The 288,358-nt window shown below is 37.4% G+C and overlaps 6 protein-coding genes and 3 long non-coding RNA genes across 16 annotated transcripts; 6 read left to right on the forward strand and 3 right to left on the reverse strand.

Moving 5' to 3' along the window:
- Positions 1–9,666: 9,666 nt before the first annotated feature.
- Positions 9,667–114,967, reverse strand: smpd3 (sphingomyelin phosphodiesterase 3). 5 transcript variants are annotated; one of them, XM_073942228.1, is made up of 9 exons: positions 114,785–114,967; positions 65,697–65,755; positions 49,440–51,138; positions 30,655–30,730; positions 22,515–22,676; positions 21,085–21,174; positions 18,324–18,387; positions 15,327–15,489; positions 9,667–13,585 (listed from the first exon to the last, which is right to left on the reverse strand). In XM_073942228.1, the coding sequence occupies exons 3-9, from the start codon at positions 50,835–50,837 to the stop codon at positions 13,484–13,486; spliced, it is 2,055 nt and encodes a 684-aa protein (XP_073798329.1). In that variant the 5' UTR covers positions 50,838–51,138; positions 65,697–65,755; positions 114,785–114,967; the 3' UTR covers positions 9,667–13,483. The 5 variants fall into 5 exon arrangements, with proteins under 5 accessions (XP_073798329.1, XP_073798328.1, XP_073798326.1 ...); XM_073942227.1 differs by lacking the exon at positions 114,785–114,967 and adding an exon at positions 99,842–99,994; XM_073942225.1 differs by lacking the exons at positions 65,697–65,755; positions 114,785–114,967 and adding an exon at positions 99,846–99,994.
- si:dkeyp-50b9.1 lies at positions 102,819–129,080 on the forward strand. 2 transcript variants are annotated; one of them, XM_701355.10, is made up of 13 exons: positions 102,819–102,892; positions 104,150–104,286; positions 111,351–111,486; positions 111,590–111,776; positions 114,805–114,969; positions 119,827–119,914; positions 120,405–120,529; positions 122,920–122,981; positions 123,059–123,125; positions 123,300–123,384; positions 125,696–125,771; positions 126,234–126,302; positions 128,757–129,080. In XM_701355.10, the coding sequence occupies exons 2-13, from the start codon at positions 104,167–104,169 to the stop codon at positions 128,852–128,854; spliced, it is 1,278 nt and encodes a 425-aa protein (XP_706447.5). In that variant the 5' UTR covers positions 102,819–102,892; positions 104,150–104,166; the 3' UTR covers positions 128,855–129,080. The 2 variants fall into 2 exon arrangements, with proteins under 2 accessions (XP_706447.5, XP_068073606.1); XM_068217505.2 differs by lacking the exon at positions 126,234–126,302.
- Positions 129,081–129,099: 19 nt separating this feature from the next.
- On the reverse strand, positions 129,100–134,270 carry olfm4l2 (olfactomedin 4-like 2). The gene is made up of 5 exons (XM_068217504.2): positions 134,225–134,270; positions 133,938–134,096; positions 133,647–133,859; positions 133,201–133,333; positions 129,100–129,968 (listed from the first exon to the last, which is right to left on the reverse strand). Exons 1-5 carry the CDS (start codon positions 134,255–134,257, stop codon positions 129,157–129,159), a joined length of 1,350 nt encoding a protein of 449 aa, XP_068073605.1. The 5' UTR covers positions 134,258–134,270; the 3' UTR covers positions 129,100–129,156.
- A 2,738-nt stretch (positions 134,271–137,008) lies between these two features.
- On the forward strand, positions 137,009–140,292 carry olmf4l1 (olfactomedin 4-like 1). The gene is made up of 5 exons (XM_001335347.8): positions 137,009–137,113; positions 137,233–137,355; positions 137,487–137,705; positions 139,065–139,218; positions 139,305–140,292. Exons 1-5 carry the CDS (start codon positions 137,057–137,059, stop codon positions 140,138–140,140), a joined length of 1,389 nt encoding a protein of 462 aa, XP_001335383.3. The 5' UTR covers positions 137,009–137,056; the 3' UTR covers positions 140,141–140,292.
- Positions 140,293–144,082: 3,790 nt separating this feature from the next.
- On the reverse strand, positions 144,083–148,719 carry si:ch211-194m7.4. Its single transcript, XM_002666800.6, has 5 exons — positions 147,752–148,719; positions 147,484–147,642; positions 147,139–147,351; positions 146,896–147,028; positions 144,083–145,107 (listed from the first exon to the last, which is right to left on the reverse strand). The coding sequence occupies exons 1-5, from the start codon at positions 147,782–147,784 to the stop codon at positions 144,296–144,298; spliced, it is 1,350 nt and encodes a 449-aa protein (XP_002666846.3). The 5' UTR covers positions 147,785–148,719; the 3' UTR covers positions 144,083–144,295.
- On the forward strand, positions 147,783–155,701 carry LOC101883900 (olfactomedin-4-like). Its single transcript, XM_073943213.1, has 8 exons — positions 147,783–147,812; positions 151,690–151,812; positions 151,971–152,189; positions 152,498–152,567; positions 152,732–152,884; positions 153,959–154,158; positions 154,467–154,620; positions 154,701–155,701. Exons 1-8 carry the CDS (start codon positions 147,783–147,785, stop codon positions 155,537–155,539), a joined length of 1,788 nt encoding a protein of 595 aa, XP_073799314.1. The 3' UTR covers positions 155,540–155,701.
- A 1,115-nt stretch (positions 155,702–156,816) lies between these two features.
- LOC141380923 (uncharacterized) lies at positions 156,817–173,429 on the forward strand. Its single transcript, XR_012400299.1, has 3 exons — positions 156,817–157,653; positions 169,197–172,865; positions 173,264–173,429. It is a non-coding gene; the product is annotated as an uncharacterized lncRNA (long non-coding RNA).
- A 40,310-nt stretch (positions 173,430–213,739) lies between these two features.
- LOC141380922 (uncharacterized) lies at positions 213,740–220,596 on the forward strand. Of its 2 annotated transcripts, XR_012400298.1 has the most exons (5): positions 213,740–213,784; positions 215,355–215,435; positions 216,000–216,084; positions 217,049–220,220; positions 220,490–220,596. It is a non-coding gene; the product is annotated as an uncharacterized lncRNA (long non-coding RNA). The 2 variants fall into 2 exon arrangements; XR_012400297.1 differs by lacking the exon at positions 220,490–220,596 and having other exon boundaries at positions 217,049–220,347.
- Positions 220,597–253,610: 33,014 nt separating this feature from the next.
- Positions 253,611–260,467, forward strand: LOC141380924 (uncharacterized). Of its 2 annotated transcripts, XR_012400301.1 has the most exons (5): positions 253,611–253,655; positions 255,226–255,306; positions 255,871–255,955; positions 256,920–260,091; positions 260,361–260,467. It is a non-coding gene; the product is annotated as an uncharacterized lncRNA (long non-coding RNA). The 2 variants fall into 2 exon arrangements; XR_012400300.1 differs by lacking the exon at positions 260,361–260,467 and having other exon boundaries at positions 256,920–260,218.
- Positions 260,468–288,358: the final 27,891 nt, after the last annotated feature.

The following is a 288,358-nucleotide window of genomic DNA, read 5'->3' on the forward strand; positions in this document are numbered from 1 at the left end:
GTAACATAAATGTATTTTTACTGTAAAAATGTAATGTATATGATGTTGTACTGGATCTGATAGTACATTACCATACAAACAAACTAACAAACAAACAAATAAATAAGCAAATAAATAAAAACTAATGATGTAAATGTATTTTTTATGTAAAAATATAATGTAAATGTATTTGTAGTGTAAAAATGCAAACAAAGTAAATGTGTTTATAATGTAAAAATGTAATGTAAGTGTAGTTATACTGCAAATGATGATGTACTGGATCTGACAGTATCATTACCATACAAACAAAAAGACAAATAAACAAAATTCTTTTAAATAAAAATTTCTTTTAAATAATAATTCTTTTAAACAAATAAATAAATAGAAACTAATGATGTAAATGTATTTTTTATGTAAAAATGTAATGCAAATGTTTTTGTAATGGAAAAATGTATTTATTTATAAAGTAAAAATATAAATGTAAAATGTAAATTTACAGTTGAAGTCAGAATTATTAGCCCCCTGAATTATTAACTGTGCCTGTTTATTTTTTCCGCATTTTCTGTTTAACAGAGAGTAGATTTTTTTTCAACACATTTCTAAACATATGAGTTTTAATAACTCATTTCTAATAACTGATTTATTTGATCTTTGCCATGATGACAGTAAATAATATTTGACTAAATGTTTTTCAAGATACTTTTAACTAGGTTAATTAGGTAAACTAGACAGGATAGGGTAATTAGGCAAGTTATTGTAAAACAATGGTTTGTTCAGCAGACTATCGAAAAAAAAATAAAGCTTGAAGGGGCTAATAATTTTGACCTTAAAATAATGTTTAAAAAAATTAAAAACTGCTTTTATTCTGGCAAAAATAAAACAAACAAGACTTTCTCCAGAAGAAAAACATTATCAGACATACTGTGAAAATTTCCTGGCTCTGTTAAACACCATTTGGAAAATATTTAAACAAGAAAAAAAATCTAAAGGGGGTTAATAATTCTGACTTCAACTGTATGTGTTTATTAATTATTAATTATTTATCTTTGTTTTATTAGTCCTATCTTTTATTTTTTTATGATTTGTCTCATTATATATTATTAAATTATATACTATACAGCCAAAATAATAAATTATTTAAATGTATTTGTAAATGTAAAAATACTAAGTAAATGTATTTGTAATGTAAAGGGTTTATGTAAATGCATTTGCAATGTTAAAAAATAATATTAATGTATTTATGCTGTAAAAATAAAATATAATACATATATAAAAAAAGGTTTTTAAATTTGTATTATATGTGAAGCAGTATAATATAACATAAACATTAACTTCAAGCATTAAACATTATATAAGCATTATAATAAAATGAAGAAACATAAACAGGTGAAATAGTGTTAATATGTGTTAATATATTACAAATATTTATCTTTGTTTTATCAGTTCTTTAATTTTTTACTTTTTTGCCTTATTATTAATAAATAATCATAATAAATGATTGAAGGGTGAAGTATACTTTACATTTCGTTATTTTTTTTATTTTATTGCTGTTGTTTTTATCAATAATTGGCATGAACCATAAACATTTAATAAAATTGCAGTATTCAAAAAAAAAAAAAAAGTACATTTACATCATATAAAAAGATGGTCCTATTCATCGGCATCGACCGATAATCACATTTATGACTCAGTACACGCCAATCTGGCTGATCTCATGAACCAATTGCAGGGGTTTGTTTATGAGTTTAAAAGCAGAGGAAAACGAACATGCGTTCCCATATATTATGCATAGCCTACAGCAGCCACAACATGTAAGGAGGTAAATGATGTGTGGAGGCGTGAGCGATCGATGTGCTTGCGTCACAACAGCTAAAATATATAGAGATGCGGTGCGACCTCTGTTTATACAGTCTATTGGCACGACTCGTGTGAGTAATGGTCACTTTGTTGCAAGTGCAACTATTGTATTTGAAAATATTTGAATGGTCTTGCATGTATTTAGGCCTTTTTACATAAAACAACTGAACGTTCTGTGTTTTTGAAAATGCAAGTTCACTAAAAGCTGGCTGGAATAATAGATAAATAAAACTTTAAAAAAAATTGTATACATTGTTAAAGGGGTGGTCCAGAGTGTATCTTTTTTTGTGTGTGTATCTTAAAGGCTAAGTTGCGTTTATAGTGCAAAGCAATATGTGCTCATGCTTCATTTGTAGAAAATCATGTTTTTTTGTTCATTTCCCACTTTAATTTTATACAGCTATTCAGCTAGCATAGCTAGTTCCTCTGAAAGGCCCACCCTCAAGAGGCTATATTTATATTCATAGTTTAGGCCTATTTCCTTTCAGTAAAAAAAAATATTTATAGGTATGTATTTTAACTTCTTATGCTTAAAATATGCACTCCAAATGTTTTCTTGATTGAGACATGTTGAACTTTTTTTTAGAATGACCAATTTTTATGTGTATTATATTATTTCCTGTAATGCTGATCTGGCCATGACATGTCCACTCTAAATGGTTAAAAGAGACATGTTTAAGGTATTATATGGAGCATCCTTAATTTATTCTTTTAGGTAAGGAGAGATTAAGTATCATACTAAGAGGGAAACTATTCTTAATGCATTATAAAGCTTAAAGCATCATAATCAATACTTGGTATCAGCCGATCACCATGACAAAAAATCAGTACTCGGAATTGGCTGCAAAAATCCTGATTGGAGCACCCCTAATTATTATTAACTATTTGAGTATTATTATTATTATTATTATTATTATTATTATTATTATTATTGTTGTCAACCTTTTATTGAAAATATATTTGTTATTCAAAAAACATTAGCTAGCATCTCATTGTGTATGAATAAAAATGTTCTATCCAGCTGAAAATAATGAATAGTCTCTTTTGTTTAAAGGAATCTCTGGTTTTATAGATTAAATAGTAAAATAACAAAATTTCTTTTTAGCTTTGGCAGAATTAATTATTATGATGGTTGGGTTTGATCGTAAAACTGACAAATAAGGCATAATGTTACATTAAGATTCCAAACATGTTCATAATACTATGTTGCAATATATAAATAAAAATGAAATATATGTTTGGGACATCATATTAAATCAATTCATCATGTAACCCTTTTATATGTATTTTACATGAGAAATTACAGATGTGGTCAAAAAGAGAAATGACTGCTAGTATTTAATATATACAAAATCAATCACCTCCACAAATAGAAAAGTAATGCAATGGTGCCCATAAAATCACATATTTTGATATGTAAGATGATACAAAAGTTGTTGTAGGTTATTGTAGGCCGTATCATATCTGTTTTTATGAGTCATATTCATCTTCAGCCCTGGTAACTTTAGGCTACTTGATTTCATATCTGAAGGAATTAAGACAGCCTAAAATATTAGTTTTGGTTCCTTTAACCTTTGGCATATTTGGTATTATGTGGGTACTATTTAATGTGGTGAGGGCTGCGTACAGAACAGAAAAAGGAAAATATTGCAACAGCAAAACAGGAAAACGTAACGTAGCTGACGTCAAACAACATCATGGAGAGAGGAAACGACAGCTTCTCACACGTGAAACAAACGTGTTAAAATCATAACCATGCTGTAAAAGTGTAAAATATGCAATACTTCCATTTCATTTGCTTGCAGTAATGCTTGTATAAAGCAAATATATTAGAAACCTACCTGAAATTAATCCCATTTCTTCCCCGTGAAACAATATGCGTTCCTGTCACGGATAAAGCCAGTGACTTTATGTCAGTCCTCTCAGAGAAACTCATTCAGAAAAAGAATACTTCAGAGGTGCGTTTTTCAAAGACACAACTAACCCAATATAGTTTTAGTTAAGAAATTAATTAACTAGGCTAATTTAACTTAATGTTGGAGTATGTTTTCCTTTCGAAATTAATTCATCCCATGTGGCGTTTAAAATTCTTTTAAACATAATTAGGTGCTGCTTGTCAATAAGACAACACTTCTATGTTTGTTCTAGCTGTGAAAAAAAATGATCGATAAAAGTGTCATGATAAACTGTTGTGAGTTTAACAGCAGACGCTGCTTGATGAGTTAGACCTTGATACAACTTTGCTTCATCTCATCTTGCGGGTGGGCCCACGCGGTTTGCGTTATGCACTAGTCACTACTAACTAAATGAATAATGAGCACACAGTTATGTTTTGTTGTATAAGTTGCATATAAAAGTTACGTTTCAAATTTGCACAAATTATGTTTAAAATTCGCACAAAAAAAACCCAGGGGTAAGGGTAAGAGGAAGGGCTAAGGGCTAGAATTGGGAATGTGCCTTAGACTCAAATTCAAAGAGCTTTATTGGCATGACTGTAAAACAAATCACAATGTTGCCAAAGCAATTAACACAGAACACAGAACATTCAAATAGACAAATAAATATAAGTAATAATAAACAAACGCACACATATATATAGTTATATTATACATATATGTTGTCACAATAAACAAGCTAATTAAAAAAGACTCTTCTGCTTGATTTATTATAATTTAATGGCATAGTTTATGCTCTGCTCTCCAACATGGCTGATGCATGACACGTCTTAAAAACACTCCCTTCCCAAATAATTTACTGAGCGTGTTGTGTTAGTAAGGAAAGTTTTCTCTGCATGAACAGAATGTTTAGGTTAGAGCATTCCCTGAACATTTAGGTTCTCTTATAGGTTCTCTTTAAGTTGTTACAAAATACCTCCCACCAGCATTTTGATTAGATTATGGTTTTGTCTACAAACAACATCCCTATATGGTTCCCAAAAAACAAATAAATCTTTAACAAATGTGATTTTGCTAAAACCTCTTTAGCTTTAAATATACTACTCAGGATATAATATGCTTCATTTAAGGGATATTCTAACAGAAACTAACATTATCTGTCCCTGAAATAAAAACAAATATACAGTGAATAAAAAGCATGTCATCCAAACTTTTCTAAAATGGACTGATGGTTGATGTCTGTGAGTTGTTCTGTAAAGGACTGTCATTCATTTATTTCTCAGATTTTTGTTCTTTCTTAAAAAGACTTTGCAAACTCTGTCATCGTCCTTGTCCTCAGTCCAATTAACACTACAGCTTTAATAATTTTGTTGTGCTGAAAACTGTTATTTAGAAACAAATACTTTAGAAATAACAAGTTTAAGTTGTTATCATTCACATCAATTGTGAAAAACATGAAATTATGAATACATTCTAAAAATATATACTCAAAAAATATAATACAAATAAATGTACAGTTATCCTCATGTTTCTGTCAGTCCTGTCACATTTGCAATAAATTATCATAAAATGTGTGCAATACACCTTTAAGGCTATGACTTGGAAGTGACATAATTTGACAGAGAAGTTGACCGTGATCAAGGATGCGTTTTATCATTGAATTTCTATGATTTTATGCTTGTGTTTGTGTGATTTTTTTTTTTTTTTTTTTTTTTTTTTGAGGACGACAAGCTTAAATCAGGCCCTGTCATATTTTTTATAAGTGAAATTGTGCGTTTCTGGTAGAGTGTCCCTTAAACAGTTTTCTCAATTTTAATTACACAAGAAATAAATTTACAGATGCAGTAGTTATTAATATTGAAAACAAAAAACACCACACCACAAGTAATAGATACTTCCATAAGTTCAATAAAAGTTCATATGTCATATTAGGGGGAATATCAGCTTCTTACCACAGGTCAAGGTCTGTTTTAACCACAAGTTTGTGGTTGCAGATTTGTTTGTGAATCCCACATTACATTTGCATTTTATGCTGTGCTTATGCTGTATGTTCATGAAAAAGAACCAGCACATATCAATTAGCTTGTAATTTGGACTACATGGACTATAAGTACATTTTAGATGGGCAAACCCAGTAAGTAGTATGTTTGCACTTAAATATTTTTTTTCAAATGACTGAATTAAGCCTGCAAATATTTGAATAATTACAAATCAGAAATATTATGACTAAATACGCTACAAACTTTACATTTCCGAGCCGTTTGTGAGACGCAGTGTTTTTTTCCCCCTTGCTTTTCTTTTTTTTTAGTTACTGCATTTAGATCATACATTAGGTTAAGTTTAGGCCTTAAAAAATGTCCCGCTTGGTATCACATCCTCTTTCGGTCTACCATTCTGACCAACACAAGTGACATCATTCAGATTACAGAGACCTTGCTCTAACCAAACAACAAGCATTTTTCACAGGATCTACAAACTTGCTGCAACTATGTTCAACTATGAAAGCCTGTGCTTGATACAAAATTAATTGATAAACATAACCATCTAAATGACATAGTTAGACATATTACTGACATGTATTACGTTCATTTGTTTGTATGACTGCATGATTCTGGCTAAAGTGAGAATCATGATTTTTTTTTTTTTGCTTTATAAAGATCACGACTTTCTCACAATTCGGTAGATGTAAAATAAAGGTTAATATGAGTAGGCTTTTATTGTTATTTTTCACACATATGGTAAAAAAATTATTATTTTAGGTCAATGTGTCTACTGTTGGTTAAAATGCTCAGTTTTGTATAGACATGGAACGGTGGACTTGAATAGGCTTTGAATTTGTCCTGGTTGCTAATTCACAGTAAAGTGACGGCATTAGAATACAACTATCCGTAATTCTGAATTATTGTTTAAGACATATGCTTGAAATCTGTCGTTGACAATATTATTTGACTATTTATTTGTCACTGGTAAAATTTCATGGGCGCGCACATTCTGTTGTAAACAAACAGTGCGTCAGCTCATGTGTGATTTGGAGGCTGCGAATATGTCATTACATAAAGACAGGAATGACATTTTTTTAGTGAATTTTACCTCATAGATAGAATATGCTGACTCTTTCAACGCATTTGGAGATGTCCACATTGAAGACTTGTGAAACCACCTTGTATATGAATCATATATTTTAGGGGTGCTCAAACTTTATCCTATAAAGGGCCAAAAACCAAACTTGATTGAGGGCTGTGGGCGGAAAACATAACAAGCAGTATTATATTAAATTTGCCAAGGGGAATTTCCTAATTTATTTGGTAATATAAAAAGTGTAGCTTTAAATCCTATTAACTAACACAGTACCAATTTCAACATTTTATAATAAACTTAATAAAGTAAAAGCATAAGCAAATCATTTTTAACAGAATAATGGAGTTTAATGCTGAATACTGTAGTCCAGCTGCTCTTGCCTTTAGCTTGATTTGCTCACAGATGACTTGTGCATTGTCCTCTATCTGTCAAGTGACAGAGTTTACATTACAACAGTCTGAATCCTTTACAACATTTAACTGACTCATTTAATTTCAGTTGGCTTTTTTGTAGCTTAGTAATAAAACAAAGAAACAAAAGGTTTCGTTCAATTCGAAATGACGATTTATGTCAAAGGCATTCGCCCCAACTACCTATCCATCATTCTTTCTCTCTTTTCTGATAGGATGGTGGGCCAAATCAAAGGTTACCATGGGCCAACTTTGGCCCGCGGGCCCTTCTTTAGGCATCTCTGGTAGATGTTGGATTAGGATCATGTGAGGGGTTGAATCGAGATCACAATCTTTTTTCCATTAATCGTGTAGCCCTATTTATTTGACTGGCATATATTTAAATTCAAATGTATTTCAGAAATGTTTTTTTTTATTACTGTAAATATATGTTAAAGCACTCAAACAGCCATCCTAAATTAAATGATCTTGTTGTTTATTGTTGACCTAACAATCTGCTTTTGGAGAAATAGATAACAATAGATACTTCCTAAATCACTTTTTTATTTACTTTACTTAAAACTGCTTCCTGTAAAATATTTTGGAGATACACCGAATGTGTGCAGAGTTTTGTACAGTACACTATTCTAAAGGACATCCAGAAAAAAAAAAATCATTTTCCTTGCAATTTACTGTAGTGTTTAGCATTGAAGTTCAAACTTACTCAAAACAAGTGTTTGTAGTTTTGAAATCCTTTTGCAGTCACTTAAAGCTGCTGTATGCAAGTTTTGTTACTCTTCTAAAGTATAAAAATACCATAGTGAGTTTGCAGATATATAAGAAACATGCTAAGTCTTGTTTATCTGAAAAACAATGCTGTAGTCAGATATTCTGCTTTGAAAATATCTGTTACATGCCCGAACGGTTGTCTTTGTTTTGGTTCTTTCAACCCACCCACTGCCACTTTAGCAAATAATATTTCATCAATCAGGGGTTGTCTTGCAGGAAAACTGGCTATTTCATTCATTCAGTCAGGAAGACTTTCAAAGGTATGCGCCCGTGACCAAAATGGGATCTTCGGTGGACAGTAGCAGACTCCAAAATGAGACGCAGATTCAGAGTTCCTGCAAGAGGTTATTAATTAGCAGATAATATAAATATTCTGAACATTGGGTGAGCAAATTACATTGTAACCCCGTGTCCAAACAACACGCTACGTGACAACATTTGCAGTGATAAGCAATTTGGCTGTTTGCACTAGACGAAACATGACAGAAATTTAAATATAGCTATTTAGAAGCACAGAACGTGCACTCACTCACAAAATGGTTTATTATCTAATTAAAACATATTAAACTGATATGTATTGGTTTGCATTACTTCACAGTTCTAAAGTTAAATTTCAAACTTTTATTTTATTTTCAAGATCTAAGGTGAAACTATCTGCTGCAGCTTTCAGTAGTATGGCAACAAATGTTGTGTAAAATGACATTCAAACCCACATTGTTAGCATTTAACAATGAATAAAGCTCATGAGGTGTCCCTGAGGTGATCATGTCATCAATTTTTTTGTTGTCCAGCTGCAAAAAAAGAAAAAAGAAACCGATTCTAAAAAATAAATTCCAGGTATTGGTTAGGAAAAAAGTGCTTTTAATATGAAAATATTCCTTCTGTCATGTGCTGTTGGTTTTATTTAGAACACGACTTAAATCAGACTTTCATCAGTATTTGACTATTTTTTTGTCACTAGTAAAATTTCATCGGCGTGCACATTCTGTTTTTTACCTCATAGATACAATATGCTGACTCTTTCAATGGCATTTGGAGGTGTCCACATTGAAGACTTGTAAAACCACCTTGTTTATGAATCGTATATATCAGGGGTGCTCAAACTTTATCATATAAAGTGCCAAAAAAACAAACTTGATTGAGGGCTGTGGGCCAAAAACATACCAAACAGTATTACATAAAATTTGCCAAGGGGAATTTCCTTAAATATTTGGTAATAATATAATAATGTAGTTTTAAATTCTTTTAACTAACACAGTACCATTTTCAACATTTTATTATAAACTTATTACAGTAAAAACATAAGCAAATCATTTTATAACAGAACAATGAAGTTTAGGCTCGATAGGCAGGTACACTCTGATCAATCTGGCAACCTGCGCTTGCATGCGTTTTGAAGCAGGAGTGCAATACCTAGTTCAGCCACTGGGTGTCAAACTTACATGCTGCACCTTTAAGCTATTAGAATGAAAATTCCTAAATATGTGATGCAATTTGTTCTAAAATGTAATAAGATTTCACTTTATTACATTATTATTTTTTATCAAATATTTAATACAGTTTTGAGAACATAAAAAGGTCAAATCATTACTGACCCCAATAAGATTTATGCTAATTTCACTGGAAACATTGTGAACAATACTATTTTTTACCAAATAATCAAAACACACGCACACTTTGAATCAAAGAGGGATTTTTTTAATAAAAAGCAGAACCAAAATGCATTTATAAAGAGCTGACACTGAGAAAGCTTTTCCCTTTCCATTTTCCTCTTGAAAACCTGACCAGCCGAAAGCTTATAGCAAGCCAAATTCCTCGAAATTAAAAAAAGAAAAGAGAAACAACAACAAAAAACGCATACAGTCTCAAAAAAAACAATATAGAGAACAGTAAGATCTTAATGGACAGCGATGAGAGTGAGAAATGGTGAAGCTTCACTATTTCACTGCATGCATCTGTACTACAGCTCTCCTGCTTGACCCTGAAACACTGACCTTGGAAAACAATGGCAGTTTAGTTACAATAGAAAGAGTTCAGATTGAGAACAAGGGTTTTCACTACCATGAGAAACTCTGAACTGCACCCTGTGCTCCCTTATAAGCATAAGTACTGTGAATCTGGATAGGGTTCATTATTATGGCACACTGACCTGATTAAAGAACGATACGCTAGATTAACATTAGTGGCGGGGTGGGTGAATCGGCACTGGATTGATGCTGTGTTCTATTCAAACTTTTAATGGGATGTTCCTATTTCTGCCTTCCAACCACAACCACAAACACTACTTCAAAAAACTATACTCCGAAACTCAGAACTTGTCATTTTACCTACACATTGTCTAATGAGCAACTGCTATAAACTGAAATCAATCTAATACTTACAGTGGGCTATGTGTTTTTAATTTGACCAAAATAATCAAATAAAAACATTAGGGTTAGGGTCATTCATCTTAGATTAAACATGGCTGTATTATATGTTTTTGATCCACAAAAAACTATTTCACTTAAATAAGTAATTCATTTAGAAAGCGAGTTCAACGACTATAGAAGACACAAGACGTGTCACTCATCTAGTTTTGAATGGGGAAAAATGTAACGGTCAATATGGCGAATGAAGCCCTGTCTACTAGTAAAGGAGCCAATCAGCTATAGCTATAGACTGAGGATTCCGAGTGGTGTTTCAAAGATGGTTGTCGAGTGAAATGACTTGTCTTAAAGAGACTTTGACATGTTTCCAAAAAGATTTGAATCATAATAATTATTCATATTGAAAATACACTTCCATTGTCATACTGCATTTTATTTATTAGATTCAAAGAATTATTTATTTATGAATCTGACTATTATAGTTTTACTACAGTATGTTTATGATTCACCAAAAAGATCATTTATTCTACAATCTGACTTAAATAGCTATATTTCCATTCAAAGATGCGTAATAAATTTAAGCGCAAAACTGTAATATCGCAAAAAAGATTTGCAAATAAAGCAGCGTTTCCATCCAAGTAGTCAAAGAAAACAAAATCATCACTTCCTGATTAACTGGCGCCAAATATCAAATATGAAAATATAATTTGCTGCAGTAGGAGAAGCTGCGTGAATCTTTTTTTTTATTTAATACATTACTTGCGCCTCTGTCGACATGCAATGTATGCATGGTGGCGTTTGAAGGCATGAGATGCAGAGCACAGACGCTCTTGACTATTCTGGAGGTATTTCATAATATAATAACATTAATATTGAAATGATTAGACGTATTACAATGACCAAAACAACATTTCAGATGTTTTACAATGTGCTCAGCCTGCTGGATTATCCATTCACGCACATTTTGATCACCAAATGACCTAAAAAAAAACAACTTTTTTTTTAATGTGCATACTGAAATTTGTTCGGTAAAAGTGTTTCTATCGTAGCTTATACACATCTTTTTTTATTGAGTAAAATAATCTTGTTTTTCCTTTTTATATAACATTGTTTTGCTTACCCCATTGGCAGATTATTTTGCTTGTTTTAAGGAAAAAATCACTTCATTTTGGCATATTATTTCTTAAAACAAAACAATATGTTTTGCTTGTCTAAATAATTCTTCATTTAAGATTTTTTAGATATTTGGACTAGAAACAGTGCAGTGTTTTTGCAGTGCAGAGGCCGTTGTCAACTGACTGTTTGACTGACTGAATCACTGGCTTACCATCCTCCATCCCTTAACCCAACCAATAGTGTTTTCAGAAACACAGATTAACCTTCTATAAACTTCTATAAACCCAACCAACAGTTTTAAAAATCAATCCAGAAAAAGAATTTGATAAAATTTTCAGATTTTACCACATTCTCACCATTATTTACTTATCATATTTTTTGGCTTCTGTTTTGCCCGCATTCTATAACCATTCTTTATCAGACTCGAACACCATCATTGTGGTCAACTCCTCACTGCATCTTAAGTCCGCCAATGTACATGGTAGCTACTGGACAAACTGTTAACAGCAAGAAAGCCGTCCATATGGAGGTAAGTAGTCAGCAGATATTGTTCTGTAGCGTTCATTTTAAAGATGTACTTCTGGCTACATAATTACGATCTCTACTAATGTTTTCAGAATAAGCCTATGTTGGTTTTGTATGTTTTTGATTTTGATTAACTTTGGTAAAACACTTTCAGTCAGAGTAGTTTAACATGCATTACTTTCACGTTGTCATTCCATGCGAAATACGTTATTGCCACTGAATCTCAAACGGCTCCAGTATTTTAGTATCCACATTCAGAACTGAATAGAACACAGCATCTGTTACAGCAAAGCTAAACACGTCTACAGGCATACTGATTGGCCAATTAATTTTTCAGTCAAAACAGGGCGGAGCTCTACACTAGGCTGCTGTAAACCTCTACTACAGCAAAAAAGCAGATAAAATGCATCATGGGGAATAATGTAGTCATTTGTAAAAAGCACATAAATGTCAAATCTACGAACCATAATAATCATAAGAATAATGATAACAATAATAATAACAACTTATAACAGAAACTTTCAGAGAGTATAAAAGCAGTTGTGTTAACACATGAACAGCGAGCTTAGGTGGGTCTAACTTGGGGTAGTTCTTGGGGAACTGTGTGTAAACATTTGCAGGGGACGACAATCTTGGCTCAAATATGTAAACAGTGAACACTGCGGCGCCTTTCAATGACACCTTTATTCCTGTGATGGAGCCACAGCAATACTGCAAGAAGAAAAAGACGGTGTTCAGGGATTGGGGATTTTAGTGAAAAATAGCATCTGGGCGTTCACGTCAAACATGCAGGCCATGACAAACATGGCGGTGCACTGCGAAGCATGCATCTACCAATGGTTTGGGGGTCACATCCGGTAGTTGGTCACTGTATCTGAAACATTGTTTAACGTAGTGTTAGATGAGGCCATACAATGCCATCATTGTATATCAGTATATAAACTCCCTAAAAAGATGGCGCGAGGCCATAGAAACCTTAAAAAGACGTTAGAAAAGAAAGACACTTGCTGAGGTCTTTTGAAGAACGCTGAGGGATAGATCTAACTTGAAACACATGTTCGACGTACAAAGGCGACCAGAACAGTCAATCTTGAAACAGCCTTCCTTCAAAAATCTGGGTCATGGCACCAGAAAATGGCCTCCGCCCCTTTAGGGCCCCAGAGAAGCTTCAGAAGTGCAAAGGTGAGTTAAATCTTTTGTTTATCAGTTTTGATGTAAACAAGCAGAGTCCAGGGGTGGACAGAGAACAACATGCACCTGTTTTCAGTCGATGTCGGTATTCTCAGCTTCCCTCACCCCCCTCTCTAGTTTATGTCATCCGTTGTTGTTGTTTTTTACGATTTACCAACCTTCTCAATCACCCTTGCCTCATCTGTCAGGAAGCTGGACGAAATGCCTCCTCCTGCTGCTTTTCCTTTCATTCACTTCTCTCTTTGCCTCTCTCTCCTCTCTCTCCGTGGCATTGATTTTTCTCAATTACGGCCGGGTTCTAAGTCTCCTCTTCTCCAGTTGACACAACCAATCTTGCAGCCACTGAGAGATGGTCAGTCAATCCAGCCAGTTGAGTGATGAAGCTGAACTCCTCTATATCCTGTGAAGGGGCGATAGATCAAGTCCTTAAGAACTATTAAAATAAATTAATTATATAGCAATTTATACCTCATGTCAGATGCTATTGATCTTTTTGGAGGCTATACTTATACTGCTCCATAGGAGGGCACTATGGTGTTAGATCCAAGTGCACACTCAACATCATAAGAGGTTTGATATTACGTTAGATTTCTGTCACCAGCATCTAAGTACAATGATTATTTGACATCCAACAACGATGTGAAACGACGTTGATAATTTGATGATTTTAGGTTGTGCTGGAAAGCGACCAAAATCCAACATCGAGCCAATATCTTGAACCAACATCATATTAACGTCAAATACTAACATTTATTGGTCAGGTTTTTCGTAACAAAATTCCAACGTCTGACAGACATCATATTGGTAACATCCACCCAATGTCAAACTGTAACATGATTAGATATTTTGTTGTTTTTAGACCAAAATGCAACATCTGTTTGACATTGGACATTGACATTAGGCTGACACTGGATTCTGACGTGAACCCGATTTTTATTTACAAATGCAATGTCCCACGACGTTAGGATACGATGTCTATCTGTGCCTGCTGGAGTAAATATAACTAAAAACATCAGTTTATTGCTTGGTGTTAATATTACAGTGTTTTAAAAAAATAAAAGTTTAATTTGATTATTTTATAATTCATAATTGATTTTCATTTGATTATCTTATTTATTTAATAATATATATTTTTTTGTTTTGTTTTTAAAAAAATTTCTAATTAGCTTTAACATTCAGCATACCTATTTCAGTTAACTGTTTAGTCAACATTTTTTTAAACATTTTGTAATATTCTTTTTAATAAATTTGTATTTTTCATATTTTAGATTTATTTTAAATAATTCTTTTTAAATATTTGTATATAGTTCTATATATATATATTTTATTTGAATAAACAGTTTATGTACAGTTAACAATAACAACAAGAAATACACAATTTGCACTTGATGGTATTCTAAAATTGCATTTGAAATATAGCCATTTTGAATCATACATTAGTAAGCTATACAGTTTGTCACCTTAGAATAATAAGATTCTATATGACATTTTTGTCAAAATTGAGTTATTGACATTTTTATTAAATTACATCTTATTTACATTATGGAATGTTTTTATATACGTTGTTTACATTTTTAGAATTTTTATTTAAAAAACAAATGTTACTCACATACTGTTTGCTATGGAATCCAAAAACTTTAAAGCTTATCTCAAAATCATTCAGAATGCAGATAGAACCTTGTAATTCCAAGGTGACGAGTTTACATACAGTACAACCTATTTACAGTATGACACATCTTACACAGTGCACAGCGGCATCAGGTTACCATTTCAAAAACTTATTTTGCATTTTGGATCAAATTTTGATTCATTGCCCTTGTGTTTACTCCTCATATTATTAGGATATTTTTATTATTCATAATGGATACCCAAGTGTTCTACAAAATGTTTAATCCACAATATGTGTCCAGTTGACTCTTGCATTAAGTAAAACACACACAATATATTCAATACACTACAAATAGAAACATGTCCAAACACAGTCATGAATGTGCAAAACAGAAGTCATCTGGTGTATTTACTTCCCACAGGTAGTCCCATGTTTCTGTGTGCGCTGTGATGTTTACTCACAGTATGTGTTTAGTCATGTTTTGCATAATGTTCTTCATAAAAGGGAAGTCGATTTATTAATCAGAACTCACCACTTTCCAGTCCTGGTGAAGGCCTTCCTCTTTATAAAGGATGTAATCGATTCTCCTGCCGTTTCCCTTCAGGGGTATTTTGCGCCCCTTCTGACTGGGACAATGGTTCTTGCTTGTGGGGAACACCAAATACTCTTTTCTGCCCTCTTCATTCTCCATCACCCTGTCAGAGTAATGCAATGTGACTGCCATGAATCCACAGTTGACTGATGATCACATGATTGTATAGGATAAAACATATGTTTATAATATATCTATATAGCATTTCAAGAGTTCACACTTAGCTGATGATAGATTATAAAGCTTGTTTGGCATGCTGTCCCAGGAGAGAGCCCTGAGCTCATCAGATCCTCGAGCCCGGGGCTCCCTCCCATTTGCAAGGCTAGAGGGGAGTTTGAGCTCAGGTAGATCTCGATAATTCCCCTGTTCTAGAAGCTAATGAACAGATAGTAAATGCTCTTAAGAGATAACTATTTACTAGTATGTCTATGGTGCTGATTTGGATGACACAATTAACATCAGTTGCATGTTTTTGGATGTTGGGAGGAAACCTGGGGGGAGGGGTGGGGATGGGGGGTGGGGGGGGGGTTGTGGATGGGGGAACCCACCTGAGCATGGGGAAAATGTGTAAACTCTGCACAGAAACATCGGCTGGCTCGGTAAGGGCTAGAAAGTTCTTGCTGTGAGGCAACAGTGCTAACCACCGGGCCACCGTGCCATCCGTCTAGTAAAGATGGAGGAGCAGGGGTGGAAGCGGGGATTCTTCAAAACGAATAGGTTATATGTAACTTATAATGGCTTAGGAATCATCTGATTGGTGAATCATAAATTGAATAATGTGGGGCCGGCTGCAAGCAATCATAAGCACGTGATCCTCTCAAAATTAGTTTATAAATAAACTTCACATATGTAAAATAGTTTTCATATAAGAAATCTCTTGCCTTCACCAGCAACACCTGTCTAAATCTCCAGAATTTGTTTGTATCTGATTATGTATGTTTGTATATTTTGACCACTACCAGGTTTAGTTGAAAATGTAGCTTTCATAGTTTAAGCTTTCATGTGGCCAAATGCTTTCAAAACAAACACAGGTTCTCCATCCAACTGAACTGAATATGAAAAATTAAAGACTGTAAAGTGGTTTTAAAGCATGCTTGCCAGAAATGCTGCCATCTGAACTTGTACCTCTAAATAAATAACAAAAAATAAATATATATGGCAATACTTTAGCTTAAGTAACAATTCACACTATTAACCACTTTCTTAGGAGGAAACAATATCAACAAAAGACCTCAAAATGAACCATAAACAGCTGCTTTCTGTATTGTTTTACATTGCCTATTGCTAATCATGTCAATTTTGTGACCTGGTAACATAAAATTAGATCAAAATATCAGAAAAAGTCCAACCGATTCAGGAAATGTCAAAAAAGTACAAAAGTGACCAATTATAACTTGAGAAATTTGGTTCATCAGAGATTCTTTGAAATCCTCCACATCCCCCATCACCACCTGTCTAAAATCTGCAATGAGTTTGCTGTTTATGCAGCATAGTATCTTACATGCAGTGTACTTGAATATTTATGGGTAGAAGCAAGTGTCTAATTGCACTAAAGTAGCAAAACAGATTCTCTAAAGCAGTGGTCGTCCACCATTGTGGCATGGATCGGTACCAGTCCGGTTTTTGAACTGGTCCCGAACCGCGCAAAAAATCATTAATTTACATTTTTTAAAACTATTTGAGTCTGAATGATCTTTTATTTAGAAAAATGACTGTTTTCTCTTGGTTCATTTTGGTCACTAAAGCAACAAAACGAGTAAGAAACAGAAGTCTTTGTAAAGTTTCTTGGTAAGGGGAAATGCCTAGTGAACGACCCGCGAACAGCCAAGGAATAGATCCACTACCCATTGGTCAACAAATCAGGTAATTTCAGCATGTCTGTGCAAGAAGATCAACTGCAGAAGATCACAAATGACGACGGCCTTTTAGGGGCCGTTCTCATAGTGCGCCTTTTTTAGTGTTCATCAAGTTTTTTCAATGAAGGCGTGAGGCTTGTGCCCGTAAGTGTCGTGACACACTCGTGCAACAAAGCAGTGCTTTGAAATTTTCTCCGTAAATAAACCTTGTATCAGAGTGACAGCAATGTTTTGTCAGCTTGTCATCCTCTGAAAACAGTTAATGGTTGCCTAACAACCTACAAACCTTTCTGTTCGCCAGAATGTTGCGATCAACGTCAATCACATTTAAAGAAGAAAGCTGTCGCATCTTTAGTGCACTCAATTTTTCTAATTGAACAAAGTGTGCACAAATAAGCTTTCCACATGTTTAGACGGTATATAAACTGCCCCTTAAACAACAATATGGACATACAGCAGATCTTGTTTTTGCTTCTTGGCATCTTAGCTGCTTGAAAACAACAAGGCTTGTTTGTGATCGGGTTGAGCAAGGTTCATTGCTTCGCACCATCATTGTATTATTATGGTGTTGTTTATCAGCTGTGCATTAAAAAATGGCTTCTTGTATTGATGTTTTCCTGGCTTATTGCACATGTAAATGACGATTCTCTGTAAACCAGTTAGAAGTGAATGTATCTTCACCCTTTTAGCACAGTACTGTCCTAAGTACCCATGTTCACAAAAAAATGGTATAATACAGTTTGGTTTTTTGGTAATTGGGTATATGCCGAAGCATGCTAATAGAATTTTTAATTTTCCAGTAACCTGGGTTAAGCGCAGTCCTGTGAACTGTATGCCAATGCAAAAATCTGCCCGTTTAAGGTCAGTTTTCTTCAAAAGTCAGCTCGGCATATACCCTATTCTGACAGTGGACGTAGAAATAAATGCAAGTTCCTTACTGTACTGCACCAAACCATACCACTCAGTAGAAATGAGCCATTAGTATACAACTAAATATACAACAAGTATACCGCTCTGCTTTTGTCTGTCAGCTATTTTGAGAGATATCATGCTTAAAACATATCCATTGTGGTTAGCTTACTTTTGTAGGCTCTCTGGTGAACTGACTTCCTCATCATAGATCCCACTTGTGTCCAAATATGTACCTGTGTAATAAACACATGCAAACACGCACAACATACAGGTTACAGTTGAACAGGAGATTTGGACATATTTATATCCTGATCCTTAAATCGTTCAAGTGGCAGATATTTGACATTTAAAGTCTCTCTAGACCCACAAGCCCCACTGGACCAGAGCGGGGTAACACCGGCATTAAAATGAGCTCAAGGGAAATCTGTGTGAGTCACGACTGTGTGCTTCTAACCTCCCCTCTCCACTAAAGCGTTTCTATCTTCTCTTTTTTGCTCTTAACACATCGCTGATTCTAGCATAGACAGACTGATAGTTCCAGTACTTTCCATTACGGTGCAAAGGGTTTCTAGCAACTTCTTTAATTGTTCTGAGAGTTAACCGAGGATAGGATTCACAATGCCTGCAAAAATGACACATCCTTAGAATTTTTAACAAAGTTATACAAATTTCATATACACACTTAGTATATATATATATATATATATATATATATATATATATATATATATATATATATATATATATATATATATAAATTATTTCCCTAATAAAAACATGATAATGTTTATATTGTATAACATATTATGTATACTGCAATATTTATAATAAAATACTTATAATATCTTATAGTAAAAAAAGTTAAATTGTTTACCTTCAAGATGTTATTAATATAAATTACTTTTAAAACAAATGATATATGTATGTGTATGTATATGTGTCTATCCTACAACTGTATCCCGAAGATCCTTTGAAAGCAGGGTATAATGTAAGGTATAGATTTTCACAGGGTATGATGATTTTCCATAGGCACTACTAGTATCAGCTTAAAGTGGAATTTAAAGGCTTAACTTAACTAGGCAAGTCACTGTATAACAGTGGTTTGTTCTGTAGACAATAAAAATATTGCTTAGAGGGCTAATAATTATTGACCTTAAAAAAGCTAACAAAAAATTAAAAACTGCTTTTATTCTAGCCTAAATAAAACTATTATGAATTTCTCCAGAAGAAAAAATATTATAGGAAACACTGTGACAAATTTCCTTACTATGCTAAACGTCATTTGAGAAAATATTTTAAAAAATTAAATAGTTAGGAGGGCTAATAATCTTGACTTCAACTGTATATATAAATAAATAATGTTAATAAATTGCATTTTAAATATAACTTAATAGTTTAATACTGTAACCAAAAGAGAAAAAAAAAAAAGTTGAGAACTTGGAAATAAAATGATCATCTTTTCAAACCGTCTTAAATATTGTCAGAGCTCAGACCTTCATCAGGCCTTGAGGCTCAGAGAAGAGCAAAAAGTAGCTGTGCTATAAAAGAGAAGTAGAGTTTACTAAAGCCAGATGAGTCATTAAAGGCCTGCTCTCCATCAGATCTATTTCAGAACCAGGACTGGACATCAGCGTCTCTGCCCTGGTCAACCGCCAGCTCATCCACTGCACCATCTGCATGTGTCAGTAATACCTCAGAAACTCACTCAATTTAGACACCTGGGGGATTTTTTATGTGCTAAAAAATATTTTTGAAGATGGAAAAAGGTTAAAAGACCAAAATTTGAAACTTTTTAAAATAATATGTAACAAAAATATGAATATTAAATTAAAATAAAATATGCTGATACACTATTTAATGAAAAATACATATATAATTATAAGATACTTTATTCTTATGAAATATTTTAGTTTTAAAATATACTGTTATATTATTATAATTAAAGACATTATAATATATAAATATTAAACTCACTGAAAAAAAGTTATACAATTGAATTTTGCCATGTCTATATATATATATACATACAGTTGAAGACAGAATTATTAGCCTCCCTGAATTATTATCATACCTATTTATTTTTTCCCCCAATTTCTGTTTAATGGAGGGAAGATTGTTTCAACACATTTTTAAGCATAATAGTTTGTTCTTTACACTATCGTAAAAAAAAATTACCTTAAAGAGGCTGATAATTTTGTCCCAAAAATATTTTATTAAAAATTCAAAATTGCTTTTATTCTGGTCGAAATAAAACAAATAAGACTTTTTCCAGAAGAAAAAATATTATCAGACATACCGTGAAAATTTCCTTGCTCTTTTAAATACCATTTGGGAAATATTTAAAAAAGAATAAAAAAATCAAAAGGGGGCTAATAATTCTGACTTCAAACTTCAACTGTATATATATATATATATATATATATATATATATATATATATATATATATATATATATATATATATATATATATATATATATATATATATATATATATATATATATATGAACACATTATTATACTAAAAATATTATTTTAATTAAAAAATTAACAGTATAATAGAAATAAAAACAATAATAACATTTATAATAATAAAAATAATAATAAAAAACTAAATTGTTTTATACATATATGTTTATAAAATATCATAACTATATTAAATGTTAATCATAACATAGTGTAACATTCAAAACAATTTATTTTGTGTCATCTAAAAATCTAAATGTATTTAGGATAAATATGATAAACATTTCTGTGTTGTACATATGTTTCATCATTACATTGATCTCTAGAAAGTTCCATTTGCATTAGCTCTTGAAAAACCCCATGTTGGTGAACCACAACAAGTGCAGAAGTGGCAAATCTTCAGCCATTTGCCCGCACCTTTGAGACTGAGACTTTGTGTGTTTGTAAACTGTTTTGATAACTGACCTAGAGCCCAGGGTTTGTCCTCTCCTGGTCCCAGACGACACGGGTCTTTATAATGAGTGAAGAGCGAATGCTGCTGCTCCAACTTATCCTCTAAAGGGACAGAAAACACATGACAGATAGGGTTACAATGCCTCCTTCTGGTCATAAACAGCCATCTAATTATTAAAGATCTAAAATAGTTAGCAAGTGAGCTGAACATCAGCATTTTATTACTATGAATAGTATAAATAAAGCTGATTGCATTATTGCACTAAGAAAAACTCTTTTGGTCAAGCTTGTTTTTCTTTTAAAGCATCGCATCAGTGGAATTTGAAATCTGTTAAAGAATGTGTATGTTAAGTCATTTACTGTAAGTATAATTTGAAGAAATTGCTTCTTAATAATAACAATAATAATTGTAAACACTATTTTTTTTTTAATTGTTTGAGTTTGAATTTGTATGTTTATTGGTTTGGCCTTTAACATTTAGCTAAGGGACCACCAATGAAAACTAGTCAATAGGCTAATTTGGGTACATTTACATTCTCAGGGAATGCTAACTAATGTACATTTTCCCTTGTTGTGAAATATATATAAACACTGTAAAACCCAAAAGGTTAAGGTAACTCAAACCATTTCAGGAAACTTATTGCTACAAACCATTTGATTAAAAAATGTATCTATATAAGTACTGTGAACTTACTCCATTTAAGTTGAAGTAATGAGTTACTTTCACTGAGTTCAAAACTCTTTAAATGAGTAAAATTAACTTTCAGTAATTTTAAGTTAACTACACTCATTCCATTTGATAAAGTTGTCTGCTGGGTTTTACAAAAAGAAGAATATGTATTATTATAATGAATATTTTAGATCTCACAGTTCTTAAAAAGATAGTTCCCTTAAAAATAAAATAAATTTTGAAAAAACTTTTAAGAATTATAATTGAAATGATTTTTAGTCAAACTTTTTATTGAACGCAAACAAAACACTTCTAAATCATCTAATAATAAAAATAAAACTTAACTAAACACTAGATTATTGTTTATATTTTTCTCATACTGAATAGGTCTTGCTTTTTATTTAAATAAGTAAATACAACTGTGAAGAAATATTATTTACTATATAAAAACTTTACCAAAATATAAATGCTATATATAATTGTTATAAGATGCATAGTACTGGCTCTGAAGCTTTCTGAACAAAATTTGGATCACCTATTATTTGTAAAAGATTTATAGCAGTTGATGACGTGCACTCTGAACATTCTAATCACACCGGTATAATAGTATGCTTTAGGGAACAGCCAAGGCTGATCACACAAGTGTGATAGCATGCGTGAAAGGTTTAAGAGTGTTTTTGAATGAACCTTATCAGAATTCAACTAAAGTTATACAACACTGGTTTATAATTAAAAGCCCCAGTTGATCTGTAAATCATCAGCACTGTTATACCTGAGGAACAGTTGTCGAAGTTGAGGTCTCCGAGGATCACATCGAAGGCCACCTGATCCTCCAGCACCTTCTCCTCATCTGCGGGACACGAGGTGACCCTTCGAAACTCTGCGCCCCACTCCAACAACATGTCCAACTGCTCGCAGCGCACCGCCGCATCGCCTAAAATACATACCAAAACCAAATAATCAAAAGTCACGACTGAATCTGACGGATGCCTTCATTCAGTAAGGAGCATGTGGAGTGTTGTGCAAAACAGCATTTGATTTGGATGTAGTGTAATGAAAAAGCGTCACACTGAGGCGCCTTGACTTTATCACATTTTCACGACTCATGGTTGTGGCAGATGTAGAGATTTAATGAGGCCAGCGAGAGAGTGAATGAGCAGTGGAGCAGACTGAAAGAGCAGACGATCTGCAACATTTCTACTCCAGAGAAAGTGGAGGAGAGGAAAACTGAGGGGAAAGAAAAACAGCAGATTAATTGCTCAAACAGTTTGAAGTGTGTGTGATGCTGCTAAAAATGTTCTTTGAAATTGTCTAAAAGGGGTTGTGTGTGTGTGTGTGTGTGTGTGTGTGTGTGTGTGTGTGTGTGTGTGTGTGTGTGTGTGTGTGTGTGTGTGTGTGTGTGTGTGTGTGTGTGTGTGTGTGTGTGTGTGTGTGTGTGTGTGTGTGTGTGTTCGATTTATGTCATTTTTCAGGAACTGGTTTTCTTTTCAAAAAATTGGTGCGTAAGCCAAAAAAACTGCCAGTTCCCAAGCGAGTCTTTGTGGAGTTCAAGGACATGAATGGAAACCCTGCCCACACTTTTACACTCAGGGTGAGCTATAACAGGAGTCTGAGATTTTTGCTTTAAATGTTGCTTTGATTCCTTATTTCTTGTTTCAGCCAACTCCTCAATTCCAGCCCCACACTGTAAAAAATATTGGGTTCCAGACAATTCCTTCATGTTGTCCCGAAACAAAACGATTTAGTTAACTTAATCATTTTTACAAAATTAAGTGGGACGGCACTGTGGCTCAGTGATTAGCACTGTTCCCTCTCAGCAAGAAGGTCGCTGGTTCGTGTCCTGACGGGACCAGTTGGCGTTTCTGTGTGGAGTTTGCATGTCCATGTTCACTTGGATTTCCTCCAGGTGCTCCGGATTCCCCCACAGTCCAAAGACATGTGCTATAGATAAATTTGATTAACTATATTGGCCTTAACATATGAGTGTATGTGTGAATGCATGGGTGTTTCCCACTGGGTTACGGTTGGAAGGGCATCCACTGTGTAAAACAAGTGCCGCATAAGTTGTCGGTTCATTCCACATTGGTGACCCCTGATAAATCAGGGACTAAGCCAAAGGAAAATGAATGAACAAATGAATAATTTAAGTGAACATAAAACAATGAAATGAAAAAAAAAAAACTTAAGAACTGTGTTGTCTTAACCCATTATGAAGAAGTAGTTTGAACAAGCAGCTAAAGTTAACTGATGTTAATTGAAGATGAACCTAATCTAACCCTTACCCTAGTCACATTACCTCAGTATAATGACGGGGACACTATACATCAGTGGTCACCAAACTTGTTCCTGGAGGGCCAGTGCCTTCAACCTTTTTATCAACACCCTGTTTCTAACAGTCATCACCTGCTTCACATCCTCCTCCAAAGCCCCTGTCCTTCATTCGAAAATAGAAGTGGGCAATATTAAAACATTAATAGAACTGAGGTCAAGCCTTCCAGAATGGGGGAGAAATGTAACACGTCTGTTTGTTTTGTTGGTTCCCTTTGTTCAGTTTTCTCATCATCATATTAGTTAATTAATTAAGTGATTCCCCCATAGTATTTGAGTATTTGAGACTTTCTCCATCTTACTGTTCATTTGTATCTGTCACACAACCAGCAATCGCTCTCCAGAGCTCGCTGGTATTCACACGAACACCAGAACTACACTTCCCCATTTCCCAGGACTACATATTCATACATGCACTTCTCCCAGACACGCACACCTGCTCATTCATCTAACTTGATTACACTCACCAGCTGAACCCTGTCAGAAACTGAATACACATTATTCATAAGCCACTCTTGCACCCATCTGGTTTACCGAGTCTTGTTTACTTTTTGTGACATTACAACGCATTTCCCTGTCTTGTTTTCTCCGTGTTAGAACCTAGCCCTGTATTCCCTGTTCTCCTGTTTAGCCGCCTGCCTTGTGACCTATTGCCTGATTTACGACTACGATTTTGGATTTGTCTGCATATACCCGATTGTACCTGATTTGACCACTGCTTGCTTGACGCTGAATAAACCTGCATATTGGATCTTACCTCAGTTGTATCTGTCACTTCCACCCCGTCGTTACAGTATCTATGATTATATGTAATGTTTATTTTTTTCTCTGTTTGGATTAGTTGTCACCATTATTAAAGACTACATTATTGTGTTTTACCACAATATGTTCATCACACAGACAATTACAAAATCAATAAAAACTAAAACTAATAACTAAAAACTAAAATAACTAAACTTATTGTAGAAAAATTATAGATTTAAAGGTATTATATTTTTATAGATATATTATAAACAGGGCTTGACATTAACACCCACCAACCCACCAAATGCGGGTAGATTTCAGCTTGGTGGGTTGGAGAGCCGCTCTCGCTAGCCACTTTGGCTGGCTGAAAATCATTTTTAGACTGTAGTTCATCGAGAAGCAGCACGAGTGACAAAATAGACGCAAGCTTTCTTCACTTACTGATGAGGACTTTAGTATTGCGCGCATGGCTGATGTGAGGCGCGTGAGTGTTTATAAAGTTTGCGTGATCCCGTTTCCTTGCGTGAAGCAACTGTGCCTAAATATACTTGATGAAAAAGTAATGTTCATGCACTCACAGTCCAGCTGCATTCAAGAGCTCCAGTTTTTTTTTTTTTTTTTTAAACGTTTTTTTGTTTTTGTTTGTAAGCAGCAGCGGTCCGCTTTCGCTTTAAAGAGCCTCTATTATGGGTTTTTGAATATGAGCTTCTATGTAGTGTGTAACACAGCTCTAAGTGAAGTGAAATATCCAGCTAAGACTTAAATCTGAAAGTGTTTAGTGTTTAAAAATATTGATTCATTTATAAAAGTCTACTTATAGTGCTTCAAATGAATAATTTTAATAAGCCATTTCGGCATGACGATACGAAACTTAAGCCCCGCTAAATTGCTACGTGTGCAAACCTGGGAAAATTTAAACTTGCGACTCTGCCTACAAACAGTAGCAAAGAAAAAGAGAAAGACAAACACTGTAGCAAAATCCGGTTGAATCAATTCATGAAGACGCTGTGCTCAGCTGGATATTATTGGAAATGTGAGCAAAAGTTATTGTTATTTTCTCAACCCAAAGATGAAACTGTGACGAGTCAGTGGTGAGGTTTAATTTAGCAAAAATACCACAGCATTATAGCCCTCATTTTTCTGACGAGTGCTTCAGTAATCTACACGCTTACAACGTCTGTCTCGTGCTAAATGCTGTTGACCATTCGCAACAGACTATCATCGGTTCAATCAGCGCAGATTAGCTTCGCGCTAAGGTAGGATTTGGGTACAAATGAATCACTGAACGATTCATTTGGGAGTCGCTGGGATAATTAGGTAAAAATAGATGCATATTATAAAACAATAAAAGTGTTTTTTGACCTTGCATGCATATCAGACTGTTGTTGGAGACCCTTAAAACCAAAATATGACCCTTTTTAATGTATTATAGGGGCTCTTTAACCATTCTTTGAACAGATTATTAAAGGACTTAATGTTAACCATGTACACGTGATCATCATCTTTTATTATTGCACACAGCATGTTTTTCACCTGCTTTCTTTTGCGCTGTTTTTTATGATAATTTTATGGTTAAATTATCAACCATTACAATAACATTGCTTTAATAGAAGATTAACTTCCCATTTATCTACAGTTAACTGGTGATCTGGGACCTTTAGCCTGGACAGATCACTGTGCATAGTTTTAGATGAAAATAGTTATTTTTTAAATGCAATTTTTTTAAGGAAAGGTTTTATGGAATAAAAAGTGCATGTACATAGCTATATTTAGCTTGTTTTAAAAATTTTTAACTAGTTAAAATTTGTAGTTAAGAAATAATTAGGGCAACACAGTGGCGCAGTAGGTAGTGCTTTTGCCTCACAGCAAGAAGGTCACTGGTTCGAGCCTCGGCTGGGTCAGTTGGCGCTTTTGTGTGGAGTTTGCATGTTCTCCCTGCGTTCACGTGGGTTTCCTCCAGATGCTCCTGTTTCCCCCACAATCCAAATACATGTGGTACATGTGAACTGGGTAGGATAAATTGTCCGTAGTGAATGAGTGTGTATGGTTGTTTCCCAGGGATGGGCTGCGGCTGGACGGGCATCCGCTGCCTAAAAACGTGCTGGATAAGTTGGCGGTTCATTCCGCTGTGGCGACCCCAGATTAAGACTAAGCCAAAAAGAAAATGAATGAATGAAATAATTAGTTATTTGTTTATTTATTTATCTATTTTTTTGATGTGGCCAGTGAAAAAATTGGTAAATCCCTAATGTTAAGCCCTGAAAAGTCTAAAATAAAAATGAATTGCAATGTAACACAAATGAAACCACAACCCATTTGAGCAGGTCATACATAGCACACAAAAAAGTTGAATGAGAAAGCGTGTGGACATACAACACATTCTCGCGGCAAATCATAACTTTTTGATTTTGTGGCTAATTCGTATGAATTCGTACGATCTAACTCGTACAATTTAGTACGATTTGCTCATCACCCAATGACGGTTGGGTTTAGGGTTGGGGTTTGGGTGCCACGTCTCCTTTTTAAAATTGTACATTTTAATACAACTGAACTAGCCACTAAACTGACAAAACGTAAAATACTTACGTTTCCTCGTGAAATCAGGCTGGGACATAACACAAACTCTAAATCAAGTAATCTTAGCATGCCAAAGTCAATTTTCTGCATATAAAATATATTTCCCAACAACAAATTTGTGGCTAGTAAAAATGGCGAGTGGCTAATGTATAAAACTACTAGTGTAGGAAATAATGTTGGAAAACTACTAGTGGCTGGTGATCAAAAAAAGTTAATGTCAAGCCCTAATTATAAATAATATGAATATATTATGTTTTAAATGATAAAACCAGTGGTGCAGTGGGTTACAAAATCGCCTCACAGCAAGAAGGTTACTGGTTCGAGCCCAGGCTGGGTTAGCATGTTCTCCCCTTATTTGTGTTGGTTTCCTCTGGGTGCTCTGGTTTTCCCCACGAGTCCAAAAACGTGGTATAGGTCAATTGGGTCAGCTAAATTGTTGGTAGTGTATGTGTGTGAATGAGATGGATGTTTCCCAGTGATGGGTTCCAGCTGTTGTCGTAAGTTGTCGGTTCATTCCGCTGTGGCAACCCCAGATTTATAAAGGGATCAAGCCGAAAAGAAAATGAATGAATGAATGATAAAACCAATAATGTTACAATCGTATCATACATTTTAAAATAACAATAAATCATATTTTGATACATGATAGTACAAACATAAGATTAACTCCACCTGACACAAGCAACTAGTGAGCAATACATTTTCCTGAAATCTCAAAACTGAACACGAAACCACAAGGCAGGTAACCTGACATACTGTACACGTGTGTGTGTGTGTGTGTGTGTGTGTGTGTGTGTGTGTGTGTGTGTGTGTGTGTCAGGAGAATAACTCCAATCTGCCTCTGCACTGTCAAAACCTATACTCTACCACACTGTACTGTACACACACACACAAACAGAGTGTGACAGGGGAAAACAAGTGTTTGAGAAAGCCCAGACCCTGTCCAGCATCATCTCCAGCATAATCAGGTTTCTCCCTCATGCTTCATTTCTGCTCCTGAAATAGTGGCGCTCTATAATTAGCCCTGGCGGCAGACACACGCATGCGTAGGTGGAGCCCAGAATAGCACGAGTGTCTTTGTAAAAAATGAGCGCGGGCTTTAAATAGGGCTGACGCCAGGGCCCGCCGAGCACCTGTCGTCATGGAAACGGGAGCCGGTGGGCGAGCGGGAAGTGCTGTGATTAATCGGAGCGGAGAACAGGGGTCAACAACACGCAGCGATGACACAGGATACTGAGATGAAAAAGCAGAGTAGAGGAGATTGTACAGCCTCACATACGAGAGACATGGAAATCTACTGGATGTTCGGGAGACGAGCAGCGAGGTCCGGACAAACCTGTCAGGATCGCTCAGGATCAGAGCGACGGTCTGAGCAAAGCAGCAGCACTGGGGGTCATGAATGGATGTGTGGGGCTTAAACATGAACAGGCGACATGGTGCAAACATTATGGTCCTGAGGAGAAAATATGGCTGCATAATAAAATTTATGTTATGTAAAAGATGTTTCATTAATAATGTATACAAGAAAGTGAAACAATGTGAAATAACATCCATAAAGTAATTAATAAAAATTTAAATGGAAAAATACCAATAACATCTACAACTTTATTTATATTTATACATATACATAACAACTACATATATATTTAGACAACAGTTCTGTCTGGTTCTCAAATCTGATTGGCAGATAGCCGTGCAATATTCTGCAATAACAGCACTCGTACAGCCTCTTCACCCTTATATACTTTATATTTGTTAATTTTGGCAAACAATATTAATATAATACACTCTCAGAAATAAAGGTAAGAGATTGGTCACTGGGTAGTACCTTTTCAAAAGGTACAAATTTGTTCCTAAAAGGTCTATATTAATACCTCAAGGGTACGAATTACTACCTAAAAAATACAAAAGTTTTCTTCTTAAAATTTTTAGGTTCTAATATGTTTCCTTGAGGTATCAATATGGACTTTTTAGGTACAAATTTGTACCTTTCGAAAAGATACCACCCCAGTAACAGATCACGTACCTTTATTTCTGAGAGTGTATAATACAATAATTATTAATATCACAATAAAAATACAATTATAATTATTGAACTAAATATACAGATTTAAAACTAAATTTTTACTTAGTTCCACTTATCACATTAGGCTGAAACTATGCTTTGTTTTAGTATTACATTCAGGACTTATGATGTATATTGTGAATATAATTTTGTTAATAAAAATAAATAATTTTTAACATGGCAGTACAGTCATACATAGATTCCAATCATAAGCAAATACATAGGAACTCAATTATCGCTACAAATGTAAAGTTGGAAAGATTTTTTTTCACAGCTTAAGAAATAGAAAAAAATGTCGGTCAAGAATCGTTTTGAAATCAGATCATGACATCCATAACTGGAATCGCAACAGATTCTAAAGTCCGTAAATATTCCCACCCCAAGTTTATGCAGTTGAAGAATATTAAGCCATCCTGAATTATTAGTCCCCCTAACACACAGGTGTCAAACTCAGTTCCAAAAGGGCCGCAGCTCTGCACAGTTTAGTTCCAACCCTAATTAAACACACCTGATCAAACTAATTGAGTCCTTCAGGCTTGTTTGAATCCTACAGGTAAGTGTGTTGGAGCAGGGTTGGAACTAAACTGTGCAGGGCTTCGGCCCTCCAGGATTTGAGCTTGACACCCCTGCCTTAACACATTTCTAAACATAATAGTTTTATTAACTAGTTTCTAATAATTCTTGTGTCTTTGCCATGATGACAGTAAATAATATTTTACTAGATATTTTTTTAATACTAGTATACTAGTATTCAGTTTAAAATACAATTTAAAGGCTTAACTAGATTAATTAGGTTAACTCAGCAGGTTAGGGTAATTAGACAAGCCGTTGTATAAGGATGGTTTGTTCTGTCAATCAAAAAATATATAGGTTAAAGGGGCTAATAATTTTAACCTTAAAATGGTTTTTAAAAAGTTAAAAACTGCTTTTATTCTAGAAAATATAATAAAACTAATAAGGCTTTCTCCAGAAAAAAAAATATTATAGGAAATACTGTGAAAACATTCTTGCTCTATTAAACATCATTTGGGAAATATTTGAAAAAGAAAAAGAAATTCACAGAAGGGCGAATAATTTTGACCATAGCTATCTAACAAGGTTTTGGGGAAAACCACCCCTAACTGGTTGCTAGGTGATTCTCATTCAAGGAGTCACAATAATATGACTCAGCCTTTGTTTTGTATGTCTGAACACTTGCCTTCAATAGCATGCAGATGAGTACAGGTGATGTATCCAACAACACGCTGGTCCTGAGCGGAGCTTCCCACCTGCACCTGCACAAAACAACAAAAGACAGACGTCAAAGTCAGAGAAACACAGACTCGACATACTCTCAGCTGAGCATCTGCTGTTATAAAGCACACACTCATAGTGTTATCAAACGTATTCTATTGATATTTCGATATGTGTTTATACTGACTTTTTTAAAATAATACAAAATCAACAGTATTTTCAGCAGCATCGATACACACAATTTCTTGCGCTCTAAAAGGCAAAATATATGATAACATCAACATACCAGTCTTTAAAACACAATGCCTACATTTATAACACAATGTAAAGTGAAAATAACCTATAACAAAAGACAAAGGGCTCTATTTTAACTATCTAGGCGCAAATTCTAAAGTGCGTGGCCCAAACGTATTAAGGGCATGTCCGAATCCACTTTTGTTATTTTAAAGACGGAAAAATACACTCTACGAGTCAGTTGCATGGCGCCATGGCGCATTTAATATTTACATGGCAGACTTTGTAAGAGTAAAAACTGAGCTCTTTACTAGCAAGAAAAAATCTAAAAAGACCATCTGCAGCGCGAGGATAAAGAGTGAGCCTCCTCCATTCAGCCTCTTTACTTTCTTTTTACTTTTACTTTTTACTTTACTCCTTTTCTTTCTTGGATGAGGAAATGTTGTTGAGCGCACACCACTGAAGACTTCTATAAGCCTACATATTTAATTTTTTTTAAATCTAATTGCTTCAAAACTATTTCTAAATTCAGTTCTAATTTCCAGCAAATGAATAAATTAACAATAATAAAAAACTGCCCATATGGTGAAAATCAAAAAGTTGTTTTTATTAAAATAAATACGCACATAATAAATACTACTACTAAAAATAATAATATTATACAAAAGCAAATTGTCATGAATAAACAGAAAAAGCCTCCTAAGAGGAGGTATGCAGGTATGATTTTTGTATTTATGTAGTAAAAAGAATTCTTGTAGCATTTTAATCCTTTATTTTTTCATATTTAAAGATATTTGTATATTGCTGTACATTCCGTGTATTAAGCTTTTGTACCTGCATAGATGCATAACTAATGCGCTCTTGTATTTAAACAACTTAAAAATTTGTGTTGCGCTGGTCTGAAAATAGCAAAAAATTGTGCAAACATGTCTTATGTCGGGTGTATAAAGGGCCCAAAAACATTTTAGAACCACCTAAAGAAAATAAAACATTGTTTTCATTTATTTGTTTGTGTTATTGATTGTAGATTGCTTACTGGTTTAAGAGCTAAGGTTCATTTGACTTTCATAAAAACACTGTGACAACATATGTACAGTTCTGACTAGTGGTTTCTGATCTAAAACTAAATCTGCAACTAAGAATAGTGGAAACTTATTTGAATGCTAAATAGCACAATTCATTAGAATGTTTTAATTCAAAGTAACAAAAACAACAAATATTAAATAATCAAATCATTCATTCATTCATTCATTCATTCATTCTTCGTTGACTGATTAATGTACTAATTCTTTATCATTATAAATAAGCCAATCTGACTTGAATTTATCAAAAGAAGATGTGCATAAAAACAGTCATTTTAAATATTTATAAATGTTTATTATAATATAATATAATAATAAATAAAGCAATATTTCCCTGTGATACTGAAAATGGAGCTGTGCCATTAAAGTTTATTAAAGTTAAAAACTTGTGACAATAATACTTTCTCATCTTTCTAGAATTCAGTCTTATCTAAACACTGCGCACATCATCACTTTATATTCATGTTTCTGCATAATATTAGCTCAGTAGTGATCTGACACGGCCTGAATGCTTCAAAAAGACAAATTGATTAGTATGTGAGAGCAGGTTTAACAACACTAAAATGCTGCACAGTCAGCACATGCTATTTCAGATCAGACTTTTTTATACTCAGACACACACACACGCACGCAAATATAAAATTACATTTTATATGTGTTCATACAAAAAATTTTTTAAAATGTTGAGCGTTGTTAATAATTAAATATTTTTTAATTTAATTATTGGTGCCAATTTTAGGTGAGTAATAGCAGCAGAATTATATACAAATGTGACAAATTAAGCCAAAAAAAAAAAAAAAAAACTGCATTAGAAAAATAAAAAAAATTGTGGAGCCAATAAAAAAGATAAATAACACACACAGCTGTTTCCACATACTGTAAATTAGAACCCGATATCTCTACTGTACTGATACTGTACTAATACTGTACTGTACTGTAAACTTTTTCCAAAACATTATTATTGTTATTATTGTTGTTGTTGTTGTTGTTGTTGTTATTGTTGTTGTTGTTATTATTATTATTATTATTATTTATATTATTATTATTATTATTATTATTAAAATATATTCATCATTTTTTCTTTGAGTTAGTCCCTTTATTATCAGGGGTCATTACAGTTATATGAACCACCTATTTTTATTATTATTATTATTATTGTTGTTGTTGTTGTTGTTGTTGTTATTATTATTATTATTATTATTGTATTAAAATTCATTCATTTTTCTTTGAGTTAGTTCCTTATTATCAGGGGTCACTCCAGTCTATTATTATTAATATTATTATTATTATTAATATTATTATTGTATACATTCATTAATTTTTCTTCAGTTTACTCTCTAAATTATCGGAGGTCTTCACAGTGGAATGAACTGTCAATTATTATTATTATTATTATTATTATTATTATTATTATTATAGTTTTTACACTATATAAAGTCAACCAATGAATTTAATTTGAATTAAAAAAATAGTTTTGAATTCTCAAAACAGCAATAAATAAATAAATAATACAGAATTGGAAGATATAAATTTTTATTGCAGTTTGGAGTTTCAATTTCAACATGTACAGTTTTAATCAAGTATCTTGGCATAACTCTAGACATAAATGAAACATTTGATACTCATGCTAAAAATATGTGTAAGAAGGTCAATCCAAGTCTAATTTTTTTTGTTTTATTAGAAAATTTGTAACATATCAAACTGCAAAATTAAACATGCACACAATGATATTCTCACACTTGTCATATTGCATTACATCATGGTAACAAACCTCTGTAACCACACTGAAGCCTATTGACACGATATATAAACAAGCAGTAAAAGTATGGACTTAAAACCTATGCGATGGCATAATTGTGAGGTTTTATGTAAACATAACCTTTTAGTTTTGATAGTTTAATAAAGTTGTATTTATAAAATTGTTTTTTAAATGTTTAAATAATCATGTAGGCATCAAACCTCTCGCAGAGTTACACAAGCAACTGCTAATCGTGACTGTCTTATTCCAAAGAGTAAGACCTCTATTGATCAATGTGTTTTCTCTCTATATGTATTTATTTTATGTTCAATTTATGTCAAGTGTTCCTTGGACAGAATTAGCAAGTCTGCTAAACCACTTAAACAAACGCATTTGGTTGTCCAGTGTAATTGTGATGTCTATGTCAAAACAAATAAATAATATCGCAAAAAATGAAACCTAAAATAGGTAATAAAACCTAATAACGATTAGAAATAATAAAACTAATGTAATGAACAAGAGAGATAATGTTAGAGTCAACAGTTTGTGCGTGTTTGTGTGTGTCTGGCTCTATGCAGACTTTGTGTGCTACTTTCAGTGTTAGCATCTCACTGTCCTCTTTTCCTCAGTCACTGTAAATCATTCAGTGACTTTCATCGTCTTTTTGTCAGGGAGGACTCGTATCGAAAATGCTGAGGGCTTCAGCACCGCTCCAAACTCTGTAAGCCTCCACAAAAGTGGCAGTTCTCCATCTCAGTGGTGGGCAATAATGAATGTCAATGTATTTTTCTGAGGTGATTTGTGGATTTAATTACACTAATGAGAGTTGGACCATGTGGCCTGTACTGGATCAAACAGGGCTGATACGCTTTCCTTTCTCTCTCAGCTTCATTGCTTTGCTCTGTTGCATGGTTGTATGCTCTCTCTTTCTCTTTCTGTGTTCTTACGTATGAATATTTTAACCGTTTATCCATGCTTGGCTAGGTGTGTGTATATGTGTGTGTGGGCTTTCACTGACAGCCTTTGGTGGAGGCTGGAAAGTCAGATGGGTGGGGATGATTTGTATGTCTACGGGGAGAGCAAAGGTAATAGGTAATAAAATGAGAAAGGTATACAATAACATATAATTACATAACAATAAAGAAATACTTAAAAAATACTGAGCCAATGTTAAAAATGTATCTATCCGTTTGTTAAGTGGTGATGTGTTTGTGACGTATGTAATACTGTTTCCGGGTCCAAGCCGCCATTCACTTGAGTGGAGAAATCATTCATTTATGATCACTTTTTATTCCTATCATACATTCATTCAGTCATTCATTCATTTTCTTGTCGGCTTAGTCCTTTTATTAATCCGGGGTCGCCACAGTGGAATGAACCACCAACTTATCCAGCAAGTTTTTACGCAGCGGATGCCCTTCCAGCAGCAACCCATCTCTGAGAAACATCCACACACACACTCATACACTATGGACAATTTAGCCTACCCAATTCACCTGTACCGTATGTCTTTGGACTGTGGGGGAAACCGGAGCACCCGGAGGAAATCCACGCAAAGGCAGGGAGAACATGCAAACTCCACACAGAAACACCTGCGCCACTGCCTCGCCCTTCCTATCAAATATTAAAGTTAATTTTACATAAAGTCATAGTGTACACAACAATCTCTGGGCTTGCTGCATAACAAATACCAACATTTTAACAATTTATAAAAATGACTCACTTTCTGGCCATCGAATATTAGGCATGGACATATATATTGCAATCGTGACTTTCGAAAGTATTAAATCGCTTTGTAAACGTTTATTATTACCATTTCATCTATCTCCCCATTCAGTTGAATAGAGCGCTTGGACCCGGAAGCTGCTTCGGGTGACGTCACACTTAACAAGCGGATAGGAACAGCAAAAGGAATTTGTAAAAATTAAATAGAATAAAATAAAATGAATTAAAATAAAATAAAATACAATCAATTTAAATAAAATGTACTAAAATAAATTAAAATAAAATAATATTAATTCACATAAAATAAATAAAATGTATTAAAATAAAATAAAATGTATTAAATAAAAAAAATTAATTAAAACAAAATAAAATCAAATGTAATAAAATCAAATAAATTTAATTAAAATTATATAAAATTAGTTCAAATTAAATAAAATTTAATTAAATAAATGTTAGAATTAAATGTAAAAATTAAAAGAAAAAAATATGTTTAAATAAAATAAATGATTAAAATTTAATTTAAACTAAAAAGTAATACTGAGCCAATAGTTAATTTTTAATAGCCCAAAAAACTTTTGTCTATGTATTGATGTCAAAAGTTTGTAATTCAATATCACAGAATGAAATAACAAACAATAAATACATACATACACAAAATATGTATAGACAACATATGGATATTAAAGGTAATAGTAATACACTACCTGACAAAAGTCTTGTTGCCTATCCAAGTTTTAATAACAGCAAATAATGGCTCAAATAATGATCATTTAGTATCAGATGTGGCTTATATGAAGGCTTCTAGATTACGCTTATTTTACCTAAATGAGTATGATTATGCCTTTTAATTGGGACAGTAAGGTCTGACTTTGCTTAGACAAAACTAGTCATGGTGCAGTGGAAAAATATTTAATATTAGCTCACGAGCCCATGAGCTTGGACGACTGCATCCATACGACAGGATTTTGTCAGGTAGTGTACATGTAAATAAAAAATCGATAAGCTATTTAAAAAATCAATGTATTTTAACAATAAACTTTTTGAATAAATTAATTTTGAACTAATTGGAAAAAACTATGCTAATATTTGCATTTATACATGACTGAAAAATACATATAACGTTATCTTTATTATATCAGTGGTGGATTTAGGCATGGACAATACGGGTTATCGCCCAGGGGGATGTTCTAGCTTCCGGTATGAATTCCGGTTGTTAAAATTCACGCTGATAAAATATGTGCCACTAATAAACTAAACCGAAACTGGAGTAACAGCCTTTTATGCAGAGATACAGTTGAAGTCAAAATTATTAAACCCCCTGAATTATTAGCCCCCTGTTTATTTTTTTCCCCAATTTCTGTTTAACGAAAAGGATATTTTTTCAACACATTTCTAAACATAATAGTTTGTTCAGTAGACTATCAGAAAAAAATGCTTAAAGGGGCTAATAATTTGACCTTAAAATGTCTTAAAAAATTTAAACTGTTTTTATTATTAAGACTTTCTCCAGAAGAGAAAATATCATCAGATATACTGTTAACCATCACTTCGGAAAAAAAAAAAAAAAGAAGAAGAAGGGGGGCTAATAATTCTGACTTCAACTGTATACAGCTTAAAGTGACATTTAAAGACTTAACTAAGTTAATTAGGTTAACTAAGCAGGTTAGGGTAATTAGGCAAGTTATTGTATAACTATGGTTTGTTCTGTAGACTATTGAAAAAAATTGCTTAAAGGGACAAATAAAAATGAAGAAAAAAATATTATCAGAAATACTGTGAACATTTCATTGTTCTGTTATGCATCATTTGGGATATATTTAAAAAGAAAAAAAAATTAAGGGGGTTTAGCAATTCTGATTTCAAGTGTATGAAATATGATGATGATGATCTTATTTTGACTAAGCATGGCTATGAAGCAGAAATGAGTCAGGGACGTGACATGATAATATTAATTCTTGGCCATGAGTCGGGTCTAAAACAAAACATTTTTGCTGCATTCTATAGAATTGTAATAATTAATATTCATGCAATAGATTTCTTAAATGATCTAACAATATCACTCCAGTTGTGTCTTTACGTAGTTTTTCAGTTACATTTAGGTCAATTGGGTAAGCTAAATTGACCGTTGTGTATGTTTGTGAATGGGAGTGTTTCCCAGTGATGGGTTGCAGCTGGAAGGGCATCTGCTGCATAAAACATATGCATATTCATTCCACTGTGGCAGCCCCAGATTGATAAATGAACTAAGCTGAAAAGAAAATTAATAAATGAATAATAATTATTATTATAATTAGATTTATATTCAATAAATATAAATAAATAGTTATATTTATTGAAAACAACTATATTTTTTATTAGGGGGCTTCATGTCTATATATATGGTTGTATATGGGGTGGTTCGCTCAGGGTGCCATTTAAACTAGAACAGCCACTGATTATATCATGATAAGATTAAATCATCTGAAAACTAACAGACAACAGATCCATAAATTAATCATTTCTAACACTCTAAGAAACAAGCTGGTGTTTTTTGACCTTGGATAGATGTAAACAAATCACGGTAGACTCTAAAATACCTTTAATAATAAATTTAAAATGAGGGAATGTATTTAACAGCTGTCATATTGATGTCAAATTTCACATTGGTACACTGTAAGAAATAAAGGTACAGGAGCTGTCACTGGGGCAGTATTTTTTCAAAGGGTATATTTGTCCCTGAAGGGTCCATAATGGTACCACAAAGTTACTTTTTAGGTATATTTGGGAACTAGTATGGACCTTTTAGGTACCACTGTGGACTATTTGGGTACAAATATGTATCTTTTAAAATGGTACTGCCCCAGTGACAGCTCCTGTACCTTTATATTACAGAAATGCTGCAAATGTTGCTGTGTTATGAATATGTGGTACTGATTATACTTGCAGCATGTTTAATCTGAGCTAAAGTGCACACAAAGTTTGTGTTGCTACTCTGTGTGTGTGTGCATACATGCAAAGTTTTAATGATCAGTGTGCTAATTGGAATGTGTCTGCTGCTTGTGGGATCTCATATAAGGTTAAAAATTATTCACCCAAAAGAAAAACAGTCCAACACACACACACACACATGCCCACTCACATGCACTCACACATGTACACACACGGCAGGCAGCCTAATAAACTTCCTCCTGTTCTTCTAATACACTCCTACTGGCGGCTTGAATGCTGAGCTGATAACACACATACACACAAACACACACACACAACGACCAAAGTCGGCTTGTGCTTCACACCAACAAAGCTTTGCAAATTGAGCTGACCACAGCAGGAGCAGCAGGTCACACTCTTTAGCACTGAAAAACTGCTCTGATTGCTCCACAATCTCCACGTATTAAGGCAACAATTTTGCAGCCCTTCAGCATTTCAATTTCCCCTTGAAGGCTATGTATGTCAGCGGTCGCATTTCCTTGCACTGAAAACAGTAATTTAGTTTTACACCCTAAACCATTCTAAGGCTTCATTCATAAAACGCAAACACAAGTGAATTGTTTTCTTATTAAATTCAATGTAATTATTCATGCAAAACAGGTTTGTCTGATGAGTGACCTTTACAAATAGAACTTTGGAACACTTCTATTTATAGACGGATTAATTTTGCAGCATGGTTTCCATAAACTGGGTAGTTCCGCATTTTCAGTTTTGACGCATGAAGTATTTGCTTCAAAAGAAATTTCAAAGTCTTGAAATGTGTCTAAATGAATAATAATAATAAATCAGTTAACTAAACCAAGTCTGCATTTTTTGGCCAAAATTAGAGTAATAAATAGTCAAATATTTTATAGTAATCACAGCGCAAACCATTAAAATAAATGGGCTTTAAGAACTGAAAAAATACCATTTTTGGCTGACAATTTTTGGTGGCCATAAATGTAGTTGTTCATTTATATGGGAGTTAAGTATTTTTTGAAAACAATAACACTATAGTCTCTACAAAAAAATGTGTAAACTACAAAATATTTAGATTTCTTTTTCAAATTACGCATATACTTAATAGGATGTTCAACCCAACAACTTCTCACGCTCTTCACTTATTTAAAAATGCAGTAAGTGATCTGCCTAAATGCTAACCATTAAGCATAATATCTTTGAAACACAGTCCCTCTCTTGCAGTCCAAATCCATGCCTCCTGAATTCACGTGAACGTGCACACGTCAAAGACCCACAACTAGATCATGTCATTCACCATTTAGAAAACTTCATATTACTTTATAATACTACAATTCCGAACGAAAAGCAGTTTTCAGTTGTGTAGTTAGCAAGCAAAACTTGTCATTATGTGCAATATTTCATGCTTGCAAGGTCTCACTCTCTAACAGGCTTTGTCCTAAAGCAACTACTGCACTCTCAGAAAAAAATGGTACAATGTTGTACCAAAGCAGGTACAAACCCTAGCCACTAGAGCAGTACCTTTTTATTGAACAGAATTGTACCTTAAGACAAAAGCCTTTTGTATCTTTAAGGACACGATTTGTAATGTGGGAAACTAAAATGTACCTTGCAGATGCAATATTGTACAAAGGTACAAATCTGATCCATAAAGGTACCACTACAGTGACAAGACACTTTGTACTTTAACAGTGTCAAATGTATTCCTTCAAGGACTATTTAGAGGCATTTTGCAATATCCAAAATCATGGGTCAATTTATTTAGTAAATATAATACATCAAATACATTTTAAACAACATTTTTTAAAGGTTTTTTTTGTGTGAATGCAACTTTCCCATTTACAATAAAGTATAAAAAATACTTTCAAATCAAACAAAGATCTATTTTTGCTAATCATTTCTGAACAATTTTCACAAAGTGTGGTTTATTCATAAACTAATTTCGAGAGGATCACGTGCTTATAATCAACACGGCTGGCTCCTTGTTAGCTTCATAATCAGCCCTATTAGATGATCACGGAAGCAGTATAAATAACCTGAGTTTTTCACTCCAGTTATCTTCGTCTTGAAGCTCCCCCCCTTTCCACCCCTACATCCTCCCACTTTTTCTGATCGGGCGACACGGTGGCCCAGTGGCTAGCACTGTTGCCTCACAGCAAGAACACCGCCAGTCCAACCCATCGGGCCGGTTGGTGTTTCTGTGTGGAGTTTGCATGTTCTCCCCGTGTTCGCGTGGGTTTTCCCCGGGTTCCCCGGTTTCCTCGCACCGTCTAAAAACATAAACCATAGCCAATCGACTAAAACAAATTATCACCCAATACAACCTGTTTACACTTCTCACGGTGACAAGCAGAGGAGTTCTCGAGACCTACCTAACCTCGAATTCCCCTCTCGCCCTTCTAACGGGAGGGAGCCCCGGGCTCGAGGATATTACGAGCTCAGGGCTCTCTCCCGGGACAGCATGCCAAATACGCTTTATTGATTATCAGCTAAGTATGAACTCTTGAAAATGTTAGAGAAACACATTCTCCCATCTACAATGTAAAACATTTTTCTCCTATTTTCACACAATAGCTTTGTAATTGAATTTACTTAATTTTAAAATAGAAATAGAATTATACAAAAGTATTGTAAAGAGAAGGTGATGCGGTGGTAGCACGATCGCCTCACAGCAAGAAAATCACTCGTTCAAGCTTTGGCTGGGCCAGTTGGCATATCTGTGTTGAGTTTGCATGTTCTTCCTGTGTTTGCGAGGGTTTTCTCCGGATGTTGGTCTTAAAGAAACAGTGGCAGGGAAATGAACGTAACTATCATGTTGCCATATGGTTACGGCGTGCAGTAGAGGGTTAATTATGCAGGTTAACATCTTGTATGAGCTTCTGTTACTTCTACTGTTCATTTTGTTGTTCATTCATATTTTATGTTTCAATTAATCTCACAGTGCACATTAGAGATATTCTATTACAGTAGCACAGGAAACACATGGCATATAGAATAATCATTTATGTGATAATGTTGTTAACACTTCTTTAATATAAATCACTAAATAAAAATCAATGGAGTGTTCTATGTGGGGTGTCACGGTGGCGCAGTGGGTAGCACGATTGCCTCACAGCAAGAAGGTCGCTGGTTCGAGCCCTGGCTGGGTCAGCTGGCATTTCTGTGTGGAGTTTGCAATTTCTCCCCGTGTTGGCATGGATTTCCTCTGAGTGCTCCGGTTTCAGGTGAATTGGGTTAGCTAAATTGGCCGTAGTGCATGTGTGTGAATGACGGAGTGTGAATGGGTGTTTCCCAGAGTTGGGTTGCAGCTTGAAGGGCATCCGCTGCAAAAAAAACATATATATGCACGTATGCTGATAAGTTGGCTGTTCATTTTGCTGTGGCGACCACTGATTAATAAAGGCAAAAAGAAAATGAATGAATGAATGTTCTGAGTGGTTGCTGAAAAGTTTCTTATGGGTTGTTAGGTAGTTCTGAGAGTGTTCTGAGCAGTTCCTAGTGTGTTTGTTTAAACATGCAGTGTTTTTTTGGCATAATCCAAAACATTCTAAACAAAGTGAACATCAGGATTTTTACAGGAAAAAAGCAAACACTTTAAAATCAGTTTAGGCTCTGTTTTAGAGTTTTAATCCATGTGACGCATGTGTGCTACAAAAAAATTTCTCATTGATGTCTTTAAAGGGCCATGAACCCCCCTTGTTTCATCAGGATGTTTTCTCTAGTTAGAAAAAAGTCAGAAAAGTTCAGCTTTGTCTAGCTTTGTTTAGGTGGGAGTGGCGAGTGGGGAAAGAGGGAAGGGTTTGCATGAAAATGGGAGTCTCAGTAAATGCAGGTGCTGATTTTCACAGCGGCAACACTGACGCAGGGGACTACACAGACAGTGACTATGTTTAAATGTACATCAGTCATTGAATTATTTGCCTTAATTTGAATAAAACAATAATATGATCAAGGGGTTTACATGAGTTGCTTTTTGAATGTTCCTTTCAGGATCCCATTTTACATGTTATGGCACATAATACAATTAACGTCATTGTGTCACCACGCTATCCACTCTTCCTCCAGAGTTTTATGTAATTTTGGGTGTTTTATTTTTAATTTGTCGACTTTAACTGCAAGTTGGCACTTTCAACTTCAATTAAGGGACATTTCATGCATGGTGGAGAGATATTGAATGTGAGGAACTGCAGGAAGAGTGTAGTTTTAATGGAATTTAATAGAATTTAATAGAATTTTAATACAGCGGAAAAAAAAACCTCTGAATTTCTCAGTAGATGCAAAGACTCTTTAAGTGCCATGTGTGTATAGACTATCCTGTCACAAAATGTGGCAAAAATCCTACACGACGATACAAGTTTGATTAAGGTGTTTACATGTTTACATTCGGAGAGCAGCATTTACAGCAGATCTGTCAGTCCATAATACTGTAGTGATATCAACGTACTGCAAACTGAGAAACTAAATAATTTTGACAAAGGTATGTCTTTAAAAACTGAAATAGTACTGCTGATGATACTAATTAACTTTGCCATCTGAATAAACATATACAAAGAACACTGATCGCTCTCCAAATCCGTAGTGACAGGACAATCAACACAAACTGGAGCTGAGTCTTTTTCAAAAGGAGAAGAGTGGCAAATCCGGATTTCATTATTTTCAGATGCGAAAAGCTCTTGGGTAAAAAAAACATTTTTTGCGGCACATTTACAAACACTAACGACACATGTCTCTGAACAAGTCTCTCTGAACACTGTAAAAAAAACAGAACAAATTACCTAGAAATAACGCAAAAAATACATTTTTGTGAAATATATGTGTCCTATTAGTGACTGTCAATATCTTAAAAATGTGTTTTGGTGTTTCATGACCCCTCAAGAATATGTAATATAGCATTTTTAGTCTTTCTTGACAATATTTTGACAACACTGTTATCTGTATGCAAATGTTTTCCAAAATGCTCAAGCTGTAATTTAAAAAAAAAAAAACAATTTGAAAAGCACTGTAGCATAGCTTGTCAATTTTAGGCCCTGATTTCTCACATTCACAACATTTAAACATTCCTCTATACTACTGAATGCATTAAACACACATCAAAGATCTGCTAGCGATCATGTGAACCCTAAAGGAGCATCTCTCCATTGACGTTGAGCGTTGAGAGCTCTTGAAAAATAATAACAATACGAGGGCTGAACATACATGCTGAAAGGCCTTAATTAAAGGGCCGCTCAGTCCTACGGGAAGCATTTTTAATTAATATCTCCACTCCACACACATCCCTCCCTCTTTTCATTGCCTGTTCATTTTGCACGCCTTTCCCCCCTCCCAAAACTCATTTGTCTGTCGTTGTTTATCAAAAACTGACCTTTTATTACCCAAAACGCCCTGAGCATGAAAGGCAGTGTCGAAGAGTAATGACCTAACATTGCCAACATTACTAATTTAATTGCATTTTTGTTTTCATGTAATTTTGAGTTTAGTTTTTCACTTTTTCCAACATTTTTTTTGCTGCATTTTGTGTAAATGTACCCAGGCAAGCAACTCTCCTATTACATAAAAAATTATCATCTTTTGATTATTTAAACACTGACTCTTTAAAGTATTCAAATACTTTTCTATAGTTTTTTCTTCCCAATTTTGACAAAAATCTGAATAAAAGAGATCCAGGTTATGATTTTGTTCATTGGAAATTAATATATACCAATTATATAGGTATATAATGGATCAAACAGTGTATTTATGCATTTACTGACCCGTTCACTAACTGTAATGCTGCAATCAGAGAGAATGCAACTCTAATTTTTGCATGATTGCAGAAAATGCACGAATGCAAATTTGAACTTTTGCATTGCATTCATGGTAAACAGATGTAGATGTACTGTATGTGCCTCTCAGTGTTGGCCTTCTGAAATGAAACTACATTATTAAAGTACAAAGTTGAAATTTGAGGCACGCAAGCAGTAGTATGCAACCATTTTGTGTTTTTCTAAGTAACTTTTTGCATATGAGAATAAATTTCATTAGACAAACAGATAAAAAAAGGTTTTATTATTTGTTGTCTGAGGGCAGAAATTAAGTTTATTAAGCCTACTTTCCTGACACTTCATCTCTCTATTGTGCTCCATACAAAAAATGCTAATCTACTGGAGCCATGTTTAATCACAATAAGCAGCCGATTCAAATTTTATCAATTAATTGACTGGGCGTTATCAGTGGTTATCAGCTGACAGATATGGGCCAGGAGGGGCCTTCTGCGTCACATTAATTGTATTTTAATATCGTGCAGCTTGAATATAAAGTAATTTGTACCTCAAAGCTTTTACCACAGCCATTTCACCCTGCAGCCCAAGACCGGTTACTTACTGAAGCCAAGCAGGGCTGAGCCTGGTCAGTACCTGGATGGGAGACCACTAGGGAACGCTAGGTTGCTGTTGGAAGTGGTGTTAGTGAGGTCAGCAGGGGGTGCTCAACCTGTGGTCTGTGTGAGTCCTAATGCCCCAGTAAAAGTGAAGGGGACACTACACTGTCAGTGGGCACCGTCTTTCAGATGAGATGTTAAACCGAGGTCCTGACTCTCTGTGGTCATTAAAAAATCCCATGGCACTTTTTATGAAAGAGCAGGGGTGTAACCCCGGTGTCCTGGCCAAAGTCCCTCTATTGGCCCTTACAATCATGGCCTCCCAATCATCCCCTTCCACCGAATTGGCTCTATCACTGTCTCTCCACTCCACCAATAGCTGGTGTGTGGTGAGCGCACTGGCGCCGTTGTAATATGGCTGCCGTCACATCATCCAAGTGGATGCTGCCCACTGGTGGAGGTGTGGAGAGACAACACCCCCCCCCCCCCCCCCTCAGGATTGTGAAGCGCTTTGGGTGTATGGCCATACACAATAAATGTGTTATATAAATACACAGTACCAATACACATAAAATTACATACATTACTATGGCACGTTCCCCAGTAAACGGGGTCTAGCAGTGCCCCTGCCTAGCAACATCTGCCATTGTAATGTAGCAAACACACTGGAATTCAGAACCAAAAACCAGCATGTGAACACAGTGCAGTGGGGGAGGGGAGAGGGGTCAATCGAACAAGGCGATCGAACTAAATGTGAAAGCACACTAAGACAGGGACCTGTCACTTGTCACGCACCTACTGGCAGTTTTAGTGTCATAATTATTTATCCATGACAGGCCTAAAACAGCCAGGGTGTTAGCGCAGAAACACAGTCAGCAGAAAAGTCAAGTGTAAGATCCTCACTGAATATTACGCATCTCCACATCTAATAAGCGATGTTGTTGAAAAAGGGAGGCTAATCTGTTTTGATTAAATAATACAATGGCAAATTATTAAGAAAAAATTATGACATAAAAAATAAAGTAGCTTCCGCAATTTAGAAAAGGTGTCTTCAGGGTAGCACAAAAGAGGCAGTGGCTGACCTTTTACATCCCGTTCCATCTGAGTGTGTTAATTAAACTAAAAATGCATTTTCCTTAAAAGCACTGAAGTGTGAGCTTTCAAACTAATTATTTGAGGTTTTGCTTCAGTTGACAGGCTCTCGTGGGATTTCCGTATCAGCTCTTTTCCGCAATTATCTCTGCCATAACTGTGCAAAGTTTTCCTTAAAATTTAAACAGGCTCTAATCCTGATCAAACACTGTAAATGTGGGTGCCTTTGCCCACTTTGAAATCTGATTGGTCTTTAAACTCATTAAGTATTTAAATCTGTCTTCTGTTGCATGGGTAAAATTTTTGGCAAAAGCAAAAATACTTTTTTGTTCATTTTTATGACAATCATTAGAAAAATAAGTAAACATCATGCTTTACATTTCGTAAATTTCATATATTATATACACTCACCAGCCACTTTATAAGGTACACCTTACTAGTACCGGGTAGGTCCTTCTTTAGCCTTCAGAACCGCCTGAGTACTTCATGGCATAAATTCAACAAGGTACAGGAATAATTCCTTAAAGATTTTGGTCCATATTGACATAATAGCTTCATGCAGTTGCAGCAGATTTGTCGGCTGCACATCCATGATGTGAAACTCCCATTCCATTACATCCCAAAGGTGCTCTATTGGATTAAGTTCCGGTGACTGTGCAGGCCATTTGAGTACAGTGAACTCATTGTCATGTTCAGGAAACCAGTCTGAAATGATTCGCGCTTTATGACATGGCGTGTTATCCTGCTGGAAGTATCCATCAGAAGATGGAGACATTGTGGTCATAAAGGGATGGACATGGTCAGCAATAATACTCAGGTAGGCTGTGGCATTGACATAATGCTCAATTGGTACTAATGGGGCCAAAGTGTGCCAAGAATATATCCCCAAACCAATACACCCCACCACCAGCAGCCTGAACTGTTGATACAAAACAGGATGGATCCATGCTTTCATGTTGCTGATGCCAAATTCTGACCCTACCATCCGAATGTCGCAGCAGAAAGCGAGATTCATCAGACCAACATTTTTCCAATCCTCTATTGTCCAATTTTGGTGAGCTTGTGCAAATTGTAGCCTCGGTTTCCTGTTCTTAGTTGATAGGAGTGGCACCCGGTGTGGTCTTCTGCTGCTGTAGCTCATCCGCCTCAAGGTTGGACATGTGGTTATTTGAGTTACTGTTGCCTTTCTATCAACTCGAACCATTCTGGCCATTCTCTTCTGACCTCTGGCATCAACAAGGTATATGCACCCTTAGAACTGCCGCTTACTGTATATTTTTTCTTTTTTGGACCATTCTCTGTAAACCCTAAAGATGGTTGTGTGTAAAAATCCCAGTAGATCAGCAGTTTCTGAAACACTCAGACCAGTCCATCTGGCACCAACTTCCATGCCTCGTTTAAAGTCCCTTAAATCACCTTTCTTCCCCATTCTGATGCTCAGTTTAAACTGCAGCAGACCATCTTGACCATGTCTACATGCCTAAATGAATTAAGTTGCTGCCATGTGATTACAAATCTGCGTTAACGAGCAGTTGGACAGGTGTACCTAATAAAGTGGTCAGTGAGAGTATATAAAAACTTTATTATTAATTAGTAATGCACATTGCTTAGCACTTCATATGCACATCTTTGAGTGGGATTTTCTCAGCATTTAATTTTTTTGAACCCCAGATTCCAGATTTCCAAATAGGTAATTTGATGTTATTTACAAATATATATATATTTAAATTTACACTTATAATTGGTTTTGTAGCCTAAGGTAACAAATATTTCAAATTGGCCGTGGATCAAGTTCTGTGGATGGACAAATCATTTGTTGTTAGTTATAACCTCATGAAATTTGTAATAATTAACCTAATATTTTTTTGAAACACCCAGCACTGCATGATTGACATATCCTGTGGTTTAATAGGATAAAACTAAGGCTGTGTCCTTGGAGGAGTTTTAAAGTGCTTCAATAACTTTTGGGAGCACTTGGTTAAACTTACACCCCCATGAAAGATTGAAAGTCAAATCGAATAAGAATATCTTCAGTAAGTACAAGTACAGGGCAAAGGCATCGACCTTCAGTTTTTTTTTTTTTCTGCATACAGTGCTCAATATTTAACAGCCTGCTCTCTCTCTCTCTCTTGCGAACACACACATTCAGAGTTAGTATTTAGCAGCTCTGTCTGACACACAATGATGGCTGGCCTCTTGCCCTTTTGGAGGGGAAAAAGAGATTAGGTCTGGAATTTGGCCAGAATTGGATACAGCGCTGAGAGAGTAATGATATCTCAACCCTAAAAGCCTGTGCTCATAATCACTCTAAATGAGGACTACGCAAACAAAAACACAAGCTAATATCATGCACAACTACAGACACTAGTTCACACATGCTAATCATCCAACATAACATGCTAACATTAGCAAATATCACCAAGTATCAGTTTAAGTCATTATAAACAAAATGTTCAACCAATAGTACAATGATCAACGTAAACACATACCCATATGCTAGCATGAAAACATGCATTGTTATGTGTGATTATATGTGTATCAGTTAATTCATGTCTGAATTATTAGGAATCATTTTTGTTAAAATTGTCTAAACATATCCATGTTGCTGGCCAAGGCCCAATGTTTAAATCTGGGGTCACCAATCTTGTTCCTGGAGGGCCGGTGTCCCTGCAGGGTTTAGCTCCAACTTGCCTCTACACACCTGCCTGGGTGTTCCAAGTATACCTAGTAAGACCTTAATTAGCTCATTCAGGTGTGTTTGATTAGGGTTGTAGCTAAAATCTGCAGGACTCCTGCCCTCCAGGAACAAGTTTGGTGACCCCTGGTTTAAATAAAACCTACGCCTCCTATTTAGTTTACCAAAGTCCCAAAATACATGAGGTTCTATGGAAACACTAGCATAGACGTTCCTCATAGTAATTAAGCACCACTTTAGTTCGAAATCCATTATATGTTAGTGCACGCATTCACTACATCTTATATAAACTTTATGTATAACACTAGCAACAACTGCTGGAAGACTAATGGCTCTCTCTTTACAATATCCACTCAAATAAGCACAGTGAAAATATTTCAGAGTGAAACTACTTTTTAAATTGTAATATCTACTCAGCATAAGTGCACAGCCCCATTAAGAACATATATAATGCAACAGGAACCGTGCATGTAACCATGCTTCAACAAAGAGAGAAAGACCATTTCTAAAGGCATGGCAGATGAGTGTTTCAAACAGACCCTCTGGGCTACAAAGGGCTAGTTATAAAATATTCAGCATGTTTGTGTACACTCAAACCACCAGTCCAACTTTAACTCCCAACTTGTGCCATGAAACGCTCAGAAACTGGAACAAGTGCTAATGATGTGCAGCAAATATACAGCTTAAGCAAACATTAATACGCAGAATGCATCAGATAATTATGAAGAATAACTGTTGGGATGCAGTTAATCAAGCTAAATGCTGCAATTTACTCCAAAGGTGTAGCATAAACCAATGCATAGATATATAAACAATAGGAATCCAATCAAGAGTAATGGCTTATATGCTGGCATACATACAAGTATAAACAAACCCATTAGTAAGAAGAATATTGAGCTCTTACCTTGGCAAAAAGTACTCCTTTAGCAGCCAGAGCATCTTCGCTGCGCCCATTGGGGAAGCATTCATAATGAGCATCCAATATAGGGTAGCGACTGGCCAACAGGAGACCGCTGTTTAAGAACTTGAATCTGGAGCAACAGCCTTTCCAGCCGTAGCGTCCTACATCGCTCAGTACAAAGGGAAAATAGCGGTGCAACTGCCTCCTGAGCCTATCGGCGGCCCGCCTGTCAAAGACTTCCTGAAGACAGAGGAAGTCAAGGTTGGCTGGGAAGAAGGCAGATATCTCGTGGTCAAAGCCATCGTCTCCATGACGACGTTTGCGTCCTATTGGTCTTTTGAAGACTGAGGTGCGGTGTTGTGAAAGGGTGTTGTTGGGAGATATCCCTCCATCGGCTGCATGGAAGCGAACCAGGGATTCTCGCGAGGCTGTGCGGCTGTCTAGACTACCTGTGTCCCCGTCCCCGGTTTGATGGTTTCCTTTTTCAGCCTCAGCCGGCTCAGAATCAGGAGAGGTGATGCTGATTTGCACTCCAGATGGATGGAGTGGACAATCTTCTGAGTTCTGCATTATGTTGCTATGTACTGGACACTCTGAATCTGAAGACTGGTGCATGGCACAATCAGGAGCATGCTCTTCTTCATTAGGATGGAGAGGGCACTCTGAGGAATTCTGGACTCCAGTGCTGTGGATGGGGCAATCTGAACTTGTACCTCCTGAGGTGTGAATGGGACACTCGGTTAAGGCCTCAGTCTCATTTTCAGTGGTGACTACAGGATCGGGACGATGGTCCAAAGAAGAGGTCCGGCGGAAGCCCTGGGTAGACAAGCTGCAGAAGGATACAGCACTGATTGAAGTATTTGTGGGCGAGTCGATGTATATCTTGATTTGGGGTCTGCTGGCACCGTTCCGAATTCGCTTGCCCACTTCCCTAGCCCGGCGTTGAGTGTCCGCTAGGTTGTTAAAGCGTGCAAGTGAGTCTGGCAGCAAGCAAACGTTGGCACTGCCAAAGCAAAAGCTGCGTCCTTGTGGACGCCACTCAGCAAGTGCTGCCCCAGTTCCAGCCGCAGAGCCCTGCTCCACACCATGCTTGTCTGGTTTCTGGTGAGAGTAGATATAAGGTTTCCTGATGCTCTGCAGTGGTGCCCACAAGAGAAAACCAATGAAGGCAAAGGGTAAGGATGCTAGTAGCAGCACCAGGTAAAGTGGTGTAGAGATCAGAACCCCAAGTGCCAGGAAAGAGCAGGGATCCTGAGAGCGTCTGCGTTTCTCTAGTGATGTTGCTACACAAGAGGCCAATAAGCGATCCAATAGCCAGTAGCAAGGGAAAACAAAGGCCCAAGACAGACCACTCAGAAAGCTGAGGAAGGCACTGGGGTAGGGAGAGGTGTGCAAGACCATTTCTGGCTCACCTTGTAGACCAACTCCCAGCAAAAAAAAAAAAAAAAAAAAACTGTACAAAAAACAACTACAAAGTTAACCCGCCCCCCTGTGGATGGAAGAGGTACACTACATGGTTCTTGGGTCCTCCGCTATAATTGACGTTGGGTATACGTGGCTCCACACCCAACCAATTCCCTCCTTTAATGAGGGTTTGCAAGGCTAGAGTCTCCTGAAGAATCTAATCATGATGACAGCAAAAATCCTCCAGGGATCCAGAATATTCCAGGGACAGAAAGGGAAGGCCTTGTCAGCGCAGAGCCTGCAGACAATCAAAGGGAGGGGGAACAGAATACACAGGCAATCAGATGAAAGTGGAGGATAATGTGCAATCAACAAATTGGATGGCAGTTAAAATTCTAACATTTTAGAAATCATGATGAAGTATAAATAATAATAGCTTTTTCACAGAAAGCAAAGTGTCAGGTCACCAAATGCAGCCTGCTGTGTGGGAATGTAGCTGATAAAAGTGCTCAATTTGCATCTATATTTAAAATTTTCCAATATGTAATTTAAAGCAGTTCATAGTTTGTAAATAAAAGCTCATATAAGACGTCCCTGACCTTATAAAAGCTTCTTAGTTATATTTGTATAAACACATTGTGATTTTTTTATATTCATATTTTAACGAACAAGTGTACCAGATGTGGCTTATTATCCCCAATGACCTTCTGATATTAACAAAGGGAAAATTTGTATAATTACCATTTAAAAAGCTATGACTACACAGGTGTCACTATAAAATATGCTAACTAAGTCTCTTTGTAGAGGGCTGGTGAAATAGGCCGACACAGGCACACGCAAAAAAGGAATAGATTCTGAGTAAGATTAGACTGCAAGACAATTACAGTGATTACTTGTAAGAAAAGAAACAGAAAGATATTCTCTGGCTTTGTTTCAAGGTAGAACCAATTAAATTTGCCTTGTTCTGAAACAAAGACCTCAATAAGGGGATGGTTCTTTACTTTAAACCCTTTATTCACTGCGATTTAGGATTGTTAACTGTTATTAACATAAATATAACTGAAAACAGCATGTAATGGTGATGGCATAAACAAATATTATGCACAAAAGCCTTTGTTTTAAAAGCAACCATTGACTTTTATGTTGAGTTGATGATTGTCGTTTTGCAGCAGATGTTCCTATAGTTGAAACCCTGACCTAAATCATCAAAAGATTCAATACAGATCAAAGAGGGAAGGTCAATCGACGACAGTGCAACCAGGAAATGTATTGTTACAAATGTGGTCATCTTACCCAGTTGGCAGTTGAAGCTAAAGTCAACAAAAAGATTAATAAAAACAGAAAGACCCTAATTGTTGTAAGAACTTAATTTTTGCAAGATAACTGCATAATCTAGATTGCATACAATCAGTTACAACCTACTGTTTACACGTTGTATCTTAAAGAGATAGTGGACACAAAAGTAAACATTTTGTCTTCACCAGTGTTGGGCAATAACGCAATAACTAGTAAGCCGTTTCTATAACGCACTACTTTTGACAGTAACTAATATTGTAAAGCATTACTTTTTAAATAAAGTACTTCCATTATTGTTACAATATGATGCATTTGTCCGTTACTTGGTTAGTTAAATAATTTTGACTGCAGTCTAGCCAACATCTTCCTGTTTACAGCTCTGACGCATTGTGGGATTGGTGGATGCCAACCAACCACTGTTAAGAAGACATGTTGTGTATGAGGTGCCAGACTGGACAAAAGACAAGCAAAAGCAGACATTGAATGTGCCCGAGGTACACCAAGTGTCCGTGCGAGAGAAACCAGGGGCACGCAAAAAAGGCAAAGACCCAATCCCAATTCTACCCCTTAGCCCTTCCCCTTACCCCTACCCCTCGTTTTGCACGTTCATGTCAAGGGGTAGTGGTGTCCCAATTCTCTTTAGCTTGAAGGAGTAAGGCTAAGGGGAAGGGGTGAATACCCCTTCGAACTAAGATTTTTTTAGGCCCACACTCGAAACCAAGGGGTACAAAAATTTCCCAGAATACACCTGCCACAACGACAAATAGTTACAACCGGAAGTAAGGAGAGCCACAAATTAGTATTTTTTTGTCATTATTATGAATTTTTACAACAAACAAACACATGTTTTAATATATTAATAACCGTGTTTGTTTAAAAATAGGTAAAATAAAAACCGCTAAAAATTTTGCAATCTATAATCCATAATCATAACTCCTGTATAGCATTTCCACAACATTCTGACACTCGTTGAACCTTGAATACCCTGTCAGAAAAGTCTAGTTGCTGGGAATGGGCTTTTTACGGTGTCTGCTATAATGTTAATGGTGTGTTTACATAAATAAATATGGCCACTGTGTTAAATGCACAGTTTTACGATCTTATTGTCACAATATATCATTATGATAACATAATATATGCCTTCAGTGATTTTCTGTAAAAAATAAAATAAAATAACACAACTGTAATAACTATATCAGTCGCGCTCGTCTGATCCCATTTGAAGCATGAGATCAAGATGACATATGATGACGTGTGCAGGTGATGTAGGGCTGTCCCAATTCTTAGGGTTAATTTTGAAGCCCTTCCCCTTCACAGTCTGTTTTAAGGGCCAAGGGGAAGGGGTAGAGGTACAAAAATAGAATTGGGATTGGGCCCAAGTGTGCTCTGGAGAGAGACCGAAAGACTATTAACGTTACTAATACTACTATGTTTGCTGTTTCAAATAAATAAGCACACATTTGTTATTTGTTTAACAAAATTTATTAGTTTAGTACACAGTGACACATTTCTGTTATATTTTAGAACAGGTATACATTTTTTTTTTATAGCTGTTATACAACAGCAGATTTTGCACAATATACACAGCTTACTTTCCATAAGTTGCTGACATACCACATTTAATTTGTGGTTACTTTGAACATTGCTCATAGATTTCATTGTTGAGCAGCTGCTATGTTTTTGTCTTGTTTGAAATGCATAAAATCTATGGTAGTCAATAATAAGTTTTTTTGTTTTTTTTTGGTGCTGAGTTTCATCAAATTGATTCTGAATGATAATTTAGATGACTTTCATTTATTTATTTTATAAGGGTTTTGTATTTGCTGTATTTTGTTGCTAGTTTTCATACTCAAGCTGTGAAAGAACATGTTTAAGAGTTAAATACAACAACTTTTATGATGCTGAAGCAACTTTAATTTTGACTTTTTTGTCTCTGAATATATTATTTAGTTGATTTATCACCTTGCATTTTTTGTGCTGCTGGTGTGACCTAAATAAATTAGTGTTTAAAAATGACTTTTTGTTTAAGTCTGTCTAGTGTTTTAGTTGTGAAACTGCAAATTAATTAAAACTGTGAAGCTGATCAACACTATATTTTCCATGACGTTGGAAGAGCATTAATGGAGCATTAAAAAAGTTCTTTAGAAAAAAAAGAAATATTAAAAATTATTTTTAACAGTAATGAATTACTTTTTCCATAAAGTAATTAAGTTACTTTTTGAATGAAATAACTAGTAACTGTAACTAGTTACTATTTTTTAGTAACTAGCACAACACTGGTCATCACATACTCACCCTCGTGTTATTCCAAACACAAAACACTTTGAAACAAAAATGAAAATGCTTCTTTATTGAAAGCTGAGAGATTTTTGGCCTTTATCCACTGGAGTCACATTATATGCTGCTTTTATTGCATTTTAAAGCTTAAAATGTCTGACCCTGTTCGAAAAAGCAATTGTTTCTCACGGGGAAAGGCTGTAAAATAAAAATCTCCATAGCTTCTTGATTAAACACGGCTGTCAGACGAATACAATTTCACAGTGAGTGTTTAGGTTCATAATCCCACAAACCCGGTCATGATCATTCATATGCTCAGTCAGATGCTAGTATTTATACAGGATCCTCAATTACTGCATGGACTGTGAGATCCACTTTCCTGCAGAGTTTAGCTCTAACGCTGATCAAACTCATGCTAGATTCACACGGGGCATCGACATCAGTGTGATTGTCTTGACAACACCCAATTGGACCACAATATAACTAAAAAAAGGTGGGTTTTGGCAGTTAGTTGATAATAAACCAAGTACACACACACTTCATCTCTAGCATTTCGGTAATGCAAGTGTCCATTTTTAATACATGAGATGCCAATTTTCTGATGCAAATTACCATATAGTGCATCTGTACAATGCATTTCAGCAGCCAAAATCGACTACAAAATGTCTGCTTGATTGATCTCGATTAGAAACTCAGAGATATGGATTCAGACAGCAATTAAATCACCACATGACATCGATGTTTATAAAAAAAGGTAATTCATCTGGGGATTTTCACATGACATAGATTAAAATGTACATTCTGGATTCAGATAGCTACTGAATAAAGCCACCAACTACTCCCTGTAAATGGTGAAAATCCCTTAGATCCTCCTGAGAAACAATTACCATCCAAAAAGACCTAAAGTTTCATTAGAGAGGCAGAAATCTCTCAGGTTTCATTAAAACATCTTCATTTGTGTTGCAAAGATGAACAAAGGTCTAATGGGGTTGAAAAGACATGAAGAGTGACCCTTTTAAAATGATATTTCACACAGAAAATTGCTGCAACTTACTCACCCTCAGGTCACCCAAGATGTATGTAAAAAGGATTTTTGCTGAAAATGCGGACCTTGGTGATTCATAAGAAAATAGTCAAGTTTGAGAGTCAAAAAATATGCATTTACAGGCAGGCATCATACAATTGATTAGCAATGGCTACCTCATAATACATTAAGGTCTTGTGAAGTGAAATAATTGTTCTGCGCAAGAAACAAACAGAATTCTTACGTTTAATATGAAAAGTCTAAAAACAAAAGCCTCGTAATAACAGAAATCAAACAGAGAGAACATTTAAGTGGACAACAATACTTTTAATTTTTAACGATTTTAACGATTTTAATACCATTAAGATAATACTTTCATTAAGAGTGGACCATGTAAACATAAATTTTTTCGATAACTTTAATCTAAGGTCATCATCGAACTGAACAAAAAATGAATTAGGACATGGAGGATTTCTATTTCAGTCGCATTATTGAAGTTCAGTACAGACATGTAAACACCGCAATCAAACTATTACCGTTTTGTAGTACTTTTCACCTCATTTTGCGATAGGACACACACGCAGCAGTTGTCAGGCATTTGACAACAAATAAATGAGAATGGCTTCAAGTAAGAGAGCAGATTTTTGGCGCGAGCAGGAAAGCGATGACCATGCTCTTTTCCAACACTTCTGAGTTTGTCATAGGACATGAATGAAAAGTGAATGAAATAGTACAGGTGGCCTGTTGCTAGAAAAATTTACATCCATCATCATCTGTTTGCATGCAAAGTGTGAGATATGAACTGCAGTTGTACTTGTGCAAAATTAAACATTTAATTTCCAAAATCACATATGGTGCAATGACGAACTCAAACTGTTGTTGCGTGAAGAAACTAGCGTTAAATGTTGGCGTAATGATGTTAATCGAGCTATGACTAATTTGTCATAGTTCTCTTATAAGATTAAACTTTAAGATTTTTAAATCTGCCGAAATACATGAAGGTAGGAAAATTTTCTAGTATTCTAGTGTGTATCTTACAGGAACAAAGCACATTGTTCAGTTATATTGAAAAATATCTATTATTGCTATTATTATTCATTTGTTTAAAAGCACAAATAAATTGTCTCTTTCTGTGTCTCAGCATGCCATTAGATTTGAATTTTAGCAGTTGATGACGTGCGTTCTGAACGTTCTAATCACACCGGTGTGATCGTGCACTTTGAGGGACCATTCAAAGCTGATCACACCGGTGTGATCATATGCGTGAAATGTCAGTCATTGAATTCAACACTTTCAAGAAGCATGGGAACCCTGGTATCATCAGAAGACACAAGTATTAATTTTGTGTTCCCTGTATATGTTTTTATGTAGACTCTCAAAGTGCTGGTAGGCATTAAGTTGCATTTTATGAATCACGCAGGACAACAGCATCAGCTAAAACAAAAGCAATTCTACTGAAGAAAAGAAAAAAACATGTAACATTACATTTTGGATGTCCTAGGGGTGAGTAATTTAACACCGAATGTTCTAAGAGACCCATTCCTTTAAAATCCAATCCTTATTCAATTTATCTACAATACCATCCCACATTTTTCTAATAAACATCCATTATAAATCAGAAATATGGCACATTACAAAACAACAACATGCACATAGATTAGCAAGGTGACCTTTCACACATTTACCCATGACTTTTTTTCACACTAAGTCCTGCTAAAGCACAAATTAAACCCAATGCCTGTCATGTATTTTACCCCATAAAGAGCACATCAGTTTACCAATATAAGCATAACACAAGCATCGCATCCAATAATCCCCTCTGCATCCACACTCACCTCATCCGCACACACACACCCAATCTGTATGACAATAATTTTCAGGGTTTTATCCATCACTGCTGCTTAATCTGTGCTCAGCCGCCTGCATAGTGGCTTCAGCGAGAGGAAATAAAATCATTTTTTTCTTTCTTTGAGAGTTGAGAGTTGTCGTTTGTGCCATCCGACATTTAGAGTGAAAGACAAGGCCGTCGGCGCTCAAGAACAGGAAAAGGAAGAGCATAGCAGGTCGACGTGTGGTAGTTTGCAGCTGTGCATGCTGTATACATGCGCATTACCACACAAACACACATGTGTGACTGGGGGTTAGGCGAGCGTGTCTTTAGGTTAAGCTTGCATATTGCTGAGCAGCTTTCAGGTCGCACAATAACACACACACACAAACACACACACAATCACATAAAGCTTGCAAAATGATCCTGCTGTTATTTCATCGTCATAAAGACATGATGACAATGCTGAAAAAAATAGCAACATAATAGAATCCGTAATAGTTTGAATGGTTATAATGAAAATTACATTGGGTTTAATGGAAACTGTAATGGCCCTGTTGGTCAACAATGGTAATTCTTTGCCTTCTATTGGTGGCATGTAAAAATCAATAAATCCAAATGGAGTTTGTCCTTAAAACACACTAGAGACGGTTAAAATATTCTGATTAAAATTTGATGGTTTGTGTGTGTGTTTCTATTGTTATTATGGTGCAGTAATCACACATATTTTCCTGCAAAACTGTAAACTTTATCATAACTGAATCAGTCTCAGGTTTGATGATCTGGGCGAGCCCAGAAAAAACTTTTATTGCTCAAAAATAGCTGTTTAACACCTTAGGAGACATTAGATCCACTTTAATGCTTTATTTAACGGTGGAGTAAATGATATTAGCAGCTTTGGGACTGTTAGACACGCCCATTAATTTTAAATCTCCACCTACCTCGACTAAAATCATTCCTGATTCCGAATATGGGCACAAACAGAAAAAAATGAACTGTGTGGCACACCCCTAAAAACTCAGGTAGGCGGTAATAATGGCCAAAAATTGATACAATGCAGGATGGATTCTCTGTAAACCCTAGAGAGTGTTGTGCGTGAAAATCACAATAGATCAGCAGTTTCTGAAATACTCAGACCATCAACCATGCCACGTTCAAAATCACTTAAATCACCTTTCTTCCCCATTCTGATGCTTGGTTTTAACTGCAGCAGATCGTCTTGAACATGTCTACATGCCTAAATGCATTGATTTGCTGCCATGTGACCAGCTGATTAAAAATTGCGTTAGCAAGCAGTTGGACAGGTGTACCTAATAAAGTGGCCGGTGAGTGTATTTTTTATTTATTTTTTTTAATCATACTTTAAAATGTATAATTATATTAATTGGTTTTCATTTAAATTTTAGTAAACTAGATTTTTGTTTTTATTGATTTATTTGCTTTTTTTTTATTCATTTGTATTCATTACTGCTTTTTATTGAAATTAATCTCAGTGGAATAAACCGCCAACTAATCCAGCATATGTTTTACGCAGCAGATGCAAACATGCAAACTCCACACAAAAACGCCCACTGACCCAGCCAAGACTCAAACCAGCAACCTTCTTGCTGTGAGATGACAGTGCTAACCCCTGAGCCACCATGTTGCCACAGGGCAACATGTCTAAATCTAATTTCTAATCAAGTCAACAACAATGTAAAGTTTAAGCTTTTTTCTTATATTACTTTAAGCTATGTTTTAATGACCGACATCAACACTGGTTCATAAAGGGTTTTTACTTTCACATTCAATATTTGTTTCACCTTTTCGCCTCTTTCTAAAGTGTTGAAACAGTCGTCAATGTTTTCAGGAGACTTTATCTGATGTCTTCAACAACCAGCCTCTGCTCCGTCTGTTTCCTTTAAGAGAATGTGCTTAAATGCTAAACGTGTGCCTTCAATAACTTCCCTCCCAGAGTCAATATTGCTCCAGTACAAACCAGAAGCCTGATAATCAAGGCAATAAAGCAAACGAAAGCGAACACCAACAGGAAGTCTGTTTGTTCAGAAAAGCCTCAGCTATAGATCTGTTTAAACTCCAATGCTTCACCGCCTAATCGATACTGATCACAACTTTCCCCAAGAGAAAACAAAGAGACACTGAGAAATGTCACGTCGATGACTGGGACTGTTTACCAGCCAGTATTAAAGTATAATCAAAGAATCAGTTTTGTGGACACTGAGCTTATGTTTTAGGTATTTAAATATTTGATTTGGTTTATTTTATGCAGGTGAAGCTCACAAATGCAGAGGTCAAAAAATGTATTACACTAAATACAAATTCTGAAATTAAAATGTGTCAGGGTTCTGCCACTTTGGTCTTGTAAATTCTTGTTTTGGTGGCAGAGCTCTGACACTACTCCACGTCTGGTCCTGTTTCTGTCTCTGTGTGCGCGCGCGCGCCGTCGTGGGTGTACGCAGAGTGTGCGCGCTGCCACTTGATGTGGCCGCGCACGCTCTGCGTCCCTCAGACGCGCGCGCTCTTGTACTAGTGTTTGTGTTTGTTCTGTCAGCAGCGCGCTGCTTTATTCTCGGCGCCTCCGTCTAGTTGGTTTCAGTTTTGGTTGGCGCTGAGATGAAGCATGCGCGTTGCTTATGTGTGAGCGCACGGTAAGGTATTTATCTATCGTGTGCTCGTGTCTTGCGTCTCTTGTCAAAGCACGTGGCTTGGTGTTTACATTGTGGTCACGTGCTTTTGTCGTGTGCTTCAGTGTTGCGTTATGTGAGCGCATGGCTTGTATTGTCTCTCTGTGTCATGCGCTCTCCCGTCTATTGTCTAGTCCCACCCTCCTTGTTAACCCATATTTAGTTAATTGTGTTCACCTGTGTTTCAATTTACTTTTTTGCTTTATAATCCCCCTCATGTTTTCAGTCCTTTGTCAGTTCGTCGTCGATATTACCTTGTCTTGTTGTCTCCAGTCCTGTTTTGTCCTGCCAGCCCTGTCAAGTTTGTTTTTGCCTTTTTAATTCATGTTTTCCCCTTCGGGGTAGTTTTGTTTTGCCTTTTATTTTTATTTGTAGTTTATAATAAATATTCCTTCATTTTTCTGCAATTGGGTCTGCACTCCTTTTTTTCCCTCTCCGACCGTGACAGTACGAACTGACCAAAATGAGGACCCAGCAGAAGGATGACTCCTTCCTCAGACACATGCCACAGCTTCTCCGTCTGCATGCGCTGCGGCAACATGGCTCTGAGCTAAAGGAGTTTGCGGAGAGGTTCCGTATGGCAGCAGAGGGGCTTGGGTTCAATGACTGGGCTCTTTTGAATCTCCTGAACTTCGCTCTTGATAAACCCCTCTATCCTCTGCAGATACAGAGATTGGTGGGCTACTCGTACAAACAGTTTGTGGACCATATGGTTAATCAAGTTGCCCATGAATGTCGTCAGGAGAGAATCTGCTCTGTTCTTCCACCAACAGACCAACCTGAACCCAGCTCACTGCTGCCTCCCACAGAGAAGAGGAAACTGAGGAGGAGGAACAGGTCTTCCTCTATTGTTACCCCTCTATTGGTGACGGAACCTGCTGCAGCCCACCCAGCTACAACACTGGCTGCAGCATCACCCAGTGAAGCACCCGCAACAGACACTGCATCAGTCCAGCAGGCAGTGGAGTATGCTGCAGTGTCTGAAGAGGGGGCCAGCTTCCCGCCACCCAGACCAAGGAAGCGTCGGAGGAGAAAGGGCTCCTCCACCACAACGGCTCCAGCCCCTGAGCGCCCTCCAGTGTCGGCTCCAGCCCCTGAGCGCCCTCCAGTGTCGGCTCCAGCCCCTGAGCGCCCTCCAGTGTCGGCTCCAGCCCCTGAGCGCCCTCCAGTGTCGGCTCCAGCCCCTGAGCGCCCTCCAGTGTCGGCTCCAGCCCCTGAGCGCCCTCCAGTGTCGGCTCCAGCCCCTGAGCGCCCTCCAGTGTCGGCTCCAGCCCCTGAGCGCCCTCCAGTGTCGGCTCCAGCCCCTGAGCGCCCTCCAGTGTCGGCTCCAGCCCCTGAGCGCCCTCCAGTGTCGGCTCCAGCCCCTGAGCGCCCTCCAGTGTCGGCTCCAGCCCCTGAGCGCCCTCCAGTGTCGGCTCCAGCCCCTGAGCGCCCTCCAGTGTCGGCTCCAGCCCCTGAGCGCCCTCCAGTGTCGGCTCCAGCCCCTGAGCGCCCTCCAGTGTCGGCTCCAGCCCCTGAGCGCCCTCCAGTGTCGGCTCCAGCCCCTGAGCGCCCTCCAGTGTCGGCTCCAGCCCCTGAGCGCCCTCCAGTGTCGGCTCCTGCCCCTGAGCGCCCTCCAGTGTCGGCTCCTGCCCCTGAGCGTCCCTCAGTGCCGGTCCCAGTCCGGCTCCTTGCCCTGCCGGCGCCACCCAGACGTCTTGCCCAGCCGGCCCCAGCCCGGCTCCTTGCCCTGCCGGCGCCACCCAGACGTCTTGCCCAGCCGGCCCCAGCCCGGCTCCTTGCCCTGCCGGCGCCACCCAGACGTCTTGCCCAGCCGGCCCCAGCCCGGCTCCTTGCCCTGCCGGCGCCACCCAGACGTCTTGCCCAGCCGGCCCCAGCCCGGCTCCTTGCCCTGCCGGCGCCACCCAGACGTCTTGCCCAGCCGGCCCCAGCCCGGCTCCTTGCCCTGCCGGCGCCACCCAGACGTCTTGCCCAGCCGGCCCCAGCCCGGCTCCTTGCCCTGCCGGCGCCACCCAGACGTCTTGCCCAGCCGGCCCCAGCCCGGCTCCTTGTCTTGCCCAGCCGGCCCCAGCCCGGCTCCTTGCCCTGCCGGCGCCACCCAGACGTCTTGCCCAGCCGGCCCCAGCCCGGCTCCTTGCCCTGCCGGCGCCACCCAGACGTCTCGCCCTGCCGGCGCCACCCAGACGTCTCGCCCTGCCGGCGCCACCCAGACGTCTCGCCCTGCCGGCGCCACCCAGACGTCTCGCCCTGCCGGCGCCACCCAGACGTCTCGCCCTGCCGGCACCAGCCCGGCTCCTTGCCCTGCCGGCGCCACCCAGACGTCTCGCCCAGCCGGCCCCAGCCCGGCTCCTTGCCCTGCCGGCGCCACCCAGACGTCTCGCCCTTCCGGCGCCACCCAGACGTCTTGCCCAGCCGGCCCCAGCCCGGTCCCTTGCCCTGCCGGCACCACCCAGACGTCTTGCCCTGCCGGCCCCAGCCCGGCTCCTTGCCCTGCCGGCACCACCCAGACGTCTTGCCCAGCCGGCACCAGCCCGGCTCCTTGCCCTGCCGGCACCAGCCCGGCTCCTTGCCCTGCCGGCACCAGCCCGGCTCCTTGCCCTGCCGGCACCAGCCCGGCTCCTTGCCCTGCCGGCACCAGCCCGGCTCCTTGCCCTGCCGGCGCCACCCAGACGTCTCGCCCTGCCGGCGCCACCCAGACGTCTCGCCCTGCCGGCGCCACCCAGACGTCTCGCCCTGCCGGCGCCACCCAGACGTCTCGCCCAGCCGGCGCCACCCAGACGTCTCGCCCAGCCGGCGCCACCCAGACGTCTCGCCCAGCCGGCGCCACCCAGACGTCTCGCCCAGCCGGCGCCACCCAGACGTCTCGCCCAGCCGGCGCCACCCAGACGTCTCGCCCAGCCGGCGCCACCCAGACGTCTCGCCCAGCCGGCGCCACCCAGACGTCTCGCCCAGCCGGCGCCACCCAGACGTCTCGCCCAGCCGGCGCCACCCAGACGTCTCGCCCAGCCGGCGCCACCCAGACGTCTCGCCCAGCCGGCGCCACCCAGACGTCTCGCCCAGCCGGCCCCAGCTCGGCTCCCTGCCCTGCCGGCGCCACCCAGACGTCTCGCCCTGCCGGTCCCAGCCCGGCGCCTCGCCCTGCCGGCTCCCCTCTGGTCTCCAGCCCTGCCGGCTCCCCTCTGGTCTCCAGCCCTGCCGGCTCCCCTCTGGTCTCCAGCCCAGCCGGCTCCCCACCAACCTCCTGCCTTGTCTCCCCTGATAGACTCTCCCTGGGTCGTCCCTCCTGCTCCTCCCTGGTGTTCCCTCCCTGCACCCTGGACGGACCCTCCGGCTCCACCCTGGCTCCCTGCCGGGGCCCCCGACCCACTGAATCCACCCTTGACTGTCCCTCCTGATCCTCCCTGGTCTTGCCCTCCCATCCCTCCCTTGTTTGTCTTGTTGAGTCCGGCTTGGCTTCCCTCCCTCCCCCCCTTCATGTCGTCTTGCCTGTTCACCCCCCTGTCTTGTGTCTGTTGATGTTGCCTGTTTTGTTGTCTTGTATTGTTTTTTGTCTGTCTTGTACCTTGTTGGATGTTCCCTTTAGGGACGCCAGGTGGCGTCCCTTTTGGGGGGGGCTAGTGTCAGGGTTCTGCCACTTTGGTCTTGTAAATTCTTGTTTTGGTGGCAGAGCTCTGACACTACTCCACGTCTGGTCCTGTTTCTGTCTCTGTGTGTGCGCGCGCGCTGTCGTGGGTGTACGCAGAGTGTGCGCGCTGCCACTTGATGTGGCCGCGCACGCTCTGCGTCCCTCAGACGCGCGCGCTCTTGTACTAGTGTTTGTGTTTGTTCTGTCAGCAGCGCGCTGCTTTATTCTCGGCGCCTCCGTCTAGTTGGTTTCAGTTTTGGTTGGCGCTGAGATGAAGCATGCGCGTTGCTTATGTGTGAGCGCACGGTAAGGTATTTATCTATCGTGTGCTCGTGTCTTGCGTCTCTTGTCAAAGCACGTGGCTTGGTGTTTACATTGTGGTCACGTGCTTTTGTCGTGTGCTTCAGTGTTGCGTTATGTGAGCGCATGGCTTGTATTGTCTCTCTGTGTCATGCGCTCTCCCGTCTATTGTCTAGTCCCACCCTCCTTGTTAACCCATATTTAGTTAATTGTGTTCACCTGTGTTTCAATTTACTTTTTTGCTTTATAATCCCCCTCATGTTTTCAGTCCTTTGTCAGTTCGTCGTCGATATTACCTTGTCTTGTTGTCTCCAGTCCTGTTTTGTCCTGCCAGCCCTGTCAAGTTTGTTTTTGCCTTTTTAATTCATGTTTTCCCCTTCGGGGTAGTTTTGTTTTGCCTTTTATTTTTATTTGTAGTTTATAATAAATATTCCTTCATTTTTCTGCAATTGGGTCTGCACTCCTTTTTTTCCCTCTCCGACCGTGACAAAATGAGATTAATTCAGAGATATGCATTCATTTTTCTTCGGCGGAATGAACCGCCAATTTATCCAGCGTATGTTTTACACAGTGAATGCCCTTCCAGCTGCAACCCAGTACTGGGAAACATCCTTTTTATAATTTTCAAGTCACCTATAGTGCATGTAGGAAACCCACACGAACAGGGAGAAAACATGCAAACACTGAACCAGTGACCTTGTTGTAAGGTGACAGTGCTAACCACTGAGCCACCGCATCGCCTAAAAAATGTTTTTTGTACATATAAAATAATTAATTTAAATTAATGAATTGAAATAATTTAAACAAGACAATGTTAGATCAGCATCTCCACGCCAGATGAGTAAGAACCAGCCCCAGACGCCAGAAAATGTCCATTTCTCCAGGTTTCTGGACAACCAGTCAGTAGAGTTTCCAATACCCAAACCTGTTAACCAGTATTCAACTGAATTAACAGTCTCCTATCAATATAGGAGTTGACTGAGAAAACTCAAGAGGATCAGAAAAATGAGATGAAGTGTTAAAGAAAGTGAGTTTATTGAATAATCTTCGTGTGACCAGGATAAATCCAACAAGTGTTGATATGCCACATGGAAATTTACTGCTTCACATTGTCCAGAGACAATACAAACCTTGAAATGGAGACATTATCTTATCTCTTAAAAACAAGTGTTGCTTGAATCTAGAGTCATAAGATTATAACAATATGAAAAAATGGAAATAAGGATATAGCATTAATTATAGAACAATAATAATAATAAAATATAAAAACAAAATCAATGGACAAATAATAATTAATAATAATCAAATCATTAATTAATGATCAAAAAAGGATATAATGATAATCATAAAAATGACTAATGATTATATATTTAAATAAAAAAATAAATGAATATAAACAAATGAAAATAAAACACAACACAACACAAATGAAGGGTTGCTTTCTTGAAACCACACACACATAAGTTTGCTACAAGGATTCTCAGATCCGTAGTTAGATTCTTCAACAATTAAACTAAATGAAATAAACTTAAACCAATAACATAACAACATAATGCGAATTTGTCTGAAAAGTATGGAAGGCCTTTTTACTATTAATAAATACACAAACAAACAAACAAATAAATAAATAAATTTAAAAAAATTAATTCCAAACTTTTCAGATTTTTTCCCTCACAAATATTTTCCCATTTTGAATTTACAAATTGTACTTTGTATAAACTATAAACTTGCAATTGCGCTCATAATTTTTAATTTTAATTTTTAAGAAAAAAAAAGTATATTGTTAACTCACAGTTGTGTCTTTATATCTATATCAAATCACAATTCTGAGATGTAAAGTCCACTTTTCTGGGTTTCTCAGTAGCGGAAGTCGTAAATGTCCTAAATTACAGTAAATGTGAGAGTAATATATATATATATATATATATATATATATATATATATATATATATATATATATATATATATATATATATATATATATATAAATATATATATATATATATATATATATATATATATATATATATATATATATATATATATATATATATATATTACAATCCTATTAGTTAAAGTAATAAAAGAAAAAGTCCACAATGGTGTTATCAAGACTTTCAGAAAAGGAGAAAAATTGTCTGTGACTGATAACGACAGCCAGAAGAGAGAACAAAGTCAAATTTACTGTACTGCCCCATAGACACTTGCTGCGTTCCAATTCGCATACTATCCATCCTAAATTGTATTCGAAAATAGAATTAGTATGTCCCAAACAAGAGTATGCTAAAAAGAGTATCCCCAAGTTTCCTGGATGGTTTTCTATTTCCGCAAAAAAATTTGAAGTGTAGAACCGTCTATCCGCTTGTTAAGTGTGACGTTATGCAAAGTGGCTTCTGGGTCCAAGCGCTCTATTCAACTGAATGGGGAGATTCATTAAATGGTAATAATAAACGTTTACAAAGCGATTTATCACTTTCGAAAGTCACGATCGCAATATATATGTCCATGCCCAATATTCGATGGCCAGAAAGTGAGTCATTTTTATAAATTGTTAAAATGTTGGTATTTGTTATGCAGCAAGCCCAGAGATTGTTGTGTACACTATGACTTTATGTAAAATTAACTTTAATGTGTGATATGAATAAAAAGTGATAATAAACGAATGATTTCTCCACTCAAGTGAATGGCGGCTTGGACCCGGAAACAGTATTACGTACGTCACAAACACGTCACCACTTAACAAGCGGATACTCTAATTGCTGATATTGCCCACATTTCATTGCAGGTTGGACATGAATTTGATTACAACTACAAACTCGGGTAAAAAGTGTCAAACAAACTACGAACATGGCGAACATGCGAGACAAACCCGTCAAGTGTAAAGTTGTTTGAATGACTATTAATCAATATCTAGCCAACTTGAACATATTTAAACTGCATTTTCGGTGTTTTATGTCATCTGCAACAACAATGTGAACTTAAATAAAGATATGTTTGGACATTAACTACTGAATGCAAATTATTATTAAAGACCTGAAGAGATTTCTCTGCATGAAAGACTCGCAAGTTACAGATTAAGAGACAGCTGAATCTCCAATAAGGTAGGTAATTAAATATGACAGAAATGTGGATGATGTGTCGAGAAGATTGACAGGTGACATAACTAAGCAACAAAACCATCTGTTAATGAGGAAGTAGTAGGTCTGAAAGCTGGCATACTTTTCTGTTACACACTCAAAACTATTTACCAAAAAAAGTACATACCTTTATGGTCTGTTTCACCTTCATCAGGCTTACATTTTCACTCCCAAAAGAGTACCAATAATAATTAAACATGGTAGTTTGTTTATCTTTTAGGCTGCTGAAAGTATAATTTGCTTCTTTGTTTTTTCGGCTTCTCTGTTTTTTCGCGCTTCACTCTCACGTTTGTCCGTTTCTGAAAGGATCGGGTGTCAAAATCACGTGCATGTTATTAACATCAGCTCAAAAAGTTTGTTATTTAAAATATAGATCCGCTGCAAGCGCAAACAAGAAAACCGCTTTAGACGGCCTTGTAAACAACTACAGGGCACATGGTAGATTCTGCTCTTCTTCTTGGCTTTGTGGCTGTTCAAGAAGAAGACAGAATTTGTTTAAGCTTGGGTCAAACATGGATTGTTATTATATGTATATATTATTAAGGTTTAATGTCTCGGCTGTGTATTTAAAAAAGGTGCTTCCTTTATTTTTATTCTCCTAGCTTGTGCACGAGCGAGTGATGTATCTCTGTACACCAATAGCGTTCATCTGTGTGTCTCGCTCCACCTTTTGGTACCTTTTTGTTGTGCGAAGTAGCCCTTCGAAAGGGTCACAAAAAGTGGTACTGTATGATTCGCTTTTTGGTATTGTTGACAGTGGAAAGGGCCATAAAAGCTACCGAACTGTACCGTACCATCCCGTACCCCTCAGTGGAAATGGACCAATAGGGCACAGTATAAGTATGTGAGGGTCGACACAGTGGTGCAGTAGGTAGAGCTGTCGACTCACAGCAAGAAGGTTGCTGGTTCGAGCCTCGGCTAAGTTGGCGTTTGTGTGAAGTTTGCATGTTCGTCCCGTGTTCTCGTAGGTTGTTTTCTCTGCTCCGGTTTCCCCACAAATCCAAAGACAAGATACAGGTGAATTGGGTAAGCTAAGTTGTCCGTGGTGTATGTGCGTGGATGAGTGTGTATGGATGTTTCCCAGTGATGGGTTGGGCATCCGCTGTGTAAAACTTGTGCTGGATAAGTTGGCGGTTCATTCTGCTGTGGTGACCCCAGATTAATAAATGGACTAAGCCAAAAAGAAAATGAGTGAATGAATGAATAAATAAATGAATGAATGAATGAATAAATAAGTATGTGAATTGGGATGCAGAACTGCATTTCAAACGTCTCGCACAAGTGGTAATTCCATTTTTGTAATTTGATGCAAAGATAATAGAATACATAAATTAATAGCTATAAACACACATACGTTTAAAAAATGGAAATATTAAAAACTTTCAAGGATTAAGGTGCTAATAACCATTAAAGGTGTCATTACAGTGTCGTGAAAAGGGTCCATTGTGAAATACACAAAAAAAGGAAAAGGAAATGCAATATAAAAAATCCCAATTACCTTTTACTTTACATGGCAGAAAAATCTTCCAGAGAAAACTGCTGAATGAATGTGTATGTATGAACGGCCTCTCTATGAACTCTGACACTGATTCACTCGCTTGTGTTTGTGTGCGTGTGATGAAGAGACTGATACTGTAAGTGTGCGTGAGGTGCTGGTTTTCTTTATCGTAACTTCAGAGATGGAAGTGAACTCATCAGCAGAGCTGTGCCACTTTTCTATTGCTTCATTATTAATGGAGTTGAGTACAGGAGAAAGATAAAGGCAGGAAGAAACTGCTGGAAACATGATCCATACACATATTTGACTTCGCTCTTTCACAGAATCAAAAAGGATACCTTAATACAAAATATTGTGACAAACGCGCAGCCCCTGAGGTGCTCATATTACTTTTATGTCAGGTTTATCTATCCCATCTTTTAATTTCCTGTGGAACTTCAGCTGGTGTGTGTGTGTGTGTGTGTGTGTGTGCGTGCAGCAGAGCAGGCGAGTGACACTGCACTGAACACACTCAAGGGAGTTTGTTGCTATAGCGACGCTGCACTCACTCATGAACAGAACTGCTGTTGTCTATCAGTCTGGTCAATGCCCCTTTACACACATACACACGCGCACGCACGCACGCACGCACGCACGCACGCACGCACGCACACACACACACACACACAGTATTAAATCAATCCTAATTAATCTATCTAATCCTACAGTCTAAATAGAGTAAATTTAATACCTTCATACAATAAAAGAAAGGTAATGTAAATTAAATTTTAAAAAAATTATTATATAAAATTAAAAAAAATACAAATAATAAAATAAAATAAAAATAAATAAATAATAATATAAAATACCAAACATGAATTATGGAATATCAATAATGATGGCACACAAACAAGTCTACTATAATTGATGCAATTTTACCATGGTATTCATAAAATACTATTTAGAAAACATTGTACGTTCACCATAGTGCCTGCAAAATAAAATTTAATTTAATTAAAAAATTAATAAAATGAAATGAAATAAAATAATAATAATAATAATAATAACATTAAATAACATTAAAAATACAAAAATAAAATAATTAAATAATCAACAAAATAAAATAAAAAAATAAAAATATTATTAAAAAAATAAAATAAAATAAAATACCAAACATAACTTATTGAATAAAGGGGCGAGGCAGTGGTGCAGTAAGTAGTGCTGTCGCCTCACAGCAAGAAGTTGCTGTAGTTGGCGTTTCTGTGTGGAGTTCTGTGCATGTTCTCCCACTGCCTTCGCGTGGGTTTCCTCCGGGTGCTCCGGTTTCCCCCACAGTCCAAAGACATGTGGACAGGTGAATTGGGTAGGCTAAATTGTCCGTTGTGAATATGTGTGTGGATGTTTCCCAGAAATGGGTTGTGGCTGGAAGGGCATGCGCTGCGTAAAAACTTGCTGGATAAGTTGGTGGTTCATTCTGCTGTGGCGACCCCGGATTAATAAAGGGACTAAGCCGACAAGAAAATGAATGAATGAACTTATTGAATAACAATAATAATGGCACAGAAACAAGTCTACTATAACGGACGCAATTTTACCATGGTGTTCATACAATTTTTTAAAAAACTATTACTATTAAAAAACATGGTACTTCCACCATAGTACCTGCAAAATAAAACAAAATAAAATAAAAAATGTAATAAAATAATATAATAAGATAAAATCTAATAAAATAAATAAAAACAAAATAAAATAGTCACTATAGTGCATGTCCAATAAGCAAGACACTATCACCGTGGTACAAACATAAATCCATACATTAATACCCACACACCCATCAATACACACGCACACACATAAATAAACAAGTAAATAAATAAACAAAATCTAAATCATATATTAGATGTGGTGTAATATTTGAGCATTACTCCTGCAATAAACCTTAAACCCTCTGAATATTGCAGTAACACCAATACGCCCTCACTGGAGCTGCTAAACTGTGCTCGGAGTGTGTAGTTTTCTGGCCTACACTTACTATAATTGAAAACCACGCAGGAGCGTCGAGGGACAGCAATCAGCAGACAAGTGTCTTAAAGCCCATGATAACAACACTTGCTGTGTAAGGTGTTAATGAACGCGCCCGCTCAATATATTACACCACTGAAATGAGACCAGGAGATCCGGCCTCTCTCTCGAGGATTTGCTGAATGACTATCAAATATGAGGTAATTGCAGAGGCAAAATGTCTGTGATATAATTTAATCCGTCAACAGATCAAAACTGCATCGCTCTGCAGCCTTGATGAGGTTCGTTTTCAGATGATAATCAATGTGATGCTTTGGCGGACGGATTATGACTTTCAGAGCATCAATAATGTGTCATTGATCAATGCAGGTGTAATCCTGACCAATCTGGCAACCAACAATTAGGTTATTATTATATATATATATATATATATATATATTTTTTTTTTTTTTTTTTTTTTTACAGGTTTTAAAAAGATGTTCTTAAGCACTGTAATAATGAATGTTTTTACAGACATAAATTATACATAAATAATACTATTTGACTGTAATTATTCAAATATACAAACACACAATGTATATTTTTATTATTTATTTATTAATTATTATCAAGGATTTTTTCATCCATGATAAATAGCGGAGAATAAGGCATCTTAACTTATTGTAATATTCCAGAATTATGAAATGTGACGATAAACAATCTAACTTTAATGTTAATACATGTATGATTTTTAAATAATTTTTAAGATTACTTACATATATTACACAATCACAATTATATTACAGACGTTTACTGTAACTTTTATTGTAACTATAATATTTTAGATTTTTTATACGATTAATATAATATTTTTCTTATTTTTTATGAATCGTTACGAACCTATTTTAATAAACCCATATAATATAAAACTATATAAAATACATATTTATATTATTTTATAAAGGACCAAAATATTTAAAAATTTTAAACTATTAAAACACAGGGTATGTTCTTATTTTTATATCACTTATTTAAATAAAATAAAATAAATGAAAACAAAATAAAATTTCATTAATTTAAATAAAAATAAAATAAAATAATATTCTAACAAATTTGAATAAAAGTTGGAGTTAGTTAATATCTCTTCAGTTCCTTTTTTTAGCTAAAATCATTTAGCAGTAAGAAGCTACGATACAGTATATTGAGCTAAAGCTTAACTAAAAAATTAAATCGCAAATCAAATCAAAATATCTGTTAAAAATAAATCGCAATAAGATATTTTCCCTAAATCACACAGCCCTGTCTTTATTTATATTTAGATATAAAATACATATCTATATGGTATAAATTATATATAAATTTAAATATCTTTGCAAAAAAAAAGTTTTGTATGGTTTTGTTTTTGTGTATGTATGTGAATCAAATATACATAATAATTATATCTAATACACACACACACACACACACACACACACACACATTCAATAGCCCCCATTCACACATACAGACCTTTCCGAAAAATTACCGGCAATTGTGTTGAGTGAACAGGCCCTTTTTGAAAATACCAGTAAATTCGTTCCAGCTATTTTCCAGAAAGAAAAGTTGTAACATTACCAGTAAATTGCCACAACGCTGTGCTTTGTGAACACAGATTGCCGAAAAGAGCGCGTTCACGTTTAAGCCTGATTTATACTTCTGCGTCAAGTGACCGGCGTAACCCATAGCGCATGCAACGCGCGTAGCTGTGCATTTATACTTCTGCACTCTCTCTGTTGGTCTGCATTAACACTTCCGAAACGCTAGTTGGCAGTGAGGTGTTAATGTTCCTCTGTGTCAAGTTTCTTCGCATGTGTTTTGTTCTTTCTGAACGCTTCCGGGATGTACAAGTGGCACAAACTCACTCGTTTTAAGGCAGGAACCAGCGGACGTGCAAAAACTTTAACTTTGAGGTAAACACAAAACAAAACTTTGCTTCCGGAGCTCCTTCGCGGCACTCCACACTTGTAAACAATCGCTCCATTGGGTTCGCGCCGCTAGCACGGCTCTCATTTCCGCCCAGACTCGTCAGCGCTACCAAGCCAACCAATCACAGAGCTTGCACTACGCATCGTTGCGCCGTGTGATTACATTTTTTGAGAGGCGCACTTCAGCGACGCCGACGGCCACGGCGTAGGGCTATGCATCAGCGCCGTAGCATATGCGTGCGCTTGACGCAGAAGTATAAATCAGCTTTTAGAACACGCTGACATGAGACGTCTACTCCAGCCAATCAGAACACTCAGAAACATTTACATCCTAATAAGCGCTGATTATGAAAATAAACCTTTGAATATTTTAGCCAGACACATTTAGCTGCTAGATGTTAGTCAGACGTTTCTATGTTCCTTCTTAATGCCAAATGTTTAATAAACTATTGATAAAACCGATTGATAAACCGTTGTTTGTTTAGCTCTGCTTCAGTTGCCTGACGCATGTGCACATGAAGCACCTGGTGAGCACCAGCACACACAAATATTATGAACTTCTCACCATGCGAAAGCGTTTCTCTGTATGTTTTATTCAAAGTTGTTTACAGTACTTATCCATCTACAGAGTTTGTAATGTAGTCAAATGTTTACAAATACAAGGGCAGCCGTTCAGAGCTCATTTCTGGTTAATGATGTCAGAATTTACTGGTATCCTGGAATACATCTGTGAATAGTATTTTCTGGAAAAATTCCGTAACGTCTGTGCCTGTGTAAACATTGCTTTTTTTATTTACTTGTAAAGTCATTCCGGTAATTTTCCAGATATTTATTCCGGTGTGAAAGGAGCTATTATGTCAAAGCAAACTTTTATTTTGGATGCAATTATTAACCCAGCACTAATAGCATCACAATAAAAACATCATATAAAACAACATATAAATAATAATGTCCTTATATAAATTTTTTATTATTATATTGTAATAAAAATAGTTCAAATATTAAATTAAATATTAAATAACTATATAAAAAGCACTGGCCGAGTTGATTAATGAGCTTTACCTCATCATGGCAGATCTTTAAAGCATCTAAATGTAAAGAAGTCTTCGACTGAGCTGAATTACAGCCATTAGAGGAGCGATCATGACGATTATCTGTCCTCCAGTGAGGGTTTCTGACACCTGCACACACAAGGTGACTGGTGCTTTACTGTGTGTGCGTGTGTGTGGGCGAACGAGAGATTGAGTGGCATCAGGGGCAAGACAGACAGTAAGGGTTTGACTGAAGAAGTGCGTGGGTTTGCTGAGGAAAAGGTGCCATTAGATACGGCTGCATGTGCTCAATTCCTCGCACTGTTCATTTCTTTATATGTACTGCACACGGGAGTCCAGGACCACACGCAAAACTGATTAACATTTACACCTCAATATAAACTGTATTTGAGAACATTGAAGGAGATAAAAGAGAGAAAGAAAGAGAAAGAGAGAGAGAGAGAGAACTTGTGAACTGATGAGGACATTTTTAAGATTATGAACTATTTATAGGTCTTGATTGAAAATGTAAGCAGATTTGATTGAGTTTGACTATGGTAAGTCGTTTGTACAAAAGGTCAAAGCCAGAGCGCAGATCCTCTTAGATGTTCTTAAATTGTGGTGGAAAACAGGTTTTTATACAAATTATATGAATATATAATACACTTATAATGTTAATCTACACTGTAAGACAATCTTTATATTCGTTTCTGTATTTTGTCATTGACAAGTGTTTTCTGTTTATTTATGATTGTTAATTGCATTATGGGATGTTGATCTCTATGGGATGTTGAAAATTCAACTATAGGAGGGTGGGTTGGCCGATTGGCCGGTTGCCCAGTCAATCATTCAGCCAGTCTGACGGACGGTCGTTCGACAGCGGCCTCTTGTGGGTTTACGCGAGAATGTCGCGGGCGTGGACGGCGCTCGTGAGAGACGTTCGAGATGCGAAAAAGCTTGCACAGCGGCCTCTCGCGGATTCATGAAAACAGAACGTCCATGGGACTATGTTTTTAGAATGAGCCTGGGTTGCAATTTTAGCATACCTAATTCACCCGTACCGTATATGTCTTTGAACTGTGGGGGAAACCGAAGCACCTGGAGGAAACCCACGCAAACGCAGGGAGAACATGCAAACTCCACACAGAAACGCCAACAGACCCAGCCGAGGCTCGAACCAGCGACCTTCCTGCTGTAAGGTGACAGCACTAGCTACTGTGCCACTGTGTCGCCTGGGCTTAATATTGGCTAGATATATGACTTCAAAGTTGTTGTTTTTTTAAATAAAATATAACATTATGAAATACATTAACAAAAATAATAATTATATTAATGGGATATATTTCAGTAAAATAAATGTTAATATGATGAAATTTCTTTTAGAATTATTATTTTATTGAATAAAAAAATGTGGTTTCAATATAATTACAAAAAGTGTATTATTAACTAAAATACGTAAAAATATCTAAATAAAAATTATATAAATTATACATTTATACATGATGCATTTTTGCCCAGCACTAATACTTTCATTCATAAATCAAATTCTTAAATTACATTTTCAGTAAAAGTGATCATTAAAAACTACCAAATAAAAAACAAACAAATGAACATCAACATATTTTTTTTTTCATTGTACTGTTGCATTTGTCTTTCAATGAATTAAAGCTGCTATGCACAGATCCTCTGGTTTGTGTAATGACAGCAGAGGATTATGACGATGATTCAGTATTACCCATCATGCTCTCGGGCAACGGCCCATATGGGCCCCCCGTCTCTACAGGGCGTTTGCTCTAAATATACACTCAAATCTAGATCACGCTGGATCAATACTCCACTACACACACTTTCCACGACTACACGATTCATACTGTGTCTACCAAAGGAGCCATTCAATTCCTCCATGACATTTACTCAGTGGTCATTTACATCTGACGGTGACTTTCCCCATGTGAATACATGACCTGAAGTGACCCAAACCCAAACAAATTGCTTTTCAGATTGCTGTGGCTCAACACAAAGACAACTTGCAAATCAATAAACCCAGACTGATCTGCCTGCGGACGCACACATGTCAGCAAATGAAAACAAAGCATGCATGTGCAAACAAACACACACACACACACAAATACAAATGTATCACAATTTCAAATCTATACTCACTCGAGGTACAAATGTACTGTATAGCTATGATATGGATCGATTTGCTCTATATTGCTTAGGTTGACCACTAATATTTCTTTTTAGTATATTTCCAGTGGATTTAAAGGTACAGACACTTGAACCGAAAGAAGGGGATATCATGGCCCTTTAATCCAGCAGAATGTACTATTGTTTAAACAATATCCAATTTCTTGCACAGACATGATCTCAGTCTACCTTCAGGGGTATCCTCTTTATGTTTTTTGACTCTCAAAGTGCTGGCAGCTGTTGAATTGCATTTTATGAAAGACCAAGAAGCCCAGTTTCACCCCGAATCTTCTTTAATATAAAGTCGCCAGCATCTTGGAAAGCCCGAGAGTGAGTAAATTAACAGATCATTTTCATTTTCTGTCCTTTTAATGTGGTCATAGGCATTTTGAAGACAGATTGAAAATTGTGTACAGTCAGCACAGTATCATCCAAACATGAACAGGAAGGAAAACAAGCCACAATCAAACCTGTCATCCAAATGATCCCCAGCTCTGATGCAAATGAGTCATTTGCTTACTTTGTTCTTCCAATATTTTTTCCACAAAATGAGAAGCTAACATACACATGGTACTCTGACTGAAAGCCAACAGCCAATTATTTCTATGAGTAATAACTAGTTTGATAACATTATTATACAGTATATTAATACTGCTTCGGCTGTAGTGGAAAAAAACTGTTAAATATCCAATCTAGAATTGTATATATACAGCCAAAGTAAGCTGGCATAAAAAGCACACCCTATTATTATTTGCTTCCAAATTAATTACAATTAAAAGAAGCCAAGAATAAAGTATATTGGCTGATACTATAATTTCTTTGTATCTACATAAATTATCACAGGAATAAGTGTCGTGATGTAATAAAGGAATTCGATATGTACATATTTATATTTGTGTACTGTGAATAATATATATTAGAATATATATCTACCTTGATTCTGATGTCACAGTATTTTTACTTATAGTATAGTCATAATACAGGCCTAGAATAAATTAAAATAAAATAAAATAAAATAAAATAAAATAAAATAAAATAAAATAAAATTAAATTAAATTAAATTAAATTAAATTAAATTAAATTAAATTAAATTAAATTTAAAAATTAAAAAGTACATATATTATGGAATATCAATGATGATAGCACACAAATAATTCTGCACATACAGTACATAACTGATGTAATTATATCATGGTATTCATAAAATAACATTGACATGGTACATGTAAAAAAAACAACATGGTAGTCTTGCCATGGTACCTTAAAAAGTAAAATAAAATAAAATGAATATAATAAAACCAAATAAATATAAAATCTCATTGACATGGTGCATGTCAAAAGAACACAGTACCTGCTAAATAAAATAAGATAAAATAAAATAACAAATATTAAAATAAAATACAAATATGAAAATGAAATTAATCTAAATAAAATAAAAAACTAAATAAAAATAAATTAAGTTAAATTAAAAATAATTAAAATGATAAAATAATACAATTTAATAACTAAATAAAAATTTGAATAAAATAAAAAATAATAAAAAAAATAAATAAAAACTAAAATAAAAACTACGTAAAAATAAATAAAATAAATTAAAAATGAAATATTTTTTAAATAATAAAACAAAATAAATAATAAAATAATATTAAATTATATTATATTAAATTTAACTAAATAAAATTTTAAAAATTAAATAAAAAACAACATAAAAAATAAACAAAATAAATTTTAACAAAACAAAACAAAAATGCTACAGTGCATCTAATAAAAAAGCTGATCAAAATATAAAAAAATATAAAACAAATTCTACATTAAATAACTATCCATCATGAAGAATGTTGGTATATTTTGTAACAGAAACCAGACTGTAAATCGGGCAGAGACATTAATCTGAAAATAGCATGACTATAATCTTCCAAGGCTGAAATACTGGTCTAGAACTCCTCTGTGGTTTCTCAGTGTCTCAGTGAGTCCATCATGCGGTTTGATGTGTCTTGCTGAGAGCACCTGATCTTTCATGTCTTATTATTACATCACGAATACAGCAGATGAACAGAGCGAGACAGAAGCAGCCCAGCACATGACGGGAGGGGTGGAATGAGGAGCCAAACTAAACATACATGAACACAGCTGCCAGGGAAACCGCCTTAAAGGTCTCCTAAAGTACCTTCAAATGCGCAGCTTTGTTCAATGTGTGTCATCATTTAAACAGAAACGTGAAGAGATGGCCGGAAACATTTAGTAGCCCCCCCCCCCCCCTTTTTTTTTTAAATAGATAATAGTGCTTCATTATATAACAGCTTGGTCAGACAGAGATGTTTAAGGAAAGTGTATCTGACTTATGACATTCTTATAATGGTAATGTTGAATCTGGATAACCTTTTCTACACTTTAAAATACAGCATTTGGTGCAAGTCAAATCTGACGCTATGTTTTGTAGTCTCTGCGACTTATGCTTATGATGCACTCTTTGCTGTCATGTCTCTGGACCAGAGCAGACAGTTCACATGACACTAACATTAACTATTTTTATTCAACAACAATGGAAAGCATATTTTTACTAATGGCCCATGTCCACTGAGTGGTATGGTACAGTACGGTACAGTTCGGTATGCTGTTATTGTTTCCTCTGTCAAAGGATACCTAAAAGCAAACCGTACAGTAACACTTTTTGGGTACCCTCTCCAAAGGGTACCAAAAGGCAGAGCTAGACGCGCAACTGGATGCTATTGGTTAACAGAGATACGTCACTCACAGAAGCAGGAGAATGAAAACAAAGGAACTGCCATTTTTAAATACACAGCTAAGACATGACGTGGTAAAAATATATACATATAATAACAAGCCATGGTCGACCCGAGCTCAAACAAACCTTGTTGTCGTCTTGATTAATAGCCACAGAGCCAAGAAGAACAAAATCTGCTGTGTCATGTTGTTGTTTTACGAGCCTATCTAAAAGTGTGAGCAGTTTCACTTTCTCCAGAGAGCTTGCCGCACGTCTACATTTGAAATAACGAACTTCTTAAGCTCATATTAATAACGTGTGCGTAATTATTGAAGTGCTTCTGACATACGATCCTTGCAGAAAGGGACCAATGTGAGCAGTGGCGCCCACACAAAAGAATGGAGGGTTATACCAGTGATTCACTCCGAGCTCTTCAACTTAGTCTTTGGAGGTCACATTTGGTATCTGAGCTAAACCAGTTATCGAAGTGCAGAGGACTATTTAAATGGTGGCCATTCGTAACTTTTTTCTCATGGTAATTCATAACGTTTAAACTAGTGGCTAATTCTTGTGAATTCGTACGATCTTGTTTGTGCAATTTAGTAAGATTTGCCGGTTGGGTTTAGGGATAGGGTTGGGTGCAAGTACGACTGAACTTGTACGAATTTATACAAATTAGCCACTAAACTGACAAAAAAGTAAAGTAGTTAAGTTTCCTCGTCAGATCAGGCTGAAAAAACTTATATGAGTGTGCTCCATGCAGGTGAGTGGGCTTGACAAACCACCTGTAGGATACACTCTTTCCCAACATAGGCTCATTCTGAAAACATAACCCTACATACATTTCTGGAGATCGCAAATTATGTAGCCAGAAGTACATATGGCTTCATTTTGTCTTTAAAACAAACGCTACGAGGTGGTATGACGTTGTATCTTTTCGCGATTACCAGCTGACCGCTTAACTACATATGGACGGCTTTCCCGCTGTTACCAGTTTGTCCAGTTAGCTTGCCATGTACGTCAATAGACTTGAGATGCAGAGAGGAGATGACTACAACGACGAAATTCAAATCTGGTAAAGAACGGTTTCAGAAAGCAGATAAGACAAAAAGAGAATCCAAAAAAAAAAAAAAACTGGGTGAGAATGTGGTAAAATGTGGTAAAAATGTCAAGCGAGGGTTTTTGTTTTTCTGATTTGCTTCTTTAAATTTGTTGGTTGGGTTTAAGGAAGTGGGTGGGCTGGTCAATCTGTGCTTTTTAAAATGTTATTGGTTGGGTTTAGGGAAGGAGGAGGGTGGGTCAGTCAATTGGTCAGTTAGTCATTCAGTCAATAAAACAGTCTGTCAACAGCGGCCTCTGGTGGATTTATGAAAGAACAGCTGGCGCGAATGGCACTCGTCAGAGTAATTTGAGATCTGAAAAAGCATACACATCAGCATTTGGTGGATTCGCAAAAATAAAAACTGCAAAACAACTGCACTCCTGGGACGCATTTGGCGCCCTCCAGAAATGTATATAGAAGTACGTTTTCAGAATGAGCCTGGGTTGCTCTTTCCTCTATAAGCACCATGCACTTGAAAACACTACTATGTTTTTTACATTTGTTTTATAGCTAACATTTTTTTATTAGTTATATTTACAATAGCTATATATTCATATCTAAAATTGTAATTATTTTATATTTGGTTTAAATTTTGTTAGCTATAACTGATATATCTATATCTAAAATTTTCTGTGTTTTTACTTATACTCAATAATTTACAATCTTGCACATACAAAAGAATATTTGTTGCCTTGCGTCTTCGTCTTCTGAGGCACAAGAAATTTATTATATAGGAAAAATCTTATTATTCCACATTCTACCCCAGCAAATTGCATTTTTCATTTTTATATTTGATGCCAGTTCATTAGGAAGTGATTATTTTGCTTGCTGACTGTGTGCGCAATGCAATTTTCTCTGGTTTTAGATGGTTTCTCTGGTTTTCTTTGCTTAGATGAGAGTATCGTAGATGCACACATGTATCAGCATCACTGCCTTTTGCTGTTCCTTCTCGCATTATGACCAGTAAACATGGAGTGTAGGATCAACGCTGTTTTCTTATTTCTTATCTTATTATTTGTTTGTGTTTTTTTATATATGCTAGTGTTTACACAAATCCTCAGTATGAAACCCCATTACGTGTGAATAAGTGACTGATTTCAATCAAGTGTTAAAGGATGTGGGACATTTCATTGGTCAGAAGATCTGATAAGAATCTAAACTGTACCATGGTATCATAAAGAACTCTTAGTTTCTTAATAATTCTTAATTTTGACTTATTTTTCTTCTTCTAAATGCAAACTGTGTTAGCATATTAGCTTATACATGTAGACAACCTTAAGGCTAACATATTTATACTAACACCCCAAAAAATCATTCATTCATTTTCCTTTGGCTTAGTCTCTTATTTATTTGGGGTCGCCCCAACGAAAATGAACCACCAACTATTCATGCATATGTTTTTTTGCCACGGATGCCCTTCCAGCTACAACCCAGTACTGGGAAACACCCATATGCTCTCACATTTTCACACGTACTCAGGGGGAGGGGGCACCCAAAGCACCCAGAGAAACAATACGCGAACACGGGGAGACCATGCAAATTCCACGCAGAAATGCCAACTGCCCCAGCCTGAACTTGAACCAGCGACCTCCTTACTGTGCGGCAACAGTGCCCCTACCCCAAAAAACAGATTTGATTTGATTTCAGGAGAACTTTAAAAGCCAAGCAGCAGAGGAAGCAGAGGTGAACAGCGGGTCACATGAGCAGGAAAAGAGCGAGACGGCATCGCGGCAGGGCAGAGATGGTGCACATGTTCTTTTCGGCTCTCCTGCTGATCTGAACAAGTTGTGTGACAGCATTTCAGCACCTAAGACAACCCTCTCCTGCTGCCTGGCACCGCAGTACTATCCGTATGCCTGAGATGTGTGAAGCTGCATGTGCGTTTAAAATAGCAGGAGACTATCAGGCTTAATTACACACAGACACACACACACACCACACATCCGCACACAGAGGGACAAAGACAGTTTGTCTTCAGATATGTATAAAAGTGCCTGAATCATTACATTACGTTAAAATGTCAAAGTAAATGTTATTTGCTGGAAAGGAAAAAATAACCAGACATCCTAATTTTATTAAACTTTTGTTTGCAACCTGTTCTGCTTGTCGAAGCTGATGTATTTTCAAACTAAATTAACAAAGGTAGGGTACAGATAAGTTTGCATTTTAAATTTCATCTCAAACTTGCATAAATATTAATCTAAATGCAATGACGGCCCTTATTATTATTATTATTATTATTGTTGTTGTTGTTTTATTATTATTATTATTATTATTATTATTAATATTAATATTATTATAGTTATTTCATTATTATTATTATAGTCATTATTATTAATATAATTATTATTATTTATATTATTATTAATACAATTATTATGGTTATTTATATTATTATTATTATTATTATTATTATTATTATTATTTTCTGTAATATTATTATGATGTAAAATTATAATTATAATAATAAAACCAATTATTATTATTATTAGGGGGCGACGCAGCAAGAAGATCGCTGGGTCACAGGTTCGATCCTCGGCTCAGTTGGCGTTTCTGTGTGGTGTTTGCATGTTCTCCCTGCATTCGCGTGGGTTTCCTCCAGGTACTCCGGTTTCCCCCACAGTACAAAGACATGCGGTACAGGTGAATTGAATAGGCTAAATTGTCCGTAGGGTATGAGTGTGTGTATGTATGGATATTTCCCAGAGATGGGTTGCAGCTGGAAGGGCATCCGCTGCGTAAAAACTTGCTGGATAAGTTGGCGGTTCATTCCGCTGTGGCAACCCCAGATTAATAAAGGGACTAAGCCGACAAGAAAATGAATGAATGAATTATTATTATTAGTATTATTATTATTATAATTAGTGATGTGTTGATCAAGATTTTTACAGCCGATACTGATTCCTTGTCATGGTGATCGGCCAATACTGAGTAACGATTCAGATTCTTCAAGCTTCATACAATTTTGCCATTGCATAAGCACAATTACCCTTTAAGCATAATATTTCACCTTACCTAAGATAATAAATTAAGGATGTTGCATTCATGTAATAGTCAGAAGCAGCTTTTCAAAAAGAAAACAGATAAAACAGATAAAAATGGTAAGAAAAATTTGTAATAATACAATTCAGAAACATTGCTTAAGTGTTGTAGCACTGATGATGCATTCACTACCCTCATTCACTACAGACAATTAAGCCAACCCAATTCACCTGTAGCACTGTACCGCATGTCTTTGGACTGTGGGGGAAACCAGAGCACCCTGCATGTTATTCACGTGAACACAGGGAGAACATGCAAACTCCACACAGAAAAGCCAACTGACCCAGCTGAGGCTCGAACCAACGACCTTCTTGCTGTGAGGCAACAGCACTACCTACTGCACCACTGCATCGCCAGTAGTATTATAGTTATTAGTAGTAGTAATAGTAGTATCAGTAGAAGTAGCATTATTATTATAGTTATTATTATCCTTATTATTATCACTTTTAATATTATTATTTTATAATAAAGATAAGCTATAGGAAATTACAAAAAAAAATAAAAATCCATTAACATTACATTTTACATATCACATGGCTTTGTATAGAATGCAAACTGAAAAAAAATGTTACAACATTTCAAAAATGAAATGAAAATCATAGTTTTAAACAAAACAGAGATCAAGTATATTTTATTTGACAAGAAAATGTTATTTCAGTGGGCGACACGGTGGCGCAGTGGGTAGCATGTTTGCCTCACAGCAAGAAGATCGCTGATTCAAACCTCAGCTTGGTCAGTTGGCATTTCTGTGTGGAGTTTGAACGTTCTCCCCATGTTCGTGTGGGTTTCCTCCGGGTGCTTCAGTTTTGCCCATGAGTTGGATAAGCTGGCAGTTCATTCCGCTGTGGCGAACTAAGCCGAAAAGAGAATAAATGAATGAATGCTATTTCAGTCATTTATCTTCAAAGTAAATTTCTTTACCTTTTTTTTTATAATTTGCTAACAACTTTTGAGGGAAACAACAATTAAATTACAAATAAGAAGCCCAAAAATACACAGAACCTACAAAATACACATTTTTTAGACACTAGGGATGTTGTCCATCCCCCCCAAAAACCTGGATTCCCAAAAAGCTATTCAATAAATACCCATTTCCAATCCGACCTGCACACTTCTCCAGAAAAGCCTCTCATCTGTTTGGAGGTCAGCTCATATCCTGCAGGTAATGACAGACCTCGTCCCCATGTCGAGCAGCCCCTCTCAAAAAGAGCAGGGCGCATTAGGGCGGATCTGAGCCCAAGCATCCTCTATAATCTACCAGCCACAGCCTTGAGCAAAAAACACCCACAGCCAGCGCCTCTAAGCCATGCTGAGTCTCCAGCCACAGCCTAAAATAGAGTCTGAGCCAACAGCTCCATCCATACAAGAGCCTCCCACAATTATCATGATTATCATTATTGCACAGCCCAAGCGATCCTATATCAAAAGAACACATCACTTAACCAAATTCCTGTCAATCTATTAATGGATGGATGGCCAAGTAGAGCCAATGTTCCAACATAGGCTCTTTCTGAAAATGAAGCCCATATACTTTTTGTCTTTAAAATGAACGCTACAGAGTGGTATGACGCCCTTTCTTTTCACGCTTATGATCAGTGCTTTTAAAAACACTATTGGTTGGGTTTAGGGAAGGATCAGTCAGTCATTAAGTCAGTCAGTTAAACAGTCGACAGCGGCCTCTGGTAGATTTATGTGAGAACAGAAAGCTTGAATGGCACTCGCGAGAGAAATTTAAGATCTCAAAAAGCGTACACAGCGGCCTCTGGTAGATTTACATGAGAACAGCAGCCTTAAATTGCACTCGCGAGAGAAATTTAAGATCTTAAAAAGCGTACATAGTGGCCTCTGGTAAATTTGTGAAAAAACTGCAAAAAAAAAAAAAAAACGTAGCTCCTTGGACGTATTTGTCGATCTCCAGAAATGTAGAAGTACGTTTTTAGAATGAGACTGGGTTGCAATGTTCTGATATAAATGACCTATAAGGACCACACACCTAAAAAAAAAAACAATTTTGACATAATTTATGCAGCCCTGATGATGGGACATATGGGTAACTTTCTTTGAAAAAAATAAACACAATAAAATGAGGTCATAAAAGCATGCACTTAAAAAAATAGTAAAGTCAAACGTTATTTATAGAGTACTTTAAAAATACAAAGTGAGCCAAAGTGCTGTACAGAAAATATACAAAAAAATAAGCATAATAGTACATAAAATACAAGATAAAGAATAGCTCAGCTAAAACAAAGAGTTTTAAGAGCTGATTTAAATGAAAACACAGAAAAGGCCTGTCTAATGGGCACCAACAAAAAATAAATAAAAAATAGCGCTAAAAAAATTCTAGACCTACCACAGCGAAAGCATGATTCCCTCTAATCTTATGCTTTGTTTTTGGCAGAATCAGGAGAAGCTGAATAGCTGACCTGAGAGAACGAGTGGGCTTATAGGGGTGTGTCAGCTCAAAAATAAAGAGTGGGGCTCCAAAAAATTGTGTGCCTTTGTAATCTTTATTTAAAGAGCCCATATTATACATGAAATAAGGTCATATCTTGGTTGTAAGGGTCTCCAACAACAGTCTAATATGCATGCAAGGTCAAAAAACACTTTCATGGTCTTATAATCTGCATTTATTTTTATCTAATTATCCCAGCGACTCCTGTATGAATCGTCCAGTGATTCATTTGTTCCCAAACCCCTCCTTAGCGCGGAGCTAATCTGCGCTGATTGGACCGATGACAGTCTGTCGCGATTGGTCGACTGCCTTCAGTCAGAGAGGGAAATGGCCAATAGCTAATCAGCAATTTAAAAAGTAATCACAGTTCATACACGCTCGATAGTGTAGGCGTGGACTTTAGCTGCCACACTATGGCGAGTGGATAGTGCCACGGATAACCGAACGAAGGAGACAGTCGTGTACTCGCCATACCACACACACACAAAAACACACACACACCTCCGGATGACAACGCTCCCGCTTCAGCCCGCACCCGCCAGGTTTTAGCCTGAGAACCCGCTCCGTTTTCTGCCCGCCGCGCCCGGTCCCGCTAGAGCGGAGAACACAACCAAATATCACCCAGTATACAGTCCAGACAGCCAAGCTGTCTGTACACACACAGCACAAAGTACACAGAGCTCGTTCGTTCGTTCGCTCTCTCTCTCGCTCTCTCTCTCTCTCTCTCTCTCTCTCTCTCCCCGCGCCAGATTTCTGCGGCGCGGGAATACATTTCCGAATAAATCGCGGGAGCAGAACTCTAGCACGGAGCTCCATAAACAAACAGCACGCGTCGCGTTTTTAACGTGACTTTGCACGCGATAAGATAATATATCCAGTTAACCTGATACAGTACACGCGGTTACAAGTAACAAATCACAACTAAATACATTTGCAAGCTAGAGTAAACGAGGCAACAACTTTAACCGCACGTACTTACACTTGAGAAATGTAGGAAGAAACCCATCCTGACGTCCATCAGTTACTCTTTACTGATCCTTCCTTTAACAAACTCAGATGAAGTATTCTTTGTAGCATGTAGCTTCCAGAAGTTTCCAACTGCTTGGTTATAATGCTGATGTTTCATCTTTGGGTAGAGACTCAATATATCCATCTGCAGTGTGACTTCAATCGACCGGCATGTTTGTGTGCGTGTGTTTGTGGGTGTGCGTGTGTTTGTGGGTGTGTGTGTGTGTGTGTGTGTGTGTCTGGGTTACTGCGTCAGAGGGCGGGGCCTCAGGTTTGAAATCTCCCGGGTTTGCGCGTGCACGTGAAAAACTTTGTTTCGTTCGTACGTCATGGCGAAACACCTAATGAGTCGGTATCAAGGCGACTCGTTTGAAGCACTATGATTCGACTCTTTTATAGATGAATCAACAGTTTTAAACACTGTATTCTTACAGATTTAAGCCTTAGCTGGATACTTCACTTCACTTAGAGCTGTGTTACACACTACATGGAGGGGAATTTTCAAAAACCCATAATATGGGCTCTTTAAAATCGGAAAATGCACTTCCTGTTTTCTTTTTTTCAGTTACAATGTCAGATTACGTATATCTTAGCAAAAGGGCTAATCGCGCTGCTTTACAAACAGAACAAACAGATATGGTGAGAAGGAAGTGTCTGTTAGGTTGTAATAGCTCTCCCCAAACACTTTTCCTGATCTTTCGGAATGAAATGCCTACTTTACTATATCAAACCCAGACTCATTCTGAAAACGTAGTCCCGCGGACTTACTGGAAACCTCGAAATACGACCCGGGAGGTACCTATTTTTGCAGCTTTTGTTTTCGCGAATCCATAAGAGGCCACTGTGTATGCTTTTTTATATTTCAAATGTCTCTCACGAGCGCTGTTCGCGCCCACACTGTTCTCGCGTAAACCCACCAGAGGCCGTTGTCGACCGACTGAATGATTGACTGGGCAACTGGCCAATCGACTGACCCATCGACTGACCCACCCTCCATCTTTTATAAACCCAATCAATTTTACAGATTGACCCGCCCACCCACCCACTTACTTCCCTAAACCTAACCAACGATTGACAAAAGCCGTCCAGAGAAAGAAAAGCCCTCGTCTGATTTTTACCATGTTTTCAGATTTTACCACATTCTCACCCTGTTGTTCACTCGTTCATTTTATTTATTGCATTCAGTTTTTGTCTTACCTGATTTCTTGAACCGCTCTTCCCTGGACTCAAACCCATTCATTGTTGTTGTGGTTAACTCCTCTCTGCACCTCGACACGACGAGCTAACTGGACAAAATGATTGCAGCGGGAAAGCCCTCCAATTGGTGGTAAGCGGTCAGCCAGTAAGCCACAAAAGGAACGATGTCATACCGCCCCGTAGCGTTTGATTAAAAATAAAATACAGCCATACTTACTTCTGGCTACATAATTTGCAGTAATTTGTGGTACATAATATCTGGGGGACTATGTTTTCAGAATGAGCCCGGGTTGACTACATCCATTCAGCTTGCGATAGAAAAAACAAGCCACGTCCACTGTTGTGCCATTTAATATTCAGCTTCTCAAGGAACTGTTTCACAATATGAAAACAATAATAGTAGCAGCTTCCGGTTCATGGGGACTTGAACAGGCATGCTACAGTGCATTAGAGTAATCTAACCTTGTGGTCACAAAAGCATGGATATGTACAGCATTGCTTCATTTTAGCTAGTTGCCTTAATTGAAAGAAGCTAGATTTAACTACTAGCTTTAATCTGATTGTCATATTTAAACTTATCTGAGTCAAATCTCACATCTTAATTAGTTATTGTAGGCTTAATATGCTGAGCTAACGAACCCAAATTGAGTCCTAGCAGTACCTTCAAAAACCAATACATCTGTTTTTGTTTTTATTAAAACATAAAAAATTAAAAGCAATGCAAGCTTTAAATTTACTAAGACAACCAAGGAGCTAGTTGACAGAGTAATTTTTTCTAAGGGCACACAGATCTGACTATCATCTGCATAACAATGGAATGACAAACCATACTTCCTGATTATTGCGCCAATGAGGAGCAGATAAAGAGAGAAAGGGAGAGGACCTAAAATGATGTGATGAAGAAAATACTACAGTGAAAATAAATAAGTGCATTTTACATTAATTTAGTACAGGTAAAACACTGTAAATCTTTTTATTCATGCTTAGTTAGGATTTTAGAAATTAAAGCTAAAACTTAAATTGCTAGTGCATGTTTAATGTTTACAATGACTATTTGGAAAAATATCAAAGAAATAAAATCAAGTCAAATCAACTAAACTTCCTGATATTGGTGTTCCCATCAGGCACTGGGGCTTTTTTTTTCACGTTTTCCAGTTATTGTTGCTTTTATCATGATTATCATTATTGCACAGCTCAAGTGATCCTATATCAAAATAACATATCACTTCACCAAATGCTTGTCAATCCATTAATGGATGGATGGCCAGGTAATGTTAAAACCAGAGCCGATGTTCTATAAATGACCTACAAGGGCACCCACACACACACACAATCGTATCATGGCCGCTCTGGCAGATTAACTGAACAAAAACCAAATCCTTCTCTCTGGTTGCATTCATATTTCCCTGTGTACCGGCGGAGGACATCTAATCTCTCCATGTTAATGCAGTCTGTTCACAGAGCACTGCCAACATCAGCCAGCACACCGCACAAACACACACATGCAGACACACAGGAGACAAGTGGGCCTCGCAAAGGCTAAGGTAAATATTGTTTTTCAGAGGGATTTAAAGGGATAGTTCACCTAAAAAAAAGTCTTACGACGTTTGGTTGTACAGACTTAGTTTCAATTAGGTGACACTTACTTTTGCAAAAAAAAAAAAAAAAAACAATGCATGCAATTGCAAAGGACATTGATCATTTAAAAAAGTTGTAAAATGACTTTGCTATTTTTGTTGGCCAATCTGAAATAGACAATCAATCATTTGACCGTCACGAAGAGTACATGTGATCATACAGAATGCAAATGCTCTCAAAAATGACATTTGCTGTTGGTTTAACTGTTGATTCTCTACTTATTTCGCTTTTCACTTCAGTTTGTAAAAATTAATAAGTTAACTTTATTCCAACCCTGGATCATTCTAAATATGTACCGCTATATACATTTCTGGAGAGTGTCAAATACATCCCAGGAGTGCAGGTTTTTTTTTTTTTTTTTTTTGCACTTTTTGTTTTCGCAAATCCACCAGAGGACCCTGTGTATGTCATTTCAGATCTTAATTTTCTCTCTTCTATCTTCTCTTTTTTGAATTCTGTCTTTCTGAAACTGTTCCTCACCAGACTCAAACCCTTGTCGTTGTGGTCATCTCCTCTCTGTGTCTTTAGTCCACCAATGTGCACGGCGAGCTAACTGGACAAACTGGTAAGAGCGGGAAAGACGTCCATATGGAGGTAAGCAGTCAGCTGGTAAGCGTGAAAATGTAATCCAGCTATACATACTTCTGGCTACATAATTTGCGATCTCCAGAAATGTAAATAGGGCTACGTTTTCAATGAGCCTGTTGCTTTATTCCATCACTTTGTCCCAACACAAATTGATTGTGTGGAGCCAAGCATTTTTTACAGTGTGTATACTAGGCATGGGACGATAACCATTTTCAAGGTATACTGCGGTTTGGAAAAAACAAGGATTTAAAACTGCCAAAAATTAAAGGACAACAGTATCTTTAGCAGAAAAAGGTATCCAAAAATGGATAGGAGATGACCAGCTAAAACCAGCTTTTTGCTGGTTTTAGCTGGATTTAGCTGGTCATTTTCCAGCCTAACCAACTAAGACCAGGCTGGAAATGGCTGGAAACCAGCCTGGAAATGGCCAAACCCCTCTAAAACCAGCCAACCAGCCTAGGCTGGTTTAAGCAGGATTTTTCAGCAGGGATATCTTGTAATGTGCCAAACCTTCGGCATCCACATTCTTTATTATCAACCAGTCATTTCCAAAAAGACTAAACAGAGCTGCAAGTAAAAAAAAATATGTATTTGCGTTCTGTGTCTTTAATTAAGTGTTTACATAAATGACATGGTGAATGTGTAAATAACTATTAGAAGGGTATATATCATTTCATATATTAAATAATACTTCTTTCGCCTTGGGGAGAATTGGAAATTTAAAATATGTCTTTCTAAAATGTTTAACAGTATTTTTATCCAATGAATGAAATACTTTATTTCCTTGACAGGGGAAGGAAGATTGGATAGCAATTTATTTTATATGTTTATTTGTGCAAAGTTTATTATCTATTTCCATCTCACTAATATATAATAAGGGAAAGATTGGAGTAATTTTTGAATAAGATTGGAAACTTTTCATTAACAAATATATACCTGAGGGTATTGCATTAATACTTTTGTATACTAAAAAGGGAAAATGTGAGCTCAGTGTGCTCAGAGTGCTGCACTCAGTGGTGTCAAAATAAAAGTCTCATCTTAAACTCATCAGCTAAATAGGAAAACTTATCAGCCGGAGCCGATATTTGAACAATAACAAACATCGGCTATGGCGATAAAACAGTTGACCACTACTTGCATTCTTTCTAAATGAATCAGCCTTTTTCAATGACTCTATTGAATAAAGTGAATCACTTATTCATAAAGGTACTTGCCACCGCTTAGTCAAAATACTTGCACAAAAACATATTGTATTATTTCTTGTCAATATCATAGCATATGCATAAATTAGTGACAGAATTTGCCACTATGGGCATTGTCTCAAAAAATATTTACCAATTTATGAGAATCTTCAGTTGACTCTTCAGTGATTCATCAGACTAGCTACTTGATTACTATCTCTAAATTTGGCACATTCATCATTAAGCACTATTGTCTGACTTCATAATGAACAGAGCACATTCACAATATTTATAATTTGTTTGCACCCAACATAAAGCTTTAAAGAATCAGTAATTGCACAAAAAGTGACCTGCACACTCTCCTTTTAAGGCCAAGAAAATCATACAGGTTTAAAACAACAATGGGCTGAGCAAATGATGATCAAAAAATAAAAAATAAACAAACATCTGCATGAATGAACTATCCCTTTACAATCATGGGTCAATCTAGGACATTAGGCATGTATTTTCGAATATTTTTGCCCTTTAAATTTCCATGTGCAAACACAGCTTTAACACACTCACAGCAGGAGGAAAAATACAAGCAAACCTCTTATAGAGTAAATTCACTGTTCTCATCGTGTCATTCAGCACTCAAAAGCATCCTTGAAATTCAGTACAGTGTTTGAATGAGCCTGAACAAGCTGTGCCCAAAACTCACACTTTCACACACACACACGCTTGTGCTTTACCTGCCCTATTTCTGGCCCAGCGCTCCCCTAGTGTACCGTCTGTTGACCTGTAGCAAAACTAAAGATGTCCTAAAAATAGACAGCCACGTCACTATCACAATCCACCCTGCTGCTACAAGGGATTGCTGTTGATGGATTCCGTTTTCCCATTTACAGACAAGATTGAAGGAAATAACATGATGAAATGTGCTGTATTCTGCACTTAAAACCCTGCTGTCCTACACCATATTGTTATTCTTGGGTAAAAAATAGTGGTGGTGTGGGCGGGCATGCATTTGAAGGTGAATTTATGGGTATATGTAAATCTGAGAAAATGTTACTCAAACTGCTTTAAAGATTAAAAACATTTAATAACTCCCCAAAATAAATAATAATGTCAAAAAAATGAATGTGCGTATAAAAAACTATACAATTTCATATCAATGAGATGTTAATGTTGGCAGTTTATTTTTTATTTTTTGGTATGTAGGTCACAGACGAAAAGGTTTTTCAAGCATCAAAACAATAAAAGTATAAAGAAAAGTATTCCCCATGCATTAAAAATTTGCCTTTTTTTTCATGCATTAATAATATCTTGTTTTTATACAGTATATTTTTAGTTTTTATACGTACAAAACATTGCCAGGCATTTTCCTAATTTGAAAACACAATACACTAATTAATTAATATTTTTCTTTGATTTTACTCTTATATCAGCAAGGCATTTTTAGATTTAATATATATTATTAAAAACTGACAATTTCTTATTTTTTTACAAAAGCATAGGTCATATTAAATGTTTTAATCCAGTTTTTATTTTTGTAAAAATATGTCTGCTGCACTGAATGATAATAATAAATTGAATATATTATAAATGTAATAATATAAATGTATAAACAAATACAAAATAATAATAATAATTATTATTATAATAATTATAATTACTATTATTATTATTATTATATATATATACATTTAAATGAATAAAATTAAATATAAATTCTAAAATAAAGTTTTTTAATTATAAAGTTGTAAGATTAATTAATAAATGTAACATACATATATATATATTATAAATGCTATATTATAATTTTATAAATAGAAATAGAAATTAAAAATAAAAATATAAATTTACATTAATAAAATACAAAGTATAAAATAGTGTAAATATGAATATAAAATAATAAAAAATAAATATAAATAAAAAAACTTAATTATAAGGTTAAAAGATTAATTAAAAATGTAATAAATTTAAATATACTATAAATATAATAATATACATTTATAAATATAAATATACACAAAAATGATAATATAACTTTAAATTCTTAAAATGTTATATATAAAATAATGTAAATATAAATAAAAAATACTAAAATATATCATTTTTTAAATTATATTTTTAAATTTTAAGGTTATAAGATAATAAATATTAATATATTTAAATATAGTATAAACGTAATAATATAAATGTATAAAAATAAATGAAAATAATAATAATATGAATTTAAATTAATAAAATAAAATATGAATTATAACATAATGTAAATATAAACTAAAATAATAATAAAAAATAAATATAAAATATCAATTTTTAAATAATGTTTTATTTATTATAAGCTCATAAGATTAATTAATAAATTTAATATGTTTAAATGTGTTATAAATGTAATAACATAATTTTATAAATATAAATATAAAAATTAAAAAGAGTAATACAAATTTAAATTAATAAATTATCATATAAATATAATGTAAATATAAATAAAAAAATACAGTTTTTTCATTATAAACTATAAGATTAATTAGTAAATTTAATACATTTAAGTTTATTATAAATGTAATAATATAAATTTATAAATATAAATTAAACAAATGGAAAAGATTAATATAAATTAAAATTATTTAAATCTAATATAAATTATGAAATAATAAAATATAAAATAATGTTTTTAAATTGTAAGGTTATAAGATCAATTAACAAATTGATTATATTTAAATTTATTATAAATGTAATAATATTCAAAGTTATAAATATAAATATAAAATGTAAAAAATTATAATATATCTTTAAATTAATAAAATAAAATATATAAATTATAAAATAATGTAAATATAAATTTTTAAATAATAAAATATGAATTTTAGAATAATACTTTTTTATTTATAATGTTATTCTTAAAATTGAGTTGACATTCTACATCAATTAGGTTTTTTATATCAATGTAAAATCATTAGATTTATCACCATATTCATAATCAAAAGCTTTTAGGAATAATTCACTAAATATATCAGTTTTATTTATAATAAAAAGGTTTAAGGATTGGAAATATAATAAATGTTAAGTAAGATCATTTATTCTTTTATATATCTTAATAATTGCATGTCAGAATAAGCATATTATGTTACGCTGAATAAAATCACATTTGTTTTTTTCATGCCGATAATTGGCCATTTTAATGTGACATTTGGGGTAAAACCGGCATAAGCCGACATCAAAACAGTAACAAACCAGCCTCATTCAATTGATGCAAAGTGCCAAACAAATCTCTAGAATACTACCAAGATTCTCTGGTGTGATCCATGCAAGCTTTGGCAAATTCAGTGACTAGTTGTTCTCGAACACAAGCCATCTGACACAAGATCTGGGCAAATCCAGCCCGTGTCGCTGAATCACTGAGTCCAGCAATGCCAGAAATGACTGTCACACTTTACATTCACGATCGAGCTAAAACACAAAATAAAAGAGTAACAGAAAAACAGATGGCCATCAAACGCACTATATATGGACGAATCTTTAATTGAAGAAAGACATCTGTCACTAAGATGCTTTTATAGGAAGAAAACAATCATTTTACATAGAAAAGTGAGGGTGAGAGTGAAGGAAAATCCCATTTTGAATCCATGATGCAGTATCCCAGCATTCTCAACATACTTAAAAAATTTGAATGGGTCAATATATATAACCGGGGTGACACGATGGCTCAGAGGTTAGTCCAACTGTCGCTTCACAGCAAGAAGGTCGTTGGTTTGAGTCCCAACCAGGTCAGTTGCCATTTCTGTGTTATTACATCATTTGCAATGTTTCTGGAATGCAGCTATTTGCTAACTGTTGTCAACAGTCTGTCTAGTTTTAAAATACATTTGCTTCAGATTACATTTTTGTAATGTTGATCATATAATAAATGTATAAAATATGGTAAAAATGTAAAATATGTAGTAAAACTAGTACTCCAGAAAAAGAGTCCTTTACCTCAACACTGCTAGTGCATGTCTTGTTATTTTAACTTGCATTCTAGCTTAACAAATCTACATAGACTCATTGAAAATACATGCTTTGCGCTATTTTTTGTGAAACTGCAAAAAGCATACGTTTGACTGCAGTTTTCAGGTAAAATGAACACTAGAGGGTAGTATGGCGCCAACAAACTTTGTTCTTTTTTCACATTAATGATATTTACAGGGACATTTTACTGTAAAATAAAGGGTGCATATAGCAAAACGCATTTCAGATTTGCAAAAATGTAGACACGCCCTCTAGTGGATTTGTCATCTAAAACCACCGGGCCGCCAACCGGTACCAGTCTATGGATCAAAAGGTAGCGGGCCACACAAGAAATCATTACTTATTTCCGTTTTATTTATTATCTTAGTCTGAACAATCTTTTATTTTGAAAAGTTTTTTATTTTGAAAAATGGCCATATTCTCTCAGTTACATCTTGGTCACCTGAGCGCACAAATTTAACCCAAAAGCAGCAAAAATAGTAAGAAATAGATGTCTTTGAAAAGTTTCTTTGCTAAATGCCCAGTGAATGACTAGCGAACTGCCAAGGAATAGATCCGCAACCCTTTAGACAACAAATCGGGTGAATCCAGCATTTCTGTGCACAAGCAAGGGAGTAGATATGGCATGGACAGAGGGGACGTGTCCCCACCAATATCCACCAATTACTGAAATGTCCCTACCAAGAAATTTAATCGAGTTCAAAATAAAATAATTCTTCATCAACCCTTAGTAACCTACATGTGCACAAAGTCAAGTTCTCTACAGGTTCACCGTGACACTATTAATCAAGTTTCGATTTAGGCCTCCATGATAATGAAAAACAATAATCTGGATAAAACAAGTTAAATTGTGCCACACACATATCTAAATTATCATTCATGCCTCCTGAAAGCCAGAATTTGTGCTGTTCAATGCATGCGCTAGGACTGTATGTCCCCACCAATGTCAAAAGCAAATCTACTCCCTTGGCAAGAAGATCAACTGCTGGAGATTGCAAATGATGGGGGCCTTTTAGGGGCAGATCGCATATTGCATCTTTTCTAGAGTTTGCATACAGTAAGTTCATTGTTTCCAATGGAGGTGCGCACACCAGCAGCGTGATGCACTCGCGTCTTTCAGACGTACGCAGTTGAATGAATCTCGTGAGCACACAATGAGTGATGTGACAAGAATTGAGCTTATATATAAATCAGCTTATCATGCTCTGAGAAAACGTTTGATGGTCGTCTAGCAGCCTACAACCAACAAAACCCCCCAAATTGTCAAGCGTTGACCGGTCAGCGGTGATAAAATGGTTGAGGACCACTAATCTGAAACGTGCAATGAAACGCGCTAAGAGCAACATATCTTGTGTTTCGCAAATGTAGGCAAATGTTTTAATCCACAAATCTACCAAAATCCACTGAAGTATTTACAGTTTATTTTTCTTAAATAGCCAAAAGCGCATCGAACTGAAGTGCCACCCACATAGAGTATGGTTTACATGAGGACAAAAACAAAACACAAGGATGAAAAAGAAGAAGCTCTAGGATTGATTTAAATAGTATCCAGACGGAAAACAAAATGTTAAGAGAACTAACCAATGAAATTGAACTTTAAAAACGGCATTATGTCATTCTCTGAGAGCATCTATTTATTTTGCGGCTTCCACAGTAGCACATCCTGCTCAGGCCGATTAAATGTATCATGCTTTTCAGCTCTTAAGAAGCATATTAGGATGACACAAGCTCCTCTCAGCTGTTCCTCTAATGGTTTGGCCATAATTACAGAAGGTATGGCGATCTGCCCGAGAGCCCCACGTGTACACTTCCTGATGGCCGTTTTGGCACACTGACCGGAGTATTTGACATCCGCCGGTGTTGTTTGATGTCTCACATTCAGATAATGTGCCCTAATGAAGAAACTTCAGCAAATGCAGTGAGAAAATGACCCGCTGTGTCGGATTAGTACTGCGTCATCACTAATTTCAATACAGTGGCCACATTTCCCTCGCCCACTGTCGTGACTTGGCCTAATGCCTATCTTGAAAGGCTCTCTACAGACAGAAGGAAAATGGACATTTATGAATCTTCAAACAACATGGGAGGTTTAATGGCTTAGGTAAAGTTATCTAGCACTAATGATGTTTAAAATCAAGCATGTGGAGTACAGTTTAGGGACTGTTCAGCCAAATAATTATGATTTCTGACTAAAAACGTCTTGTATTAATTGCTTTTTCATGCCAGTGTGTGAACAGCTTGAAATTCAACTTTAAACGTAGAATCTGTTTTTTATGAACTATTTGCCTGAAAAATCAAAAGTATGTGAGAGCATGTCTTTTATTTTCTAGTAGTTTTGAAAACATGTACTTTTACTTTCCCTTGAGTACATTTTTAGTGCTGTATAGGTACTTTTACTCCACTACTTTCCTTTAGCCTATAGTCACTACTTTATTTTATGTTGTCTGTGGTAGACCAGATCGCACAAAGAGGGTAAATCGCATCACAATGAATTACCTCAAGACATAGGCGATTTAAATTTGCAGCAAACTGTTTGGAAGCATTAAAGGTGTCCAAGAAAATGTCCAAAATCTTCACACGCAATAACTCAGAGAAGGCGTTGCATTTTGTTGTCCTACCTAAAATCAGCCAAATATCAACATTGATGTTACAGCTTGACATTGTGTGGATGTTACCACTTTGACGTCTATCAGATGTTGGGTTTCGGTTGCCATCATGAATAAATATCAGTATTTGACGTCAAAATGTTGGTTTAAGATGTTGGCTTAATGTTGGATTTTGGTCACTTTCAAACACAACCTAAAATCAACCAAATATCAATATCATTTGATGTCATTTTTGAACATCAAAATATCATTGTCTTTAGCTTCTGGCTAAATATTGAATTGTGGTCGCCTGACATCACAAAGTAAATCTAAGCCAATATTAATGTCTTATGACATTGTGTGCCTGCTAAGCAATAACTAAAAGCACTACAGAATGTTACGTTTACACACATCCACAAATTACATGTAAATGCATCAGCTTTTTACAGCATAATACTTACTACTCTTGAGTATTTTTAAAAGGGTTACTTTTTACTTATGCTTTGAGTAATATTTACAACAGATACTTTTACTCTACTTGCGCTACATTTTTAGGCAAGTAATGGTACTTTTACTTAAGTATGATTTTTCAGTACTCTTTCCACCACTGTCTGCACTATACTGTCAATGTGTAATGCACACAGTAAAGGATTCAAACTATACTCTCACATAGCCAATCTGTAAAATTTCAAACTACCATAAAAGTGTCATTTCAAAATATCCAAATTAGGGCTGCCCGATATTGGAAAAATCTATTTTATTTTTTATTTTTCTGCGATAAATATTGAGTTATGAATACAGTTTTACAAGATGTTTGAATAGCTCTATTTGACATTTCTATGGGGAGTCTATTGGTATTCAAGTACAGAAATAAAAAATATCACAATGCAAAAAAACAATGCTTTTCTTACTTTGGTTTGTCTCAATTCTAGTCTAAATATCCGACTACTTATTTTAAGACTTATTTTAAGTAAAAATATTGTTTTGTTTTCAACTTCAGAAAAAAAAGTCAGAATTAAGGGGGTTTCTTTAAAACAAAGCACAATTATCTGAAAATGGGGTGAATAAAATAATCTTATTTTCACTGTGAAATGTAGATATTTGGACTAGAAACAAGACAAAAACTTCCAAGTAAGAAAAAACTTATTTTTTTCAGATAAATTGTGTAAATACATCTTTGTTGTACCTTCAAACATCATTTTTTTTTCATCCAAATATCTTACACGTAGTCACAGGCCTTAAAAACACAAGCTAATGATAACCATTCACTCTACAGAATATGGTTAAGCAGTGACTTTACAAGCTCCAGGTCAACTATAATTCTGACTATTGTGAATGTACCTATTGTGAATGTGCACATTGCAAAATCGATGCTGAAACGATATATCGTGCAGCTCTAATCACTATGGCCAAAAGCTTTCTTAAAAAGTCACATTTTTGTTTTGTTTATAATTGTTGCTTCAATATAAATGGTTATAAATTAAAACTGGAAACAACTTGTTAGTTTAAAGCCTTAGGCAAAGATATCTACCAACAATTATGTTTAAAAAATGAAAAAAATTAAGATTCTTACTGTTTATTATTCTTACTGCTTACCTTGTGTTTTTCCAAAGATGCAGAACTAAAAAATAGGCTTTCAATATAAACCACAAGCCAAATAAGCCACTTTTGTAATGCTGATTTGTTATTATGTAACATTTTATTAAATATGAATGTTTTAAAGTGCTTAACTCTTTAAAATGATGTGCTTTTTGAATGAAGGATAAAATAAAAGAGGTCTGGAATCATATGTAGGTGATTAAATAATGCAAAAAAAAAAAATCCAAAAATAGCATGAAATGTTTATTTTAAGGAACATCTTTGACTTTGATGGCAACCTTATTATACATTTTTGGATCATTACTGTTTGTGGAAGTTGGAAAGGGAAGAATTTACATGATTATACCAACTTTTACAGCTATTTTCAGAGTATGCTGTTAAATGCTACAACAATCACCACCTTGCCACCAAAAACAACATAGATTTAGCCTTAACATTCCCTTGTTTATATAAAGGAGTAAACACAAATATTTAAATACAAGCAAATGCTGTAGCTGCCACACCTTTACCCATTCTTACAATTAAAGATTAAAATCAACCCATCACACCATAATTCTCAATTCACATATGAAAACAAGACCTCAACCTACAAATATTACATTTCACGATAGTCTAGTTGAAAACGCACCTTTCATTTTTTACCAAGCAAGCGGTAAACACTGTCATAAACCTCTAAAAATAGATGCAATAAATCATACCGGTCTCTAAATGCATGCCTTGCCTCAAACTGGCGTCTGTTGGAGGCAACTGCATTGGTGAGCAGGGAAGCAGGATAAGTGCTCAACCAAACGAGTCCATAAAACAGCCTCGTGCACATGCAAACATTATTCAAATCTCACCCCTCCAGTAGTGCCACGAAATTAAGCCTTTAAAGCCAGAGGCAGGGAATTGCAGTGGAAGAAGTAATCAATGAACAGTTAAATAGAGCAAAACCCTTTTCCAGGCGCACAAAGAAGCGTGGTAGGTGATGCTGCTTACAGACTCACAGACAAACCCGTTTCAGTTCTTTCCCCAACTTTTCCTTTCAAACGACTCGAATTGGACGTTTCAATACTCACGATTTAACAGGTGAGCGTTTCCTTTGGCGTTATTTCCTTGCTAGTTTAAAGATATATCTGCTTTCCGTCGCCGCGTTCCGCCTCTCCGCCCCGCGTTGCAACTGCTGACGACGACGCCGAGTTTCTTCTTTCCAGCACCAGCGCGCTTTGAACAGCTCCGCTGACGTCACTGCCCGCGAAGCCCAACGACGCCACGCCTTTAAAATAACAGCCGGAGACCCCACCCGACACACACACACACACACACACACGCTAGTGGTTGGCAATTTTGATTCGAATATGAGAATATAAGATTTGTTTCAGTGACTGTATCTGATAGACCATTTCAATGTGATAATTTCATTGGTCCATGAACATTTCCTGCTTGTTATCAAACTATTTCATAACTGTAACAAGAGGCAATTCAATCATAACTTCAAAACAGCTATTATGACATTATTTATCAATATGTGGCTCTTTTTGGATTCTCAGAAGCTGTATAAATAAAAAAATTTACAACATGAAACATATTGGGACTATAGTTTTTGTTTACATCCCTCAAAATGGTCATATGTAGGTCTATTGGAAATTATCCACACTTAAAAAAATTCATTGGTTTTACTTCTTTTTTAGGGTAAGTGTTTGCAAACAATGTCTATTTGGGCTGAATATAAACAAACATATTAAATTTAGTGATGCTCAACTTAATTTGCTTGTTTAAATTTAGCCCATACAAATTGTTTGCAACCATTTACCTCCAAAATTGTTGTCATTGCATTGTGCTAGCTAGTAGAACTGTTGTACAAATATCAATTTCTTTGATATTTACAAGTATGATTTAAATAGTTGTGGTAACCTATAAACACTCCAAAAAAATGTTGTTTGCTGTTTGATCAAACTACTTTTTAAAAATTAGCTGAAACAATACAATTTTTGAGTTTTTTTTTTTAATGTTTATCATGTTTATTAAATGATAAACATAAACATTCACAGCAAAAGAAAATCAAATTTGTTTATTATGTATGTGGGTCACAGCTATATGCAGTCTACCACTCTATATGCTGGGACTGATTTGTGGCTGTAAAAGAAATTACAATTTTAATGCCTGTATAGACAAACACCATTCACACCATGATGTTTCTTTTTTTCTTTTATTTTTTTATAAATGTGTTGCAAATATTCCACCTGCCACTATTTAAACTTTAAAGTTGTGAGGACTCTGATTGGCCAATCAAGTTTATTTATTAATTCATCATTTGAAAAATATTGTGGTGGCATTGAAAACATGGCTAGTGTTCATTAAATTTCATTTGGACTGCACCTTCATACTACAGTTACAGTATGTCATAAAGCAAATGAAGTACTTTCTACAGTATGCACATTAATACAGTGAATGATATCATAAGATGAGGACTGCCAAAGAATTAGAATTACTGACAAAACAAATCCTCATATACGTGACTGTTAAATGCTTCATTCTGGTTAGCTGATTCTGATCTGCTTTTCAGGCAAATCTAAAGAAAGGCACAGCAATAAGGAAATTAAGGACCGGGTTTGACTGCATTACAGTTCCATATCACTGAATCATCATACATGCTGAAAGATTAATTTTTTTTCACACCATACAAGTTAATAAAATCTAAATACTATTTTAAAAAGTTCTGAATTATATAAATAGAATATCCACCATCAGATAGGAGAATTACATATTAAGGTTCTCTTCAAGTTGTTACAAAAAAAGAGAAATCTCCAAAGTTCTGGAAAGGTTGTTTTGATTATCCAAAAAAAAAAATAATAATAATAATAATAATAATAAATCAAAAATAAATAAAAATGGCAGATAACAATCCCAGATGATTCTTATTTGGTTCCTAAAAAAATAACATAAAGGGAACCAAATGAGGACCAAAATGTTGATGATATGGAATAATCTGTATGTTTATGTTTTTTTTATTTGTTGTTTCTTTGTAATTATGCAAGGTTAACTGCTAATTTATACCAGTATATGTTGCTACTGGAGTTTGAGTTGATTCCCCATTTACGTTGCATGTTTTATTCATTATTGCTCACTAACATGCTCCTAAACTTACTGTATAATACATTTGCTAAGTTCATTCGGAAGTAGACTGGATGTTTGCATGTCGCCTAGCTATAATGCTTTTACGCTTCACCAGATTGCACTCAAGAGTTTCAAGCCACTTCTAGTGTGAACTGAGACATATAGGCATACTTATTAATATTTCATTTCAGATTCTTTTCTCACTTATTTAGTCAAGAACACTGTTCTTTCATCATTACCTGAACCAAATTTAATAATTTATTTCAATGAAGATATCATGTTTGACCATTTCTTTAAAAGAGTTACAGCGACTTTTAATTTTAGTTTTTTCACACATAAAAAGCAACTATTTAGGGGTATTTTAAATTACGCCATTCATTCTTATTCATTTTCTTTTCGGCTTTGTCCTTTTATTATCAGGGGTCACCACAGTGGAATGAACCGCCAACTTATCCATGTTTTATGCAGCGGATGCCCAGCTACAACCCAGCACTGGGAAACTTATCAAGTTACCTATAATAAATATTAATTAATATACTCGTTCACAAGCTTGCCTAATAACACGCTTACCCTTCACAATGGATAGAATCAGTTGAAATGATTCGTTCACTTACAAGATTCATTCACCAACGAAACATATCTTCGTTGCTGTTTGTGAACATTTTCACGGAACTTTCTTTTTATAAATAGTGAATGGTAACAGAGACTCATTACGCCCAAAAGCCCACTAGGATTTATGCCATGTGTATTAATATATTTTTCATAGTGGATAAAGTTTAGTTTACCACCACGAGGGAAAGAAACCGCCGCGCTCTAACATCATCCGTGATCATCGCTTGTTCATTATTGGGGACTCCAAGTCCCAGGAGACACCGCGATTGATTTCCAGCTCAGCCGTTACCATAGTTACATTCACTGTCCAAGTGCCTAACAGCACAGTGAAGTGAGCGCAGCCAAGTTTGCGAAGGAAGGTGCGAAACTGACAACGTTTCTGAAGCGAGTATAAGAGGTATTTAGCTTATTAATATATTTAAAGAAAGGCATTTGGATATTTGTTGAAGATAGTTTGTGTTTACCTCTAACAAACGGGGTTAGTTGTCTCATTCAGTTAATATTAAAACAGGTTGTTTTGTTTTTGAACGTCAACATAGCCTATGTGCGTTACACGAAATCTAAGTGTAGAGAAAGGAAAAATATGGTGCAATATTGCAGTAAGTTGTCACAATTAATGGTCACATAATGTCATTTTAATATGTTTTTTTAAAACTGCAATAAAACAGCATTTATGAAAAGGACTTTCCTGAGAGGGATTCAACTGAATATTTGGTGTTAACGTTATTTTACATACGTAACTATAATAGCTTATTTTCATTAATAGTATAACGGTATATTTATTTCAGTGTTATTACCATGATTAGTATTGATGTTATTTTATTTTATCAGCTTTGTATTTGTTTATCTGGCATCTTTTATATCTTGTAGGATAAGTTAGGGCTTAAAGCAAAATAAATAAAGAAAAACATTTAAAAAAATACATAACAGGACTTGGCAGTTAGAGGTCATTTTGTTTATTTATTTATTTATTTATTTATTTATTTATTTATTTATTTATTTATTTATTTATTTATTTATTATTATTAAAATGAAGAACAATAGTCCGTAGCTGAATACATTAATAAATTATCATTGACAATGAACATAAATAAAGAGGTAAAACACAAAACATACTGTAATGAATACCAAAGTTCCAGCGAAATATCTTTATACATGAATCATCTATGATGTCTTAGAGCCATAATTATGTTTGTATTTTAGTACACATAAGCGGCAGTTTCTCAGTTCAGATGAAAAGCATAGCCTATATGACAGGGTCTAAAATTGACAGTCGAGTTTAAGTATCTCTTCCAAAATTATGTGTAAAATAAGCAAGATTATGAAAACCAAGCATAGCAAAAATAGACAGTATTGGCACCTTTCCACAGCATAATATGAAATTGTTTTTCACAATGACAAAGTTGTAAATAGAACTGTTATTTAACCTCTAAATAACCAATTATTTAGAGAGTAGTTGTTTGTTTAAGCTCTAGAAAATCAGTGCTGTGACAGCTTAAAAAACTAAAACAAGAGTTCTTTAGGACTTTAAATAAAATTATTACTGTTTTTAAAGAACAATCTTATTATAGAATGTACAAAACTTTCTTATAGCAGTGTCAAGTACCATAATGTTTCATTTCCTTTATGTTTTATAACACTGCACTTTTCTTAGTTGATCTACATTGAAAGATGGAGGGATGCGTGGTTCGTCTTCACGGAGTTATGTTCAATGGTTTAAATACTCAACTCATCATAATCAACTTCAACCAACTCTTCAAAACTAGAGATGCTCCTGCAATTCTGCCTACGGTAGACAGACACTTTTCTTATTTTATTTTCAACAAACGGAATTATTTGACACACTATAGTAAATATTTTCCACAGATTTCCACAGAACAAGGAATTTTTCACAGTATTTCTTGTAATATTTTTTCTTCTGTAGAAAGTCTTATTTGTTTTATTTTAAAAGCAGTTTTAAATTTTTTAGACTATTTTAAGGACAATATTATTATTCCACTTATGCAATATTTATTTTAAATTGTCTTCAGAAAAAAACATTGTTATACAATGAAAAAATATATACTGTACAGGAGGGCTAATAATTCTGACTTCAAGTGTATGCGACATGGCATCTAAGTCTGGAGAAAGAAAAAATATAGTAATTTTATTTCCCCACAAATTTGTGACATACCTCTAAACCCTCCCATTTTTTTTTCTGTATTTCTCCCTCATTTGTGATTTTTCTATGAAAACTAAAAGTATCATCAAAGAGCCGATCTCAATATAATTGCCAGAGCTGTTCAAGAGAATTATGATTTCGCTTTATATTGGCTTGAAAGCATGTTTAAATTATTATTAAAATGCATTTAGTTCATTTCGATTAAAGCTGTGTCGGCCATCGCCCTTCACAACCACTGAATCATTCAATTCATGTAATGGTGCTGACTGACAGACGCGCCCCGCTGTGATAAAGAATGTTCTTCCAAAATTAGCGTGTGTGTGCAATTTAAAAAAAAGCGCAAAAATGGACACTTTGGGATTTTTAAACAGAAAAAAAACACTTAATAATATGCAAACATGTCCGTCTTGGCATGTTTTATTTTAAACCCAAACTATTTGTCTTAAATGAGCATTAAATGTTAAGGAAGTAATTGAATGCTTTCATTAGATCTGTAGATTCTTAAAGCGACACCTCTGTTATCAAACAAAACAGTGGATTAAAATAAGAGATTCGCTGCTTTTCACTAAATAACAACAGTAGCCTAACTTTAATCGATATTTAAATACAGTGAATAAACTTTTAATAGGCTAAACCTTTTATTTTATTTTCAGTATTCTCTAATGTTTGCTATGTATTCTATCATTTGATAGAATATACAATTTAACTGCTCTGAACAAAGATTAAGGAGTTTGTTGTCATTTTGGGTTGATGTAAGTTGTTTTTGTATGTTTGGGGGGGAGGTAGGTATGATTTGTGACAAAAATGTGGTAGTAATTTGTCACAATGGTAATGTAATGATTTTGAACCTTTGTTTTCAGCAAAAGTAATTCTATTTTTTTAAAACTGCAATATGAAACAGCATTTATGAAAAACAAGGTAATTGTGACAACAAGTGATATATATTTATATATATATATATATATATATATATATATATATATATATATATATATATATATATATATATATATATATATATATATATTCTTAATGGTACAAGCGTAATAATAATAGCTTATTTTCTTTAACTGTATAACAGTATGGTATACAAACACTTTTTTATTTTATGTTAAATGTCTTACCAAATAACTAGATTAACAGCACTTATATGTAAATCCAATATAATGTTTGTTTTCCACACAGGTTATCATTTATAATTAAGTGGGATAATTATAACTGTAATTATAGGTTCACATTATAATTATAACTGGGTGGGATACCCAACTGTAGGGGGTCTGTAAACATAATATGCACTGAGATGGAAATACAGGTCACAAGCATCCCTCCACAATACAAATATAAAAAGGCATTTGCTGTGTTTTCTTTTGCTTTATATCTTCATGTTGGTGCTATTATAACAGGCTGTCGGCGTGGTATCAAGAAGTATTGAAGGTTGATAAATCAATGTAGAGAAATTTAAGGCTCTTAAAAGTATTAAAAAGTCCTAAATAATTTTTTGTAATGTATTAAATTTGATATCATTTTGCAATACATATGCAATGTATGGTTGTATGCTGAAGTTTGCCTGGATTAAATCTGCGGATATCAGGATGCTGTGTAGTTAATGAAATGAATGAATTCCTACTAAATTTGACATCATGCTGCTTTGTTTACTGCAGCAACCAAGGCAACAGCATTATTTCTGCAGTTCTAAATAAGCCAACCTCCTGAACTAGCTATATTTAATAGATTTTATTCAGTAAATGAATAATGTTTTAGTTTTTGATTAGTTTCTTTACATTAATATTTAGTAAATACTCTGTAAGTTAAAATCTCGCCAGTGTTTCCAGTTGAAACTTAAAATGGTTTTAAGGTCTTAAAATGTATGGAAAAACTTTTTTTAAATGGTCTTAAAAAGTATTGAATCACACTCTCTGATTCCTGTACATACTCTATATAAATCTGGAAAGGTTTTACCTTTGGTTCATCTCCAAATAGTTGTAGTTTTTACAGTATGTCTAATAATATTTTGTCTTCCGGAGAAAGTCTTGTTTGTTTTATTTCGGCTAGAATAAAAGCTGTTTTTATTTTGTAAAGGCAGTTCATTCTGCTGTGGCAACCCCAGAATAATAAAGTGACTAAGTCGAAAAGAAAATGAATGAATGAATGAATTCTGTAAAAAAAAAAATCATTTAAGGTCAAAATTATTAGCCCTTTTAAGCTATATACTTTTTTTATTGTCTACACAACAAACAATCGTTATACAATAACTTGCCTAATTACCCTAACCTGCCTAGTTAACCTAATTGACCTAGTTAAGCCTTTAAATTTCACTTTAAGCTGTACAGAAGTGTCTTAAAAATATCTAGTCAAATATTATTTTGTGTTCTCATGGCAAAGATCAAATAAATCAGTTATTAGAAATTTTATAATTAGGTTTTAGATTCCAAACTTCAAGTTCTTGTAATTAGAGTAAACTACTTTTAACATTTTATTAGCACAAAGATTTTTTCTCAATTAAGTAATTCTCTGTATTTTTATTAATTTCATTTTTTTTTCTTATAATTACCCTTCTACTACATGTTTGTGATTATTTTTGGTGTAGCGGTGGCGCAATGGGTTGCACGATTGCCTCACAGCAAGAAGTTCGCTGGTTTGAGCCTCTGCCTGGTCAATTGGCATTTTCTGTGTGGAGTTTGCATGTTCTCCCAGTGTTCGCGCGGGTTTCCTCCGGGTGCTCCGGTTTTCTCCACAAGTCCAAAGACATGTGATATAGGTGAATTGGATATGCTAAAATTGGCCGTAGTGTATGTGTGGGAATGAGTGTGTATGAATGTTTCCCAGTGATGGGTTGCAGCTGGAAGGGCATCCGCTGCTTAAAACATATGCTGGATAAGTTGGCAGTTCATTCAGCCGTGGTGACCCCAGAATAATAAAGGGAATAAGCCGAAAAGAAAAAGAATGAATAAATGTTTTTGAAAGAGGTTATATGACTTTGATATTACCATATGCACTTAGTGTTTTTATGAGTGAATATTGGATGCACTGTAGCAGTGATATTTGATCTATTAATAATATTTTTTTGAGTTGCTCTTTTCTAGATTGACTTAATTTTTAAGCATATATTTAAAATCATATCATGTCATTTTGTCATATCATATCATGTCATTGTTTTTTGGTGTTACTATCAGCAAACACAAACAGAAATATTTTTTAGTGTTAGTATTCTGACTGTACTGCTGCTCATTCATTGTAATTTAAAATGAATATTTATTTCTTTGTATCTGTCAAAATAGTATAAGATTATCTCTAATAAATATTTCAAAAACAGAGTTAACACAACAGGGCGAAGCAGTAGTGCAGTAGGTAGTGCTGTTGCCTCACAGCAAAAAGGTCGCTGGGTTGCTAGTTCGAGCCTCTGCTTAGTTGGTGTTTCTTTATGGAGTTTGCATGTTCTCCCTGCATTCGCATGGGCTTCCTCTGGGTGCTCTGGTTTCCCCCACTGTCCAAAGACATGTGGTACAGGTGAATTGGGTAGGCTAAATTGTCCATAGTGTATGAGTGTGTGTGTGTAAATGTGTGTGTGGATGTTTCCCAGAGATAGGTTGTGGCTGGAAGAGCATCCGCTGCATAAAAACTTGCAGCATAAGTTTGTGGTTCATTCTGCTGTGGTGACCCTGGATTAATAAAGTGACTAAGCTGACAAGAAAATTAATGAGTTAACACAAAAGTAATGCAACTGTAAATCAAAAGTAGTCTGATTACATAGCCATAAATGTGTAAGATATATGTATATGTATATAAGATATGTATATATATATATATATATACAATCAGTAATATATTACAATTCTAGGTCTCTTCACTAGCATATCACCACAGTTACTTAATGGTATTTATACAGATGTACAGTACTTTGAGTGTAAATCCTCACTCTCACCTCTTTTGCCATTGGATTCTTTTTTCACTTAGATTGTTGCAATACATCTTTGGATTACAATTTTTACATTTATAATTGGCCAAAAAAAGATATCTTAGTAGGCCTCATAATTAAGGCGTGCATTTTGCTAGAGTCTTTGCATCAGGATTGCCTTAAAATGCCCCTCCATAGGCAGCTTGTTTGGTTTTGGAATGGCATGAATGTGCAAAATTGCCTCATACACGCCCATACACTTACTCGCACCCACACTCTAATTCATTTCCATCCCACTTAGCCTCTCTTATTGTCTTGCTTGCCCTCCCCTCATTGATGTTTATTGATTATTGAGCTCTGCATTCCACTTCCTTTCCGCATGTTAACTCCATTCTTGTTTTTGAAATATTATCCTGCCTTTTATTGCTCTTAGTCCACAAAATATGAAATAATTGAGCCAGCGCGACCAGGAATATAGGTCACATTTCAGCCTCCACTAGTGTTGTCCAGGAACTCCCAGTCTTAATTGAATGGATTTTTTTTCCAGCCAGAGCTTTGCAAACACTGGTGTGGGGGGTTGGCGTCACGCTGCAGACAAAAATCCTCCTGCTGCTCTTTTCTATAACCTAAGGCAGATGCTCTGACTTTTTTGGTGCTGCAATACACACATGTATACAATGGAGATCAAAATTAGAGAATAATTTGTAAGCGCTTGATCATTTCAGGGCTAATGTGATCTACATCATTTAAAATGTAAAGGAATTTTGGTTGTGACTAATGCTGTACTGTAAGAACAGTTTTTGAAATATCCAATTTTGTGGAAAATATAGGGAAAAAACCAAAAGGGTTTTACCACTTCTGGCCCTAAGAACAGTCAGGCATGGTTCCTTCCTGGTTCCTGCTGTATTCCTGCTATTTCCATGTAAGTCTGGTACAGCACAGCAATATTACAAACTATTCTCTGCCCAGAATTCTACTCACAGTTAAAAAACTGTGCTGAACCTTTTAGTAGAGTGTTATATTCTCCTCTTTGTTGTTTGGTTACCGATTCTCCACAAGTGAAAGAGCACTGACTGTACCAGAATGGCCTGAAATAAATTCTTTAAGCAAAAAGAACCATTTGGCCTGATAGTGGAAAAGCACCTTTTAGAGAACATCAATTAATGTAGCATGAAGGGTGATGACAACACATAGTAAGTGTTCTTTTTTCAAATGTGTGACCCTGGAACACAAAACCAGTCTTACTGTTTGTTGCATGGGTGTGTTTTTCACAATAGTCAAAAGTACATTGTATGGGTCAAAATTATTTATTCATTCATTAATTGTCCTTCGGCTTAGTCCCTTTATTGATCAGGGGTCACCACGGCAGAATGAACCGCCAACTTGTCCAGCACATGTTTTACACAGCGGATGCCCTTCCAGCTGCAAAACATCCATACACACTTATACAACACGGTCAATTTAGTTTATTTAATTCACCTATACACTGTAAAAAATAAAAAGTTGAGTTGCCCTAAAATTTTAAAGCAAGTTTGTTAAGCTTCAGTGGTTGACGTTGAGCCAAATTATTTTTTTAAGTTGAATGAAAAAGCTGGTTTAGGTCAAGTATACTCTACTGAATAATTTGCCACAACTTCAACAACCGAAGCTTAATAAACTCAAAATTTCTTTGCAGCCAGTTGCTTTAAAATGATAAGTCAACTCAACTATTTTTTTACAGTGTATAGGTGAATTTAATATGAGCACTGTGTCACCCGTCAAAATTATATTTTTTAATTTTATGTCAAAAATCATTAGAGTATTGAATAAAGATTATCAAAACACTTAGTCAATTTTCAATTGTAAATGTATCATAACTCATATTTTGATTAGTAATATACAATGATAAGAATTTAATTTGTACAACTTTAAAGGTAATTTTCTCAGTATTTAGATTTTTTGAACCCTCAATCCCAGATTTTCACAAAGTTGTTTCTCAGCCAAACCATACCTCATCTAAGAAAAAATAACACTTATGATTGGTTTTGTGGTTCAGGGTCTATATATGTTTACATAAAGGATAATCATTCTGTATTTTATTAAACTAAATCGTAATTAACAATGAACATGTGATTTTGATCCAAACTGAATATAAGGTGGATTAATTGTTCATTTTAATTAATTTTAGATATCTTACTTATTTTCCTAATTGAATTCAATGTAAATTTAAATTCATATCATTTAACCACGCATATTATAACCAGGACATTTTAAACTTAATTGAATATAAAAAGATGGCAAAATATATGAATAATTAAAAACTTACTAATATACCATAAAATATTAGCAAGACGCCATTTTTGGATGGATTTTAAAACACATATAATTATCTCCAAATATTATAATCATAGAAGTATTATTCTATAAATATTATTCTGTAAATATGTCCAAAAAAAAATTTTATTAGCAATGTACATAACTAAGACTTTAATTTGTCTAGAAACTAAAAAGAAATTTTCTTCTCAAATAGTTATGTCTCAAACAAATATTGTCCTCTGCTCCAAAACAAACCATACCTCATCTAAGAGAAAATGACACTTAAATTGGTTTTGTGGTGCAGGGTCAAATGTATAATTTAGATCATGTAGTTCTTCATAACATGGGTAACTCATAAAATGTGCTTAGAAACTGATCTTTTACTGCCATTAGCTTATCTTCAAATAGAACTAAACTTGACATTTAAGAATGTAGGTTCTTTAATATTGATCTCATGTCGTTTGTTCAATTACGTGTGCTCAGCGATCTCTCTGGTTCTTTCAGATAAAGAACGAGGATGTTGCTCGTGCTGTGGTGGCTCTATTGGACATGTCCTTGCCTGATGTCGGCCCTAAAGATATTCACGCAACAGTGCATTACCCTGGGGTACATACTATCATTATGACACGAGACCATGATGGTATGTAATTCACCTTGTTTAAGCAAAAGAGCATAAAATATGCTAGAGACAGAAAATCCAACGTGATTCCATCAGGCTGTTTTATTCTGGCTTCTCTTTACAGATGCTTTAGTGGAATATACTGGAAGACCATTCCGAAAAAAGGAGGCAACACTGAGCCCAGTGCCCCGTGAAACATCTAACAGTGTTGATCCCACACATAAGCTGCTTTCTGAGCTATACAGCGACTCTGAGGAAAGTTCAGAGGAGGAAAGTTCAGAGGAGATGTTAGCAGAAGAAGCAAGTAGCAGGTCAGTTTTCCAAAGACCAACTCTATAGTCTAAAGTTTATTTCAAGTGTACTTTACGTAGTTCAGCACACAGCAAGTATACTACATTGCTTGTGCACGCTAGAAAGATTTATCTCTTTTAAAATTATGAAACAAAATGACATATCTTTTAATTGTCACCCACAGGATTTTTGTTGTCTTCAGTAGCATGTTTATTATTGTTTTGTCTAATAATAAAACAATAGAACATACAAAAACAACCACTGAGGTTGTAAAAAGTCATATAGTGAGCAGACAGTATGTGCAAACTATTCTGGTGTTGATATTTGCGGCACAGCCACTGCACACATACCTTGTTGTGAATGCATAAAAACTGAAGAATGCCTTGGGCTTATAAAGTGTAGCCACATCTGCACAAAACATGAATTTTCATTGACAAAATCCAGTCATATAAATAGGAATCCATTTTATTTTGTTCTACCTTGTATTTAAATATTTTAAATATATTCAAATTGTGTATTTTTGTGTATATTTAATATAAATACATTTTATTTTAGTAACTTGTTTTCTTTATGGATTGAAATATGTAGCTTATTTTATTAAAACCCAACAGTCATCTTTATCAAATGAAATAAATGTAGTTAACTCAAAAGTTAACTAAGTTAATTCTACTCATTTGAAAAGAGTTTTAAAGTCAGTGTTGAGGTTAATGAGTTAATTAAATAACTCATTACTTTAACTTAAATTAATGAAGTTCACAGTACTCATTAGGATTAGGTTTTTTAACTCAAATGGTTTGTAGCAATCAGTTTCCTCAAACGGTTTGAGTTACCTTAACTTATTGGGTTTTACAGTACTCAATTGATTTGAGTTCTCTTCATTTATTGGGTTTTGCTGTGCTCAACTGCTTCGTTTACTCAAATGTATTAAGTTCACAGTACTCATTAGGATCAGTTTTGGAGCTTAATTGGTTTGTTGCAATCGGTTTCCTGAAATGATTTAAGTTACCTTAACTTTGAGTATTACAATGTATTCAATTTAGGGCTGAATAATATATTGTTTTAGCAATGTTATCGCAATGTGCACATTCACAATAGTCACATCAATAGATCTGCATTGTGGAGTCATAATTATACTTGACCAGGAGAAACAGAACGTATTTGATTTGTAGAGTTAAACCACAAAAGAGTTAAAATCGATCATTTTTTAAGCGTTTAAAGGCTTGTTATTGTTAGCATTTCAAGAGAATTTAAAACAGGACAAACTCATTCATGGAGGGCTGATGTCCTGCATATTTTAGTTCCAAACCCAATTAAACACACCTGAACCAGCTAACCAAGCTCTTTCTAGGTATTCTAGAAACTTCCAGGGAGTTGTGTTGAAGGAAGCTGGAGCTAAACTATGCAGGACATCGGCCCTCCAGGACCAAGTTTGGACACCCCTTTTTTTAAAACATTTGGGCACAGAAAATTGCAAAAAAAAATTACACACACAAAAAACACTTTTGTTTCTTAGAATTTTTGTCTTCTAGTCAAAATATTTTAAAAAAATTAAACTGAAAACAAGATTATTTGCTGATTATTTTGCTTGTTTTAAAGAAAAATTCACTAAATTTTGTCTTTTGAAAGTGAAAGCAATAGTTTTACTTGATTTAAATAGTTATTAAATATATTTATATGTACATATTTGGTCGAGAAATGAAGCAAAAACTAAATTTAGAAAAGCCTTTTTTGCAGATTGATTATTCAATTTGTGTACTTGAAAACTGTTAAGCCTGATTTATACTTTTGCCTGGCACCATGTCACGGGCCTCCGCTTACCGAGCATGCACTTCACAAAACAGATGAGGCTTCTATACTTGACGTGTTCGCTATTAAGATCTTCGTTAAAATGACAGGAACTGAAACTGACAATTAAATCAGACGGATAAACAGAGAAGAAGAAAGTTCCTGGAACTACACCATATCATTAATATTATTGAAGATTTTTAAACTAATTGTTTTTATTATTTTTATAAAATATTTTAATGATTATAAAGATAATGTTTTATGTATGATTATGTAATTATGTTTACATGTAATTATGCTTTATTTTAATAAACCAACTTAGAATAATAAAAACTATCAATAAACAAGAGATTTTTAACCTAACTAAATATAAGGTGAAATTAATATGTTTCTTATGTAGGTATTTTTATTACTGTTTTTATTCATTTTCTTGTCAGCTTAGTCCCTTTATTAATCCAGGGTCGCCACAGCGCAATGAACCGCCAACTTATCCAGAAAGTTTTTACGCAGCGGATGCCCTTCTAGCCGCAACCCATCTCTGGGAAACATCCACACATACATTCATAAACACACTCATGCACTATGGACAATTTAGCCAACCCAATTCACCTGTACCACATGTCTTTGGACTGTGGGGGAAACCGGAGCACCCGGAGGAAACCCACGCAATGGCAGGGAGAACATGCAAACTCCACACAGAAATGCCAACTAAGCCGAGGTTCGAACCAGCGACCTTCTTGCTGTGAGGCGACAGCACTACCTACTGCGCCACTACCTCGCCATTACTATTTTTAATAAACTTGAATGAATTAATATATATTTTAATACATTTAATTTAATACTTATTTTATAATCATGACAATTTAAACAATCAAATATAAAAGACTTATAAAATTTAATATATATTAATAATTACTTATATTAATTAATTAAAATAAAAATTTTAATTCTAACAAATCTTAAAATTTTCATATTTCCATACGTAATTCTTTAATCAATTTTAAAATAAACATAGTTATCTCCAAATATTATAATCATAGAAGTATTATTCCATGCCAGTACAACCATTTCAGGGACAGACGTATCCTATTATGGTTAATTAGTGTGACAATGTTTGTGCATGGTTTGACAGATCATTCTTTTAAAAACTGTACTAAATTGCTGCCCCGATTCAGTCAAGTCTTTAGGCAACTGTTCCAATAATTAAAAAACAAAAATGCAAAAGTGTATGCAAAGTATGTACGAACCTGTCCTTTTTTTTAGATGGTCTTGGGGGAAATTTAAAGAAGGCCTGCAGGAGCTCGTGGACGGAGCGAGGAATAGAAAGAAAAGAAGAGAAATACGTGGAGAGGATGGAAAGATTCCAACATCCGCCGTTGGAGTGGAATCTCTGATCGTTGCTGCTGCTTGCTACGAACTCAAGACACTGTAAGTACAAGTACAAGCACTGATTCAATCAGACAGCTGTGAAAAAGCCATATAATACTATTCTGTGAAAGAAAACACTAATGCTTTCAAATAAGATACTTTACTTCTGTAGCTTATAACTTCATAGGGCATAAGTCGTTGTCAGTCCCATTTTATAATCTGTTTTTGCAATACAGAGGAAGTTTCAAAGACAATGGATAATACACAATTAGTATTTTTAGCTAACTTTCTTGGATGTTGTTTTCCACGGGAACGTTGACATTTAGATGATAAGCAATATTTTCATATTGACATTATGGGTTTAGCAGTTTAATATGTAGTTTTTAATTAATTTGATGTTGGTAGTTTAAACAATTCCTAATATTTTTAGTTCTTTATTTTTACATATAATTAAAGACTTCTATATTCATAACAATTTAATGTAATTTTAATATAATATAGAGCTTAATATTTATACATTTTATTCATTTATAATATTACTTTAGCATTTTATGTAATTACATAATTATAAATATATATAATTATGTATATATATATATATATATATATATATATATATATATATATATATATATATATATACATTAATTATTTGTTTTCAATATATAAAAGTTATGATTTAGTACAATTTATCAATATAAAATATTGATTATCAAAACAACAATTTATATATTTTTGATTATAAAATAGAATTTAATTGGAATTTAAATGGTTTAATTTATTAATCATTTTTAAATATAACAAAGTTACTTATTTTCACAATAAACAAGACATTTTAACTCTAGTATTATATATTTATTATCTATTTAAATATATTTTATTTAAAATAAAAATCCTTGGTTGTGATGAAATGCATCAGTTTCCAAATGTATTGTGACAGCCTTCTTACTTTCCCCCTTGCCTTTTCCATTAAAAGGAATCTAACAGAATATTTTCCATGCAAACTCGTCTTTTACCTACAATCCACAAGTCAAACAAGAACAAGCGCCCAACTGTCCTTCCCCTGTAGCCTCAGTCAGCATTTCAGCCCTTTACGAGTGGATTCCTTCCAGGTTTCCAAAAAGACTTTATTTATATCATCAAACTGAAACAAGCCTTGTCATTATGAGATCCCACTGAATGGCGTCGCTCCACCCTGAGTCTATTTCCAGGCCAAAGGGGCTGAGGAGCGGTGAAACCTGCCCTGCCCTGCTGGCTGTGGGCTGTTATTACCCCTCAATGAGAGACTATGGCCTCCTCTGCTTCTCCTTTCCCTCTTCTGCACTCTGTATTTGTGCCAATGGCTTCCACATGGCCTGTGGTTTGGTTTAACCTCGAATGTCTGCCACACACATACAGACTCGTACTATAGAGTCATTCTGGATGTATTTTAGAAATGCAAAAGGGATGCACAATGTTATTAAAAAGGAACACAGCTGTTTGAAATGTAAACATCAGCACGATATGGAAAATTATAATGATAATACTGGATGCGTGCTGAAAGATTAGATCTTTAAAATGAGTGTGACATCAAACATGAGGATAAAGAAATACTAGATTTAATGATTTTGCTCATATAGTGTGTACTGTGCTAATGTGCTACTGTGCAATGTGGCAAAAACGTTGTAGATGATAAGAAGAAATTGCAAAGATAGTATTTTGACACATAAATCAACAAGCTGATCCACTATCACTGCCATCCAAATCTTTTTTTTTTTTGCTGCACAATTACGACATTTCCTATGCTTCCCTTTTCTGTCAGCTCACTTTGGATATTGTTTAGTTTACATGATAATCTTCAGATCGAATTCAACATGTTAGATATTTATAGTTTGCAAAGACAATTCGTCATTCCTCAAGCAGATTTATTCACTCTAAGGGGTTGTTCGTTCAAAAAATTAAATTTTGTAATTATTACTAAACTTTATGGTATTCCAAACCCCTCAGGCCTTTGTTTATCTTTGGACAGGAAATAAGATATTTTAGATGAAATCTGAGAGCTCTTTCACCCTCCATAGACAGCCATGATCCCAACTTATTTACTTCAAAATCCAGAAAAATACCAAAAATACTCAGAAAAGACTATACACGACTTGACAAAAGTCTTGTTGTCAAGATTCCGGTTGTAAGAGCAACAAATCTTCGAGTTGATCATTTGTAAAAGTGGCAGAAGGTAGATTTTTTTGATCAAACATCTGTTGGACTGCGTCCCAATTATCAAAAAATACTGCAGAAGACATATTGGAACCTGCATGGACCCATGATTCTAACATAAATTAGTCAAGTTTGGTGAAGGAAAATGGTGGTTTGGGGTTACATTCAGTATAGGGGCGTGTGAGAGATCTGCAGAATGGATGGCAACATCAACAGCCTGAGGTACAAAGACATTTGTGCTGCCCATTACATTACAAACCACAGGAGAGGGCAAACTCTTCAGCAGGATAGCGCTCCTTCTCATACTTAAGCCTCTTCAGGATTGGCCAGCCCAGTCACCAGACATGAACATTATTGAGACGGTCAGAGGTGAGATGGAGGAGGAGGAATTTTAGATGATTCCAAAGAACTTTTGAGTCCTGCAAGAACGCTTTTTTTGCCATTCCAGATGACTTTATTAATAAGTTATTTGAGTCATTGCAGACATGTATGGATGTAGTCGTCCAAGCTCATGGGAGTCATACACAATATTAATTATTTTACAACTGCACCATGACTTTATAATCTATGCTGTACATCATTTCTGTTAAGTGACAAGACATTTGTTTAAACAAAAGTCAGACCTTACTGTCCTAATTAAATAATTAAAAATCAAGGCATGATCATACTTATTTGGATAAAATAAGCCACTTCATAAGCCTTTCAAATAAGCCACTTCCGATACCAAATGATCAACTAGAAGTCAAGTTTGTTGTTGGATAGAATAGGCGACAAGACTTTGTCAGACATTAAATGCCTTCAGTGGTTCAATGAGAATATTTTTAAGCAAGAAGAATACTTTTGTGAGCACAAAAAACGAAAATAACCACTTTTATTCAACATTTTCTTTTTCTCAGTGTCAGTATAGAGTGGGCATTAATGAGCACTATACACTGATTTATACCCTGGGTGCCTGTGCGAGAATTCCTCTGTTTGAAATAAAGCACAGGCGCATCAGAGGAAGAGCATAAACAGCACAGAGACCTTGTGAATGTGCCCCCTATACTGACATTGAGGAAATCAGCTTAGAATCAGACCTATTATCTTGTGGTGAATATCAAGCTTAAGAAGATGTGTACAGTATGAGCCAGCAATAACTTGATTGCCTGCACAGTGCTAGCTGCAAGATTAGCAGTCTGCTCATTTCTGAAGTGAATATTTGACTGTATTGCGATTTAAAATACAGTTTTGAAATTGGCAACTTGAAACTGCAAAAGTGGAGGCGGCCATATTTGCAACACCTCCAGCCTGTTCATCCAAGTCCAAGTCCAATCTAAATAAATGGGGGAACACTAAAATCTCAAAAACGGCTCACGGAACTTAAAATTAGATATTGAAAATCAGCAAAAACCGTTATTCCACATGCACAAAGATGGGCACGTATTTCATGACACCAGTCTCTCCCTTACAAATTGTAATCAGAGGACGCAGAGTGGAATAACAAAAGACAAAACCCAGAGCAAAGACTGCAGGACAATATTTGAAGGACATGATATGCAATGGTTTCTGCCAGCAGCCACCAGTCATACACTGCTTCATTCAGTATCTGCTCTGTTTATCCCTTTTCTTTACAGTATCATTCCCAAGCAGTCTCCGAAATTAGCCTGAATGCTAAGAAATTTGATTTGATCCGGAGCTAATAAAGCAGTTTTGGTCACACTCTACAATATGGTTGTATTAGTTAATGTTAGCTAATGTATTTACTAACATGAACTAATAATGAACAATACTTGTACATCATTGATTCATCGTAGTTCAAAATGTACTAATACATTACTAATATACAATTTCATGCTTGTTAACATTAGTTAACTATGAATTAACTAACAATGAACAACTCTATTTTCATAACCTAATGTTAACAAACATGAATAAATACTGTAATAAATATTGTTATTTATATATAAGTACTGTTTATTATTTGTTTATTTGTTCATTTTAGTAAGTGCATTAACTAATACAATCTTATTGTAAAGTGTTACCACAGTTTTAATAATAGTAATAATTTAATTTACATGATTAAAGTTTAAAGTAAAAAAAAAAATTAAGTTAGATCTCATTCATTTTCTTTTCAGCTTAGCCACAGTGGAATGAACCACCAACTTATCCAGCACATTTTTACGCAGCGGATGCCCTTCCAGCCACAACCCATCTCTGGGAAACATCCATACACACTCATTGACACTCATACACTTCGGACAATTTAGCTTACCCAATTCACCTGTACCACATGTCTTTAGACTGCGGTGGAAACCGGAGCAGAGGAAACCCATGTGAACAAAGGGAGAACATGCAAACTCCACACAGAAAGACCAACTGACCCATCAGAGGCTCAAACCAGCTGTGAGGCGACAGCACTACCAACTGTGCCACTGCGTTGCCCCTAAATTAGATCTGTTTAGGTAGTAAGCATACAGTATATTGGTGTCAGAAAAGCACAAGTCTGATTTGATTTATTGGAAGAAAGTCTCTGCTTATGGGTAAATAAAATAGTAAACACTTGTAAAAAAAAAAAAAAAAAAAAAAAAAAAAAAGAATTCAGCCAAAATTATTGAAAAAAAATCACCTTGAATCCAATATTGTGCATCTCTCATGTAATGTAAATTAACCAAGCAATATGGTGATCTAATGAAGACAATGTTATATAATGATATGAGTATTGTGTTTTTGTTTATGATATTGTAGGTTTACAGGAAACAAAGTGCTTCAGCTGTCTCTTTTGGCTGTTAGGAAAAACTACCGGCACCAGGGGATTGGCAGCTACATCGTACAGGTAAACGAAAACAAAAGTTACTCCTGTAATAGAATGGCACATCATTGCTTCATTGGCTGTACAAATGACTTAAAGGGACAGTTCACCCAAAAATGAAAATGTATTCACAATTCACTCACCCTCGTTATAAACCCTTATGCGTATATATTTTTTTCTGTTGAACACAAAAAACAATATTTCCAAAATGTTGGAAACCAGTAACCTCTGACATCCATAGACAAAGTAGTCAGTGGTTTTCAGTTTCCAACATTTATTCAAAAGTTTTTTGTGTTCATTGGAATCTCAAGCAGGTTTGAAACAAGTAGAGGACGAGTAAATGACAATTTTCATTTTTGGGTGAACTATCCCTTTAAGGTGCATATTCATGAACACAACCTGGCAGTTAGAATTTTTTCATGTACACTGCCCTCTACTGTTTGCACATAATACTGCTATCACTGCTAAATAACTCAGTGCTTCAGTTTGACTGTTGTTTCTTCTACTTTTTCAGCTTCTGAAGTCTCAGTCTGTAGTAGGACAGTATGACACACTTGTCGCCCACGCTGACACCGATACAACAGCATTCTTCAATAGCAACGGGTTCTCTGACGACCTCATGCTCAACGACATGTTCAAGTACTGACAATGCCATCTCATATTACATGTTGTGCTGTTACACATATGTTTAAATGTAAAATATAAAATCACACCTAAATGATGGTCTTGACACACAAATCACATTCCCTTAGACATATCTCTTGGCTTTAGAGTTTATACACATATACACTCATCGGCCACTTTATTAGGTACAGTACACCTTATGCCGAGTTCAGACTGCGTGATTTTAGCCCAGATTTTGACTCGCCGACAAGTTTTGTGAAATCACCGACAAATGCCTGAAATCACAGACAAATCGGTGCTCATGCACGTGAGTGACAATCACACAGTATGAACCATCAAAAACGCGATCTGAGAGAATCGCAGATGAGTCGCGATGCCTGTGAGATAATTGGCGTGCTAAATAGCTGGAGCTGTCGGCGATTCAAATCATGCTGTGTGAAATGAGTTTTGACTGAAAATAACATCAGCGATTGCCTACAGCCAATGAGAGAGCAGCTTTCACTTGCGTGTGTACCTGAAGCCCAGCGGAAGGTGATGCAAACCTCCCGTTTCAACACATCCCAAAGGTGCTCTATTGGATTGATATCTGGTGGTCGTGGAGGCCATTGAGTACAGTGAACTCATTGTCATGTTCAGGAAACCAGTCTGAGATGATTCACGCTTTATGACATGGTGCATTATCCTGCTGGAAGTAGCCATCTAAAGATGGGTACACTGTGGTCATAGAGGGATGGACATGGTCAACAGCAATTCTAAGGTAGGCAGTGGCGTTGACAAGATGCTCAATTGGTACTAATGGGCCCTAAAGTGTGCCAAGAAAATATCCCGCACACCATCACCACCAGACTAAACCGATGATACAAGGCAGGATGGATCCATGTTTTCATGGTGTTGATGCCAAATTCTGACCCTACCATCCAAATGTCGCAGAAATCGAGACTCATCATACCAAACCAAGCAAAATTTTTTCAATTTTCCAATTTTGGTGAGCCTGTGTGAATTGTAGCCTCAGTTTCCTGTTCTTAGCTGACAGGAGAGGCACCCAGTGTGGTCTTCTGCTTCTGTAGCCCATCCGCTTTAAGGTTGGATGTGTTGTGTGTTCAGAGATGCTCTTCTTATTTAAATTATTTTGGGAGTACCAAGACTAAAACCTTAAAATATGAAATAAAAAATATATATTTTTAACTTTTATTTAATGTTTAAAATGCAAATACAATTAGATTAACTTTCTTTGGTAAATAAAGCAATTTTGTCATATAATATATCTAGTAAAATATTATTGTACAAACTACATTTTACATAAATCAGATGAACATTTTCATATTAGTCATAAATATTCCTGAAATTAATTTAAAAAACTGAATAAATATAGATTTACACACATTTACTCAAGTAAATAAACAGATTTAAAGATGGGCTAGAAATCTGCTGAATTCTTGGCGCGCAGATCCCGGGTGGGCCTAGTAATGAGTTATTATTTGAGTTACTGTTGCCTTTCAATCAGCTCGAACCAGTCTGGCCATTTTCTTCTGATCTCTGGCATCAACAAGGCATTTGCGCCCACAGAACTGAAGCTCACTGGATAGTTTTTCTTTTTCTGACTATTCTCTGTAAACCCTAGAAATTGTTGTGCGTGAAAATCCCAGTAGATCAGCGAATTCTGTAATACTTAGCCTTTCTGTCACCAACAACCAAGCCAGGTTCAAAATCACCTTTCTTCCCCATTCTGATGCTCGGTTTAAACTGCAACAGATTGTCTTGACCATGTCTACATGCTTAAATTTATCGAGTTGCTGCCATGTGATTACAAATTTGCGCTTATGAGCAGTTGGACAGGTGTACCTAATAAAGTGGCTGGTGAGTGTAAATACATTTTCATAAATAATATAAAGGAAAATATTTTATCATGCATTAAAAACATGAGATTTTACAAAACTATCCAAATGTATTCCAATTATAATTATTTTAAAAAGCAACATAATTTTTGCTTCATTACCAAAAACGTTTATTTTTACACTACTTTATAATGATTGCATTTATACAGTAGTGTAAAAATAAACGTTTTTGGTAGTGAAGCAAAATTGATGATGTAATTTATGTAAAAGTTGATGCAAGACATAAAATAAAACATTTCAATGGAAATATACAAATCATAAATAAGTTTTATGTCCTAATATGAACTAAATCTATATAGAATTTTTTAAAAACAAATAATAAACATGACAAATAGTAAAACTTTAATGAAAACTACTACTTCAATGTATTAAAACACACTATAATAGGATAATAATAATCTATAATTAATCTATAATGAATCTAAAAATAACACTGATGACAAAATAATAATTTACTGTATAATATGCTTTTTAACAAACTATTACCATTTGTTTGGGCAAAATATACAGAGAGCTGAAAGATGAATGGACCAACAGTATTATAATGAGTTACCTGCCACCCTTTACCACAGGTGAGGCCTATATACACACACGCGCTCATTAATACACACTACAACCTCCTGTTTTCACTCTGCACCTTTCCCTTTAGACCTCACAATGAGAGATCCTGATTTCTCCCTGAGTTTACAAGAGGTGGAGATAGAGTTGAAAACTGCGTGAGTTCCATTTCTCTAAATGGTCGCTATGAGGTTGTAGGGTGTTCAGGGCTATTGCTCTGTTCATCCCAACTCTAAACCGGACCAGTGCTGTTATTGAGCACAACTAGTAACAATCTAAATTGTATAAGATGTGATTCTGATTGTAGGATTAATGCTGTTTCTGTTTATTAGGAGGTCACAGGCTCTCTGTGCGTATCAGCAACAGATGGTGTGTGTGACCAGGCTTCTCAAAGAGGTCAAGATCCTACGCCAACAGGTGATTGTGCAGTGTCATGTGTAAGAAACAACTGATGATAGGTTGCTGTATTATTCGAAAATTATTGTACACCTGAGGTGGCAATGTACATCTTGAGTGCGCATTGTGTTTTCTTCATAAATCATGAATGAACAGACCAGAGTAAGTTATTTCACTTATACTACGTTTACCACACCTACAGTCATTCTTCAGATGTCCTCCAACAGCTTCTATAGCTGTGTCTCATTTCAGAGGCTGCATCCTCCAAAGGATGTAGACTTCTAAGATAAGTCTTTCAATTCCACACAGGCCAAACCGAGCATTTTAAAATAAGCCAATTAGGGTTGGTTTGATAGACGATGTCATCATTTATCGCAGTTGATCGATAGACAATACAATGCTGAGCCGGCATCGCAATCCTCCACCCCGTGCCCGTTGCAGCAGCAACCCACTCGCGAAAAATACACACTTTAGCCCCTGTTTACACTGATGCATCTTAGGTTTAAAAACCTAGCATTTCTGAAAATGCACATCACATGACCACACACACTCTGTCATGCTTTGCTGCACATGTGCATGTCTGCACGTCGACCAGTTTATTAAGGTTGTACCGCTAGATCGCATCTCACTATGGTTGTTAAACTGGATATTTAATTAATCTTGTTTCTATCTAACGACTCTTCTGTCTTTTGAATCTATCAGGTAACGTGTTACAGCATCAGTATGCTGCTTTAATCTTTCGCTTTCACGCTTGTACGTAGTAATTTTTGAGAAAACCTAAGATACTGTTGGTTGGTTCCTGTGGGTTGTGCACCTTTTTTACCAACCAAGTTTGTAGACGCCATTGTAACAACAGATGCACTGCCTACACTCTCGGAGTCCCGCAGATAAAGTGATTGACAGGTAGTAATTTGTGTGTGACTTAATTTATTTATGATTTGGTTATGGGCAAAACAAAGACCTTGTGGGTCAGGTAGTTGAAACGGTAGTCTAAAAATAATAATTTTTTTTGAATTAATTAATTATTCATAAACAATTAATTCACCGCCACCTACAATGATGTCATCTTCCATCGTAATGTTTCACATTAGACATCGTAGATGCCAAATTGGTTCAACATTGCCCATCCCTAGAGCCATTCTAGCTTATAAAAGATGGATTTCATCAACTTGCAACTGTAACAGTTGCTGTTAATAAGCGGTAATAGAATTTGTAATGTCTTTTTCCAAAATGATTTTACAACTTATTATAAGCAATCTGAAGCCATTCATTTTCCTTTGATCCATACATGTACACATAGAAATCACTTTCGAGAAAGACAATTCATATGTTTTTTGTTTTGTGTTTTAAATGTGTTTAGATATCTAAGTAAAATATCACCTAATTCATACATTTAAAACTGTAATCCGGAGTTTTCTTTTAAAAAACGTCTTGCTGTTATCAGCGCGCAATGAGTCTTGAGATGTTCGAGGTTGTGAAGCATCCAACAGTTGTCCCCTTCATAACCTGGGAAACCAAGTATGCATTTGGAGGCTGCATTTTAAATGAGATTTGTGACGGTGTGTAGACACAAAGCCCTTTGATTGCATCTTTCGGAGGATGCTACCTCTGAAAAGAGACACAGCTTATGTGTAGTACTTGTTTCTTATATATGTTATCCAAAGCCTTTGTTTTGTTTTGAATTTTGACTGTTGTACGCTGTAAAAAAAATTGGCTGAAATCATTCAGTGTTGTGATATGAAAAACCTGGCTGGAACTACTTTAACCAAAGAGCATAGAATCACCTAGAGGCGAATCTCTAGTGCAATTTGGGAAACAGCCACTAGATGGCGGGGCAGCCATTTTCTAATAGAACAACAGCATATTATAAGTTTGTAAAAAAAACTATTAAAAGTGATGATGATTGTGATAGTAAGTGTTGTATTGTTGTATTTCAGGTTGTATCTCAGCTTTAATGCGCTTTTAAAATAAATAAATAAAAAACAAAGCAGTTGCTTGCCATCGCAACAGCAATAAGATCCAATGGACAGCTGATCGCTTTCTTTCCAAAATGGTGGAATCCAGGGCTGCTGCTGGGCGCTGCTGTTGCAATGGAACGTTCTATTGCGTGTCGCCACTTAGCTCTAACTGTGCATTTATTTGAAAATAATTGCACTCTTCAGAATGTTCATCAGCCAATAATAATCAAGCATTCAATAACCTTGTAATAAAAGAGATTTTATAATCATCTTACTAATTATTAGCTGTTGTTTGGTGTTGTATATTAGAGATAGTCACTGTTTCTATGTTTAGTTGCATGTTTGTGTACTATTGCACTTCTATGGCTTTTCAGCTTTCAACAGTACGTGAAGAAGCAGATTGTCTTCATCTCAGGCTGGAACATGAAAAACGAAAACGGCATGACGTAGGTATGTTTCTGCAAGTGCAAATCTATTACATATTTATATTTGTCTGCAAGTTTTAGACGAAAAAAAACTAAGCATTTGTTATTTAATATTATTAATTACTGGATATGATCTTTCCCATTATCCTGTTTCTTTTTTCCTAATTATATTTTAGTGTATTTATTCTATTTAATACTATTATTATTAGGTTTTTTTTTTCATCTGAACAACATTTTCTTAGAAGTTAATAATAATGCTTAATTTGTATCGCATTTTATTCTAATTTTATTATTATTTATCTTTTTTATTCTGAGGCAGGTAATAGTTAACAGTGATAAATACTGCATTTTTTTGTTTGTTTATAGAATTTTTTATAAGTATTTTAGATAGACTGCACATTAAAAAACAGATAGGTGTGTACTGGCAAAAAAAAAAAAAAAAAAAAAAAACGAAACCACTAATAAGCAAATGGTTATTTAACTGCAGAAAACAGGTTTATGATGTACAGGCTGAAGAATGCACAGAAGCTGTTGGACAGTACTGCCACAGACTTAGGTGAGTATTTTTATTAGATATAGCAATGGCTATTTACATTTCTTTTCAGTGCTGAAAAAAAACACATATCAACTTTGACAGTCATGATATCCTTTGGAAGCACCTGACCACTAACAGCCTCAGACTGACTTCTGCTTGTACCTCCAATTATAAGAGCCAGTTGATTTCTAGCCTGTGACTCATAGAACTGCATCATAATGAGTCATAAAGCTGTACTGCCTCAACCATGAGGAATGAAGAAAAACCTATAAAATCGATCCAGTCTATAAAAACAGAGCAAAAGCGGAACAATAATGAGTGCACTAAATTCACTATATAAAGAGGTCCACATGGCCGTTCACTCCAGTAAAACTAAAAAGACATTTATTGAAGTAAGAGGTACAACATAAAGGGAAAGTACACACAGTTTAATGCAGTGTATTATCTTGACTGTAGGTTGTTTGCAAAAAGTAACCAATGGCTTGCGCCAATGTCACAAGTGCTTGATCGTTGACTGTTTTACTTTGTTTGATCTTGAGTCATTAAATATAATACTTTTTAAATGCTTGTATGAATAAACTCAGAGATGGGAAGTAACAAAGTACAAATACTTTACTGTAAGTAGATTTTTTTGGTATCAGTACTTCACTCATTTATCATTTTTCTGACAACTTTTTACTTTTACTCCTCACCTTTAACACAAGTATCTGTAATTTTTACTCCTTACATTTTTAAATTGGTCTTGTTCCTTTTGTTTTAATGTGCTTCACAGTGCGATGTATATTATTTCTCGTCATTGTGCAATTTGAATGCTTTTTTAATACAGTTAATCTATTCTTTGTCATTGCACACCTGCGTGTTGCAGTGCAGTTTTTTCAACCTCATGCTGTAGGCTTGTTGATTTAAGTTTACCATAAGAACGGCTTACGTGGATGAGGAGTCCACGATGTAAACACGTCTGATGTCATGTTTATGCCGGGTAATAAGATGCGTTTTGGCTGATCAGATCACAGGTAAAACAAGAGACGAATTCCTGTTGAAATCTGGCATTTAAAAAGGGTTAAAGTCTTTTGTTCACTTTCTATATATTCCTAAACTGTACTTCTCTGATCTTTCAGTCTAATATCCTAGAAAAAAAAAACTATCAATCATGTGTTTTTTAGTCAATGTTTGTACAGTTATTACTACAGCAGTTAAATTCCTATGAACACGTTATGCAATGTTTCCTACTGTTTTATAGTCTTAACATGTACTAAAGCTTATTATATACTGTTGACTTCATTTCTATTTGCTAGATAGATTGTTAGATAAATATTTTAGAACATCAAAAGTATTTATAATGGGGAATTTAGGAATTAAAATATAATGCAAAGTATCAGAAATTAATTATTTTTAAAAATGATGCAAAAATGTATTAACACTTAACAGCATTAATAACTTTATCTTCATTCATTCATTTTCTTGTCGGCTTAGTCCCTTTATTAATCCAGGGTCACTACAGTGGAATGAACCGCCAACTTATACAGCATATGTTTTACGCAGTGGATGCCCTTCCAGCTCCAACCCATCCCTTGGAAACATCCATACACACTCATTCACACACTACAGACAATTTAGCCTTCCCAATTCACCTGTACTGCATGTTTTTGTACTGTGGGGGAAACCGGAGGACCCAGAGGAAACCCACACAAACACGCAAACTCCACACAGAAACACCAACTGACCCAGCCAAGGCTCGAACCATCACCCTTCTTGCTGTGAGGCGAACGTGCTACCCACTGTGCCACCGTGCAGCCATAACTTTATCTGTTAAATAAATATGCACAATACTCTGAAAACAAACAAAACAAAAAAACAAACAGTGAAATCATATGAGCTGCAAGAGTGTGCCGTTTGAAGAAAATAAAGCAGCTTTAGCATAATGCAAAAATTGTTTGCTAGTCAAATATATTTAGTTTTTTATTTTATAAAAAGAAAAAAAAATGTTTTGGACAAAATTAAGTGTTAAACTTAAGACCTTTATTAGTTATCAGTATATAGGCAGAAGAATTTCGCTTTAGAATATATAAATGAGTACGGCAGCTGTTGTTCTCAAGTTGTTTTGTTTCTAGGTGATGATACACACAGGGCAACTTTTTGAGCAGTGTTGTTGAACAATATTGTAGAGTGATGCTGCTTGGCTAGTTTGCGCATAAAATTGGCAACAAAAGTTTGACAAATATTTTTGAATGATGTTTATATACTCTGTGAAACTAAAACAGGTAGTAGTAATAATTACTTTTTAAGTAAGTACTTATTTTAAGGCGTACTTTTTTACTTTTATTTGAGTATAAAAGTGTAGTCAGTACTTCAACTTTTACCCGAGTCATTTTAAACATATAGTGTATCTGTACTCCTACTTGAGTAAAGGATGTGTACTTTAGCCATTTCTGCATAAAGTGTGATCAATAGACAGGACTTCTTTGTATTTTACAGATGACCAGGAACATTTAAATGCAGAAACACAAGAGCAAGAAACAGGACAGTCCAAACAACCTTTCATCCAAACACCAGAGGGCGCTGAAGGTTGTTGAGGAAACAGCTTCTTTGTTTATTTTAATCTGAATTTTAAGTCTTGACTGATGTATTGTGTTCATTGTAAGTTTTGTACCTTTTATTGCAGGCTTTAGGAAGACTGTTAATTGGCTAATATATATTCATATGTTTTTACTTTTGTTAGTATGTTTATTTTTAATTCTGTCTCAGTTTTTGAATGTCACGTGAGTGATTTCCTGTAGTAAACGTCTCTGGACCAGCTTTAAAAAATACAAAGGACCAGTTTTGAATTTGAAACACACCACACATATTTTATTGGGAAGCTGCGCTTGAAACACTCTCAGAAGAAGGTGTCGTATGCTAACAGATAGGCATCATTGTACAAGTACAATCTGTCATCGGCAGGATTGTAGTTCAGATTGGCTATTCCAGCAGAAACCTTTTCGAAAGGCAAAGAAAGAGAGTTTATCTCTTGACCAGTGGTTGTATCGAAAGCATAAAACACTTCCTCTTGATAAGTATTAACATAACGTGTTGCATAAAGGACTCCACACACCATAAACGTGCTGCTGACTGACCTCTTAAAGAGATGCGTCTTAAATGTGTGTGTGATATTGAGCTCCACCGGGTCCAAGCGACTCAAAACGATGTTACCATGATTTTCAACAGTGGTGTAAATCACCCACACGGCATCTCTGTCAGCCTCCAGGTCGATGTCTGTCCAATCACGACAGCTGTAGTAGCAGAACGGGAACTTGTTATCAATTCCAGCACCATCTAGTTTCATACGCTTGGTTGCTTTTGTTGTAATATTGAAGCTGCAGATTTCAGCGGTGCTGTAGCATTGGTAAAATACAGTATTGTCATACAGTATAGTGCCAGAACCCTGAACAGCATTCTTGTCACTGTAAGACGGTGCAATCGGTTCATCCTTGTAGTTCTTGTTAGCCATGAAGTCTTCATATGAGTTGTACATTCTGATAGTGTGGCCATGCTTGTGTCCACTCACTAGACAGTGTTCCCAATAACGCTCCTTATCTCTTAGTAGAGCATCGCGGCCCCAGGCACCAGAAATATAGGACTTGCTGATGGAATTGAGCTTGGTGACAACTGGAGAACTTATTCTGGTCATGATGCGTTGATGACAAGAACCTGCAAGCAATTTAAGCAACACATTTTAACGTAAATAATGCCAGTGTTAAACACTATCAACATGAAGGCTAAAGAAAGCCAATAATTTGCTTTCCTGAATTATAAAGGTTGGAATGAAATAGTCTTAATTCACTCTAACTGGCTCGTCAACATTTGTAATTTTCACACTCAAATGCTGTATATTTTGTCAGAAACAGATTTGTGAACCTTTCTTTACCATGGCCTTAAAAAGTAAGTTTCTTTACCATGACCATAATAGTAAGGTTTAGAATGACGTCAACTAGGGATTTCGAAATCAGTTTTTTTGCCCTCGAGTCATTTGATTTTGAGCATCCGATACTTCTATAATACATTTTTAAAAGAATAAAGATGAGCAAAGAAAAACATCCAGGATGTTCCTCAAAAAATCGAATATAAAAACAAATAGCACCTCAACTTAAAATACCCGGCAGGCATGTGAACAAAAATAAAACATCAAAGTGCCACAGTGTGCTTTTAGTAATGTGCTTTTAGGAACTTCACTCCTAATGCCTGTTTCACACCGCAAGCACAAGCAGAGGTAGCAGCATGTGCACATTGCATATGGAGAGCAGAAGCTGTGCGCAGGCGTTTGACTTTCACACTTACTGCATTTGCAGCGCGCAGCTCATCGGCAGCTTCTACACAGATCAATCTATCTCTGTCTATTTTATCTAGTTACATATCTATCTATAAATACACTTTTTTCACTTTTTATCTGTACCAAGGCCTGCGGCAACTTTCTCTTATGCTGTTCCCTTAACCGGCAAGTCTTTATTTTACAAATTATATAGATCCTAAAGAGCTGTATGCTTCTCAAGCTCTGAGGAGAGTCATTTATGTCTTTTCAGGTGCACTCGGTCAGAAGGCAATCGTCTCTGATGTTATGTCATTTTGTTTTTGATTGTCAGCATGATGTAGGCCTAAAGTTATTTATACAATATCTTTATATTGATATTTATACATAATCAAACTAGTCAGCAACTTACTAAGAAAAACTAATACTAAAATTGTTTTAAATTTAGTTTCAAGAGTTCCCACTTAGATATGCCTGGCACTTATAGCAGGTTTGGCATGCTGTCCTGGGAGAGAACCCAGAGCTCCCGCCCGGTCTAGAAGCATATCAGGAGAACCGAGATCAGGTAGGTCTCGATCGCTCCCCCTTTAGAAGGGGAGAAAAAAGGAGGAGATGGGGTGGAAGGGGGGATTCTTCCAAAACGAAGATAGAGCAATAAGGAGAAAGGGATCCATTTATATTAAGCTAGGATCATTCTGATTAGATTATTACTGATTACGGATGAGTGGCCAGCGATGCACAATCATATCACGTGCTTTTTCGTGAAGCATATCACGAAATTAGTTTATGAAACTTCACTTTGTAGTTTGGCCGTTTTTAATCGTTTAAGTCCATTTGATTGACTATATAAAAATCAGTGGATATTATCGATGCATTTATTGGATAAAATAGATACTTTTTACTGTCATTCAATGTGTTTTTGGTCATTACCAATGCACTGTCATTTTAATTAAGCGTGAGCAGCACGGCAAGAATAGACCTAGTGACGAAACTGTTTCAGTGACACTCATGCCTTGCGCTGATGCGCTGCTTCTGTGTGCAGTATGAAAGCTCTTATCTGCCAAAGAATACATGTGCTGCTCATGCTTGTGGTGTGAAACAGGCTTAACTCTTGCTTTCATCAGAGTAATAAGTTTCAGAGAACAAAATGTATGTTTTTCTTAATGAAGACTAACATCTTTACCTTGTCAGGTTTGAGCCTGTTTCTGTTCTCATCGAGGACATTTGCATTGGCACTAAAAAATCTCATCAACTTTATAATACCTCCAGACCGCAGACTTACTCGCGCTTTCCGATTCAAGCTGCTTCTGTGTTCTGGTTTGCCGGTGTTGTGCAGAGAAATGAAGCCCTGCCGCAAAATGCACCTTGTCATTCTGTAAAACCAATTTTTTCAACTGAAATGAGTGTAGTTAACTCAAAATTGACTGAAAGTTAATTCTACTCATTTGAAAAGTTTTGAACACAATGTTAAAGATAATGAGTTCATTAAATACCTCATTACCTAAATACCTAATTACAAATTTTAATGGATTAAGTTTACAGTACTCATATAGACTAGTTTCTTTAACTCAATCGGTTTCCTCAAACGGTTGAGTCGCCTTAACTTAATTGGGTTTTACTGTGTAGACTTTAAACAAAATTCAACTCTTTTATTATTATTATTATTATTATTATTGTTATTATTATTATTATTATTATTATTTTAAATTTCAGTTAATAGATGCACATTTTAGAGGGGCTGCACCTCCTAGTACAACACCGGCATTTAACCAATAGCGCCTCTACAACAAGGTGATGTTTCGCTGCACACGTTGCTGTTTCTGTGTGAAGTAAAGAAAGAGGTCTACTCTTTGCCTATGTATGTATATATATATCAGAAGTCAAAATTATTAGCCCCCCTTTGAAGTTTTTTTTTTTTTCTTTTTTAAATATTTTCTAAATGATGTTTAACAGAGCAAGGAAATTTTCACAGTATGTCTGATAATATTTTTTCTCCTGGAGAAAGTCTTACTTGTTTTATTCCAGCAAGAATGAAAGCAGTTTTAAAAGTTTTAAACACCATTTTAAGGACAAATGTCACTTTAAGCTGTATAGAAGCGTCTTGAAAAATATCTAGTCAAATATTATTTATTGTCATCATGACAAAGATAAAATAAAGCAGTTATTAGAAATAATAGAGTTATTAAAACTATTATGTTAAGAAACGTGTTGAAAAAATATTTTCTCTGTTAAACAGAAATTGGAAGAAAAGATAAACAGGGGGTCAATAATTCAGGGGGCCTAATAATTCTGACCTCAACTGTATATATTCGAGACTTGATCAGGTGGTAACGTCAGATTCTGGTCGAGTCTGAAAGCCCATGATCAAGCCCAGTTTCTGATCACAAGATCGAATCTGGACATTCCTAACGACAACCAATGTGCAGTGTGAAAAGTGCTACTCAAAACCCTGCATGAATGTTTCACACTTGTCATTTACTTAAAAGTTGAGTTACAAAACTAGTGTGAAAATCAGTGTATCAATACATTTAATCATGATTAAATGTTAACCATTGTGAAATACAGTGATTTTGTTTACCTACAGTTTAGAATGACCTAACATTGACTACTTCAAGAAAGAGTCAGTAATGCACTTACTTCTAAAATCAGTTGGTATGGTCTTGGAAGTCTGTGCACGATTGTTGAGGTCACGCAACCTTTTCTTCATGGTCTCCAGGTTGAAGAAATCATCTTTGTACATCTTCTGGACATCATGTTTTGTCTTATTTAACTAAAAACAACAGATGCTCTTATTAAACTGTTGTCGTCTTTACTATTAATTATATGAAAGTGACAGTTCACCCAAAAATGCATTTAATCACAATGGTTGCAAACACTTTGTTGAGGATCCTTCTTTAATCATTTGGAAAAGGATAGTAACCGCTAACTATTGACATCCATAGTAGGTAAATAATACTATGAATGAAGTCAATGGCTAACATTTTATATATATATATATATATATATATATATATATATATATATATATATATATATATTTTAGATAGTTATGTCAAAGACTTTAATTTGTTTGTGATATTTACCTCACTAAGCAGGTCTTGCGTCTCTTTGTTGGGGTTCTGCATGTGTGTTTCAATGACGGATTGATGGATTTCTTCAAGCTCCTGGTTTAGCTGGCGAAGGTGAAGAGCGCTGTACAGTCCACTTTTATAAAGGTAATCAAACGCTTTCAGACGTGCTGTGATGTTCTTAAGAGTGGCTTCCATCATCGGCAGTTCTACATTTGTGGTCCGTATCTGGAAGATAGTTAACTAATGTCACCTTCTCAATCGTACTGAATGCAACTGCCATAAGTCACTAAACAGATTTCTCACCTTTTCCTCAAACTCATCTAAGATCTCCTCACAGACCTGCACTTGTCTTGTGACCTCCATGAACTGAACAGCAGGAAAAGTCCACATTGAGCTGTTTACTTTACACAAACATGAATCAGTCTTCTGTTGACCTGGAACTCTCTCAGCCTTGACAGTCACCTTATGTAGAAAACAAAACATCTGATTATTGATTCATAAATGGTTTGTCTGATAGTGATCGATTTTTTAGAAATTCTATCAAACTTTTAGACACTTGTGAGCTGATTTAAGACAACGAGAAAACTTACGATGACTGTGAGGAGCAGCAGGTAGACGAACATGATGACCAAATGCGTTGAAAGACTAGTGATCAGCTTTAAATCTCCACATAAACACTGAGATGTCGCAATTTTAGTTATGCAAATATGACTTTTCCAGGGGCTATTGAAAAGGATGTGAAAATTGCACTTATTGCTCATTTCAGAAATGCAGGAAGAAATTTAGTTGAGAAACATGGGAAAAAGTCAACCACAAGTTCCCCCAAAACTTTATAACCCCAGATCATCATGAGGTTCGTGCTGACATCTGCACTTTGATTACATAAACAAGCCATAGAACATGAATCTTAGAAAAAAAACTACGATTTTGAAGTCATAGCAAGTAAAAAAAAAAAAAAAAAGCAGTTTATAAGCATATTTCAAGAGTTGCATATACATAATATTTACTGTAAAACTTAAATGAGATGTTTCAAAAAGACAATGTTGGTGTAACGGATTACAAGTAATGCAAGCTAAATAATGTTATTTTTATAAGTACATTATAAAGTAAAAAATATATATATATTTAATTACGTAATAATATTAGAGTTAATTTTTAGTTTAATTAATTCGCTTTTAAAAAATTAAATAGCTAAATTAAAATTAACCTAGTTACGCTGAATCACAAAGTCAATGAGAGAATGCGCTCCCCACAAGGTACAGACAAATGAAGATTGCAGGCCAGAGCCCTACATTTCTGTGATGAAAGTATTCTTGTTTTTTTGAACGCATCAAAGAAAAGGAAAAGGTGATTGTCTCAATGGACAGTGATTTTACTTAAATAATAAGACAAAAAGTACAAAAGTAGCAAACACATTGCTTTAAACTTTCGTTATTGTGCATATACGGCATGTATACAGTAGCTCTGCTTTATAAATGGCAGAGCTCCTCTATTAAAAAAAAAAATCCTTGCAAGATATGCAAAAGATCAAGCCTTAGCCAGGTAAGAAAAAGTTTTCAATTCAGTTCAATTCAGCTTTATTTGTATAGCGCTTTTACAATGTAGATTGTGTCAAAGCAGCTTCACATAAATGGTCATAGTAACTGGATCAGGGTAGTTCAGTTTTTAGTGTTTAAGTTTAGTTTAGTTTAGTTTGGCTCAGTTCCGTGTGGTTTAAAGTCATTACTGAGAGTCCAAACACTGAAAAGCAAATTCATCGATGCGTAGCTTTACCGATCCTGAACCAAGCAAGCCAGAGGCGACATCAGAGAGGGAAAAAAAACACAGATAGGAGAGTGAAGAAAAAAAAACATTGAGAGAAAAAAGTAAGGAAAAAAGTAACTCAAAAGTAACGTAACACATTACTTACCATAAAAAGTTACACGACTGGTTACTTTTTTGGAAGTAACTCATTATAGTTGTGATTACTTTATCCAACACTGGAAAAAAAATACTGATCAAAATTAGAGAACACTTTCAGATACTTCAGTTAATTGCTGTTAATGTGGCACTTGATGGTTATTTGTTTAAAGGGTTAGTTACCTATACCATGTTATTACTTATTCACCATCATTTCGTTCCAAATCTCGGAGTTCTTAGTTCATCTTTGGAACTTAAATTAATATATTTCAGATAAAATTTGAGACCACCTTCATCATCCATAACAACGTAATTAACAACAAATCAGATTATGATTATTCACCTAAGTGTCAGTATAGGGGGCTCATACTTTTTTTGGTTTAATTAATTCACTTTTAAAAAAATTAATTGCTGAATTAAAATTGACCTAGTTACGCTGAATCACGTACTCAATGATTGAATGCGATCCCCACAGGGAACAGACAGAAATGAAGATGGCAGGAGCCCTACATTTCTGTGATATTTTGAACGCATCAAAGAAAAGGAAAAGACGATTGTCTCAATGGACAGTGATTTTACTTAAATAATAAGATAGTACAAGGTCAAAAGTAGCAAACACTTCGCTTTAAACTTTTGTTATTCTGCATATACGGCATGTATAGCTCTGCGTTAAGAGTTGCAGAGCGCCTCTATTCAGAAAAAAACCTTGCAAGTTCTGCAAGAGATCAAGCCTTAGCCTGGTAAGAAAAGGTAGCCAAAAAAGTAACTTAAAAGTAATGTAACGCATTACTTAACATAAAAAGTAACTAAGTAACGCATCTAGTTACTTTTTTGGGAGTAACTCATTATTTTGATGCATTACTTTCCACAACACAACAATCAAATTAGAGAACTCTTTTACATTCCATAGTTAATTGAGGTTAATCTGGCACTTGATGGTTATTTTCTTAAAGGGTTAGTTTAAACAAAAATTAAAGCAATGTTACTTACTCACATCATTTTGTTCCAAAACCCTGGAGTCCTTAGTTCATCTTTGGACCACAAATCTTCCATAACCCCCCACACCACCCTCATCTTCCATAGACAGCAACTGTCCAGACACATTCAAAGTAAAAAAAAAAAAAAAAAGATGTCTTCAGTGGTTTAATTGTAATGATAAGAAGTTGTGGGAATATAAAATGCACATAAATCAAAACTGACTTTATACAGTTTCTTCTCCTCAGTGTCAGTATGGGGGTTGGGGGGGGTCATCAAATTCATGTCAGCAAAACAAGTATTCCACATTAAATTGATATTTACATATCTGTCTACATGACAATCTTAGCTGAGCAAAGCATTTTTGCAATCTCATTTAGAGAATTATGAGGTCAGGCGATCACCTTCCCCATTTCGTAATTCTACTCATGTCAGCAATAACTTTTGTTGACCAATCCTGGGGCTTTTCCTTTAAAGCTCTGCTTCTGTCACTCAAACCTGATCCTTATTCTTAAGACTACAGGATCCAGATCATTTTCATCTCAAACATGAGTCAGTCAAACGTCTTCATTTTGCTGGTCTGCATACCTCTCATTTTATCACAGGTAATATTTATTCATCCTTCTATAAACATAATTTTAAAAAAATTCTGACACTTGCATAATATTTTGGCGTTTTTTTCCATGTTCGCTGGATTTAATTAACTGTTTTTTCATCTACACAGTCAGTGAGAGGGAAAGACTGTGTGTGTGATCTACAATATTCAGATCCTGATTTCCCTGAGAATAAACTCGACAACGTTGAGCTCACTGCTTCACAATGCACTGGAAACATCACTTCAGAAAAGGTACAAAAAAATTTATAGTATTGTTCTCTTTATAAATCTAAATCAGGCTTGTATGATAAAATTGGACTTTTCTTAGTTTTATTTTACAATCTGTAATTGAAAGAAATTGTTTTCTTTTCAAATATGTTTAGATGACGGAGATTGACAGGCTTGTGTTGGGTCTACAACACCGCATCTGGCAGCTTGTGGACAACGTTTCCATGCTGGAAAAAGAAGACAACGGAAATCTGTACGCAGCTGTATCTCTGCGCATTATTGAATTAGAGTTAGCCGAGATTCAAGACCTTCTGGACAAACTTAACAAAACAACCAACAACTATAAGCAGCTCGGTGTAGAGACTGCAGCAGAGGTGAATTCATGCACAGCATAGCATTTTTTAGAGCACAATATCATGTTTCATATCATTCGATATTGATAATTATTGGATGTTTTTTAACAACACATATAGGATTGTTAGGATTTTTATATTTTAACCACTTTATTTTAATTTACCAACATTACTAAGGCAAATAGTTTTAATAGTCAAAAACAAAAGTAATTAAACTATTTGATATTAAAATAAAGACAAGTGTTTAAGAGACTCAAACTTATACAACTTATAAAATATTACAACTTGCGTGCAATGGTGAAGGTAGATCTACATCTGTAAGGTGTGAATAATAATGATACAGTAAACCTCAAACTCTGTAAACAAAACAAATTATAATAATGAAATCTGAGCTTTCAATTGAAGGAACTAATTATCATTATTCAAATACATGCTGAACATTACAAATAGTTAAGTTGAATGACTACATTACCCCTATACTAAAAACTCTTTCAGATGGGGAGCTAGTGGCTGGGATGCACAAGAAAAGAAACCAAAAAGCCACTCTAAAGACATCCTTACATCCTTTTTATTTACAATCTACTCACTGCTGCTATACGGCACTCATTTTCAAATGTGCTGTCAATCTGACCTGAAGTGGCAAGCACAAGCTTTCCTTCACCATTTTCTATGGCATCTCTTGTTACTAGGTGACCATTTTTTCAGATGATGACAAACAAACAAACCATTGCTGCAGCTTCGATGCAAGTTTATGGATAAAGCATAAGTGGTGCGCTCGGGGCTTTTGGAAAAGTTCAGATGCTTCGGAAAAGTTCACGTTTTACACTAGGTGAGCCTGAAAACGGCACGCATGTAACGTGCGCGTCATTATGTGTGTGTCGTGCATGTCACGTGCCTCCTTTGGAAATGACAAACTTACCCTAAGCTTATTGGCATTCCTTCCAACGCGCGTGCTCAGCAACTATATTTAAAACAAAACAATAGCACTTCATACTGAAACTACACACCAAACTTTTTTTATTATCGATATTGACAATAATGTTCGGTCAATAAATACCAATACCGATTTTATCACCCAGACCTAGCAATTTTTAATTTGTGCAACAATTATGCTTATATACAATAAAAAACAAAATTTTAATTATTTATTTTATTATAAAATGGTAAGAAAACATTAAATTATTTTATGTTAATATAAAATAAGTGTTTTTAATATTTAACAGAAGTTTTCAATTGATTAAATTTATTTTGTATTGTTTTATGCAGTACTTTTCTATAGGTTCAAATGTTTATATTTGTCATCATACCACCAAAAAATCTATATCTTTTTTTGAAATATGCATATTTAACTAATTCCTCTTTAATCCGTTCTTCACACAGCTTCAGGTTATGGAGGAAACTATGGAGGAACTGGAAAAGTTTGACCACACACAGGTAATGGTGAAACAGCGTGAGAACCAGCGTATTAGGAGAGACCTAGAACGGTGCAAAAATGTGCTCAACAGTACATCACCACCCCCTACACTTTCCCCAGGTATGCATTTGTATACTTGTTTATCATTATTAGACTTCCACAGCTAAACTGCTACACTATCCATCTTACTTTTTTTTTCTTTGTAGGTCACTGTGGTCTGGGTCACTTGGTGAATGTATCTGGACCTAAAACCTACTCGCTCACAGTGTATGGAACGTCCTACACTTTTGGTGCTTGGGGTCGAGATGCAAATCCCGCTCCAGGAGACGAGAACAAATACTGGCTGGTGGTGCTGTCAAGTAGTAATGTATTTGGGAACTTTATTCGCCAGTATAGTAGTCTTAGCACTTTTATATTAGGTATAGTACCAACAGATACATATATATCAAGCTCAAATCCTACAACAAATACGATTCAGGGTCCAAACATGATCATGTACGGCAATGCTCTCTACTATAACTGCTACAACATATACTCTGTCTGTCAGTTCAACCTGACCACTAAAACTGTCAGTACTGTGGCTTTACCCAATGATGCAGGTTTTAATAACAAGTTTCCATTCGGACATCTCGGCACAACATACAGCTACACAGACATGGATTTTGTCACAGATGAATCAGGCGTCTATGTTATATACGCAACCACTAGCAACTTTGGAAATGTGGTGATCAGTAAAGTTGAGACTAGTAACCCGCCTGTTTTGGGCCAAACTTGGTCCACTTCTCTTCACAAAAAGACCGTCACAAACACTTTCATGGTGTGCGGTGTGCTTTATGCGACTCGATACCTGGATCAAGTAACAGAGGAGATCTTTTACGCTTATGACACCAAAACCAACAAAGAGCGCTATGATTTAAGAATTAAAATTAAGAAGATGCAGGCTAATATTAAGTTTATGAATTATGACCCCAGGGATCATTTGCTGTATGTCTTCAATGATGCCTACATTGTGACTTATGAAACCAAGTTTGAGAGAGTTTAAGATTAACAATATCCTGCCTTTTATTCTCTTTTAAATGTAATGATTTGACGTATTTGGTATCTATGGTTGATATGTAATGCAAATGGAAAAACTTTTTGATATGTATCACACAACTTGGTCCTTTAAATAAAGAGAAAGTGAAAATACTGATACATCTGCGTGCTTACATTATGCTGCTTTTAAATATTCATGAATGCGATGTAGTAACTCAATGCATGCTTATGCTGCCCTCTGCTGGGTGTGTAATTTCACTTGTTTTACTTGTGAAGGCGATTAAGGGTTATGTCCAAACATTTATAAAAGACATTGTATTGAAAAGGACTTACCATGTGTCATGAACCATGAGACCACTCATCAGAGTTGTAGTACATCCTAGTGGACTCCCAGAGAAAGGTTGAACACCGCCACCATCTGGGGCTCATTCAGGCCAAGCAGAAGATTCCTCACTTCTATATCAAATCTGAAAAATGTTCATTCCACCAGTGCTCCACCCAGTTTCTTAGATATATTATTAGTGCTGGGTGGCACTGTGGCTCAATTGTTAGCACTGTAGCCTCACAGCAGGAAGGTTTTGGTTCGAGTCCCACCTGGGCCAGTTGGCATTTCGGTGTGGAGTCGTATATTCTCCCCAAGTTCACATTGGTTTCCTCCAGGTGCTCCGGTTTCCCCCACAGTCCAAAGACTCAATGTGTGTGTGTGTGTGTGTGTGTGTGTGTGTGTGTGTGTGTGTGTGAATGCAAGAGTGGTGTCTACAGAGTGTATGGGTGTTTCTCAGTACTGGGTTGCGATTGGAAAGGCATCCGCTACACAAAACATATGCTGGAATAGTTGGCAGTTTATTCGGCTGTGGTGACCCCTGATAAATCAGGGACTATGACCAAGGGAAATGAATGAATGATCATCAACCATAAAGGTATCATGAAGGGTTGATGGCTCATGGATAAGGATAAGCCCAACACAGTCAAGTCTTGTAACCACCTTCAATGAAATACCTCAGATGTTTCCTCAGATTTGCAAACTTTTACTACTCTGCTGAAACAGAACTACAGCACAACATCGGGAAATAAATTGGCTCTAGAAGAGTGGCGCCACTGATTGGGGAATGCAAATCAACCTCGAAGACCAAAAAAATAGTATAAAGCAGATGTTGAGCAGATCTCTTGGATTTCCCGAAGAAACCTCAGACAATATAAAATCTTTCCCTTTCAACTCAACTTTGCCAGTCTCATATGAACCCTGGATGAGTATATTGCAGATGCTACAAACAATGAGCCAGCTCAGCAGGATTGTCTACCTATACACGTTTATGGTCCGACCACACAGTGCATTCCACATATAGAAACAGACACAGTGTTGACAATGGCTACCAACTGTGAGCAGAAATCAACCCCCTTTCCCTCCTCCAGGAATGGTTTTAGTGGCCTAGATTAAATAAAAAAGGAATGACAGGAATCCAACAAGTCCACAACACCTTGCCAACACGTGGCAAGCAAACTCATGTTCCCAGTTGTCATTAATAGGTTTAGACTTCATAACTGATGTACCTTTGATGGTTCCTCATGCGCCCTTTTCGTATATCCTGCTTCTGATTTCCCTCAAGGGTCCACATTGATGGATACAAAGAGAACAGCTTTCAACAATGTCTTGTGGCACTTCTGCCCCCCTGAGGACAGGTTCAGATTGGGGTCCCCAACTCTTCTTGAAAAAATGAAAAGCATTCTTGCTCCAACAGGTATGTGTGGTGATCAGCCTCTCTTCAGATTACACCCTCAAATCAAAGGCAAGACAAATAGAGAAAAAAAAACTAGCTAAAAGCTGCTACCCATGCACTTTCTGCCATCACTACAAGAACTCCTGGCACCAGTTTCTTTGAGTACTCTCAAAACTCTCTCTGTCCACCAGATATTAATTGACCAGCTTTTCAACACATACCTAGCTTTCTTTCAATATTGTTCCCCTGGATTGAGGAGCCATCTGAAGTTTCCAAAGTCACTCACTGTTTTTTAAAAACATTAAGGTCTGTTCATGGCAGGTACTGTGCTATTGAATAGGCACATAAATTTCATTAAGTTCAAGTCCGTTGCCAAAGTTTCCCATAATCAAAGCAACAGCCACACCACCCTGCAGCCTAAGACTGGTTACTCACTGAAGCCAAGCAGGGCTGAGCCTGGTCAGTACCTTGACGGGAGACCATTTGGGGAAACTAGGATGATGTTGCAAGTGGTGTTAGTGAGGCTAGTAGGGGTGCTCAATTTGTGGTTTGGGTGAGTCCTAATGCCCCAGTAAAAATGTAAAGGGGACACTACACTGTCAGTGGGCGCCGTCTTTTGGATGAGATGTTAAACCGAGGTCTTGACTCTCTGTGGTTATTAGAAAAATATCCCATGGCACTTCTCGTAAAGAGTAGCGGTGTAACCCCGGTGTCCTGGCCAAAGTCCCTCCATCGGCCCTTACAATCATAGTCTCCTAATCATCCCCATCCACCAAATTTTCTCTATCACTGTCTCTCCACTCCACCAATGGCTGGTGTGTGGGGAGCGCACTGGCGCTGCTGTCGCATCATCCAAGTTGATGCTGCACACTGGTGGTAGTGTGGAGAGACCCCCCCCCCCCATTATTGTGAAGCACACTGGGTGTATAGCCATACACAATAAATGCGCTATATAAAAAATAAAAATAAAAACACATACACAAAGTCATCGAGATCCTCCACTTGTCTTAACAGTCTTCCTAGTCATTTTGAGTAACCTGTAAAATAAAACAGCACTTCAATATTCAAGTCATCATTGTAAAATATTCTAAGTTGAATTTTTACTCACCTTCTCTGTTTGTGCTTCTTGATGATCTTCCAATAAACCTAGCACACTTTTTGTAGCATCCATGGTCTCATTGTAGTTTTCTGTTCCATATCTTGACACTATAATATGACGGTGATGACTAATCGGTATGACCACAAAAGCAGGGTTGCTTTAAATTTGTATAAACAATTGATGTCACAAAAATTGCACAAATAGTTGTGGGATTATGAGGCAAATTATTTACAGATTTATTATAACAAAGATTTTCTGTTTGATGTGTGAATTACTCCTTTGCACTACTAAGTGTCTACAGATATATTATTTATGAATTATAGCAACAGTTACACTGTAAAGTGTCTAAAAATTCAAAGAGCAAAAGAGATGTATTTTGCAATGTTACAGTGATCTTCATGTTAACACCTTAGTGTTTCAGCATTTCTCCTATAGGTACATTAAGCCATTAGTGACAGGAACCGATATTGTAACTTCAATATATAATGAATGACCTATATTTTATAAAAATGCTACATAACATAAGGTGATTGAATTTGAAAAATAAAACGTCAAGATGTAGTCAACTGAGCTTAAGCATCAGTTACAGAGAGAAAATGATTGAAAGTTAATAGCAAACACTTTTGCATCCTATTATATAAAACAACATTGCTGTTTACTGGAAGTGTGTTTCCATTTCATAATGTATCCAGTAGGTTTTCTTTGTAATGTATCGTGGGCTGATACTGCCCTCTGTTGGGTAGTGCTGTAATTTAACCTCAAGGTTAACTTTAAAAGATGTAAAGACTGTAAAAATGGTTGCTTACATTTGAACAACATTATTAGTAACGAGGCATCCGCTGCATAAAACATACACCAAAGTAATTGGCAGTTCAATATTCTGTGGCAATCCGTTATAAATCAAGGGCTAAGCTGAGGGTTGATTATTATTACCCAATATTCAATACCATTGATGTTGTGCTTAATTTTATTTCTTGTAATATTCTAATGTAGCTAATTAATACATTTATTTGCAACAATGCCATGACTGGTGATATTGGATTTTGTCTTTTTGCCAGTATCTGGTACAGTGGCTAGAAAAAAAAAAAAAAAGCTAAAAAAATAAATTTAATAAAAGACATTCACATAAGTGTTGCATTTGCACATTTATTTTAATGAAACATTACAAAAATAGACAAAAGTTAGTCTGACTCAACACTTCAGAGTCGCATAACAACAAAATATAAGGGTTTTGATTAACTACTATTTATTTTGAGATATTTTACATGTGCTGCAGTTTAGGCTAAAAAACTATAAACTTCACAGCCCTACATACTTATTTTTTTTAGCTGCGTATTAAAGTCCCTCAGTTGAAGGTGTTATATGCTAGCAGATAGCCATCATTATACATGTAAAGCCTCCTGTCAACAGGATTGTAGTTCAGATTGGCTATTCCAGCAGCAACCTTCTCGAAAGGCAAAGAAAGAGAGTTTATCTCTTGACCAGTGGTTGTATCGAAAGCATAAAACACTTCCTCTTGATAAGTATTAACATAACGTGTTGCATAAAGGACTCCACACACCATAAACGTGCTGCTCACTGACCTCTTAAAGAGATGCGTCTTAAATGTGTGTGTGATATTGAGCTCCACCGGGTCTAAGCGACTCAAAATGATGTTCCCATGATTCTCCTCAGTGGCATAAATCACCCACACTGCATCTCTGTCAGCCTCCAGGTCGATGTCTGTCCAATCACGACAGCTGTAGTAGCAGAACGGGAATTTGTTGTCAATTCCGGCACCATCCAATTTCATACGCTTGGTTGATTGACTTGTAATATCGAAGCTACAGATTTCAGCTTTGTCGTAGCATTGATAATATACGGTATTGTTGTAGAGTATAGTGCCAGAACCTCGAACTGCATTTTTACTGCTGTAAGATGGTGCAATCTGTTCATCCTTGTAGTTCCTGTTAGCCATGAAGTCTTCATATGAGTTGTACATTCTGATAGTGTGGCCATCCTTGTGTCCACTCACTAGACAGTGTTCCCAATAACGCTCCTTATCCGTTAGTAGAGCATCGCGGCCCCAGGCACCAGAAATATACGACTTGCTGATGGAATTGAGCTTGGTGACAACTGGAGAACTTATTCTGGTCATGATGCGCTGATGACAAGAACCTGCAAAAATGTACTTTCAATAATTGTGGAGTTTTATAATTCTGAAAATAGCATTTGAGTAGCAAGTAGGTTCTCTAGGGGTGCTTCCACACAAGTGAATCAATTCATTTGTTCCAAAACAGGGATTAACATTGCTACAATGTTGCTCTTTTTCTTGGTGCGGTTCGCTTTCTCACGGCAGTTTTAAATGGACCAAAAGAGCTAAACAAGTCACATGGTAGTAAACTGTTCTCACATTGGTCAGAGTTTCAGGGTTTATTTTGCAGAGTCCCGCTTAGCTGTCATGCGTCCTTATTTTAATTTATGATGATGAGCAATAAAGACATCATAAGCGAAAAGCCGTGCTTTCATTTTGAATGGTGACACCCACAGACATGTCACCAAATATAAATCAGTCGTATACATACCCGTTGGCTTATGCGTTATAGGTTTTTACATGAAACGCATATTTACAGGTAGGAATGACCTCCCGCCCTACTCATAACTCTCTCTTCATATAGCCATAAATGCCTATTACATATCCATGATACATTGTGATATAGCCGGCTCGGATGGTATCGCTTTCTCAGTACAATCGATTCGCACCAGAGTTTGTTTCAATCAAGCCAAGACAACCTTATACAAGCGATCTTGGACCGATTGATTTGGCGTGAATCCGAGCACGATTGCTGGATTCACATGTGCCAAATGAACCGCGCTAACTGGACAAACGAGACAGCTTTCGAAACAAAAGTCTAGGTGTGAAAGCACCCCAAAAGTATATGTAGCTTCAGACAGTCACAAGAGGCATGTTTCAACAGACTTCAACAGACATTTAACTGACTATAAGAAACATTGCAAGTACATATCAACTTACACTAACCCTAATCCTAACCCCAATCCTAACAGTCTACTTATAATCTAATGGGAATTGGTTGGCATCTAGATGCAATGTAACTTAAATTCAACAAACAGACCATTAAAATAAAGTGTGAGCAAAATTAACTTACAGTAGCTCACTTAAAATAGGCAGTATATGATGCTTATTATTATGGCTTAAGAAAGCCAACCTACTGTTATGCTACTTAAACGTATTAATATTACTTTTTCTCAGCCAAAAATGTACTTCTCCTCCCAGGTTTTTAATGTTATGACCGCCAAACTTCAGCCAGACCTTTAGACTAGTCTGACTCGAGTCGCTATATTGTTTCCAGATGATTTTGGCATTTGGCTTTCCAGAAACTGACACAGAAAACTTTGATGCATCATAACTTTGAAAGAGAAAATCTTAGAAACATGTGACATTTTAAAATGGGGTATAAGTTGTGCTCCTGGGGTGCAAGAGTGCCCCACAATTGCCCATTGACTTTCAATGGTGAAGAAACTTCTGAGCAATTCCATGCAAATGTCAAACTTGCAATAAAAAATTTAAGTTTTCACTAAAATACTTCTATGTTTTTTGTATATGCTTGTATTTTACAGTACTGACAAAAATTTCTCTGTCAATGTTTTTCAAAAATTATATTTAATTTACCAAAGTCACACAAGTGACATTTTACATATGTCACATCCATAACGGAGAGATGTCACATCCACAACAAAGCTTTTTCTTTCTCATAAATGCCAAAATGTCAAACAAAATAAAATCAATAGTTTTTGTTCAATAGTGTGCCAAGTCTTATTCTTTATCATTGTTTCTTTTGGGGTCGTGCAGTTTAATTCACAGTATTTTTACAAAGTTTGTCTAATCCTGTATACACATGAAGTGGCCAGGCGTATACAGCCCCAAGTAGCCAATAATGTACTTACTTCTGAAATCAGTTGGCATAGTCTTGGAAGTCTGTGCACGATTGTTGAGGTCACGCAACCTATTCTTCATACTCTCCAGGTTGAAGAAATCATCTTTGTACATTTTCTGGGCATCTTTCTTTGTTTTATTTAACTGAGGACAACATACAGTTGGTGTCATGATTAAACTGTTCACTTTCATAATTTCTGACAGCACCTTTAATTTTGGGGTTGCTTTAAAAGACTGAATAAAAAAAAGGTTACCTCTCTGAGCAGAGTACGCGTCTCTTTTTTGGGGTTCTGCATGTGTGTTTCACTGACAGATCGATGGATTTCTTCAAGCTCCTGGTTCAGCTGGCGAAGGTAAAGAGCGCTGTACAGTCCACTTTTATAAAGGTAATCAAATGGTTTCAGGCGTGATGTGATGTTCTGAAGAGTGGCTTCCATCATCGGCAGTTCTGCATTTGTGTTTATCACCTGGAAGTCATGACAGAACATTAACATATTTTACCTTCTTAAAAATCGTCCGAACTTTATTACACACATCTGAACATTATTGTCCGTTAACAGAAGTTGCAAGTGCCATAAGAAGCATAACAGATTTCTCACCTTCTCCTCAAACTCATCTAAGATCTCCTCACAGACCTGCACTTGTCTTGTGACCTCCATGAACTGAACAGCAGGGAAAGTCCAGATTGAGCTGTTTATTTTACACAAACACGAATCAGTCTTCTGTAGACCTGGAACTCTTTGAGCCTCGACAGTCACCTTATGTAGAAAACAATATGATTATTGTATAATACATGCAATACTTAAGTTCTTTCATATTCTCTTATCAGTGTTTTTCAGAGAGGATGTCAGAATGGAAGAAACTTACAATGACTGTGAGGAGCAGCAGGTTGAAGAACATGATGACCGAATGTGCAGAAGGACAAGAGGTCTGTTTTAAATCACCACACAAACCAGGAGATTTCGCAATTTTAGATATTTAAATGTACAATTTTAGTGGTCTAGCCAAGAGGATGTGAAAACTGCACATATAAATAATTTCAGAAATTCGGGAAGGAATTTACGTGAGATCTGAAGGAAATTTCAACCAAAAGTTCTGCCTAAAAGTTTTACATCCCCAGTCTATTGTAAACGTTATGCAGGCGTCTGCACTTCTATCACAGTGACTAACATGATTTTTTTAGATATTCAAATTTGTAGTTTTATGGGTCTTTGGAAGAGGATGTGAAAATTGCACATATGTCTAAAATCACTAATTCGGGAAGAAAATTTGTTGAGAAATGCAAGGAAATTAAACCACAGGTTGTTCCAAAATGTTTTACCATCTTAAAATTTTTGCAGACAACTGCACTTTTACAAACTGCATCAATAACTGTAGCCCTAAATATAATATTGTAATTAATAACAAGCTTAATAAGAGTCAAAAAGTTATTCTTTTGGCAGGATAATACATGTAACTAAAAAATGCTTTTTAATTGGTGCCAGAAACCACAGGACACCTTTATCAGTGGATGTTGTACTGTATAGTCCATAGATTTACATACTGTATACACACACGCATCAACAGTGTTGGGAAAGATATACTGTAAAAAAAAACAAAAAAACAAAAAAGTAAAAAAAGGTCAAATGACTGGCAGCTATGGCTGCCAAACAAAAACTATAAAATTACGGTAAAATGTCTTTGTTGAAATAAAGTGCAAAAAAAATAAATCTACAGATATTTGCATTAAAATTTTTACAGAAAAATACTGTTATTTTACAGACTTTTCCCAGATTGTTACGATCAAATCCGTTCAATAAAGTTACACACTAAGTGCGCTCACATGCACCTGTTCCGGATTCTGCTGATTGCACACACACAGTTTATACAATTTATTACTTTAATTTTACGTAATTTTAAATGTACTTCATAAAAAACAGGAAAAAACAGTGTGTTAATAATACGGCAATTTTATTGTATAAAACAGACAAATTGCTGTAATTTGTCATTACTTATATAATACATAAAATAACAATCAAGCTGTTAATTTACAGATATTGTTTGTAATTTTTACGGATTTTTGAATATAATTTAAAATAACTGAAAAATACTGTATAAATAATACTGTAATTTCCCTGTATAAAAAACAAAAATGTCAGTAATTTGTCTTTAATGATAAAGTACCTAAAATGAAAGTCAAACTGTGAATTTAGAGAGATTGTTTTTCATTTTACTAAGTTCTACTTATCATTTTAAATGACAATAAATTACTGTCAAAATTTTAGGGATATTTTCTGTAAAATTAAGGTTTTTTTTTACAGTGTACTTTTGAAAGTAATGCATTACAATATGCATTACTTCCCCAAAAAAGTAACCAATTGTGTTACTTATTTACTTGTTTATGGAAAGTAATGTGTTATATTACTTTTGAGTTACTTTTGCGTTACTTTTCCTTGCCTGCCTGACGTTTGATCTCCTTCAGAACTTGCAGGTTTTTTTTTTTTTTTTTTTACAGAGAAGCTCTGCATTTAACAACCACCTATATAAGCTACACCTTCATTTTCATTTAGAAAATGTAGGATAATATCTGAGCTTTCTACCGCCAAAGCTATACATGCTGTATATACAGATTAAGGAAAGCATGTCAAATAATGTGTTAGCTACCCTTAAATGTTTTGTGTTATTAGTTAATAGTAAATTCACTGTCCATTGAGATAAAGCCTAAGAGTACTAAGTTGAAATTATTTATATTAAGGCAAAAACAGATTTTAAACCTTTAAAATGTTTGATAACAAAATGTTATAAAGCAGTAAGATGATAAAAAACATCCCCAAATCAAAATACATCTTTAAGCTTTATACAGTGAATACATTTCTTTGTGTGGCCTTAAGAAAAGTGTAAATCATTTCCCAAAAGAGAAACAATCTTATTATATTATTTAGTCGCTTTTACAGTAGACAGTGGCTGCACCTCCTCATGGCTGCACCTCCTCAACAATAAATGCAATAACAATATTTTTGTTCAGTCAAAGTAATTGTTTTACCTGAAAAATGTGAAATGATTAATCATTTGTTGTTTAGCTGAATGTGGGGTGCAGGTGTAGTTCTTTCCATCCAGTTTAGTTTTTTTATGTTGTGTTTCTTACAGTTGTCAAAAGTTTTAATTACAGATAATCTACACTTAACAACAATCCACTTCTTTTCTTCGATGAGTTCAAACTAACAAAAATTGCAAAAAGGCAAGTCTCCGGCCTTGTTATTAAATTGAGCGAAGTTGTCATGAAACATTTTGCTTCTTTAATACTAACATACCGGATACCCTCTCTGACTCGAAATAAACCAATATCCTGAGTTATTTAGTTACTAGAACAGTACACTGGCTCATCTACTGTCAAAATCAAGACCTGATGTCGATGCATTTGACTGACAACAGGATTGTATCTACAGCGGAATGCAATCCATGTTAGCTTAGAAATAAGATATTGTTTAATTAAGGTAACAGATAGATAGATAGATAGATAGATAGATAGATAGATAGATAGATAGATAGATAGATAGATAGATAGATAGATAGATAGATAGATAGATAGATAGATAGATAGATAGATAGATAGATAGAAAGAAAGAAAGAAAGAAAGAAAGAAAGAAAGAAAGAAAGAAAGAAAGAAAGAAAGAGGTAAAGAAGAACCCAAAGATCACTGTTAGGTGAGCTCTAGAGATGCATTCTGGAGATGGAAGAACATTGTAGAATGTCAACCATCACTGCAGCCCTCCACCAGTCTGGGCTTTATGGCAGGACGACTGGTTGCAATCAAGGGAAAGATGAGTGCTCAGGACCTCAGACTGGGCTGAAGGTTTACCTTCCAACAAGACAATGACCCTAAGCACACAGCTAAAATAACAGAGGGGCTTCATAACAACTTCATGACTGTTCTTGAATGGCCCAGCCAGAGCCCTGACTTAAGCCCAATTGAGCATTTCTGGACCTAAAAAAGGCTGTCCACCAACGTTTAAAACCCATCCTGACAAAATGAAAGTCTCTGCAAGGAGGAATGGCAGAGGATCCCCCAATCTAGGTTTGAAAAACTTGTTTCAAACTTCTTTACCAAAAAGGCTCATGGTTGTATTATCAAAAGGGTGCTTCTACTAAATACCGAGCAAAGGCTCTGAATGCTTAGAACCATATCATATTTCAATTTTGTACGTCAACAATTCTGTGTTTCCTGTCAATACAGGTTAACTATGTTTGCACTGTTTAAAATAATTTTAACTGTTAAAAGCTAATAGTAACTAGTTAAAGTTATTAGTAACTAATAAAGTTATGGTAACTAATAACCCTAATTTTTCCGAATTTGATTGTAATGCAATGAGGTGTATATTGTATTGTTCATTGTTTTTTCAAGTTAGAAAACACATTCAAATTAGCTAATGTAAATTAACCTTACTGTAAAGTATAATTTTAAACAAAAATTACATTAAAATTATCAGCCGAACCAGGAAGATTATCTTCCTCAATTTTTCAAGATTTTTTAATGTCAGCAGAAACAGTAATAGACCACTCCTGGAGTTTGGGCTTTAAATGTCTGCCTCTGTCATGCGACGCTGTTCATAATTCTCAAGACACCAGGATGCTGACCTCAAACATGAGTCACTCAAAAAGATTCTTTTTGACGGTCATATTTCTTCTGATTTTCATACAGGTAACATTTAATTGCTCTTTAATTAAGATTATGTACATGTATGTTTCAAATCAATGTTCATCAAAAAGAGGAGTAACTTTGCTTGTTTTACTGAAGTCCTGACTCCTGCTTTTTTTTATCTTTACAGTCAGCGAGAGGGAAGGACTGTGTGTGTGAGCTGGAAAACTCAGATCCTGACTTCCCTGAATATAAACTCGACAACGTTGAGCTCACTGCTTCACAATGCACTGAAAACATCACTTCAGAAAAGGTAAAAACAAAGTCATTGCTGTGATATTTAAGCATTTTAAACATAAAAATGAAAAATAAAAATGGTTTTTGCATAATTCTGAATAAATCAGATTTTTTTAACTATTTCTATTTTTTTTTTTTTTTAGCATTTTTTATTAAAATTCACCTTATGTTTAGATAACGGAGATCGACAGGCTTGTGTTGGGTCTGCAACGCCGCATCTGGCAGCTTGTGGACAGCGTGTCCATACTGGAAAAAGAAGACAACGGAAATCTGTACGCAGCTGTATCTTTGCGCATTATTGAATTAGAGATAGCCGAGATTCAAGACCTTCTGGATGAACTCAACCAAACAACTAGCACATACCAGCAACTCAGTATACAGGCTGCCGAAGAGGTGAACTTATATGACACAACACTTTTTTCATCTGTATAATTATATAATTACTTTCTGTTTATTTCAGTCATGGATCTAACTGTCCTAAGTATTTTTAAATGACAGAGAGAATCAATAAATTACATTTTAATAAATTATACTTAACAAAATGAAATATTTATCTGAATAAAATGGGACAGATCAATAAAAAATCATTACTTGCAATTCAGAAAATATTTTAAATTTGATTCTTATTTCTTTGATTTTATTTTGTGAATTTTGTGCACTTATACTGTATCTAATTCTAATTGAACCCCTCATTTCAACAGCTTCGAAACATGCAAGAAACGATGGAAGAGCTGGAGATGTCGGACCACACACAGGCGATGGTGAAACAACGTGAGAATGAGTTAATTAAGAAGGAACTGGTTTGGTGCCAAAATGTGCTTAATAGTACAATGCCACCCCCTACACTTTCCCCAGGTATGTATACTGTACTTGTTAATCATTAATTGACTTCCCTATCTAAAGAGTAACTAACATTGCTGAATCTTTCTTTGTAGGTCACTGTGGTCTGGGTCATTTGGTTGGTGTATCGGGACCCAAAACGTACTCGCTCACAGTGTATGGAACGTCCTACACTTTTGGTGCTTGGGGTCGAGATGCAAATCCTGCTCCAGGAGATGAAAACAAATACTGGCTGGTGGTTCTGTCAAGTAGTAATGTATATGGAAATTTTATCAGGCAATACAATAGTTTGAGTACTATTATTTTAGGTATAGACCCAACAGATACATATATATCAAGCTCAAATCCTACAACAAACACAATTCAGGGTCCAAACATGGTCATGTATGGCAATGCTCTCTACTATAACTGCTACAACACATACTCTGTCTGTCAGTTCAACCTGACTACTCAATCTGTCAGTACTGTGGCTTTACCCAATGATGCAGGTTATAATAGCAAGTTTCCATTCGCACATCTCGGCACAACATACAGCTACACAGACATGGATTTTGTCACAGATGAATCAGGCGTCTATGTTATATACGCAACCACTAGCAACTTTGGAAATGTGGTGATCAGTAAAGTTGAGACTAGTAACCCGCCTGTTTTGGGCCAAACTTGGTCCACTTCTCTTCACAAAAGGACCGTCACAAACACTTTCATGGTGTGTGGTGTGCTTTATGCGACTCGATACCTGGATCAGGAAACAGAGGAAATCTTTTACTCCTATGACACTAAAACCAATAAAGAGCGCTATGATTTGAGAATTCACATCAAGAAGATGCAGACAAATATTCAGTCTATAAATTATAACCCCAGAGATCATTTGCTGTATGTTTTCAATGATGCCTACATTGTGACTTATGTAACCAAGTTTGGGGAACTTTACTGAACTGTATGTAAAACTATTAAACATGATATATTAAGTGCTAAAATGTTTGTTGCAAAGTGAATATCATAATGTATGACACATTTCGAAATAAATGATGGTAAAAATATCTGTGCTAATATTCATGATTTCTTTTGTATGCAGAGTTTATTGTCACTCTATTTCAAAAAACAAAGAAAAATCTTACCTGAGAAAATAGTTTAGAAATGGAATAGTTTTCTCAAGCCATCCTTAAAATTAGCTTTTAAAACCTTTTTCATTTAGGGCTGTTCTACATTTCCAAATTTAAAAACATAAGCTGGAATAATATGTGTTTAGACAATAAAAGTAACAGAACTAACAATTACAAAAGCATGAAAAGTCCTAATCTTATTTTAAACCTGCACACAAGTGTTACAAAAGATTTCATTAAGCATCTGGCAGCTTGTGGACAGCGTGTCCATACTGGAAAAAGAAGACAACGGAAATCTGTACGCAGCTGTATCTTTGCGCATTATTGAATTAGAGATAGCCGAGATTCAAGACCTTCTGGATGAACTCAACCAAACAACTAGCACATACCAGCAACTCAGTATACAGGCTGCCGAAGAGGTGAACTTATATGACACAACACTTTTTTCATCTGTATAATTATATAATTACTTTCTGTTTATTTCAGTCATGGATCTAACTGTCCTAAGTATTTTTAAATGACAGAGAGAATCAATAAATTACATTTTAATAAATTATACTTAACAAAATGAAATATTTATCTGAATAAAATGGGACAGATCAATAAAAAATCATTACTTGCAATTCAGAAAATATTTTAAATTTGATTCTTATTTCTTTGATTTTATTTTGTGAATTTTGTGCACTTATACTGTATCTAATTCTAATTGAACCCCTCATTTCAACAGCTTCGAAACATGCAAGAAACGATGGAAGAGCTGGAGATGTCGGACCACACACAGGCGATGGTGAAACAACGTGAGAATGAGTTAATTAAGAAGGAACTGGTTTGGTGCCAAAATGTGCTTAATAGTACAATGCCACCCCCTACACTTTCCCCAGGTATGTATACTGTACTTGTTAATCATTAATTGACTTCCCTATCTAAAGAGTAACTAACATTGCTGAATCTTTCTTTGTAGGTCACTGTGGTCTGGGTCATTTGGTTGGTGTATCGGGACCCAAAACGTACTCGCTCACAGTGTATGGAACGTCCTACACTTTTGGTGCTTGGGGTCGAGATGCAAATCCTGCTCCAGGAGATGAAAACAAATACTGGCTGGTGGTTCTGTCAAGTAGTAATGTATATGGAAATTTTATCAGGCAATACAATAGTTTGAGTACTATTATTTTAGGTATAGACCCAACAGATACATATATATCAAGCTCAAATCCTACAACAAACACAATTCAGGGTCCAAACATGGTCATGTATGGCAATGCTCTCTACTATAACTGCTACAACACATACTCTGTCTGTCAGTTCAACCTGACTACTCAATCTGTCAGTACTGTGGCTTTACCCAATGATGCAGGTTATAATAGCAAGTTTCCATTCGCACATCTCGGCACAACATACAGCTACACAGACATGGATTTTGTCACAGATGAATCAGGCGTCTATGTTATATACGCAACCACTAGCAACTTTGGAAATGTGGTGATCAGTAAAGTTGAGACTAGTAACCCGCCTGTTTTGGGCCAAACTTGGTCCACTTCTCTTCACAAAAGGACCGTCACAAACACTTTCATGGTGTGTGGTGTGCTTTATGCGACTCGATACCTGGATCAGGAAACAGAGGAAATCTTTTACTCCTATGACACTAAAACCAATAAAGAGCGCTATGATTTGAGAATTCACATCAAGAAGATGCAGACAAATATTCAGTCTATAAATTATAACCCCAGAGATCATTTGCTGTATGTTTTCAATGATGCCTACATTGTGACTTATGTAACCAAGTTTGGGGAACTTTACTGAACTGTATGTAAAACTATTAAACATGATATATTAAGTGCTAAAATGTTTGTTGCAAAGTGAATATCATAATGTATGACACATTTCGAAATAAATGATGGTAAAAATATCTGTGCTAATATTCATGATTTCTTTTGTATGCAGAGTTTATTGTCACTGTATTTCAAAAAACAAAGAAAAATCTTACCTGAGAAAATAGTTTAGAAATGGAATAGTTTTCTCAAGCCATCCTTAAAATTAGCTTTTAAAACCTTTTTCATTTAGGGCTGTTCTACATTTCCAAATTTAAAAACATAAGCTGGAATAATATGTGTTTAGACAATAAAAGTAACAGAACTAACAATTACAAAAGCATGAAAAGTCCTAATCTTATTTTAAACCTGCACACAAGTGTTACAAAAGATTTCATTAAGCAACTTTGTGGTGGGGTTGTGTGACAAAACATCACCAATACATCATTACATAAAGCTTATCAGATTGTAAAAAAATACTGATTAACACTGCTCATGCACCAACCAAATGTGTCCAAGAAGATAAAACATTTCAGTTGTATTTTTTCCACATTCATTTCACATTGCTCACAGCTGAATATAACTTTTAAAGTATACAAATAAAGCACAAAAGAGATGTCTTCATCATTTCACAATATTTTTCAATGCCCATTTGCAGTATATTTTATTGTCTACTATAAAAGGACTAATTTAGTTGTTTTGTACTAAATTTATCATGTATCAACTTTGTCTAAGTGATAAATAGCAAAGTGATCTTGAGATATAAATCTTCAATTAAAGCTGCAAGCAGCGATGATAGGGACCTCGCACCCGGGCTCACCGCCACCCGGTGGCCTCAGGATGACAGAGAACAGCGAACAGTAATAATTTAAGCCGATATGTTTAAAAAAATCTAAGAAAATCACCGATTTATGCCAAACCTCCTCCTCTCAGCAGGTGGTGCTATGACTGTGACTCAAGATTGGCATGTAGATGTCACCAGGAGAGGAATCTTATCAACCATGTGAAGTTTCAGGCAGATCGAACATTGTTTAGCTGAGTTACAAGCCAAACTACTTTTTGTCAGCAGGTGGCGCTACGACAGACTCAATGTTGTTATGTAGATGTGTTCAGGAGAGGACTTTTATCAACCATGTGAACTTTCAGGCAGATCGGACTTTGTGTGGTTGAGTTATAATGCAAACTACCATCTGCCAGCAGGTGGCGCTATAACTGTGACTTAAGATTGGCATGTAGATGCCTTCAGTAATGGAATTTAATCAACCATGTGAAGTTTCAGGCAGATCGGATGTTGTTTGGCTGAGTTATAAGCCTATCTACCTTCTGCCAGCAGGTGGCGTTATGACTGACTAATAACTGTTTTGGGGATGTGTTCAGAAGAGGACTTTTATGAGCCATGTGAAGTTTCAGGCTGATCTGACTTTGTGTGGTTGAGATATAAGGACTTCCTGTTCCACGGCGAAGTGTTGAGGTTTGTCATGCCGCCACGGCCACGCCCCTCTGCAAAAACTCTAGATCTTGACAATATATCATCACTTAAGCTTTCAGATACCAACCCACCAAACTTGGTGCTGATACACAAAAAAATTGTGGGAGGAGTTAATTACTCTGTAAATCATGACATTTCCTGTGGCCAGCAGGTGGCGCTATAACTGTATCTGGATATTGGCATGTAAACGTGTTCTGGTCTGGACTCTTATTAAACATGTGAATTTTGAGGCAGATCGGATAATGCATGCCTAAGTTATAATGACTTCCGGTTTTGTGGCGAATCGTCAAAGTTTGCGGGGCCGCCACGGACACGCCCATCGACAAAAACTATAAAGCTCCGCAATTTAACATCGCCAAGGCCTTTAGATGACAAAACCCAATTTTGGTGTCGATAGCATAAAATCCCTAGGAGGAGTTTGTTAAGATACAACGCCTGGAAATGGCAAAAATGCCACTTATATGCAGCAGGAAGTTAAAAATATCCGACTTCCTGTTAGGTTTGAGATATGGCTCCAAGAGACTTTTTCGTATGTTTTGGCATGTTTAAGGTGTGTGCCAATTTTCGTGCATGTGCGTGATTCGTAGCTCGGGGGCTCGTCCATTTAATTTTTCTAGGTGGCGCTGTCGAGTCATTTTGCCACGCCCACTTCAATATTGTTATGTGGATGTGTTCAAGAGATGACGTTTATCAACCATGTGAAGTTTCAGGCAGATCGGACATTGTGTGGTTGAGTTATAAGGACTTCCTGTTCCATGGCGAAGCATTGAGGTTTGTCATACCGCCACGGACACGCCCCTCTCCGAAAACTCTAAATCTTCACAATATATCACCGCTAGAGCTTTCAGATAACACTACCCAATTTTGGTGCTGATACGAAAAAATTTGTGGGAGGAGTTTATTATTCCGTAAATCATTTGATTTCCTGTGGCCAGCAGGTGGCGCTATAACTATATCTGGATATTGGCATGTAAACGTGTTCAGGTCAGGACGCTTATCAAGCGTGTGAATTTTGAGGCAGATCTGATAATGCATGCCTGAGTTATAACGACTTCCTGTTTTGTGGCGAATCATCAAAGTTTGCGAGGGCGCTACGGACACGCCCATCGACGAAAACTCTAAAGCTTCGCAATTTAACATCGCCAAGGCCTTTAGATGACAAAACCCAATTTTGGTGTTGATTGGATAAAATCCCTAGGAGGAGTTCGTTAAAATACAACGCCTGGAAATGGCAAAAACGCCACTTTTTCGCCGCAGGAAGTTAAAAATATCCGACTTCCTGTTGGGTTTGAGATATGGCTCCAAGAGACTTTTTCGTATGGTTTGGCATGTTTGAGGTGTGTGCCAATTTTCGTGCATGTGCGTGATTCGTGTATCAGGGGCTCGTCCGTTTAATTTTTCTAGGTGGCGCTGTCGAGTCATTTTGCCACGCCCACTTCCGAGACCCATATCAACCTGCTATTTACACCGCGTTTGGTGTGTGTGCAAATTTTCATGAGTTTTCGGGCATGTTTAGACCCTCAAAAGTGCCCCGATAGGGGGCGGAATAATAATAATAATAATAATTAAAGCTGCAAGCAGCGATGATAGGGACCTCGCACCCGGGCTCACCGTCGCCCGGTGACCTTACGATGACAGAGAACAGCGAACAATAATAATTTAAGCCATTATATAAAAAAAGATCTAAGAAAATCACAGATTTATGCCAAACTTCCTCCTGTCAGCAGGTGGCGCTATAACTGTGACTTAAGATTGGCATGTAGATGTCTTCCGGAGAGGAATCTTATCAACCATGTGAAGTTTCAGGCACATAGGACATTGTGTGGCTGAGTTATAAGCCAAACTACCTTCTGCCAGCAGGTGGCGTTATGACTGACTCAATATTGTTATATGGATGTGTTCAGGAGCGGACTTTTATCAACCATGTGAAGTTTTAGGCAGATCAGAGATTGTGTGGAGATTGTGTTTTAAGACAAACTACATTCTGTCAGCAGGTGGCGCTATGAAAGACTCAATATTATTATGTAGATGTGTTTAGGAGAGGACTTTCATCAACCATGTGACATTTTAGGCAGATCTGACATTGTGTGGCCGAGTTACAAGCCAAAATTTCTTCTGCCAGCAGGTGGCGCTATGACTCTGACTCAATATTATTATGTAGATGTGCTCAAGAGAGGACTTTCATCAACCATGTGAAGTTTCAGACAGATCGGACATTGTGTGGCCGAGTTACAAGCCAAACTACCTTCTGCCAGCAGGTGGCGCTATGACTGACTCAATATTGTTATGTAGATGTGTTCAAAAGAGGACTTTTATCAATCATGTGAAGTTTCAGGCAGATCAGACATTGTGTGGTTGAGTTATAAGTACTTCCTGTTCCATGGCGAAGCGTTGAGGTTTGTCATGCCACCACACACACGCCCCTCTGCAAAAACTCTAGATCTTTACAATATATCATCGCTAGAGCTTTCAGATAACAACCAACCAAATTTAGTGCTGATACGAAAAAAATTTGTGGGAGGAGTTTATTACTCTGTAAATCGTGTAATTTCCTGTGGCCAGCAGGTGGCGCTATATCTGTATATAGATATCGGCATTTAAACGTGTTCAGGTCAGGACTCTTATCAAACGTGTGAATTTTGAGGCAGATCGGATAATGCATGCCTGAGTTATAACGACTTCCTGTTTTGTGGCGAATCTTCAAAATTTGCGAGGCCGCCACGGACACGCCCATCGACGAAAACTCTAAAGCTTCGCAATTTAACATCGCCAAGGCCTGTAGATGACAAAACCCAATTTTGGTGTCGATCGGATAAAATCCCTAGGAGGAGTTCGTTAAAATACAACGCCTGGAAATGGCAAAAATGCCACTTTTTCGCCGCAGGAAGTTAAAAATATCCGACTTCCTGTTGGGTTTGAGATATGGCTCCAAGAGACTTTTTCGTATGGTTTGGCATGTTTGAGGTGTGTGCCAATTTTCGTGCATGTGCGTGATTCATAGATCAGGGGCTCGTCCGATTAATTTTTGCAGGTGGCGCTGTTGAGTCAATTTGCCACGCCCACTTCAATATTGTCATGTGGATGTGTTCAGGAGAGGACTTTTATCAACCATGTGAAGTTTCAGGCAGATCGGACATTGTGTGGTTGAGTTATAAGGACTTCCTGTTCCATGGCGAAGCGTTGAGGTTTGTCATGGCGCCACGGACACGCCCCTCTGCAAAAACTCTAGATCTTCACAATATATCACCGATAGAGCTTTCAGATGACACCACTCAAATTTGGTGCTGATAAGAAAAAATTTGTGGGAGGAGTTTGTTACACTGTAAAACATGTCATTTCCTGTGGCCAGCAGGTGGCGCTATAACTTTATCTGGATATTGGCATATAAACGTGTTCAGGTCAGGACTCTCATCAAGCGTGTGAATTTTGAGGCAGATCTGATAATGCATGCCTGAGTTATAAAGACTTCCTGTTTTGTGGCGAATTGTCAAAGTTTGCGAGGCCGCCACGGACACGCCCATCGACGAAAACTCTAAAGCTTCGCAATTTAACATTGCCAAGGCCTTTAGATGACAAAACCCAATTTTGGTGTCGATCGGATAAAATCCCTGGGAGGAGTTCGTTAAAATACAACGCTTGGAAATGGCAAAAACGCCACTTTTTCACCGCAGGAAGTCAAAAATATCCGACTTCCTGTTGGGTTTGAGATATGGCTCCAAGAGACTTTTTCGTGTGTTTTGGCGTGTTTGAGGTGTGTGCCAATTTTCGTGCATGTGTGTTATTCGTGGATCGGGGGCTCGTCCGTTAAATTTTTCTAGGTGGCGCTGTCGAGTCATTTTGCCACGCCCACTTCCGAGACCTATATCAACCTGCTATTTACACCGGGTTTGGTGTGTGTGCAATTTTTCATGAGTTTTCGGGCATGTTTAGACCCTCAAAAGTGCCCCGATAGGGGGCGGAATAATAATAATAATAATAATAATAAAAAACGGAGCAATTCCAATAGGGCCTACGCACCGTTTCGGTGCTCGGTCCCTAATTAAAGCTGCAAGCAGCGATGATAGGGACCTCGCACCCGGGCTCACCGTCGCCTGTTGACCTTACGATGACAGAGAACAGCGAACAATATTAATTTAAGCCAATATATAAAAAAAATCTAAGAAAATCACAGATTTATGCCAAACTTCCTCCTGTCAGCAGGTGGCGCTATAACTGTGACTTAAGATTGGCATGTAGATGTCTTCCGGAGAGGAATCTTATCAACCATGTGAAGTTTCAGGCACATGGGACATTGTGTGGCTGAGTTATAAGCCAAACTACCTTCTGCCAGCAGGTGGCGTTATGACTGACTCAATATTGTTATGTGGATGTGTTCAGGAGAGGACTTTCATCAACCATGTGACATTTTAGGCAGATCTGACATTGTGTGGCCGAGTTACAAGCCAAAATTCCTTCTGCCAGCAGGTGGCGCTATGACTCTGACTCAATATTACTATGTAGATGTGCTCAAGAGAGGACTTTCATCAACCATGTGAAGTTTCAGGCACATGGGACATTGTGTGGCTGAGTTATAAGTCAAACTACCTTCTGCCAGCAGGTGGCGCTATGACTGACTCAATATTGTTATGTGGATGTGTTCAGGAGAGGACTTTTATCAACCATGTGAAGTTTCAGGCAGATCAGACATTGTGTGGTTGAGTTATAAGAAATTCCTGTTCCATGGCGAAGCGTTGAGGTTTGTCATGCCACCACAGACACGCCCCTCTGCAAAAACTCTAGATCTTTACAATATATCATCGCTAGAGCTTTCAGATGACACCACTCAATTTTGGTGTTGATACGATAAAATTTGTGGGAGGAGTTTATAACTCCGTAAATCATGTCGTTTCCTGTGGCCAGCAGGTGGCGCTGTAACTGTATCTGGATATTGGCATGTAAACGTGTTCAGGTCAGGACTGTCATCAAACCTGTGAATTTTGAGGCAGGTCGGATAATGCATGCCTGAGTTATAACGACTTCCTGTTTTGTGGCGAATTGTCAAAGTTTGCGAGGCCGCCAAGGACACGCCCATCCACGAAAACTCAAAAGCTTCACAATTTAACATTGCCAAAACCTTTAGATGACAAAAACCCAATTTTGGTGTTGATCGGATAAATTCTCTAGGAGGAGTTCGTTAAGATACAACGCCTGGAAATGGCAAAAATGCCACTTTTTTGGCGCAGGAAGTTAAAAATATCCTACTTCCTGTTGGGTTTGAGATATGGCTCCAAGAGACTTTTTCGTATGTTTTGGCTTGTTTGAGGTGTGTGCCAGTTTTCGTGCATGTGCATGATTCGTAGATCGGGGGCTCGTCCGTTAAATTTTTATAGGTGGCGCTGTTGAGTCATTTTGCCACGCCCACTTCAATTATTTTATGGGAATGTGTTCAGGAGAGGACTTTTATCAACCATGTGAAGTTTCAGGCAGATCAGACTTTGTGTGGTTGAGTTATAAGGACTTTCTGTTCCATGGCGAAGCGTTGAGGTTTGTCATGCCGCCACGGACACGCCCCTCTGCGAAAACTCTAAATCTTCACAATATATCATCGCTAGAGCTTTCAGATAACACAACCCAAATTTGGTGCTGATACGATAGAATTTGTGGGAGTTAGTTTGGTACAGTGTAAAACATGTCATTTCCTGTGGCCAGCAGGTGGCGCTATTTCTGTATCTGGATATTGGCATGTAAACGTGTTCAGGTCAGGACTCTTATCAAACCTGTGAATTTTGAGGCAGATCGGATAATGCATGCCTGAGTTATAATGACTTCCTGTTTTGTGGCGAATCATCAAAGTTTGCGAGGCCGCCACGGACACGCCCATCGATGAAAACTCTAAAGCTTCGCAATTTAACATCGCCAAGGCCTTTAGATGACAAAACCCAATTTTGGTGTCGATCGGATAAAATCCCTAGGAGGAGTTCGTTAAAATACAACGCCTGGAAATGGCAAAAATGCCACTTTTTCGCCGCAGGATGTTAAATATATCCGACTTCCTGTTGGGTTTGAGATATGGCTCCAAGAGACTTTTTCGTATGTTTTGCCATGTTTAAGGTGTGTGCCAATTTTCGTGCATGTGCGTGATTTGTGTATCGGGGGCTCGTCCGTTTAATTTTTCTAGGTGGCGCTGTCGAGTCATTTTGCCACACCCACTTCCGAAGCCCATAACAAACGTAAATTTTCGCCACTTCTGAGGCGTGTGCAAAGTTGCGTGAGTTTTCGGGCATGTTTAGCCCCTCAAAACCGCGATTCATTCCGCGGAAGAAGAAGAAGAATAATAATAAACGGAGCAATTCCAATAGGGCCTTGCACCGTTCGGTGCTCGGTCCCTAATTAAAGCTGCAAGCAGCGATGATAGGGACCTCGCACCCGGGCTCACCGCCGCCCAGTGGCCTCAGGATGACAGAGAACAGCAAACAATAATAATTTAAGCCGATTTATATAATGAACCTGAGAAAATCGAACATTCATGACAAACTTCCTCTTGTCAGCAGGTGGCGCTATGACTGTGACTCAAGATTTGCATGTAGATGCCTTCAGTAGAGGAATCTTATCAACCATGTGAATTTTTAGCCAGATCGGACATTGTTTAGCTGAGTTTTATGTAATTTCCTGTTGCCAGCAGGTGGCGCTATGACTGTGACTCGATATTGGCATGTAGATGTCTTCAGAAGAGGATTTTAATCAACCATGTAAATTTTCAGGCTGGTCAGACTTTGTGTGACTGAGTTATAAGCCAAACTATCTTCTGCCAGCAGGTGGCGCTATGACTGACTCAATATTGTTATGTGGATGTGTTCAGGAGAGGACTTTTATCAATCATGTGAAGTTTCAGGCAGATCAGACATTGTGTGGTTGAGTTATAAGAAATTCTTGTTCCATGGCGAAGCGTTGAGGTTTGTCATGCCACCACAGACACGCCCCTTTGCAAAAACTCTAGATCTTTACAATATATCATCGCTAGAGCTTTCAGATGACACCAATCTATTTTGGTGCTGATACAGGAAAGTTTGTTGGAGGAGTTTGTTACAGTGTCAAACATAACATTTCCTGTGGCCAGCAGGTGGCGCTATAACTGTAACTGGATATCGGCACGTAAACCGGATCAGGTCAGGACTGTTATTAAATGTGTGAATTTTGAGGCAGATCGAATAATGCATCCCTGAGTTATAAAGACTTCCTGTTTTGTGGCGAATCATCAAAGTTTGCGAGGCCGCCACGGACACGCCCATCGATGAAAACTCTAAAGCTTCGCAATTTAACATCACCAAGGCTTTAAGATGACAAAACCCAATTTTGGTGTTTATCAGATAAAATCCCTAGGAGGAGTTCGTTAAAATACAGCGCCTGAAAATGGCAAAAGCGCCACTTTTTCGCCACAGGAAGTTAAAAATATCCGACTTCCTGTTGGGTTTGAGATATGGCTCCAAGAGACTTTTTCGTATGTTTTGCCATGTTTGAGGTGTGTGCCAATTTTTGTGCATGTGCGTGATTCGTAGATCGGGGGCTCATCCGTTTAATTTTTCTAGGTGGCGCTGTCGAGTCATTTTGCCACGCCCACTTTAATATTGTTATGTGGATGTGTTTAAGAGATGACGTTTATCAACCATGTGGAGTTTCAGCCAGATCGGACATTGTGTGGTTGTGTTATAAGGACTTCCTGTTCCATGACGAAGCGTTGAGGTTTGTCATACCGCCACGGACACGCCCCTCTGCGAAAACTCTAGATCTTCACAATATAACATCGCTAGAGCTTTCAGATAACACCACTCAATTTTGGTGCTGATACGATAAAATTTGTGGGAGGAGTTTATAACTCCGTAAATCATGTCATTTCCTGTGGCCAGCAGGTGGCGCTGTAACTGTATCTGAATAGTGGCATGTAAACGTGTTCAGGTCAGGACGCTTATCAAGCGTGTGAATTTTGAGGCAGATCTGATAACGCATGCCTGAGTTATAACGACTTCCTGTTTTGTGGCGAATCGTCCAAGTTTGCGAGGTCGCCATGGACACGCCCATCGACGAAAACTCTAAAGCTTCGCAATTTAACATCGCCAAGGCCTTTAGATGACAAAACCCAATTTTGGTGTTTATCAGATAAAATCCCTAGGAGGAGTTCGTTAAAATACAACGCCTGGAAATGGCAAAAACGCCACTTTTTCGCCGCAGGAAGTTAAAAATATCCGACTTCCTGTTGGGTTTGAGATATGGTTCCAAGAGACTTTTTCGTATGTTTTGGTGTGTTTGAGGTGTGTGCCAATTTTCGTGCATGTGCGTGATTCGTGGATCGGGGGCTCGTCCGTTAAAATTTTCTAGGTGGCGCTGTCGAGTCATTTTGCCACGCCCACTTTAATATTGTTATGTGGATGTGTTTAAGAGATGACGTTTATCAACCATGTGGAGTTTCAGCCAGATCGGACATTGTGTGGTTGTGTTATAAGGACTTCCTGTTCCATGACGAAGCGTTGAGGTTTGTCATACCGCCACGGACACGCCCCTCTGCGAAAACTCTAGATCTTCACAATATAACATCGCTAGAGCTTTCAGATAACACCACTCAATTTTGGTGCTGATACGATAAAATTTGTGGGAGGAGTTTATAACTCCGTAAATCATGTCATTTCCTGTGGCCAGCAGGTGGCGCTGTAACTGTATCTGAATAGTGGCATGTAAACGTGTTCAGGTCAGGACGCTTATCAATCGTGTGAATTTTGAGGCAGATCTGATAACGCATGCCTGAGTTATAACGACTTCCTGTTTTGTGGCGAATCGTCCAAGTTTGCGAGGTCGCCATGGACACGCCCATCGACGAAAACTCTAAAGCTTCGCAATTTAACATCGCCAAGGCCTTTAGATGACAAAACCCAATTTTGGTGTTTATCAGATAAAATCCCTAGGAGGAGTTCGTTAAAATACAACGCCTGGAAATGGCAAAAACGCCACTTTTTCGCCGCAGGAAGTTAAAAATATCCGACTTCCTGTTGGGTTTGAGATATGGTTCCAAGAGACTTTTTCGTATGTTTTGGTGTGTTTGAGGTGTGTGCCAATTTTCGTGCATGTGCGTGATTCGTGGATCGGGGGCTCGTCCGTTAAAATTTTCTAGGTGGCGCTGTCGAGTCATTTTGCCACGCCCACTTCCGAAGCCCATAACAAACGTAAATTTTCGCCACTTCTGAGGCGTGTGCAAAGTTGTGTGAGTTTTCGGGCATGTTTAGCCCCTCTAAACCGCGATTCATTCCGCGGAAGAAGAAGAAGAATAATAATTAAAGCTGCAAGCAGCGATGATAGGGACCTCGCACCCGGGCTCACCACCGCCCGGTGGCCTCAGTATGACAGAAAACAGCGAACAATAATATTTTAAGCCGATATATATAAAGAACCTGAGAAAATCACAGATTTATGCCAAACTTCCTCCTGTCAGCGTGTGGCGCTATGACTGTGACTCAATATTGGTATGTAGATGCCTTCAATGCAGGAATCTTATCAACCATGTGAAGTTTCAGACAGATCAGGCATTGTGTGGCTGAGTTATAAGCCAAACTACCTTTTGCCAGCAGGTGGCGCTATGACAGACTCAATATTGGCATGTAGATCTGTTCAGGAGAGGAATCTTATCAACCATGTGAATTTTCAGGCAGATCGGACATTGTTTGGCTGAGTTATAAGTAATTTCTTGTTGCCAGTAGGTGGCGCTATGACTGTGACTCAACATTGGCATGTAGATGTGTTCAGGAGAGGATTTTAATCAACCATGTGAAGTTTCAGGCTGATCAGACATTGTGTGGTTGAGTTATAAGGACTTCCTGTTCCATTGCGAAGCGTTGAGGTTTATCATGCCGCAACGGACACGCCCCTCCGCGAAAACTCTAGATTTTCACAATATATCATTGGTAGAGCTTTCAGATAACACCAAACAAATTTGGTGCTGATGCGAAAAAATTTGTGGGAGGAGTTTGTTACTCCGTAAATCTTGTCATTTCCTGTGGCCAGCAGGTGGCGCTATAACTATATCTGGATATCGGCATGTAAACGTGTTCAGGTCAGGACTCTTATGAAGCGTGTGACTTTTGAGGCAGATCGGATAATGCATGCCTGAGTTATACCGACTTCCTGTTTTGTGACGAATCGTCAAAGTTTGCGAGGCCGCCACGGACACGCCCATCGACGAAAACTCTAAAGCTTCGCAATTTAACATCGCCAAGGCCTTTAGATGACAAAACCTAATTTTGGTGTCGATCGGATAAAATCCCTAGGAGGAGTTCGTTAAAATACAACGCCTGGAAATGGCAAAAATGCCACTTTTTCGCCGCAGGAAGTTAAAAATATCTGACTTCCTGTTGGGTTTAAGATATGGCTCCAAGAGACTTTTTCGTATGGTTTGGCATGTTTGAGGTGTGTGCCAATTTTCGTGCATGTGCGTGATTCGTGTATCGGGGGCTCGTCCGTTTAATTTTTCTAGGTGGCGCTGTCGAGCCATTTTGCCACGCCCACTTCCGAGACCCATATCAACCTGCTATTTACACCGCGTTTGGTGTGCGTGCAAATTTTCATGAGTTTTCGGGCATGTTTAGACCCTCAAAAGTGCCCCGATAGGGGGCGGAATAATAATAATAATAATAATTAAAGCTGCAAGCAGCGATGATAGGGACCTCGCACCCGGGCTCACCGCCGCCCGGTGACCTTACGATGACAGAGAACAGCGAACAATAATAATTTAAGCCAATATTATTTGAAAAATTTAAGAAAATCACAGATTTATGCCAAACTTCCTCCTGTCAGCAGGTGGCACTATAACTGTGACTCAAGATTGGCATGTAGATGTCTTCTGGAGAGGAATCTTATCAACCATGTGACGTTTCAGGCACATGGGACATTGTGTGGTTGAGTTATAAGCCAAACTACCTTCTGCCAGCAGGTGGCGTTATGACTGACTCAATATTGTTATGTAGATGTGTTCAGGAGCGGACTTTTATCAATCTTGTGAAGTTTCAGGCAGATCAGATATTGTGTGGTTGAGTTAGAAGGACTTCCTGTTCCATGGCGAAGTGTTGAGGTTTGTCATGCCGCCACAGACACACCCCTCGGTGAAAACTCGAAATCTTCACAATATATCACCGATACAGCTTTCAGATGACACCACTCAAATTTGGTGCTGATACGATAAAGTTTGTGGGAGGAGTTTGTTACTCTGTAAATCATGTCATTTCCTGTGGCCAGCAGGTGGCGCTATAACTCTATCTGGATATCGATATGTAAACGTGTTCAGGTCAGGACTCTTATCAAGCGTGTGACAATTTAGACAGATCGGACATTGTATGGCCGAGTTACAAGCCAAACTACCTTCTGCCAGCAGATGGCATTATTACTGACTCAATATTGTTATGTAGATGTGTTCAGGAGAGGACTTTTATCAATCATGTGAAGTTTCAGGCAAATCGGACATTGTATGGTAGAGTTATAAGGACTTCCTGTTCCATGGCGAAGCGTTGAGGTTTGTCATGCCACCACAGACACGTCCCTCTGCAAAAACTCTAGATCTTTACAATATATCATCGCTAGAGCTTTCAGATGACACGACTCTATTTTGGTGCTGATACGGGAAAGTTTGTGGGAGGAGTTTGTTACAGTGTCAAACATGTCATTTCCTGTGGCCAGCAGGTGGCGCTATAACTGTAACTGGATATCGGCACGTAAACCTGATCAGGTCAGGACTGTTATTAAATGTGTGAATTTTGAGGCAGATCTGATAATGCATGCCTGAGTTATAACGACTTCCTGTTTTGTGGCGAATCATCAAAGTTTGCGAGGCCGCCACGGACACGCCCATCGACAAAAACTCTAAAGCTTCGCAATTTAACATCGCCAAGGCCTTTAGATGATAAAACCCAATTTTGGTGTCGATCGGATAAAATCCCTAGGAGGAGTTCGTTAAAATACAACGCCTGGAAATGGCAAAAATGCCACTTTTTCGCCGCAGGAAGTTAATAATATCTGACTTCCTGTTAGGTTTGAGATATGGCTCCAAGAGACTTTTTCGTATGTTTTGGCATGTTTAAGGTGTGTGCCAATTTTCGTGCATGTGCGTGATTCGTAGCTCGGGGGCTCGTCCGTTTAATTTTTGTAGGTGGCGCTGTCGAGTCATTTTGCCACGCCCACTTCAATATTGTTATGTGGATGTGTTCAAGAGATGACGTTTATCAACCATGTGAAGTTTCAGGCAGATCGGACATTGTGTGGTTGAGTTATAAGGACTTCCTGTTCCATGGCGAAGCGTTGAGGTTTGTCATACCGCCACGGACACGCCCCTCTGCGAAAACTCTAGATCTTCACAATATATCATTGCTAGAGCTTTCAAATAACACCACCCAAATTTGGTGCTGATACGAAAAAATTTGTGGGAGGAGTTTATTACTCCGTAAATCATGTCATTTCCTGTGGCCAGCAGGTGGCGCTATAACTATATCTGGATATTGGCATGTAAACGTGTTCAGGTCAGGACGCTTATCAAGCGTGTGAATTTTGAGGCAGATCTGATAATGCATGCCTGAGTTATAACGACTTCCTGTTTTGTGGTGAATCATTAAAGTTTGCGAGGGCGCCACGGACACGCCCATCGACAAAAACTCTAAAGCTTCGCAATTTAACATCGCCAAGGCCTTTAGATGACAAAACCCAATTTTGGTGTCGATCGGATAAAATCCCTAGGAGGAGTTCGTTAAAATACAACGCCTGGAAATGGCAAAAACACCACTTTTTCGCCGCAGGAAGTTAAAAATATCCGACTTCCTGTTGGGTTTGAGATATGGCTCCAAGAGACTTTTTCGTATGGTTTGGCATGTTTGAGGTGTGTGCCAATTTTTGTGCATGTGCGTGATTTGTGTATCGGGGGCTCGTCCGTTTAATTTTTCTAGGTGGCGCTGTCGAGTCATTTTGCCACGCCCACTTCCGAGACCCATATCAACCTGCTATTTACACCGCGTTTGGTGTGTGTGCAAATTTTCATGAGTTTTCGGGCATGTTTAGACCCTCAAAAGTGCCCCGATAGGGGGCGGAATAATAATAATAATAATAATTAAAGCTGCAAGCAGCGATGATAGGGACCTCGCACCCGGGCTCACCGCCGCCCGGTGACCTTACGATGACAGAGAACAGCGAACAATATTAATTTAAGCCAATAAATTAAAAAAATCTAAGAAAATCACAATTTATGCCAAACCTCCTCCTCTCAGCAGGTGGCGCTATGACTGTAACTCAAGATTGGCATGTAGATGTCACCAGGAGAGGAATCTTATCAACCATGTGAAGTTTCAGGCAGATCGAACATTGTTTAGCTGAGTTATAAGCCAAACTGCCTTTTGTCAGCAGGTGGCGCTACGACAGACTCAATGTTGTTATGTAGATGTGTTCAGGAGAGGACTTTTATCAACCATGTGAACTTTCAGGCAGATCGGACTTTGTGTGGTTGAGTTATAATGCAAACTACCATCTGCCAGCAGGTGGCGCTATAACTGTGACTTAAGATTGGCATGTAGATGCCTTCAGTAATGGAATTTAATCAACCATGTGAAGTTTCAGGCAGATCGGATGTTGTTTGGCTGAGTTATAAGCCTCTCTACCTTCTGCCAGCAGGTGGCGTTATGACTGACTCATTACTGTTTTGGTGATGTGTTCAGAAGAGGACTTTTATGAGCCATGTGAAGTTTCAGGCTGATCTGACTTTGTGTGGTTGAGATAAGGACTTCCTGTTCCACGGCGAAGTGTTGAGGTTTGTTATGCCGCCACGGACACGCCCCTCTGCAAAGACTCTAGATCTTGACAATATGTCATCACTTAAGCTTTCAGATAACAACCCACCAAACTTGGTGCTGATACAAAAAAAAATAGTGGGAGGAGTTTATTACTCTGTAAATCATGACATTTCCTGTGGCCAGCAGGTGGCGCTATAACTGTATCTGGATATTGGCATGTAAACGTGTTCTGGTCTGGACTCTTATTAAACATGTGAATTTTGAGGCAGATCGGATAATGCATGCCTAAGTTATAATGACTTCCGGTTTTGTGGCGAATCGTCAAAGTTTGCGGGGCCGCCACGGACACGCCCATCGACAAAAACTATAAAGCTCCGCAATTTAACATCGCCAAGGCCTTTAGATGACAAAACCCAATTTTGGTGTCGATAGCATAAAATCCCTAGGAGGAGTTCGTTAAGATACAACGCCTGGAAATGGCAAAAATGCCACTTTTTTGCAGCAGGAAGTTAAAAATATCCGACTTCCTGTTGGGTTTGAGATATGGCTCCAAGAGACTTTTTTGTATGTTTTGGAGTGTTTGAGGTGTGTGCCAATTTTCGCGCATGTGCGTGATTCGTAGATCAGGGGCTCGTCCGTTTAATTTTTCTAGGTGGCGCTGTCGAGTCATTTTGCCACGCCCACTTCAATATTGTTATGTGGATGTGTTCAAGAGATGACGTATATCAACCATATGAAGTTTCAGGCTGATCAGACTTTGTGTGGTTGAGTTATGAGGACTTCCTGTTCCTTGGCGAAGCGTTGAGGTTTGTCATGCCGCCACGGACACACCCCTCTGCAAAAACTCTAGATCTTTACAATATATCACCGATAGAGCTTTCAGATGACACCACTCAATTTTGGTGCTGATACCATAAAATTTGTGGGAGGAGTTTGTTACAGTGTAAAACATGTCATTTCCTGTGGCCAGTAGGTGGCGCTATTTCTGTATCTGGATATTGGCATGTAAACGTGTTCAGGTCAGGACTCTTATCAAACGTGTGATTTTTGAGGCAGATCGGGTAATGCATGCCTGAGTTATAACGACTTCCTGTTTTGTGGCGAATCGTCAAAGTTTGCGAGGCCGCCACGGACACGCCCATCGACGAAAACTCTAAAGCTTCGCAATTTAACATCGCCAAGGCCTTTAGATGACAAAACCCAATTTTGGTGTCGATCGGATAAAATCCCTAGGAGGAGTTCGTTAAAATACAACGCCTGGAAATGGCAAAAACGCCACTTTTTCGCCGCAGGAAGTCAAAAATATCTGACTTCCTGTTGGGTTTGAGATATGGCTCCAAGAGACTTTTTCGTATGTTTTGGCGTGTTTGAGGTGTGTGCCAATTTTCGTGCATGTGTGTGATTCGTGGATCGGGGGCTCGTCCGTTTAATTTTCCTAGGTGGCGCTGTCGAGTCATTTTGCCACGCCCACTTCCGAGACCCATATCAACCTGCTATTTACACCGGGTTTGGTGTGTGTGCAAATTTTCATGAGTTTTCGGGCATGTTTAGACCCTCAAAAGTGCCCCGATAGGGGGCGGAATAATAATAATAATAATAATAATAATAATAATAATAAAAAACGGAGCAATTCCAATAGGGCCTACGCACCGTTTCGGTGCTCGGTCCCTAATTAAAGCTGCAAGCAGCGATGATAGGGACCTCGCACCCGGGCTCACCGCCGCCTGGTGACCTTACGATGACAGAGAACAGCGAACAATATTAATTTAAGCCAATATATAAAAAAAAGATCTAAGAGAATCACAGATTTATGCCAAACTTCCTCCTGTCAGCAGGTGGCGCTATAACTGTGACTTAAGATTGGCATGTAGATGTCTTCCGGAGAGGAATCTTATCAACCATGTGAAGTTTCAGGCACATGGGACATTGTGTGGCTGAGTTATAAGCCAAACTACCTTCTGCCAGCAGGTGGCGTTATGACTGACTCAATATTGTTATGTGGATGTGTTCAGGAGCGGACTTTTATCAACCATGTGAAGTTTCAGGCAGATCAGAGATTGTGTGGAGACTGTGTTTTAAGACAAACTACATTCTGCCAGCAGGTGGCGCTATGAAAGACTCAATATTATTATGTAGATGTGTTTAGGAGAGGACTTTCATCAACCATGTGACATTTTAGGCAGATCTGACATTGTGTGGCCGAGTTACAAGCCAAAATTTCTTCTGCCAGCAGGTGGCGCTATGACTCTGACTCAATATTATTATGTAGATGTGCTCAAGAGAGGACTTTCATCAACCATGTGAAGTTTCAGGCAGATCAGACATTGTGTGGCCGAGTTACAAGCCAAACTACCTTCTGCCAGCAGGTGGCGCTATGACTGACTCAATATTGTTATGTGGATGTGTTCAGGAGAGGACTTTTATCAATCATTTGAAGTTTTAGGCAGATCAGACATTGTGTGTTTGAGTTATAAGGAATTCCTGTTCCATGGCGAAGCGTTGAGGTTTGTCATGCCGCCACGGACACGCCCTTCTGCAAAATCTCTAGATCTTCACAATATATCATTGCTAGAGCTTTCAAATAACATAGCTCAAATTTGGTGCTGATATAATAAAGTTTGCGGAAGGAGTATATTACAATGTAAAACGTCATTTCCTGTGGCCAGCAGGTGGCGCTATAACTCTATCCGGATATCATTATACAAACGTATTCAGGTCAGGACTGTTATCAAATGTGTGAATTTTGAGGCAGATCGGATAAAGCATGCCTGAGTTATAACGACTTCCTGTTTTGTGGCGAATCGTCAAAGTTTGCGAGGCCGCCACGGACACGCCCATCGACGAAAACTCTAAAGCTTCGCAATTTAACATCGCCAAGGCCTTTAGATGACAAAACCTAATTTTGGTGTCGATCGGATAAAATCCCTAGGAGGAGTTCGTTAAAATACAACGCCTGAAAATGGCAAAAACGCCACTTTTTCACCGCAGGAAGTCAAAAATATCCAACTTCCTGTTGGGTTTGAGATATGGCTCCAAGAGACTTTTTCGTATGTTTTGGCGTGTTTGAGGTGTGTGCCAATTTTCGTGCATGTGCGTGATTCGTAGATCAGGGGCTCGTCCGTTTAATTTTTATAGGTGGCGCTGTCGAGTCATTTTGCCACGCCCACTTCATTATTGTTATGTGGATGTGTTCAGGAGAAGACTTTTATCAACCATGTGAAGTTTTAGGCAGATCGGACATTGTGTGGTTGAGTTATAAGGACTTCCTGTTCCATGGCGAAGCGTTGAGGTTTGTCATGCCGCCACGGACACGCCCCTCTGCGAAAACTCTAGATCTCCACAATATATCATTGCTAGGGCTTTCAGATAACACCACCCAATTTTGGTGCTGATACGATAAAATTTGTGGGAGGAGTTTGTTACACCGTAAAACATGTCATTTCCTGTGGCCAGCAGGTGGCGCTGTAACTGTATCTGGATATTGGCATGTAAACGTGTTCAGGTCAGGACTGTTATTAAACGTGTGAATTTTGAGGCAGATCGGATAATGCATGCCTGAGTTATAACAACTTTCTGTTTTGTGGCGAATCATCAAAGTTTGCGAGGCCGCCACAGACACGCCCATCGACGAAAACTCAAAAGCTTCGCAATTTAACATCACCAAGGCCTTTAGATGACAAAACCTAATTTTGGTGTTGATCGGATAAAATCCCTAGGAGGAGTTCGTTAAAATACAACGCCTGAAAATGGCAAAAACGCCACTTTTTCGCCGCAGGAAGTTAAAAATATCCGACTTCCTGTTGGGTTTGAGATATGGCTCCAAGAGACTTTTTCGTATGTTTTGGTTTGTTTGAGGTGTGTGCCAATTTTCGTGCATGTGCGTGATTCGTATATCGGGGGCTCGTCCGTTTAATTTTTCTAGGTGGCGCTGTCGAGTCATTTTGCCACGCCCACTTCCGAAGGCCATAAAAAACGTAAATTTTCGCCACTTCTGAGGCGTGTGCAAAGTTGCGTGAGTTTTCGGGCTTGTTTAGCCCCTCAAAATCGCGATTCATTGGAGAGAAGAATAATAATAATAATAATAAACGGAGCAATTCCAATAGGGCCTACGCACCGTTTCGGTGCTCGGTCCCTAATAATTAAAGCTGCAAGCAGCGATGATAGGGACCTCGCACCCGGGCTCACCACCGCCCGGTGGCCTCAGGACGACAGAGAACAGCGAACAATAATATTTAAGCCGATACATATAAAGAAGCCGAGAAAATCACACATTTATGCCAAACTTCCTCCTGTCAGCAGGTGGCGCTATGACTGTGACTCAAGATATGTAAGGTATGTAGATGCCTTCAGTAGAGGAATCTTATCAACCATGTGAATTTTCAGGCAGGTCGGACGTTGTTTGGCTGAGTTATAAGCCAAACTTCCTGTTGCCAGCAGGTGGCGCTTTGACTGTGTTAATGTTGATATGTTGATGTCTTCAGAAGAGGATTTTAATCAACCATGTGAAGTTTCAGGCAGATTAGACATTGTGGGGCTGAGTTGTAAGCAAAACTACCTTCTGCCAGCAGGTGGCGCTACGACAGACTCAATATTGTTATGTGGATGTATTCAGGAGAGGACTTTTATTCACCATGTTAAGTTTCACGCTGATCGGACATTGTGTGGTTGAGTTATAAGGCAAAATTCCTTCCGTCACTAGGTGGCGCTATGACTGACTCAATATTGGCATGCATATGTGTTCAGGAGAGGACTTTTATCAAGCATGTGAAGTTTCAGGCTGATCGGAAATTGTGTGGTTGAGTTATAAGCATTTCCTGTTCCATGGCGAAGCGTTGAGGTTTGTCATGCCACAACGGACACGCCTTTCTGCGAAAACTCTAGATATTCACAATATATCATCGCTAGAGCTTTCAGATGACACCACCCAAATTTGGTGCTGATACTATAACATTTGTGAGAGGAGTTCATTACAGTGTAAAACATGTCATTTCCTGTGGCCAGCAGGTGGCGCTATAACTGTAACTGGATATCGGCATGTAAACGTGTTCAGGTCAGGACTCTTATTAAACGTGTGAATTTTGAGGCAGATCGGGTGATGCATGCCTGAATTATAATGACTTCCTGTTTTGTGGCGAATCGTCAAGGTTTGCGAGGCCGCCATGGACACACCCATCGACGAAAACTCTAAAGCTTCGCAATTTAACATCGCCAAGTTCTTTAGATGATAAAACCCAATTTTGGTGTCGATTGGATAAAATCCCTAGGAGGAGTTCGTTAAAATACAACGCCTGGAAATAGCAAAAACGCCACTTATTCGCCGCAGGAAGTTAAAAATATCCGACTTCCTGTTGGGTTTGAGATATGGCTCCAAGATACTTTTTCGTATGTTTTGGCGTGTTTGAGGTGTTTGCCAATTTTCGTGCATGTGCGTGATTCGTAGATCGGGGGCTCGTCCGTTTAATTTTTATAGGTGGCGCTGTCGAGTAATTTTGCCACGCCCACTTCATTATTGTTATGAGGATGTGTTCAGGAGAGGACTTTTATCAACCATCTGAAGTTTCAGGCAGATCGGACATTGTGTGGTTGAGTTATAAGGACTTCCTGTTCCATGGCGAAGCGTTGAGGTTTGTCATGCCGCCACGGACACGCCCCTCTGCGAAAACTCTAGATCTTCACAATATATCATCGCTAGGGCTTCCAAATAACACAACCCAAATTTGGTGCTGATACGAAAAAATTTGTGGGAGGAGTTTGTTACGATGTAAATCATGTCATTTCCTGTGGCCAGCAGGTGGCGCTATAACTTTAACTGGATATCGGCATGTAAACGTGTTCAGGTCAGGACTCTCATCAAACATGTGAATTTTGAGGCAGATCAGATAATGCATGCCTGAGTTATAACGACTTCCTGTTTTGTGGCGAATCGTCAAAGTTTGCGAGGCCGCCACGGACACGCCCATCGACGAAAACTCTAAAGCTTCGCAATTTAACATCGCCAAGGCCTTTAGATGACAAAACCCAATTTTGGTGTCGATCGGATAAAATCCCTAGGAGGAGTTCGTTAAAATACAACACCTGGAAATGGCAAAAACGCCACTTTTTCGCCGCAGGAAGTTAAAAATATCTGACTTCCTGTTGGGTTTGAGATATGGCTCCAAGAGACTTTTTCGTATGTTTTGGCATGTTTGAGGTGTGTGCCGATTTTCGTGCATGTGCGTGATTCATATATTGGGGGCTCGTCCGTTTAATTTTTCTAGGTGGCGCTGTCGAGTCATTTTGCCACGCCCACTGCCGAGACCCATATCAACCTGCTATTTACACCGGGTTTGGTGTGTGTGCAAATTTTCATGAGTTTTCGGGCATGTTTAGACCCTCAAAAGTGCCCCGATAGGGGGCGGAATAATAATAATAATAATAATTAAAGCTGCAAGCAGCGATGATAGGGACCTCGCACCCGGGCTCACCGCCGCCCGGTGACCTTACGATGACAGAGAACAGCGAACAATAATAATTTAAGCCAATATATAAAAAAAAGATCTAAGAGAATCACAGATTTATGCCAAACTTCCTCCTGTCAGCAGGTGGCGCTATAACTGTGACTTAAGATTGGCATGTAGATGTCTTCCGGAGAGGAATCTTATCAACCATGTGAAGTTTCAGGCACATGGGACATTGTGTGGCTGAGTTATAAGCCAAACTACCTTCTGCCAGCAGGTGGCGTTATGACTGACTCAATATTGTTATGTGGATGTGTTCAGGAGCGGACTTTTATCAACCATGTGAAGTTTCAGGCAGATCAGAGATTGTGTGGAGATTGTGTTTTAAGACAAACTACATTCTGCCAGCAGGTGGCGCTATGAAAGACTCAATATTATTATGTAGATGTGTTTAGGAGAGGACTTTCATCAACCATGTGACATTTTAGGCAGATCTGACATTGTGTGGCCGAGTTACAAGCCAAAATTTCTTCTGCCAGCAGGTGGCGCTATGACTCTGACTCAATATTATTATGTAGATGTGCTCAAGAGAGGACTTTCATCAACCATGTGAAGTTTCAGGCAGATCAGACATTGTGTGGTTGAGTTATAAGAAATTCCTGTTCCATGGCGAAGCGTTGAGGTTTGTCATGCCACCACATACACGCCCCTCTGCAAAAACTCTAGATCTTCACAATATATCATCGCTAGAGCTTTCAGATGACACCACTCTATTTTGGTGCTGATACGGGAAAGTTTGTGGGAGGAGTTTGTTACAGTGTCAAACATGTCATTTCCTGTGGCCAGCAGGTGGCGCTATAACTGTAACTGGATATCGGCACGTAAACCTGATCAGGTCAGGACTGTTATTAAATGTGTGAATTTTGAGGCAGATCGAATATTGCATGCCTGAGTTATAAAGACTTCCTGTTTTTTGGCGAGTCATCAAAGTTCGCGAGGCCGCCACGGACACGCCCATCGATGAAAACTCTAAAGCTTCGCAATTTAACATCACCAAGGCTTTAAGATGACAAAACCCAATTTTGGTGTTTATCAGATAAAATCCCTAGGAGGAGTTCGTTAAAATACAATGCCTGAAAATGGCAAAAGCGCCACTTTTTCGACACAGGAAGTTAAAAATATCCGACTTCCTGTTGGGTTTGAGATATGGCTCCAAGAGACTTTTTCGTATGTTTTGCCATGTTTAAGGTGTGTGCCAATTTTTGTGCATTTGCGTGATTCGTAGATCGGGGGCTCGTCCGTTTAATTTTTCTAGGTGGCGCTGTCGAGTCATTTTGCCACGCCCACTTCAATATTGTTATGTGGATGTGTTCAAGAGATGACGTTTATCAACCATGTGAAGTTTCAGGCAGATCGAACATTGTGTGGTTGAGTTATAAGGACTTTCTGTTCCATGGCGAAGCGTTGAGGTTTGTCATACCGCCATGGACACGCCCCTCTGCGAAAACTCTAGATCTTCACAATATATCATCGCTAGAGCTTTCAGATAACACCACTCAATTTTGGTGTTGATACGATAAAATTTGTGGGAGGAGTTTATAACTCCGTAAATCATGTCATTTCCTGTGACCAGCAGGTGGCGCTATAACTGTATCTGGATATCGGCATGTAAACGTGTTCAGGTCAGGACGCTTATCAAGCGTATGAATTTTGAGGCAGATCTGATAATGCATGCCTGAGTTATAACGACTTCCTCTTTTGTGGCGAATCGTCAAAGTTTGTGAGGCCGCCACGGACACGCCCATCGATGAAAACTCTAAAGCTTTGCAATTTAACATCGCCAAGGCCTTTAGATGATAAAACCCAATTTTGGTGTTGATCGGATAAAATCCCTAGGAGGAGTTCGTTAAAATACAACGCCTGGAAATGGCAAAAACGCCACTTTTTCGCCGCAGGAAGTCAAAAATATCCGACTTCCTGTTGGGTTTGAGATATGGCTCCAAGAGACTTTTTCGTATGTTTTGGTGTGTTTGAGGTGTGTGCCAATTTTCGTGCATGTGCATGATTTGTATATCGGGGGCTCGTCCGTTTAATTTTTCTAGGTGGCGCTGTCGAGTCATTTTGCCACGCCCACTTCCGAAGCCCATAATAAACGTAAATTTTCGCCACTTCTGAGGCGTGTGCAAAGTTGCGTGAGTTTTCGGGCATGTTTAGCCCCTCAAAACCGCGATTCATTCCGGACGAGAATAATAATAATAATAATTAAAGCTGCAAGCAGCGATGATAGGGACCTCGCACCCGGGCTCACCGCCGCCCGGTGACCTCACGATGACAGAGAACAGCGAACAATAATAATATAAGCCGACATATATATAAAAAACCTAAGAAAAATACAGATTTATGCCAAACTTCCTCCTGTCAGCAGGTGGCGCTATACCTGTGACTCAAGATTGGCATGTAGATGTCTTCCGGAGAGGAATCTTATCAACCATGTGAAGTTTCAGGCACATGGGACATTTTGTGGCTGAGTTATAAGCCAAACTACCTTTTGCCAGCAGGTGGCGTTATGACTGACTCAATATTGTTATGGGGATGTGTTCAGGAGTGGACTTTTATCAAACATGTGAAGTTTCAGGCAGATCAGAGATTGTGTGAAGATTTTGTTATAAGACAAACTACATTCTGCCAGCAGGTGGCGCTAATAAAAACTCAATATTATTATGTAGATGTGCTCAGGGGAGGACTTTCATCAACCATGTGAAGTTTCAGGCAGATCGGACATTGTGTGGCCGAGTTACAAGCCAAACTACCTTCTGCCAGCAGATGGCGCTATTACTGACTCAATATTGTTATGTAGATGTGTTCAGGAGAGGACTTTTATCAATCATGTGAAGTTTCAGGCAGATCGGACATTGTGTGGTAGAGTTATAAGGACTTCCTGTTCCATGGCGAAGCGTTGAGGTTTGTCATGCCACCACAGACACGCCCCTCTGCAAAAATTCTAGATCTTCACAATATATCATCGCTAGAGCTTTCAGATGACACCACTCTATTTTGGTGCTGATACAGGAAAGTTTGTGGTAGGAGTTTGTTATAGTGTCAAACATGTCATTTCCTGTGGCCAGCAGGTGGCGCTATTACTGTAACTGGATATCGGCACGTAAACCTGTTCAGGTCAGGACTGTTATTAAATGTGTGAATTTTGAGGCAGATCTGATATTGCAAGCCTGAGTTATAACGACTTCCTGTTTTGTGGCGAATCATCAAAGTTTGCGAGGCCGCCATGGACACGCCCATCGACAAAAACTCTAAAGCTTCGCAATTTAACATCGCCAAGGCCTTTAGATGATAAAACCCAATTTTGGTGTCAATCGGATAAAATCCCTAGGAGGAGTTCGTTAAAATACAACGCCTGGAAATGGCAAAAATGCCACTTTTTCGCCGCAGGAAGTTAATAATATCTGACTTCCTGTTGGGTTTGAGATATGGCTCCAAGAGACTTTTTCGTATGTTCTGGCATGTTTAAGGTGTGTGCCAATTTTCGTGCATGTGCGTGATTCGTAGCTCGGGGGCTCGTCCGTTTAATTTTTCTAGGTGGCGCTGTCGAGTCATTTTGCCACGCCCACTTCAATATTGTTATGTGAATGTGTTCAAGAGATGACGTTTATCAACCATGTGAAGTTTCAGGCAGATCGGACATTGTTTGGTTGAGTTATAAGGACTTCCTGTTCCATGGCGAAGCGTTGAGGTTTGTCATACCGCCACGGACACACCCCTCTGCAAAAACTCTAGATCTTCACAATATATCATCGCTAGAGCTTTCAGATAACACCACCCAATTTTGGTGCTGATACGAAAAAATTTGTGGGAGGAGTTTATTACTCCGTAAATCATGTCATTTCCTGTGGCCAGCAAGTGGCGCTATAACTATATCTGGATATTGGCATGTAAACGTGTTCAGGTCAGGACGCTTATCAAGCGTGTGAATTTTGAGGCAGATCTGATAATGCATGCCTGAGTTATAACGACTTCCTGTTTTGTGGCGAATCATCAAAGTTTGCGAGGGCGCCACGGACACGCCCATCGACGAAAACTCTAAAGCTTCGCAATTTAACATCGCCAAGGCCTTTAGATGACAAAACCCAATTTTGGTGTCGATCGGATAAAATCCCTAGGAGGAGTTCGTTAAAATACAACGCCTGGAAATGGCAAAAACGCCACTTTTTCGCCACAGGAAGTTAAAAATATCCGACTTCCTGTTGGGTTTGAGATATGGCTCCAAGAGACTTTTTCGTATGGTTTGGCATGTTTGAGGTGTGTGCCAATTTTCATGCATGTGCGTGATTCGTGTATCGGGGGCTCGTCCGTTTAATTTTTCTAGGTGGCGCTGTCGAGTCATTTTGCCACGCCCACTTCCGAGACCCATATCAACCTGCTATTTACACCGCGTTTGGTGTGTGTGCAAATTTTCATGAGTTTTCGGGCATGTTTAGACCCTCAAAAGTGCCCCGATAGGGGGCGGAATAATAATAATAATAATAATAATAATAAAAAACGGAGCAATTCCAATAGGGCCTACGCACCGTTTCGGTGCTCGGTCCCTAATTAAAGCTGCAAGCAGCGATGATAGGGACCTCGCACTCGGGCTCACCGCCGCCCGGTGGCCTCAGGATGACAGAGAACAGCGAACAGTAATAATTTAAGCCGATATAATAAAAAAATCTGAGAAAATAACAGATTTATGCCAAATTTCCTCCTGTCAGCAGGTGGCGCTATAACTGTGAGTCACGATTGGCATGTAGATGTCTTCAGGAGAGGAATTTAATCAATCATGTGAAGTTTCAGGCAGATCGGACATTGTTTGGCTGAGTTATAAGCCAAACTGCCTTTTGTCAGCAGGTGGCGCTATGACAGACTCAATGTTGTTATGTAGATGTGTTCAGGAGAGGACTTTTATCAAACTTGTGAAGTTTCAGCCAGATCGGACTTTGTGTGGTTGAGTTATACTGCAAACTACCATCTGTCAGCAGGTGGCGCTATAACTGTGACTTAAGATTGGCATGTAGATGTCTTCCGGAGAGGAATCTTATCAACCATGTAAAGTTTCAGGCACATGGGACATTGTGTGGCTGAGTTATAAGCCAAACTACCGTCTGCCAGCAGGTGGCGTTATGATTGACTCAATATTATTATGTAGATGTGTTTTGGAGAGGACTTTCATCAACCATGTGACATTTTAGGCAGATCTGACATTGTGTGGCCGAGTTACAAGCCAAACTACCTTCTGCCAGCAGGTGGCGCTATGACTGACTCAATATTGTTATGTGGATGTGTTCAGGAGAGGACTTTTAACAATCATGTGAAGTTTCAGGCAGATCAGACATTGTGTGGTTGAGTTATAAGGAATTCCTGTTCCATGGCGAAGCGTTGAGGTTTGTCATGCCACCACAGACACGCCCCTCTTGCAAAAACTCTAGATCTTCACAATATATCATCGCTAGAGCTTTCAGATGACTTCACTCTATTTTGGTGCTGATACGGGAAAGTTTGTGGGAGGAGTTTGTTAGAGTGTCAAACATGTCATTTCCTGTGGCCAGCAGGTGGCGCTATAACTGTACCTGGATGTCGGCACGTAAACCTGATCAGGTCAGGACTGTTATTAAATGTGTGAATTCTGAGGCAGATCGAATATTGCATGCCAGAGTTATAATGACTTCCTGTTTTGTGGCGAATCATCAAAGTTTGCGAGGCCGCCACGGACACGCTCATCGATGAAAACTCTAAAGCTTCGCAATCTAACATCACCAAGGCTTTAAGATGACAAAACTCAATTTTGGTGTTTATCAGATAAAATCCCTAGGAGGAGTTTGTTAAAATACAACGCCTGGAAATGGCAAAAGCGCCACTTTTTCGCCAGAGGAAGTTAAAAATATCCGACTTCCTGTTGGGTTTGAGATATGGCTCCAAGAGACTTTTTCGTATGTTTTGCCATGTTTGAGGTGTGTGCCAATTTTTGTGCATGTGTGTGATTCGTAGATCGGGGGCTCGTCCATTTAATTTTTCTAGGTGGCGCTGTCGAGTCATTTTGCCACGCCCACTTCAATATTGTTATGTGGATGTGTTCAAGAGATGACGTTTATCAACCATGTGAAGTTTCAGGCAGATCGGACATTGTGTGGTTGTGTTATAAGGACTTCCTGTTCCATGGCGAAGCGTTGAGGTTTGTCATACCGCCACGGACACGCCCCTCTCCGAAAACTCTAGATCTTCACAATATATCATCGCTAGAGCTTTCAGATGACACCACTCAATTTTGGTGTTGATACGATAAAATTTGTGGGAGGAGTTTATGATTCCGTAAATCATGTCATTTCCTGTGGCCAGCAGGTGGCGCTGTAACTGTATCTGGATATTGGCATGTAAACGTGTTCAGGTTAGGACGCTTATCAATCGTATGAATTTTGAGGCAGATCGGATAATGCATGCCTGAGTTATAACGACTTCCTGTTTTGTGGCGAATCGTCAAAGTTTGCGAGGCCGCCACGGACACGCCCATCGATGAAAACTCTAAAGCTTCGCAATTTACCATCGCCAAGGCCTTTAGATGACAAAACCCAATTTTGGTGTCGATCGGATAAAATCCCTAGGAGGAGTTCGTTAAAGTACAACGCCTGGAAATGGCAAAAACGCCACTTTTTCGCCGCAGGAAGTAAAAAATATCCGACTTCCTGTTGGGTTTGAGATATGGCTCCAAGAGACTTTTTCGTATGTTTTGGCATGTTTGAGGTGTGTGCCAATTTTTGTGCATGTGCGTGATTCGTGGATCGGGGGCTCGTCCGTTTAATTTTTCTAGGTGGCGCTGTCGAGTCATTTTGCCACGCCCACTTCCGAAGCCCTTAACAAACGTAAATTTTCGCCACTTCTGAGGCGTGTGCAAAGTTGCGTGAGTTTTCGGGCATGTTTAGCCCCTCAAAATCGCGATTCATTCCGGAGGAGAATAATAATAATAATAATAATAATAATAATAATAATAATAATAAACGGAGCAATTCCAATAGGGCCTACGCACCGTTTCGGTGCTCGGTCCCTAATTAAAGCTGCAAGCAGCGATGATAGGGACCTCGCACCCGGGCTCACCGCCACCCGGTGACCTTACGATGACAGAGAACAGCGAACAATAATAATTTAAGCCAATATATTAAAAAAAATCTAAGAAAATCACAGATTTATGCCAAACTTCCTCCTGTCAGCAGGTGGCGATATAATTGTGACTTAAGATTGGCATGTAGATATCTTCCGGAGAGGAATCTTATCAACCATGTGAAGTTTCAGGCACATGGGACATTGTGTGGCTGAGTTATAAGCCAAACTACCTTCTGCCAGCAGGTGGCGTTATGACTGACTCAATATTGTTATGTGGATGTGTTCAGGAGAGGACTTTTATCAATCATGTGAAGTTTCAGGCAGATCAGAGATTGTGTGGAGATTGTGTTTTAAGACAAACTACATTCTGCCAGCAGGTGGCGCTATGAAAGACTCAATATTATCAGCACGTAAACCTGTTCAGGTCAGGACTGTTATTAAAAGTGTGAATTTTGAGGCAGATCGAATAATGCATCCCTGAGTTATAAAGACTTCCTGTTTTGTGGCGAATCATCAAAGTTTGCGAGGCCGCCACGGACACGCCCATCGATGAAAACTCTAAAGCTTCGCAATTTAACATCACCAAGGCTTTAAGATGACAAAACCCAATTTTGGTGTTTATCAGATAAAATCCCTAGGAGGAGTTTGTTAAAATACAACGCCTGAAAATGGCAAAAGCGCCACTTTTTCGCCACAGGAAGTTAAAAATATCCGACTTCCTGTTGGGTTTGAGATATGGCTCCAAGAGACTTTTTCGTATGTTTTGCCATGTTTGAGGTGTGTGCCAATTTTTGTGCATGTGCGTGATTCGTAGATCAGGGGCTCGTCTGTTTAATTTTTCTAGGTGGCGCTGTCGAGTCATTTTGCCACGCCCACTTCAATAATGTTATGTGGATGTGTTCAAGAGATGAAGTTTATCAACCATGTAAAGTTTCAGGCAGATCGGACATTGTGTGGTTGTGTTATAAGGACTTCCTGTTCCATGGCGAAGCGTTGAGGTTTGTCATGCCGCCACAGACACACCCCTCTGCGAAAACTCTAGATCTTCACAATATAACATCGCTAGAGCTTTCAGAGGACACCACTCAATTTTGGTGTTGATACGATAAAATTTGTGGGAGGAGTTTATAACTCCGTAAATCATGTCATTTCCTGTGGCCAGCAGGTGGCGCTGTAACTGTATCTGGATAGTGGCATGTAAACGTGTTCAGGTCAGGACGCTTATCAAGCGTGTGAATTTTGAGGCAGATCAGATAATGCATGCCTGAGTTATAACGACTTCCTCTTTTGTGGCGAATCGTCAAAGTTTGCGAGGCCGCCACGGACACGCCCATCGATGAAAACTCTAAAGCTTCGCAATTTACCATCGCCAAGGCCTTTAGATGACAAAACCCAATTTTGGTGTCGATCGGATAAAATCCCTAGGAGGAGTTCGTTAAAGTACAACGCCTGGAAATGGCAAAAACGCCACTTTTTCGCCGCAGGAAGTTAAAAATATCCGACTTCCTGTTGGGTTTGAGATATGGCTCCAAGAGACTTTTTCGTATGTTTTGGCATGTTTGAGGTGTGTGTCAACTTTCGTGCATGTGCGTGATTCATGGATCGGGGGCTCGTCCGTTTAATTTTTCTAGGTGGCGCTGTCGAGTCATTTTGCCACGCCCACTTCCGAAGCCCATAATAAACGTAAATTTTCACCACTTCTGAGGCGTGTGCAACGTTGCGTGAGTTTTCGGGCATGTTTAGCCCCTCAAAACCGCGATTCATTCCGGACGAGAATAATAATAATAATAATAATAATAATAATAAACGGAGCAATTCCAATAGGGCCTACGCACCGTTTCGGTGCTCGGTCCCTAATTAAAGCTGCAAGCAGCGATGATAGGGACCTCGCACCCGGGCTCACCGCCGCCCGGTGACCTTACGATGACAGAGAACAGCGAACAATATTAATTTAAGCCAATATATAAAAAAATCTAAGAAAATCACAGATTTATGCCAAACTTCCTCCTGTCAGCAGGTGGCGCTATAACTGTGACTTAAGATTGGCATGTAGATGTCTTCAGGAGAGGAATTTAATCAACCATGTGAAGTTTCAGGCACATGGGACATTGTGTGGCTGAGTTATAAGCCAAACTACCTTCTGCCAGCAGGTGGCGTTATGACTGACTCAATATTGTTATGTGGATGTGTTCAGAAGCGGACTTTTATCAACCATGTGAAGTTTCAGGCAGATCAGAGATTGTGTGGAGATTGTGTTTAAAGACAAACTACATTCTGCCAGCAGGTGGCGCTATGAAAGACTCAATATTATTATGTAGATGTGTTTAGGAGAGGACTTTCATCAACCATGTGAAATTTTAGGCAGATCTGACATTGTGTGGCCGAGTTACAAGCCAAAATTCCTTCTGCCAGCAGGTGGCGCTATGACTCTGACTCAATATTATCATGTAGATGTGCTCAAGAGAGGACTTTCATCAACCATGTGAAGTTTCAGGCAGATCGGACATTGTGTGGCCGAGTTACAAGCCAAACTACCTTCTGCCAGCAGGTGGCGCTATGACTAACTCAATATTGTTATGTGGATGTGTTCAGGAGAGGACTTTTATCAATCATGTGAAGTTTCAGGCAGATCAGACATTGTGTGGTTGAGTTATAAGAAATTCCTGTTCCATGGCGAAGCGTTGAGGTTTGTCATGCCACCACAGACACGCCCCTCTGCAAAAACTCTAGATCTTTACAATATATCATCACTAGAGCTTTCAGATGACACCACTCTATTTTGGTGCTGATATGGGAAAGTTTGTGGAAGGAGTTTGTTACAGTGTCAAACATGTCATTTCCTGTGGCCAGCAGGTGGCGCTATAACTGTAACTGGATATCGGCACGTAAACCTGTTCAGGTCTGGACTGTTATTAAATGTGTGAATTTTGAGGCAGATCGAATATTGCATGCCAGAGTTATAAAGACTTCCTGTTTTGTGGCGAATCATCAAAGTTTGCGAGGCCGCCACGGACACGCCCATCGATGAAAACTCTAAAGCTTCGCAATTTAACATCACCAAGGCTTTAAGATGACAAAACCCAATTTTGGTGTTTATCAGATAAAATCCCTAGGAGGAGTTCGTTAAAATACAACGCCTGGAAATGGCAAAAACGCCACTTTTTCGCCATAGGAAGTTAAAAATATCCAACTTCCTGTTGGGTTTGAGATATGGCTCCAAGAGACTTTTTCGTATGTTTTGCCATGTTTGAGGTGTGTGCCAATTTTTGTGCATGTGCGTAATTTGTAGATCGGGGGCTCGTCCGTTTAATTTTTCTAGGTGGCGCTGTCGAGTCATTTTGCCACGCCCACTTCAATATTGTTATGTGGATGTGTTCAAGAGATGTCGTTTATCAACCATGTGAAGTTTCAGGCAGATCGGACATTGTGTGGTTGAGTTATAAGGACTTCCTGTTCCATGGCGAAGCGTTGAGGTTTGTCATACCGCCACGGACACACCCCTCTGTGAAAACTCTAGATCTCTACAATATAACATCGCTACAGCTTTCAGATGACACCACTCAATTTTGGTGCTGATACGATAAAATTTGTGGGAGGAGTTTGTTACTCCGTAAATCATGTCATTTCCTGTGGCCAGCAGGTGGCGCTGTAACTGTATCTGGATATTGGCATGTAAACGTGTTCAGGTCAGGACGCTTATCAAGCGAGTGGATTTTGAGGCAGATCGGATAATGCATGCCTGAGTTATAATGACTTCCTCTTTTGTGGCGAATCGTCAAAGTTTGCGAGGCCGCCACGGACACGCCCATCGATGAAAACTCTAAAGCTTCGCAATTTAACATCGCCAAGGTCTTTAGATGACAAAACCCAATTTTGGTGTCGATCGGATAAAATCCCTAGGAGGAGTTCGTTAAAATACAACGCCTGGAAATGGCAAAAACGCCACTTTTTCGCCACAGGAAGTTAAAAATATCCGACTTCCTGTTGGGTTTGAGATATGGCTCCAAGAGACTTTTTCGTATGGTTTGGCATGTTTGAGGTGTGTGCCAATTTTCGTGCATGTGCGTGATTCGTGTATCGGGGGCTCGTCCGTTTAATTTTTCTAGGTGGCGCTGTCGAGTCATTTTGCCACGCCCACTTCCGAGAACCATATCAACCTGCTATTTACACCGCGTTTGGTGTGTGTGCAAATTTTCATGAGTTTTCGGGCATGTTTAGACCCTCAAAAGTGCCCCGATAGGGGGCGGAATAATAATAATAATAATTAAAGCTGCAAGCAGCGATGATAGGGACCTCGCACCCGGGCTCACCGCCGTCCGGTGACCTTACAATGACAGAGAACAGTGAACAATATTAATTTAAGCCAATATATAAAAAAAATCTAAGAAAATCACAGATTTATGCCAAACTTCCTCCTGTCAGCAGGTGGCGCTATAACTCTGACTTAAGATTGGCATGTAGATGTCTTCCGGAGAGGAATCTTATCAACCATGTGAAGTTTCAGGCACATGGGACATTGTGTGGCTGAGTTATAAGCCAAACTATCTTCTGCCAGCAGGTGGCACTATGACTGACTCAATATTGTTATGTGGATGTGTTCAGGAGAGGACTTTCATCAATCATGTGACATTTTAGGCAGATCTGACATTGTTTGGCCGAGTTACAAGCCAAAATTCCTTCTGCCAGCAGGTGGCGCTATGACTCTGACTTAATATTACTATGTAGATGTGCTCAAGAGAGGACTTTCATCAACCATGTGAAGTTTCAGGCAGATCGGACATTGTGTGGCCGAGTTACAAGCCAAACTATCTTCTGCCAGCAGGTGGCGCTATGACTAACTCAATATTGTTATGTGGATGTGTTCAGGAGAGGACTTTTATCAATCATGTGAAGTTTCAGGCAGATCAGACATTGTGTGGTTGAGTTATAAGAAATTCCTGTTAAATGGCGAAGCGTTGAGGTTTGTCATGCCACCACAGACACGCCCCTCTGCAAAAACTCTAGATCTTTACAATATATAATCGCTAGAGCTTTCAGATGACACCACTCTATTTTGGTGCTGATACGGGAAAGTTTGTGGGAGGAGTTTGTTACAGTGTCAAACATGTCATTTCCTGTGGCCAGCAGGCGGCGCTATATTTGTAACTGGATATCGGCACGTAAACCTGTTCAGGTCAGGGCTGTTATTAAATGTGTGAATTTTGAGGCAGATCGAATAATGCATGCCTGAGTTATAAAGACTTCCTGAATTGTGGCGAATCATCATAGTTTGCGAGGCCGCCACGGACACGCCCATCGATGAAAACTCTAAAGCTTTGCAATTTAACATCACCAAGGCTTTAAGATGACAAAACCCAATTTTGGTGTTTATCAGATAAAATCCCTAGGAGGAGTTCGTTAAAATACAACACCTGAAAATGGCAAAAGCGCCACTTTTTCGCCATAGGAAGTTAAAAATATCCGACTTCCTGTTGGGTTTGAGATATGGCTCCAAGAGACTTTTTCGTATGTTTTGCCATGTTTGAGGTGTGTGCCAATTTTTGTGCATGTGCGTGATTCGTAGATCGGGGGCTCGTCCGTTTAATTTTTCTAGGTGGCGCTGTCGAGTCATTTTGCCACGCCCACTTCAATAATGTTATGTGGATGTGTTCAAGAGAGGACGTTTATCAACCATGTGAAGTTTCAGGCAGATCGGACATTGTGTGGTTGTGTTATAAGGACTTCCTGTTCCATGGCGAAGCGTTGAGGTTTGTCATACCGCCACAGATACGCCCCTCTCCGAAAACTCTAGATCTCTACAATATATAATCGCTAGAGCTTTCAGATGACACTACTCAAATTTGGTGCTGATACGATAAAATTTGTGGGAGGAGTTTGTTACTCCGTAAATCATGTCATTTCCTGTGGCCAGCAGGTGGCGCTGTAACTGTATCTGGATATTGGCATGTAAACGTGTTCAGGTCAGGACGCTTATCAAGCGTGTGAATTTTGAGGCAGATCGGGTAATGCATGCCTGAGTTATAACGACTTCCTGTTTTGTGGCGAATCATCAAAGTTTGCAAGGCCGCCACGGACACGCCCATCGACGAAAACTCTAAAGCTTTGCAATTTAACATCGCCAAGGCCTTTAGATGACAAAACCCAATTTTGGTGTCGATCGGATAAAATCCCTAGGAGGAGTTCGTTAAAATACAACGCCTGGAAATGGCAAAAACGCCACTTTTTCGCAGCAGGAAGTTAAAAATATCCGACTTCCTGTTGGGTTTGAGATATGGCTCCAAGAGACTTTTTCGTATGTTTTGGCATGTTTGAGGTGTGTGCCAATTTTCATGCATGTGCGTGATTCGTATATCGGGGGCTCGTCCGTTTAATTTTTCTAGGTGGCGCTGTCGAGTCATTTTGCCACGCCCACTTCTGAAGCCCATAACAAACGTAAATTTTCGCCACTTCTGAGGCGTGTGCAAAGTTTCGTGAGTTTTCGGGCATGTTTAGCCCCTCAAAACCGCGATTCATTCCGCGGAAGAAGAAGAAGAAGAAGAAGAAGAATAATTAAAGCTGCAAGCAGCGATGATAGGGACCTCGCACCCGGGCTCACCGCCGCCCGGTGGCCTCAGGATGACAGAGAACAGTGAACAATAACAATTTAAGCCGATATATATAAAAAACTTTAAAAATCCACAGATTTATGCCAAACTTCCTCCTATCAGCAGGTGGCGCTATGACTGTGACTCAGTATTGTCATGTAGATGTCTTTAGGAGAATAATTTTATCAACCATGTGAAGTTTCAAGCAGTTCTGACATTGTTTGGCTGAGTTATAATACAAACTACCTTCTGCCAGCAGGTGGCGCTATAACTGACTCAATATTGTTATGTAGATATGTTCAGGAGAAGACTTTTATCAACCATGTGAACTTTCAGGCAGATCGGACATTGTGTGGCTGAGTTATGAGCCAAACTACCTTCTGCCAGCAGGTGGCGCTATGACTGTGACTCAATATTGGCATGTAGATGTCTTCAGGAGTGGACTTTTATCAATCCTGTGAAGTTTCAGGCATATCAGACATTGTGTGGTTGAGTTATAAGGACTTCCTTTTTCATGGCGAAGCGTTGAGGTTTGTCATGCCACCACAGACACGCCCCTCTGCGAAAACTCTAGATCTTCACAATATATCATCGCTTGAGCTTTCAGATACACAACCACCCAAATTTGGCGCTGATATGAAAAAATTTGTGGGATGAGTTTTTTACTTTGTAAATCATGACATTTTCTGTGGCCAGCGGGTGGCGCTATAACTGTATCTGGATATCGGCATGTAAACTTGTTCTGGTCTGGACTTATATTAAACATGTGAATTTTGAGGCAGATCGGATAATGCATGCCTGAGTTATAATGACTTCCGGTTTTGTGGCAAATCGTCAAAGTTTGCGAGGCCGCCACGGACACGCCCATCAACGAAAACTCTAAAGCTTCGCAATTTAACATCGCCAAGGCCTTTAGATGACAAAACCCAATTTTGGTGTCGATAGGATAAAATCCCTAGGAGGAGTTCGTTAAGATACAAAGCCTGGAAATGGCAAAAATGCAACTTATTTGCCGCAGGAAGTTAAAAATATCCGACTTCCTGTTTGGTTTGAGATATGGCTCCAAGAGACTTTTTCGTATGTTTTGGCGTGTTTAAGGTGTGTGCCAATTTTCATGCATGTGCGTGATTCGTAGATCAGGGGCTCGTCCGTTTAATTTTTATAGGTGGCGCTGTCGAGTCATTTTGCCACACCCATTTCATTATTGTTATGAGGATGTGTTCAGGAGAGGACTTTTATCAACCATGTGAAGTTTCAGGCAGATCGGACATTGTGTGCTTGAGATATAAGGACTTCCTGTTCCATGGCGAAGCGTTGAGGTTTGTCATGCCGCCACGGACACGCCCCTCTCCGAAAACTCTAGATCTTCACAATATATCATCGCTAGAGCTTTCAGATAACACAACCCAAATTTGGTGCTGATACGAAAAAATTTGTGGGAGGAGTTTGTTACGATGTAAAACATGTCATTTCCTGTGGCCAGCAGGTGGCACTATAACTGTATCTGGATATCGGCATGTAAACTTGTTCAGGTCTGGACTCTTATCAAACGTGTGAATTTTGAGGCAGATCGGATAATGCATGCCTGAGTTATAACGACTTCCTGTTTTGTGGCGAATCGTCAAAGTTTGCGAGGCCGCCACGGACACGCCCATCGACAAAAACTCTAAAGCTTCGCAATTTAACATCGCCAAGGCCTTTAGATGACAAAACCCAATTTTGGTGTCAATCGGATAAAATCTCTAGGAGGAGTTCGTTAAAATACAACGGCTAGAAATGGCAAAAATGCCACTTATTTGCAGCAGGAAGTTAAAAATATCCGACTTCCTGTTGGGTTTGAGATATGGCTCCAAGAGACTTTTTCGTATGTTTTGGCGTGTTTGAGGTGTGTGCCAATTTTCACGCATGTGCGTGATTCGTAGATCAGGGGCTCGTCCGTTATATTTTTCTAGGTGGCGCTGTCGAGTCATTTTGCCACGCCCACTTCAATATTGTTATGTGGATGTGTTCAAGAGATGACGTATATCAACCATATGAAGTTTCAGGCTGATCAGACTTTGTGTGGTTGAGTTATGAGGACTTCCCGTTCCTTGGCGAAGCGTTGAGGTTTGTCATGCCGCCACGGACACGCCCCTCTGCAAAAACTCTAAATCTTTACAAAATATCACCGATAGAGCTTTCAGATGACACCACTCAATTTTGGTGCTGATACCATAAAATTTGTGGGAGGAGTTTGTTACAGTGTAAAACATGTCATTTCCTGTGGCCAGTAGGTGGCGCTATTTCTGTATCTGGATATTGGCATGTAATCGTGTTCAGGTCAGGACTCTTATCAAACGTGTGAATTTTGACGCAGATCGGATAATGCATGCCTGAGTTATAACGACTTCCTGTTTTGTGGCGAATCGTCAAAGTTTGCGAGGCCGCCACGGACACGCCCATCGACGAAAACTCTAAAGCTTCGCAATTTAACATCGCCAAGGCCTTTAGATGACAAAACCCAATTTTGGTGTCGATCGGATAAAATCCCTAGGAGGAGTTCGTTAAAACACAACGCCTGGAAATGGCAAAAACGCCACTTTTTCGCCGCAGGAAGTCAAAAATATCCGACTTCCTGTTGGGTTTGAGATATGGCTCCAAGAGACTTTTTCGTATGTTTTGGCATGTTTGAGGTGTGTGCCAATTTTCGTGCATGTGTGTGATTCGTGGATCGGGGGCTCGTCCGTTTAATTTTTCTAGGTGGCGCTGTCGAGTCATTTTGCCACGCCCACTTCCGAGACCCATATCAACCTGCTATTTACACCGGGTTTGGTGTGTGTGCAAATTTTCATGAGTTTTCGGGCATGTTTAGACCCTCAAAAGTGCCCCGATAGGGGGCGGAATAATAATAATAATAATAATTAAAGCTGCAAGCAGCGATGATAGGGACCTCGCACCCGGGCTCACCGCCGCCCGGTGGCCTTACAATTGACAGAGAACAGCGAACAATAATAATTTAAGCCAATATATTTTTAAAAATCTAAGAAAATCACACATTTATGCCAAACTTCCTCCTGTCAGCAGGTGGCGCTATAACTTTGACTCACAATTGGCATGTAGATGTCTTCCGGAGAGGAATCTTATCAACCGTGTGAAGTTTCAGGCACATGGGACATTGTGTGGCTGAGTTATAAGCCAAACTACCCTCTGCCAGCAGGTGGCGTTATAACTGACTCAATATTGTTATGTGGATGTGTTCAGGAGTGGACTTTTATCAACCATGTGAAGTTTCAGGCTGATCAGAGATTGTGTGGCCGAGTTACAAGCCAAACTTCCTTCTGCCAGCAGGTGGTGCTATGACTCTGACTCAATATTACTATGTAGATGTATTCAGGAGAGGACTTTTATAAACCCTGTGAAGTTTCAGGCTGATCGGACATTGTGTGGTTGAGTTATAAGGACTTCCTGTTCCATGGCGAAGCAGTGAGGTTTGTCATGCCGCCACGGACACGCCCCTCTCTGAAAACTCTAGATCTTCACAATATATCATCGCTAGAGCTTTCAGATAACACTACCCAATTTTGGTGCTGATACGATAAAATTTGTGGAAGGAGTTTGTTACTCCGTAAAACATATCATTTCCTGTGGCCAGCAGGTGGCGCTATAACTGTATCTGGATATTGGCACGTAAACCTGATCAGGTCAGGACTGTTATTAAATGTGTGAATTTTGAGGCAGATCGAATATTGCATGCCAGAGTTATAAAGACTTCCTGTTTTGTGGCGAATCATCAAAGTTTGCGAGGCCGCCATGGACACGCCCATCGATGAAAACTCTAAAGCTTCGCAATTTAACATCACCAAGGCTTTAAGATGACAAAACCCAATTTTGGTGTTGATCGGATAAAATCCCTAGGAGGAGTTCGTTAAAATACAACGCCTGAAAATGGCAAAAACGCCACTTTTTTGCAGCAGGAAGTTAAAAATATCCGACTTCCTGTTGGGTTTGAGATATGGCTCCAAGAGACTTTTTCGTATGTTTTGGCGTGTTTGAGGTGTGTGCCAATTTTTGTGCATGTGCGTGATTCGTAGATCAGGGGCTCGTCCGTTTAATTTTTCTAGGTGGCGCTGTCGAGTCATTTTGCCACGCCCACTTCAATATTGTTATGTGGATGTGTTCAGGAGAGGACTTTTATCAACCCTGTGAAGTTTCAGGCAGATCAGACATTGTGTGGTTGAGTTATAAGGACTTCCTGTTCCATGGCGAAGCGTTGAGGTTTGTCATGCCGCCACGGACACGCCCCTCTGCAAAAACTCTAGATCTTCACAATATATTATTGCTAGGGCTTTCAGATAACACTACCGAAATTTGGTGCTGATACCATAAAATTTGTGGGAGGAGTTTGTTACAATGTAAAACATGTAATTTCCTGTGGCCAGAAGGTGGCGCTATAACTATATCTGGATATCGGCATGTAAACGTGTTCAGGTCAGGACTCTTATCAAACATGTGAAATTTAATGCAGATCAGATAATGCATGCCTGAGTTATAACGACTTCCTGTTTTGTGGCGAATAGTCAAAGTTTGCGAGGCCGCCACGGACACGCCCATCGACAAAAACTCTAAAGCTTCGCAATTTAACATCGCCAAGGCCTTTAGATGACAAAACCCAATTTTGGTGTCGATCGTATAAAATCCCTAGGAGGAGTTCGTTAAAATACAACGCCTGGAAATGGCAAAATCGACACTTTTTCGCCGCAGGAAGTACAAAATATCTGACTTCCTATTGGGTTTGAGATATGCCTCCAAGAGACTTTTTCGTATGTTTTGGCATGTTTAAGGTGTGTGCCAATTTTCGTGCATGTGCGTGATTCGTGTATCGGGGGCTCGTCCGTTTAATTTTTCTAGGTGGCGCTGTCGAGTCATTTTGCCACGCCCACTTCCGAGACCCATATCAACCTGCTATTTACACCGCGTTTGGTGTGTGTGCAAATTTTCATGAGTTTTCGGGCATGTTTAGACCCTCAAAAGTGCCCCGATAGGGGGCGGAATAATAATAATAATAATAATTAAAGCTGCAAGCAGCGATGAAAGGGACCTCGCACCCGGGCTCACCGCCGCCCGGTGACCTTACGATGACAGAGAACAGCGAACAGTAATAATTTAAGCCAATATATAAAAAAAATCTAAGAAAATCACAGATTTATGCCAAACTTCCTCCTGTCAGCAGGTGGCGCTATAACTGTGACTTAAGATTGGCATGTGGATGTCTTAAGGAGAGGAATCTTATCAACCATGTGAAGTTTCAGGCACATGGGACATTGTGTGGCTGACTTATAAGCCAAACTACCTTCTGCCAGCAGATGGCGTTATGACTGACTTAATATTGTTATGTGGATGTGTTCAGGAGCGGACTTTTATCAACCATGTGAAGTTTCAGGCAGATCAGAGATTGTGTGGAGATTGTGTTTTAAGACAAACTACATTCCGCCAGCAGGTGGCGCTATGACTGACTCAGTATTGTTATGTAGATTTGTTCAGGAGAGGACTTTTATCAATCATGTGAAGTTTCAGGCAGATCAGACATTGTGTGGTTGAGTTATAAGAAATTCCTGTTCCATGGCGAAGCGTTGAGGTTTGTCATGCCACCACAGACACGCCCCTCTGCAAAAACTCTAGATCTTTACAATATATCATCGCTAGAGCTTTCAGATGACACCACTCTATTTTGGTGCTGATACGGGAAAGTTTGTGGGAGGAGTTTGTTACAGTGTCAAACATGTCATTACCTGTGGCCAGCAGGTGGCGCTATAACTGTAACTGGATATCGGCACATAAACCTGATCAGGTCAGGACTGTTATTAAATGTGTGAATTTTGAGGCAGATCTGATAATGCATGCCAGAGTTATAAAGACTTCCTGTTTTGTGGCGAATCATCAAAGTTTGCAAGGCCGCCACGGACACACCCATCGATGAAAACTCTAAAGCTTCGCAATTTAACATCGCCAAGGCTTCAAGATGACAAAACCCAATTTTGGTGTTTATCAGATAAAATCCCTAGGAGGAGTTCGTTAAAATACAACGTCTGAAAATGGCAAAAGCGCCACTTTTTCGCCACAGGAAGTTAAAAATATCCGACTTCCTGTTGGGTTTGAGATATAGCTCCAAGAGACTTTTTCATATTTTTTGCCATGTTTGAGGTGTGTGCCAATTTTTGTGCATGTGCGTGATTCGTAGATCGGGGGCTCGTCCGTTTAATTTTTCTAGGTGGCGCTGTCGAGTCATTTTGCCACACCCACTTCAATATTGTTATGTGGATGTGTTCAAGAGATGACGTTTATCAACCATGTGAAGTTTCAGGCTGATCGGACATTGTGTGGTTGTGTTATAAGGACTTCCTGTTCCATGGTGAAGCGTTGAGGTTTGTCATACCGCCATGGACACGCCCCTCTGCGAAAACACTAGATCTTCACAATATATCATCGCTAGAGCTTTCAGATAACACCACTCAATTTTGGTGTTGATACGATAAAATTTGTGGGAGGAGTTTGTAACTCCGTAAATCATGTAATTTCCTGTGGCCAGCAGGTGGCGCTATAACTATATCTGGATATTGGCATGTAAACGTGTTCAGGTCAGGACGCTTATCAAGCGTGTGAATTTTGAGGCAGATCGGATAATGCATGCCTGAGTTATAACGACTTCCTCTTTTGTGGCGAATCGTCAAAATTTGCGAGGCCGCCACGGACACGCCCATCGATGAAAACTCTAAAGCTTCGCAATTTAACATCGCCAAGGCCTTTAGATGACAAAACCCAATTTTGGTGTCGATCGGATAAAATCCCTAGGAGGAGTTCGTTAAAATACAACGCCTGGAAATGGCAAAAGCGCCAATTTTTCGCCGCAGGAAGTTAAAAATATCCGACTTCCTGTTGGGTTTGAGATATGGCTCCAAGAGACTTTTTCGTATGTTTTGGCATGTTTGAGGTGTGTGCCAATTTTCGTGCATGTGCGTGATTCGTGGATGGGGGGCTCGTCCGTTTAATTTTTCTAGGTGGCGCTGTCGAGTCATTTTGCCACGCCCACTTCCGAAGCCCATAACAAACGTAAATTTTCGCCACTTCTGAGGCGTGTGCAAAGTTGCGTGAGTTTTCGGGCATGTTTAGCCCCTCAAAACCGCGATTCATTTCGCAGGAGAATAATAATAATAATAATAATAATAAACGGAGCAATTTCAATAGGGCCTACGCACCGTTTCGGTGCTCGGTCCCTAATTAAAGCTGCAAGCAGCGATGATAGGGACCTCGCACCCGGGCTCACCGCCGCCCGGTGGCCTCAGGATGACAGAGAACAGCGAACAGTAATAATTTAAGCCAATATATTTAAAACATCTGAGAAAATCACCGATTCATGCCAAACTTCCTCCTCTCAGCAGGTGGCGCTATGACTGTGACTCAAGATTGGCATGTAGATGTCACCAGGAGAGGAATCTTATCAACCATGTGAAGTTTCAGGCAGATCGAACATTTTTTAGCTGAGTTATAAGCCAAACTGCCTTTTGTCAGCAGGTGGCGCTATGACAGACTCAATGTTGTTATGTAGATGTGTTCAGGAGAGGACTTTTATCAACCATGTGAAGTTTCAGGCAGATCGGACTTTGTGTGGTTGAGTTATAATGCAAACTACCATCTGCCAGCAAGTGGCGCTATAACTGTGACTTAAGATTGGCATGTAGATGCCTTCAGTAATGGAATTTAATCAACCATGTGAAGTTTCAGGCAGATCGGATGTTGTTTGGCTGAGTTATAAGCCTATCAACCTTCTGCCAGCAGGTGGCGTTATGACTGACTCATTACTGTTTTGGGGATGTGTTCAGAAGAGGACTTTTATCAATCATGTGAAGTTTCAGGCTGATCTGACTTTGTGTGGTTGAGATATAAGGACTTCCTGTTCCACGGCGAAGTGTTGAGGTTTGTCATGCCGCCACGGACACGCCCCTCTGCAAAAACTCTAGATCTTGACAATATATCATCACTTAAGCTTTCAGATAACAACCCACCAAACTTGGTGCTGATACAAAAAAAATAGTGGGAGGAGTTTATTACTCTGTAAATCATGACATTTCCTGTGGCCAGCAGGTGGCGCTATAACTGTACCTGGATATTGGCATGTAAACGTGTTCTGGTCTGGACTCTTATTAAACATGTGAATTTTGAGGCAGATTGGATAATGCATGCCTAAGTTATAATGACTTCCGGTTTTGTGGCGAATCGTCAAAGTTTGCGGGGCCGCCACGGACACGCCCATCGACAAAAACTATAAAGCTCCGCAATTTAACATCGCCAAGGCCTTTAGATGACAAAACCCAATTTTGGTGTCGATAGCATAAAATCCCTAGGAGGAGTTCGTTAAGATACAACGCCTGGAAATGGCAAAAAATCCAACTTATTTGCAGCAGGAAGTTAAAAATATCCGACTTCCTGTTGGGTTTGAGATATGGCTCCAAGAGACTTTTTCGTATGTTTTGGCGTGTTTGAGGTGTGTGCCAATTTTCGCGCATGTGCGTGATTCGTAGATCGGGGGCTCGTCCGTTTAATTTTTCTAGGTGGCGCTGTCGAGTCATTTTGCCACGCCCACTTCAATATTGTTATGTGGATGTGTTCAGGGGAGGACTTTTATCAACCATGTGAAGTTTCAGGCTGACCGGACTTTGTGTGGTTGAGTTATGAGGACTTCCTTTTCCATGGCGAAGCGTTGAGGTTTGTCATGGCGCAACGGACACGCCCCTCTCCGAAAACTCTAGATCTTCACAATATATCATTGCTAGAGCTTTCAGATAACACAACCAAAATTTGGTGCTGATTCGAAAAAATTTGTGGGAGGAGTTTGTTAGAGTGTAAAACATGTCATTTCCTGTGGCCAGCAGGTGGCGCTATAACTGTATCTGGATATTGGCATGTAAACGTGTTCAGGTCAGGACTCTTATCAAGCGTGTGAATTTTGAGGCAGATCGGATAATGCATGACTGAGTTATAACGACTTCCTGTTTTGTGGCGAATTGTCAAAGTTTGCGAGGCCGCCATGGACACGCCCATCGACAAAAACTCTAAAGCTTCGCAATTTAACATCGCCAAGGCCTTTAGATGACAAAACCCAATTTTGGTGTCGATCGGATAAAATCCCTGGGTGGAGTTCGTTAAAATACAACGCCTGGAAATGGCAAAAACGCCACTTTTTCGCCGCAGGAAGTCAAAAATATCCGACTTCCTGTTGGGTTTGAGATATGGCTCCAAGAGACTTTTTCGTATGTTTTGGCGTGTTTGAGGTGTGTGCCAATTTTCGTGCATGTGTGTGATTCGTGGATTGGGGGCTCGTCCGTTTAATTTTTCTAGGTGGCGCTGTCGAGTCATTTTGCCACGCCCATTTCCGAGACCCATATCAACCTGCTATTTACACCGGGTTTGGTGTGTGTGCAAATTTTCATGAGTTTTCGGGCATGTTTAGACCCTCAAAAGTGCCCCGATAGGGGGCGGAATAATAATAATAATAATTAAAGCTGCAAGCAGCGATGATAGGGACCTCGCACCCGGGCTCACCGCCGCCCGGTGACCTTACAATGACAGAGAACAGCGAACAATATTAATTTAAGCCAATATATTAAAAAAATCTAAGAAAATCACAGATTTATGCCAAACTTCCTCCTGTCAGCAGGTGGCGCTATAACTCTGACTTAAGATTGGCATGTAGATGTCTTCCGGAGAGGAATCTTATCAACCATGTGAAGTTTTAGGCACATGGGACATTGTGTGGCTGAGTTATAAGCCAAAATACCTTTTGCCAGCAGGTGGCGTTATGACTGACTCAATATTGTTATGTGGATGTGTTCAGGAGTGGACTTTTATCAACCATGTGAAGTTTCAGGCAGATCAGAGATTGTGTGGAGATTGTGTTTTAAGACAAACTACATTCTGCCAGCAGGTGGCGCTATGAAAGACTCAATATTATTATGTAGATGTGTTTAGGAGAGGACTTTCATCCACCATGTGACATTTTAGGCAGATCTGACATTGTTTGGCCGAGTTACAAGCCAAAATTCCTTCTGCCAGCAGGTGGCGCTATGACTCTGACTTAATATTACTATGTAGATGTGCTCAAGAGAGGACTTTCATCAACCATGTGAAGTTTCAGGCAGATCAGACATTGTGTGGCCGAGTTACAAGCCAAACTATATTCTGCCAGCAGGTGGCGCTATGACTGACTCAATATTGTTATGTGGATGTGTTCAGGAGAGGACTTTTATCAATCATGTGAAGTTTCAGGCAGATCAGACATTGTGTGGTTGTGTTATAAGAAATTCCTGTTCCATGGCGAAGCGTTGAGGTTTGTCATGCCACCACAGACACGCCCCTTTGCAAAATCTCTAGATCTTTACAATATATCATCGCTAGAGCTTTCAGATGACACCACTCTATTTTGGTGCTGATACGGGAAAGTTTGTGGGAGGAGTTTGTTACAGTGTCAAACATGTCATTTCCTGTGGCCAGCAGGTGGCGCTATAACTGTAACTGGATATCGGCACGTAAACCTGATCAGGTCAGGACTGTTATTAAATGTGTGAATTTTGAGGCAGATCGGATAATGCATCCCTGAGTTATAAAGACTTCCTGTTTTGTGGCGATTCATCAAAGTTTGCGAGGCCGCCACGGACACGTCCATCTATGAAATCTCTAAAGCTTCGCAATTTAACATCACCAAGGCTTTAAGATGACAAAACCCAATTTTGGTGTTTATCAGAAAAAATCCTTAGGAGGAGTTCGTTAAAATACAACGCCTGAAAATGGCAAAAGCGCCACTTTTTCGCCACAGGAAGTTAAAAATATCCGACTTCCTGTTGGGTTTGAGATATGGCTCCAAGAGACTTTTTCGTATGTTTTGCCATGTTTGAGGTGTGTGCCAATTTTTGTGCATGTGCGTGATTCGTAGATCGGGGGCTCGTCCGTTTAATTTTTCTAGGTGGCGCTGTCGAGTCATTTTGCCACGCCCACTTCAATATTGTTATGTGGATGTGTTCAAGAGATGACGTTTATCAACCATGTGAAGTTTCAGGCAGATCGGACATTGTGTGGTTGTGTTATAAGGAGTTCATGTTTCATGGCGAAGCGTTGAGGTTTGTCATACCGCCACGGACACACCCCTCTCCGAAAACTCTAGATCTTCACAATATAACATCGCTAGAGCTTTCAGATAACACCACTCAATTTTGGTGTTGATACGATAAAATTTGTGGGAGGAGTTTATAACTCCGTAAATCATGTCATTTCCTGTGGCCAGCAGGTGGCGCTGTAACTGTATCTGGATAGTGGCATGTAAACGTGTTCAGGTCAGGACGCTTATCAAGCGTGTGAATTTTAAGGCAGATCTGATAATGCATGCCTGAGTTATAACGACTTCCTGTTTTGTGGCGAATCGTCAAAGTTTGCGAGGCCGCCACGGACACGCCCATCGACGAAAACTCTAAAGCTTCGCAATTTAACATCGCCAAGGCCTTTAGATGACAAAACCCAATTTTGGTGTCGATCGGATAAAATCCCTAGGAGGAGTTCGTTAAAATACAACGCCTGGAAATGGCAAAAACGCCACTTTTTCGCCGCAGGAAGTTAAAAATATCTGACTTCCTGTTGGGTTTGAGATATGGCTCCAAGAGACTTTTTCGTATGTTTTGGCATGTTTGAGGTGTGTGCCGATTTTCGTGCATGTGCGTGATTCATATATCGGGGGCTCATCCGTTTAATTTTTCTAGGTGGCGCTGTCGAGTCATTTTGCCACGCCCACTGCCGAGACCCATATCAACCTGCTATTTACACCGGGTTTGGTGTGTGTGCAAATTTTCATGAGTTTTCGGGCATGTTTAGACCCTCAAAAGTGCCCCGATAGGGGGCGGAATAATAATAATAATAATAATTAAAGCTGCAAGCAGCGATGATAGGGACCTCGCACCCGGGCTCACCGCCGTCTGGTGGCCTCAGGATGACAGAGAACAGCAAACAATATTAATTTAAGCCGATGTATATAAAGAACCTGAGAAAATCACACATTTATGCCAAACTTCCTCCTGTCACCAGGTGGCGCTATGACTGTGACTCAAGATTGGCATGTAGATGTCTTCAGGAGAGAATTCTTATCAACCATGTGAATTTTCAGGCAGATCAGTCATTTTGTGGCTGAGTTATAAGCCAAACTACCTTCTGCCAGCAGGTGGCGCTATGAATGATTTAATTTTGTTATGTGGATGTGTTCAGGAGGAGACTTTTATCAACCATGTGAAGTTTCAGGCTGATCACATTTTGTGTGGTTGAGTTATAATGCAAACTACATTCTGCCAGCAGGTGGCGCTTTAACTGTGACTCAAGATTGGCATGTAGATGCCTTCAGTAGAGGAATCTTATCCACCATGTGAATTTTCAGCCAGATCAGACATTGTTTGGCTGAGTTATATTTAATTTCCTGTTGCCAGCAGGTGGCGCTATGACTGTGACTCCATATTGGCATGTAGATGTCTTCAGGAGAGGAATTGAATCAACCATGTGAAGTTTCAGGCAGATCAGACATTGTGTGGCTGAGTTATAAGCCAAACTACCTTCTACCAGCAGGTGGCGCTATGAGAGACTCAATATAATTATGTAGATGTGCACGGGAGAGTACTTACATCAACCATGTGAAGTTTCAGGCTGAACGGATATTATGTGGTTAAGTTATAATGCAAACTACCTTCTGCCAGCAAGTGGCGCTATAACTGTGACTCAAGATTGGCATGTAGATGCCTTCAGTAGAAGAATTTAATCAACCATGTGACGTTTCAGGCAGGTCAGACATTGTGTGGCTAAGTTATGAGCCAAACTACCTTCTGCCAGCAGGTGGCGCTATGACTGACTCAATATTGTTATATGGATGTGTTCAGGAGAGGAATTTTATCAACCATGTGAAGTTTCAGGCAGATCGGACATTGTGTGGTTGAGTTATAAGGACTTCCTGTTCCATGGCGAAGCGTTGAGGTTTGTCATGCCGCCACGGACACACCCCTCTGCAAAAACTGTAGATCTTCACAATATATCATCGCTAGAGCTTTCAGATGACAACACCCAATTTTGGTGCTGATACAATAAAATTTGGTGAAGTAGTATGTTACAATGTAAAACATGTCATTTCCTGTGGCCAGCTGGTGGCGCTATAACTGTGACTCAAGATTGTTATGTAGATGCCTTCAGTAGATAAATTTTATCAACCATGTAAATTATCAGGCAGATCGGATATTAGAGTTAGTGCAGGCCATCACCACATTTTTACTGCTGTTACTGTACATCAATCAGTAATTAGACGTGACTAATTAAAATTTGTACAAATTCTGCATCTGGACAATCACTATACCCAGCATCAACAGCACCACTTTTATCTTTAGCATCAGCCGCACTATCACCAGCATCATTAGCACCTGAACCATCACCAGTATTAGCACCATCAGAAACATCAGCTGCTCCAACACCATCCCCAGCAGCACCGGAACCATTACAAGCATTAGCAGCACTACAATCCTCAGCATCAACAGCACCACCATTCCCAGCATCAGTACCACCACCATCCCAATCCCCAACATCAGCATCAGCAGCACTAGAACCAACCACAGAACCAACCCCAACACCAGGAATCTGCGTATGTAGAGAGAATGTTTATGTAATGCTTGAATTGTTAATGGATTTACCTTTGTTTAGGGTGTTTATGAGCAGCACTTAATTAATTACATTATTGTTGGAACTTCTATATTGCAAACAGGACTGAGCAGTGATGAAAATTATTTTCCTGGCCTGTAACTGGGTGGAGAACCAACACCACTTTCCTGTGAAGATTCAACTGCCAAAGATCTTAAGGATGAAGGAGGAATATGCCTTGTTGGCTATCACAATGCAAGATTTGTTCGTAAACACCATGTTTTATGAAGGTGAAATGGATGGAGAACAAATTCTGGCTCCCTTCTGGTTAATTTTTAGAGAGTAGAGGACATGGAAATTTTCTTGCAGGAAATATGAGAAAAAAGAGCTATTCTTGTGTCTTGTTTACACAACCAGCACTTGTGAATTTACCAGTGGGTTACTATAAAGAAAATTTAGGTTTTTGTTTTGTGAACTTTAATAAATATTTTGTGTAAAATAAAGTGTTGTGTTGTGTTGTTGCAATATATTTATTATTTTATATGTTGTTATACTATAAAACTTGTTTAAAGTGTTGTGTTGTTGAAATATATTGACATTTATTATTTTATGATTTCTTATTATGACATTTTATCAAGATTTAAGATTTATTTTAAGTTTAGATGCACATTCTGCTAATTTAAGATGATAAAAACAAAAGCATTTATTGCAACTGTTGTGGGACAGAGAAGTATGTGACTTAAAATACATCCCCCAAATGTCATTGAAAATCCATACTAATCTGTTTTTCATGTAGTGTGGAAAGTCGCATTGCTGGTTTTAGACTACTGGACTGGTTACTTAGTACCATAAAAAATATTTAAAAATTATACATACATATACAATTTTTACACTCCCCACAAATCTCTCATTTAAATGAATATTTTCTATAAGACGCTTTACATTATTAAATTTGTGCATATACATTAGATTAGTCAGCCCTGAAGCCAAATCTGGGGGCTGTTCCAGAAAGCAGGTTATGTGACAGACCCGGGTAAGTTTGAGAGTAAGTAGGTAGATAACCTCAGCTTTGGTTCCAAAATCGGAGGTAACTTCTGGGTATGTTAAGTAGCCATAGCAACTTACTCTCTGAAGATGAGCTGCTCCGGAGCAGGTTATGTTCAGAGAGTAAGTTGCTGTGTTCCAGAGTTTGTCTGTTTCAGAGAGTTTACTGAGCATTGCGTGCTCTTTTGATGAGATATTTATGGATGTGGACACACAGATACAAGTTTTTTCGTTGTTGAGAGGGTTATAAGTGCATAGTTTTTTTCATAACCAAATTCATAATGTTAATGTATTTAACAAACCTTTTTGAAATCAAATGTGACAAACCGCGGGTCTGCGCTTACCATAAAAAACATTAAGTGCAGCTCTTTGTATTTGCGTCAGGGCATTTTAGGCAACTGTACAATGTGGCAGTATGACCACCTGTACAGTACGCCTGGCACTGAACTGTTTTTTACACTTTTGTACAGTTCCTTGGTCATAAATCGCTGCGTATCATTGCACAGTTGATTCAGAGCACGGCAATAGTGTAGTGGACAATTCGTCGTTAATGAACAACGGAGCTCACAGCGGAGCGAGTTCGAATCTAGTAGGAAAATATAGGCCTACCTATAATTTAAGATGTAGGACGTCATTTATATGTATACATTCATGCACATACATCTACATTTTTTAATATAATATTTTTTTCAGGGTTTCCAAATGCTTGTGTGCATTTGCAGCCAATTTTAAAGCTCCATCAGTCACTAAAGGACACTGATAATATGAAATCTGTCCATAGTATAAATGTGCAGGTACAACTTAATTTTCTGTCCTCAATCTTTTGGTGTTTCAACTATTAAACTCATTACTGCTTCATCCTACCAGCACATATGTAATGACCCCACCTCATCACTATATGTTGAGGCTAAATGGCTGAATTTCAGGAAGTAATGATTCAAGTGTATAACACAAATATAGTAAAAAAAAAAAAAAACATAAAGCAAATGTTGCTTTACACAATGTTTATTTTTATTATATTTGTATTATACAATAGAATCATTACTAGGCACTACATTGTTACTTGCTGGAGGACAAAAGATACCCTTTTCTGCCTTATACGATGACACCCTACCTGCAGCATGACCCAGAGGAAATCTCAGTGACCCAGGCAGACAAAAGAGATAGAAGAGTGCTTAGAAATATAATTTGTCAAAAAACTATGTTTAATCAAATATTTTGGTCTGTTAATTTCTTAATTTCCTGAAATAAAATAAATGATTTTTTTACACTGCTTTATACACGCACGTTTAACGTGTAACATACTTTTCATATAAATTTCTCACCTTAAGGTGATGCTCATGTGACTTTATTTATATTTGAAAATGGACCTTATACAGCTACTTTAGAATTAAAATTTTATATATATATATATATATATATATATATATATATATATATATATATATATATATATATATATATATATATATATATATATATATATATATACATATATATATATATACATATATATATACATATACAGTTGAAGTCAGAATTATTAGCCCCCTTTTAATTTTAATTTTCTTTTTAAAATATTTCCGAAATGATTGTTAACAGAGCAATGAAATTTTCACAGTATGTCTGATATATTTTTTCTTCTGGAGTAAGTCTTATTTGTTTTATTTGGGCTAGAACAAAAGCAGTTATTAATTTTTTTAAACACTATTTTAAGGTCAAAATTATTAGCCCTTTTAAGCTAATTTTTTTCGATAATCTACAAAACAAACCATCATTGTACAATAACTTGCCTAATTACCCTAACCTGTGTAGTTCACCTTATTAACCTAGTTAAGCCTTTAAATGTCACTTTAAGCTGAATAGAAGTGTCTTGAAAAATATCTAGTAAAATATTATTTACTGTCATCATGGAAAAGATAAAATAAATCAGTTATTAGAAATAAGTTTTTAAAAATATTATGCTTAGAAATGTGCTGAAACAATCTTCCCAGAACAGAACAGAAATTGGGGAAAAAAATAAACAGGGGTGCTAATAATTCAGGGGGGCTAATAATTCTGACTTCAACTGTATATATATATATATATATATATATATATATATATATATATATATATATATATATATATATATATATATATATATATATATATATATAAGATTTTGTGATCCAAGAGTAATATTCAAATATGGAAAAGTGCAGACAAATTCTTACACTGCTTGTTAGTTGAAGCAGAAGGAACTTTGTCTGCATGCAAAATAAAAAGCATAAAAAGAACCTAAAGCTACCTAACAACAATCACTTACAACAGTGACATATTGTGTGGTTTAAGTCAAAAACTCAACCACTGATGAGCCTTTATTATAGGACACAGCATCTCCTCTAACTGGTGGACCACAGCAGTTAGACAGGCCTCTTTCTTTTTGCTGCATGACAGAAAGAATATTCTAGAGCAGTGGTTCTCAAACGTTTTTCATCAAGTACCACCTCAGAAAAAAATTGTCTCTCCAAGTACCACCAAAATGAGCAGTATTGAAATACAATAGCGTAGTAGGCCCAGTAAAGCAGCTACAACTCTGCAGTTAAAAAACATGGCAGATTACATTAGAAATATAGGCTATATGTCATATTTGACATATTATATACATCATTTTTGATCAATTTTGAAATGTGTATGGCATGTACATGACATATTTCATTCCTCCGCGTACCACTAGAAGGAAGGCTGCGTACCACTAGTGGTATAGGTACCACAGTTTGAGAACCACTGTTCTAGAGTGTTAAATACAGAGCTCCAGTAATTAAATATTACCTTTTAGGAGAATGTTTCTGTGTTTAATGACTTTGGACAGAGTTCTAGCTCCAGAAAGATTACAATTTCTATAAGCCTTATTAGTCAACACACATATTGTGGCCTTAAGAAATTAATGGCAATAAAAATAAATGCATTAATGGTTACACAACATACTCAAAAGGATGTTAAAGAGAAGTTTATTTGTTTATTACAATGAATAAAATGGAGGGTGGCATGTGTAATTTAATGAACTAACAAACTTTCTTATTATCTATTTTTTCTTTTCTTATCTATTTCTTATTCTATATTTCTTTCCTTCGTTGAAGCAGATCTGTAATCTCTGTGTTTAAAACCTCCAGCTCTGCCTCTGTAAAGTGTGTTGCCCTTTTTTTCTCACCGTGTTTTTTATGGTGACTCGTGAATTCGGCGATCTACTGAAAATGCCTTCAGGTGTGGGCCGTGCACGCGCATAAACCCGCGGTTATCTTCATGAGGTTGATTTAACTAACTCTTGTCACCTGTTTTGGAACCAACATACTCGCGGTAAGCAGGTTTTGGGTAAATCAACCGAGAGTTCAGGGTTTAGCAGATGGTAAGTTAACCCAGCTTTCTGGAATACCCCCCTGGAGCTAATCTAACAAAATAACTTATGATAAAGGTTCAAAAATTAGTAGCTCAAATTTATGTGATAGGGGAAAAATATAAAATATTTTTTTAAAAATAACAAAAATCAAGAGAAACAAAAAATATAGACAATTTAGCTGAAATTTTGTAGTTTGTAAATTTGTTTGCAATAATTTGCATGAATTTATATGTATTATCTTTCCATTTCTAAAGATGTTTTGTGACTAAAATATTATTTAAATAAATGTATTTGTTTCATAAATATGTTTTGTTAAAATGCACTAACATAAATTAAACATATTCACAAAAAAATGGAGAAAAATGTTCATTTTCAAAATGGGATATATATATATATATATATATATATATATATATATATATATATATATATATATATATTTTTTTTTTTTTTTTTTTTTTTTTTTTTTCCCACAGAAAAACAAGTATTGTTTTTTTTTTGTACAACTTATTTTTTATGTTTAAGTATTTCCCCCCACTTTTAGTTTGGTTGATTTTAGCTCCCATCTCTGTCCCACTGAAGATGAAAGCATCTCATCAAAGTGTGCTACATCAATGGAAACAGTCAGGTTTGGGGTCCAAGATGAGCCATCTAAAGGTGTGAAAAACGGGTCAAGAGTCCCACAGCCCCACACCCCTGCTGTTTTGAAACTCAAACACATCAGTGTAAATGGGGCCTGGGATTTTCACAGATAAAACCAAAGGTGTGATAAAAGTGGTGTGCATCAAACCCATTCCCACACCTCTCCAATTAAGCACAAAAACTTGAGTTTGAATCAAACAATGTCTTTGTAACTTTTCCATTCAAATTGTGAATCCTGAATTACCCAAATTCTTATTTTGTATAGTTTTAATGTCAAGGTATTTGCATTTGGACATAAGATAAGTATTTATTTTCAAGAGCAGTTAAACTAACATTAATAAAGTTTGCAAATGAAAATATTGATTATTGTTTATTCATGTGAGTTAATTAATTCGTTAATTTTAAGCAACTGTTTGGTAAACTGTTGTTGAAACATGTACAAAAGGAATGTAAACCTGATTTTTTGGTCATTTGATAAATGCTTTGGGCATTTTTTTAAGTTGATATATATAATTTTACTTTATTTCTTTGTCCATTGTAATAATAAAAACAGTATACTTTTATCAGTATACTTAATTGTCATTCAAACTGTGAGCTTTCATACATCAGTTTAAATAGGTTATTTATAATTAGCTGGTAGTACTGCAACATCTGAATCTGCGTCAAATCTGAGGAATTTAATTTGAATGTCTGTGAAATTATGATGTGGAGTATTACGTTTTTTTTTTTTTTTTAAGTACAGAAGTATTTATTTAATTTTTTTAAGAAAACAAAATTATGTAAATGTTGGCCCTACAATCCAAAAATGTAATTAAATTATATTTTATATATATATATATATATATATATATATATATATATATATATATATATATATATATATATATATATGCCTTGTTGGCTATCACAATGCAAGATTTGTTCGTAAACACCATGTTTTATGAAGGTGAAATGGATGGAGAACAAATTCTGGCTCCCTTCTGGTTAATTTTTAGAGAGTAGAGGACATGGAAATTTTCTTGCAGGAAATATGAGAAAAAAGAGCTATTCTTGTGTCTTGTTTACACAACCAGCACTTGTGAATTTACCAGTGGGTTACTATAAAGAAAATTTAGATTTTTGTTTTGTAAACTTTAATAAATATTTTGTGTAAAATAAAGTGTTGTGTTGTGTTGTTGCAATATATTTATTATTTTATATGTTGTTATACTATAAAACTTGTTTAAAGTGTTGTGTTGTTGAAATATATTGACATTTATTATTTTATGATTTCTTATTATGACATTTTATCAAGATTTAAGATTTATTTTAAGTTTAGATGCACATTCTGCTAATTTAAGATGATAAAAACAAATGCATTCATTGCAACTGTTGTAGGAGGAGTATGTGACTTAAAATACATCCCCCAAATGTCATTGAAAATCCATACTAATCTGTTTTTCATGTTGTGTGGAAAGTCACATTGCTGGTTTTAGACTACTGGACTGGTTACTTAGTACCATAAAAAAATATTTAAAAATTATACATACATATACAATTTTTACACTCCCCACAAATCTCTCATTTACATGAATATTTTCTATAAGACGCTTTACATTATTAAATTTGTGCATATACATTAGATTAGTCAGCCCTGAAGCCAAATCTGGAGCTAATCTAACAAAATAACTTATGATAAAGGTTCAAAAATTAGTAGCTCTAATTTATATGATAGGGAAAAATATCAAATATTTTTAAAAAATAACAAAAATCAAGAGAAACAAAAAATATAGACAATTTAGTAGAAATTTTGTAGTTTGTAAATTTGTTTGCAATATTTTGCATGAATTTATATGTATTATCTTTCCATTTCTAAAGATGTTTTGTGACTAAAATATTATTTAAATAAATTCATCTGTTTCATAAATCTGTTTTGTTAAAATGCACTAGCATAAATTAACCATATTCACTAAAAAAAAATGGAGAAAAATGTTCATTTTCAAAATGGGATGCATATATTCATATATATTCATATATATATATATATATATATATATATATATATATATATATATATATATATATATATATATATATATATATATATATATATATATTTTTTTTTTTTTTTTTTTTTTCACAGAAAAACAAGTATTGTTTTTTTTGTACAACTTATTTTTTATGTTCAAGTATTTCCCCCCACTTTTAGTTTGTGTGATTTTAGTCTAGGGTTGGGACAACAATGTGTGTTTAAGAAATGTTTAGTGTTGTTATAAGAGTTAAATAAAAATGCACTAAATTTTCAGGAGTGATGTTTTGTATGATTATTTATGTCAATGTATCTGCATTTAGACATAAGATTTTTTAGAGGCAGTCAAACAAACATTAATAAACTTTGTAGAATAAATATTGACTGTTGTTTATTTATGTGAGTTACAATCATAGACCTGCACATTTTTAAGTAGATATAAAAATATATGACTATTAAAGTACAGTTACATTCATTCTTTGTTGTAATAATAACAGTACCTAAAAATAAAGAATAAAAACTTTTATTATACAGAATCCAGTTTAAAGAGCTTAGTTTTACCAGTTTGTTAGCAAAGCAATATTTATGCAGTGTCACATCCGAGGAACTGAGTGTCTTTGAAAATATTATGTGCAGTTTACAGTTTAAGAATAAAAGCATATTTATTTAAAATTTAGTTAGCAAAAATTGTATCAAACAAATTATTGTTTGGGCCTTAAATGGAAAAGTTTCTTTGGTCAGAGTTTCTTTTGTCAAAGTTTCTTTGATCAGAGTTTCTTTTAGATTAGGCAGGGTCCACAGCCCCACACCCCTGCTGTTTTGAAACTCAAACACATCAGTGTAAATGGGGCCTGGGATTTTCACAGATAAAACCAAAGGTGTGATAAAAGTGGTGTGCATCAAACCCATTCCCACACCTCTCCAATTAAGCACAAAAACTTGAGTTTGAATCAAACAATGTCTTTGTAACTTTTCCATTCAAATTGTGAATCCTGAATTACCCAAATTCTTATTTTGTATAGTTTTAATGTCAAGGTATTTGCATTTGGACATAAGATAAGTATTTATTTTCAAGAGCAGTTAAACTAACATTAATAAAGTTTGCAAATGAAAATATTGATTATTGTTTATTCATGTGAGTTAATTAATTCGTTAATTTTAAGCAACTGTTTGGTAAACTGTTGTTGAAACATGTACAAAAGGAATGTAAACCTGATTTTTTGGTCATTTGATAAATGCTTTGGGCATTTTTTTAAGTTGATATATATAATTTTACTTTATTTCTTTGTCCATTGTAATAATAAAAACAGTATACTTTTATCAGTATACGTAATTGTCATTCAAACTGTGAGCTTTCATACATCAGTTTAAATAGGTTATTTATAATTAGCTGGTAGTACTGCAACATCTGAATCTGCGTCAAATCTGAGGAATTTAATTTGAATGTCTGTGAAATTATGATGTGGAGTATTACGTTTTTTTTTTTTTTTGAGTACAGAAGTAGTTATTTAATTTTTTTAAGAAAACAAAATTATGTAAAATGTTGGCCCTACAATCCAAAAATTAAATATATATATATATATATACACACACACACACATATATATATATATATATATATATATATATATATATATATATATATATATATATATATATATATATATATATATATATATATATATATACAGTTTAAGTCAGAATTATTAGCCCTGCTGAATTATTAGCCCCCCTTTTTATGTTTTCCACAAATTTAAAGGATTTGAAAAGGATTCAACACATTACTAATCATAATAGTTTTAATAACTCATTTCTACTTCAATATTCAATAACTGATTTATTTTATTTTTGTCATGATGACAGTAAATAATATTAGACTAGTTATTTTTCATTGGCTTTCAGTAGTAGCTTTCTTGTGGGCGGGAATGACCTTATGGGCTGACCTGTGAATGAGAGGTGTGCTATTGGCATTTAAATTGGACTGTAAATAGACAGTGTTACATTGTGTCACGAGCACTAAACTGGAGCTTAAGCACACACACAGGTAAGATTTTTTTTTATATCAGTGAATGTGGGCAGAATGTACATTGTTTTACATTTTGTTTCATGAGACCTACATGTTAGTAAAATAAGTGTCACATTTCTAGCCTATCTTTATGCTCAAGACTTGAGTGGTTAGTTGTGGATAAACAGTTTGTTGTGCTGATTTTTGATGTGAGTGGCTGTTTGAACAAAGAAAGAAAGTTCATTATGATAGAAATGTTATACAAAGCTTTATCTGTTTGGAGAAAAAAAGTCTTTATGGTTGGAAAAAAAACATTGTGCAGGTTTAAGTTTTAAAACATTTTTGTTTTAGATCAGTATTATTGATTTCCTTTTTTTTTCCTTTGTTGGCTATAAGACAAACATTTTTTCAGCCTATAGTTAAGCTGTAAATAGTGCTTTAAGTAGAAAATTAGTATTTTGCAAAATAACTAGACAAATATTATGTATACTGTCATCATGTTAAAGACAAAATAAATCAGTTATTATGAAAGAGTTATTACAAATGTTAATTTTTAAAATGTAAAAAAAGTTAAAGTGGCAGTTCACCAAAAAATGTAAATGGTCTTACTATTTACTTTTACATTAAAAGTAAATAGTATAAGATTTTTTTTTTCAGTTGAACACTGAATAATTATAAAGAAAGTTGTAAAAGGTAAAAAGACTAAATCTGTTGCATTATATTAAATTATATTTAATATGACATTATTTTTGTTTGTGTTGACGTTTGTTAATTGTCTATAATTTTGCTGTAATTTTTTTTTATTATTTTATGGAAAAGGTTTGTTTTTGAGTAATGTAGCTACTGATATACAGATTGTTGTAGGTAGCTTATAATGTATGTATTGTGGGATTGGTCAGATGGACTGACAATGTGTGAATAGTGTATTTTTTGGAATTTAAATATGCTGGTTAAAAGGCTTGATCATTGGATTTTATATAAATCAATTATAGATTGAGATAAAATTTAAATGCAAAGTACCAATGTAGTTTCAGAAAATGCACTGGTAGTAAGATCCTTTTGTGCTTTTTTTACATTTAAGAATTTTTGTGGTTTTGATTATTTGAAAGGCTGTGAGGGGTCAGTGTAAACTGTTGAATGAAAGACTTTGTGATGTGATGTGATTTTTCCTGTTTGATATTGTGCATTGAATGTGACTGCTTGAATGAAGAATAATGCTTGTCAGTCAATGAGCAATTGTTGTTTTTATTTTAAACTCTCATTATTGAACTTTTAAAGTTTTTGAATATACAGGTTTGCTAAATTAAAACAGTTAAGTTGGTAATTAAAGGTTGCATATTGTTCTTTTTCTATTGTTTTTATTGTCATTTGTTAATTGAATTAAATATATTTGTTGGAGTGACTTAATGTGTTTGTCTGATAACAATTATTTCATAGTTATTTAAACAGTAAATAATATGAATAAAATGCAAAATAATAAAACAGGGGGCATTGTAATTTCAATGGGAATGAAGAATATGAAACTGTTGTTCAAGTTTTCTGTTGTATGCATGCTTGTTTGCACACTACGATTAAAGTGAACATTGTTATTTTGTGTTTCTTTTTCAAGGATCATTTAACGAACAAGGCAATTACTTTAAGACTCTCTGAGAATTTCAGAGCAAAACAAAAGAATTTTGTGGGAATCAAAGTAAGTTTGTAATTGTTATTTAATACCTCGTCACCTTAGAATTATAAGGTTCTAGCTGACATTTTTGTCAAAATTGAGTTATTGACATTTTCTTATTAAATGACAACTTATTTACATTATGGAATGTTTTTGATAAGTTTTTACTTTTTAAGACTTTTTATTTAAAAAACAAATGTTACATACATACTGTTTGCTATGGAACGCAAAAATTTTAAAGCTCAATATTTTAAAATTATTGATAGAACCTTACAATTCCAAGGTGACGATCTACTATGCTAGTTATTCTAGTTGTTTTCAGTTAAAATTTATTTTATTGTTTGTTTTCTCTCTGTTATATTACAGATTTTGTATATGTTCATGTCTGTCTAAAACATTTATTAGAATTTTAAACAGTAAATAAATTTAATAAAAGAAAAGTAATAAAATTGCAAATTATAAAAGTAACAAGTAATATTTTAGGGCAACTACCTGAAAATCATGAGCTTTGCTGTAATTGTGTTTTCATGTTTTTGTATACACTATGACACTAATGAACTATATATATATGTTTTTTTCTATTTACAGTTCTTCACATAATTAAACAATCGAGGCACCTACATATTGCAAGGCCCTCTGAGAATTTCAGCAAAGAATTTTGGTGGGAAGCAAAGTAAGTTGTTATTTGTTGATAACATTGAAAATTAAATGCAGTAACACTTTATTATAATTGAAAACTATGAATCATTTGTTAAGCATTAGCAAATTGTTAACTCATTATTTGTTAAGCATTAACTTAACATTATTAGATATTTGTAAGCAGTACTACAAATATTCTTGACTTATATATATGTATAACATGTATATTGTGCTTAATGACTATTTTCATAGGTTGGTTATTTAAGTTTTCATTAAACACACAAATTAAGTATTTCATTATTTACAAACTAGTTATTTAAGAATAGTTGGTGGTTTTTAAAGATAATTGAAAACTATTCAAATTAAAATGTATATTTTTATTATGCAGGGATATAGTATTAGTTACAACAACAATATAATATTCATTCATTTTCTTTTCGGGTTAGTCCCTTTATTAATCTGGGGTCGCAACAGGGTAATGAAACGACAACTTAATCAGCAAATGTTTTACACAGCAAATGCTCTTACAGCTGCAACCCATTACTGGGAAAAACAATATAATAATTTAACAATATATTATGATACAACATTTCAGTTTTATTTGGCAATGTTTAAACTGTAAACTGATTTTATTTTAGATTGCAAAGATTTATTATTCATTTGATACAGTTTCATTTGTGTATTTTGAAATGAATAGAAACAAATAAAGTTGTTTATTTTATTTTTTCCTGTTTAGAATATAACTGAACCTTTAATTGTCATTTATAATAAATTTATAAAGCATACATAGTCCTCACTTTAGATTAGATCACAAAACTGGATGAAGTTGATCTAAAAAAGCATTTATTAACATGCAAAGTAACTTTTAATATATGGCTGAATAATAAGATATAATAATGTTTATTTGAATATTTTATTAATTATATACGTAAGCATTTTCAATGATCTTGAAAACACCAAGTACGCTTTAATAACTACTGTTGTTTTTTTCCTTTCAGGATGCCGAGAAAAAAGGGTTTTCGCATGCGGCGCACACCAAAAAGCATCAAAAGTAAGAGCGATGCTAAAGTTTGTGTATGTACAGAAACACTGCAGCGGCCTGTTGTTGTTGGTAGTGATGTAAGAGATGCACCGTTGAGTTGTGATGTGAATTCATTGACTGGATATTGTGCTGTGGCTGCAATCAAACATGTGATTGCTCCTGTTTGTACTTGGGTACAAACAGATGTTGATGACATTTGTGTGGAAGGAAGTAAGTTAGCCACATATGTAGCTGAGACAAGTCAGAAAACAGACTGTAGAGAGAAAGAGTTGTGCACTTTGATAGAACAGCACAATGTGTTTGGCAGAAAGTGGAAATTAGAAATTGGTTTGCCAGAGTACAGAGGTTTTGAAATGTTAGAAGAGGAGGCTGTAATGTACGAAAAGCTGCAAGAATATTTGTTGAGGGATGGAATGTGTTTCCTAAACCTTAATAGTGCAATAAGCGTCATTATTCATCACAACAATTATTTTGTGATGGCTGATTTTGGCATCCGAGATATGTTTGGATTGGCATCTAATATTGGCACGCCTGTGGTTGTTTTCAACACATGCCTTAATGATCTGATGGTTCATATCAGAAATCTTAGAAGCTCTTTAGATGCACAGTGGTATGCTGTTAGTAGCATTTCTGTAAAAGCAGCCCAAGATGATCATGATCAACAGACAAGCAGTTCTGTCAGATGCGAAGGTGTCAGTGCTGGATGTAAAGATGCAACTGGGTGTGAGGATGCCACTTCTGTCAGCACTGAAAACAGTTTAAGAGGATCATTTCACCAGGGCAATGAGCAATTTAAATACAGAGGAGTCCAGTGTATGGCAATAGCTTTAGTAAGCCTAGCAAAGCATACAGTGGATAGTGTCTTCTCATGGCAGAGCAAAGACCTTGACAAAGTTGTAGTGTTAGGAGATGAGTTGTACACCGGATTGCGAGAGACCAATAGGATTAGCCACTCATCAAATCTGTTGTGTGTCCCTGATTTGCCAAAGGAGTCTAATATTGATGGAGAAAGTTTTTTGTTTGAATATGGTAATTTTGTCAGTGGTGATGTAGATGTTGTTGATGGTGAATTTATTGAGAGTGGTGCTTACAGCAGTCTTTCAAGTGGATTGGAAAACATGTTTTCACAGTATGACAGGTGTCTTCTGACATTGTGTAGCAGTACATGTGCAATCATTTCTCACAATGGACAGTATGCACTGGTTGATTCTCATGCACGAAGTGCTCTTGGTATGGTTGATGGAAATGGAAAAAGTGTTGTTTTATACTTTTCCACTCTTAAAGATTTGTTCAGTCACATTTGCCTTTTATCTAAAGGGCTCAGTGAGAAGCAAAAACTTTTTGAAATAGCTGGTGTTCATGTCACCGTTCGAAGAATGGCAGACAGTTGTAAAGGCTCTGACGAAACATTTGAAATGGAGTTTGATGAGGATTCTGGAAGAGATCTAGTAGTGAACAATGATGCAAGACCCAAGCGCAACATTTCAGCAAGCAATAGTTCTTCAAAGAAAGTAAAACGATTTGATGTTCGTGAAGTTAATTCAGATGTTGAATTTGTTCGTGATATAAAAAAGAACAATATGATGTTCAGTCCTATTTGTCAACATGTTTGTCAAACTTTGTGTAGCCGTTTAAAGGTGGATTGTGAAAAAGTAAATGTTCCAGTATTTTCCCATGTTGGCTTATTAGGAGTTCCATGCAAAAATGAGAGTATTGTGGCTGATGGGAACTGTTTCTTTAGAGCTATTTCCCAAGCAGTTATTGGTACACAAAAGTATCACAGAAAAATTCGGCTTGCTGTTGTGATGCATTTGGAAAAGAATTGTGAAAAATATAGAAATATTTTACGAAGAGAATATTCATCTGTGTCAGAGTATATTAACAGGTCCAAAATGAGATTTGTTAATAGCTGGGCTACGGAGGTTGAAATACAAGCAACAGCAGATTATTTAGGAATTGATGTATTTACATTTTATGATGGTCACTGGTTGAAATACAGTTGCAGTGGTAAGCTTATTTCAAAACATAGCATTTACTTAGAAAACTGTAACGAAAACCACTACGAGACTGTAGTTTGTGTTAATGAGCCTGAAGTACAAAGTTGCTATGGTTACTGCAAGATCAGTACGTGTTTCACTGAAGGATACAGTGTTAGAGCAAAGATTATGGACAAAAATAATGTTCTCACTCTAAAAAACAAGAAAGAGCTTATTGATAGGGAAACACTGTTCATGACCGGACAACAATCGCATCGCATGTTAAAAGCAATGCACAATAACACTTGTTGTGAACTGGGAATGGTGGAAGATTCTAATGCTAAAGTTGTGGAAAATTCAGGTCAGATGACATATAATCCTCTGTCTACAGAAGCTGCACAAACTTTATGTGACAAATTACATTTGAATTTTGAAAAAGAAAATATACAAGTACCAACTGTTTATGGGTCTTTGGGTGTTGTTTGTAAGACAGGTAAAGTTGTAAAGGATGGTAATAGTTTTTTCAGAGCAGTAGCCAGATTTATTAATGGTTCTGAAAAGAGCCATCGGAAAATTAGACTTGCTGTTGTGAAGTATATGGAAAATCAAAGTAAAGAACACAGTCACTTAGTAGGAAATGAATTTGCATCAATGTCAGAATATATTTCAAAGTCACAGATGCAATATGTTGGACAGTGTGCTTCAGACATAGAATTCCAATGTACAGCAAATGCTTTGGATGTCAATCTTTTTCTATTTAATGGAGCACAATGGGTCAAATATAGTTGCATTAATACAATGAAGAGAAGTGAAGGTATTTATTTAAAACAGTGTGAGAATAATATTTTTGAGCCTGTAATTTGTGTCCACCATGTTGATAAGAATGATTGTTTTGATTTGTGTAAAGTGGGAAATTTGTCTGACACACAATATATGAGTAGGAAGAATTCAAACAGACAGAGAATAGTGACGTTAAATATGCATACTTCAAGCAAAATGGTCATGGGAAAAAGTAGGTATCTCGATGTCTTGTATAAAGAAAAGAAAAACAATGCTTGTAAAATAAGATATCAAAAAAATGTGTTGTATAAGAAGAAAAAACGTAATGCTAGTATAACGAAGTATTGTGTGAATGCTTTACATAAAGAAAAAGTAAAAAACATGAGCAAAAGGAAATATGATCAGAATGCTTTGCATAAAGAAAGAGTAAAAAACATGAGCAAAAGGAAATATGAACAGAATGCTTTGCATAAAGAAAGAGTAAAAAACATGAGCAAAAGGAAATATGAACAGAATGCTTTGCATAAAGAAAGAGTAAAAAACATGAGCAAAAGGAAATATGAACAGAATGCTTTGCATAAAGAAAGAGTAAAAAACATGAGCAAAATGAAATATGAACAGAATTCTTTGCATAAAGAAAGAGTAAAAAACATGAGCAAAATGAAATATGAACAGAATGCTTTGCATAAAGAGAAGGTAAAGTGCATGAGCAGACTAAAGTATCAGCAAAATATGCTACACAAGAAAACAGTAAAGGAAATGAGTAAAAGAAAATATAAGTTAAATCAGTTGCACAGGCAAAATGTAATTGCTATTAATAAAAAAAAGTACCATGAAAATGCAGAGCATAAGAAGCGTGTTAAAGCAGGTATGAAGCATAAAAGGGAACAAATCAAAGAAAAAGCAAAACAGTTTGATTTTGTTATGCAGCGTTTTTTGGATTTGATAAAAGATGGGCCAGATTTTGTGTGTTGTGTTTGCCAACGATTGTTGTTTCGACATCAGGTTTTACATTGTAACAGAGATTATTATAACAGGAAAGCAATAGGTTCGATTTATGATAAATGTATAACTGAGGAATATTTACACAAATGTAATAGTACCTGTGTAATGCCATGTCAGTGGTTGGATTCACCTAGAGGCAAGCTGTGGATTTGTTACACATGTCATTATAAGATTAACAAAGGTGAGATTCCACCTGAATGTGCAACAAACAAGTTGAAAGTTCATCCTGTTCCAGAAGAATTGTCATGTTTGAATAGTTTAGAACAACATTTGATTGCATTACATATACCGTTTATGAAAATGCTAGCATTACCAAAAGGAGGGCAAAATGGTGTCCATGGTCCAGTAACCTGTGTTCCTGCAAATATTGTGCAAACTTCAAATTTGCTGCCCCTTTCAAGTATGGAAGGATCTTTGTTGCCAGTAAAATTAAAACGCAAGTTAACTTATAAAGGTCATTATAAATATCAGTATGTTGACACTATGCACATAAGACAAGCATTAAAATGTTTAAAACAGATAAATGTGCATTATAAAGATGTAGAATTTAATGAAGTTTGGTTAAATGAGTTTTGTAGGGAACAGGACGATGATGTTATAGTCCAGGAGAGTGATACACATGCTGAAAGTAATGAAGCATCTCTTGATAATGGAGAAGATGAGCTCTTGCATGACAGACAACAACATTGCATGTTTCAGGACACATGTCTCATGCCTGTTGATATTGGTCAAGAAGCACTAGATCAGTATTTTGATGATATAGTGAATCTGGCGCCAGCAGAAGGGAATAATCCTGTTAAATTACTTTCTGATTTTGCAAATGAAGCCAAATGCTTCCCAGTATTATTTCCACTTGGATGTAACACATACCGTGAAAGTCGAGACAAACGTTTGACGTTGTCCAGGTACTTTAACAACCGAATTTTGCATGCTGATGGTCGGTTTGCACAAAATGTTGAATATATATTTTTTGCCCAGTACATGTCTGAGGTTGAACAGGTAGTGTCAAATGTATCAATTGCATTGCGTAAGGGAATTAGCGGTTGTACATCTAAAAAAGTTAATGAAGATTTATTAAACAATGAGGAATCTTTAAAGAAACTCTTAGAATTTGATGATGGGTTTCGTTTCCTGAAACCTATTCGAGGTACCCCAGCTTTTTGGCAGACAGCACAACGTGACCTCTTGGCTTGTGTTCGTCAGCTTGGTATCCCTACTTGGTTTTGTTCATTTTCTTCTGCTGATATGCGGTGGAACAATCTTCTGTATAGTATTTTGAAGCAGGAAGGTAGAACACAGACCCTTGAAGAATTACAATGGGCAGACAGATGTGAGCTGTTGCGCCGCAATCCTGTCACTGCAGCAAGAATGTTTGATTTTCGGTGGCATTGTTTTTTAAGGGAAGTACTTATGTCTGCATCCCATCCAATAGGTAAAATTAAGGATTATTTTTACAGAGTTGAATTTCAGCAGCGTGGTTCACCTCATGTCCATTGCCTATTTTGGATTGAGAATGCCCCAGTGATAGATAAAAATACAGACGAAGAGGTAATTCAATTTATAGATAAATATGTAACTTGTGAATTACCGTCACAGGATGATTCATTATTAGAGACTGTGAAAACTGTGCAACATCATTCAAAACGACATTCCAAAACGTGCAAAAAGAAAAATACTGTTTGTCGTTTTAATTTTCCTAGGCCAGCATCTTCACGAACATTTATATGTCGAGGTAAAACTAATACAAAGAAAAAGTGTAAGTGTAAGGTAGATAAGAAGGTAGATAATTTAACAAAAGAATGTGCATGTGCAAATGAAGGTAGAGTAGAGTTTAAAATGAAGCGAGAACAGGCAGGTGACATTTTATTAGCCATCAAGAAGGCTCTTTCAGATGAGAATTGCAACTTTAACAATGTGGAACATTTATTTAAACATCTGGGTATAAATCAAGCAACTTTTGAGCGTGCATACAAAACTTATAGTCGTAATACACAAGTTGTGTTGAAAAGACAGGTTAATGAAGTGTGGGTCAATCAATATAGCAAGCCGCTGTTAAAATGCTGGAATGCGAATTTAGACATACAGTATGTTGTAGATGCATATGCTTGTGTGGTTTATATAATTTCTTATATATCAAAGTCAGAAAGAGAAATAGGATTGTTGTTGAGTAACGCTCAAAGGGAAGCACGTAAAGATGGAAATGTTAGTGCAAAAGAGGCACTGAAAAATTTAGGCAGTGCTTATTTACATAACAGAGATGTGTGTGCTCAAGAATCAGTATATAGGTTAACAAACATGCATCTGAAGGAGTGTTCCAGGAAAGTTGTGTTTGTGCCAACAGGCGATAATATAATTAAGATGAGCCTTCCTTTAAATGTGTTAAGGAATAAAGCTAAATCAAATAGCCTAACAACAAAAGACATGTGGATGACAAGCATATTAGATCGCTATAAGAATAGACCAGATGATTTAAATGATATATGTATGGCAACATTTGCATCAGAATATCGCATTTTAAGTAAAAATGAAAAATCCCAAAGTCCACTTAAATTGAAGAATGGTTGTGGTTTTATCACAAAAAGAACACGAACACAACCTGCGGTGGTTCGTTATGTGCGTTTTTCTGAGGAAAAAAATCCAGAAGCATTTTTTCAAAGTATTCTGCAGTTGTTTTTGCCATACCGTGTAGATTTGCAGCTAAAGCCACCAAACTGTAATACATTTGAAGAGTTTTACAGAAATGGTCATGTGACATTTAATGATGGCTCAAGTCATTCAGTCAAGTCAGTTGTAGATTTAAACAGAAAGAACTTTGAAATGGAGGCAGATGAACTGGAAGATGTAGAAGATGTAATTAATAGTACTGGTGTAATAGAAGATGGCTGGTGTGAGTTGTGCCCAGAGCAAGAGTTAGAGCGTTTACTTTGTATTGATGAAATGAAAGACAAATTACAGCAAGTGGAAGAACATGAGGAACATATTCCAGATTTAGCATCAGAAGCTAATCAGAAGGTTGCACATTTAGAAAAGAAAAATAACATAATGTGTAGAAGAGATGGCTTGGCCCTCATAAGATCTTTAAACGATACACAGTTATCTATTTTTTATGAAATAAGACAATGGTGTTTAGATAAGGTAATGGGCAAAAATCCAAGCCCAGTGCATTTATTTATTACTGGTGGTGCAGGGACAGGAAAAAGCCACTTAATTAAAGCTATTCAGTATGAAGCAATGAGGATACTGTCTACAGTGTGTCGTCATCCTGATAATATTAGTGTTTTGTTAACTGCTCCAACTGGAATTGCAGCATATAATTTGCATGCAGCAACCATTCACAACACATTTAGCATTGGGAAAGATGTTCGATTACCATACACCCCTTTAGGTGAAGAGAAGCTTAATTGTCTGCGTGCTAAATATTGTGATCTACAGATTTTAATAATTGATGAAATATCAATGGTTGATCACAATTTATTAGCTTATATTCATGGCAGACTTAGGCAGATTAAACAAACTGGCGACTTCTCCCCATTTGGGAACACAAGCATCATTGCTGTTGGAGATTTTTTTCAGTTACCGCCAGTGAGAGGGAAACCCCTGTATGTTGATGACATGCTAGGTATTAACCTGTGGTCTTCTCTTTTTTCAATTGTAGAATTGAAAACTATAGTTAGACAAAAAGATGAAAAATTTGCAAAGTTATTAAATAGAATACGAATTAGAACAAAAATGACTCCAATGTTAAAGACTGACATTGATATTTTGAAAAAATGTGAAACAGGCGAAGTCAGCACAGCTCTGCATATTTATCCTACAAACAAACAAGTAAATGAACATAATCTTCAGCAGCTATTTAAATCTTGTCCTGAACATTTTGAGATAGATGCTCAAGATTTTGTACATAATAACAAGACAGGTAAACTTGAGCTGAAAAATGGCCATCATGCCAAATCGTTTAATACATGCTTAGAAGAAACACTGTTTTTAGGAGATGGTGCTCGTGTTATGCTAAGTAAAAATGTAGATGTAATGGACGGCCTGGTTAATGGGGTGTGTGGCACAGTAACACATGTAGTTTTTCCGAGCAATGACAACAAGTTCCCTCAAACAGTTTATGTAAAGTTTGATGACATTCAGGTTGGCGCACAAAGGAGAAAATGCCCCGGATATGCTTCTGCAGTTGAAATAGGTTCTGTAGGTATCAAACCAGAAGAGGAAAGAGTAAACAATAAAGGTGCATTACGACGACAATTTCCTCTAAAACTTGCTTGGGCTTGTACAGTACATAAAGTACAAGGAATTAGTGTTGATAATGCAGTAGTCTGTCTTAAAAAGATATTTGCACCTGGACAGGCATATGTTGCTTTAAGCCGTGTTAGATCTTTGTCAGGTTTGATCATTGAAGATTTTGAAGAAAAGGCTATATACTGTAAAGATAGCATTAAGGATGCAATTCAAAGCATGTCTAAATTCTTTATTAGAAATATATCATACCCTAAAGTGAATACCCAAGCATTCAGCATATTTCTAATGAATGTACAAAATTTAAAACAACATTTAGCAGATTTGATTTTTCGTACTCAGCATTTGCAGCCTGATTGCATTGCTGTAACTGAAACATGGTTACCTGCAGATACCTTATCAGAAGCTGTACACATTGATGAGTACAGTTTTCATAGTCAACCGCGAAGTTTGTCTTATCATACCACTAACCCAATATTAACAGGATTACAAACTCAACAACATGGTGGTGTTGGTATTTATGCATCAAACAAGTTGTTGTTTAATATCATCCAGATACCAAATGTGAATTTGGAATGTGTAGTCTGTAACTGTATTAAATACAACATATTAACAGCAGTTATTTATCGGCCACCAACATATCCCATGTCTCTGTTTAAAGAAAATCTTGGCAAATTACTGGACTTTCTGGAACTCATAAACAGTACAATTGTTGTCTTGGGAGATTTCAATGACAACATATTTAAATCTTCAACTATTTGCAAATTTATGACAGAAAGAGGGTTTGTTCAACATGTCACACAAACCACAACAGAAAAAGACACATTAATTGATCATGTATATGTAAAAACAGCACATTACAATGTTGAAGCAATTGTGCTTCCGACACATTTTAGTGATCATGAGGGTATTTTATGTTCGTTTACACCTAATACTTTTAATGTTGATGAGGGAGAATTTGATCACTTGTTGGATTAGCTGTTCTGCTTTATTAAGCAGATAAGGCAGAAAGTGCATACAGAGTTGACTCTGCCGAGCTAAATATTGCAGGTATTGCAGTGCTTTCTTCACTGCAAGGTAGAAATGTGACAAGTTAAACTCATTTATTAGACATAGAAAGTAAACAGAAATTTACATGTTAGAAGTACAACTTTAGCTTTTACAGTAATGGTTTTTTTTTCCTGCATTGCAACAACATGTTAAAATTTTAATGTTTAATCATTGTCTCACTTGTCTCAATTAGTACTTATTCTAAATTGCACTACTAGTATTATTACTTCAAAAAATATATATATGATTTATTCAGTATGAAATACAGCCTAGCACTCAAACATATTTGAGACTAAAAGTCCAGTGTATGATTTACATAAGGCACCTTGACTTTTAAATTCTCAGAATAAAAATATGGAACATAACCAACATTTGAATATAAAATTACACACACAATATTTTGCCCTTAAAAGTAAAAAAAAAAAAAAAAAAAAAAAAAAATAGAGCACTAGTTTGTCAGACATTTGACACAAAATATTATGAAATAGATTTAGTTGTAGATATTTTGCACCTAAAAATGAAAGATAATTACTTGATAGCACTAACTTGACAGACATAGGAAATACTTTTTCTAAGATTTAAATGAATCTTTACATAAAATAATCAACAATTGACTATAATATTATACAAAATAATAATTATTATATTAATTTATATATATATATATATATATATATATATATATATATATATATATATATATATATATATATATATATATATATATATTAGTTATTGTTATTTAGCACCAAAACGTCTAAAATAAATTACTTTTGAATATACAAATAAATATTCTATATTTTAATATAGCATTATATCTATACATTTTTATGAACATTATTTTGCAGCAAAAACAAGAAATGTGTTATTTCTTACAGAATTTTAGCTGAAATAGAAAATTGCAAATACAATTCAGCATTAATCTAATCATTAATTTGCTTTGAAATTCATCCTTTTAGGTCACAGTTTTCCTCTAAAAATTGTTAATGTATCAAATGCAATGTTGTTGCTAATGCAGGTTTTGCTTTACCATATATGTAGTTTCAAAAAGCAAAAGACACTGGTAATGGTACTCCTGGTTTACTGGGATGGGGTTCAATTCCCTACAGTGTCCTTGCTTGTCATAAAAACTACATGCATTCTATTATTATTATTATTAGAATTCCAAAAACTAAAATTAACTAAATAAATCTAAATAAAACCCTGCCCGGGAGATCTGGCAGAACAAAAGTATTCTATATAATACTAAAAGATACAGCCCTGCTATTGTCATCTGCCAGCCACAAAACAGACACAAAGTTTTTTTTTTGTTTTGTTTTTATGTTTGAAACTGACTTGCTGGGGCAGAATGTGGCTGTGTTGATGGTTTGGTGCTTGTGGAGGATTTAGCAGAACATAGCTGTGCTGATTGAGGGGATTGATGCTTGTGGGGGGTTCACAGACAGTATCAGGAGAGGATGCTTTTAGTGCATGTGATAATACATTACATAGAAGGTTGCACGGTGGCACAGTGAGTAGCACTGTCGCCTCACAGCAAGAAGGTTGCTGGTTCGAGCCCTGACTGGGTTCTCCCCATGTTGGCGTGGGTTTCCTCCGGGTGCTCTGGTTTCCCCCACAGTCCAAACACATGCAATACAGGTGAATTGGGTAAGCTAAATTGTCCCTATTGTATGTGTGTGAAAGAGAGTGTATGGATGTTTCCCAGTGCTGGGTAGCAGCTGGAAGGGCAGCCACTGCGTAAAACATATGCTGGATAAATTGGTGGTTCATTCCACTGTGGCAACCCCAGATTGATAAAGGGACGTAGCCGAAAAGAAATGAATGATTATGCATAGAAGATGTTGACAGATGTTTAATATCTCTGCTGATTTCACTTTTGCACACATTATACAGTATCAGTTTGTTTTATCTGCAGCTCCACTGACTGTAAAATTCTTCCACAAAGAACATCAAGTTTTGTTGTTTTTTTTTGACTGGTGTTGGACCAAGAAATGGCTCAGAAGCAGTCTCACTCTTTTTCTATTCGGGTGCCCAAATGTATTTGAGGAGTTTCAAGTTAATAAAAAGTGACGGGAAGCTATGCTAAGGTTAACTAGCCTATAGCATATATCTTGCTGTCTGCAAAAGACAGTAATGTAGACGTACCATATAACTCCCATAAGGGCATACTATTCGACACAATAGCATCGTTTTAACCTTTATAAAAGAATGTTATTGTTACTCTGTCAACAGTCTATTGTCTAAATTACCGCACTAACAGAGCTAATGTTGCGTAAACAGAGCACCCGATTGCAAACTTCAAAAATGCAGCGTAATGGAAAATCCCGAACAAACTCCGCTACAAGTTTATAAACTGCATCTGGAACCCAATTAAGGTACAAAAATCTATTTAACAAAAATAGTAATGCAGTGAAGTATTTTTTTCGCTCAGCCGAGCCTTCTCTGTCTGTATCTGTGGAGAAGCTTGTGCCAGACCTCCGCCCCGCCCTCCGACTTCTGACTGAGCGTCTCTCTCTCTCTCTCTCTCTCTCTCTCTCTCTCTCTCACTCACTCACTCACTCACTCACTCACTCACTCACTCACTCACTCACTCACTCACTCACTCACTCACGCGGGCATGCACTGTGGTCTCATGAGGAAACGCTGCTTTTTGATATAATGTTTTTCTTGCTCCCGAATACAAATAATTTTTCAAGTATTTGTTCGAAATAAGTATTCATAAAAACACGCTATTCGTGCCTTTCCGAATACCGTATTCGGGTTCGGCTCCACCCTTAATATATATATATATATATATATATATATATATATATATATATATATATATATATATATATATATATATATATATATATATATATAAATAAACCATGAGTAAATCACAGATTTATGACAAACTTCCTTCTGTCAGCAGGTGGGGCTATGACAGACTCAATATTGGCATGTATATGTGTTCAGGAGAGGATTTTTATCAACCATGTGAAGTTTTGGGCAGATTGGACATTGTGTGGCTGAGTTATAAGCAAAAATTTCTTCTATCAGCAGGTGGCGCTATGGCTGACACAATATTGGCATGTAGATGTCTTCAGGAGTGGACTCTTATCTAACCTGTAAATTTTCAGGCAGATTAGACATTGTTTGGATGAGTTATAAGTGACTTCCTGTTGCCAGCAGGTGGTGCTACGACTGCGAGTCAATATTGGCATGTAGATGTGTTCAAGAGAGGACTTTAATCAACCATGTGAAGTTTCAGGCAGGTCACATTGTGTGGCTGAGTTATAAGCCAAACTGCCTTCTGGCAGCAGGTGGCGCTATGACTGTGATTCAATGTTGGCATGTAGATGTCTTCAGGAGAGGTTTTTAATCAACCATGTGAAGTTTAAAGCTGTTCAGACATTGTGTGGCTGAGTTATAAGCCAAACAACCTTCTGCCAGCAGGTGGCGCAATGACATACTTAATATAATTATGTAGATGTGATCAGGAGAGGACTTTTATCAACCATGTAAAGTTTCAGGCTGATCGGACATTGTATGGTTGAGTTTTAAGCCAAACTACCTTTTTCCAGCAGGTGGCGCTATAACAGACCCAATATTTTTATGTAGATGTGTTCAGGAGAGGACTTTTATCCAAAATGTTAAGTTTCAGGCTGATCGGAAATTGTGTGGTTGAGTTATTATCCCAAATTCCTTCTGTCACTAGGTGGCGCTATGACTGACTCAATGTTGGCATGTATATGTGTTCAGGAGAGGACTTTTATCAACCATGTGAAGTTTCAGGCAGATCAGACATTGTGGGGCTGAATTGTAAGCCAAACTACTATCTGCCAGCAGGTGGCGCTATGACTGAATCAATATTATTATGTGGATGTGTTCAAGAGTGGACTTTTATCAACCATGTGAAGTTTCAGGCAGATCGGACATTGTGTGGTTGAGTTTTAAGGACTTCCTGTTCCATGGCGAAGCATTGAGGTTTGTAATGCTGCCACGGACACGCCCTTCTGCAAAAACTGTAGATAATCACAATATATAATCGCCAGAGCTGTCAGATAACACCACCCAAATTTGGTGATGATACGAAAAAATGTGTGAGAAGAGTTTTTTTACAGTGTAAAACATGTCATTTCCTGTGGCCAGCAGGTGGCACTATAACTGTAACTGGATATTAACATGTAAAGGAGTTCAGGTCAGGACTCTTATCAAACGTGTGAATTTTGAGGCAGATCTGATAATGCATGCCTGAGTTATAATGACTTCCTGTTTTGTGGCGAATCGTCAAAGTTTGTGGGGCCGCCATGGACACGCCCATCAACAAAAACTATAAAGCTTCGCAATTTAACATCGCCAAGGCCTTTAGATGACAAAACCCAATTTTGGTGTCGATAGCATAAAATCCCTAGGAGGAGTTTGTTACAATACAACGCCTGGAAATGGCAAAAAAGCCACTTTTTTTGCAGCAGGAAGTTAAAAATATCCGACTTCCTGTTGGTTTTGAGATATGGCTCCAAGAGACTTTTTCGTATGTTTTGGCGTGTTTGAGGTGTGTGCCAATTTTCATGCATGTGCGTGATTCGTAGATCAGGGGCTCGTCCGTTTAATTTTTATAGGTGGCGCTGTCGAGTCATTTTGCCACGCCCACTTCAATATTGTTATGTGGATGTATTCAGGGGAGGACTTTTATCAACCATATGAAGTTTCAGGCTGATCGAACTTTGTGTGGTTGAGTTATGAGGACTTCCTGTTCCATGGCGAAGCGTTGAGGTTTGTCATGCCGCCACGGACACGCCCCTCCGCGAAAACTCTAGATCTTCACAATATATCATCGCTAGAGCTTTCAGATAACAAAACTCAAATTTGGTGCTGATACCATAAAATTTGTGGGAGGAGTTTGTTACTCTGTAAATCATGTCATTTCCTGAGGCCAGCAGGTGGCGCTATAACTATATCTGGATATCGGCATGTAAACCTGTTCAGGTCAGGACTCTTATCAAACGTGTGAAATTTGAAGCAGATCAGATAATGCATGCCTGAGTTATAACGACTTCCTGTTTTGTGGCGAATCGTCAAAGTTTGCGAGGCCGCCACGGACACGCCCATCGATGAAAACTCCAAAGCTTCGCAATTTAACATTGCCAAGGCCTTTAGATGACAAAACCCAATTTTGGTGTCGATCGGATAAAATCCCTAGGAGGAGTTCGTTAAAATACAACGCCTGGAAATGGCAAAATCGCCACTTTTTTGCCGCAGGAAGTTAAAAATATCCGACTTCCTGTTGGGTTTGAGATATGGCTCCAAGAGACTTTTTCGTATGTTTTGGCATGTTTGAGGTGCGTGCCAATTTTCGAGTATGTGCGTGATTCGTGGATCGGGGGCTCATCCATTTAATTTTTCTAGGTGGCGCTGTCGAGTCATTTTGCCACGCCCACTTCAATATTGTTATGTGGATGTGTTCAGGGACGGACTTTTATCAACCATATGAAGTTTCAGGCTGATCGGACTTTGTGTGGTTGAGTTATGAGGACTTCCTGTTCCATGGCGAAGCGTTGAGGTTTGTCATGCCGCCACGGACACGCCCCTCTGCAAAAACTCTAGATCTTCACAATATATCACCGATAGAGCTTTCAGATGACACCACTCAAATTTGGTGCTGATACCATAAAATCTGTGGGAGGAGTTTGTTACAGTGTAAAACATGTCATTTCCTGTGGCCAGCAGGTGGCGCTATAACTGTATCTGGATATCGGCATGTAAACGTGTTCAGGGCAGGACTCTTATCAAACGTGTGAAATTTGAAGCAGATCTGATAATGCATGCCTGACTTATAACTACTTCCTGTTTTGTGGCGAATCGTCAAAGTTTGCGAGGCCGCCACGGACACGCCCATCGACGAAAACTCTAAAGCTTCGCAATTTAACATCGCCAAGGCCTTTAGATGACAAAACCCAATTTTGGTGTCGATCGAATAAAATCCCTAGGAGGAGTTCGTTAAAATACAACGCCTGGAAATGGCAAAAACGCCACTTTTTCGCCGCAGGAAGTCAAAAATATCCGACTTCCTGTTGGGTTTGAGATATGGCTCCAAGAGACTTTTTCGTATGTTTTGGCATGTTTGAGGTGTGTGCCAATTTTCGTGCATGTGCGTGATTCGTGGATCGGGGGCTCGTCCGTTTAATTTTTCTAGGTGGCGCTGTCGAGTCATTTTGCCACGCCCACTTCCGAAACCCCTAAAACCCAGCCATTTACACCGCGTTTGGTGTGTGTGCAAATTTTCGTGAGTTTTCGGGCATGTTTAGACCCTCAAAAGTGCCCCGGTTGGGGGCGGAATAATAATAATAATAATAATAATAATAAAAAACGGAGCAATTCCAATAGGGCCTACGCACCGTTTCGGTGCTCGGTCCCTAATAAAAAACGGAGCAATTCCAATAGGGCCTACGCACCGTTTCGGTGCTCGGTCCCTAATAAAAAACGGAGCAATTCCAATAGGGCCTACGCACCGTTTCGGTGCTCGGTCCCTAATTAAAGCTGCAAGCAGCGATGATAGGGACCTCGCACCCGGGCTCACCGCCGCCCGTTGGCCTCAGGATGACAGAGAACAGCGAACAATATTAATTTAAGCCGATTTATATAAAGAACCTGAGAAAATCACTCATTCATGCCAAACTTTCTCTTGTCAGCAGGTGGTGTTATGACTCTGACTCAAGATTTGCATGTAGATGCCTTCAGTAGAGGAATCTTATCAACCATGTGAATTTTCAGCCAGATCGGACATTGTTTGGCTGAGTTATATGTAATTTCCTGTTGCCAGCAGGTGGCGCTATGACTGTGACTCGATATTGGCATGTAGATGTCTTCAGGAGAGGATTTTAATCAACCATGTAAATTTTCAGGCTGGTCAGACTTTGTGTGGCTGAGTTATAAGCCAAACTACCTGTTTCCAGCAGGTGGCGCTATGACTGTGACTCAATATTGGCATGTAGATGTCTTCAGGAGAGGACTTTTATCAACCCTGTGAAGTTTCAGGCTGATTGGACATTGTGTGGCTGAGTTATAAGCAAAACTACCTTCTGTCACTAGGTGGCGCTATGACTGACTCAATATTGGCATTTAGATGTCTTCAGGAGAGAAATTTAATCAACCATGTGAAGTTTGAGGCAGATCAGACATTGTGTGGTGTAGTTATAAGGACTTCCTTTTTCATGGCGAAGCGTTGAGGTTTGTCATGCCACCACATACACGCCCCTCCGCGAAAACTCTAGATCTTCACAATATATCATCGCTTGAGCTTTCAGATACACAACCAACCAAATTTGGTGCTGATATGAAAACATTTGTGGGATGAGTTTATTACTTTGTAAATCATGACATTTTCTGTGGTCAGCAGGTGGCGCTATAACTGTATCTGGATATCGGCATGTAAACTTGTTCTGGTCTGGACTCTTATTAAACATTTGAATTTTGAGGCAGATCGTATAATGCATGCCTGAGTTATAATGACTTCCGGTTTTGTGGCGAATCGTTAAAGTTCGTGAGGCCGCCACGGACACGCCCATCGACAAAACCTCTAAAGCTTCGCAATTTAACATCGCCAAGGCCTTTAGATGACAAAACCCAATTTTGGTGTCGATCGGATAAAATCCCTAGGAGGAGTTCGTTAAAATACAACGCCTGGAAATGGCAAAAACGCCACTTTTTCACCGCAGGAAGTTAAAAATATCAGACTTCCTGTTGGGTTTGAGATATGGCTCCAAGAGACTTTTTCGTATGTTTTGGCTTGTTTGAGGTGTGTGCCGATTTTCGTGCATGTGCGTGATTCATATATCGGGGGCTCGTTCGTTTAATTTTTCTAGGTGGCGCTGTCGAGTCTATTTGCCACGCCCACTTCAATATTGTTATGTGGATGTGTTCAGGAGAGGACTTTTATCAACCATGTGAAGTTTCAGGCAGATCGGACATTGTGTGGTTGAGTTATAAAGCCTTCCTGGTCAATGGCGAAGCGTTGAGGTTTGTCATGCCGCCACGGACACGCCCCTCTCCGAAAACTCTAGATCTTCACAATATATCATCGCTAGAGCTTTTAGATAACACTACCCAATTTTGGTGCTGATGCGATAAAATTTGTGGGAGGAGTTTGTTACTCTGTAAAAACATGTCATTTCCTGTGGCCAGCAGGTGGCGCTGTAACTGTATCTGGATATCGGCATGTAAACGTGTTCAGGTCAGGACTGTTATTAAACGTGTGATTTTTGAGGCAGATCGGATGATGCATGCCTGAGTTATAACGACTTCCTGTTTTGTGGCGAATCGTCAAACTTTGCGAGGCCGCCACGGACACGCCCATCGACGAAAACTCTAAAGCTTCGCAATTTAACATTGCCAAGGCCTTTAGATGACAAATGCCAATTTTGGTGTCGATCGGATAAAATCCCTAGGAGGAGTTCGTTAAAGTACAACGCCTGGAAATGGCAAAAACGCCACTTTTTCGCTGCAGGAAGTCAAAAATATCCGACTTCCTGTTGGGTTTGAGATATGGCTCCAAGAGACTTTTTCGTATGTTTTGGCATGTTTGAGGTGTGTGCCAATTTTCGTGCATGTGCGTGATTCGTAGATCGGGGGCTCATCCGTTTAATTTTTCTAGGTGGCGCTGTCGAGTCATTTTGCCACACCCACTTCCGAGACCCATAATAAACGTAAATTTTCGCCACTTCTGAGGCGTGTGCAAAGTTGCGTGAGTTTTCGGGCATGTTTAGCCCCTCTAAATCGCGATTCATTGGAGAGAAGAATAATAATAATTAAAGCTGCAAGCAGCGATGATAGGGACCTCGCACCCGGGCTCACCGCCGCCCGGTGGCCTCAGGATGACAGAGAACAGTGAACAATAACAATTTAAGCCGATATATATAAAAAACTTTAAAAATCCACAGATTTATGCCAAACTTCCTCCTATCAGCAGGTGGCGCTATGACTGTGACTCAGTATTGTCATGTAGATGTCTTTAGGAGAATAATTTTATCAACCATGTGAAGTTTCAAGCAGTTCTGACATTGTTTGGCTGAGTTATAATACAAACTACCTTCTGCCAGCAGGTGGCGCTATAACTGACTCAATATTGTTATGTAGATATGTTCAGGAGAAGACTTTTATCAACCATGTGAACTTTCAGGCAGATCGGACATTGTGTGGCTGAGTTATGAGCCAAACTACCTTCTGCCAGCAGGTGGCGCTATGACTGTGACTCAATATTGGCATGTAGATGTCTTCAGGAGTGGACTTTTATCAATCCTGTGAAGTTTCAGGCATATCAGACATTGTGTGGTTGAGTTATAAGGACTTCCTTTTTCATGGCGAAGCGTTGAGGTTTGTCATGCCACCACAGACACGCCCCTCTGCGAAAACTCTAGATCTTCACAATATATCATCGCTTGAGCTTTCAGATACACAACCACCCAAATTTGGCGCTGATATGAAAAAATTTGTGGGATGAGTTTTTTACTTTGTAAATCATGACATTTTCTGTGGCCAGCGGGTGGCGCTATAACTGTATCTGGATATCGGCATGTAAACTTGTTCTGGTCTGGACTTATATTAAACATGTGAATTTTGAGGCAGATCGGATAATGCATGCCTGAGTTATAATGACTTCCGGTTTTGTGGCAAATCGTCAAAGTTTGCGAGGCCGCCACGGACACGCCCATCAACGAAAACTCTAAAGCTTCGCAATTTAACATCGCCAAGGCCTTTAGATGACAAAACCCAATTTTGGTGTCGATAGGATAAAATCCCTAGGAGGAGTTCGTTAAGATACAAAGCCTGGAAATGGCAAAAATGCAACTTATTTGCCGCAGGAAGTTAAAAATATCCGACTTCCTGTTTGGTTTGAGATATGGCTCCAAGAGACTTTTTCGTATGTTTTGGCGTGTTTAAGGTGTGTGCCAATTTTCATGCATGTGCGTGATTCGTAGATCAGGGGCTCGTCCGTTTAATTTTTATAGGTGGCGCTGTCGAGTCATTTTGCCACACCCATTTCATTATTGTTATGAGGATGTGTTCAGGAGAGGACTTTTATCAACCATGTGAAGTTTCAGGCAGATCGGACATTGTGTGCTTGAGATATAAGGACTTCCTGTTCCATGGCGAAGCGTTGAGGTTTGTCATGCCGCCACGGACACGCCCCTCTCCGAAAACTCTAGATCTTCACAATATATCATCGCTAGAGCTTTCAGATAACACAACCCAAATTTGGTGCTGATACGAAAAAATTTGTGGGAGGAGTTTGTTACGATGTAAAACATGTCATTTCCTGTGGCCAGCAGGTGGCACTATAACTGTATCTGGATATCGGCATGTAAACTTGTTCAGGTCTGGACTCTTATCAAACGTGTGAATTTTGAGGCAGATCGGATAATGCATGCCTGAGTTATAACGACTTCCTGTTTTGTGGCGAATCGTCAAAGTTTGCGAGGCCGCCACGGACACGCCCATCGACAAAAACTCTAAAGCTTCGCAATTTAACATCGCCAAGGCCTTTAGATGACAAAACCCAATTTTGGTGTCAATCGGATAAAATCTCTAGGAGGAGTTCGTTAAAATACAACGGCTAGAAATGGCAAAAATGCCACTTATTTGCAGCAGGAAGTTAAAAATATCCGACTTCCTGTTGGGTTTGAGATATGGCTCCAAGAGACTTTTTCGTATGTTTTGGCGTGTTTGAGGTGTGTGCCAATTTTCACGCATGTGCGTGATTCGTAGATCAGGGGCTCGTCCGTTATATTTTTCTAGGTGGCGCTGTCGAGTCATTTTGCCACGCCCACTTCAATATTGTTATGTGGATGTGTTCAAGAGATGACGTATATCAACCATATGAAGTTTCAGGCTGATCAGACTTTGTGTGGTTGAGTTATGAGGACTTCCCGTTCCTTGGCGAAGCGTTGAGGTTTGTCATGCCGCCACGGACACGCCCCTCTGCAAAAACTCTAAATCTTTACAAAATATCACCGATAGAGCTTTCAGATGACACCACTCAATTTTGGTGCTGATACCATAAAATTTGTGGGAGGAGTTTGTTACAGTGTAAAACATGTCATTTCCTGTGGCCAGTAGGTGGCGCTATTTCTGTATCTGGATATTGGCATGTAATCGTGTTCAGGTCAGGACTCTTATCAAACGTGTGAATTTTGACGCAGATCGGATAATGCATGCCTGAGTTATAACGACTTCCTGTTTTGTGGCGAATCGTCAAAGTTTGCGAGGCCGCCACGGACACGCCCATCGACGAAAACTCTAAAGCTTCGCAATTTAACATCGCCAAGGCCTTTAGATGACAAAACCCAATTTTGGTGTCGATCGGATAAAATCCCTAGGAGGAGTTCGTTAAAACACAACGCCTGGAAATGGCAAAAACGCCACTTTTTCGCCGCAGGAAGTCAAAAATATCCGACTTCCTGTTGGGTTTGAGATATGGCTCCAAGAGACTTTTTCGTATGTTTTGGCATGTTTGAGGTGTGTGCCAATTTTCGTGCATGTGTGTGATTCGTGGATCGGGGGCTCGTCCGTTTAATTTTTCTAGGTGGCGCTGTCGAGTCATTTTGCCACGCCCACTTCCGAGACCCATATCAACCTGCTATTTACACCGGGTTTGGTGTGTGTGCAAATTTTCATGAGTTTTCGGGCATGTTTAGACCCTCAAAAGTGCCCCGATAGGGGGCGGAATAATAATAATAATAATAATAATAATAATAAAAAACGGAGCAATTCCAATAGGGCCTACGCACCGTTTCGGTGCTCGGTCCCTAATAATAATAATAAAAAACGGAGCAATTCCAATAGGGCCTACGCACCGTTTCGGTGCTCGGTCCCTAATAAACAGAGCAATTCCAATAGGGCCTACGCACCGTTTCGGTGCTCGGTCCCTAATAATAATAAAAAACGGAGCAATTCCAATAGGGCCTACGCACCGTTTCGGTGCTCGGTCCCTAATAATAATAATAATAAAAAACGGAGCAATTCCAATAGGGCCTACGCACCGTTTCGGTGCTCGGTCCCTAATAAAAAACGGAGCAATTCCAATAGGGCCTACGCACCGTTTCGGTGCTCGGTCCCTAATTAAAGCTGCAAGCAGCGATGATAGGGACCTCGCACCCGGGCTCACCGCCGCCCGGTGACCTTACGATGACAGAGAACAGCTAACAATATTAATTTAAGCCAATATGTAAAAAAAATCTAAGAAAATCACAGATTTATGCCAAACTTCCTCCTGTCAGCAGGTGGCGCTATTACTGTGACTTAAGATTGGCATGTAGATGTCTTCCGGAGAGGAATCTTATCAACCATGTGAAGTTTCAGGCACATGGGACATTGTGTGGCCGAGTTATAAGCCAAACTACTTTCTGCCAGCAGGTGGCGTTATGACTGACTCAATATTGTTATGTGGATGTGTTCAGGAGCAGACTTTTATCAACCATGTGAAGTTTCAGGCAGATCAGAGATTGTGTGGAGATTGTGTTTTAAGACAAACTACATTCTGCCAGCATTTGGCGCTAAGAAAGACTCAATATTATTATGTAGATGTGCTCAGGAGAGGACTTTCATCAACCATGTGACATTTTAGGCAGATCTGACATTGTGTGGCCGAGTTACAAGCCAAAATTCCTTCTGCCAGCAGGTGGCGCAATGACTGACTCAATATTGTTATGTGGATGTGTTCAGGAGAGGACTTTTTTCAATCATGTGAAGTTTCAGGCAGATCAGACATTGTGTGGTTGAGTTATAAGAAATTCCTGTTCCATGGCGAAGCGTTGAGGTTTGTCATGCCACCACAGACACGCCCCTCTGCAAAAACTCTAGATCTTCACAATATATCATCGCTAGAGCTTTCAGATGACACCAATCTATTTTGGTGCTGATACGGGAAAGTTTGTGGGAGGAGTTTGTTACAGTGTCAAACATGTCATTTCCTGTGGCCAGCAGGTGGCGCTATATTTGTAACTGGATATCGGCACGTAAACCTGATCAGGTCAGGACTGTTATTAAATGTGTGAATTTTGAGGCAGATCGAATATTGCATGCCAGAGTTATAAAGACTTCCTGTTTTGTGGCGAATCATCAAAGTTTGCGAGGCCGCCACGGACACGCCCATCGATGAAAACTCTAAAGCTTCGCAATTTAACATCGCCAAGGCTTTAAGATGACAAAACCCAATTTTGGTGTCGATAGGATAAAATCCCTAGGTGGAGTTCGTTAAAATACAACGCCTGGAAATGGCAAAAATGCCACTTATTCGCCGAAGGAAGTTAAAAATATCCGACTTCCTGTTGGGTTTGAGATATGGTTCCAAGAGACTTTTTCGTATGTTTTGCCATGTTTGAGGTGTGTGCCAATTTTTGTGCATGTGCGTGATTCGTAGATCGGGGGCTCGTCCGTTTAATTTTTCTAGGTGGCGCTGTCGAGTCATTTTGCCACGCCCACTTCAATATTGTTATGTGGATGTGTTCAAGAGATGACGTTTATCAACCATGTGAAGTTTCAGGCAGATCGGACATTGTGTGGTTGAGTTATAAGGACTTCCTGTTCCATGGCGAAGTGTTGAGGTTTGTCATACCGCCACGGACACACCCCTCTGCGAAAACTCTAGATCTTCACACTATATCATCGCTAGAGTTTTCAGATAACACCACTCAATTTTGGTGCTGATACCATAAAATTTGTGGGAGGAGTTTATAACTCCGTAAATCATGTCATTTCCTGTGGCCAGCAGGTGGCGCTGTAACTGTATCTGGATAGCGGCATGTAAACGTGTTCAGGTCAGGACGCTTATCAAGCGTGTGAATTTTGAGGCAGATCTGATAATGCATGCCTGAGTTATTACGACTTCCTGTTTTGTGGCAAATCGTCAAAGTTTGCGAGGCAGCCACGGACACGCCCATCGACGAAAACTCTAAAGCTTCGCAATTTAACATCGCCAAGGCCTTTAGATGATAAAACCCAATTTTGGTGTCGATCGGATAAAATCCCTAGGAGGAGTTCGTTAAAATACAATGCCTGGAAATGGCAAAAACGCCACTTTTTCGCCGCAGGAAGTTAAAAATATCCGACTTCCTGTTGGGTTTGAGATATGGCTCCAAGAGACTTTTTCGTATGTTTTGGCATGTTTGAGGTGTGTGCCAATTTTCGTGCATGTGCGTGATTCGTGGATCGGGGGCTCGTCCGTTTAATTTTTCTAGGTGGCGCTGTCGAGTCATTTTGCCACGCCCACTTCCGAAGCCCATAACAAACGTAAATTTTCGCCACTTCTGAGGCGTGTGCAAAGTTGCGTGAGTTTTCGGGCATGTTTAGCCCCTCAAAACCGCGATTCATTCCGCAGGAGAATAATAATAATAATAATTAAAGCTGCAAGCAGCGATGAAAGGGACCTCGCACCCGGGCTCACCGCCGCCCGGTGACGTTACGATGACAGAGAACAGCGAACAATAATAATTTAAGCCAATATATAAAAAAAGATCTAAGAAAATCACAGATTTATGCCAAACTTCCTCCTGTCAGCAGGTGGCGCTATAACTGTGACTTAAGATTGGCATGTAGATGTCTTCCGGAGAAGAATGTTATCAACCATGTGAAGTTTCAGGCACATGGGACATTGTGTGGCTGAGTTATAAGCCAAACTACCTTCTGCCAGCAGGTGGCGTTATGACTGACTCAATATTGTTATGTGGATGTGTTCAGGAGCGGACTTTTATCAACCATGTGAAGTTTCAGGCAGATCAGAGATTGTGTGGAGATTGTGTTTTAAGACAAACTACATTCTGCCAGCAGGTGGCGCTATGAAAGACTCAATATTATTATGTAGATGTGTTTAGGAGAGGACTTTCATAAACCATGTGACATTTTAGGCAGATCTGACATTGTGTGGCCGAGTTACAAGCCAAACTACCTCCTGCCAGCAGATGGCGCTATGACTGACTCAATATTGTTATGTGGATGTGTTCAGGAGAGGACTTTTATCAATCATGTGAAGTTTCAGGCAGATCGGACATTGTGTGGTGTAGTTATAAGAAATTCCTGTTCCATGGCGAAGCGTTGAGGTTTGTCATGCCACCACAGACACGCCCCTCTGCAAAAACTCTAGATCTTCACAATATATCATCGCTAGAGCTTTCAGATGACACCACTCTATTTTGGTGCTGATACGGGAAAGTTTGTGGGAGGAGTTTGTTACAGTGTCAAACATGTCATTTCCTGTGGCCAGCAGGTGGCGCTATAACTGTAACTGGATATCGGCTCGTAAACCTGATCAGGTCAGGACTGTTATTAAATGTGTGAATTTTGAGGCAGATCGAATAATGCATCCCTGAGTTATAAAGACTTCCTGTTTTGTGGCGAATCATCAAAGTTTGCGAGGCCGCCACGGACACGCCCATCGACGAAAACTCTAAAGCTTCGCAATTTAACATCGCCAAGGCCTTTAGATGATAAAACCCAATTTTGGTGTCGATCGGATAAAATCCCTAGGAGGAGTTCGTTAAAATACAACGCCTGGAAATGGCAAAAATGCCACTTTTTCGCCACAGGAAGTTAATAATATCTGACTTTCTGTTAGGTTTGAGATATGGCTCCAAGAGACTTTTTCGTATGTTTTGGCATGTTTGAGGTGTGTGCCAATTTTCGTGCATGTGCGTGATTCGTAGCTTGGGGGCTCGTCCGTTTAATTTTTCTAGGTGGCGCTGTCGAGTCATTTTGCCACGCCCACTTCAATATTGTTATGTGGATATGTTCAAGAGATGACGTTTATCAACCATGTGAAGTTTCAGGCAGATCGGACATTGTGTGGTTGTGTTATAAGGACTTCCTGTTCCATGGCGAAGCGTTGAGGTTTGTCATACCGCCACGGACACGCCCCTCTGCGAAAACTCTTGATCTTCACAATATATTATCGCTAGAGCTTTTAGATAACACCACCCAATTTTGGTGCTGATACGAAAAAATTTGTGGGAGGAGTTTATTACTCCGTAAATCATGTCATTTCCTGTGGCCAGCAGGTGGCGCTATAACTATATCTGGATATTGGCATGTAAACGTGTTCAGGTCAGGACGCTTATCAAGCGTGTGAATTTTGAGGCAGATCTGATAATGCATGCCTGAGTTATAACGACTTCCTGTTTTGTGGCGAATCATCAAAGTTTGCGAGGCCGCCACAGACACACCCATCGACGAAAACTCTAAAGCTTCGCAATTTAACATCGCCAAGGCCTTTAGATGACAAAACCCAATTTTGGTGTTGATCGGATAAAATCCCTAGGAGGAGTTCGTTAAAATACAACGCCTGGAAATGGCAAAAATGCCACTTTTTCGCCGCAGGAAGTTAAAAATATCCGACTTCCTGTTGGGTTTGAGATATGGCTCCAAGAGACTTTTTCGTATGGTTTGGCATGTTTGAGGTGTGTGCCAATTTTCATGCATGTGCGTGATTCGTGTATCGGGGGCTCGTCCGTTTAATTTTTCTAGGTGGCGCTGTTGAGTCATTTTGCCACGCCCACTTCCGAGACCCATATCAACCTGCTATTTACACCGCGTTTGGTGTGTGTGCAAATTTTCATGAGTTTTCGGGCATGTTCAGACCCTCAAAAGTGCCCCGATAGGGGGCGGAATAATAATAATAATTAAAGCTGCAAGCAGCGATGATAGGGACCTCGCACCCGGGCTCACCGCCGTCTGGTGGCCTCAGGATGACAGAGAACAGCAAACAATATTAATTTAAGCCGATGTATATAAAGAACCTGAGAAAATCACACATTTATGCCAAACTTCCTCCTGTCACCAGGTGGCGCTATGACTGTGACTCAAGATTGGCATGTAGATGTCTTCAGGAGAGAATTCTTATCAACCATGTGAATTTTCAGGCAGATCAGTCATTTTGTGGCTGAGTTATAAGCCAAACTACCTTCTGCCAGCAGGTGGCGCTATGAATGATTTAATTTTGTTATGTGGATGTGTTCAGGAGGAGACTTTTATCAACCATGTGAAGTTTCAGGCTGATCACATTTTGTGTGGTTGAGTTATAATGCAAACTACATTCTGCCAGCAGGTGGCGCTTTAACTGTGACTCAAGATTGGCATGTAGATGCCTTCAGTAGAGGAATCTTATCCACCATGTGAATTTTCAGCCAGATCAGACATTGTTTGGCTGAGTTATATTTAATTTCCTGTTGCCAGCAGGTGGCGCTATGACTGTGACTCCATATTGGCATGTAGATGTCTTCAGGAGAGGAATTGAATCAACCATGTGAAGTTTCAGGCAGATCAGACATTGTGTGGCTGAGTTATAAGCCAAACTACCTTCTACCAGCAGGTGGCGCTATGAGAGACTCAATATAATTATGTAGATGTGCACGGGAGAGTACTTACATCAACCATGTGAAGTTTCAGGCTGAACGGATATTATGTGGTTAAGTTATAATGCAAACTACCTTCTGCCAGCAAGTGGCGCTATAACTGTGACTCAAGATTGGCATGTAGATGCCTTCAGTAGAAGAATTTAATCAACCATGTGACGTTTCAGGCAGGTCAGACATTGTGTGGCTAAGTTATGAGCCAAACTACCTTCTGCCAGCAGGTGGCGCTATGACTGACTCAATATTGTTATATGGATGTGTTCAGGAGAGGAATTTTATCAACCATGTGAAGTTTCAGGCAGATCGGACATTGTGTGGTTGAGTTATAAGGACTTCCTGTTCCATGGCGAAGCGTTGAGGTTTGTCATGCCGCCACGGACACACCCCTCTGCAAAAACTGTAGATCTTCACAATATATCATCGCTAGAGCTTTCAGATGACAACACCCAATTTTGGTGCTGATACAATAAAATTTGGTGAAGTAGTATGTTACAATGTAAAACATGTCATTTCCTGTGGCCAGCTGGTGGCGCTATAACTGTGACTCAAGATTGTTATGTAGATGCCTTCAGTAGATAAATTTTATCAACCATGTAAATTATCAGGCAGATCGGATATTAGAGTTAGTGCAGGCCATCACCACATTTTTACTGCTGTTACTGTACATCAATCAGTAATTAGACGTGACTAATTAAAATTTGTACAAATTCTGCATCTGGACAATCACTATACCCAGCATCAACAGCACCACTTTTATCTTTAGCATCAGCCGCACTATCACCAGCATCATTAGCACCTGAACCATCACCAGTATTAGCACCATCAGAAACATCAGCTGCTCCAACACCATCCCCAGCAGCACCGGAACCATTACAAGCATTAGCAGCACTACAATCCTCAGCATCAACAGCACCACCATTCCCAGCATCAGTACCACCACCATCCCAATCCCCAACATCAGCATCAGCAGCACTAGAACCAACCACAGAACCAACCCCAACACCAGGAATCTGCGTATGTAGAGAGAATGTTTATGTAATGCTTGAATTGTTAATGGATTTACCTTTGTTTAGGGTGTTTATGAGCAGCACTTAATTAATTACATTATTGTTGGAACTTCTATATTGCAAACAGGACTGAGCAGTGATGAAAATTATTTTCCTGGCCTGTAACTGGGTGGAGAACCAACACCACTTTCCTGTGAAGATTCAACTGCCAAAGATCTTAAGGATGAAGGAGGAATATGCCTTGTTGGCTATCACAATGCAAGATTTGTTCGTAAACACCATGTTTTATGAAGGTGAAATGGATGGAGAACAAATTCTGGCTCCCTTCTGGTTAATTTTTAGAGAGTAGAGGACATGGAAATTTTCTTGCAGGAAATATGAGAAAAAAGAGCTATTCTTGTGTCTTGTTTACACAACCAGCACTTGTGAATTTACCAGTGGGTTACTATAAAGAAAATTTAGGTTTTTGTTTTGTGAACTTTAATAAATATTTTGTGTAAAATAAAGTGTTGTGTTGTGTTGTTGCAATATATTTATTATTTTATATGTTGTTATACTATAAAACTTGTTTAAAGTGTTGTGTTGTTGAAATATATTGACATTTATTATTTTATGATTTCTTATTATGACATTTTATCAAGATTTAAGATTTATTTTAAGTTTAGATGCACATTCTGCTAATTTAAGATGATAAAAACAAAAGCATTTATTGCAACTGTTGTGGGACAGAGAAGTATGTGACTTAAAATACATCCCCCAAATGTCATTGAAAATCCATACTAATCTGTTTTTCATGTAGTGTGGAAAGTCGCATTGCTGGTTTTAGACTACTGGACTGGTTACTTAGTACCATAAAAAATATTTAAAAATTATACATACATATACAATTTTTACACTCCCCACAAATCTCTCATTTAAATGAATATTTTCTATAAGACGCTTTACATTATTAAATTTGTGCATATACATTAGATTAGTCAGCCCTGAAGCCAAATCTGGGGGCTGTTCCAGAAAGCAGGTTATGTGACAGACCCGGGTAAGTTTGAGAGTAAGTAGGTAGATAACCTCAGCTTTGGTTCCAAAATCGGAGGTAACTTCTGGGTATGTTAAGTAGCCATAGCAACTTACTCTCTGAAGATGAGCTGCTCCGGAGCAGGTTATGTTCAGAGAGTAAGTTGCTGTGTTCCAGAGTTTGTCTGTTTCAGAGAGTTTACTGAGCATTGCGTGCTCTTTTGATGAGATATTTATGGATGTGGACACACAGATACAAGTTTTTTCGTTGTTGAGAGGGTTATAAGTGCATAGTTTTTTTCATAACCAAATTCATAATGTTAATGTATTTAACAAACCTTTTTGAAATCAAATGTGACAAACCGCGGGTCTGCGCTTACCATAAAAAACATTAAGTGCAGCTCTTTGTATTTGCGTCAGGGCATTTTAGGCAACTGTACAATGTGGCAGTATGACCACCTGTACAGTACGCCTGGCACTGAACTGTTTTTTACACTTTTGTACAGTTCCTTGGTCATAAATCGCTGCGTATCATTGCACAGTTGATTCAGAGCACGGCAATAGTGTAGTGGACAATTCGTCGTTAATGAACAACGGAGCTCACAGCGGAGCGAGTTCGAATCTAGTAGGAAAATATAGGCCTACCTATAATTTAAGATGTAGGACGTCATTTATATGTATACATTCATGCACATACATCTACATTTTTTAATATAATATTTTTTTCAGGGTTTCCAAATGCTTGTGTGCATTTGCAGCCAATTTTAAAGCTCCATCAGTCACTAAAGGACACTGATAATATGAAATCTGTCCATAGTATAAATGTGCAGGTACAACTTAATTTTCTGTCCTCAATCTTTTGGTGTTTCAACTATTAAACTCATTACTGCTTCATCCTACCAGCACATATGTAATGACCCCACCTCATCACTATATGTTGAGGCTAAATGGCTGAATTTCAGGAAGTAATGATTCAAGTGTATAACACAAATATAGTAAAAAAAAAAAAAAACATAAAGCAAATGTTGCTTTACACAATGTTTATTTTTATTATATTTGTATTATACAATAGAATCATTACTAGGCACTACATTGTTACTTGCTGGAGGACAAAAGATACCCTTTTCTGCCTTATACGATGACACCCTACCTGCAGCATGACCCAGAGGAAATCTCAGTGACCCAGGCAGACAAAAGAGATAGAAGAGTGCTTAGAAATATAATTTGTCAAAAAACTATGTTTAATCAAATATTTTGGTCTGTTAATTTCTTAATTTCCTGAAATAAAATAAATGATTTTTTTACACTGCTTTATACACGCACGTTTAACGTGTAACATACTTTTCATATAAATTTCTCACCTTAAGGTGATGCTCATGTGACTTTATTTATATTTGAAAATGGACCTTATACAGCTACTTTAGAATTAAAATTTTATATATATATATATATATATATATATATATATATATATATATATATATATATATATATATATATATATATATACATATATATATATATACATATATATATACATATACAGTTGAAGTCAGAATTATTAGCCCCCTTTTAATTTTAATTTTCTTTTTAAAATATTTCCGAAATGATTGTTAACAGAGCAATGAAATTTTCACAGTATGTCTGATATATTTTTTCTTCTGGAGTAAGTCTTATTTGTTTTATTTGGGCTAGAACAAAAGCAGTTATTAATTTTTTTAAACACTATTTTAAGGTCAAAATTATTAGCCCTTTTAAGCTAATTTTTTTCGATAATCTACAAAACAAACCATCATTGTACAATAACTTGCCTAATTACCCTAACCTGTGTAGTTCACCTTATTAACCTAGTTAAGCCTTTAAATGTCACTTTAAGCTGAATAGAAGTGTCTTGAAAAATATCTAGTAAAATATTATTTACTGTCATCATGGAAAAGATAAAATAAATCAGTTATTAGAAATAAGTTTTTAAAAATATTATGCTTAGAAATGTGCTGAAACAATCTTCCCAGAACAGAACAGAAATTGGGGAAAAAAATAAACAGGGGTGCTAATAATTCAGGGGGGCTAATAATTCTGACTTCAACTGTATATATATATATATATATATATATATATATATATATATATATATATATATATATATATATATATATATATATATATATATATATATATAAGATTTTGTGATCCAAGAGTAATATTCAAATATGGAAAAGTGCAGACAAATTCTTACACTGCTTGTTAGTTGAAGCAGAAGGAACTTTGTCTGCATGCAAAATAAAAAGCATAAAAAGAACCTAAAGCTACCTAACAACAATCACTTACAACAGTGACATATTGTGTGGTTTAAGTCAAAAACTCAACCACTGATGAGCCTTTATTATAGGACACAGCATCTCCTCTAACTGGTGGACCACAGCAGTTAGACAGGCCTCTTTCTTTTTGCTGCATGACAGAAAGAATATTCTAGAGCAGTGGTTCTCAAACGTTTTTCATCAAGTACCACCTCAGAAAAAAATTGTCTCTCCAAGTACCACCAAAATGAGCAGTATTGAAATACAATAGCGTAGTAGGCCCAGTAAAGCAGCTACAACTCTGCAGTTAAAAAACATGGCAGATTACATTAGAAATATAGGCTATATGTCATATTTGACATATTATATACATCATTTTTGATCAATTTTGAAATGTGTATGGCATGTACATGACATATTTCATTCCTCCGCGTACCACTAGAAGGAAGGCTGCGTACCACTAGTGGTATAGGTACCACAGTTTGAGAACCACTGTTCTAGAGTGTTAAATACAGAGCTCCAGTAATTAAATATTACCTTTTAGGAGAATGTTTCTGTGTTTAATGACTTTGGACAGAGTTCTAGCTCCAGAAAGATTACAATTTCTATAAGCCTTATTAGTCAACACACATATTGTGGCCTTAAGAAATTAATGGCAATAAAAATAAATGCATTAATGGTTACACAACATACTCAAAAGGATGTTAAAGAGAAGTTTATTTGTTTATTACAATGAATAAAATGGAGGGTGGCATGTGTAATTTAATGAACTAACAAACTTTCTTATTATCTATTTTTTCTTTTCTTATCTATTTCTTATTCTATATTTCTTTCCTTCGTTGAAGCAGATCTGTAATCTCTGTGTTTAAAACCTCCAGCTCTGCCTCTGTAAAGTGTGTTGCCCTTTTTTTCTCACCGTGTTTTTTATGGTGACTCGTGAATTCGGCGATCTACTGAAAATGCCTTCAGGTGTGGGCCGTGCACGCGCATAAACCCGCGGTTATCTTCATGAGGTTGATTTAACTAACTCTTGTCACCTGTTTTGGAACCAACATACTCGCGGTAAGCAGGTTTTGGGTAAATCAACCGAGAGTTCAGGGTTTAGCAGATGGTAAGTTAACCCAGCTTTCTGGAATACCCCCCTGGAGCTAATCTAACAAAATAACTTATGATAAAGGTTCAAAAATTAGTAGCTCAAATTTATGTGATAGGGGAAAAATATAAAATATTTTTTTAAAAATAACAAAAATCAAGAGAAACAAAAAATATAGACAATTTAGCTGAAATTTTGTAGTTTGTAAATTTGTTTGCAATAATTTGCATGAATTTATATGTATTATCTTTCCATTTCTAAAGATGTTTTGTGACTAAAATATTATTTAAATAAATGTATTTGTTTCATAAATATGTTTTGTTAAAATGCACTAACATAAATTAAACATATTCACAAAAAAATGGAGAAAAATGTTCATTTTCAAAATGGGATATATATATATATATATATATATATATATATATATATATATATATATATATATATATATATATTTTTTTTTTTTTTTTTTTTTTTTTTTTTTTTTTTTTTTCCCACAGAAAAACAAGTATTGTTTTTTTTTTGTACAACTTATTTTTTATGTTTAAGTATTTCCCCCCACTTTTAGTTTGGTTGATTTTAGCTCCCATCTCTGTCCCACTGAAGATGAAAGCATCTCATCAAAGTGTGCTACATCAATGGAAACAGTCAGGTTTGGGGTCCAAGATGAGCCATCTAAAGGTGTGAAAAACGGGTCAAGAGTCCCACAGCCCCACACCCCTGCTGTTTTGAAACTCAAACACATCAGTGTAAATGGGGCCTGGGATTTTCACAGATAAAACCAAAGGTGTGATAAAAGTGGTGTGCATCAAACCCATTCCCACACCTCTCCAATTAAGCACAAAAACTTGAGTTTGAATCAAACAATGTCTTTGTAACTTTTCCATTCAAATTGTGAATCCTGAATTACCCAAATTCTTATTTTGTATAGTTTTAATGTCAAGGTATTTGCATTTGGACATAAGATAAGTATTTATTTTCAAGAGCAGTTAAACTAACATTAATAAAGTTTGCAAATGAAAATATTGATTATTGTTTATTCATGTGAGTTAATTAATTCGTTAATTTTAAGCAACTGTTTGGTAAACTGTTGTTGAAACATGTACAAAAGGAATGTAAACCTGATTTTTTGGTCATTTGATAAATGCTTTGGGCATTTTTTTAAGTTGATATATATAATTTTACTTTATTTCTTTGTCCATTGTAATAATAAAAACAGTATACTTTTATCAGTATACTTAATTGTCATTCAAACTGTGAGCTTTCATACATCAGTTTAAATAGGTTATTTATAATTAGCTGGTAGTACTGCAACATCTGAATCTGCGTCAAATCTGAGGAATTTAATTTGAATGTCTGTGAAATTATGATGTGGAGTATTACGTTTTTTTTTTTTTTTTAAGTACAGAAGTATTTATTTAATTTTTTTAAGAAAACAAAATTATGTAAATGTTGGCCCTACAATCCAAAAATGTAATTAAATTATATTTATATATATATATATATATATATATATATATATATATATATATATATATATATATATATATATATATATATATATGCCTTGTTGGCTATCACAATGCAAGATTTGTTCGTAAACACCATGTTTTATGAAGGTGAAATGGATGGAGAACAAATTCTGGCTCCCTTCTGGTTAATTTTTAGAGAGTAGAGGACATGGAAATTTTCTTGCAGGAAATATGAGAAAAAAGAGCTATTCTTGTGTCTTGTTTACACAACCAGCACTTGTGAATTTACCAGTGGGTTACTATAAAGAAAATTTAGATTTTTGTTTTGTAAACTTTAATAAATATTTTGTGTAAAATAAAGTGTTGTGTTGTGTTGTTGCAATATATTTATTATTTTATATGTTGTTATACTATAAAACTTGTTTAAAGTGTTGTGTTGTTGAAATATATTGACATTTATTATTTTATGATTTCTTATTATGACATTTTATCAAGATTTAAGATTTATTTTAAGTTTAGATGCACATTCTGCTAATTTAAGATGATAAAAACAAATGCATTCATTGCAACTGTTGTAGGAGGAGTATGTGACTTAAAATACATCCCCCAAATGTCATTGAAAATCCATACTAATCTGTTTTTCATGTTGTGTGGAAAGTCACATTGCTGGTTTTAGACTACTGGACTGGTTACTTAGTACCATAAAAAAATATTTAAAAATTATACATACATATACAATTTTTACACTCCCCACAAATCTCTCATTTACATGAATATTTTCTATAAGACGCTTTACATTATTAAATTTGTGCATATACATTAGATTAGTCAGCCCTGAAGCCAAATCTGGAGCTAATCTAACAAAATAACTTATGATAAAGGTTCAAAAATTAGTAGCTCTAATTTATATGATAGGGAAAAATATCAAATATTTTTAAAAAATAACAAAAATCAAGAGAAACAAAAAATATAGACAATTTAGTAGAAATTTTGTAGTTTGTAAATTTGTTTGCAATATTTTGCATGAATTTATATGTATTATCTTTCCATTTCTAAAGATGTTTTGTGACTAAAATATTATTTAAATAAATTCATCTGTTTCATAAATCTGTTTTGTTAAAATGCACTAGCATAAATTAACCATATTCACTAAAAAAAAATGGAGAAAAATGTTCATTTTCAAAATGGGATGCATATATTCATATATATTCATATATATATATATATATATATATATATATATATATATATATATATATATATATATATATATATATATATATATATATATATATATATTTTTTTTTTTTTTTTTTCACAGAAAAACAAGTATTGTTTTTTTTGTACAACTTATTTTTTATGTTCAAGTATTTCCCCCCACTTTTAGTTTGTGTGATTTTAGTCTAGGGTTGGGACAACAATGTGTGTTTAAGAAATGTTTAGTGTTGTTATAAGAGTTAAATAAAAATGCACTAAATTTTCAGGAGTGATGTTTTGTATGATTATTTATGTCAATGTATCTGCATTTAGACATAAGATTTTTTAGAGGCAGTCAAACAAACATTAATAAACTTTGTAGAATAAATATTGACTGTTGTTTATTTATGTGAGTTACAATCATAGACCTGCACATTTTTAAGTAGATATAAAAATATATGACTATTAAAGTACAGTTACATTCATTCTTTGTTGTAATAATAACAGTACCTAAAAATAAAGAATAAAAACTTTTATTATACAGAATCCAGTTTAAAGAGCTTAGTTTTACCAGTTTGTTAGCAAAGCAATATTTATGCAGTGTCACATCCGAGGAACTGAGTGTCTTTGAAAATATTATGTGCAGTTTACAGTTTAAGAATAAAAGCATATTTATTTAAAATTTAGTTAGCAAAAATTGTATCAAACAAATTATTGTTTGGGCCTTAAATGGAAAAGTTTCTTTGGTCAGAGTTTCTTTTGTCAAAGTTTCTTTGATCAGAGTTTCTTTTAGATTAGGCAGGGTCCACAGCCCCACACCCCTGCTGTTTTGAAACTCAAACACATCAGTGTAAATGGGGCCTGGGATTTTCACAGATAAAACCAAAGGTGTGATAAAAGTGGTGTGCATCAAACCCATTCCCACACCTCTCCAATTAAGCACAAAAACTTGAGTTTGAATCAAACAATGTCTTTGTAACTTTTCCATTCAAATTGTGAATCCTGAATTACCCAAATTCTTATTTTGTATAGTTTTAATGTCAAGGTATTTGCATTTGGACATAAGATAAGTATTTATTTTCAAGAGCAGTTAAACTAACATTAATAAAGTTTGCAAATGAAAATATTGATTATTGTTTATTCATGTGAGTTAATTAATTCGTTAATTTTAAGCAACTGTTTGGTAAACTGTTGTTGAAACATGTACAAAAGGAATGTAAACCTGATTTTTTGGTCATTTGATAAATGCTTTGGGCATTTTTTTAAGTTGATATATATAATTTTACTTTATTTCTTTGTCCATTGTAATAATAAAAACAGTATACTTTTATCAGTATACGTAATTGTCATTCAAACTGTGAGCTTTCATACATCAGTTTAAATAGGTTATTTATAATTAGCTGGTAGTACTGCAACATCTGAATCTGCGTCAAATCTGAGGAATTTAATTTGAATGTCTGTGAAATTATGATGTGGAGTATTACGTTTTTTTTTTTTTTTGAGTACAGAAGTAGTTATTTAATTTTTTTAAGAAAACAAAATTATGTAAAATGTTGGCCCTACAATCCAAAAATTAAATATATATATATATATATATACACACACACACACATATATATATATATATATATATATATATATATATATATATATATATATATATATATATATATATATATATATATATATATATATACAGTTTAAGTCAGAATTATTAGCCCTGCTGAATTATTAGCCCCCCTTTTTATGTTTTCCACAAATTTAAAGGATTTGAAAAGGATTCAACACATTACTAATCATAATAGTTTTAATAACTCATTTCTACTTCAATATTCAATAACTGATTTATTTTATTTTTGTCATGATGACAGTAAATAATATTAGACTAGTTATTTTTCATTGGCTTTCAGTAGTAGCTTTCTTGTGGGCGGGAATGACCTTATGGGCTGACCTGTGAATGAGAGGTGTGCTATTGGCATTTAAATTGGACTGTAAATAGACAGTGTTACATTGTGTCACGAGCACTAAACTGGAGCTTAAGCACACACACAGGTAAGATTTTTTTTTATATCAGTGAATGTGGGCAGAATGTACATTGTTTTACATTTTGTTTCATGAGACCTACATGTTAGTAAAATAAGTGTCACATTTCTAGCCTATCTTTATGCTCAAGACTTGAGTGGTTAGTTGTGGATAAACAGTTTGTTGTGCTGATTTTTGATGTGAGTGGCTGTTTGAACAAAGAAAGAAAGTTCATTATGATAGAAATGTTATACAAAGCTTTATCTGTTTGGAGAAAAAAAGTCTTTATGGTTGGAAAAAAAACATTGTGCAGGTTTAAGTTTTAAAACATTTTTGTTTTAGATCAGTATTATTGATTTCCTTTTTTTTTCCTTTGTTGGCTATAAGACAAACATTTTTTCAGCCTATAGTTAAGCTGTAAATAGTGCTTTAAGTAGAAAATTAGTATTTTGCAAAATAACTAGACAAATATTATGTATACTGTCATCATGTTAAAGACAAAATAAATCAGTTATTATGAAAGAGTTATTACAAATGTTAATTTTTAAAATGTAAAAAAAGTTAAAGTGGCAGTTCACCAAAAAATGTAAATGGTCTTACTATTTACTTTTACATTAAAAGTAAATAGTATAAGATTTTTTTTTTCAGTTGAACACTGAATAATTATAAAGAAAGTTGTAAAAGGTAAAAAGACTAAATCTGTTGCATTATATTAAATTATATTTAATATGACATTATTTTTGTTTGTGTTGACGTTTGTTAATTGTCTATAATTTTGCTGTAATTTTTTTTTATTATTTTATGGAAAAGGTTTGTTTTTGAGTAATGTAGCTACTGATATACAGATTGTTGTAGGTAGCTTATAATGTATGTATTGTGGGATTGGTCAGATGGACTGACAATGTGTGAATAGTGTATTTTTTGGAATTTAAATATGCTGGTTAAAAGGCTTGATCATTGGATTTTATATAAATCAATTATAGATTGAGATAAAATTTAAATGCAAAGTACCAATGTAGTTTCAGAAAATGCACTGGTAGTAAGATCCTTTTGTGCTTTTTTTACATTTAAGAATTTTTGTGGTTTTGATTATTTGAAAGGCTGTGAGGGGTCAGTGTAAACTGTTGAATGAAAGACTTTGTGATGTGATGTGATTTTTCCTGTTTGATATTGTGCATTGAATGTGACTGCTTGAATGAAGAATAATGCTTGTCAGTCAATGAGCAATTGTTGTTTTTATTTTAAACTCTCATTATTGAACTTTTAAAGTTTTTGAATATACAGGTTTGCTAAATTAAAACAGTTAAGTTGGTAATTAAAGGTTGCATATTGTTCTTTTTCTATTGTTTTTATTGTCATTTGTTAATTGAATTAAATATATTTGTTGGAGTGACTTAATGTGTTTGTCTGATAACAATTATTTCATAGTTATTTAAACAGTAAATAATATGAATAAAATGCAAAATAATAAAACAGGGGGCATTGTAATTTCAATGGGAATGAAGAATATGAAACTGTTGTTCAAGTTTTCTGTTGTATGCATGCTTGTTTGCACACTACGATTAAAGTGAACATTGTTATTTTGTGTTTCTTTTTCAAGGATCATTTAACGAACAAGGCAATTACTTTAAGACTCTCTGAGAATTTCAGAGCAAAACAAAAGAATTTTGTGGGAATCAAAGTAAGTTTGTAATTGTTATTTAATACCTCGTCACCTTAGAATTATAAGGTTCTAGCTGACATTTTTGTCAAAATTGAGTTATTGACATTTTCTTATTAAATGACAACTTATTTACATTATGGAATGTTTTTGATAAGTTTTTACTTTTTAAGACTTTTTATTTAAAAAACAAATGTTACATACATACTGTTTGCTATGGAACGCAAAAATTTTAAAGCTCAATATTTTAAAATTATTGATAGAACCTTACAATTCCAAGGTGACGATCTACTATGCTAGTTATTCTAGTTGTTTTCAGTTAAAATTTATTTTATTGTTTGTTTTCTCTCTGTTATATTACAGATTTTGTATATGTTCATGTCTGTCTAAAACATTTATTAGAATTTTAAACAGTAAATAAATTTAATAAAAGAAAAGTAATAAAATTGCAAATTATAAAAGTAACAAGTAATATTTTAGGGCAACTACCTGAAAATCATGAGCTTTGCTGTAATTGTGTTTTCATGTTTTTGTATACACTATGACACTAATGAACTATATATATATGTTTTTTTCTATTTACAGTTCTTCACATAATTAAACAATCGAGGCACCTACATATTGCAAGGCCCTCTGAGAATTTCAGCAAAGAATTTTGGTGGGAAGCAAAGTAAGTTGTTATTTGTTGATAACATTGAAAATTAAATGCAGTAACACTTTATTATAATTGAAAACTATGAATCATTTGTTAAGCATTAGCAAATTGTTAACTCATTATTTGTTAAGCATTAACTTAACATTATTAGATATTTGTAAGCAGTACTACAAATATTCTTGACTTATATATATGTATAACATGTATATTGTGCTTAATGACTATTTTCATAGGTTGGTTATTTAAGTTTTCATTAAACACACAAATTAAGTATTTCATTATTTACAAACTAGTTATTTAAGAATAGTTGGTGGTTTTTAAAGATAATTGAAAACTATTCAAATTAAAATGTATATTTTTATTATGCAGGGATATAGTATTAGTTACAACAACAATATAATATTCATTCATTTTCTTTTCGGGTTAGTCCCTTTATTAATCTGGGGTCGCAACAGGGTAATGAAACGACAACTTAATCAGCAAATGTTTTACACAGCAAATGCTCTTACAGCTGCAACCCATTACTGGGAAAAACAATATAATAATTTAACAATATATTATGATACAACATTTCAGTTTTATTTGGCAATGTTTAAACTGTAAACTGATTTTATTTTAGATTGCAAAGATTTATTATTCATTTGATACAGTTTCATTTGTGTATTTTGAAATGAATAGAAACAAATAAAGTTGTTTATTTTATTTTTTCCTGTTTAGAATATAACTGAACCTTTAATTGTCATTTATAATAAATTTATAAAGCATACATAGTCCTCACTTTAGATTAGATCACAAAACTGGATGAAGTTGATCTAAAAAAGCATTTATTAACATGCAAAGTAACTTTTAATATATGGCTGAATAATAAGATATAATAATGTTTATTTGAATATTTTATTAATTATATACGTAAGCATTTTCAATGATCTTGAAAACACCAAGTACGCTTTAATAACTACTGTTGTTTTTTTCCTTTCAGGATGCCGAGAAAAAAGGGTTTTCGCATGCGGCGCACACCAAAAAGCATCAAAAGTAAGAGCGATGCTAAAGTTTGTGTATGTACAGAAACACTGCAGCGGCCTGTTGTTGTTGGTAGTGATGTAAGAGATGCACCGTTGAGTTGTGATGTGAATTCATTGACTGGATATTGTGCTGTGGCTGCAATCAAACATGTGATTGCTCCTGTTTGTACTTGGGTACAAACAGATGTTGATGACATTTGTGTGGAAGGAAGTAAGTTAGCCACATATGTAGCTGAGACAAGTCAGAAAACAGACTGTAGAGAGAAAGAGTTGTGCACTTTGATAGAACAGCACAATGTGTTTGGCAGAAAGTGGAAATTAGAAATTGGTTTGCCAGAGTACAGAGGTTTTGAAATGTTAGAAGAGGAGGCTGTAATGTACGAAAAGCTGCAAGAATATTTGTTGAGGGATGGAATGTGTTTCCTAAACCTTAATAGTGCAATAAGCGTCATTATTCATCACAACAATTATTTTGTGATGGCTGATTTTGGCATCCGAGATATGTTTGGATTGGCATCTAATATTGGCACGCCTGTGGTTGTTTTCAACACATGCCTTAATGATCTGATGGTTCATATCAGAAATCTTAGAAGCTCTTTAGATGCACAGTGGTATGCTGTTAGTAGCATTTCTGTAAAAGCAGCCCAAGATGATCATGATCAACAGACAAGCAGTTCTGTCAGATGCGAAGGTGTCAGTGCTGGATGTAAAGATGCAACTGGGTGTGAGGATGCCACTTCTGTCAGCACTGAAAACAGTTTAAGAGGATCATTTCACCAGGGCAATGAGCAATTTAAATACAGAGGAGTCCAGTGTATGGCAATAGCTTTAGTAAGCCTAGCAAAGCATACAGTGGATAGTGTCTTCTCATGGCAGAGCAAAGACCTTGACAAAGTTGTAGTGTTAGGAGATGAGTTGTACACCGGATTGCGAGAGACCAATAGGATTAGCCACTCATCAAATCTGTTGTGTGTCCCTGATTTGCCAAAGGAGTCTAATATTGATGGAGAAAGTTTTTTGTTTGAATATGGTAATTTTGTCAGTGGTGATGTAGATGTTGTTGATGGTGAATTTATTGAGAGTGGTGCTTACAGCAGTCTTTCAAGTGGATTGGAAAACATGTTTTCACAGTATGACAGGTGTCTTCTGACATTGTGTAGCAGTACATGTGCAATCATTTCTCACAATGGACAGTATGCACTGGTTGATTCTCATGCACGAAGTGCTCTTGGTATGGTTGATGGAAATGGAAAAAGTGTTGTTTTATACTTTTCCACTCTTAAAGATTTGTTCAGTCACATTTGCCTTTTATCTAAAGGGCTCAGTGAGAAGCAAAAACTTTTTGAAATAGCTGGTGTTCATGTCACCGTTCGAAGAATGGCAGACAGTTGTAAAGGCTCTGACGAAACATTTGAAATGGAGTTTGATGAGGATTCTGGAAGAGATCTAGTAGTGAACAATGATGCAAGACCCAAGCGCAACATTTCAGCAAGCAATAGTTCTTCAAAGAAAGTAAAACGATTTGATGTTCGTGAAGTTAATTCAGATGTTGAATTTGTTCGTGATATAAAAAAGAACAATATGATGTTCAGTCCTATTTGTCAACATGTTTGTCAAACTTTGTGTAGCCGTTTAAAGGTGGATTGTGAAAAAGTAAATGTTCCAGTATTTTCCCATGTTGGCTTATTAGGAGTTCCATGCAAAAATGAGAGTATTGTGGCTGATGGGAACTGTTTCTTTAGAGCTATTTCCCAAGCAGTTATTGGTACACAAAAGTATCACAGAAAAATTCGGCTTGCTGTTGTGATGCATTTGGAAAAGAATTGTGAAAAATATAGAAATATTTTACGAAGAGAATATTCATCTGTGTCAGAGTATATTAACAGGTCCAAAATGAGATTTGTTAATAGCTGGGCTACGGAGGTTGAAATACAAGCAACAGCAGATTATTTAGGAATTGATGTATTTACATTTTATGATGGTCACTGGTTGAAATACAGTTGCAGTGGTAAGCTTATTTCAAAACATAGCATTTACTTAGAAAACTGTAACGAAAACCACTACGAGACTGTAGTTTGTGTTAATGAGCCTGAAGTACAAAGTTGCTATGGTTACTGCAAGATCAGTACGTGTTTCACTGAAGGATACAGTGTTAGAGCAAAGATTATGGACAAAAATAATGTTCTCACTCTAAAAAACAAGAAAGAGCTTATTGATAGGGAAACACTGTTCATGACCGGACAACAATCGCATCGCATGTTAAAAGCAATGCACAATAACACTTGTTGTGAACTGGGAATGGTGGAAGATTCTAATGCTAAAGTTGTGGAAAATTCAGGTCAGATGACATATAATCCTCTGTCTACAGAAGCTGCACAAACTTTATGTGACAAATTACATTTGAATTTTGAAAAAGAAAATATACAAGTACCAACTGTTTATGGGTCTTTGGGTGTTGTTTGTAAGACAGGTAAAGTTGTAAAGGATGGTAATAGTTTTTTCAGAGCAGTAGCCAGATTTATTAATGGTTCTGAAAAGAGCCATCGGAAAATTAGACTTGCTGTTGTGAAGTATATGGAAAATCAAAGTAAAGAACACAGTCACTTAGTAGGAAATGAATTTGCATCAATGTCAGAATATATTTCAAAGTCACAGATGCAATATGTTGGACAGTGTGCTTCAGACATAGAATTCCAATGTACAGCAAATGCTTTGGATGTCAATCTTTTTCTATTTAATGGAGCACAATGGGTCAAATATAGTTGCATTAATACAATGAAGAGAAGTGAAGGTATTTATTTAAAACAGTGTGAGAATAATATTTTTGAGCCTGTAATTTGTGTCCACCATGTTGATAAGAATGATTGTTTTGATTTGTGTAAAGTGGGAAATTTGTCTGACACACAATATATGAGTAGGAAGAATTCAAACAGACAGAGAATAGTGACGTTAAATATGCATACTTCAAGCAAAATGGTCATGGGAAAAAGTAGGTATCTCGATGTCTTGTATAAAGAAAAGAAAAACAATGCTTGTAAAATAAGATATCAAAAAAATGTGTTGTATAAGAAGAAAAAACGTAATGCTAGTATAACGAAGTATTGTGTGAATGCTTTACATAAAGAAAAAGTAAAAAACATGAGCAAAAGGAAATATGATCAGAATGCTTTGCATAAAGAAAGAGTAAAAAACATGAGCAAAAGGAAATATGAACAGAATGCTTTGCATAAAGAAAGAGTAAAAAACATGAGCAAAAGGAAATATGAACAGAATGCTTTGCATAAAGAAAGAGTAAAAAACATGAGCAAAAGGAAATATGAACAGAATGCTTTGCATAAAGAAAGAGTAAAAAACATGAGCAAAATGAAATATGAACAGAATTCTTTGCATAAAGAAAGAGTAAAAAACATGAGCAAAATGAAATATGAACAGAATGCTTTGCATAAAGAGAAGGTAAAGTGCATGAGCAGACTAAAGTATCAGCAAAATATGCTACACAAGAAAACAGTAAAGGAAATGAGTAAAAGAAAATATAAGTTAAATCAGTTGCACAGGCAAAATGTAATTGCTATTAATAAAAAAAAGTACCATGAAAATGCAGAGCATAAGAAGCGTGTTAAAGCAGGTATGAAGCATAAAAGGGAACAAATCAAAGAAAAAGCAAAACAGTTTGATTTTGTTATGCAGCGTTTTTTGGATTTGATAAAAGATGGGCCAGATTTTGTGTGTTGTGTTTGCCAACGATTGTTGTTTCGACATCAGGTTTTACATTGTAACAGAGATTATTATAACAGGAAAGCAATAGGTTCGATTTATGATAAATGTATAACTGAGGAATATTTACACAAATGTAATAGTACCTGTGTAATGCCATGTCAGTGGTTGGATTCACCTAGAGGCAAGCTGTGGATTTGTTACACATGTCATTATAAGATTAACAAAGGTGAGATTCCACCTGAATGTGCAACAAACAAGTTGAAAGTTCATCCTGTTCCAGAAGAATTGTCATGTTTGAATAGTTTAGAACAACATTTGATTGCATTACATATACCGTTTATGAAAATGCTAGCATTACCAAAAGGAGGGCAAAATGGTGTCCATGGTCCAGTAACCTGTGTTCCTGCAAATATTGTGCAAACTTCAAATTTGCTGCCCCTTTCAAGTATGGAAGGATCTTTGTTGCCAGTAAAATTAAAACGCAAGTTAACTTATAAAGGTCATTATAAATATCAGTATGTTGACACTATGCACATAAGACAAGCATTAAAATGTTTAAAACAGATAAATGTGCATTATAAAGATGTAGAATTTAATGAAGTTTGGTTAAATGAGTTTTGTAGGGAACAGGACGATGATGTTATAGTCCAGGAGAGTGATACACATGCTGAAAGTAATGAAGCATCTCTTGATAATGGAGAAGATGAGCTCTTGCATGACAGACAACAACATTGCATGTTTCAGGACACATGTCTCATGCCTGTTGATATTGGTCAAGAAGCACTAGATCAGTATTTTGATGATATAGTGAATCTGGCGCCAGCAGAAGGGAATAATCCTGTTAAATTACTTTCTGATTTTGCAAATGAAGCCAAATGCTTCCCAGTATTATTTCCACTTGGATGTAACACATACCGTGAAAGTCGAGACAAACGTTTGACGTTGTCCAGGTACTTTAACAACCGAATTTTGCATGCTGATGGTCGGTTTGCACAAAATGTTGAATATATATTTTTTGCCCAGTACATGTCTGAGGTTGAACAGGTAGTGTCAAATGTATCAATTGCATTGCGTAAGGGAATTAGCGGTTGTACATCTAAAAAAGTTAATGAAGATTTATTAAACAATGAGGAATCTTTAAAGAAACTCTTAGAATTTGATGATGGGTTTCGTTTCCTGAAACCTATTCGAGGTACCCCAGCTTTTTGGCAGACAGCACAACGTGACCTCTTGGCTTGTGTTCGTCAGCTTGGTATCCCTACTTGGTTTTGTTCATTTTCTTCTGCTGATATGCGGTGGAACAATCTTCTGTATAGTATTTTGAAGCAGGAAGGTAGAACACAGACCCTTGAAGAATTACAATGGGCAGACAGATGTGAGCTGTTGCGCCGCAATCCTGTCACTGCAGCAAGAATGTTTGATTTTCGGTGGCATTGTTTTTTAAGGGAAGTACTTATGTCTGCATCCCATCCAATAGGTAAAATTAAGGATTATTTTTACAGAGTTGAATTTCAGCAGCGTGGTTCACCTCATGTCCATTGCCTATTTTGGATTGAGAATGCCCCAGTGATAGATAAAAATACAGACGAAGAGGTAATTCAATTTATAGATAAATATGTAACTTGTGAATTACCGTCACAGGATGATTCATTATTAGAGACTGTGAAAACTGTGCAACATCATTCAAAACGACATTCCAAAACGTGCAAAAAGAAAAATACTGTTTGTCGTTTTAATTTTCCTAGGCCAGCATCTTCACGAACATTTATATGTCGAGGTAAAACTAATACAAAGAAAAAGTGTAAGTGTAAGGTAGATAAGAAGGTAGATAATTTAACAAAAGAATGTGCATGTGCAAATGAAGGTAGAGTAGAGTTTAAAATGAAGCGAGAACAGGCAGGTGACATTTTATTAGCCATCAAGAAGGCTCTTTCAGATGAGAATTGCAACTTTAACAATGTGGAACATTTATTTAAACATCTGGGTATAAATCAAGCAACTTTTGAGCGTGCATACAAAACTTATAGTCGTAATACACAAGTTGTGTTGAAAAGACAGGTTAATGAAGTGTGGGTCAATCAATATAGCAAGCCGCTGTTAAAATGCTGGAATGCGAATTTAGACATACAGTATGTTGTAGATGCATATGCTTGTGTGGTTTATATAATTTCTTATATATCAAAGTCAGAAAGAGAAATAGGATTGTTGTTGAGTAACGCTCAAAGGGAAGCACGTAAAGATGGAAATGTTAGTGCAAAAGAGGCACTGAAAAATTTAGGCAGTGCTTATTTACATAACAGAGATGTGTGTGCTCAAGAATCAGTATATAGGTTAACAAACATGCATCTGAAGGAGTGTTCCAGGAAAGTTGTGTTTGTGCCAACAGGCGATAATATAATTAAGATGAGCCTTCCTTTAAATGTGTTAAGGAATAAAGCTAAATCAAATAGCCTAACAACAAAAGACATGTGGATGACAAGCATATTAGATCGCTATAAGAATAGACCAGATGATTTAAATGATATATGTATGGCAACATTTGCATCAGAATATCGCATTTTAAGTAAAAATGAAAAATCCCAAAGTCCACTTAAATTGAAGAATGGTTGTGGTTTTATCACAAAAAGAACACGAACACAACCTGCGGTGGTTCGTTATGTGCGTTTTTCTGAGGAAAAAAATCCAGAAGCATTTTTTCAAAGTATTCTGCAGTTGTTTTTGCCATACCGTGTAGATTTGCAGCTAAAGCCACCAAACTGTAATACATTTGAAGAGTTTTACAGAAATGGTCATGTGACATTTAATGATGGCTCAAGTCATTCAGTCAAGTCAGTTGTAGATTTAAACAGAAAGAACTTTGAAATGGAGGCAGATGAACTGGAAGATGTAGAAGATGTAATTAATAGTACTGGTGTAATAGAAGATGGCTGGTGTGAGTTGTGCCCAGAGCAAGAGTTAGAGCGTTTACTTTGTATTGATGAAATGAAAGACAAATTACAGCAAGTGGAAGAACATGAGGAACATATTCCAGATTTAGCATCAGAAGCTAATCAGAAGGTTGCACATTTAGAAAAGAAAAATAACATAATGTGTAGAAGAGATGGCTTGGCCCTCATAAGATCTTTAAACGATACACAGTTATCTATTTTTTATGAAATAAGACAATGGTGTTTAGATAAGGTAATGGGCAAAAATCCAAGCCCAGTGCATTTATTTATTACTGGTGGTGCAGGGACAGGAAAAAGCCACTTAATTAAAGCTATTCAGTATGAAGCAATGAGGATACTGTCTACAGTGTGTCGTCATCCTGATAATATTAGTGTTTTGTTAACTGCTCCAACTGGAATTGCAGCATATAATTTGCATGCAGCAACCATTCACAACACATTTAGCATTGGGAAAGATGTTCGATTACCATACACCCCTTTAGGTGAAGAGAAGCTTAATTGTCTGCGTGCTAAATATTGTGATCTACAGATTTTAATAATTGATGAAATATCAATGGTTGATCACAATTTATTAGCTTATATTCATGGCAGACTTAGGCAGATTAAACAAACTGGCGACTTCTCCCCATTTGGGAACACAAGCATCATTGCTGTTGGAGATTTTTTTCAGTTACCGCCAGTGAGAGGGAAACCCCTGTATGTTGATGACATGCTAGGTATTAACCTGTGGTCTTCTCTTTTTTCAATTGTAGAATTGAAAACTATAGTTAGACAAAAAGATGAAAAATTTGCAAAGTTATTAAATAGAATACGAATTAGAACAAAAATGACTCCAATGTTAAAGACTGACATTGATATTTTGAAAAAATGTGAAACAGGCGAAGTCAGCACAGCTCTGCATATTTATCCTACAAACAAACAAGTAAATGAACATAATCTTCAGCAGCTATTTAAATCTTGTCCTGAACATTTTGAGATAGATGCTCAAGATTTTGTACATAATAACAAGACAGGTAAACTTGAGCTGAAAAATGGCCATCATGCCAAATCGTTTAATACATGCTTAGAAGAAACACTGTTTTTAGGAGATGGTGCTCGTGTTATGCTAAGTAAAAATGTAGATGTAATGGACGGCCTGGTTAATGGGGTGTGTGGCACAGTAACACATGTAGTTTTTCCGAGCAATGACAACAAGTTCCCTCAAACAGTTTATGTAAAGTTTGATGACATTCAGGTTGGCGCACAAAGGAGAAAATGCCCCGGATATGCTTCTGCAGTTGAAATAGGTTCTGTAGGTATCAAACCAGAAGAGGAAAGAGTAAACAATAAAGGTGCATTACGACGACAATTTCCTCTAAAACTTGCTTGGGCTTGTACAGTACATAAAGTACAAGGAATTAGTGTTGATAATGCAGTAGTCTGTCTTAAAAAGATATTTGCACCTGGACAGGCATATGTTGCTTTAAGCCGTGTTAGATCTTTGTCAGGTTTGATCATTGAAGATTTTGAAGAAAAGGCTATATACTGTAAAGATAGCATTAAGGATGCAATTCAAAGCATGTCTAAATTCTTTATTAGAAATATATCATACCCTAAAGTGAATACCCAAGCATTCAGCATATTTCTAATGAATGTACAAAATTTAAAACAACATTTAGCAGATTTGATTTTTCGTACTCAGCATTTGCAGCCTGATTGCATTGCTGTAACTGAAACATGGTTACCTGCAGATACCTTATCAGAAGCTGTACACATTGATGAGTACAGTTTTCATAGTCAACCGCGAAGTTTGTCTTATCATACCACTAACCCAATATTAACAGGATTACAAACTCAACAACATGGTGGTGTTGGTATTTATGCATCAAACAAGTTGTTGTTTAATATCATCCAGATACCAAATGTGAATTTGGAATGTGTAGTCTGTAACTGTATTAAATACAACATATTAACAGCAGTTATTTATCGGCCACCAACATATCCCATGTCTCTGTTTAAAGAAAATCTTGGCAAATTACTGGACTTTCTGGAACTCATAAACAGTACAATTGTTGTCTTGGGAGATTTCAATGACAACATATTTAAATCTTCAACTATTTGCAAATTTATGACAGAAAGAGGGTTTGTTCAACATGTCACACAAACCACAACAGAAAAAGACACATTAATTGATCATGTATATGTAAAAACAGCACATTACAATGTTGAAGCAATTGTGCTTCCGACACATTTTAGTGATCATGAGGGTATTTTATGTTCGTTTACACCTAATACTTTTAATGTTGATGAGGGAGAATTTGATCACTTGTTGGATTAGCTGTTCTGCTTTATTAAGCAGATAAGGCAGAAAGTGCATACAGAGTTGACTCTGCCGAGCTAAATATTGCAGGTATTGCAGTGCTTTCTTCACTGCAAGGTAGAAATGTGACAAGTTAAACTCATTTATTAGACATAGAAAGTAAACAGAAATTTACATGTTAGAAGTACAACTTTAGCTTTTACAGTAATGGTTTTTTTTTCCTGCATTGCAACAACATGTTAAAATTTTAATGTTTAATCATTGTCTCACTTGTCTCAATTAGTACTTATTCTAAATTGCACTACTAGTATTATTACTTCAAAAAATATATATATGATTTATTCAGTATGAAATACAGCCTAGCACTCAAACATATTTGAGACTAAAAGTCCAGTGTATGATTTACATAAGGCACCTTGACTTTTAAATTCTCAGAATAAAAATATGGAACATAACCAACATTTGAATATAAAATTACACACACAATATTTTGCCCTTAAAAGTAAAAAAAAAAAAAAAAAAAAAAAAAATAGAGCACTAGTTTGTCAGACATTTGACACAAAATATTATGAAATAGATTTAGTTGTAGATATTTTGCACCTAAAAATGAAAGATAATTACTTGATAGCACTAACTTGACAGACATAGGAAATACTTTTTCTAAGATTTAAATGAATCTTTACATAAAATAATCAACAATTGACTATAATATTATACAAAATAATAATTATTATATTAATTATATATATATATATATATATATATATATATATATATATATATATATATATATATATATATATATATATATATATATATTAGTTATTGTTATTTAGCACCAAAACGTCTAAAATAAATTACTTTTGAATATACAAATAAATATTCTATATTTTAATATAGCATTATATCTATACATTTTTATGAACATTATTTTGCAGCAAAAACAAGAAATGTGTTATTTCTTACAGAATTTTAGCTGAAATAGAAAATTGCAAATACAATTCAGCATTAATCTAATCATTAATTTGCTTTGAAATTCATCCTTTTAGGTCACAGTTTTCCTCTAAAAATTGTTAATGTATCAAATGCAATGTTGTTGCTAATGCAGGTTTTGCTTTACCATATATGTAGTTTCAAAAAGCAAAAGACACTGGTAATGGTACTCCTGGTTTACTGGGATGGGGTTCAATTCCCTACAGTGTCCTTGCTTGTCATAAAAACTACATGCATTCTATTATTATTATTATTAGAATTCCAAAAACTAAAATTAACTAAATAAATCTAAATAAAACCCTGCCCGGGAGATCTGGCAGAACAAAAGTATTCTATATAATACTAAAAGATACAGCCCTGCTATTGTCATCTGCCAGCCACAAAACAGACACAAAGTTTTTTTTTTGTTTTGTTTTTATGTTTGAAACTGACTTGCTGGGGCAGAATGTGGCTGTGTTGATGGTTTGGTGCTTGTGGAGGATTTAGCAGAACATAGCTGTGCTGATTGAGGGGATTGATGCTTGTGGGGGGTTCACAGACAGTATCAGGAGAGGATGCTTTTAGTGCATGTGATAATACATTACATAGAAGGTTGCACGGTGGCACAGTGAGTAGCACTGTCGCCTCACAGCAAGAAGGTTGCTGGTTCGAGCCCTGACTGGGTTCTCCCCATGTTGGCGTGGGTTTCCTCCGGGTGCTCTGGTTTCCCCCACAGTCCAAACACATGCAATACAGGTGAATTGGGTAAGCTAAATTGTCCCTATTGTATGTGTGTGAAAGAGAGTGTATGGATGTTTCCCAGTGCTGGGTAGCAGCTGGAAGGGCAGCCACTGCGTAAAACATATGCTGGATAAATTGGTGGTTCATTCCACTGTGGCAACCCCAGATTGATAAAGGGACGTAGCCGAAAAGAAATGAATGATTATGCATAGAAGATGTTGACAGATGTTTAATATCTCTGCTGATTTCACTTTTGCACACATTATACAGTATCAGTTTGTTTTATCTGCAGCTCCACTGACTGTAAAATTCTTCCACAAAGAACATCAAGTTTTGTTGTTTTTTTTTGACTGGTGTTGGACCAAGAAATGGCTCAGAAGCAGTCTCACTCTTTTTCTATTCGGGTGCCCAAATGTATTTGAGGAGTTTCAAGTTAATAAAAAGTGACGGGAAGCTATGCTAAGGTTAACTAGCCTATAGCATATATCTTGCTGTCTGCAAAAGACAGTAATGTAGACGTACCATATAACTCCCATAAGGGCATACTATTCGACACAATAGCATCGTTTTAACCTTTATAAAAGAATGTTATTGTTACTCTGTCAACAGTCTATTGTCTAAATTACCGCACTAACAGAGCTAATGTTGCGTAAACAGAGCACCCGATTGCAAACTTCAAAAATGCAGCGTAATGGAAAATCCCGAACAAACTCCGCTACAAGTTTATAAACTGCATCTGGAACCCAATTAAGGTACAAAAATCTATTTAACAAAAATAGTAATGCAGTGAAGTATTTTTTTCGCTCAGCCGAGCCTTCTCTGTCTGTATCTGTGGAGAAGCTTGTGCCAGACCTCCGCCCCGCCCTCCGACTTCTGACTGAGCGTCTCTCTCTCTCTCTCTCTCTCTCTCTCTCTCTCTCTCACTCACTCACTCACTCACTCACTCACTCACTCACTCACTCACTCACTCACTCACTCACTCACTCACGCGGGCATGCACTGTGGTCTCATGAGGAAACGCTGCTTTTTGATATAATGTTTTTCTTGCTCCCGAATACAAATAATTTTTCAAGTATTTGTTCGAAATAAGTATTCATAAAAACACGCTATTCGTGCCTTTCCGAATACCGTATTCGGGTTCGGCTCCACCCTTAATATATATATATATATATATATATATATATATATATATATATATATATATATATATATATATATATATATATATATATATATATATATAAATAAACCATGAGTAAATCACAGATTTATGACAAACTTCCTTCTGTCAGCAGGTGGGGCTATGACAGACTCAATATTGGCATGTATATGTGTTCAGGAGAGGATTTTTATCAACCATGTGAAGTTTTGGGCAGATTGGACATTGTGTGGCTGAGTTATAAGCAAAAATTTCTTCTATCAGCAGGTGGCGCTATGGCTGACACAATATTGGCATGTAGATGTCTTCAGGAGTGGACTCTTATCTAACCTGTAAATTTTCAGGCAGATTAGACATTGTTTGGATGAGTTATAAGTGACTTCCTGTTGCCAGCAGGTGGTGCTACGACTGCGAGTCAATATTGGCATGTAGATGTGTTCAAGAGAGGACTTTAATCAACCATGTGAAGTTTCAGGCAGGTCACATTGTGTGGCTGAGTTATAAGCCAAACTGCCTTCTGGCAGCAGGTGGCGCTATGACTGTGATTCAATGTTGGCATGTAGATGTCTTCAGGAGAGGTTTTTAATCAACCATGTGAAGTTTAAAGCTGTTCAGACATTGTGTGGCTGAGTTATAAGCCAAACAACCTTCTGCCAGCAGGTGGCGCAATGACATACTTAATATAATTATGTAGATGTGATCAGGAGAGGACTTTTATCAACCATGTAAAGTTTCAGGCTGATCGGACATTGTATGGTTGAGTTTTAAGCCAAACTACCTTTTTCCAGCAGGTGGCGCTATAACAGACCCAATATTTTTATGTAGATGTGTTCAGGAGAGGACTTTTATCCAAAATGTTAAGTTTCAGGCTGATCGGAAATTGTGTGGTTGAGTTATTATCCCAAATTCCTTCTGTCACTAGGTGGCGCTATGACTGACTCAATGTTGGCATGTATATGTGTTCAGGAGAGGACTTTTATCAACCATGTGAAGTTTCAGGCAGATCAGACATTGTGGGGCTGAATTGTAAGCCAAACTACTATCTGCCAGCAGGTGGCGCTATGACTGAATCAATATTATTATGTGGATGTGTTCAAGAGTGGACTTTTATCAACCATGTGAAGTTTCAGGCAGATCGGACATTGTGTGGTTGAGTTTTAAGGACTTCCTGTTCCATGGCGAAGCATTGAGATTTGTAATGCTGCCACGGACACGCCCTTCTGCAAAAACTGTAGATAATCACAATATATAATCGCCAGAGCTGTCAGATAACACCACCCAAATTTGGTGATGATACGAAAAAATGTGTGAGAAGAGTTTTTTTACAGTGTAAAACATGTCATTTCCTGTGGCCAGCAGGTGGCACTATAACTGTAACTGGATATTAACATGTAAAGGAGTTCAGGTCAGGACTCTTATCAAACGTGTGAATTTTGAGGCAGATCTGATAATGCATGCCTGAGTTATAATGACTTCCTGTTTTGTGGCGAATCGTCAAAGTTTGTGGGGCCGCCATGGACACGCCCATCAACAAAAACTATAAAGCTTCGCAATTTAACATCGCCAAGGCCTTTAGATGACAAAACCCAATTTTGGTGTCGATAGCATAAAATCCCTAGGAGGAGTTTGTTACAATACAACGCCTGGAAATGGCAAAAAAGCCACTTTTTTTGCAGCAGGAAGTTAAAAATATCCGACTTCCTGTTGGTTTTGAGATATGGCTCCAAGAGACTTTTTCGTATGTTTTGGCGTGTTTGAGGTGTGTGCCAATTTTCATGCATGTGCGTGATTCGTAGATCAGGGGCTCGTCCGTTTAATTTTTATAGGTGGCGCTGTCGAGTCATTTTGCCACGCCCACTTCAATATTGTTATGTGGATGTATTCAGGGGAGGACTTTTATCAACCATATGAAGTTTCAGGCTGATCGAACTTTGTGTGGTTGAGTTATGAGGACTTCCTGTTCCATGGCGAAGCGTTGAGGTTTGTCATGCCGCCACGGACACGCCCCTCCGCGAAAACTCTAGATCTTCACAATATATCATCGCTAGAGCTTTCAGATAACAAAACTCAAATTTGGTGCTGATACCATAAAATTTGTGGGAGGAGTTTGTTACTCTGTAAATCATGTCATTTCCTGAGGCCAGCAGGTGGCGCTATAACTATATCTGGATATCGGCATGTAAACCTGTTCAGGTCAGGACTCTTATCAAACGTGTGAAATTTGAAGCAGATCAGATAATGCATGCCTGAGTTATAACGACTTCCTGTTTTGTGGCGAATCGTCAAAGTTTGCGAGGCCGCCACGGACACGCCCATCGATGAAAACTCCAAAGCTTCGCAATTTAACATTGCCAAGGCCTTTAGATGACAAAACCCAATTTTGGTGTCGATCGGATAAAATCCCTAGGAGGAGTTCGTTAAAATACAACGCCTGGAAATGGCAAAATCGCCACTTTTTTGCCGCAGGAAGTTAAAAATATCCGACTTCCTGTTGGGTTTGAGATATGGCTCCAAGAGACTTTTTCGTATGTTTTGGCATGTTTGAGGTGCGTGCCAATTTTCGAGTATGTGCGTGATTCGTGGATCGGGGGCTCATCCATTTAATTTTTCTAGGTGGCGCTGTCGAGTCATTTTGCCACGCCCACTTCAATATTGTTATGTGGATGTGTTCAGGGACGGACTTTTATCAACCATATGAAGTTTCAGGCTGATCGGACTTTGTGTGGTTGAGTTATGAGGACTTCCTGTTCCATGGCGAAGCGTTGAGGTTTGTCATGCCGCCACGGACACGCCCCTCTGCAAAAACTCTAGATCTTCACAATATATCACCGATAGAGCTTTCAGATGACACCACTCAAATTTGGTGCTGATACCATAAAATCTGTGGGAGGAGTTTGTTACAGTGTAAAACATGTCATTTCCTGTGGCCAGCAGGTGGCGCTATAACTGTATCTGGATATCGGCATGTAAACGTGTTCAGGGCAGGACTCTTATCAAACGTGTGAAATTTGAAGCAGATCTGATAATGCATGCCTGACTTATAACTACTTCCTGTTTTGTGGCGAATCGTCAAAGTTTGCGAGGCCGCCACGGACACGCCCATCGACGAAAACTCTAAAGCTTCGCAATTTAACATCGCCAAGGCCTTTAGATGACAAAACCCAATTTTGGTGTCGATCGAATAAAATCCCTAGGAGGAGTTCGTTAAAATACAACGCCTGGAAATGGCAAAAACGCCACTTTTTCGCCGCAGGAAGTCAAAAATATCCGACTTCCTGTTGGGTTTGAGATATGGCTCCAAGAGACTTTTTCGTATGTTTTGGCATGTTTGAGGTGTGTGCCAATTTTCGTGCATGTGCGTGATTCGTGGATCGGGGGCTCGTCCGTTTAATTTTTCTAGGTGGCGCTGTCGAGTCATTTTGCCACGCCCACTTCCGAAACCCCTAAAACCCAGCCATTTACACCGCGTTTGGTGTGTGTGCAAATTTTCGTGAGTTTTCGGGCATGTTTAGACCCTCAAAAGTGCCCCGGTTGGGGGCGGAATAATAATAATAATAATAATAATAATAAAAAACGGAGCAATTCCAATAGGGCCTACGCACCGTTTCGGTGCTCGGTCCCTAATAATAATAATAATAAAAAACGGAGCAATTCCAATAGGGCCTACGCACCGTTTCGGTGCTCGGTCCCTAATTAAAGCTGCAAGCAGCGATGATAGGGACCTCGCACCCGGGCTCACCGCCGCCCGGGGGCCTCAGGATGACAGAGAACAGCGAACAGTAATAATTTAAGCCGATATATTTAAAAAATCTGAGAAAATCACAGATTTATGCCAAACCTCCTCCTCTCAGCAGGTGGCGCTATAACTGTGACTCAAGATTGGCATGTAGATGTCACCAGGAGAGGAATCTTATCAACCATGTGAAGTTTCAGGCAGATCGGACATTGTTTGGCTGAGTTATAAGCCAAACTGCCTTTTGTCAGCAGGTGGCGCTATGACAGACTCAATGTTGTTATGTAGATGTGTTCAGGAGAGGACTTTTATCAACCATGTGAAGTTTCAGGCAGATCGGACTTTGTGTGGTTGAGTTATAAGCCAAACTACCTTCTGCCAGCAGGTGGCGCTATGACTGACTCAATATTGTCATGTGGATGAGTTCAAGAGAGGACTTTTATCAACCATGTGAAGTTTCAGGCAGATTGGATGTTGTTTGGCTGAGTTATAAGCCAAACTACATTCTGCCAGCAGGTGGCGCTATGACTGACCTAATATTATTATGTAGATGTGCTCAGGAGAGGTCTTTTATCAATCGTGAAGTTTTAGGCAGATCAGACAATGTGTGGTTGAGTTATAAGAACTTCCTGTTCCATGGCGAAGCGTTGAGGTTTGTCATGCCACCACGGACACGCCCCTCTGGGAAAACTCTAAATCTTCACAATATATCATCGCTAGAGCTTTCGGATGACACCACTCTATTTTGGTGCTGATACGGGAAAGTTTGTGAAAGGAGTTTGTTACAGTGTCAAACATGTCATTTCCTGTGGCCAGCAGGTGGCGCTATAACTGTAACTGGATATCGGCACATAAACGTGTTCAGGTCAGGACTGTTATTAAATGTGTGAGTTTTGAGGCAGATCGAATATTGTATGCCTGAGTTATAACGACTTCCTGTTTTGTGGCGAATCATCAAAGTTTGCGAGGTCGCCACGGACACGCCCATCGATGAAAACTTTAAAGCTTCGCAATTCAACATCACCAAGGCTTTAAGATGACAAAACCCAATTTTGGTGTCGATCGGATAAAATCTCTAGGAGGAGTTCGTTAAGATACAACGCCTGAAAATGGCAAAAACGCCACTTTTTCGCCTCAGGAAGTTAAAAATATCCGACTTCCTGTTGGGTTTGAGATATGACTCCAAGAGACTTTTTCGTATGTTTTGTCATGTTTGAGGTGTGTGCTAATTTTTGTGCATGTGCGTGATTCGTAGATCAGGGGCTTGTCCGTTTAATTTTTCTAGGTGGCGCTGTCGAGTTGTTTTGCCACGCCCACTTTAATATTGTTATGTGGATGTGTTCAGGAGGGGACTTTTATCAACCATGTGAAGTTTCAGGTAGATCGGACATTGTGTGGTTGAGTTATAAGGACTTCCTGTTCCATGGCGAAGCGTTGAGGTTTGTCATACCGCCACGGACACGCCCCTTTGCGAACACTCTAGATCTTCACAATATATCACCGATAGAGCTTTCAGATAACACTACACAATTTTGGTGCTGATTCGATAAAATTTGTGGGAGGAGTTTGTTACTCCGTAAATCATGTCATTTCCTGTGGCCAGAAGGTGGCGCTGTAACTGTATCTGGATATTGGCATGTAAAAATGTTCAGGTCAGGACGCTTATCAAACGTGTGAATTTTGAGGCAGATCTGATCATGCATGCCTGAGTTATAACGACTTCCTGTTTTGTGGCGAATCATCAAAGTTTGCGAGGCTGCCATGGACACGCCCATCGACGAAAACTCAAAAGCTTCGCAATTTAACATCGCCAAGGCCTTTAGATGACAAAACCCAATTTTGGTGTTGATCGGATAAAATCCCTAGGAGGAGTTCGTTAAAATACAACGCCTGGAAATGGCAAAAACGCAACTTTTTTGCCGCAGGAATTCAAAATTTTTCGACTTCCTGTTGGGTTTGAGATATGGCTCTAAGAGACTTTTTCGTATGTTTTGGCATGTTTGAGGTGTGTGCCAATTTTCGTGCATGTGCGTGATTTGTGGATCGGGGGCTCGTCCGTTTAATTTTTCTAGGTGGCGCTGTCGAGTCATTTTGCTACGCCCCCTCCTGAAGCCCATAACAAACGTAAATTTTCGCCACTTCTGAGGCGTGTGGAAAGTTGCATGAGTTTTCGGGCCTGTTTAGCCCCTCAAAACCGCGATTCATTCCGGAAAAGAATAATAATAAGAAACGGAGCAATTCCAATAGGGCCTTGCACCGTTCGGTGCTCGGTCCCTAATTAAAGCTGCAAGCAGCGATGATAGGGACCTCGCACCCGGGCTCACCGCCGACCGGTGGCCTCAGGATGACAGAGAACAGCGAACAATATTAATTTAAGCCAATGTATATGTAAAAAACCTGAGAAAATCACAGATTTATGCCAAACTTCCTCCTGTCAGCAGGTTGCGCTAAGACTGTGAGTCAATATTGGCATGTAGATGCCTTCAGTAAAGGAATCTTGTCAACCATGTAAATTTTCAGGCAGATCGAACATTGTTTGGCTGAGTTATAAGTAAATTCCTATTGCCAGCAGGTGGCGCTATGACTGTGACTCAATATTGGCTTGTAGATGTCTTCAGGAGAGGATTTTAATAAACCATGTGAATTTTCAGGCAGGTCAAACATTGTGTGGCTGAGTTATAAGCCAAATATCCGGTTGCCAGCAGGTGGCGCTATGACTGACTCAATATTGTTATGTGGATGTGTTTAGGAGAGGACTTTTATCAATCATGTGTAGTTTCAGGCAGATCGGACATTGTGTGGTTGAGTTATAAGGACTTCCTGGTCAATGGCGAAGCGTTGAGGTTTGTCATGCCACCACGGATACGCCCCTCTACGAAAACTCTAAATCTTCGCAATTTAACATCGCCAAGGCCTTTAGATGACATAACCAAATTTTGGTGTTGATCGGATAAAGTCCATAGGAGGAGTTTGTTAAAATACAACGCCTGGGAATGGCAAAAACACCACTTTTTTACAGCAGGAAGTTAAAAATATCTGACTTCCTGTTGAGTTTGAGATATGGCTCCAAGAGACTTTTTCCTATGTTTTGGTGTGTTTGAGGTGTGTGCCAATTTTCGTGCATGTGTTTGATTCGTATATCAGGGGCTCGTCCGATTAATTTTGGTAGGTGGCGCTGTCGAGTCTATTTGCCACGCCCACTTCAATATTGTTATGTAGATGTGTTCAGAAAAGGACTTTTATCCACCATGTGAAGTTTCAGGCAGATCAGACATTGTTTGGTTGAGTTATAAAGCCTTCCTGGTCAATGGCGAAGCGTTGAGGTTTGTCATGCCGCCACGGACACGCCCCTCTCCGAAAACTGTAGATCTTCACAATATATTATGGCTAGAGCTTTCAGATAACACTACCCAATTTTGGTGCTGATACGATAAAATTTGTGGGAGGAGTTTGTTACTCTGTAAAACATGTCATTTCCTGTGGCCAGTTGGTGGCGCTATAACTGTAACTGGATATGAGCATGTAAACGTGTTTAGGTCAGGACTCTTATCAAACTTATGAATTTTGAGGCAGATCATATAATGCATGTCTGAGTTATAATGACTTCCTGTTTTCTGGCGAGTCGTCAAAGTTTGCGAGGCCGCTACGGACACGCCAATCGACGAAAACTCTAAAGCTTCGCAATTTAACATCGCCAAGGCCTTTAGATGATAAAACCCAATTCTGGTGACGATCGGATAAAATCCCTAAGAGGAGTTCGTTAAAATACAACGCCTGGAAATGGCAAAAACGCCACTTTTTCGCCGCAGGAAGTCAAAAATATCCGACTTCCTGTTGGGTTTGAGATATGGCTCCAAGAGACTTTTTCGTCTGTTTTGGCATGTTTGAGGTGTGTGCCAATTTTCGTGCGTGTGCGTGATTCGTGGATCGGGGGCTCGTCCATTTCAATTTTCTAGGTGGCGCTGTCGAGTCATTTTGCCACGCCCACTTCCGAAGCCCATAACAAACGTAAATTTTCGCCACTTCTGAGGTGTGTGCAAAGTTGCGTGAGTTTTCGGGCATGTTTAGCCCCTCTAAATCGCGATTCATTGGAGAGAAGAATAATAATAATAATTAAAGCTGCAAGCAGCGATGATAGGGACCTCGCACCCGGGCTCACCGCCACCCGGTGGCCTCAGGATGACAGAGAACAGCGAACAGTAATAATTTAAGCCGATATGTTTAAAAAAATCGGAGAAAATCACAGATTTATGCCAAACCTCCTCCTCTCAGCAGGTGGCGCTATGACTGTGACTCAATGTTGTTATGTAGATGTGTTCAGGAGAGGACTTTTATCAACCATGTGAACTTTCAGGCAGATCGGACTTTGTGTGGTTGAGTTATATTGCAAACTACCATCTGCCAGCAGGTGGCGCTATAACTGTGACTTAAGATTGGCATGTAGATGCCTTCAGTAATGGAATTTAATCAACCATGTGAAGTTTCAGGCAGATCGGATGTTGTTTGGCTGAGTTATAAGCCTATCTACCTTCTGCCAGCAGGTGGCGTTATGACTGACTCATTACTGTTTTGGGGATGTGTTCAGAAGAGGACTTTTATGAGCCATGTGAAGTTTCAGGCTGATCTGACTTTGTGTGGTTGAGATATAAGGACTTCCTGTTCCACGGCGAAGTGTTGAGGTTTGTCATGCCGCCACAGACACGCCCCTCTGCAAAAACTCTAGATCTTGACAATATATCATCACTTAAGCTTTCAGATAACAACCCACCAAACTTGGTGCTGATACAAAAAAAAATAGTGGGAGGAGTTTATTACTCTGTAAATCATGACATTTCCTGTGGCCAGCAGGTGGCGCTATAACTGTATCTGGATATTGGCATGTAAACGTGTTCTGGTCTGGACTCTTATTAAACATGTGAATTTTGAGGCAGATCGGATAATGCATGCCTAAGTTATAATGACTTCCGGTTTTGTGGCGAATCGTCAAAGTTTGCGGGGCCGCCATGGTCACGCCCATCGACAAAAACTATAAAGCTCCGCAATTTAACATCGCCAAGGCCTTTAGATGACAAAACCTTATTTTGGTGTCGATAGCATAAAATCCCTAGGAGGAGTTCGTTAAGATACAACGCCTGGAAATGGCAAAAATGCCACTTATTTGCAGCAGGAAGTTAAAAATATCCGACTTCCTGTTGGGTTTGAGATATGGCTTCAAGAGACTTTTTCGTATGTTTTGGCGTGTTTGAGGTGTGTGCCAATTTTCACGCATGTGCGTGATTCGTAGATCAGGGGCTCGTCCGTTATATTTTTCTAGGTGGCGCTGTCGAGTCATTTTGCCACGCCCACTTCAATATTGTTATGTGGATGTGTTCAAGAGATGACGTATATCAATCATATGAAGTTTCAGGCTGATCAGACTTTGTGTGGTTGAGTTATGAGGACTTCCCGTTCCTTGGCGAAGCGTTGAGGTTTGTCATGCCGCCACAGACACGCCCCTCTGCGAAAACTCTAGATCTTTACAAAATATCATCGCTAGAGCTTTCAGATGACACCACTCAATTTTGGTGCTGATGCCATAAAATTTGTGGGAGGAGTTTGTTACAGTGTAAAACATGTCATTTCCTGTGGCCAGTAGGTGGCGCTATTTCTGTATCTGGATATTGGCATGTAAACGTGTTCTGGTCTGGACTCTTATCAAACGTGTGAATTTTGAGGCAGATCGGATAATGCATGCCTGAGTTATAACGACTTCCTGTTTTGTGGCGAATCGTCAAAGTTTGCGAGGCCGCCACGGACACGCCCATCAACGAAAACTCAAAAGCTTCGCAATTTAACATCGCCAAGGCCTTTAGATGACAAAACCCAATTTTGGTGTTGATCGGATAAAATCCCTAGGAGGAGTTCGTTAAAATACAACGCCTGGAAATGGCAAAAATGCCACTTTTTCGCCGCAGGAAGTCAAAAATATCCGACTTCCTGTTGGGTTTGAGATATGGCTCCAAGAGACTTTTTCGTATGTTTTGGCGTGTTTGAGGTGTGTGCCAATTTTCGTGCATGTGTGTGATTCGTGGATCGGGGGCTCGTCCGTTTAATTTTTCTAGGTGGCGCTGTCGAGTCATTTTGCCACGCCCACTTCCGAGACCCATATCAACCTGCTATTTACACCGGGTTTGGTGTGTGTGCAAATTTTCATGAGTTTTCGGGCATGTTTAGACCCTCAAAAGTGCCCCGATAGGGGGCGGAATAATAATAATAATAATAATAATAATAATAATAATAATAATAAAAAACGGAGCAATTCCAATAGGGCCTACGCACCGTTTCGGTGCTCGGTCCCTAATAATAATAATAATAATAATAATAATAAACGGAGCAATTCCAATAGGGCCTACGCACCGTTTCGGTGCTCGGTCCCTAATAATAATAATAATTAAAGCTGCAAGCAGCGATGATAGGGACCTCGCACCCGGGCTCACCGCCGCTCGGTGGCCTCAGGATGACAGAGAACAGCGAACAACATTAATTTAAGCCGATATATATAAATAACCAGAGAAAATTACAGATTTATGCTGAACGTCCTCCTGTCAGCAGGTGGCGCTATAATTGTGACTAAAGATTGTTATGTAGATGCCTTCAGTAAAAGAGTCTTATCAACCGTGTGATTTTTCAGGCAGATCGGACATTGTTTGGCTGAGTTATAAGCCAAACTACCTTCTGCCAGCAGGTGGCGCTATGACTGACTCAATTATGTTATGTGGATGTGTTCAGGAGAGGAATTTAATCAACCATTTGAAGTTTCAGGCAGATCAGAGATTGTGTGGCTGAGTTATAAGCCAAACTACCATCTGCCAGCAGGTGGCACTATGACAGATTCAATATTGGCTTTTAAATGTCTTCAGAAGAGGAATTTAATCAACCATGTGTAGTTTCAGGCAGATCAGACATTGTGTGGTTAAGTTATAAGGTAAAATTCCTTCTGTCAGCAGGTGGCGCTATGACTGTGACTCAATATAGGTATGGGGATATGTTCAAGAGGGGAATTTAATCAACCATGTGAAGTTTCAGGCAGATCGGACATTGTGTGGTTGAGGTATAAGGACTTCCTGTTTCATAGCGAAGCGTTGAGGTTTGTCATGCCACTACATACACGCCCCTCCGCAAAAACTCTAGATCTTCACAATATATATCATCGCTTGAGCTTTCAGATAAAAACCAATTAAATTTAGTGCTGATACGAAAAAAATTTGTGGGAGGAGTTTATTACTCTGTAAATCATGTAATTTCCTGTGGCCAGCAGGTGGCGCTATAACTGTATCTGGATATTGGCATGTGAACGTGTTCTGGTCTGGACTCTTATTAAGCTTGTGGATTTTAAGGCAGATCGGATAATGCATGCCTGAGTTATAATGACTTCCGGTTTTGTGGCGAATCATCAAAGTTTGCGAGGCCGCCACGGACACGCCCATCGACAAAAACTCTAAAGCTTCGCAATTTAACATCGCCAATGCCTTTAGATGACAAAACCCAATTTTGGTGTCGATAGCATAAAATCCCTAGGAGGAGTTCGTTAAGATGCAACGCCTGGAAATGGCAAAAATGCCACTTATTTGCCGCAGGAAGTTAAAAATATCCGACTTCCTGTTGGGTTTGAGATATGGCTCCAAGAGACTTTTTCGTATGTTTTGCCGTGTTTGAGGTGTGTGACAATTTTCGTGCATGTGCGTGATTCGTAGATCAGGGGCTTGTCCGTTTAATTTTTCTAGGTGGCGCTGTCGAGTCATTTTGCCATGCCCACTTCATTATTGTTATGGGGATGTGTTCAGGAGAGGACTTTTATCAACCATGTGAAGTTTCAGGCAGATCGGACTTTGTGTGGTTGAGTTATAAGGTCTTCTTATTCCATGGCGAAGCGTTGAGGTTTGTCATGCCGCCACGGACACGCCCCTCTGCCAAAACTGTAGATCTTCACAATATATCATCGCTAGAGCTTTCAGATAACACAACCCAAATTTGGTGCTGATACGAAAAAATTTGTGGTAGGAGTTTATTACTCTGTAAATCATTTCATTTCCTGTGGCCAGCAGGTGGCGCTATATCTGTATATAGATATCGGCATGTAAACGTGTTCAGGTCAGGACTCTTATCAAGCGTGTGAATTTTGAGGCAGATCTGATAATGCATGCCTGAGTTATATCGACTTCCTGTTTTGTGGCGAATCGTCAAACTTTGCGAGGCCGCCACGGACACGCCCATCGATGAAAACTCTAAAGCTTCGCAATTTAACATCGCCAAGGCCTTTAGATGACAAAAACCAATTTTGGTGTCGATCGGATAAAATCCCTAGGAGGAGTTCGTTAAAATACAACGCCTGGAAATGGCAAAAACGCCACTTTTTCGCCGCAGGAAGTCAAAAATATCCGACTTCCTGTTGGGTTTGAGATATGGCTCCAAGAGACTTTTTCGTATGTTTTGGCATGTTTGAGGTGTGTGCCATTTTTCGTGCATGTGCGTGATTCGTAGATCGGGGGCTCGTCCGTTTAATTTTTCTAGGTGGCGCTGTCGAGTCATTTTGCCACACCCACTACCGAGACCCATAATAAACATAAATTTTCGCCACTTCTGAGGCGTGTGCAAAGTTCCGTGAGTTTTCGGGCATGTTTAGCCCCTCAAAATCGCGATTCATTCCGGAGGAGAATAATAATAATAATAATTAAAGCTGCAAGCAGCGATGATAGGGACCTCGCACCCGGGCTCACCGCCGCCCGGTGGCCTCAGGATGACAGAGAACAGCGAACAGTAATAATTTAAGCCGATATATTTAAAAAATCTGAGAAAATAACAGATTTATGCCAAATTTCCTCCTGTCAGCAGGTGGCGCTATGACTGTGACTCAAGATTGGCATGTAGATGTCTTCAGGAGAGGAAACTTATCAATCATGTAAAGTTTCAGGCAGATCGGACATTGTTTGGCTGAGTTATAAGCCAAACTGCCTTTTGTCAGCAGGTGGCGCTATGACAGACTCAATGTTGTTATGTAGATGTGTTCAGGAGAGGACTTTTATCAAACTTGTGAAGTTACAGCCAGATCTGACTTTGTGTGGTTGAGTTATACTGCAAACTACCATCTGTCAGCAGGTGGCGCTATAACTGTGACTTAAGATTGGCATGTAGATGTCTTCCGGAGAGGAATCTTATCAACCATGTGAAGTTTCAGGCACATGGGACATTGTGTGGCTGAGTTATAAGCCAAACTACCTTCTGCCAGCAGGTGGCGCTATGAAAGACTCAATATTATTATGTAGATGTGTTTAGGAGAGGACTTTCATCAACCATGTGACATTTTAGGCAGATCTGACATTGTGTGGCCGAGTTACAAGCCAAAATTTATTCTGCCAGCAGGTGGCGCTATGACTCTGACTCAATATTATTATGTAGAAGTGCTCAGGAGAGGACTTTCATCAACCATGTGAAGTTTCAGGCAGATCAGACATTGTGTGGTTGAGTTATAAGCATTTCCTGTTCCATGGCGAAGCGTTGAGGTTTGTCATGCCACCACAGACACGCCCCTCTGCAAAAACTCTAGATCTTTACAATATATCATCGCTAGAGCTTTCAGATGACACCACTCTATTTTGGTGCTGATACAGGAAAGTTTGTGGAAGGAGTTTGTTACAGTGTCAAACATGTCATTTCCTGTGGCCAGCAGGTGGCGCTATAACTGTAACTGGATATCGGCACGTAAACCTGATCAGGTCAGGACTGTTATTAAATGTGTGAATTTTGAGGCAGATCGAATATTGCATGCCAGAGTTATAAAGACTTCCTGTTTTGTGGCGAATCATCAAAGTTTGCGAGGCCGCCACGGACACACCCATCGATGAAAACTCTAAAGCTTCGCAATTTAACATCACCAAGGCTTTAAGATGACAAAACCCAATTTTGGTGTTTATCAGATAAAATCCCTAGGAGGAGTTCGTTAAAATACAACGCCTGGAAATGGCAAAAGGGCCACTTTTTCGCCACAGGAAGTTAAAAATATCCGACTTCCTGTTGGGTTTGAGATATGGCTCCAAGAGACTTTTTCGTATGTTTTGCCATGTTTGAGGTGTGTGCCAATTTTCGTGCATGTGCGTGATTCGTAGGTCGGGGGCTCGTTTGTTTAATTTTTCTAGGTGGCGCTGTCGAGTCATTTTGCCACGCCTACTTCAATATTGTTATGTGGATGTGTTCAAGAGATGACGTTTATCAACCATGTGAAGTTTCAGGCAGATCGGACATTGTGTGGTTGAGTTATGAGGACTTCCTGTTCCATGGCGAAGCGTTGAGGTTTGTCATACCGCCATGGACACACCCCTCTGCGAAAACTCTAGATCTTCACAATATAATATCGCTAGAGCTTTCAGAGGACACCACTCAATTTTGGTGTTGATACGATAAAATTTGTGGGAGGAGTTTATAACTCCGTAAATCATGTCATTTCCTGTGGCCAGCAGGTGGCGCTGTAACTGTATCTGGATATCGGCATGTAAACGTGTTCAGGTCAGGACGCTTATCAAGCGTGTGAATTTTGAGGCAGATCTGATAATGCATGCCTGAGTTATAACGACTTCCTCTTTTGTGGCGAATCGTCAAAGTTTGCGAGGCCGCCACGGACACGCCCATCGATGAAAACTCTAAAGCTTCGCAATTTAACATCGCCAAGGCCTTTAGATGACAAAACCCAATTTTGGTGTCGATCGGATAAAATCCCTAGGAGGAGTTCGTTAAAATACAACGCCTGGAAATGGCAAAAACGCCACTTTTTCGCCGCAGGAAGTTAAAAATATCCGACTTCCTGTTGGGTTTGAGATATGGCTCCAAGAGACTTTTTCGTATGTTTTGGCATGTTTGAGATGTGTGCCAATTTTCGTGCATGTGCGTGATTCGTGGATCGGGGGCTCGTCCGTTTAATTTTTCTAGGTGGCGCTGTCGAGTCATTTTGCCACACCCCTTTCCGAAGCCCATAATAAACGTAAATTTTCGCCACTTCTGAGGCGTGTGCAAAGTTGCGTGAGTTTTCGGGCATGTTTAGCCCCTCAAAACCGCGATTCATTCCGGAGGAGAATAATAATAATAATAATAATTAAAGCTGCAAGCAGCGATGATAGGGACCTCGCACCCGGGCTCACCGCCGCCCGGTGACCTTACGATGACAGAGAACAGCGAACAATAATAATTTAAGCCAATATATAAAAAAAGATCTAAGAAAATCACAGATTTATGCCAAACTTCCTTCTGTCAGCAGGTGGCGCTATAACTGTGACTTAAGATTGGCATGTAGATGTCTTCCGGAGAGGAATCTTATCAACCATGTGAAGTTTCAGGCACATGGGACATTGTGTGGCTGAGTTATAAGCCAAACTACCTTCTGCCAGCAGGTGGCGCTATGAAAGACTCAATATTATTATGTAGATGTGTTTAGGAGAGGACTTTCATCAACCATGTGACATTTTAGGCAGATCTGACATTGTGTGGCCGAGTTACAAGCCAAAATTTATTCTGCCAGCAGGTGGCGCTATGACTCTGACTCAATATTATTATGTAGAAGTGCTCAGGAGAGGACTTTCATCAACCATGTGAAGTTTCAGGCAGATCAGACATTGTGTGGTTGAGTTATAAGCATTTCCTGTTCCATGGCGAAGCGTTGAGGTTTGTCATGCCACCACAGACACGCCCCTCTGCAAAAACTCTAGATCTTTACAATATATCATCGCTAGAGCTTTCAGATGACACCACTCTATTTTGGTGCTGATACAGGAAAGTTTGTGGAAGGAGTTTGTTACAGTGTCAAACATGTCATTTCCTGTGGCCAGCAGGTGGCGCTATAACTGTAACTGGATATCGGCACGTAAACCTGATCAGGTCAGGACTGTTATTAAATGTGTGAATTTTGAGGCAGATCGAATATTGCATGCCAGAGTTATAAAGACTTCCTGTTTTGTGGCGAATCATCAAAGTTTGCGAGGCCGCCACGGACACACCCATCGATGAAAACTCTAAAGCTTCGCAATTTAACATCACCAAGGCTTTAAGATGACAAAACCCAATTTTGGTGTTTATCAGATAAAATCCCTAGGAGGAGTTCGTTAAAATACAACGCCTGGAAATGGCAAAAGGGCCACTTTTTCGCCACAGGAAGTTAAAAATATCCGACTTCCTGTTGGGTTTGAGATATGGCTCCAAGAGACTTTTTCGTATGTTTTGCCATGTTTGAGGTGTGTGCCAATTTTCGTGCATGTGCGTGATTCGTAGGTCGGGGGCTCGTTTGTTTAATTTTTCTAGGTGGCGCTGTCGAGTCATTTTGCCACGCCTACTTCAATATTGTTATGTGGATGTGTTCAAGAGATGACGTTTATCAACCATGTGAAGTTTCAGGCAGATCGGACATTGTGTGGTTGAGTTATGAGGACTTCCTGTTCCATGGCGAAGCGTTGAGGTTTGTCATACCGCCATGGACACACCCCTCTGCGAAAACTCTAGATCTTCACAATATAATATCGCTAGAGCTTTCAGAGGACACCACTCAATTTTGGTGTTGATACGATAAAATTTGTGGGAGGAGTTTATAACTCCGTAAATCATGTCATTTCCTGTGGCCAGCAGGTGGCGCTGTAACTGTATCTGGATATCGGCATGTAAACGTGTTCAGGTCAGGACGCTTATCAAGCGTGTGAATTTTGAGGCAGATCTGATAATGCATGCCTGAGTTATAACGACTTCCTCTTTTGTGGCGAATCGTCAAAGTTTGCGAGGCCGCCACGGACACGCCCATCGATGAAAACTCTAAAGCTTCGCAATTTAACATCGCCAAGGCCTTTAGATGACAAAACCCAATTTTGGTGTCGATCGGATAAAATCCCTAGGAGGAGTTCGTTAAAATACAACGCCTGGAAATGGCAAAAACGCCACTTTTTCGCCGCAGGAAGTTAAAAATATCCGACTTCCTGTTGGGTTTGAGATATGGCTCCAAGAGACTTTTTCGTATGTTTTGGCATGTTTGAGATGTGTGCCAATTTTCGTGCATGTGCGTGATTCGTGGATCGGGGGCTCGTCCGTTTAATTTTTCTAGGTGGCGCTGTCGAGTCATTTTGCCACACCCCTTTCCGAAGCCCATAATAAACGTAAATTTTCGCCACTTCTGAGGCGTGTGCAAAGTTGCGTGAGTTTTCGGGCATGTTTAGCCCCTCAAAACCGCGATTCATTCCGGAGGAGAATAATAATAATAATAATAATAATAATAATAATAATAATAAACGGAGCAATTCCAATAGGGCCTACGCACCGTTTCGGTGCTCGGTCCCTAATTAAAGCTGCAAGCAGCGATGATAGGGACCTCGCACCCGGGCTCACCGCCGCCCGGTGACCTTACGATGACAGAGAACAGCGAACAATAATAATTTAAGCCAATATATAAAAAAAATCTAAGAAAATCACAGATTTATGCCAAACTTCCTCCTGTCAGCAGGTGGCGCTATAACTGTGACTTAAGATTGGCATGTAGATGTCTTCCGGAGAGGAATCTTATCAACCATGTGAAGTTTCAGGCACATGGGACATTGTGTGGCTGAGTTATAAGCCAAACTACCTTCTGCCAGCAGGTGGCGTTATGACTGACTCAATATTGTCATGTGGATGTGTTCAGGAGCGGACTTTTATTAACCATGTGAAGTTTCAGGCAGATCAGAGATTGTGTGGAGATTGTGTTTTAAGACAAACTACATTCTGCCAGCACGCTATGAAAGACTCAATATTATTATGTAGATGTGTTTAGAAGAGGACTTTCATCAACCATGTGACATTTTAGGCAGATCTGACATTGTGTGGCCGAGTTACAAGCCAAAATTCCTTCTGCCAGCAGGTGGCGCTATGACTCTGACTCAATATTACTATGTAGATGTGCTCAAGAGAGGACTTTCATCAACCATGTGAAGTTTCAGGCAGATCGGACATTGTGTGGCAGAGTTACAAGCCAAACTACCTTCTGCCAGCAGGTGGCACTATGAATGACTCAATATTGTTATGTGGATGTGTTCAGGAGAGGAATTTTATCAATCATGTGAAGTTTCAGGCAGATCAAACATTGTGTGGTTGAGTTATAAGAAATTCCTGTTCCATGGCGAAGCGTTGAGGTTTGTCATGCCACCACAGACACGCCCTTCTGCAAAAACTCTAGATCTTCACAATATATCATCGCTAGAGCTTTCAGATGACACCACTCTATTTTGGTGCTGATACGGGAGAGTTTGTGGGAGGAGTTTGTTACAGTGTCAAACATGTCATTTCCTGTGGCCAGCAGGTGGCGCTATAACTGTAACTGGATATCGGCACGTAAACCTGATCAGGTCAGGACTGTTATTAAATGAGTGAATTTTGAGGCAGATTGAATAATGCATCCCTGAGTTATAAAGACTTCCTGTTTTGTGGCGAATCATCAAAGTTTGCGAGGCCGCCACGGACACGCCCATCGATGAAAACTCTAAAGCTTCGCAATTTAACATCACCAAGGCTTTAAGATGACAAAACCCAATTTTGGTGTTTATCTGATAAAATCCCTAGGAGGAGTTTGTTAAAATACAACGCCTGAAAATGGCAAAAGCGCAACTTTTTCGCCACAGGAAGTTAAAAATATCCGACTTCCTGTTGGGTTTGAGATATGGCTCCAGGAGACTTTTTCGTATGTTTTGCCATGTTTGAGGTGTGTGCCAATTTTTGTGCATGTGTGTGATTCGTAGATCGGGGGCTCGTCCGTTTAATTTTTCTAGGTGGCGCTGTCGAGTCATTTTGCCACGCCCACTTCAATATTGTTATGTGGATGTGTTCAAGAGATGACGTTTATCAACCATGTGAAGTTTCAGGCAGATCGGACATTGTGTGGTTGTGTTATAAGGACTTCCTGTTCCATGGCGAAGCGTTGAGGTTTGTCATACCGCCACGGACACGCCCCTCTGCGAAAACTCTAGATCTTCACAATATATCATCACTAGAGCTTTCAGATAACACCACTCAATTTTGGTGTTGATACGATAAAATTTGTGGGAGGAGTTTATAAGTCCGTAAATCATGTCATTTCCTGTGGCCAGCAGGTGGCGCTGTAACTGTATCTGGATATTGGCATGTAAACGTGTTCAGGTCAGGACGCTTATCAAGCGTGTGAATTTTGAGGCAGATCTGATAATGCATGCCTGAGTTATAACGACTTCCTCTTTTGTGGCGAATCGTCAAAGTTTGCGAGGCCGCCACGGACACGCCCATCGATGAAAACTCTAAAGCTTCGCAATTTAACATCGCCAAGGCCTTTAGATGACAAAACCCAATTTTGGTGTCGATCGGATAAAATCCCTAGGAGGAGTTCGTTAAAATACAACGCCTGGAAATGGCAAAATCGCCACTTTTTCGCCGCAGGAAGTTAAAAATATCCGACTTCCTGTTGGGTTTGAGATATGGCTCCAAGAGACTTTTTCGTATGTTTTGGCATGTTTGAGGTGTGTGCCAAATTTCGTGCATGTGCGTGATTCGTGGATCGGGGGCTCGTCCGTTTAATTTTTCTAGGTGGCGCTGTCGAGTCATTTTGCCACGCCCACTTCTGAAGCCCATAATAAACGTAAATTTTCGCCACTTCTGAGGCGTGTGCAAAGTTGCGTGAGTTTTCGGGCATGTTTAGCCCCTCAAAACCGCGATTCATTCCGGAGGAGAATAATAATAATAATAATAATAATAATAATAATAATAATAATAAACGGAGCAATTCCAATAGGGCCTACGCACCGTTTCGGTGCTCGGTCCCTAAT

This window comes from Danio rerio, chromosome 25 (genome assembly GCF_049306965.1).
Source record: "Danio rerio strain Tuebingen ecotype United States chromosome 25, GRCz12tu, whole genome shotgun sequence".
Taxonomy (NCBI): Eukaryota; Metazoa; Chordata; class Actinopteri; order Cypriniformes; family Danionidae; genus Danio; species Danio rerio.

Coding starts and splice junctions, on each gene's coding strand:
- si:ch211-194m7.4 (XM_002666800.6), bottom strand. CDS start 147,784: ATGTTCTTCAACCTGCTGCTCCTCACAGTCATT. Junction 147,643..147,751: donor TGCTGCTCCTCACAGTCATT/GTAAGTTTCTTC, acceptor TTTCTACATAAG/GTGACTGTCGAGGCTCAAAG. Junction 147,029..147,138: donor CGCGTACTCTGCTCAGAGAG/GTAACCTTTTTT, acceptor TGTTGTCCTCAG/TTAAATAAAACAAAGAAAGA.
- LOC101883900 (XM_073943213.1), top strand. CDS start 147,783: ATGATGACCGAATGTGCAGAAGGACAAGAG. Junction 154,159..154,466: donor GTATACAGGCTGCCGAAGAG/GTGAACTTATAT, acceptor TCATTTCAACAG/CTTCGAAACATGCAAGAAAC. Junction 154,621..154,700: donor ACCCCCTACACTTTCCCCAG/GTATGTATACTG, acceptor CTTTCTTTGTAG/GTCACTGTGGTCTGGGTCAT.
- si:dkeyp-50b9.1 (XM_701355.10), top strand. CDS start 104,167: ATGGAGGGATGCGTGGTTCGTCTTCACGGAGTTATGTTCAATGGTTTA. Junction 125,772..126,233: donor ACGAAAACGGCATGACGTAG/GTATGTTTCTGC, acceptor ATTTAACTGCAG/AAAACAGGTTTATGATGTAC. Junction 126,303..128,756: donor CAGTACTGCCACAGACTTAG/GTGAGTATTTTT, acceptor TGTATTTTACAG/ATGACCAGGAACATTTAAAT.
- olmf4l1 (XM_001335347.8), top strand. CDS start 137,057: ATGAGTCAGTCAAACGTCTTCATTTTGCTGGTCTGCATACCTCTCATT. Junction 137,114..137,232: donor TACCTCTCATTTTATCACAG/GTAATATTTATT, acceptor TCATCTACACAG/TCAGTGAGAGGGAAAGACTG. Junction 137,706..139,064: donor GTGTAGAGACTGCAGCAGAG/GTGAATTCATGC, acceptor TTCTTCACACAG/CTTCAGGTTATGGAGGAAAC.
- olfm4l2 (XM_068217504.2), bottom strand. CDS start 134,257: ATGTTCGTCTACCTGCTGCTCCTCACAGTCATC. Junction 133,860..133,937: donor TAGATGAGTTTGAGGAAAAG/GTGAGAAATCTG, acceptor ACTATCTTCCAG/ATACGGACCACAAATGTAGA. Junction 133,334..133,646: donor CGCAAGACCTGCTTAGTGAG/GTAAATATCACA, acceptor TGTTGTTTTTAG/TTAAATAAGACAAAACATGA.
- smpd3 (XM_073942228.1), bottom strand. CDS start 50,837: ATGGTCTTGCACACCTCTCCCTACCCCAGTGCCTTCCTCAGCTTTCTG. Junction 18,388..21,084: donor GGACAAACCCTGGGCTCTAG/GTCAGTTATCAA, acceptor TTTATTACACAG/GTACATATTTGGACACAAGT. Junction 13,586..15,326: donor TTCACCAGGACTGGAAAGTG/GTGAGTTCTGAT, acceptor GCCCCTTCACAG/GATATAGAGGAGTTCAGCTT.